Source organism: Marmota flaviventris, chromosome 4 (assembly GCF_047511675.1).
Source record: "Marmota flaviventris isolate mMarFla1 chromosome 4, mMarFla1.hap1, whole genome shotgun sequence".
NCBI classification, from domain to species: Eukaryota; Metazoa; Chordata; class Mammalia; order Rodentia; family Sciuridae; genus Marmota; species Marmota flaviventris.
Genome location: NC_092501.1, coordinates 28,065,928 through 28,354,285, shown reverse-complemented (window position 1 = coordinate 28,354,285; position 288,358 = coordinate 28,065,928). Strand labels below are relative to the sequence as shown.

At 40.3% G+C, this 288,358-nt stretch overlaps 6 protein-coding genes, 2 non-coding genes and 1 pseudogene across 18 annotated transcripts; 6 read left to right on the top strand and 3 right to left on the bottom strand.

Moving 5' to 3' along the window:
- Positions 1-36,378: 36,378 nt before the first annotated feature.
- Nkx2-3 (NK2 homeobox 3) lies at positions 36,379-38,947 on the top strand. The gene is made up of 2 exons (XM_027930422.2): positions 36,379-36,724; positions 38,211-38,947. Exons 1-2 carry the CDS (start codon positions 36,379-36,381, stop codon positions 38,945-38,947), a joined length of 1,083 nt encoding a protein of 360 aa, XP_027786223.1.
- Positions 38,948-95,173: 56,226 nt separating this feature from the next.
- Slc25a28 (solute carrier family 25 member 28) lies at positions 95,174-114,553 on the bottom strand. Of its 6 annotated transcripts, none has more exons than XM_027930003.2 (5): positions 105,419-105,487; positions 102,299-102,405; positions 98,331-98,559; positions 97,164-97,220; positions 95,174-96,010 (listed from the first exon to the last, which is right to left on the bottom strand). In XM_027930003.2, exons 3-5 carry the CDS (start codon positions 98,551-98,553, stop codon positions 95,493-95,495), a joined length of 798 nt encoding a protein of 265 aa, XP_027785804.2. In that variant the 5' UTR covers positions 98,554-98,559; positions 102,299-102,405; positions 105,419-105,487; the 3' UTR covers positions 95,174-95,492. The 6 variants fall into 6 exon arrangements, with proteins under 6 accessions (XP_027785804.2, XP_071467110.1, XP_027785802.2 ...); XM_071611009.1 differs by lacking the exon at positions 105,419-105,487 and adding an exon at positions 105,106-105,293; XM_027930001.3 differs by lacking the exons at positions 102,299-102,405; positions 105,419-105,487 and adding an exon at positions 114,346-114,553.
- Positions 114,554-118,444: 3,891 nt separating this feature from the next.
- Entpd7 (ectonucleoside triphosphate diphosphohydrolase 7) lies at positions 118,445-160,687 on the top strand. The gene is made up of 13 exons (XM_027930381.2): positions 118,445-118,533; positions 118,817-118,911; positions 120,038-120,220; positions 133,875-134,080; positions 134,345-134,495; positions 139,151-139,254; positions 141,398-141,454; positions 144,166-144,299; positions 147,476-147,642; positions 149,751-150,075; positions 153,169-153,254; positions 154,318-154,479; positions 155,639-160,687. Exons 2-13 carry the CDS (start codon positions 118,904-118,906, stop codon positions 155,868-155,870), a joined length of 1,815 nt encoding a protein of 604 aa, XP_027786182.1. The 5' UTR covers positions 118,445-118,533; positions 118,817-118,903; the 3' UTR covers positions 155,871-160,687.
- A 1,639-nt stretch (positions 160,688-162,326) lies between these two features.
- Cox15 (cytochrome c oxidase assembly homolog COX15) lies at positions 162,327-178,519 on the bottom strand. 3 transcript variants are annotated; one of them, XM_027930132.2, is made up of 9 exons: positions 178,351-178,519; positions 177,053-177,243; positions 175,396-175,518; positions 174,735-174,921; positions 172,550-172,717; positions 169,135-169,216; positions 167,104-167,258; positions 165,508-165,621; positions 162,327-164,186 (listed from the first exon to the last, which is right to left on the bottom strand). In XM_027930132.2, the coding sequence occupies exons 1-9, from the start codon at positions 178,438-178,440 to the stop codon at positions 164,055-164,057; spliced, it is 1,242 nt and encodes a 413-aa protein (XP_027785933.2). In that variant the 5' UTR covers positions 178,441-178,519; the 3' UTR covers positions 162,327-164,054. The 3 variants fall into 3 exon arrangements, with proteins under 3 accessions (XP_027785933.2, XP_071467109.1, XP_071467108.1); XM_071611008.1 differs by lacking the exon at positions 178,351-178,519 and adding an exon at positions 176,880-176,940 and having other exon boundaries at positions 177,053-177,138; XM_071611007.1 differs by having other exon boundaries at positions 164,077-164,186; positions 165,508-165,571.
- An 87-nt stretch (positions 178,520-178,606) lies between these two features.
- Positions 178,607-201,641, top strand: Cutc (cutC copper transporter). Of its 2 annotated transcripts, none has more exons than XM_027930116.3 (9): positions 178,607-178,787; positions 181,574-181,645; positions 183,731-183,790; positions 187,210-187,419; positions 190,156-190,191; positions 192,573-192,706; positions 196,884-196,911; positions 200,395-200,494; positions 201,141-201,641. In XM_027930116.3, the coding sequence occupies exons 1-9, from the start codon at positions 178,727-178,729 to the stop codon at positions 201,253-201,255; spliced, it is 816 nt and encodes a 271-aa protein (XP_027785917.1). In that variant the 5' UTR covers positions 178,607-178,726; the 3' UTR covers positions 201,256-201,641. The 2 variants fall into 2 exon arrangements, with proteins under 2 accessions (XP_027785917.1, XP_027785916.1); XM_027930115.3 differs by having other exon boundaries at positions 200,395-200,500.
- Positions 199,305-199,377, bottom strand: Trnal-caa (transfer RNA leucine (anticodon CAA)). The gene has a single exon. It is a non-coding gene; the product is annotated as a tRNA-Leu (tRNA).
- A 616-nt stretch (positions 201,642-202,257) lies between the features above and the next one.
- Positions 202,258-273,458, top strand: Abcc2 (ATP binding cassette subfamily C member 2). Of its 3 annotated transcripts, none has more exons than XM_071611003.1 (33): positions 202,258-202,560; positions 222,994-223,288; positions 224,927-225,100; positions 231,150-231,275; positions 232,636-232,770; positions 232,982-233,089; positions 233,654-233,709; positions 235,236-235,470; positions 236,681-236,844; positions 237,845-238,022; positions 239,452-239,706; positions 240,770-240,835; positions 242,647-242,784; positions 243,319-243,465; positions 244,991-245,075; positions 245,723-245,789; positions 247,723-247,849; positions 249,890-250,066; positions 250,992-251,159; positions 253,742-253,922; positions 256,475-256,601; positions 256,865-257,000; positions 257,602-257,821; positions 257,923-258,077; positions 260,647-260,802; positions 262,294-262,493; positions 264,208-264,334; positions 265,890-265,991; positions 266,626-266,769; positions 267,624-267,782; positions 269,233-269,399; positions 271,796-271,990; positions 272,878-273,458. In XM_071611003.1, exons 2-33 carry the CDS (start codon positions 223,256-223,258, stop codon positions 273,005-273,007), a joined length of 4,638 nt encoding a protein of 1,545 aa, XP_071467104.1. In that variant the 5' UTR covers positions 202,258-202,560; positions 222,994-223,255; the 3' UTR covers positions 273,008-273,458. The 3 variants fall into 3 exon arrangements, with proteins under 3 accessions (XP_071467104.1, XP_071467105.1, XP_071467106.1); XM_071611004.1 differs by lacking the exon at positions 202,258-202,560 and having other exon boundaries at positions 222,224-223,288; positions 237,845-237,860; positions 237,951-238,022; XM_071611005.1 differs by lacking the exons at positions 202,258-202,560; positions 222,994-223,288; positions 224,927-225,100; ... (1 more) ...; positions 232,636-232,770; positions 233,654-233,709 and having other exon boundaries at positions 232,990-233,089.
- Positions 206,328-207,797, top strand: LOC114088353 (etoposide-induced protein 2.4 homolog; annotated as a pseudogene).
- A 7,101-nt stretch (positions 273,459-280,559) lies between the features above and the next one.
- Positions 280,560-280,633, top strand: Trnar-ucu (transfer RNA arginine (anticodon UCU)). Its single transcript has one exon. It is a non-coding gene; the product is annotated as a tRNA-Arg (tRNA).
- Positions 280,634-288,358: the final 7,725 nt, after the last annotated feature.

Genomic DNA, 288,358 nt, shown 5'->3' with positions numbered 1-288,358 from the left:
TAAAGGATATGTTCCAACTTCTTATCTGCTCATTATCACAGAATATATCCAATACCTTCATTCTTTGAAAATATTAATCACTGTGGTCTATATGCTGTAAGACCACCATAGTGAACAATGTGGAACAATGGAAATTACAATAACAATAATATCATCAGTTATATTGGTAGATTCAATATGTAGGCAGGGACACTTTGAGATTTAGTCTTTATGCTCTCAGAAACAAAACAATGTTTATTCTGTTGGATATTTTCTAAAAGATGCAACAAAGCATTTTCCTAATTAGAAGACTCTAGGAAAGAAAGCCTCTCTTCTTTCACACACTGATCTACCCTGGTTCTAAATCAGTACACTGAAAGGAAAGGGCAGCACGCATCTCTACACAGTCCTTTAACAAGATTCACTCTGGCCGGAGCCCCACAACTTTTCTCCTACCATGGGCACCTTGCAACTGTCTACCTTGGTATTCCAAGGTAGGAAATCAGTCTCTCTATAGGATAAAGACCATGAATCCTGAAAGGTTCTCCTTTTTTCTTTTTTTCTTTCTTCCTATGTAGTTGTTCCTAATCTTTCTTTGGCAACTTACTCTTTTAAGGGGCTACTTTTTTTAAACTAATCTTCCTGTTCATGAAAAAGAAGTAGGGGAATCTAATTGAATGCTAGAGAAATGCAAAGCATACCAAATATAGGAGAAAATTAAGCCATATCACGATTAAAGGACCATTTGAAAAGAATCATATAAGACTTCAAAAGTTGCTGTTCTCAGGTTGGGAATATAGCTCAGTTGGTAGAGTGCTTGCCTCGTATGCACAAGACCCTGGATTCAATCCCCAGCACCAAAAAACAACCAACCAACCAACAAACAAACATCAATCCCCAGCACCAAAAAACAACCAACCAACCAACAAACAAACAAACAAAAAACCTACCAGTTCTTGCAAGAAGAATCCAACAATTTTTCACAGAATTATGGCTATTCTTTCAAGTCAAATTACTACTTATAAAACCAAAATAAATAAATTCACTTAAAATGGAAAAAGTTTTGTCAATGCCTCTAGACTTAAGTCTGAAATCGAGTCTTGTTCTTTTTGTATTTCTGTAATGTAGCATAGTAAATGTTTGTTAAGTAAATGCATTGAGTGAAATCTAATGAAAATAGTACATAATATATTGTGAAAATAAGAAAAGATAATAAACTTCTGGATCCAATACAAAAAGCAAATTAATATGGTCATAAAGAAATCCTGTGTATCCAATGTGAGTTTAATCATGTCATTATCAGGAACAAACATAGATTAACCTTTCACAATGCAAAAATAACTATGATAGCTTCTTAGCTAGATAATAAAGTATAACCAAAATTCCTATACTGAGGGAGCCTAAAAATTAATGAAGAAAACAACACACATGTTTATTCAACAAAAATGTTTTAAAACAATTATATACAGACTGGCCTGAGAAAGATGGTGTGTCAGAACAGCGTTATCATTTTGGAGAATAGGTGGGGTTATGCAGGAAACATAAAATTTCTTATTGTCCAATGCTATTTATTGAGACTGATTCTATCTGATCATGTAGATAAAATGAAGACTATGAGCGAGGTTGAGATTGAGGACAAAGTTGAAGATGAGGTAAACATGAAGATATAGAATGATGGTAGAGGGCTGGGGATGTGGCTCAAGCGGTAGCGCGCTCGCCTGGCATGCGTGCGGCCCAGGTTCGGTCCTCAGCACCACATACAAACAAAGATGTTGTGTCCGCTGATAACTAAAAAATAAATATTAAAAAAAAATTCTCTGTCTCTCTCTTTAAAAGAAAATAGAATGATGGTAGAGGCTAAGTAGAAGGAAGTAGAGGCTGAAGCTATGCTTAAGGAATGACTAGGACTTGGTTATCTGTGCATTTGGAGGATATTTTTATTAAAGGGATGATGATCAACATAGTGAAGATACACCAACAGAATTTGAGAAAATATTTGCAAATTATAAATCTGATGAAGGATTAGTACCCCAAAGACATAAAGAACCTAAGCAACTCAATAGCAAGGAAACAAAACCCAATTTTAAAATGGGCAAAGGATATACATAGACATTTCTCAAAAGAAGGCATTTGAAAAAATGTTCAACATTATTAATCATTGGGGAAATGCAAATAAAAGCCACAATGAGAAATCACTTCACACCTGTTAGTATGATTATTATTAAAAAGACAAAAAAAATAAGTATTGGAGAAATGTAGGAAAAAAAGGAAACCCTTGTCCATAGTTGGTGGAAATATAATTAGTACAACCATTATGGAAAAACAGTAGGGCCATTCCTCAAAAACAAACAAAACACTTGAAAATTAAAATACCATATGATCCAGCAATCCCACCGCTGGGTATATATCCAAAAGAAGTCAACTCAGTGTGTAAAGAGATGTTTGCATTTCCTCATTGCAATAGTCAAGATACGGAATCCTAAGTGTTCATCAACAGATAAATGGATATAGTATATGTACACAATAGAGTACTATTCAGTCTTTAAGAAGAAGGAAATCCTATCATTTGTGACAACATGGATGAACCTGGAGGTCATTATGCTAAGTGAAACAATCCAGGCACAGAAAGACATATACCATTTATATGTGTCATCTAAAAAGTCTTACCAGAAGCAGAGAATGGAATGATGGTATAACCAGGGGCTGGAGTGAAGAGGGGCAGATGTCAGTCAAAGGATACAAAATTTCAGTTAGATAGGAGGGACAAAGATCTATTGTACAACATGGTGACTACAGTTAACAACACATTGTATACTTGAAGACTGCTTATAGATTTTTAAGTGATCTCCCCACCAAAAAACAAGCATCTGAGTAAATGAATATGTTAATTAGATTAATTTAGTCATTCCACAATGTGCATATGCATGTATGTGTATATATGTATGTATGTATGTGTATATATATATATGTATGTCATGTTGTACACCATAAATATACACAAATATAAGATAATTTTTAATTGTCAAATAAATAAAAAATAAAAGGAAAAGCAGAGTGAATGGATTTCCTACTAGTACCTTAAACAAGTTACTCATCCTTTGGGACCCTTAATTTCCTCTCCTGCAAAATGGAATAATAAAAATTCATTTTACCTATATAACCACAACCCCACCTACTCTCTATGATCATAAATATGATAACATTGATAAAGCACCTCTTATAATGCTGGGCCCAGAGTAGGTACTGGGCTTCCCTGCTTATGTGTTTGTCTGCTTAATCCTTATAAGATAATTATAAAGGTTTTCTATTCCATCCTTGTCTAGTTAATCATCCATGGCTCCTGGTCCTTGTTCCAATTCTGCTGCTGACTCACTATATGACCTTGGGCAAATCTCAAGTATTCTCTGAGTCTGGGTTTTTCATCAATGAAATGGGGATAAAAATCTGTCCAATATACTTCCCAGACTGGTTATGAGGATAATGCATGTGAAAGTACCATGAAATGCATAAAGTGCCCAGCAAATCTAGGGTATTATTAGGATTAAGTCCTGTATGAATCATTCCCCAAAATGCAATGTCCATCATCCTGAGACTAGGGTGAGGCTGGAGAAAAACTGGGTGACTTCAGTGAACTAGTTATTGTTTGGACCCCCTGTCAAGAGTTCACCAGCTCTGTGGTGCTTCCACGGGGGCACACCAAGGGTATTTAACTGAGCCCCTTAAACATAAAATTTCAATTATAATTTGAGGTTGGAAAAGGAAATAAGATTTATCAGGTAACCACAGAAGCCATGGTACATACTTATATTATTGTAAAAATGAATGTAATGTCTCATTTCCAGGAGTTTGAAGATGCTTCTTAGTTGACAGAAGAGATAAGGAGACTGCCAACTTCAGGCACACATGCACACAGATGTCCATATTCAGAGATGTGGAAAGCGCCAAACTTATTTGCAGGTTGATAAACTGAGTCAGGACCCCAGAAAAATATCTTAACAAATGCCCCAGAAGGAAATTAGACTGTGGTGGATCTAAAATTCCATTTCTGTCTTTTAGACCCCAATCATGCTGCAAATAGTGGAGTTGATTTTCATTTGGGATCATTAAGTTTTAAGTCAGCTCAGATTGTGAAAATCATGTTTAGTTAAAGCTATGCTTGAAAAGTCTTTAAATCAGCTATAAAATAGAATGGATGTGCTTGTATTTACATGCCTCTCTGATGCCACCTCCATAAGTCATGCTAGCTAGTTTTTCCTCCAGTTCAAGAACAGTGCTTAGTTTGTAAAGTAACAGTGCTTAGTTTATAGAGTAATAGAATATTGGGCTTTAATATTAAAGACTATGTTGTTTCCTGTCCCCCTCTTTCTCCTCCTTCCAGAAAATACACAAAAATAAAACAAATATTTAAACACTAGAATCATAACAGACACATAGCAGTTGAGACCATCTTCCTTTGCAATTCTCACTGGCTGTCTGCATAAAATCACGCATTAAGTCTTTGCATTTTAAGCCCTGACTCTGTGCTGTTTAGATCCTATCTGCCTCTTTGCAGAGACAATTTTATTTCAAAAGATACCTTTTCAAAAAATTACTTTATTGATGTGTAACCCACAATTAGACACACTTTTTTTTTTGAGATGGGTTTTCACTATGTTGCCCAGACTGCCCTTGAACTAAAGACTCTTCTGCCTCAGCCTCTCAGGTAGCAGAGATTACAGGTACTCACCACACCCATTTTAAGTGTACAGGTTGACAAGTTTGACAAATTTATATGCCTATTTAATCTCCACATTCAAGAGATGGAATATTTCCATCACCTATGGATTTAATCCATTAGTATAGAAAGCACCGAAGATGAAGACTTTGAATGTAACGTAAATAGAGGAAGGAGTAGAAATGAGGGAGAGAAGTTGCTCTACAAATACTGGATAAATTGTTCATCCTTGAAAATAGGAGAAACAATAGATCATCTAGGCCAAGGAACCACAATAAGATCAACTTCAGTAGGATGGATGGATCATCGTGGAAGATGAAAACATATTTAAAATCACTCAGGAGGATGTGAGGCAAGAAGTATGTTCAGGTCCTGGTTTTATCATTTACAAGTTCTGTGTGCTCAATATGGTCCTAGTTTCCTTGTCTGTGTAATAAATGCCTTGAACTACATACTCGATTTCTGAGTAGCTGCTTTGTTAGATCTTTCATAAAGGCAGAGACTGTCTTTTACTGCTGTGACACAAGAACTCACCAAAATATTAGCATTCAATAAATATTTGTTGAATTAGTAAATGAGCTTAAGCTCTTTCCTATGTCTGTTATCTGTCACTTGAGGTAGAATCATCTACAGGGACAGTTTTTTGGTTTTGTTTTGGCTTTTTTTGTTTGTTTGTTTGCTTGTTTGTTTACCCTGATGTTGGGGATTGAACCCAAGGTCTCAAGTATCAAGTGCTAGGCAAGGGCTACTTCCCCAGGATGGGGAAGAATCATCTGATTTAATATTAGTTCCTCAGCCCCAGCCAGGACCCAGTGAGTCTTGACCTAAACCACCCTCTCTGCCATACAACCTACATCCATGTGGAGGCAAAAAGATTAGTCTTGCATACCCGTTAAAACCAGTGAGACATACACTTCCCATTTACTCAAAATAAGAAAAGCCTCAAGGCTCCCAGGAGAGCCAGGGGTATAGGGCAAAATGGGAAGGATCTGACCCTATAATTTGTGGTAGTAAAATTCATGACACACAGGTACACTTAGTGGGCAAATGAGGCTAAAAGGTCGGGCATGTGACCTTCTAGAGTTACTAAGATGGTTGTAAGTATGGTTTTCCTTGGCTTAACAGCTTTCATTTTGAAAGTTTGGCAGCCTCCACTCCAGGGCAAAAGACCTTACCTCCAATTTTGCAAACATTTTTTTATTCAGGAGTTGGATAAGCAATGAATGAATTGGATTGGGAATATGTCAATATAGAATGTGAGAAGTGTGGTGAACTGGAAAGTACATGCTTAAACAAACATAAATATTCTAGATCAAGTTTTTAAATGTTTTGCTGGCAAAATTATTACTTCCAGAATTAGTCCCTTGGGTTGCCAATTTGGGACCCAGGCATCATGTCTGATTGTACTCCTTATGGTCAGTGTCTCTCCGGCAGTGGCTCTTAGAAAAGTTCTGAGCATACAGTAATTCAATGGCTACTTCCTAAATTAATGGATTATGGTAAAGGACTGGTGTTTTATTGAGCTCAAAAATCAGTGGAGTGAGTCCCTTTCATCATCTTATTTCCCCACCTTGCATCCCAATAAGTGCCCCCTCCAATGCCTGGCTGTTCATTCATTCCCACACTTCCAGCTTGGTTACTTCAAAGTAAACTTCAGTGGGCTTGAAACCCTCAGTTCTCACTTTTCAAACCTGCCCCACTATCTCTCTCTCTCTCTCTCTCTCTCTCTCTCCTCCCACTTCTCCCTCTCTCTCTCTCCTTCCCTTTCTATTTCTCCTCCCCTATCCCACCCTTGTTTGCACCATGACCTCTTCTTCCCAGAGCTGAACCTGAGTGTTTAATTCCCCAACCTTCTACCCGCTTCACGATTTTTGACCCTGACATCTCAGCTTTCTCTTTCTTAACTCTCCAATTTCATGCTTCTCTTTCTATTACAAAAAACTACTTAGTAAACTTATTCACACAATGGTGTCAGCAACAGCACATTATGCCTCCAAGATTGTTCAGTTTCAAAGAGTAATACTGAGCACAAAAGAAGACACCTAGACAATGAAAAAACAACAACAACTAATATTTGGCCAACAGACTTTCTAGATGACCCTTAGTTCACAGTATCACTTTCACCTTATCAATGAGACAAGGACAATCACAAGCCACATAAACCTTCTACTGCTAGGATGTAGGAAGAACAGAGACGAAACTGGCAGAAAGTTCCATAGCTATGTGTTTGGGTTCACATTCCAGTTTTGCTTCTTGCTAGAAATCTTGAGCAAGTTACTTAACCTGTTTATGCTTCTATTTCTCCAGCTCTAAGATGGGGTTAATAATGGTACCTACCTTGTAGGTTGCTGTAAAAGTTAAGAGTTAAGGCATCTAAGGTCCAAGATGAGAAGACAGCACAAATCAAGAATGAAATGAACATTATTTGTTATTGTCTGAAAATGAGAAGTACCTGCTTCTCTCTCTCTCTCTCTCTCTCTACACACACACACACACACACACACACACACACACACGGAGATACATTACAGGAATTTGTTCATTCAACTATACAACTGGTTCCATAACTCGCCATCTGCAAGCTGGAGACCTAGGAAAGCCAGTGGCATGAAATCAGTCCAAGAATGAAGGTCTGTGAATCAAAGGTCACTGGTATAAGTACTGATCTGAGTCCTAAAGCCTGAGAACCAGGAGTGCTGATGTCCAATGTTCAAGGACAGGAGATGAGTGTCTCAGCTCAAGCAGAAAGACCAAATTCCCCCTCCCTCCACATTTTTGTCCTATTCAGCCACCCAACAGATTGAATGATGCTGCCCCCACCATGGGTGAGGGTAGATCTTCTTGATTCAGTCTACTGAATCAAGAAACATCTGCACAGACATATCCAAGAAATAATATTTTACCAGTTATCTGGTCATACCTAAGTGCAGTCAAGTTGACACATATAATTAAACAACACAGCCCTCAAAGATATCCATGTTCTAGCCCTGGAACGTGTGGATGTTACCTTATATGGCAAAAGGGACTTTGCAGCACCAGGAGATGGGGAGAATAGTCTGGATTATCCAGGTGGCCCTAAATTAGCCACAGTGTCCTATAAGAGGGAAGCAGAAGGAAATTGGACTATAAAAAAGAAGACCACATGACAGAAGCAGGGAGATGCACATTTAGAGATAGAGGACACTATTAATGGCTTTGAAAAAGAAGGTAGGGTCTGCAAGCCAAGAAATGCCAGCAGCCACCAGAAGCCAGAAGAGTCAAGGAGCAGACTAAAGCCTTTGGAAGGAACTAGCCCAACTAGCACCTTGACTTCAACCTCATAAAACTCAGCTTAGACTTCTCATTTCCAGAACGGTAAGAAGATTTCTGGTGTGAAGAGCCACTAAGCTTGTGGTCTTTTATTACTATAGCCATGTGAAGCTAATACTGAGTGCTCATTTTATCCTGGGTCACCTTCATAGCATAGCAGGACCTTCAAGAAGTCAGAGGAAAAAGAATCCTTAGGGATAAATAGTTATGGATATATAAATATAGATTTTTGAGAGGTACTAAGGATTGCATCCACTGAGCTATATTCCCAGCCCTTTTTATTTTATTTTTTGATATGGTGCCTCAATAAGTTGCTGGGAGTCTTAACAAGTTGCTGAGGCTGGCCTCAAACTTAAGAGTCCCCTGCCTCAACCTCCAAGTTGATGGGATAACTGGCAAGTACCACCAAGCTGGGCTTTAAGCGGATCTATTAATACTCTGGAGAAAACACATTTTGGTGCCTCTCTTGACCACTGGGAAAATCCAGTTAAACTGTTTTCCCCCTGAGTCCAGAGGGAAATGAAGAAGCTGATGGTCTCCATCTATTTGCATCAATTCAAGAGCCAACAGCCAAAATTGTCGTTTTTGCAGTTTTTTTTAAACAATAGAGTTTCTTTCTTTTCTGAATGTTTCAGCAGGACCAGTGGAGAAGACCTGGAAAGCAACAGCTAAGATTAGCTTCCCAGCTCCCCACTGAGACCTTGAGTGGCTGTCAGCTGGGCAGGGAACAGCAGCAAACCCTCACGCAAATGGCCTATAAAAAAAGGCCTTGTCGGAGGCACCTTGACCCGCCAGGGCTGCTGGGGTACTCGGATTCCCAGTGGCCCTCCCAGGGTTGTGCTCCCTTGCATGATGTATTTCCCCTGCCTTTTTTAGAGCTGCATTATGCTTGCTCCAGGAAACAGCCTCTTCCTTCTCATAAACACAGCCTTGGGTTCCTGACCAAGCACCGTGCCACTCCGTGGCTCCTTATCCATCCATCACACCTTGCTGTCACTCCGGGCTGTGATTATGGAGAACTGGTCCAACTCCTGAGGCAAACTCAGGGTGGGAGAAGGAAGGCGCAAACCCTGGGAGCAGCTGAGGGTCACACACACACCTCAGCTTCAGCTCACTGATGAATTTCTTGGGAACTGGCTGACATGTACACTACGCAAGGGTTTCCGATGACCCAGCCAGTGTGGTGGAAAAGTCTCGATAAAATCACCACCAGAGCTAGGCGTGGCCTTTCTACTCCCTCAGCTGTGTGTGCAGGGACTAGAGATGGGACAGAACAGAGATAATGTGGAGGGACTGAATTCTGAAAGGAGTATATATATGTAAGAAAAGGGGAGATGTAATGGGAAGCCCTGGTTATTTGGAAGCAAGATGGATAGAGCTGAGGATGGGATGTAAAGGGTTAACATGATTCATCCCAAAATATGCTCCATTGGCTCTGGTAATGCAACTGGGATTCTCACTAATTGCTTTACAAGATCTGACATTTATCGAGTGCTTATTATTTGCCAGGCACTATTCTCAGTGCCTCATTTAATCTTCACCATCCTGTAAAGCAAGTACCTTTATTGCTCCAATTTGCAGATGAGGAAATGGGGGTAGAGAAATGTAAAGTAAACCACAGAAAGTCACAGAGCCAGGAAATGAGAACAGATATTCAAATTCAGGTAATGACCCAGTGTCCACAGTGTACCATCATACTACCCTGCACCTTAGGAGCAACCAAAACATTGAATTCAGGACTATCAATTCAGAAAGGTAAATGTATATTTAAAAAATCATTCCCTCCACTATTCCAAAGGATTTCCCTTTTCCCTTTCCCACCATGAGCTCTTTCTGGACTTCAACCTGTTTTCTATAGTCACAGCCAGAGTCACTGAGGGAGTTTTTTAGAATGCTGGAAATATTCTGCATCAGGGCAGGATAGTGATTACACACCATATGTTGTGTAAAACTCCATCATTCTGTACACTTAAGATATGGACACCTTCCTGTACCTTATATTAATATATATCTCTCTCTCACGCCTGCCCCCACCATTATTATCAGGACCCTAAATATGAATGTTTTTCATCACAGCTAAGTAAGGTACAGGGGAATGGAGGGCAAAGAACCTTGTATTATAACCTCCTGTCAGTTTTATTTTTCTCTTTTGGTGCTGGGGATCAAACTCAGGGTCTTGCACATGCTCAGCATGCACTCTACTACCGGACCATACCCCCAGCCCACTTGACAGTATTTAGGAAGAATATGGTTTAAATGAGCAACAGTAGATTTGATGTAATGTGTACTCGTGAGAGAATGGAAGCTGGGACTTGGAGCAGCACGGAAAGAGGAGAATGTGCCTCATTGTTTTTACCTTTTCACCCGATTCACATTCCTTCAACCTGATTTTTTCCCACCTTCTCAATTCAGAACATGCTCTAAGTTTTCATCACATCCAATAGTCTTTTCTCAATGATCATCCTTCTTGACATCCTGCAACCTCTTATCTGTGGAGCAACCTTGCCTCCTTTGAAGGGGTTCTTCATTAGTCTTTGGTATGACATTATCTTCCTCTAATATTCATCTCTCTCTCTCTCTCTCTCTCTCTCTCTCTCTCTCTCTCTCTTTCCCCCCCTCCCTTTCCCTCTCTCTCTCCCTCTCCCTTTCTCTCTCCCTCTCCCTCTCCCTCTCTCCTCTTTTCTTTTTCCTTTATTTATGTCATTTCCTTCTCCTGGTGGCCTTGAATAGAAGTAATTTCAAGAACTCATCTCTGGGGCTGGGGATGTGGCTCAAGCGGTAGCGCGCTCGCCTGGCATGCGTGCGGCCTGGGTTCAATCCTCAGCACCACATACAAACAAAGATGTTGTGTCCGCTGAAAACTAAAAAATAAATAAATAAATAAAAAAGAACTCATCTCTGGCCCTGGCCCTCTTCACAACCAACTCTCCATTCTCTGTCTCCATTTCCTGACCATAGTCTTTACCCAACATCACTTCTTCCTCAATGATTCCTTACTCTACAGCCTTACAAATTCCTTTTCTAAACTATGATCCTGAATCTCCAAATAACCACTTAAGATCTTTACCTAGAAGTTTTCCAAAGGCTATATGTTAAATTGGATGGATCTTGTCATCCTTTCCCAATAATCAACTCCAAGCTCGAACATTGGTATCTTCCCTGCTGTCTCTTCCTCTTTTCCACACCCATAAATCCCTAAGTCTCATTATATCTTCCTTTGCAAAATCTCCCCCACTCAATCCTTCTCCAAGGCAGACTCTCATCAGCTCATCTGAGACTTCCAGTAGAGCAGGGAAGGAGACCAGAATCTATGGAAAGGTAGTTCACTGAATGTCTTCCTTCAAAGCCCCAATACTACACCACCAATTCATCACTTCATGTAAAGCATCACTATCTCCTGCAATCCTTTTTTAAGATGCAAAACTCCTGGGAGGAAGAATACTTAGTTTTAAAGTAAGAAGACAAGTTTGAATCTCAAGTCTATTCATTAGTGTATAACCTATAGCAAGTCTCTAATTTGGTTTTCTAGTCTTTGAAACAAAGATATTCAACTCTCCCCTAGCTAGCTTTAAAGGGAAATTTATAAACTTATGTGCTCTTCAGTAAGTATTGCTTTATATTCTCAGCAACTTCATGTGAATTCCCTTTTTAGGTTTCTTAAGAGAAAAGGCAAGGGTACCGATACTGTAGGACATGAATGGATATCTACCTGCTCCCACCATGTTGCCTCAGGACAAATGTATCAAATAAGCATTTATATAATTCTATCATATAAATGCTTATTTGATACAAACACACACACACACACACACACACGATCACCATATGTACCAGAAGAGGAGATAATTGAGGAAGACTGGTTCTACTACAATCTAGAAAAATATATTTAGAGTAAAAGGTCATGATAGCCCCCAAAATATGTTAAAATATTTAGTTAAGAAAAATAAATAGATGAAGTGAGATGTGGAAAATGTTAATGACTTTTAAACCTAGGCAGTTTGTATATGGATGTTCATTATGAAATTCTACCTACTTTTACATATGTTTCAACATTTTTATAAGAAGAATTGAAATATATTAAATAAACAGTGACTAATATATAAAATGTGCATCATGTTATTAACTTCAAAAGTGAGAAAAATGAGTTATGAAATAATACATATGGGATGTTACTATATTTGTACTCCCCAAAAAGGGAAGAAAATGAATATAAACTTTGGCATTGACAGTAAATATGCCCAAAATTGTAAAATTGGTTATTGCTGGGTATGCTTATGATTATTTTTAAAATCGTGTTACTTTGGGCTGGGGACATAGCTCAGTTGGTAGAGTGCTTGTCTTGCATGCACAAGGCTATGGGTCCAATCCCTAGCACCACCAAAAAAAAAAAAAAAAATCATGTTATTTTGTTTTTCTGTATTTTGTAAATTTTACCAAATGCCAATGATTTTACCAAGGAAAATTACTTATCTTTTGTGTAATCAGACTGTGGAAAATGCTACTTAAATATATAAGCCTGTGAATTGTGTAAGGGTTTAGCTCAGTGGTGGAACACTTGTTTAGCATTCAAGAGTCCCTGGGTTCAATCCCTACACCAATAAATTTTTAAAATACTTATTAGAAGGATGAATATTTCAGAGGTGAGAATAATATATATTAGTAAAGTTACCCCCAAACAAACACTATTACACCTATTTAAGTCTGTAAAAGTCTTTTACTCTAAATTTGGCAATATCTATTAAAATTCTAAATGTTTATGTCCCATTTTTTTTAGGATTAAAAAAAAGAGTGGAGAAAGAATACTAGGAAATAAAACCATCCAAAAAAGGAGGGAGTGTGAAATGACCCAAGGGTTCAGGACAGTGAATTGTTTAAATTCATGGCTCATCCATACAGGCTCTGCAGCAGTGTGCTCAACATCAACAAGTGCTATCCTGTGATAGGTGCAGAAACCTAGCATAGAATGCTACCATCTGCCCCAAAAGAAAAAATATGTACTTATTTATTTGCATGTGCATAAAATGTTTCTGAAAGTTACATTTTAAAACTTACAACATTGGTTACCTCTGAAAGAAAGATAAGGGCTGCACACCTGGGAGGAGAATATTTACACCCTTTGAAATTTGAAAAACGTGAATGTAACAACTATTCAAGCAAATAAATGGAATCACAGTTGGAAATTGCAAAAGAAAGAACAACCAGAATAACATCTAAGAACACCTTAAACCCCACTGGTTCTTGATTTTTACTACAATTCTGCCAACTGAGGCTGCGAAGAACAAAGCTTTTTATTGACTTGCCCCATGACAAGGGTTTAAACAATGGGACTTGGAAATTTGGGTTCTAGTCCTGCATTGCCCCTTGTAGGATGAGAGGTGAAGTGTTCCTTCATCATTCTTCATCATTCTTTGACTCTCTCCTCCAAGACCATGCTTTTTCCAGGTGTTCAGAGCTTTGTCAAAGGTGGCAAAACCCAAGGAGGCACCTCTTATACAATTTGCTTTGGTGTATCTTTGAATATATAATTTGCTGGGAATATTGCCTTTACAAGTTTCCTTTCCCTCCAGAGCCAGACTTCGAGCTCTCTCCCCTCCCTGGGTGAATGGGATGTATTCTTAGGGATCTGGAATGATCTGTGTATTAGGATAGCAAACCCAGATCACAGAGAAGGCCTTCTGGAAAAGATACAGGACAAAGGCTTGAGGGCTCTCTGCATGTGTGTCAGGCTTGAATTAGGTTTAATGTGCCTTTCAATTCCTACATTCTGATATTCTTGGAATCAGATTCCTTCCATTACCCAAGGGATTACAGAGTTAGCTGAAAATCTACGATACGCACAATTGACTTGGTTTTTGGATTCTCTTATCTAGGTCTGACTCCTTTCTGAAATAAAAGTTTGACATTAGGATCCTGAATTTAACCTTGCACAGTAGCCCTACCTTTAAACAAAGGTTTACTCGTTTGTTTGTTGTTTAGTTCACTTCCAAGCTATAGGATAGGGAGTGGTAGCAGAATGAAGAAAGCTGAATCATTAGCTAGTAAAAGGGAAAGCTAAGAACCACTCAGATTTATACCACGGACTCCTAAAGCTCAGAAGGGGCAGCACCTAGAAGATTCTTCCCTGAGAATTTTACTGGCATAAGCAGAAATACCTAAAGGTTCTGACATCAAAGATTCTGAAACCGATAGTTCACTCAAATCATAATGCAGTGAAGCTCAGAGTCAAAAGCATCACTCCTGCTCTCAGATCACTCCTGAGCTCAGCATTTATTTAGATCTGATCTTAAACTATCATCGGACATCTGAGGAAAACCATCATCACAAAATACAATTATTAAAAAGAGAAAGAGGGGCTGGAATGTAGCTCAATGATAGAAAGTATGCTTAACATGCATCAAGCCCTGTGTTCAGTCCCCACACTCACACTCACACACACACGTACACTGAGAGAATTAAACTTGAGGGTCTGAGGGAGTAGCTCAGTAGTAGAATGTTTGCCTAGTATGTGCTAGGCCCTGAAAGAAAAAAAAAAAAAACTTAGAAGATAGGGCAAATAAGCCAGGCATGTTGGTGCTAGCCTGTAATCTCAGCAGGAGGCAGGAGAATCATGAGTTCAAGACCAGCCTGGGCTACTGAGCAAAACCCCATCTCAAAATGAAAAAACAAAATGGGTTGGGGATGTAGCTCAGTGGAAGAGCACTCCTGGGTTCAGTCGCCTGTGTGGCAAAAAAAAAAAAAAATTATAATAAAAATAATACAACAAGTTTACAGATAGAACAAAACAAAATTACCAATATTACGTTCAGAGAAGTAACAGAAGATATTACAATCATGAAATGAACAGAATGCTGCATTTCAACAAAGTAACGCTCAGAGAACAAAATAAAAAGGAGCTTATGAAAACGATAATTTAAAAATTCAGCTTTTGATTAAGTGGTTATTGTTCAGGAAATCTCCCAGAAAGTTGAGCAAAAAGTCAGAGGGAGCTGGGCATGGTGGGCACATGTCTATAATCCCAGCTGTTTGGGAGGCTGAAGAAGGAGGATCACAAGTTTAAGCCAGGCTCAGCAATTTAGCAAATCCCTAATCTAATCATCTTAGTGAGACCCTGTCTCAAAATAAAAAATAAAAAACCCTGGGGATGTGGCTCAATGGTTAAGCATCCTAGGTTCAATCCCTGGTACGAAAGAAAGGAAGGAAGGAAGGAAGGAAGGAAGGAAGGAAGGAAGGAAGGAAGGAAGGAAGGAAGGAAAAAGAAGGAAAGAAAGGAAGAAAGGAAGGAAGGAAGAAAGAAGGAAAGAAAGAAAGAAGAAAAAGAAAAGGTCACAGGTAAAAGAGTAATAAAAAGATTAGAAAAATAATAGTCCAAAAGATCCCCCAATATTTAATATCAGAAGAAAGAAGAAACTAGAGGGAAAAATCAATGAAATAATCCAAGAAAATTACAAAACTAAAGGACATAAATTGAGAGACCAAAAGTGTCCACCAAATGTTTAGCACATATGAATGAAAACAGACCCACAATAAAGCATATTATTGTGGAAATTCACACCATTGGAGGGGAGGGCAGAGGGGTAAGGGGTTGTTCTATAAGATTCCTGAGAAAACACATGTGATTTAGAGATTATTAAGATTGCTTGAAACTAACATGGAAAACTAAAAGGAAATGGAGCAATGTTTCCTAAATTCTGAAGGAAAATTATTTTCCAAGCAAGAATTCTAGATCCAGACAAAGAAGTCAACAAAATTTTCAGATACTCAAGGTCTCAAATTGTTCCCATATACCTTCTTTTTTCAAAAACTTAGAAGTTGTATTCCTACAAAATAAGTCAGTAACCATGATAGGGCATGGGATACCGGAAACTAGCATCCCAACTCAGGGGTGAAGGCAATCCCTGTGACAGTGATAGAGATCCCCAGAGAACAGTTTGCCCCCATTGAAGAGGACATTCAGTAGACATTGAGGCAGTAGGACTCAAGGACTAGTTGTTCTGAAGACTGTTGTCACCAGAATTTCCTCTGTTCTTGCACCATCTTTTAACCTGAGGACAGAACACAGGTGAGCCTAGCTCAGATCTTGTCTATTCTTATTTTGCCCTGATAATGTAGGGACCGGATTCTAGCCATTCCATTCCATGCCAGTTAACAGGGCCAGTTAGAGACATTCATTTCACCCTACAGAATTCCTTTGATTTTCTTTGGGGATTAGAGGGAATCTGTGGATGCCCAGAAAAAAAAAGCCATGCAAAGCAGTCACTCTCTATGCCTAAAAATCTACTGAACATACAAATCTTATCCCAATCTACAGAAACACTAGATCGCCTGGTTCTAATACCCTCAGCTTCGACTCAGCTATGAGCTTGCCCACTGACATCTCCAAAATAGTTCAGGTAAAATCTGCAGTTAAACTATGATCCAGATCCTAGCTGGTCACCTTACCTCTTCCTGGGAGACTTTATCTTTTTTCTTTTTGTACTGGGGAACACAGGGGTGCTTTACCACTGAGTTACATTTCCAGTCCTTTAAAATTTTTTTTTTTTTTTTTTTTTATCTTGAGACAGAGTCTCCCGAAGTTGCTTAGGGCCTTGCTAAGTTACTGAGACCGGCCTTGAACTTGCAATCCTCCTGTCTCGGCCTCCTGAGTCGCTGGGAAATATTGTCCTTTATTTCCACAGCTAGTTTTGTTTTCCTACTTAAGTTTTCCCATGAAACTAAGCTACAGGGTGTTTAGGGAGGCATACATAGGTTGTGCCTAAGGGGAAAAAAAATAAGGAAATAGTTGACACAATAATATCTAGGGAAAAGTGAAAGGAAGACATAACAATGGGGGAAGGAGACTGCTACCTCCCAACAATGTTTTATTTCTTTGCTTCGGTGGTAAGTTCATAAATTTTTATGTTTGTTGTTGTCATCATTGTTAAAACTGAACATATGTTTTATACACTCCTTTCTGAGTATTTACTTCACATACACACAGCAACTATACAGAAGGAAAAGTCTGTAATTCTACACCTAGTAACAATGAATGTTAACATTTCCTTTCATCTTTTTTCTGTGCAGTTTATAGAACTGAGATCAAACTGTGCATTCATTTTTGATATACTTATTTTTTGAGAGACTGTTTAACATAAGTATCTTTTATTGAATTCTTCACATATTTATCATTTAGCAATCCTGTAAGATTGCATTGATCTTTTTTTCCTTCTTTCTCTTTATTTTTATTTATTTATTTTTATTTTATTTTTTTTTTTTTTTGAGACAGGGTCTTGCTACATTGCCCTGGCTGATTTCAAACTTAGGGGTTCAAGTGATCCTCCTGCCTCAGCATACTGAATAGTTGGGACTGCAGCACATGCCATCACATCTAGCTGATTGCATTGAAATTTTCCTTGTTCCAAAGGGCATAACTCTTGAGAATAGCATGGACTGAATCTTTGTGCTGATAGAAGCTTTTATCTGAAGATGCTTGTGAAATAATTCAGAATGTCCTCAAACCACCCATCATCTGTCCAAACCCCACCTTCCTTCAAGGTCCACTCAAACCCCATCTCCTATAAGACCACCTTCCCTGGCCACCTTCAGAAAAAACTCCTTCAGCAGGTCAGCAGGGGCAGTAAAATTATGGCATTTGCAGGTAAATGGATGGAGTTAGAGAATATCATGATAAGTGAAGTAAGCCAATCCCCAAACCAAAGGCCAAATGTTCTTTCTGATAAGTGGATGCTGTTCCATAACGGAAGAAGTGAGGGGACTTTGATTGAGCAAAGGGGAGGGAGAGCTGGGGAGGGAGCATAGGGGCAGGAAAGATGGTGGAATGAGATGAACATCATTACCCTAGGTACATGTATAACTGCACATGTGGTGCCATGCTATATTGTGTACAACCAGAGAAATGAAAAGTTGTGCTGAAATTATGTACAATGAATCAAAATTAATTAATAAAAAACTTTTTCAGGCTTACAGAGCACGTGCTCTCTCTATTTTACATTTATTTAGTTAGTTAGTTGGTTAGTTAGTTAGTTATTACCAGAGACTGAACCCAGGAACACTTAACCACTGAACCACATCTCCAGCCCAATATTTCTTTCTTTCTTTCTTTTCTTTCTTTATTTTTTTCTTTCTTTCTTTTTCTTTTTCTTTTTTTTTTTTTTTTTTTTTGAGATGAGGTCTTGCTAAGTTGCTGAGAGCCTCACTAAGTTGCTGAAGCTGGCTTTGAACTTGCAATCCTCTTGCCTCAGCCTCCTGAAAGACTGGGATTATAGATGTGTACCACTTTGTCTAGCTTATTATGCCTCTGTTTAGAGCTATGTGTGTTCATTTCTTTCCTATGCTAAAGTTCTTAGGGAAAGAGATTTGTCTCTAAAGAACCTAAAAAATTCCAAGTTCTCTATAAGTAATAGGTAAATAAATTTGAAAGACTACTTTTTAACTCTTTGCTTTAATATTCTTCATTACAAATAGTTTGTCTGTATGACTAAGTCACATCAGGCTTTTATCCAAATTGAAGTTTCTCAAATAAAACCACCCAATTTGTGCATAATTGACACATTCAGAAATTGAAAACCTGACCACCCTGCTATTCCTGAGAATAGATTTGACATCATTTTAATGGATGGTCTTAGGAATGTTCGAGCTATAAAAATAATGTGTATTGAGGGCCTACAGTCTGCCAAGAAGTTCACATGCATCTCTACTTTAATTCTCACAATAACACTATGAATTAAAAATCATTTAACTTCCTCACTTCACAGCTAAGGAAAACTAAGTCACTTGCCCAGAGACAATCAGGTTGCATATGGAATTAGAATTCCAACCCAGATGTGCCTGATTCTTATATTCTTCACTTTTTTTGAGCGAGCTTATATCCTCAGAAACAAAAGTAAAAAACCTAAGTGTTGACCTCCAACTCTCAGCAAAACTAATTTTTCATCAAATAGCTAACACTTGTGAGTATACATATTTATTGATGCATACCAAAGAACATTAATTAATATTTGAAGAGAAATAGTAAAGAAATCCATAATTATTCCACCTAACAAATATTGTCATTTTAGAGTACTCTCCTCCAGTCTTTCTCTATATGTAACTTTAAAGAGAAAAAAAGAATATTTGTGCATATGTGTAAGGTGTAAGTAGAAGAGTCTGCTCAGTGGTAAGGTAAAGACATATGTAGCACCAAAGACAAACTTCAGCTATTCCACAGCTTGGCCTGGGGCTCATCTTGCATCATTTGGAAACCTGAAAATATAACAAAGATTAAAGTGCCGTTAACAAGGAGCTGATTTCCTGTACACTCAAAAATAACTTGCCTGTAGCAGGAGACTCCTGGATGAGAAGAGAGGGCAGAAGTTAATAGCATCGGCTTATGCCCCGAGTGTCTTATGTTATGTCTACAACTGCTGAGTGTGTAGCAAAGAGTAAAATGTAATTTACTAGGAAATGTCAACCTTTAGCTGTGTTCAAATGTCAACCTTTAAGTCTTAAACGTGCAGTTATTGGAAGTCTATTTTTCTGGGAAAGACACCTGGCAAACATTTCTCCTTTCTCCCTTCTCCGCTTTCTTTCTCTCCTTCTTCTTCTCCTACTCTCTCCCCTTCTCTCCTTTTCTGCATGTGTATGTGAATTCTGTCCTTACTGACTAATGTATGTGACTACTGTATGTTTGACACTCCAGCTGTTTATACATCCTTGAATTTCTCAAACAGAGGCCATCTCAGTGACTGCAGCAAATTCCCTACGATTCACCCTTCAGATCTTCAAATCCACTCATCTCCAAAACAAACAGAAATTTTTAGAGTCATTCTTTGTACTGGCTAAAGGAACCGGTGACAGAAATCTTCTCTATCTTGATGAATAGTGCCTCCTACATGCAATTGTAGCTCAATGAACATTTGTTGATTGACTGCTTGATTGATGAATGGTACTTTAGAACTTGTATCTTTTTCTCAAAGCCATATGCTAGAGTTCTTTCCTACTATAGACACTGAGTCTCATCATGCCCCCATCTTCCTCCAAGGAGATGGATGCATGCAGTAGGCCCACCAGGAAGTGGAGGTTGAAATAAACCTGAGAGTAGCTCTTCTTGGCCAAGGAGGACTTTATGTAAGCATAACTTATGCTGTGCATGAGGATACATATCCAAACTTCCTTAGCCATTCACTCACCAAAATTGAGAACCTACTGTGGACAGCAGTCTCTGACATGTTCTAAGAACACAACAATAAACTGGACAAGGGCGTTGCCACCCCAACCTTGATAGCCTAGGAATGGCTGTTGATGCCTTACAATGTGATGGATATTTTTATACACAGTAATCTCATTTAAATATTAGAACAATGATCCAGAGAAATGGGTCCCATTTTATGAATGATAAAACTAAAGCAGATAAAATTAAATGATTTAAACAAAAGGCAAGTAAGTTGTTCTTGGTAGACATAGAGTCTAGGGTCTGTCTGGCTCCAAAAGCATGTAATAACTATGCACATTATATAGCAATATAGTTTACAAAGTACTTTTATCATATATTACTTTACTCCAGCTATAAGTTTGTGAAATAGGCATTACTATACTAGTTGTACTGAAAACCAAACTCAAACAACACACCTGCTCAAAGTCACAAAGTTCTTCAGTGACAGAAACAGAATTGAAACCCAGATATGACTCTAAGCCCTACTCCCTTTCTACTCTTCACTCTACATTTTCACTAAACTCTGAATTCCACACACAGACCCACCTGCTTTGTATGAGTGTGATCTAAGTCCCCATGAAGACACCTGGGAGGCAAGGCAAACAGTGATGCTAGAGTTAGAGGCTCATGCCAGGTGAAAATTTATTAGAGCCGTGTTTACTCTGCACTGTCAATTATAATCACTTGCTTAATCTAGGACTAGCAAATTCATGTTGGGTGTGTCTTGCACATTTCTTAACATTTGGCACAAGCCCTATTTTGCTTAGCACCTTAACATTGTAATGATACTTATCAAAGTGTCTAACTAGTTACCTTTTACACTAGAAAAGACAGGTCCCCAATTAATATTCTAAACACTCTTCCTCCCTTCCAATAAGATGCCTGTGCCTTTTGGTAAAGGCACAAACATCAAATCAGAACTTTGTCAAGGAAAGTTTGGTGGATATCAGGATTACTTAAAAATGGTAGAGATGAGAAAAGACATTGGTGAAAATTCTTAAGGGTAGTGATCACTTTATTCATTTCTTTTTTCTTTCTTTTTTGGTACTAGGAAATGAATCCAAGGTTGCTTAACCACTGAGTCCCACCCCCAGCCCTTTTTTATCTTTTATTTTGAGACAGAGTCTCTCTAAATCTTTAAGGCCTCTAAGTTGCTGAGGTTGGCTTCAAATTTGCAATCCTCATGCCTCAACCTCCTGAATTGCTAGAATTAGAGGCATGTGCCATTATGCCCAGTTTATTCATTTTTTTATCCTTCATAATATTAAGGGACAAGCTGGGTCAATTATAAGCAGTTACTCACTGAGTGAATGAATGAATAAAATCCCCAAATGTGCCAACTCAGAAAGACCTTAGAACCCAGAAGCACCTGAGAGTGAAAAGGAAAAAAAAGCACTTAGAGTATAGAAATTACATATATGGCTTGCCACTGACCACATGGTTATGTCCCAAACTCACCGTCAGCAAGTGAGGATTAAACTTGACATTTCAGTAAAGTGGACTACCTCTGCCACTAACAATGTGGTAGTCAACAAGTTTCCCTTCTTATGTACAAATATAGATGAGGATAGGGGGACCAGTTAATTTCTGAAGCTTCTTGCAGTACCATAGAACACTTCACCACGATGCCCTATTCCAGCTTTCTTTACTGGTATTCTTTCATGCTCCACCCTGCTGCACCCACCAAGTTCATATATACCACTTCCAAGCAGTCTCAGCAGAAGAGCTTCTGTCCAGAATCCCTGCTTCCCCACTCCACTGCCCAGCTCTTAAGGGGGTCTTCTTTCTTTCATCATCCAAGCAGCCCATTCAAATGCAGATGCTAATTTGTGAAGTCCAGATGCAGTAATTCTCATATTTTGAGTGAATTTATAATTTTGAATGCCTTCTGAATGTAAGCAACTAGCCCAGGACTATTAATAGTATTTGTGCCTTTATTACCAATAAAAACCAAACTCAAACAACACACCTGCTCAAGTCACAAAGTTCTTCAGCTATAGAAACAGAATTGAAACCCAGATATGACTCTAAGCCCTACTCCCTTTCTACTCTTCACTCTACATTTTCACTAAACTCTGAATTCCACACACAGACCCACCTGCTTTGTGTGAGTGTGATTATTGCTGCTACGGATACCTCAAAATTCCATTTACACTCCCCATATTTTGAAATTATGGTTGTTAGATCTACCATCAGATCTTGCTTCTATCCTGAAAGGGGAGCCTATAGCCCTCACCAAACTGCCAAAGGGGTCCTTGGTGAGTGTGTACATACATGTGTGAGCATGCATGCACAGTTTAAAAGCCACTGTTCCCGACAAAATGAGTATGCCAAAGAATTAAGGAAAAAAAAAAAAACAATTTCCAGCACCCTTCTGCTCCCTGTTTTCTCTTTCTTGTCCCATTCCAAAAGCGCCCTTTCTGCCTGTTGGTGATTCACCCCTTCCCCAAGAATTGCTGAATTTTCAGGGCTAAAGACTGAGTTATCTCCTTAGTAAACTGTGTCCTGAAAGTAACCATGGCAAGGGTTAGGAGAATCTGGGTTCTCCTGCTTTACTTGACCTGGAGAACTTGTGCCTTTATTTTACCAGTCAAACTGAGTCACCCTTCAAAATCCACTTTTTGATATAAACACTGATTTGAGGGGTTAAGAAAACCACACTCCAGATGACCAGAAACTTCCTGGAATAGGTCGCTCAATATTCATCAGAAATAGAAACTGAGAGAGGTGAACTAGAACTGCCCACTCTGTTGAGAGCCAACACCATCATCCTTACTTGATTTCATATTTAATAGAGCGGCCTGAGAGCAAATAGGTTGGGCATATCCTTTCGGAAAGAGAAGCAAAAGAAGCAAGGGCATGCAAGCTGGCCAAATGCCTGCCCTAGGTCACAGGGTACTTGGGCGGTGCTCATAATTACAAGCTCTTGCGCTTTAAAGATGCCTAAGCTGCTGCCGAAAGCACTATCCAATTTACAAATGAGGAAGGAGCCTGGAACACAGGCATCCTGGCCCCAGCGCAGGGGCAGGGGGAGGGTGTGGGCACCATCTACACTGCCTGCTCCCTGCTAAGAGTTTATCTAGGCATCCACAGCCGGAAAGGAATCAGCATTCCTGGGTTTGTGACTTAAAGAAAATTAATGACTAGGTCAGACGCGACCTGAGGACTCCCCACCCTTGCAGTACTGACAGGGGGCAAGATTTCTAGGCTAGGGCGAATGCCCCACCTCTGGCTTTGGCTAAGACTGGGATTTCTTAGAAGGTTGGGGGGCCAATCAGCGGCCATAAATCTTAGAGAACCTTCACCGATTTACAAGGAGTTCGCTGCTCTTGTCCCTTTCGCGGTCTATTTACAACACCAAAATCTCCGTGTTAATGGACCTGGGATAATGGTGTTTACTTGACCGCGATAAAGCGCTCAGCTTCCTGGGGGAGCGCCTGTAAAATGTTCTGGGGTTAGAAGTGGAAGGGGGCGCCGTGAAAGCGGGCGTTGGATGGGCGGAGGTACCAGGTTCTCTTCCAGGAGGTCCCAGCCCTCCACCCGCTAGGCATGGTTCAGCAGCCCAGGCCTCACGGGCCAGCAAGGTTCCCACATAAATCACCAGCGCCAGAGTCTCGGGAAAAGAGGCATTTTTCATTGCTGGCTGCAGGGCAACTCCAGACAGCCAACGAGAAACAGAAGTTGTCTTTAGATAAACGGTTTACCGGAGCGTGCGTCCTGGCAGTGGGGTCCTCAGAGCACAGGGCAACCCAGGCCTGGCGCTGTGCTCCTGCCAACAAATCACCTTCAAACTCTCCCCTCCCCCAAGAAACCTCCAGATCCTCAGAAGGATTGGTCCCTCTCCTCCCGCAAGAGGGGTGAGATGGAGCCAAGGGGGAGGAAAAGGAGAATTCAGGATCTGGGACCCTGGAGAAATGGTAGTCAGGAAACTGGAGTCCAAAGCCCACTTCCACTTTTCCCAACTGTGTGATCTCCAGCAAGTGACTTTACCTCCCTGAGCTTCAAGAATCCATAGTTTAAAACGATGTAAAAATACCACTTTTCTACTCTGTGTTTAAAATTAACGTTAAATCAAATGCCACTTATATAGCCTGCAAATCCAAACTTATTAACCAGAGGTCTGTGGATAGGTCTAGGGAGTTCCAAGAAGCCATAGGATGCATGTTCCTGTGTTCATTCTTTGGAGGAGAGGGTTCAGAGTTTATTGCCAAGATCCCAAACCAGTACTCCAAATCCAAGACGTGGAGCACTATCCATGAGTTCTTAGTGCATGGTTAGAGTTCTTGCTCTGCCACTGACTAACTGTGAGATGTTCAAGTTTCTGATGTCCTGTTTCCGCTTCTGTAAAAGGAGAGAATAACAGTTCCTAGGATCTTTGAGGAAAGTACACTCACATACAGTACTAGGTGTATGACACATAATAAATGCTAATTAAATGTTAGTTATTTTTCCCCATCAGCCCCTAGCCCTGTAAGCAAAGATGCTTGCCTCCAAAAACAGAAAAAAAAAAAAAAAAAAAAAATCAGGCCTAGTCTTTTTCTGCTGCAAGCTGCCAAGATCCGGCAACCTTCCCTCCATTGGCCTTGGGCACCAATGGGCCACCTGCTCTGGCAGCCCTTCCATTGTCTAATCGGTTGCACTAGCCAGATTTTACTCCTGCGTGTGCAAGGGTGTGCAGGTGCGCACCTAGGGCCAGGCGCTACAGGACCTGCCCAATTTCGGGAGCTGCAAACTCGCTGCGCAGCCTCCCTTTGAAGGTGGCTCTAACCCAGCCGGCCTCCAGGCGCCTGGGGCACGGCCATAATCCGGATTTGGAGGCCGAAGCACTAAGCCGGCCGCCACCTACAAGGGGGAATCAAAGCGCCCGCCAACGTTGTAGCTCCGGGTCTTGTTTGTTTACCTATTGACCTGTGTGCACCCACACTGGACAGCCTAGAGTTTGGTGCAGGCCTTTTGAGAAGAGGGGTAGGGGCCCCGGGGAGCAGCCATCTCCAGCCTCCACCACCCCCCACCCCCGCTTCCTATCGCGAACAGACACGTTTCCTTCCCTTCTAAGGTCAGAGGTCGAGCCCGGGAGCGGTCTGCTCCCCCTTCCCAGGCCCACACCGCGCGGAGTCCAGGAGCCCCGGTTTGCAGCCGCACCTCTTTCTCCCCTCCCAGCTCGCCATCCATTAGTGTAATCCCCTGTCCAAACACTGCGGCCCGGACAGCCAGACGTTGGTGTAAACAGACCCAGAGGGACAATTCTAACGATATAAATAAAATAACCATTAATAGCGCAAATTGTTCGATGAGCCGGAGACTGAGCACCCGGTACTCCAGCCTCGCTCGGGTTTGTGTACACAGCGTGGACACCACGCATCCGTCAGGTGAACCAGAAATTCTTGTCGCGGCGGAAATCTAAATCCAACGCAGGTGAGGACCCCGCAAGCGCGTCAGCGTTGCCCCTGCTCCTGACACGCGCAGGCAGCGACACGCACGCAGCTTAGGACAGACGCACACACCGAGGTCGCCACGCGGCCGCAACTCAACTTAATGGAACTGCTTGAGCCTGCCCAAAACACAGCCCAACCCGGGTTAACCCCACTCTTCAAAAACCTCCTCCCAAGGGCGCCACCTGGTCCCATCCGCAGCTTCAGCGCGCACAGGGATCCAGAGCTCACGCCCAGAAACGGAAAGTCAGTCTCCACTTGTCCCGGAGTTAATAACAATAAACTAATATTTATTGAGCGTTTATTGTGGCAACCATTGCCTTAAATGCTTCACAGAGGTAATCTCCTTTAAGCCTCAGGCAACCTATGAGGTAGGTTCTTTTAGTATTCCCAGTTCTACAAATTAGAAAAACGGGGCTCAGAGAGTTTAAGGAATTGTCCGGAAAGCGAGTGGAGACAGGACTTGAACTCATAACTCTGCTCCAAGGAGCGAGTGGTGCATACCTGAGATATAGGCACTGGCTGAGGTTCCGACATGCCGGGTTCCCAAGCTTTGATTGCCGATGGAATGTCCCCACTTCTCTCCAGGGCATGGGCAGAGTGGTGTGAAAGGTAGAGGTAAAGGCAGGAGGGGAGCAGCCTCAAAAAGCCCCGTGACCTATTCCCAGAGAGTCCGCTGTGCGTGTCGCTGTGCTTGCAGACAATTCTCTGGGCCAAGCCATATCGTGGGAGCTGCAGATGTCCACACACTGGGAAAGGTCTCCCTGGGAACTGCTGACAGTGGACGCCTGGTTTCTGGAATCTGGATGGGGCAAGATGCTCTCTTCAACCACCCGGGTGTGGAGCGGCTGCTCTGGCCTGCAAGTCTTTCACCAACCCGTTTGCTTCCTGATCTTAGACAATAATTTCACTTCTGAAGGCCTAAATTTCCATGGCTCTAAACTACTGGGGGGCAACGATATTTGTCTTATAGGGATGTTGTTGTAACAATCAGAAAAGATGCACATTTGAAATGCTTGGCTAGTGGGAAATGTATTGTTATGATTAATATTAACTTGACGGTAGACTCCTCAGACAGCAAGAATCAGACTGAAGACAGTGAAGGAGAAGAACCAGGTGGGGAGGAAGGAAGCAGCTGGGGGAAGGCAAAGACCTGGAGGGGTCTTCAGGAGGCTTCACCCACCCTGCGCAGTGTTTATTTTCAAGGCAGACTCCAGTCAATCCTGTCCCTAGAGCACATTCTTCTTGGGTGCTGTGAACCCCTGTCTGGTCCTGGCAGGATGATTTGAGGGAGTGGAGGGCTTCCAGTACAGAGCAGGAATCACAGAAGCAGAGAAAACAGGAGCCTTGGAAGGCAGTCCCAGAGTGGGGCACAGCCTGGTTCCTGGGGAGCTGCTGAGGGGAGGGAGGGGAGGGCAGAGAGGAAGCTGGGTGTGCAAAGCAAGGAATTTTAACAACCTTTGCCTCTCCAATCCTGTTTCCTCCTCGGTGACATGGTTATATTAATAGGGCCAAAGACAAGAGCGGCTGCAAGAAGCAGAAACACTAACAATGGTGGACACTTAGCAGGAGTTTACAGCAGCCTGGTGGTATTCTAGGAGCTTCATACCCATGAGTCAGTTCATTCTCCTAGCTCTGTGGAGGCAGCAAGCCCAGTTTATCTGGGAGATGGGGGAAGGGGAGGCTCTTAACCACTGAGCCATATGGCGCTTGTAGGAAGGCCATGAACAGTAGCTAGTATTATCCATATGGTCACTGGTGGTGGGAGGGATTATTATTGTTCTTGTTGTCAGCTGTATCATTTCTATTACTCTATGATTTCTACCAATCCTAAGAGATAGTCATCATTAAGTCCCTTGTGGAAAAGGAAACAGGCTCAGAGAAGGGAAGAGACAGCCTAAAGTCACAGTCAGTCTGAGGCATAGTGGAGAAATTGCAAACAGAATGTATCCAAAACCAGACATTTTTGTCCAAAACCAGAGTTAAAAGGAGAAAAGAAGCAACAGAATGCTTTATGAGACCGGGAGGCTGGAGACCTGGTGGGAGAGAGATGCCCACCTCTGGGGTAGGTCCAGGACAGCTGATTTATTTGCATTCCAGCAAAAACACTAATTGGTCAGATTTTTATCTAAACACGATAACAATGACATGAGACTCTAGGGATGTGTTTACAGCAGCTGAAGATGATGCATTTGTGGGAGCTGGAAACTCAGTCGGAGTTCAGGATTTGTTTGCTGGGGCTTTGGAAGGTGGGGGTGACAGGAATAGGGAGAGAAGAGACTAAAGGAGGCTGCTGGTATCTCAGCAAGTAAAAAATAATAATAATAAAAGCACACAATGTGATTGATAAATAATGCTTTTTTATGGTGGGGAGGGAAATGGAGAGCCTGGGAATCCTACTTTCTGCTCTCTGCCCTACCAAGGACTGATTCATTGCTTCCCTGACTGTGTCTAACAACCACCCCTCATGTTCACCGTAGCCATCACCACAAGAGCATCTCCATTTCCTAGTGTTTTTTCTGTAAAGCATTCTGTAAGTGCCTTTCTACCATCATTTCTTTAATCTTACTGCAGGCTTGTAAAATCCACACCATTATTATCTTTTTTTTTTTTAATAGATGAGAAAACTGCTGCTTGGTAAGGTTGGGGAACTGGATCAAGGTCACAAGACTATAAAACTGGCTGCATTCCATTTAAAACCTAAATTTAGTGGACTCCAGAGCTAGTGCTCTGTCCCAATACAGAGCCATGGGCTCTGATTATGGTTTGGAGAATGTCAAGTCTCCCCATCCCACACTTAGTCTCCTCACTCTGGGATCCACATGTAGGGGAGAGTATCTCAGGGCTCAGCCTTTACACATGCATGCTCCTAAGGTCTTTGTGCATCCATCCACAAACATGTTTACTAGCTCATGAATTGAAAGAGGTGTAAAATATTCATACATGTCCAGGTACATATTCATTCAGTTAGGGGCACTAAATATAAATGCATAGATAAAACACAGGCCACCCTCTCTACTATACTAATGCTGGGTCATGCCACATGGAATAGAATATTTCAATGTGATTTTATTACTTTTAAGAACACCCACAGTCATTACAACTCTGGCAATAAAACCTATTCCTTTTTCTCTAACTACAGCTTAGGCAGGTCCTTATGGGATTACTTTGTTCGAGATTAATTGTAAGGATCCCATCAATAGCCTATATGGAAATGGTGCATCTGATAGCCATGAAAGCCAGATCATGTAAACATTTCCCTCCAAATCTCATGTCGCTACCAGTAATTCACATTACTGTGGGGGAATAAAAAGGAGGAAGGGGGGCTGAAAATGAGTGTTGGCTCAGCCTTCCTATAATGACCATGCCCTCTGAAAGAACAAGGCACCAGAGTACAGTCTACTTTATGAATTCTAAATATATGCTTCCCCACACATATCCACATGTGCACACACTATGTTCACACAGGAAAGGATCTTTCTTTTTATTCTAGGAGAGAGAGTCAAGTCTGTAGAAACAGGTATGTCAGGTTTGTATGCATCTATTGGAAACCCATATTTCTCAGAGTGATGCAACTGCCATCAACCTCAGGAACATTGTTGCAGATGCAAGTTAAAAGGGTGGAGTAGTGGGTGACCAGTGGTCTAGCATGCAATTGGGGAGCCCCACTCAGTGAAGAAAGGGCGGCCCGAAGCCAATCTCTGTGGAGGCCAGTGACACAGTGGCCACATCCCTGGCATCTATGAGAAATAGGAGCTTGTGGCTGGGCCTGGAACAGCTACAGAATGCTTAACTCCTACTCCCCATGACTGAAGTAAGAAGCTGAGGACTGCACTCTCCTCTCCCTGATTTAGCCCATGCATTTCAAGGAGTCACCTCCTAGCAGGAGTAATCTCAAGGCTAAACAACACTCAGTCTAAAATAAGACTGGCAGGAAAGAAAGGAAGGTCAATCTGCTCTCACTGTGTGTGGTGGGGGAGGAGGGTGGTCACTGGTATTGGAGCCCCCATTTGCTCTCAAGGGATGCCTGGGGCCAAGGCCTCCTGCTCACCTCCAGCTCTGCTCTGGTCTACTCTAAACTGCCACAATAGAAGGAAACAGGGCTCCTGAGGATCTGCCTGAAGTGGGGATTTCCATGAGGAGGGTGGTCCAACCTGCCACCTGGAGCCCCACAGACCAGCTAGGGCCCCTTACTGAGGGCCAGGGGACTGGGAGGTAGGGAATGTTTAAGGAGCTGAAGCAGTGCAGAGAATAACATTCCTTTCACATATCCAAGGATGCATTGGCGTGGTCATGAGCAGCCTCAAGGGCACAGGGAGGATGGTAGAAAGGAATGATGGGCTCAGGAGTGGGACCTTGCTCAACTAGTGTGACCCATGCAGCCCTACTTTGCAACCCCAGATTCTTTTTATTCAACACCTGTGGGGACCAGGATCAAAAAACCTGATAGCATCAGAGTACAGGAGGTTAAGAAGTGAGGGAATGAACTAAAGATGGGGTGGGGGTGAGAAAAGGAAGAAGCAACAGGTAGGGAGGAGACCAAGTGAAAATGGAAGCCTGAGAGTTGGGAGAGGAGGTGAGAGAGAAAGGAAGTGGGGGTAGGGCAGTGAGGAAAAGGGGGAGTGAGGAAGGGAAGGGGTGGCGAGAAAGAGATGGACTCAGTGAAAGAGGAGGGGGCTGAAAGGGTTGAGATTGACCCTGAGCAGGAGGAGGAGGTCTGTGAGGAGGAAAGCCACTGGAGTGCTGAGGTACCTGCTCAGATGCCGTGCCAGGTCTCTGGATGCAGCTAGCCTCAGAGAGGTAAGATCCTTCCCACGGGATGGCACGGGCGCAGGAAGGTCGGGAGAAGGGCAGTTCGGGAATCTAGAGGAATGTTCAAGGAAGGACAAAGACGCTGCCCGCGCGGGCTAGCCAGATCTCCCCGCCCTGTTAGCTAGAGTCCGGGACCTGGGCGGATAGTGGAGAGAGACCTGCCCGGTAGGAAGTCCGGCACTCGCAATCCCAGTCGGCGTGGATAAAGTCACCGGCTTAGTGAGCGGCTCCAGGGAGAAAGGCCTTCAGTTCCCGAAGCCTGTACTCCGCAAACCCCTGTCCTTGGACTTGACATACCGAAATCTCTGTAGGACGCGGATGGCCCCCGAGTTGTAGGTCTGGACCTGGTTCTTGGACCGCTTTGCCCCTCTTTTAACCCCTGGGAGCGTGCCCTTGGCTGCGCTGCGCCGTGCGCAACTGGGGACTCGGTCCTCTGTTTGTCGGATCCCCAGCCAATTCCTAGCGAAGCCCATAGCTCACCGCTCCACTCCACCCCACACACCCGCGCCCTCTCGGGCGAGCTAGGGCTGCCTCAGAACAATAGTAAGTGTTGTGTGCCCCTAGAACTTCAGGAGCCGAGCGCCCGTGGGTGGCTATGCCCTCCCTGTTGTCCATTGTCTACTGACAGCAAAAGTATTGCCTAACCTTGGCAATTTCTCTCCCGGGGCGGACCAAAGTCCCGGACCTCCAGCCTGAACACAGAGAGGGCCAGATAAAATATTATTTAGACCACAGAACTCTGGCAAACGTTTATTTCCAAGTAAGAAAGTTCTTTTTCGTTCTCAAATAGTTTGAAGATATTCGTTCCAAAGTAAACCCCAGAGAAACTTAGGAAAAGATTTTTACATTCCGGGAGTCCGAGGTTCCTCAGAGCTGGCTTGCGGTTGAGTAGACAACACTGAGAAGATAGCGATAGGAAGAGATACGAAGAATCTCTGCTTCTTGGAACACGATACACACATTTCTCTTTCCCCTCTTCTGCTCAGCCACCCGCACAGAGCAGGCAGGCGCTCTGGTTTCAGTGAATTAATTCTGCAGAAGACTGTAACAGTTCTTCTGAAGTTAATTAAGATTATACTTTAAAAGGTCTACAGACGTTGAAATTCTCTACAGGAAGTTAAACTGGCGCTTATTCTTTAAAAAGTTAGGAATGTGTTCAGAATTCCAATTTAATCCCCTAGTTAAAACTTCTCTCTGCATTCCCAAGTAGCACACACATCAGTACAAATACATGCCTGTATAATACAAGCATTCTTTATTTAGGCATTTATGTTTGGAAAAAAATATTGAATTGATGTTCATTCAACAAACATACAGTTAGTCTTTCTGGGTTAAGTGCTTTATTGGCAACAGAATTGGTTTGGTGAGACATTTTAAATTTATATTTTTATCTTTAAAATCGTTGGAAGGGACCAGACATGCGTAGGTAGACGTGAAAAGTCCTCTCGCTGAGAAATCGAAACTTGCTTTCTTAGGAAGGGCCTGTAATTTACTCTGAACTATGAAATTCGCTGAATTTGGATTGATTTTTCTTCCAGAAAAATGAAGCGGTGGGTCATTTAGCAGAATCAACTCCAAACAAAAATCTAGAAAAATCTGGCAAGTATGCAAACATATGCAAAACAAGCTACGAGCTCCCGGCGGCATTTAAGAATCCCTCAGAGGAAATTACTTCAACAAAGAAAAAATACTTCCAAGAAATTAGATAAGTTTAATGCTTTCTAGAACTGACCAACCCAGTTGACATGTCTTTAAAAGTAGGAAGTGTATTCAGCCTTCTTACAATTAAAATGCTATTGCCTCAGATTGTCCAGAACTTCTGGATAGTTTTCTGACATCCATCAATTAAGAACAAAATCCACAAATACACACTCTACCGTTAACAAAAACCTATTTAGTGCTGTTGCTAACAAGGATATTTTTCTCTCTTTCTTTTTTCTTTTTCTTTTTTGGTTAGATACAATGAAAATTAAATTTCTGGGACAGCTTTAAGAAACTGTGAAAAATTCACCTGAAATGTGATATAATTTTGGATAGTTGAGTTCATCACAGGATGATTTTTTCCTGCTTTAATAGAAAATCACTTCTGACTGTGGTGCTATATTTAAATTAGGAAGTCAGGATAACTTTCAACTTCTTTGTGGCCTTGGTTACATAATTAAATGACTACTTATGCAACAAGATAAACAGTGGCATACAGAACTAAAACTATTAACTGCCTATATTTAAAAAACGTTAATTAAGCAATGTGTAAAGAATAACATAGGACCACGTTACAGTTTTTGAATAATTATTACATTTTCACTTGATAATGTATTTATTGTATTGGTGAGCACACGGATTTTCTTAAAGGTATAATTTTATTTATTGTTTATGCACCTATATAGCTCTTTCCCCTCCTGGAATTTGCCACCATTTAACTATGATCCTTAATCAAATACCTGATAGGGTGTTTGTATAAAATGTATAATGTGAGGAAAGCTACCAGTGCAGATACACCCGATTAAAATAAAAGGAAACGCTTCTGTGGATGCAGCCATATTTACTTTACCTGACGGCAATTAGCTAAACTGTCTGGAAGGAAGACCTATTATTAGTTGAGTACAGCTCCGGGGTTTCAAAGATTCCCTTTTCAGACAAGAGAATGTAAATGCCCCAGAACGGTAGTAACTGGATATGCGTTCGAACCAGATTCCACACGCTGATAAGCTACTCCTGCGAAGCGACCACCGCTGTAGAACTATCCATCGCACTTGAGTTTTTCTCCCCGACAGCGGCTCACTGGCCCACCTTCGTCAGGGGACAAGCTACCTGAGCGGGAAAGGGAAGCCACCTAGATGGGATTGGCCTGGCTGGGATCCATGCTTGGGAAGCCCCGCTACGGGCAGACTAAAGGGAGCCTGGACAATCCGGAAAGGTAGCTGGAGATGACTGGAATCCCTGCTCTGGCCATAAAACAAAGATCAACCCTAAGGACTGGATCGAGAGTCCAAACCTCCAACGGTTGGATCAGCCCTGCTCAGGTCTGAAGATGGAGAAAGAAAACCGGATAGTCACAGAAGCATCAGGCTAGGCCCCTAGGTTGTGGCTCTCCACAGGGAGCCTCTCAGGCCTCTAACTCACTCGGCCTAACCAGTAATTGAATAACAAGGGGTGTGACTGCGTCCCGCAGCGGTCTGCCTAGAAGACACTTGTTTAGGATCCACGAGAGAGAACCGAGGCCTGATAGGAGGTTGTCAGGCGCGGCAGTGGAGACCAGCCCGCGTGGGAGGGGAGGAGACTGTCTTCTGCACGTGCAGAGAGAGGACGATCTGGTGGGCTCGGGAGACAGCAGCGGGTGTGTGGGCGTGTCACCGTACTCAGGGCGCTGGAGTTGCGCTTTGTCCAGATCACGGTTCTAAGACACGGGTTCTTGGGACCAAGTTTGGGTAAAGCCTAGGAGGGAAGCGCGCTGAGAAGCAAGGAATGTAGCAAAAAAAACTCGCAGATTTCTGTGGGAAACGGATGAAAGAAAAATTATTTCGGTAGGTTTTGTTTTTTTCTTTTGTCTAAATTTTGAAACCACCTAAGAAGCTAAGAAAAGTGGGTACAGAGGGACCAGAAACATTTCCCCTCAATGGTTTTGCCTTGGGGAGTGGGAGTAGAGGGCTTAGACTGGAACGCAGCTTCCTTCTTTCTACTAGCCTGCCGCGGTGACGCACATACACCAAGGTCCCCCACCCTGCAGTGCCGCGCACTCACCCCCACCTCTCTCGGTATCTTTGAGCCCAAGAGCTCGGGATCCGCTGCAAAACCGGGCGCCTTCTTCCCTCTGTAGATTCACGGCCGGTTTAGGAGACATCAGCCTCCGCCTGAGGCTTCAACAGTTTCAGGATTTAAGCAAAAGTTAACCGGCTGTCCTGCGGCTGAGGGATGGCCTTCGGGGAGGAGAGCCCTGCCCACAGATGGTCTCTCCCCACCGATCTGGTCCTAAGGGTACTCCCCGGAGCTGTGGCCCAGGCGGCAGCTCAACTCCCCAGGCGCCCCCAGGGGCTGCCTCCCCTCAACATTTCCGCTCTCTCCTGAACAGCCCCGCCTCTCTCCCCTCCCAACAGGCTGTACTTTCATTCCCCCGCCAAGGGCACCGACTCCTCTGCATTACCGGTTCCCGGCAAGGCAACTTTCAATCCTCATTCCTCCCACTCGAACACAGTGCCTGCCCCTTCCCGGGAACGTTGTCCACAGCCCCCACACCTTCCACCTGTTCCTTCTAGCTGAGGCCAACTTTTCCCAACTTAGCTATTCAGGTCCAAAAAGGAAAAAAAAAAAAAGTTTGGGGCCACCAGATGAAGGATGCCCGGTTCCAATTTTTTCAAGGCCAGCGTTGCCCACGCGTGCTTCTGTGGGCTCATAGCAGCATCCGGGCCTACTCACTGGACTATGCTGGCAATGGGTGAAAGCCTATGGGGGGGGGGTTCCCACCGAGTGGAACAATCCAAAATCTCTAGGGAGTCTACAGATTTACCCAGAAAACAACAGAATCTCAGGAGGGCGCCAGAAGCTCCGTGGATAGAGAATAGAAACAAGTGTCCAAGATTCAAGGCCTAGATTCAGACTCCCGATTTCAAAACGGCAGCCACGGCAGGGTAACCTCCCTTTTGAGGACAGATCCTGCTCTCAAAACCATGTGAAGCCACCCAGTGTGTGCAGCACTCCAGCCACTTTACCACTAATACAGTCAACAAACACTGCGCTGACCTCGGATGCAGAATAGCGGTAGTTGACATATACTGAGAAATTAACATTGGGAAACTGCACTAAGCTCCTGGAATGTTTTACCTTACTTAATCAGAACAATAACCCAAAACGAGTATTACTGTCTCCTTTTAAAGATGATGAAACAAATATCCAAGACCACAGACTGACGGAGGCCAGATTCAAAGCAAGAGCACTCGGACACCAAAATGTAGTCAAGAACTCCATCATCCTATCTTTCACATACCTGCTCTGTGCAGCAACTAAGGGCTACAAGGGCAAAGGCAACCCTGGACCCTGGGCAAGTGCAACCCGGACCCGGCCCTCAGGAGGCGCACAGTCTAAGGCAACCAGACACATAAAGCTATAAACTAAATGGGAAATGATAAGTGACACGAATGTCCTTTGCTAACAGGAGCTGCAAGTTCAGAGGCGGGAAAGAGGACTTCCGGCCCGGCGAACAGGGACTGCTTCCTTGGAGGAGGTAGTATTTGAGTAGAGCCTTGAAGAAAAGCTTTCCACTCTTGGAGACAAGGGCGGGAAAGACGTTCCATGTGGAAGAATCTCTTGAGCAAAGACAAGAAGTAGGAAATTGACACGTCGCTCAGAGATAGATGAAACATTGGTCGTTGATGCAGCGCCGGGTATTTACCAGCCAGGAAGTCTTCCTGTCCTCGCAGCACCTGAAAAAACCGCACTGTTGTGGCATCCTTCCCGTGGACAGCGGACCTTCCAGAACTGGCCCAGGTCGGGAAGGTGCAGTCGGGCGGAGTGAGAATCGGTGGTTCGGACACTCGAGTCGGTGGTGCAACCTCTCCTGCAGCCACTTGGACTTAAGGCCCTATACTAGTCCTTGTCTATTTCTGGTTAGCGCTGCCAGAATCCACTTGGTGAATGCGGGGGCGTGGCCCGAGTGAGCCACAGCCAATGAGGAGGGAGGCCGGAGTGCCGGCCCCGCCTCCGACGTGACGCAAGGCCCTCGGACAGAGGCTTCTCAGCCCCGGCCCCAGTCCCTGCAGTGGCTGTAACAAAACCCAGACCCCCAGATCCCGGCCAATGGAGGCGATTTAGACTGGAGCCGGACCGCGTCTGTCAAAAACCCGACTGGGCAGCAACCGCAGAGTCCAGAAGGAGAGCTGGAGTCGCCGCGCTGCCTCCCCGCCCCCGCCGGGATTTATTGAGTATTTGGACTGGACAATTAAGTGGCCCTGATGATGTTACCAAGCCCGGTCACCTCCACCCCTTTCTCAGTCAAAGACATTTTGAATCTGGAGCAGCAGCACTTACACGGGGCGCACTTGCAGACAGACTTGGAGCACCACTTCCACTCCGTGCCCTGTATGCTGGCCGCAGCTGAGGGAACGCAATTTTCTGACGGAGGGGAGGAGGACGAGGAAGAAGAAAGGGAGAAACTGTCTTATTTGAACTCACTAGCCACAGCCGACGGCCAGGGGGATTCGGGTCTCTGTCACCAGGGCTATGTCCACTCGGTCCTTCGAGACTCGTGCAGCGGGCCCAAGGAACATGAAGAGGAGGTCGTGAGAGATCGGAACCAAAGTGAGTAGAGGGGGAAAAGAAACGCACCGGCACACCTGAAGCAATGGCACAGCGCCCACAATCAGCCCACAAACCTTACCAGGCAGGTTACGCGCCCCTTTAACCTTTGGCTGGGGTCACGCCTGGGTCCTGGTTAACAGCAGCTCAATAAAGCGCAGATACCAGAGAGAGAGAGAGAGAGAGAGAGAGAGAGAGAGAGAGAGAGGAAGAAGGACTTGGTGGCCCTGACAATTACTCCCCCAGATGGGGGCAGAAATGATGCAGCCCCTAGGGAAGGGAAAGTGGTTATTGCTGCCCTGATGTTGATAAGCAACACAGGCTTAACTGTTGAGTCCCTACATCTAGAAATATTTTTTTCTCTCCTCCCACCCCTGACCCCCATCCCAAAGGCTCTTCTCAAAAAAAAAAAAAAAAAAAAAAATGGAGCCTGACCTAGTTTTTCACTTTCCCTCCAACATGAATTCTCTGAGGCCAGGTGTCCACCCTTCTCCAAAAAGACAGAACAAGCAGGTTGTGTCTCAAGTGTCCTAAGGGTGCAGGAACTTTGGTAGAGACCACCTAGGTGGTTTTCTGACTTCTCTGCTTGAAGATCAACGTTCTCACGGCTGCAGAGAGGAGGGGATAGTCCTAGAGTTCAAGGGAATACAGTTCATTCCGTGTGATCTGTAGCACTCACACCCCTGGGGCCCCGGCGAACGTTTGCTTTGTGTCTCAGACTGTAGGCCCAATAGAGAACACACCGAACTTAGTGCCAGATCTAGCCATTCATATCTAACCAGAAGAGAATTAGGAGGGGTGATCAGATAACTGAACAAGGCTCCCAAAGAATTGTTTCCGAGGGGACAGAGTTAAAGAATCTCTTTCTCCAAGAGGAAGTTTGATGTGGCTGAGGCCATGGCCTGTGCTCTGACAGCTCACCCTAGCCTAAAATAGACATGAAACTGTCTAAAATCAGTTAATCAAACTTCTTTTTCTCTCTAAGGTAACACACAACACACATTTGCATGTAGTCTTTTATAAGCAAAGAACTGTCCCTGAGCAATGCATTTCCCAAAAGAAAGATTTTCGTGCAACCCATGCACATGGGTCACCTAATACCAGCATGTCTCACACCTTCAGCTATGCATGGTGTTGTGGAAGGCAAACGAGTTTGCAAATACTGTATTATTTGTAGCTTTCATTCTGAAAATACTCATTAGCATGTTGAGTCGCACACTTAATACAGGGTAATCTCTTCTTTTGCAGATGCTCAAGTTTTAATAAATGCGCACTAACTACTCTATCCCATCAAAAGTGCCTCCGCCCGCTGAGGGTGTTCTTTGGGTACTCGGGTTGTCGCCTCAGTGTATCATGGCACCAGGAACCACAAACTTTCTAAAAAGTCCAGGCATTTACTACCATATGCTCCGAGCTGCCACCAAATAAGGGGAAGCTCGGGAGAGACCAGGAATAGCTAATGGATGCTGTTGTTTTGCTTCTCTCGCAGAAAACTGTCAGCTAAAGAAGCCTCTAGAGACGACCGGAGACTGTAAGGCGGCGGAGGAGAGCGAGAGGCCAAAGCCACGCAGCCGCCGGAAGCCCCGAGTCCTCTTCTCACAAGCCCAAGTCTTTGAGCTAGAACGCAGGTTCAAGCAGCAGAGGTACCTGTCGGCGCCCGAGCGCGAGCACCTCGCCAGCAGCCTGAAGCTTACGTCCACGCAGGTGAAAATCTGGTTCCAGAATCGCAGGTACAAGTGCAAGAGACAGCGGCAGGACAAGTCTCTGGAGCTGGGAGCACATGCACCGCCTCAGCCGCCGCGCCGTGTGGCGGTACCGGTGCTGGTGCGGGATGGCAAACCGTGCGTCACGCCCAGCGCTCCGGCCTACGGTGCACCGTACAGTGTGGGCGCTGGCGCTTACTCGTACAACAGCTTCCCTGCGTACGGCTATGGGAACTCCGCCGCCGCGGCCGCCGCCGCCGCCGCCGCAGCGGCCGCCGCGGCCGCGGCCTACAGCGGTAGCTACGGCTGTGCCTACCCCGCAGGCGGCAGTGGCGGTGGGGGGGCTTCTGCTGCGGCCACCACCATGCAACCCGCCTGTAGCGCGACCGGAGGCGGCCCCTTCATGAACGTGAGCAACCTGGGAGGCTTCGGCGGCGGTGGCGGCTCACAGCCATTGCACCAGGGTGCTACAGCCGGGACAGCGTGTGCACAGGGTACCTTACAGGGCATACGGGCCTGGTAAGGACCAGTCGGATCACGCGGCGGGCGCCTACCGCAGCCTGGAGCCGCGGGAACGAAGCACGAGAAAGGCCAGACCCAAGGGCCAGGTCCCCTCGTTAAAATATATATGTATACATATGTCTCGCTCTCCAGGGCTCAGAATCGCAGCCCACTCGAGGCCTGGGGATGGCGACTCAGGGGCAAGGAGGATGCCCGAGTCCGGTTGCCAAAACCGTTTTTGGCAAAAAACTCCCTGCCTGGGCGCCAGGGAGGACTCTAACCCCTACCCTGGCCCCGAGGGGAATGCAGGAGGCTGGGACTCTGGCTGCCGTTTGTTCTCCCCAAAACAAGAAGGGTTTCTCTCCCTCCATCTTCCTGTGGCCTCCGCAAAGCGTTGGCGGGGAACCCGGACCTAAAAGAAAAAGAAAACAGGCATGAAAGAGAAAAATGGGGATCGTGGCTTGAGAAATATCAGGGCTTTACTGACCCTCTGCCCCCTTTGTGGGGCTCAGAGCTCCACACTACAGTGGATTTTCGTTTTCCAACTGCCTCCCCTCCATAGCGGAGACTTTGGCCCAGATCTCCAGAGATTGTCAGGGGACTCAGGACTCCGCGAAGAAAACCAGCCAAGTGAGATCAAAAGTTGGGGGAGGGGGCGCTGAGCTAATCCAGGACCTGGTGGCCCATTGGAGATGTTACCAGGTTTCCTTTCTGTTTCGTATTCTGTATTCAGCACATATTATTTCTATATATAACTATATCCACACGCCGTGTACACACCCGCTGCCATACACTACAGGAGTCAATAAACAAGGTGCAATACTTACAAACTATTGGCCGGCTACAGACTCTTTAACCAAAAAATGTGGGGAGGGATCTCTTAAACCGGGAGGGAAGGGAAGGAAAAGGTGGTAAAGAAAAGCAGTACCCTGGGCAATGGGAGGCCTGGTCTCTCCCGAGCCAGGCCCCAGGTTGCAAGTTTCTCTTCAGGGCTTTGTTCATTAATTTATCTTTACTGTTGTGGCTAGGACCCGCCACAGACTCAGAGCCTTTTGAGGTCCCTGCTTTGATTTGCCCCCACTTTTACCCACATGCTTGAAATAACTGTCTGGACCTTCCTCTCCTCGGTCAAGGTTTAGACTGCCCCACCTCGAGGGTCGCCAGGAACGAGGAAACCTCGACTCCAGGCCCAGCCGCAGGCGGCGCGAAGGCGGCTCCTTCCTTGGCCGCCGCCAGGGCTTCCAGCGCGCCCGGGGGCGCTGCACTGCGCCCCGCCGAGGCCGATCTCTCCCCCTCGGCCGCCCTCCCTTCTCCCCCGGCGGCCGCGGCTTTATGCGGCTCCTTGTCACTTGCGGAGAATGCCTGTGCGAGGCCTGTGCTGCCACACGGCCGATTGTGAGCGTGCCAAGGCGGGTGAATGGGGAGGCCTCAGAGCGCCGCGCCATTGTGGGGCCGGGCCTCACTGAAAGGCGGCTCCGGGCCGGGAAGGTGCGGAAAGAATGGCTTTTTATTGGCGTCCCGAACAAAAGGTGTGGTAGGAAGGCGAGGTCCCCTGCGCGAACAAAAACCCCAGCGCGTCGGATTGACGTCCCCCCCGAGCTCCCCATTGCTTCTCAGAGCGGGGGCTTTGTGCAGCAGTCTGCTCAACAGAGGGACAGAGAAATGCGTGGGGGTTTTGTTCCCCATTTTTTTGTGCGCTGGGGGAAGGGGCGGCAAGGGGACGGGGGCTGGGCGGGCAGCAGGGAGGGGCGCGCTGATTAGGCTGCGCCGGCCAGGGCGCGGAGACTTTCAGCGGGAGTCGGCGGCTTGAATGCAGGGTCATTATTGCTACAAGTTTAGCAATTTCGCCCTTACAGGAGGGGGTGGGGGCTGCTAGCTGCTTCGGGGCCGCCCGGCTGGGGAGCTGGAGAGACGCGAGGAGCTGGAAGAAAAAGGAGGAGGGGAGGGAGGGAGGCCGGGAGGCAGGCTAGGGAGCCCTGCGAAACCCTCTGACCGCCCATGATGCGACTTGGACAAGTCCAAAAGAGCCTAGCGGGAGACTGCAGAAGCGGTGTTTGGGGGGCGAAGACCCTCCCTTCCCTCTTCTCTCCAGCGGCAGAAAGACCTCGGAGCTGGGCGTGAGTTAGTGCACCAGACTGCCTGTCCCACAGCTCCTTGAGGCCATTTTCCTCCTCCCTCACTCCTCGCTGGAGCTGGGACAGAGCCTCCCACTATCCTACCCCAAGATATCCCAAACCCCCCTCTTCCAAAGCTCCCTCTCCTGGAGTTCGTCTTCCCAAGGGTTGCTTAGTCTAAGCGTTAGGGAGGCTCTTCATTGCCTCTGGCTGCGAAAGTCATTCATCCATCAATTCACTGAATGATATATACTGGGCACATATTTCTTTGTACTGTTCTGGATGCTGGGAATGGTGGAGAGTGGGGAAAATAGTATTTCTAGATTCATGAAGCTTGTTTTCAGGTGTGTGGGGTGGGGTGTGACAAATAAATAAGTGTAAAAATCTATATACACTTTAAAAAGGAAATTGAACCAAATGCTGAGAGCTGAGGACCCTTGAGAGTAGGTAGGTGGTCAGGGAAAGCCTGTTGAAAGGATGACATTTAAGTTTTATCTGAATGACAAAAAGGAAGCCAATCTAAAACAGCTTTCTTTCTGTCTCCATGTCTGTGCACAACTTTCCCGGGTCTGGAATGTCCTCTACCTTCATCTTTCTGATGAACTCCTGCTCCTGCTTCAAAGCCCAGCTTTTTTCCTGAACCACCCAAGCAGAGGAAATTGCTCCTTCATTTGGACCACTGGAGCCTTAGGTATTTTCCAATATCATGACATAATGTAGTACAAAGATTTATTTGTCTCTTTCCCTCCATGTAAAGTCGTGGAGGACCTGACTGGCATCTGTTCCCTCTGGGACAGATATCACAGTAGGAGCTCATGGAGCTAAGCGGGTTGGGGGATTCCTTCCAGGCTTCTTCAATTGTTCCCTTCAGTGGTTTTCCAGAGCCTTTTAGGTGGCCCCAGTGGTGTGGAACTGGGCACCAGCTATGAGGGAAATGCTGAACAGGACTCTTGCCATTCTAATCTCAGAACCAGGTCCCACCTTCTGTATCCACAAGATGAAATAGTTTCTCCTCTCTTCCCACAGATGTTACACTTCACCCTACAGCTCAAAATCTAGGAAAAGAAGCGGAATAAGACCTTGGTTAAGACCTTGATACCAGGACACACAGTTTGGGGTTTGGGGAGGACTTGGAGATAGGGTCTGGGACCCAACTGGACTTCTTCTACATTCACTAGGTGCTGAGAATAGGAGGTCATCAATACCCAGCCATATAACTCCCAAGGCCAAATTTCAGTGCCTTAACTATAGGAGCAGAAGTCTCTGACAACCCTAGGTTTTTGTAAGTAAGCAGCTACTTTTTCCTCCAACCCAGTCCTGTATCCTGCAGGGCCTTGGCCTCTCAGTGCTCCCAGCATCGGACCCTCACCTTCCCTGCCCGGTTTCCTCCTGGCCCACATTAGTTCTTCCTTCACTCTGCATCCTCTCCTGTTCTGGAAGAAGCGTGTGACCCTCATAGAGGAAACACAGCTGGTTCTGTGGACTGGCTTCCTTGTGGTTTGCGTGTCTTAAGATACTTAAAGCCAGCCTGGACCAGCCCCCTCCCTGTTCTCTACCCTGCTCTGGAGCCTGCAGTTTCTGGGTATAAATAGCTCCCATCACTTTGTCCAAGGATTTCCGCACTGGTCAATGCTGGGGTTCCAGGGCCAGGAACATTATAGAGTGGAAACCTTTAACCAGCACAGCTCTATCTTCCCTGAGCTCCCTCCCTAGGCACCCCCTCCCAAGTCCAAACTGCTTTTTCGTGGGATTGTCCTTTGAGCCAGCAAGAATCAAGCAGTCCTTCTAAAATTCCATGAGATTTGGAGCAAGTAAAGTAAGTCACCTTTCTGGGCTCTGTTTTCTGAGCTTTAAGGCAGAGGGGAAGGGTGAAGTCTATAATTTCAGAGGTCACTTCTGGCTCAAGCCCTCCTTCCTTCTCAGATTAAGCTGACTTGTGTCATACCAGCTCAGGAGGTGGGCAGGCTGGACTGGTGGGAGAGATGGAATAGGTTCCAGATGGCAAGAGGTCTTTTTTTTTTTTTTTTTTTTTTTTTTTTTTTTCCTGAAGAGACTGATTTTGAGAGGTTAGGAACTGCCTCCATTCTAATCTCAACACCACCACCGGCTGCAGCAGTATGTGCCTGGAGTAATTTAGGAGCATTCTGAAAATTAGTTTCCTCCTCTATAAAATGGGTATCCTTCTAAGTGCATCTCAGGATTTTTTAAAACCTACAATAAAACGCACAGATATTAAATGTACAATTAATCAAATGTTTAGGTATATAAATACTCATGTGCCAATTACTTTGGCTTTGAAAAAATTAATGAGATGACCCATATACAAGCTTAGGCAGTCTAGTACTCATCAGGCGGGCTGGCGCTGTATGTATGTTGAGAATCAAGTCCGCGTGATGCCGTGGAGCAGTGGGCCAATCCTAAGGATTCAGAACCCCAACACTGCAGAGATGCTCATGACAGAGACCCAACAGTGTCCCACTGGCAGAACTGGGCTAGCGGCATCCAGCGTGATTGCCTGCAGGTCCAGGAACGCTTAGCAGAGGCTTGGACCTTGACTATTCAGGAATTCGACTGAAGGGAAAGGTGAAAGGACTTGCTGGCGGGGCCATGAATCCCCGCTAGCCCATAACTGCAGCGAGCATAGGGTCAGGAGGGAAACCAGACCCAGAAAGGGTTTCTCCAGGACCTGCACCGCGGGTTGATCTGGGGCTGCGCATCACCTCCAGGGTGGGGTCGAGTGGGCGGGGGCTTCCCTGGAGAAATGCGCGTGCGGGAGGCGGGGTGGTTCAAGGTTTCATTCCTCCTCCTCCTCCTGCGCAGTAAAGGGTCAGGGGCCCAGAGGGAATTTTCCGGGCGCCTTCTCCCAACTCCTGGGGCCCAAGCTGTCGGTGAATCGGTGAGTCGACAGAGTTCAGTGACCAGCCACAGCCTGGCTCTGAGAGCAGCAGAAGGACCCTCGCTACCTCCAGGGGCTGCGCAGGTGCCGCCGGACGGCCGGACGCGCGGCTCAGGCGCCAGGCAACGCCTTCCAGGCAGGCCCCAGGCTGCCAAAGCCGGCTGGGCAAGGAGCGCACCAGCTAGCCCCGGGAGAGCCTGACCCTTTGCTGGCGTGAGCGCCCGAACTGGAAGAGCCAGCCGTCCTGGCCATCCCAACCCGGGCGCTGAGCCAGACCCAGCACTGCGCGGAGGTAGGACATCCGGGATGCGGTTTGGTGCCTCCACAGGATCTCTGTAGGAAGTTTGGGGGAGCCAGCACTGATCTCAAAAGCACATTTGGTATGTTGAAATAGCAAATTTCAACTCCTTCTCTCCGTCCCCCAAAACTGAACTGTAGGTTGCAAGAGATTAATAATAGCAATGTTTTCTTAAGGGGCTCCTAAATAATTTTTCTGAAGTATGCAGTACACCTAGAAAAGCGTAACAGTACGGGTCGCTCAGTCTTCACTAACGGAACACTCCCGTGCAACCGACACCCTGGTGGAGAAAACGTTATCAACCCCAGTCCCCGTTTCTTGATTGTCACTGCTACAGCCCCCACCCCCAGTGTAATCACTGCCCTGGCTTCTAAAACCATGGATTAGTTTTACGCGTTTGAGGAACATTCTATAAATGGAATCATATTGCATGTATTCTTACATTCCTGGCTTCTTTCGTTTGTGAGATTCCTGCATATTGCTGTGTGCAGTTAGATGCAGTTCATTTTCAGTATCCATTGTGTAGTGAAGTCACCATGTGGTACTAATGGTGTGAATGTTTGTATGTATAAGCACTCACATACCAATCATTACCTTGGCTTTGAAAAAATGGAATGAGATGTGCTGATCCATCCATTCAGCACTAGGCCACTTTTATTCATTCTTCTCTTGCTAGACATTGGGATAGTTTGGGCTGTGGTTGGAACATTCTCAGAACATTCTAGAACAACGTCTAATAGACTTTTCTGTGATAATGGAGATATTCTGTATTCGTGCCGTTCAATATGTTCTCTAGCCACAATGTGGCTTTTGAGCATTGGAAATGTAACAGAAGATTGAATTTTTAATTTTCTAAAATTATAGTTTAATTCTAATTAAATTTATATTTAAAATAGTCACATGTGGTTAGGGTTTCTGTATTGAACAGCACAGTTCTAGTCCATCTTTTGGTGATTGTAAAACACATCTCTATTCAGAATATACCTGGGAGTGCAACTGCTATGTCACAGAGTGGGAACCTCAGCTTTGGTAGAGTCCACCATTTCTACAGTTGGTTGTATCAATTTGCACTCACACTCCCAGTAGCACAGGTGGTCTTTAATACTTAATATTTTCATTTTCCTTTCTCTTTCATTTTAGTCATTTTGGTGATCGTGGAATTAAAAGAGGCTTTCATTCATTCACTTTTGTGAATGAAGTTGCCATGTAGCTATAGTAAAGATGGTGGTGGTGGTGGTTGGAGGGTTTCTTGGAAGCTGAGAGACCTTCTACACTCCTAAAGTGTACCCTTTCTACCACCACACCCCTGCAGTCAGGCCTTCACCCATCAGCCTTCTCCTCTAGGAAGAGGATCCAGGGCATCATCAGCTTTCCTAGCGTCAGTGCCCCCTCTTCCTTTACTACTACCTATTGGAATATCTCACCAGAGGAGATGGTGAGATTGCCGACAAGCTGCAATTGGGCAGAGAAGCCAGGCTTTGTTCTGGCTGTAGTTTCAGTTTAACAATCCTTGAGTACATTACCTCACTGACATATTGGAAAGCAAAGTAAAACCTGGGGAGGGAACAGAGGGATGCCCCGGCATGTGTCAGGCTGTGTGTGTTGCTTTATAGATGTCCTCTCCTATCAGAATGAACATGTGAGTTAAGAATTTCTTGCTTGCACATGTAGTAACTGAGGCTCCAAGAGGGTAAGTTACACCTCCCAACACCCACATCTAGTAAGTAGTAACAATAACCCAGTAGTACTTCTGATTCAATGCCATTGAGAACATGAGTGACATTTTCTATTTCTCTTCATTTTCTGCCTCAGCCCTACAGGAAGAGAACTTGAAATTCTAGATTAAATCAGATGCTCTCTACTAAGCCTGCCTTTGGATGGACTTAGACTGATCGTTGACTAATTGTGTGTTGACAATTAAGCAGATGAATTTGTTACCAGTGGAATTCACTTTGTACAACACATGAATTCTTGGAAAGTTTTGAGCAAAGAGCTTTTCACTTGGGGATAGAGAGGAAAACTGAGTGTATTTTAAGCTTATTACTGGAATTTGTCACTAAAAGTGTCCCAAAGTGAATTATTTTGTGACGTGAAGGATCCCTTTGAAATATGAATAAGTCAGCATGTGTTTTATAAGTTTAGGGTTCCAAGTCATAAACAACTGAGCAACTCAAAATTTAAAAAAAAAAAATTCATCAACATCTCATACGTGTTTCCTTGTTTGCAGAGAAAGTTTATGAAAACTTCCCCTGGACCATCTGGGGAGTGAGTTCTCAGGGAGGTACTCAGATTAGTTCTCAAACTCCATGATAAGTTAACTAGAAACCCATTGTCCCCAGTGGCTACTAGTGGATTCAGACTTAGATTGGGTGTGCTTAACAGTGATGGAGAGAACCTCAGAGCTGGCCATCTCAGAGAAATGAGAACATAACCACATAGCCCGACTGGTAAAATTTTAGTCATGTGTGTACATTGACCTCTATGCTTATGGAATTTTAGAGTTCTTCAATCACAACTGATAAGATCTGGAGTATCTGGGCATGATGGCACATGCCTGTAATCCCAGTGGCTCAGGAGGCTGAAGCAGGAAGAATGCAAGTTCAAAGCCAGCCTCAGCAAAAGCAAGGCACTAAGCAATTCAGCGAGACCCTGTCTCTAAATAAGATACAAAAATAGGGCTGGGGATATGGCTCAGTGGTTGAGTGCCTCTGAGTTCAATCGCTGGTACAAAAAAAAAAAAAAAAAAAAAAAAAATCTGGAGTACAGTGCCAACTGCCCTGGTTTGACTGTTGGGGGTTTCCTGGGTTGGATTTCCAGTTCCAAAACCTGGATATTCCAAGAAAATTGGGATGACTGGTCATCCTACTTGGGAGACATTCTGCACAAACTTTGTCATTACAACTAAGAAACATGAGGAATCATCTTCCTTATCATTTTTGGTGATGGAGACCATCTCTATTCATGATCTCCACTAATTTTCGGTGTTTCTTCATCTCTGGTCACTTGGCGAGGCTCTCACAGAGGGACCTCAAGAGTCAAATAGATTATCAGATGACATGACCATTATGATTGCTTCCAACTCTGAGATTACTTAAGTTTGTTACATGCCTATAGATTCAGCTATGAAGTTCAGTAAGAAATCACCAAAATCCAACTCTTCTCTGATGCCAGATTATGTCTGCAGCTTTCTAGACAAGAAACTGTCCCACAGTAGTTTCCCTTTCCTAAGCCATATTCCAGTTTTCTGAGAAGGCTGAGGCCAACTGGGAGACTGCCTCAAGGTCCTCATTCTCCTCAACTTATTTTATTTTTGGTGTTTGAGATCAAACCCAGGCCTTTGCACATGCTACGTGAAGGCTCTACCACTGGACTATACCCCAAACTCTCATTTTATGTCCTTGTTCCTTAGACTTCAAAGGAATATTTCCATTCTCTCTCAAAGTTACACCTACCCTTAAAGTCTAGATAGAATTTCTTTTCTACTTCCAGGAATAATGCTTCTAATTTTGAATTTGAGACCCATCCTGTAATTCAGTATTCTCTACCTGTATACTATCACCATTGAACATGTAACAGTATCTCCATTATCTTCTCTTAACATTGATGCTTCTTCCTCATGTATCTTTCCTCCCCTTTTCTGTTGGATTATAGGATTTATATGCTCATTAACTCTCCTCTTTCTCTAAGCCTTACAAGGCTCACCCCCGAAGTGGTGAATATTGATGCCCAGTTGGAAGGTATCTTTATGGTCATGTGATTGAACTCTCTCCCCAGTACCTGGGTGCCCTCTGCAGTATCCCTGGGAAGTTAGTATCCTACCACTCTCTTTAATTGTCTGAGCCTTTGATATCAGCCTTAGTCAAGTTTCCCTTTTTTTTTTTTTTTTTCAGGGGTGGGGTACTAGGGATTGAACTCAGGAGCACTTGACCACTGAGCCACATCCCCAGCCCTATTTTATATTTTATTTAGAGACAGGGTCTCACTGAGTTGCTTAGTGCCTTGCTTTTGCTGAAGCTGGCTTTGAACTTGCAATCCTCCTTCCTCAGCCTCCGGAGCCCCTGGGATCACAGGTGTGTGCAACCATACCTGGCTTCTTCATTACTTCTTTCCAATGTTTGGCATAATGACTTTTTTTTTTCTGGAAAGTTGTATCACTAGTTTGACATCTTGTATTTTCCTGATCGTTTTCTTTCTCAAAGTGTTGTTACTCCTCCTCCTTCAGCCCCTCTAACTAGAACTCTCCAAGTCTTAGCAGATGTTCTGCACCCTCCTTGTCTTAAAGCTTGTCATTGCACAGTGTCAGCTGTCATTTTTACACTAAGAGTCCCTTTATCTACAGCTTTGGCCTTGGTTCCCCTCTGTTGTCCTACTTCTGCATTCCCATGGGATAATCCTACACATACATACTATTGTTATCTTGAGGCCATCACCATCCCCACACCACTCACATCTCAACTTCTGCCAATGGCCTGGCCTTTCCTTGTTCTGTTCCCTTTGTCTGAAGCTAATCAGTCAACAAATATTTTCCTCCAGAGTCTCCCTGCCCCTTGAGCAGAAAGAGTGGGAGAACTAAAGTTGGCAGAGACCCTAATACCTGTCAAGCCCTGGGGCTCTACATAGCCTGATCCATTGCATGCTAGACCCACCTGAAAAGTAAGTGCCATTATTCACATGTTATGGATTAAGAAATCAAAATGTGAGAACATGAACACTTTGTGAATGACACCCCGCCCTGAAATGACAGAATCCAGGGTTCAATTCCAGGTCTCTCTGATTCTGAAGTCTAAGCACTTGTTCCCTTGACTTGGCTATGTCACTCTTAAGCCCCGGCCTCACACAGGCACCAGATTCATTTTCTCCAAATGTAGATATATTTGAATTTGGCACTGGGGTTGAACCCAGAGGCACTGAACCACTGGGCTACATCTCCAGTCCTTTTTATTTTTTTATTTTGAGACAGGGTCTCACTAAATTGCTGAGGCTAGTTTTGAACTTTCAATCCTCCTGCCTCAGACTCTCAAATCACTGGGATTACAGGTGTGTACCACTACACCTGGCCCCAAATGCATCTTACTTAAAGGCATTTATATTTTCTCAGCCGTACTGTGGTCCTCACCCAAGACCAAATATCCATTAAGACCATTAGTGAACCTCTATTTCCTTGCCTCACAATCAAATTTCTCTCTCTCTCTCTCCTTTATTTTTTGATGATTTATATAATCTCTTTAATGTTCCTTTACCTTCACATCTTCACCTGCCATGCTCATTCCTGGAGGAGCCTCTCAGCTCTTTCTAGTCAGATTCCTCCTAACAGCTAAGCATGGTGGCAACTGCCTGTAATACCAGTTACTGGGAGACTGAGGCAGGAGGATTTCAAGTTCGAGGCCAGCCTCAGCAACTTAGTGAGACCCTGTCTTAAAATAAAACAAAAGGGGCTAGGAATGTAGGTGAGTGGTAGAATGCTTGCCTAGCATGTGTGAGGTCCTGGGTTCAATCCCCAGGACCCAAACAACACACCCACCCACCCCTACACACCTCCTCCTGACTTTAAGTCTATTCCTTCCAATTTTGACGTCTTTTCCAGCCACCACAGTCCACAGCAATCCTGTGTTCTCTGAATATAGATGAAATGGACTTAACCTGCAAAATTAATCCAAATAGTTTTGTTTATTATCTTATATTTCTATCCTTAGTTAGGAAATAAACTTCTTGAGGGTTAGGCTCTTGCTTTATGCTTCCTTTGTCATACAGAGATGAATATAAGTGAAATAATTTAGGATTAAAAGCTTTAGAAAAAAAAATCAAGTGCAATGTAAATATCAGTATAATATAATGTTAACAAAGTACATAAATAATAAAGTATGTCAGTCTTAATGCTAATGTGTTAAGCATTGGCAGAACTTTTTGTCTTGGTTGGGGATTAGGTACAGGTTCAGCCAACACAGAAACTGGAGGGACAGGAAAAGAATACAGGCCAGGGTTCCTCCTCCTCCTATTTACTCCTTCTCCGTACCCTCGGCCCCCCTCAGACTGAACATATGAAAGGAGAGGCACCTTAGTACAGGGCCCTGCATCTTCTGGATGTTTGATTTGTGTTGAGGGAAGAATGAGAAGAACTGGAGGTAGGACCTGGAGCAGAGGTTGACCTTGTCCCACGTTTCCAATTCCTTTGGGGTTCTCTTCCTTCTTCCCTTTGGAATGAGAGAGTGTCAGAGATGGAGGAACCAGGCCAACCTTCCTTTAAAGATGAGGAAATGACCTGAGAGAGAAGAACATCTGTCCCTGGGTCACCTGGCCTTAGAGTCCCGTTTCTTCACAAGTTCAATCCAATGTTTCCCCCACTGCATTTCACTACCTTCCCTTTTTTCCCCTCCAAATTTCTGTCCCTGTACCTACCCACAGCCCATCTTCCTCTCTGGAAAGTTCCCTCTCCCACATCCCCTCTCCCAGCTCTGTATTCCACACGCCCCCAGTTTGTGTTTAATGTTGTACACAGTGCTGATGGGAATGTAAGCAAAAAATACCCTTGAGGTTGTGAACATCCACATTTTAATAACATGTGACTATTTTTGGAAGGAACACAACCTCCACCAGGAATTTACCATTCAGGATCTCTTTCAGGGGCTACCTCCAGGACTCAAATACTCTCTCAGAATTTCCCTCTATCTAGAAACAGTGGGGTTCTTATAGTAATAAACGATAGTCCAACTGCTTAAAATGCCAGGAAGTATACGAGGCATCCTAGAAGGCTTACAGTGACTCTACAACAACCCCAAATCATAGTAGTTTCATGTTATAATTGGGAAAACTGAGGATCAGAAAGGTGAAGCAATCTGCTCAGGGTCACCCAGCTAGTATCAGAACAGGAAATTGAACTGATCTATTTGCTTTCTCCACAGAACTCTGTTGGTCACTTCAATGGGATGCCCATTTCCTCCTCAATAGCTGCTCTTGGTGTTGTCTCAGCTAAAAACTGCTCCCATATGTTGGTTCCATCAATAGTCCCCTCTGTTTAGGATCCCAAAGTTCTCAGAGGCAGTGCCTTGCCTGCGCCCTCTGGTGGTCACAAGGGGATGCTCGGCTCTTCGAGGCACTGTCTCTGAGGACCTGTCAGCACCCTCTGGTGTTAGCCAGGGACCTGAGGCCAGTCTCTCCTGGGCCTTTTTGAGGAAGGTCCTAGATTCTCTGGGTTCCCACTTCTGCTAGTCCTTTAAGGAAGACCCACCCATGCCTGACAGTGACCAGAGTCGGATAAGGAAGGAACTTGGCAACAGCCCCAAATTCCCATCTGAGGAGTCAGCAAGGGTATCTGTCTGTGTAGCTGAGGTCTATTCTTAACTCCCAAGTCCTCTGTGGACATGCACTAAGCCTAGCATTGTGATCAGTTCCAGAATTAATTGTCAGACCTTGAATAGTGCCCTCATCTGAAAACAGAATGGAAATCCTGCCTCATCCTGCCTATTGGGGTATGATGAGGATCAAGCTAGAGGGAAAATACGGAGCAGGTGTGAGGGTTAAGGAGGTTCGCCCTCCTCTCCCATTGCTGTCTTGGGGAAAAAGAGCTCATGTGCATATCCAGCCTCCAGAGCTGTCCACAAGATCACAGTCTTCCTTCAGATAAACAAACCAACAGCTCTGATGGGCCCCTGGCTCATATAGGACTCCTGGTACCTTTGGGAAATTAGAAAACAGCATCACTTCCCCCAAATGGACACAGCTTTTGCCAGGTGCTTGGCTTTGTGGGTAGATATGAGTTTCTTTGGGGCAAAGCCTCTTATTCAGTGGACAATGCATATGACTGAACATGGTGGTTTTGGTGTCACATGCATCTATAAATTCCTCTCTCTGCTCCCTAATACAGCCCTAAATGGGTTTGCTGGTTACATTGACATGACACTAAACAAACATTGTTTTAGGAAAAACTGAGCAATAAGTAGGTGGCTTGACTCTCTTTAGGGGGAGGAAAAGTCCAGTCCTCTGACTGGGTTTGCTTGATGTTTTCTCAGTCATGGGGAAAATATTGTTCTTGTCACTGGTCCTGTGGCCTAAAGAAGAGTTTCTCTCTTAACCGACCATAATTCCTAGTCACCGAGATAAGTGACTCATAGATGAAGATGTGGGCTGTGGACGGCGATGGAGCCGAGGCCTGAGGATGAGGGAGAACACCACCACCCAGGAAAGACGGCAGCCCTGGTGAGGGCCAGGGCCTATGGGGCATGTCGGACTCTTTTCTTCTCTCCCCTACTGTCATCTCTCTCTTCTTCCACTTCTCTCTTTCCTCCCCTTTGTGACTGGTCCCCCATCTCTTCTCTCTCTTTCCTCTCTGCCACCTTCTCTAAATATCTACATTCCTCTTAAAGCCTCTTCATGTAGTTAGGCATGATGGCACACACCTGTAATGCCAGTGACTCTGGAGGCTGAGACAGGAGGATCGCAAGTGCAAGGCCAGTCTCAGCAACTTAGCAAGGCCCTATCTCAAAAATAAAAATAAATAAATAAAAAGGACTGGCGATGTAGCCCAGTGGTAAAGCACCCACGGGTTCTCCATTTATCCACTAACTTACTTATCACAGATGGAATTAAAGAATATTCAACAGTTTTGTATAGATTATGTTTTAAAAGTCGGACAACTTGACTAAGTCATAATTCTCTCATAAAATGGCAGGTATGTTAAATACCTTTTATTTATATATAAGTCACAAGCACTTTTTTTCTGAACATCAATGATTTCTTTTTTTTTTTTTTTTTTTTTGTACTGGGGATTAAACCCAGGGGTGCTTAACCACTGAGCCACATCCCTAGCCCTTTTATTTTGTATTTTGACACAGGGTCTTATTAAGTTGCTTAGGGTCTCGGTATGTTGCTGGCTTTGAACTTGTGATCCTCCTGCCTCAGCCTCCCAAGCTGCTTGGATTGTTGGCATGCAACACCACGCCTGGCTAATGATTTTTGGTAGAGAAATGCTCCTCACCACGTTTTGTATGATACTAAGGAAGGCAGGGAAGCTGACAGGGAAGCACTCATCTAATTGGCATCCAGGGGAGATCCCTAGGATGCCAGCAGCAGGACAATTTTAGGGTGATTGTGGGGACATGTACATGGAGTACTGCATACATGGCATACATTAAGGGCATCTGAGTGGCAGGCCACTCCCTTCATGCTAGGCGAGTGAGCAGCAGGCCGCTTACCCCGTAGGCACAGCCCTAGGTGTGAGGCCATGTGTTGCAGTCCCTGAGCTTGCTCCACGGCCCACTCCCTGATTGGTCGCTGGAAGAGCAGTTAGCAGAAATTGCACTGGTGGCTGCCTGTAATCAGCTTAGCTACTGCCTGAGTGTGTGTGTGTGTGTGTGTGTGTGTGTGTGTATACACTAACTGTGCAATAAGATCAGACCTGCTTCCTGCTTGGTCTCCGGAGGTCTTGGTTAGCAACTCCGCAGCCACACTCTCCTCTTACCCTGTTCCGTGGACCTCCTCGCTGGATGAGAGAGAGCCCACGCAGGTGATGCAAGGTTGGAGCTGGGCTCTTCCTCCATCCTACCCTAGACAGAGTGGAAGCCCAGAGGAGTAACCTGATTTCTCCACTCACCCAGCCAAGGCACAGTAAAACCTTCAGAAGAACCTATTGGCTTCATATAACAAAATACACAACATGGGCTATGTTATGCTCTCCTCTGTAGGAGCTAACAGAGCTGGACTCCTCAGTCAGACCCAGTCACCACTTAAGGGCAATTTATGACCTCTGGGGAGAAAGTAGATCATTTAACTCACACTCATTTACCAGGTGGACAAAATCAGATTCAACCCTAAAGTCTATAGATTATATGTCAAATTCACATCCACACACCATCGGTCGCTCTAATGGAGGGTCAGGGATATGCATGTCCATACAGAGGAGGGTCTGCTTTCCTTTCACCTCTCACAGATGCCCAGGGTCTTGCTCACTGAAGTGCCTGACAGCAGCTCTCCACAAGTACATAGTCCCGTTACTGTGTGCCCTCCCATGCCCACGAAGGACCTTCTCCCGCAATAAGCCATGTGATTCCTCTTCCCGGGGAAGGCATAGATCTGTAGTTAGCAGGCAGTCTTCCTCAGTGGCTTTGAGTTTATTTATTGAGTTCCGGATTCCCAAAGCACTTTGGTTGTTCTTGTAGTTGTTCAATGGCACCTGTCCATTTTTGTTCAGTTGCAAAAAAATATTTATGGGGTGTTTATGATAGCCAAGAACTGTGCTGGGCACTGGGGATACCGATGCAGTAAGCCAGGCTCCCTGCACTCCAGGGGATTAGAATGTCACTGGGAATCAAGAAGAGGGGACAGGACAGAGTCACAAAGAATATTTCCTTCCCTCTGCAATGGGAAGAGGTGACCTGTGGGTTGCACAGGGTGCTGTTGGCCCAATAGGATGGGTCAGGACAGACTCCTGGGAGGAGGTAACATTTGAGCCAGATTTTGAGGAATAGGAAGGAGTATGCACAGACTAGTGAAGAGAAGAAAACTAGTTCTGTAAGAGGAAAGGTAGGATGCTGGCAGGAGAGAAAGCAGAGGAGGGAGCTCAGGCAGGTTGTGCTCACTTGCTGGGCCAGTGCTGAGTTTTCCCTGTGGACACCATTTCTGTGTTGAGGAGAAGCAAGTAGAGATGCACAGGTTTTGTGCTTACTCTGGGAACAATTTCCTTTGACTTTAAAACATACATTAAAGAGACATATATATGTGATTTCACTCATATGTGGTCTCTGAAAAAGTCCAGCTCCCAGAGTGGAGAGTGGACTGGTGGTTACTGGAGACCAGGTGAGGGTCATTGGACAGGACAGAGTCACATTGACGTCTGTCGGGTCAAAGGATATAAAATAGCAGACAAGAGGCGTAAGTTCTAGAGAGTGTTATTCCACAGTATAGTTATTAACAATAAACTATGCTCTTGAAAACTGCCAAGAGCTTGGATTTTAAATGTTCTCACCACAAAAAAAAGATATGTGAGGTAATGAATTTGTTAACTGGCGTCATTTAGCTATTCCACAATTTACACATGCATGAAAACATCATGTTGTACACCATAAATAGGTGCAGTTTTATTTGCCAATTAAAACAATAATTTAAAAAGATCCTTTTGTCAGAATAATAGGGGGGCTGCCAGGGAGAGTAGCACAGGAGACCTCTCTATGCTTTCAGCTCGGTTTTCTATCTCTAAAAATTCTAAAAAATAAAATACACTGATTTTAAAGAAAACTTACGTTGGGGTGTTAAGTTATTTATTTATTTTGGGAGAGTAGCCAAAGTTATCTCAGTTGTCCTTGAGAACATGACATCATGCAGGTCAGGATGTGGGACCGCTCTCACTCCCACCTGCATCCTCCTGGTCTTTCCCGTGTCTGTGACGGGCACACCATCCCCTGGTTGCAGATGTCAGACACCTGAGTCATCCTGGATCCCTCTGTCTCCCTCACCCCACATCTCGTCCATCGCCCTGTCCTGTAGCTTGTGCTTTCTGTACCCCTGGACTCCACCTCCTTGCCTCCTTCCAGAACAATGGTCTTCTTCAGCTCAGTTTCTTAGAGTCCTCTTAGCTGGACATGCCACTTGTGTTAGTGTGCTAGGGCTACCACAATGAAGTGCCATGGTGGGGTGGCTTGAACAGCAGAAATTTAAATTTTCACAAATCTGGAGTCTGAAAGTCTGAGATCAAGACGTCCATACCATGTCGGCCTCTTCTGAGGCCTCTTGCTTGGGTTGTAGGTGGCCGTCTTCTTACTGTGTCTTGAACCCAGGGGCACTCTACCACTGAGCTACATCCCTAGTTCCCCCCACACCTTTAAACAAAATTAAAAAAAAAAAATTAAGTCAATTCTTCCTAAGTGGCTGAGGCTGGCTTTAAACTTGTGATCCTCCCGCCTTAGCCTCCAAAGTTACTGGCATTGTAGGTGTGCTGGCTTTTTAAAGACTCTCTTTCTCCAAATACCATCCCATTCTGAGGTCCTAGGCATATGGACTTCAACATATGATTTTTTCAGGGACATGATCTAGGATATAACTTGACTTCTACTCTTGCATCCCTCTGAACCATTCTTCATGCAGCCAAGTGATCTAATAAGTCAGACCATGTTACCTGCTTAGAAGCCTTCAGTGACTTCTGCATGTGCTTAGAAATCCAAACTCTTTCCCAGGGCCTGCAAGGCATGGTCTGACCCTATCTTCCTCCCCAAACCCTCCATACCTCCCCATCCTCACCACTTTTTTTATTTTCTTCAAACTGTATGAAGCTCTGTTATGCTCTTCCCAGTCTTCACCTGGCTACCTCCTCCTCATTTTTAAATTCTCAAAAGATTTCTTCCCTGAATGTCTGGTCTTAGGGAGGTACTCCATTTTTCTCCATCCTAGTCCCCAGAGGCAGCTCTTACCTTAATTTGATATTGTATTATGTTTTCTTGATCAGTTCTGTTTGTCTGCCCCACTACAAACTTCCCAAAGGCAGTGATTATGTGTCTTTTGTTCTGTAGGCTTGCTCTGAGAATAAAGTGCTCATCAAATACTTACTGGAGAGACAGAATGAATGGGGAGCTTGGGCTTTGTTCTGTGGGTGACGGACATGTGCGGGAGGATTTCTAGCATGGTCAAGTATGCATTTTATTTTATTTTGTAATTTTAAAAAATATTTTATTTACATTTTAGTTTTTGGCAGACACAACATCTTTGTTGTATGTGGTGCTGAGGATCGAACCCGGGTTGCACCCATGCCAGGCGAGCTCGCTGCCGCTTGAGCCACATCCCCAGCCCCTCAAGTATACATTTTAGAGAGATTACCTTGGCTGCGATGCAGAGGGATGGCTGGAGGGGCTGATCCTAGATCAGGTATATTGGTGAGGAGGCTATTGCAGGAGTCCAAGTGAGAGATGATTAAGTTGAGCCTGGGTCATAGAAATGGGAAAGGAAAAGAGGTAACCTTTTGCGGGGCTGGGGATATAGCTCAGTTGGTAGAGTGTTGGCCTCACATGTACAAGGCCCTGGGTTCAATCCCCAGCACTGAAAAAAAAAAAAAAGAGGTAACCTTTGTAGAATGTGATAGTTGATCAGAACAGGTGAAGGAAAGGTCACACTCTAGGGTGGTCCCCAGGTTCCTGGACTAGGTGAGAGGGAGAACAAGTGTATCTTTCATGGAGATTAGAAATACATGAAGCCAAGCAGAAGAGGGGAGAAGGGAGGACAGGTTGATCGGGTGTGTTGGAAGTAAACTAGAGGGACACCTAACATCTGCCTACTACCAGGCTCCCTTCAAAGGCAGGAACTGTGTTGAAGTTCACATTTAAACTGCCCAGCACCTAGTAGCCCCGCCCCCATAGTCCCAGTTGGGGACAGTGCACAAGAGCCATTCAGTAATTCACGGCACAATTCACTTGTGGAGACCCTCGCACCTGTCCACAGCCCTGACACCCCGGGAATGCTGGTTCTTTGAATTCCCCATCCTCCAGCCCTGCTCAGCCTGTTCTGGCCCCCGTGGGCCCTCACTCTTTGCTTGTCTTCAGCCCTGGCAGAAACAAACAAGCCTAAAATACACTGGCCAACTGTCAAGCGATGAGTGATTAGCCTCCTGGCTCTAAAAGGCTGGAGTGAGGGGCCTTTCAGTGCTAAGTGCAGTAACCCTAGCCTCGGCTCACTGTAACACTAGATGGAGGTGGTCTGGGGCTGGACGTGGACGGGGCAGCATGCACAGGTCGAGAGGTCCTCAGCCCAATCATGGGAAGAGAGTGCATCTCTCTGTGGTCATTTTAAAGTATGAAATTAATGCTCAAATGGAGATAAATTAGATGTGCTGGGATGATGTGAGAGGATAAGTGACTCTGGTAAGGGAAGGATCTCCACAGGGGATGGGGTCTGGCTTGATGGCCATACTTGGTCTCTTTTTGCTCCTCACCTACAGTGAGACAGTACATTATAGGAGACCTGCATTTCTTTTTCTCTTTACTTTCTTACTGCCAAGTACCCTACAGCTCTGTGGCTCTGAGATGAGTAACAGTTTCTCTGAACCTCAGTTTCCTAGGGGCAAAGTGAGTCATAATCCATACCCCAAAGGCCTGTTGTGAGAACTTAAATGAGCAGAAAGATTTAAGGAGTGACTGGTTCATGGGAGGTTTTCTGTAATGTTAGTGGACTCTGGATTTAGATGTTTGGCTCCTATATATTTTATTTAAGTTTTTATTTGGAGGTACCAGAGCCCTGGAGAAGTGCAGTCAGCTCTTGAATGTCTGTAGTTTATGGTGTGACAGTGAGTTGATGTTCATTTAAACTGTGTGCCAGGGGAGGTCAGTACCTTAATCAAGGATTAATCACTTCACCAATCACAGGGTCACAGGATCCAAATCATTTAGAAGGCCTCGGCTTCTTCCCCCAGCAATTCTTTTTTCTTCTTATCCCTGCCTTGAGGGGCTCAATGATTTCTTCAATCAAAGATGCTACCGATGTAATAGCACTTCAGAGGGCCAGGCCCTGGGAAGTGGTAGCAGACAGGTTTCTGTTGGTATTGATTGTAAATAACCCCTGGTTGAAAAATATTAAATTGTATATTACGGGCGGGAGAGTCCTGTCCTTTAGATGTGGAGAGAGTACACATGGCCTTAGATTTAAAGGTTATACTCAGAGCCCAAAGCAGTGTTGTATCATGGAGAAAGAGGAATGACTGCACAGCTCAGGCAGCCCCTAGACCTCATTGCTGGGCCCTGCAGGGTTGAAGGCCCCAGAGAGAAGTGCCGTAGACACAGAAATGGCAGACAGGGCTGGGCTGTGGTCCATCTTTTGAGCATCTCTGATGTGGCCTCCAGGGACACCTAATGGACAGAGGAGTTATTCTGGGCTACATCAGATTCTAGAGATTAGGCATATGTTGCTTAATTCTTCACAAGGTGGTTACGCTTCTACATAGGACAAAGGGCACAAAGTTATTTTCAAGCATATCTCTGCTTTCCTCTTGTCAGAGAACTCAGGTAAGGAGGTGTGATCTTCCTCCCATAGTCTCACAGTTTCCTCTCCAATATGTTACTATGTGCTTCCATTTGGAGAGGGGCTGTGCAGTTCAAAAGCACAGCCCAGAGCCTTGGAAAAGTCCATTAATCTCTCTGAGCCTCCATATCTTCACCCGTTAAGTGAGAATAGGAATGAAAACAACAGTAATAAAATCCACCCTTGGTGTAGTAATAAAATCCACCCCTTGGTGTGGTGTGGGGGAGCCTGTACAATGTGTGGTGGCATACGCCTGTAATCCCAGCGACTCAGGAGGATTGCAAGTTCAAAGCCAGCCTCAGCAACTTAGTGAGACCCTGTCTCTAAATAAAATATAAAAAGGGCTTTGGATGTTACTCAGTGGCTAAGCACCCCTGGGTTCAATCCCTGGTACAAGAAAGAAAGAAGGTGGGGACAAGCGAGGAGAGAGAGGAAGGAAGGAAGGAAGGAAGGGAGGGAGGGAGGGAGGGAGAGAAGGAGGGAAGGAAGGAAGGAATGCAGCTGATGTCACGCTGCTTGGCAGTACTGCCAGCATCCAAGTTACCACAGGAAACAGGGTTGAGGAGAGTGTTTTCTAAATTCTCCCCATTCCACCAACTGAGATAAATTACCACCAAGCCTGGGACCTTCTCCACAGTCTACTCTTTGCAGGGGTCTGGGAATTTAGAGGTCTTAAATGTTTCAAAGTGCAACCACTAGGGGGCACACTATCATCACTTGAAAGCCTGCCTCTTTATTTTCCAGAGTGTGAATGCAAACCTAAGCATCAGGGAAGCCTCAGGCAGAGGGAATCCCAAGGTCACAAGCTCCTGGTTCCCCATTTATGGGATCTCCTCTTGCCTTCTTTCCTCTTCTTCATCTCAACTGGCATCAGCTCACCTGTTCTGCTCCAGCAGGGCCTCATTATTTATTCAGCCAAACATTTCCTGAAAGAAACTCTTTTTAATTCCTATTATTTCAAAGTATTGGCCAAGACTGCAGTGAGGAACTCTGATATGTAGGACCCTTTTCCTCACCTTTGTCTAACTCTGAGTGGCTACCCAAGATCAGAGACAAAACTCCCTTGTTTCTCTTTCTTAAGCTACCAACTTCTAATTTGGTAGACCTAAGACAATTGGCTTAAACTTCAGACTATTTAAGTTGGTGGTAATAAGATGATTCAAAAAAATCTTTTTTTTTTTTTTTTTTTTGGAGTTGGATGGTGACAATGGTTGATGGCAAAGTGAATGTACTTACCACCACTGAATCAAACACCTGTAGAATTTAAGTGGTAAATTTTCATGTTACCATAATAAAGGAGAGAGAGAAAGAGAGAGAGAGAGAGAGAGAGAGAAAGTCTCAAGTGTGACTTCCTGGGTCCCATACTACTGATTCCATAGGTTTGAGATGTAGACCTATGATTTGCATTTTTAAGCCCCTGGGGTTTGAGGGCAGGTTGTCTTAGAAAAACATCGATCTTCTGTGGTGGGGCTGTTCATGCTTTCCAAAAACCCTGCTACAGGAGGCTCCTTCACTGGCAGGAGCTTTAAGTATAGACTGCCACTCCCAGCGTGCGACAAGCCCCAGGACCCACCTGTGCTTCAGATTCTTCATCTCTGCAATGGGATCGATCATGCTTTCCACCTAATAGGGTCTTCATGAAAATCGAAGAGGCAGTATATTAAAGTGCCTTGTAAAATGTTAAATTCTTATACCAACAGGCGATTCTAGATTATGACTTTCCTGGACGGTTAGGGTTACCCAAGGGTCTGCTCCCCCCAGACTTCATGCCCTAAGTATATTTCCAGTAATCAGTCAAGTGATTATTCTAATGGAAGAGTCTGCTTTTTAAAATAATTACTTGTGAATATTTTCAATGGCAACTAGCTTAGCAAGGCAAGATTAGGGGTTCCGCAGGCATTTCTGCTTCTGCAAAGAGTTCAGCAGTGAGGATCTTGTCCCACGATGGAGCTCTAAAGTTGAGAAGGCTATTGTTGTATGTCTCATAATATTCTCATGGTTTTATTTTAAATTATTCAGTTGCATGTTTTAAAAAGAACCCCCTGGGAAAATTCACACTATGCCAACAGAGGAGTAGGGTTTATGTCAGAAGGTAAAGGGGATTTTCATTTTCCTCTCTATTCACTTCTGGGCTGTTTATTGCATACTCTGAGATCCTGTGTTACTGTTGTAACTTAGAAAAGTATTTTTGTGTGTGTTGTTGTTAATGTAAATATTATATGTGGCTATCTCCTCCCATTCAAAATGGCACCAGCAGTAAAAACTCAGATACTCACCTCAAATAATGTCCTCCTGGAATAATATGGATAATGGTAACTTAGTAACTAGTAATTTGCATAGCATGCTCACATGCATTATCTCATTTAATCCATGGCATGCTTTTGTGAAGCAGGTAGCATCTTATCTACTTTACAGCCCAGAGACTAATGCACAAGAAAGGCACATTAGTGTTGTCTAGACTGCATCTTTTTCATTGCCTTATCCCTTGAGAGTTGTTCTAGTCCTGGAATAAAATATATGTATAATTCATTCATTTGTGGATAAGCATCCTTAGCTGAAACTGCCCAAATTAGAAGTGAGCTTTGAATTTGAGATCAGCACAGTCCTGGCCAACTAAGAGCCAGTGTTGCTCTGTTTGTTTGCCTCCCAAGATTATCAAAACAAAATTCCTAAAAGCAAAATAGTTCATGCAAATATGTTTTAATAGAACCATGCTTTTCTTTAGTCGGCTTGACAGGCAGAAACAATGCAAGATTGTTATCGAGTAGAGCTTCCTTTTACAGAAAACTAAAATGTCAGGTAGTTTTTGAAGAGCTGTGACTAGCTGTTCTAGTTGGGGCAAGTGTACTCCATCATTTGCCAGTAGATGTTCCTGCCAGCAAATGTGTATCTTTCATCCATCAGGTAAATACTGATGACTTTCCTTGTTTGCACTGCAATTGCAAAGATTTATTTGGATATTTATTTTCCAATTATGGTCATTAGTAGCCTCAAGAAAATGAAAATGGGTTTGAATTTTACAAGTATCTCCTTTTGAGTAAGTACTCAGTCTCACACAGCATTTGTGAAGTAGAGATCTCTCCTGGACTGGCTGAGTAACTTATAGGATCCAGTACAAGACAAAAGTGAAGGGACCTTTATTCAAAGGGCTGGAGATGTGGCTCAGTAGTAGAGGGCTTGCCTAGCATGCAGAGGCTCTGGGTCCCATCCCTTGCTTTGAAAAGAAATTTCAATATGACAACATCAGAGCATTTAAAGCAAGGGCAGGACCTTTGCTTTAAACTATGTAGAAAACTACATAGTTTTCATGCTGATAATGGCCCTGGTCTCTCTTATGTTTAAATTTTTCTGCCTATGTATTGGTTGATTGAAATAAGATGCTTACCTCTTACAAAATTGATTGATTGATTGATCGATCTCAACCAGGGATTGAACCCAGGGGCACTTAACCACTGAGTCACTTTCTTAGCCCTTTTTATGTTTTATTTTGAGACTAAGTTGCCTAGGGCCTTGCTAAATTGCTGAGGGTGACTTTGAATTTGCCATCCTCCTGACTCAACCTCCTGAGCCTTTGGGATTATAGGCTTGCACCACCATGCCTGGCCAAAATTTAAAAGGTAGAAAAATAAAAAAAATCTTTAGCTTCCTTTTCTATAGAACCACTGTTACCAGTTTCTTGGGTATCTTTCCAAAGATTTTCATTCAATAATGAACATGCATATATATAATGCATTATCTGCCTTCCTTCAGGAATACACATAACAATAACATACTTTACAAGTTGTTCTACATTATGTTCTTAACAATATGTCCTGGAGATCATTCTTTATCCCAATAGACAGTGTCTCCTTATTCTTTTCCATGGCTACATAGCATGCCACTGTTCAGACATAACACAATTTATTTTGCCAATTCCCTTTGGTGGATATAGATCTTTCTTCCAGTTACCAAATGCTGCAACAAAAATCCTTGTGGGTCATTTTCCTGCTTGTGGGAATATGTCTGTGAAACTGTCAAGTCAAAGGTTACAGTTTGTTTTAAATCATGATAGACATTGCCAAGTGCCCTCTAAGGCAATTACCTTAATTTATATCCCTAGCAATCAGAATTTTACACTTTTTTTTATCTTTGCAATTCTCCCCAATATGTTTTCTCTTTTTAACTTCATTTTCACATATAGAATATTTTTTAATGTAGGTGAATTTATCAATTTTCCTCTTATGGCTTCTGAATTTGGCACTGTACTGAAGAAAGATCTTCATTCCCATGTTTCCTTACAGTATTTCTTTGATTTCATTCTCACACATAAACCTTCGCTCCATTTGGAATTTATTTTAGCATAATGTATGAAATAGGGATTTATTTTTATTTTTTCCCCAAAGTGGCTACCTAATTGTCCCAGAAATATTTAATAAATAATTCACCATTCCTCCACTGATTAGAAGTTACATTTTTATCAGATAGTAAATTCTATTTATTTTTGTGAACATTCTACTTCATGTATGTATTTGTGTTTCTGAACATTCTGTTTCATTTATTAGAATGTTTAAACATGTGTTTCAAAAAAAAAGAAAGAAAAATATTTTTTAAACCTCTTCCCAGTTTGGAAATGGTCATAGATATGACTTGTATAGAGTAACCAATTCAATATAATAGTCCTTGAAATCCTTTTACATATATTTGAGGGGAAAAACTATCATGACAGTTAAGAACATGGATTTGGAATCAGACAGACCTGGGTTTCAGTCTCAAATCCACACTCAGCTGTGGGGCCTTAGGTAGTGAGCTGTCTTACCCAATCTTCCGTTTCTTCATAAAACAGAAATAAATATAGACCCTCTCTCATTGAGTTGATTGAGAAGTAAATGAAAGCAAAGTGCTTATAATGTACCTGATATATGATAAATGACTGCTATTGATTCATTGCTATTATGATTTAATTCCAGTGTAACCAGCTCATCCCTGTTGTCTGGACTTTCCCCATTGTATCACTGAAAGCCCTAAGTCCTGGGAAATTCCTCAGTTCTGAGCAAACCAGGGCATTCCGTCACCCTAAACCTTGGTGCCATGTGCAATGATTAAGAATTTGTGTTTGGGAGCTGGGGTTGTGGCTGAGAGGTAGAGCACTCACCTAGCATGTGTGAGGCCCTGGGTTCAATCCTCAGCACCACATAAAAAATGAATAAATAAATAAAAGTTTGTGTCTAACTACAATTATAAATAAATAAATAATTTTAAAAAGGAAAAGAAAAAAGAATCTGTGTTGTTTTTCCTCTTTCAAATTCATACTACTCAAACACCTCTAATGCCAGAGGCTGGGGCAGAGGATCACAAGTTCAAGGCCAGCCTTAGCAACTTAGAGAGACCCTGTCTCAAATAAAAAATAAGAAGAACTGGAGATGTGGCTCAGTGATAAAATGTCCCTGGGTTCAATTTCCAGGACCAAAGACAAACCAACAAACCACACTACTCAGTTCCTACATTACTTAACTCAACTTTTACAGAAATATCACAAAATACATGTTTTTTCATAAACATAAAATCCATGCTGTTATCTCATTCCAATACAGTGCCCTTCCCCAGGGCTGGGAGACATTCTTTGTCCATCAGAGCCTAATCTAGGATTTCCTCTGGCTTCTACCTGAGCCAGGATCAAAGAGCTCCATCCCCAAGCAGGGGAGGTGTTGGGGGAGGAGGCATAAGGGTGGGGGTCAGAATAGGGCCCCACAAAAACAGAAGGCAGAGTGACTCCAAGACGTTGGAGTCTGGGGTTAGTTGCTTCTAGAACTAAAACAAAACAAAAATCCACAAAGCAATCTCCCCAGGACTTTCTTGCTAGAATGTAAAAGAGCCCTGCCTTCCTCACCCACTAATCCTTCTCACTTTAGACTCTTCAATGACTAGTGAGGATATATGGCTTGGGAGGTAATGCTCAAATCCTGCCACCGAAACTGGGCCTCTTCTGCTGAGGTGTGGAGCAGGCTCCAAATCCACAAGGACAAAAATGCCAGGCCTTTGCCACTTAGAGGGGAGGGGAGAGAAGATTGTGTGGGTTGGAGAAATCAAGCCATGGGCTTACTCAGACTTGATGTAACCATGCAATGGAAAGAGGACTGAATTAAGTCAGAAAACAAAACTCTCATCCCATCCCTTTGTGGATTAAGTCGGTAATCCCAAGCCAGGCACCTCTCCCAGAGCCTCTCATGTGACTCTAAGAGCTGTCATTCAGTGAAGTGCCAACACTTCCCCTTGCAGCTGACAATATTGGGACTGCCACCTCCTCTCAGGCACTCCACCTCTTCCTCTGTAAAATGAAGGACTAAATGTAATGATGTCGTTTACCATTCTTAACATTTCTATGGTGCAATTCTAGTCACTGACCTGGGAGTAGTTAAATAGTTAAGTAGTTGGGAAAACTGCATTCTGATGCTCCGTGCCCCCAGGGGTTTCTTTGATTCCTTCCTTAGAGAGTATAGAGGTTGAGAAATAACAAGATGCAGAAGGAAGTCAGACGACGTGGGGAGCACCCATCGTTTCAACAGGGCCTGCACTCACTCCCCCTTCTTCAGAATTTGGGAGAGTAAATTCTAGATTGGTTAAGAGTCTGGCCAGGTAAGGTGGTCACCCTCGCTGGCCAAAGAGCATGTGAGCAACCCAGGTTCTTTCCTCCTATCACATGCTCTTTGCCTTAAATTTGAATTTTGAGCCAAGTGATATGAAGATGGGAAATAGAGCAGATCCAGGCCAAAGGAAATACCCTAAAACAGGTGTTACAAACTGTGGCTCAGATGGAATCTGGCCCTCTGGCTCTTTTTATAAATAAAGTTTTATGGAAACATAGCCACAATCTTTTGTTTATGTATTGTCTATGGCTGCTCTCATGCTATAATGGCAAAGTTAAGTAGTTATGGAAAGTCTATCTGGGGCTGGGGCTGGGGCTCAAGGGAAGAGCAGTCGCCTAGCATGCATGAGGCACTGGGTTCCATCCTCAGCATCACATAAAAATAAAATAAAGGTATTGCTTCCACCTACAACTAAAAAAAAAAAAAAAAAAAGTTTTTTTTTTTTTTTAAAAAAGTCTATCTGCCCAACCAAACCTAAAATGTTTACTATCTTGGCTTACAGAAAAAGTTTGCTTGTCTTTGCCCTAAAGGGATCACCCATTAAATTAATTCTGCTGCTTTGATCCCAGAAGGCATCTTTTTCCTATTTATTTCAAAGTCATTTTTTCAAGGTTTCCTTGGATTCTCTGAGCCACTCTATACTTTCCTAAGAAATTCTTATTTTTTTTTTTTTAGTTTGTACATAGTTGTACTTAATTTGAAGAAAAAAATCTTGTTATTTAATTATTAATGTATTTAATAGCCAAAGCTCCCTCAGTCTATTGATATAAATTATTAAATTGGAGAAATTCCTTGTTTTGCTTAAGTTAGAGTGAGTTGGCTTTCATTGTTTACAACTAGAGAAGCCTAACTTTTTAGCATTTAAATATATTTTTTTTCATAGAAATTCCATTGTATCTAGGCATGGTGGCACACACCTATAATCTCAGCTATTCAAGAGGCTGAGGTAGGAGAAACTCCAGTTCAAGGACAGCCAGAGCAACACAGCAAGACCCCATCTAAAAAAAGAAAGAAAGAAAAAGAAGAAGAAAAAAAAGAAATTTTATTGAAAATAGTGGTTAGGTCCTCAGGTTATCTCAAAATGAAAGAGTCATTCAATTCATGTTTTTAAAATTAGTTAAAAAGAAATATTCTGATTTTTATGTTTGTGAAGCAGTACAGCTATGGCAGAGAAATCAACCCCTGTTGTGCTGTGTTTGATCTGATATAGAATTTGTCAGAAAAGCAAACTCAAAATTTGATTTCAAGACTCCTTTGAAATTATGATAGATATTAGACCTACCACAAGACTTTGTTACCTAATGCATAAAGAGGTACATATATTATTACTGTATCACACGTTTTAATTTTTTATTTTTTTTAAAGAGAGAGAGAGAATTTTTAATATTTATTTTTTGGTTTTCGGCGGACACAACATCTTTGTTTGTATGTGGTGCTGAGGATCGAACCCGGGCTGCACGCATGCCAGGCTAGCGCGCTACTGCTTGAGCCACACCCCCAGCCCCACGTTTTATTTTTATTTGTTTAATTTTTGCCACACTGGGAATTGAACCAAGGGGCATATTATCATTAAACTACATCCTCAGCTCTTTTTATTAAAAATACCGGGGACTGACATTTTGCCCAGGACTGAGAATTTCCTGAGACTATGAAGTTTATGAAATATAGGATTTTCAGTCTTAAAACTGGAACAGTCCAGGCAAATTGAGATAACTTCACTATTCTGGGATTTTATGATTGAAAGTTAAATTATGTCATTATTAAAAATCAACCAAAGAGTGTTTCTTTCAATTCCCATTGATTTTGATATGGTTCTAGCCACAATATTTTAAGTATTATTATTATTGTTATTATTATTATTTACTGGAAGTCAAACCCAGGGCCTTGGGCATGCTGAGCATAGGCTCTACCCCCAAGCTATGCCCTCAACCAATTTTAAGTTGAGAACATGAGGTTTTCATGTTTAGCTAAAGGGAACACATGTTTCCCTTTCGTGTTTAGCTAAAGGGAACACATGTAGGGAATCCCGTGTTAATAGAAAGAGTAATAATAGAATCATGGTGTATTGGGATATCCACTGGGTTAGGAATCCTGAGCTCTGGGTTCACATCCTGGCTTTGGGATAAGAGTATTTTTACTTCTGAGGAATCTAAGGTGCCATACAAGTGCAATATTCTTATAATTATTTGCAAAAGGAAAAGAGAGCACAATCTCAGATCATTTCTGAAACATTGGCTAAGAACCACAGCCTGGTTGGTGCCAATGATTTCAGAAATGAATCCAGTGCCGATGCTTGTGTGAAGGAAGGAGACTGATCCTCTGGATTTGCAGGGTCCTGGGAAATACCTTTAGTGATGAAAAACATCTATTTGGATTAGGCAGCCTCCAATAAGTAGATGGATTACCCAGCTTCCTTGGTTCGTAACTGGCTGGACTTGTTGGACAACTTCATAACCATCAGGAAGGAAGGAGGTGGCGAGTGCATGTTAGATCTAGTGCAAATGTGAACTGCGTTGGAAGATGGCAAGCCGGGTTTCTTCCTATGTATGTGCAGGGAGTGCAGTGGGTGGGGAGCAGGCAGATGGTGAGAGCTGGGAGAAAGCCCAGAATTAACTCTGAATGATCCATGGTTGTGGGAGCTGTGGAAGAGACTGGTGGTTTGGGTAGAAAGAATGGGGAAAATAATGAAGGGGAAAAGAAAGTTTGGAAATAATTCTCTCCCTTCACCTTAATTTGTGTAGAAATTCTCCATCGCAGGGCTCTGTTGACTTAGAACTCCCTGACTATATTTCTGTGAGGCTAGAATCCAGAAGGTCTATGAACTTGAGTCGGAGTGCATGGGGGGCAATGATATTTCTGCTAACTTTAGATGAAGTGTAGCATTTCCTTTAATTACCAATGAATGCCAGGACCGTAGTTGTATTATTGAACCTGAGACTTGTCACCAGTAGAAATCACACATTTTCAAATCATGTATTGTAGCTATTGTCAGCTTTATGTGACAACTTTGAAATTATGATAGATATTAAACCTATGGCAAGACCTTGTTACTTAATGCATAAAGAAGCACGTATAGTATTACCATATCACATGTTTTATTTTTATATATACATATTTAGTTGTAGATGGACACAATACCTTTATTTATTCGTTTTTATGTGGTGCTGAGGATCGAACCTAGTTCCTCACATGTGCCAGGCAAGTACTCTACCACTGAGCCACAACCCCAGCCCACACGTTTTATTTTTATTTGTTTGGTTTTTGCCACACTGGGGATTGAATGAAGGAGCATCCTACTACTGAACTACACCCCCAGACCTTATTTTTTATTTTGAGTCAGGATCTTGCTAAGTTGTCCAGGCTGCCTTTGAGCTTGCAGGGCTCCTTCTTTAGCCTCTTGACTGGCTGGGATTACAGATATGCACCATGATACCTGGTTAGATATTTTTATTTTGATAATTATATTTCATTGGAATTGTTTTCTTTTCTAATCTTACATGGTCTATTTTATGCAATCAAAGTAGTGAGAAGGGATATATAAAATATGTAGGAAACCCTACATATTTTATTTTACATGTTGACAAGGGTCCAGGGGCACACTTGACTGCTGATGGATCCATCCCTGGAGAGTCCATCACCTTTCCCACCCCTGTGCTCTCTACTACTCCGTACAGGTCATTAAGGAAATTCTATAGAAACATGGACAGACGTTTCAAATGCAGTGTGACAAGAGAGTCTTTCAGCATAGTTAAAGCTAGGTAAAAATTAAAAATAAGGGGCTGGAGATATAGCTCAGTTGGTAGAGTGCTTGCCTCACATGCACAAGGCCCTGGATTCAATCCCCAGCACTGCAGGAAAAAAAAAATTAAGAACAAAAATCTGTTCTAATTTTTATATATGGACAAGAACTGTAAAAAAAATTAACAAAAATGAAACTATTTACTTTTATGGTTTTACCTTTGCAATACTGGTTTCATTTTTAAGAAGCATTTATGATCTCTTTTTAACTTAGGTAATGTATTTTCAGGATTGAAGCATTACAAAACACTGGCAAAATGATATAGAGCTATCTATTATGACATGGAAAGTTTTACATCATTTGTTAAGTGAAAAAAGCAAGAAGAGTACCTAAAATAAGTTTTTTTTTTTTTTTTTTTTTTTTGTACTGGGGATTGAACCCAGTGGAGCTTTACCATTGAACTCTACTCCAGCCCTTTTTATTTTTTATTTTGAGACAGGGTCTCACTAAGTTGCTTAGGGTCTGCTAGAATGCTGAAGCTAACCTGGAACTTGTGATCCACTTGTCTTGGCCTCTGGAGTCACTGGGATTACAAGACTGCACCACCATGCCCAGCTAAGATCCCATTTTTTGTTTTAAAAAAACATGTACAGGCTGGGGCTGTAGCTGAGTGGCAGAGCACTTGTCTAGCACATGTGAAGTACTGAGTTCGATCCTCAGCACTACATAAAATAAACAAATAAAATAAAGGCATGCTGTCCATCTACAACTACAAAATTTAAAAAAAAAAATACATGTACGTATACATATTAAAAGATATAGAAGGCCACACAGTGAACAGACACTGATGTTAATAGTTTGTGATTATCCATAACTATTATTCAGTACCAATTTTGTTAAAGGAAAGAAAATCTGTCAAGGAAAAAGGCAATAATGACATTAGAATTAGCAACATCAAGTGTCCAAGGTAGATCCTGTGGCAATGTATAAAGCAGCTCCCTAAATCCATGGCTGGTACCTGAAGGGGCCAGCTGGGGCACCCCCCGCAGAGCCCACTGGTGTCTGGGCCTCCTCTTTGCAGGCTCGGAAGTGCTGTTTGGTTTCTCTACCCAGAAGAGATTTGTTTCAGAGGAAATGGTTACACTCACAAGGAGCAAATGCATAAACCACAAGTCAGATGTTTTCAATTGGGATGCTAACACTTACCTGCCTTGCAAATGAGAGGATATCCTCTTAGCAAAATGTGTGGCCCGGGAAAGCCCGCAGGGAACAGGAGCCATTGCTACTCTGAGGCTTCTTAAGATATACGGGAGGGGAGACTAAGCTGGTCAGTAATCATGAGTAGCGAGGAGGGTTTCCCAAAAGGTGCTGTCTGCCATGTGCTTTGAGTATATTGTCATTTTATTCTCACCACCCTGCAAGGCAGGTGTTGTTCTCTCCATTTCAGAGAGTGGTGTAGGAAAAGGTTAAGAAACTTAACTGAGACAGAACCAAGATTTGAACTCCAGTTGGCTGATTCTTGACCAGCATTGCCTTTGAGGAAAGCTTGGAAAGTATAAGCTTGAAGAGTGGGTGTTATTTGGATGGTCTTAAAGGCAGTATCTTCTTTTTTTTTTTTCTGGTACTGGGAATGAAACCCAGGGCCTCACGTGTGCTAGGCAAGTGCTATACTGCTACACCCCTATCCCCCTTAATGGCAGTATGTTGCAGACATGAACACCAGGTATCTCCATGTCCACTGTCCAAGTGTGGCTTTGGGCAGGTGACTCAACCTCTATGTGCTTCATTCAGTTTCCCTATAGGTAGAATGAGAATAATATTTGTGCCTACCTGCTGGGGTTGTTGTAAGGATTAAGTGCTTTTAGTTTTGTGGTGCTGGGGGTCAAACCCAGAATCTGAATTTAAGTAAAATTAAACAAAACATATACACTTTTTTCATTAAAGTTTGGGAAGTCCTGCTAAAAAATCTATAGACATTGATTGGTTCAGTCATTCGTTTAGCTATTATTAAACGCCTGGTGTGTGCCAGGTATACCCAGATGATGGAGAGGGGTCAGAGAAAAAAAAATGGCAAGTCTGTCATTCTAGCTAGAGGGAACAGATAGTAACAAGAAACAAACAAACTCATTTCAGAGAGGCAGCAATGAAGCCAGAATTAGACAGTCAGGATAGGAAGGTAAATCAAGTCAGGTCAGATTAAGGAGGGAAGTTGGAGACTGACCCTGAGGGATTGAAATGGCTTCAGAGCCCTTCTTCCACCCTATCAAGATAACCTGTCCCTGCTCCAAACTGTTGCTAAGGTAACTGTCCCAGGAATTGCCTCTCCCTACGGGGAATTGTAAAAGTTGTTAATTAATGTGTCCTGGGCTGCTCCATACGCCCCCCCCACTTCTTCTGTCCATCTGCTTCTCACCTTTCGACCATCCCACAGAGCATCTCCTGGACCTAGTCATGTATGCAAGGAGGAGAAAGGTAAGAGGAAGAGAGCAGGAGAACAGAGGAGGCCTAGGACATATAAAAAGGCAAAACACCCTCTCTTTTGAGGACAACAGGATACTAGCTATGTCCCCCTTTTCCCTCCCAGGAAAAGTCTATGTTACCCCTTTTAAATAAACCCTGCTTTGTATGCTTGCCTCGTCATGCTTCTCTAATATTACACTTCAACAGGTGAGGGAGCAGAACTTGTCACCGATAACTGGCGTATCAGTAATATAGGGAAATGTGCTAGAGAGGAACCATGGGCCAGGACAGCCACTTTACGTTGTTAATTAATGTGTCCTGGGCTGCTCCATACGGCCCTTCTCCTTCCCTTTACTTTGGGAAGGTGGGGGGTGAGTCAGAGTGCCTCTTAAGGGAAGGATGCTTGAGTGGAGTTTGAATGACATGGAACCAGCCAAGAGAAGGTGTGAGGGTATTGGGGACAGAGGTAACAGAAAGTAAAGCCTTAGCAAATACAAATATGGAATGCCCACTTATATTTAAATTTCAGTGAAACCATAGGCATTTTTTAATATAAATATGTCCCAAGTATTGCATAATGTTGTGGTTTAGCTGATATTTGGATTTAATTAGATGTTTTGTTTTTTGTATTTGGATCCTACCTGTAAGAGGATCAAATGGGGGAGCAGAGCTGGAAGGACACAAGAAGGGGCAGTGTGACTAGGGTACCAGGGAGCAGAGTGCCATGAGGAGGCCTAGGGGAGATGGCAGGGCCCAAAGCTTGAGCTACACAAAAACCAGTTTTAGGAAACAGAATGGTCACCAGTGGGTTGTACTGACTGCCTCTGTTTCTTCCCCTCAGTGAAGTCATTGGCTTTACCTTCCTGCAACCCTATGGCTTCTGGGAAGGGCTTCTTGGAAGATGAACAATTGTCTGGGTTGTTATGCTTGGGTGGTGCTTGGGGAGACCTCAGTCCACTGCTTGACCCGCCTGAACATAGCGTGCTGTATATATTGTTTGGTCTGAGCTCTTAAGTGCTCTTTCCCTGTTTGTTTGTTTAATTCCTGTGCTTTTGTATGTGATCCCCTATAAATCTCCCTTTTCTTAAGGACTATGTTTGACAACTTCATTTCCCCCCCAACTGGAAACATTTCCCCTGCTAAGGGTCAAAAAGACTAATTTTCCTAAACGGAGTATTGGAGACACCCTCAGGCTCACACACGACCAAGAAGTGCATGATGGCCATATTAATAGAAAGAATCCAACAGGAGCATATTTGAGCACAGATGTAGTGACGCCCTCACAACCCAACTGTATTCCTGTTGGAAAATGAACTCCTGACCCCTTCAACAATGACTATGTGTGGAACCTCACAATAGACGAGGCCATGAAAGACATTCTGAGCAAACACTTTAAATTTACGCATGAGGAAATGGAGGCCCTGGGAGGATCATAATTTGCCTAAGGATCCCAAATTGATGATGGTACTGGGATCTCCGATCGGAGCACCTAACTCCCTATCTGGTGCTCCTTCCCACCATGGTTGGGTTTGGTGGGGAGGTGGGTGGGGATGGAGGGGACTATTGGGGAGAGAGGTGGGAAGTGTATCAAAAATTCAACTGACTCTCATAAATTGTTTTAACACAAAGCACTTCCCTATACGATCTCATTCAAGGTAGGTGTTATTTCCACTTTGCAAGTGGGGAACATGAAACACAGAGAGGTAAACTGACCTGTCCAAGGTCACACCATTGGTTCATTGGAGGATGAGGGGTCAAACCAAGATCTTCAGGCTCCTTGGTCTAGTGCTGCTTCCTACTGTAACGTGGAAAGGATGGGACAGGAGAGAGCAGCCGGCTGGCACCAATGTAGCAAAAATGAAGAGAAAACAGGCGGTTGGGAAGAGTGGCCTGTGAAATCCCAGACAGGACCACTGGAGCTATGTTGGGTACTTCATCTCCTCCCGTCTTCGCATCAATCTCATGAGCAGAGTCTCAGCACCTCTGGTTAACAGATGATGGACTGAGGCTCAAGGAGGTTAAGTGACCCCCTCTCCCCCACCCCACACAGCTGGACTTGAATCCAGATCTGTCTCACTTGAGCGCCTCAATAGGTCTCCACTGAACTTTTTCAGATTGATGAAAGTTGGAATGAGACTGGGTGTTAGGGAGGCACAGAGGACATCACAGGAAATAGGACCAGGAAGGCTTATGTGCACAATGATTAATCCTGGGGACAGAGCCTCTTTCTGACTCTCCATTGGCTCTGTCCTCTGCTGCATATGCAGACATCATCCCAGAAGCTTTAACCAGATCCCCCCTTCTCTACAGGGTTTATAGATTTGCTTGGGGGCTCTTCCTGTGTCCTGAATGGTTTTCACACTTAGAACTGCAGCCTCTGGCCCCCTGTTTCTCTTGCCACACTTCAGGGCCTCCTTCCCCAGGAGCCCTCCCCACCTCTTCCGAAGACCACCAGCGACAGGCAGGAAGCAGATCTGGATAGTGTTTTTCTCATGCAAGAACTTGTTGTATCTTTTTCCTGCCTTCCTCTCTCTCTCTTTCTCTCTCTCTCCTAATTTCTGTTTCCAAAATACTTGTGAGGTATTTTCCCAGCCCAGGGTCCCTGAAGGACTCGTGGGGGAAATTCCTACCGATGCTCTCTTATCTCTATTCTAGTCAGTCACCTGGTTTTTTCTCTGATGCAGGCAGCACCATTACTATCATTTGCCTCAGTACTTAATCCCGTGCCCAACGCCTAGTAGGTTCACAGAAAGACTTTCTGCTCTGAATTGACAGCACAAGGGAGGAAGAGGCAGAATTATTCGGAGGGACTGTCATGGATGATGTTTCTCTTGCTTAGACATCTTATGAAGTAATGAATCTCTCAAGGCTTGGCGTCTGGGACATTCCTTAGAAGCCTTCCCATGAGGCGAGTCACTGGATGACCCTCCTGTCCTTTAGGGGAATGCTGGGAGTCAGCCCATCTGTTCTAGTAGCTCAGGATTCCCATGTGGAGAGTGGAGCCTGCTGCCCACGAGCCAGCCGCCACGTTGCTTCTTTTCCTTGCCCTTGGCAAGGTCTGTGGTTGTTGAAAAAACAAATGAAAATTTAAATCCAAGGGAATATAAAAACACAGTCAGAAAATGTAATCAATATTTATTCCCAGCAGAAAAATGCCAACATTTGGGGAAAGTAGATGAAGGACATATGGGGATTTGTTCTCCTCTGAAAATTTTCTGTTCATCTGAAAATATCTCAAAATAAAATGTTACATAGACAGATTAAAATATGTTTCACAACCAGGTAACTAAGGACCTGAGGGACAGCATGGAACAGAGGGAAGAGGAGGGAAGAAGAGGAGGGCTGCAGGGTCAGGGAGAGCTGGGTTGTCATCTAGCTTTCCCACTTAGGAGCTCTCACAACTTGGACAGGTTGTTTAGTTTCTTCATCTGAAAAATGGGGAGGATGGATGGGATATCAAATGAGATGAGGTAATCCATGTCTGGCACTTGGGACGATGCCTGGGACATAGTAAAGTCTCCGTAAATGGTAGAAAGAGGACAAAGAGAGACAGAAAAGACAAAAGTCCCCCTCTGTCCAATCCCTGTGACGTCTCAGTCTTTGCCATGGAGGGTCCCTAACCCTGCACTAGAGACTACTCACCACATTGACATAACCAGTCCCTGGCTTGGACCTTCAGTTGTCCTTTTGATGATATAGGCCAGGGCTGTCGCTGTTAGGTGGCTTCCTGACATTCCCAACTGGTTATCTTAAGGGACTGCAGGAGGGTACTTAGGGATATGACTTAGTTTGTAACCTTGAGGCCTCCGTCCTTCTTTTGTTCATTCATCCAACAGCTCTCTTCAGTGGGTGAGGGGAAAGGGAACCGTGGGGCAGGCACTGCACTTGGCGTGTGGAACTTCATGGAACCATGACCTGTCCTGGCCCTCCAGTGCTTACATCCTGGGAATGGGCCTTTCGCTGTGGTTTTCTTCACCTTGCCTCCTGCTCTGTACCCCCAGGCTCACTCATTCCTCCAGATACAAAAACCCCTTTCCTGCAGTATGCAGATAACTCAGGGTCACACAGACACAGACCAGGGCACAAGGACACTCTTGGCAGTTATGATGGCCTGATCATTCTTCTGCTGCAGTCTTTGGGTAAAATTTGGCCTTGGGAGGTTCTAAGGTACTAGTAGTGCCAAGCTGTAGCTGCCTTATCTGCAAACACTTCAGCTCCAGTAGGCCACCCACCTCCCATTCCACACACACTTTTATAACTATTCTCTGCCAAGACAGTTTCGTTCACTGTTTGTAATCTTTATCAGCCATAAATGCCTTTTTCTTTCTTTCTTTTTTAAAGATGTAGATGGACCCCATACCTTTATTCTATTTATTTATTTTTATGTGCTGAGGATGGAACCCAGTGCCTCACACACACAAGGCAAGTGCTCAGCCACTGATCTACAACCACACCTCCTGCTGTGGTTGTCTTTTCTAAACAGTTTTCCTTTCCTACTTGAATATGCCTTTTGTCCCCTCACTCCCACACTTCCCCTTGCTCCCATTCCTCTGCAGTGGGGTCTGAGATACTTGTCCAACCTTCCGAGGTTCCAGATGTCCAGGCAATCACAGAATTAGCATCATCTCACTGCCCAATCTGTATGTGGCAATTTTACCTGGTCATTTGTTTTACAGGAAAACTGGGGTAACAATCTAAACATAAACCAAGGTGTGAAGAACTTCATCTCTCCCAACACCCGTAGTAGCTGGGATCAAACCCAGGGGTGCTCTACCACTGAGCTACATCCCAGCCCTTTTTATTTTTATTATTTTTATTTTGAGACAGGGTCTTGCTAAGTTGCCCAGGTTAGTCTCCAACTTGCGGTCCTCCTGCGTCAGCTTCCTGGGTCACCACGATTACAGGTGTGCACTACCACACCCAGCTAGAGCTTCATCTGTCTTATCCTTGTTCATGTTCATAACTATTTTAGTGAATCTCCCACTTATGAAGACTGTTCTCAAGGAAAATAAGTTATTTTTCTCTTTAGGATATTGTTTTAATATTAATTATTGAGAACTGCTTGTGTCTTACAACTTAGAAAGAAAGATTTTGGGTTTTTTTTTTGTAGTGCTAGGTATCCAAGCCAGGCCTTATGCACGCTGGGCAAGTGCTCTCCACGGAACTACACCTCCAGCTTGAAAAAGTCTGTATATTTCTCACAGATAAGATCCACCATATGCCAAAAATATAATTAAGCACATACTAAAGGAGTGCCCTGAGTGAATTCTGCATAATAAGATATTCAAGCGTAAGACTTAATTTCTGAAAGGTGGATTTATGTGTGTTTCGTCAATGAAAAAAAAAAGATGTTTATCAATTATTCTTGTGTTTCTATATTATGAAAAGTAATTTTCCATGAAGCCTAAAAAGAAAAAGAAAAAGAAAAAAGCCCAGTCTCCAGGTCTTACACTGCCTTCCACTAAGTACTTGGTTATAGAATTGGCATAAAAATTAAAAGATATGATAGATTATAAATCAATTACCAGAGAACCTCAATAAGTGAAAGTAGAGACTGTTAGCTGTATATACTGACATCTATTCCCTTCTTTTTTTCAGTAATATAGTCCAGATTTTTATTTGGACATAGGCACTTCCTTGGAACAAGATGCAGCCTTGTACAAGGGCAATGGGTTTTGAACATGTCGTTGCATGGGATTTCCAAGAAGTCTCCCTAAATTGAGGACATACTCTTTATCATCCTTCTGCCTGTTATTAATTTGGATTCCAGATATGATGGCTTGTGCCCCAGCTGCTATTTTGGAACATGAGGAAGAGGGCCACACCTTAGGGATGGCATTACAAAAAACTAAAGAGCTCAGATTCTTGATAAGCAGGAAGCTGCTATTCCAGCTCTGGACTTCCTGAAGATTTTTTTTCATAAATTGTAAAATAAATTTTTCTTTTATTTAAGCCATTGTTTTTCAGGTCTTAATTTCTCAAAGTGAAGCTAATCATATCTAATATACTATAATTATTATTGTCATCATTATCTTATTAGCCCACAATCCTATTCTCTCCCAGATCCCATCTTTACACCCATTAGAAACAACCTGAATGTCATCAATAGGGCAAAGAGCCTTGCTTTTTTTTGATCTCTGCTGCAAATCCATTCAGGCCTCTAATGTTTGTTTGGTAGGGGGGGTCACCTGTGTCCTCCAGCCCCAGTGACATGCACGGCATCCCCTCTGCTTTCCCTGGCAAGTTTCATCTCTGTCTGCATTCCTGATTTCACACTTTCATCCCTCTCTCTGCAGAGTTCTGACACTGCCTGGGTGGGACTGAACCACCCTGAAAGCAGAGAGTTTGGATTAGGTGGAAAGGAAGGGGAAGCATTCCAGGTGGGTGAAAACATAAGTCAAAGGGGAAGCAGAAGGAACACAATTTGGGGACTAGAGGGGAAGTGGCTCCTGTTGTGGAGGGTCTTCAAGGCCTAGCAGAGGAGCTGGACTTGATCCTGAAGGGAATAGAGAGTAAAGCTTCTGAGTGAGGCAGTGAGAGGAGGCAAGGGATGCTTCCAAAAGAGCTAATGTGGCCCAAATGTGCAAAACAGACTGAAGGCAGGAAGAGCCTGGAGACAGGGAGACCAATATAAATCTTCCACCCAGGAATCAGATGGCCAAATCATCAACAGACTTTGACAGAGGCTCTACGAAAAACCAAAATTAAAGTGTAGGATTCCAGCTAAGCAGCAGAACAATAAGCCCCAAACAAAGCCTTTCCCCAGAACATCTCACAGAGAGTAAGCTGCAAGCTTCCAAATAGTGAAAATTGCTTCAATCATTTTGGAAAACAATTTGGCACTATGGATTGAGATCCTCAAGAATGGTCACGCCCTTTGACCCAGTAATTCCACTTCTGGGAATGCTAGGGAAATCATCCAAACTAGAGAAAGAAAAAAAAAATGCATGGAGATCTTAATCACAACACACTTTATAACAGCAAATATTAGAAACAACCTAAATGGCCAGCAATGGGGGGGGGGGTGACTAAACACACTATGGTTATCAATTAACTGTTACCCAGCCATTAACTCCAAGGACTGAGAAGAGCAGGCAGATGACATGATCAGAGGAAAGTAGTTTTTGGAGGGACTATAGATTTTTCTTCTTTTCCCATTAAAAATTTTTTTCTCCAATATGCTTTTATTATATGATTTTTTTACCCTTTAATTCTGGTGCTGGGAATGGAACCCAGGGCCTTGTACATGTTAGGCACATGCTCTACCACTGAGTCACATTCCTAGCCTCTATGAGTACATTTGTAATTGCAGGGAACGTTAAGGAGAATTCTTACTTTTCATTCTGTTCACTCAGAATCTTTTGGCTTTTCTAAGAATGCACTGATTGTGTATTACTTATATATTTTCTTAAAAAATGTTTTTTCAGGGACTGGGGCTGGGGTTCAGTGGTAGTGCACTTGCCTAGCATGCGGTTGGCACTGGGTTCAATTCTCAGCATCACATACAAATAAATAAAATAAAGGTCCAGCAACAACTAAAAAATATTTTTAACAAAATGGTTTTTTAAAGACAAAATACACCAAATGTGGGAAACCATGAGAAATGCCAAGGTCAACACCATTATAGCCCTTATGTACATCTTCTCTATCATGGAGTTTACTAAAAAAAAAAAAAGGAGAGAGAGATGTGAACTTTGGAGTGGTGGTATTGAGGCTGTGTTTAATGTCACCTTAGCTGGATGATCATGTAAAGTAGGGAATAATACCTCCCTTGCTTAATTTCTGGAGAAGTCAAGTGAGAGCACATGCAGAAATCTCAGCACAGCCCTCTGCCTTTCAGAGATACCCAGTAAATTGAGGTTGTAAATACCTATAGTTATTATTTTCTCCATTCTGTATCATGGGCTTACAGGTGGATAGCTGTGAATTTACGGGTTCACTGTCCAGGAAGAGAGACAGCAATTTCTCAGCTTTTGGCCACCTCATATCCTTAAGATGCAGCCACCATGGCTTTCCTGAACTCTGAACCCACTGGACAATTCCTGCCTTTGAAAATTTGCCTTTGCAATGTCTTCCCTCTGCCCCCACCACATTTTTGTTGTGATATACAAATCAACTGACCGTAGAAGACAAAGTTTATTTTCAAAGGGAAGTTTTATTTTCTCCATAGTCAGTTGGCATATATTGAAGAATTGTTTTATGTTTTAGACACTTAGGTTGGAACATAAAGTGGCCTTTGTTTGCTTAAATCATTCTGGTATAGGTCCCTTGACCTCAGTTTTTACGCAAACCCTGGTTTACAACCCTGCTTCAAGTTGTACAAGTGCTTTGAAGGATGGTATATGATTTTAAAGGGCAATTGAGATTAGGAAAAGAACAGAAGGGAAATAAGATAAGGGAGGCTTGTAGACCACCTATGGCAAAGCCAATTAATGCCAGCAAAGATTTGGGGGGGTGCTAAATGGCACCACCAATTTTCCCCAACGTCCTGCTTAATAAAACATTCACACTCAGCCAGATTCTCCAAGTTTCTCAAGGACTACTTAAGTGGGAACCCATTCAAAACCTCATTAAAATCCAGGGAGATGACGTTTTATGGCTCTGCATGTCCTACTAAGGCTGCCAGGCTGTCAAAGGATACCAGGTGTTGACTCTCTGGTGTTCCCAGCATGCTGGCTGAATGATGCTCTGAGAGGGAAGATGAATCTCCTTCCTTCCCCAGCCTGGATTCTGTTCTTGAACCAAGGATGTGGCCAGTCTGCAAATAGAAACACTCTATGTGACACTTGGCCCACAGATCCTACCCTTCTAAGTCGGATTTACTGTTGCTGAGTTAACAGTAAACCACTTTGGGAGCCACTTTAGCTTCGTTTAGGTGGAATGACTCATTATTAAGTGCTGGATGTAAAGGCATATTAGCATTTTTAGGAACCAGCAGTCTTAGGTTGCCTTAGGTTGTTGGGACTTGTTGAATGGAATTGGGATTAATTCTGGTGTTACATCTCTCTAGTTGTACTTGTGTGCAGATGGGTACAGATAGTACCCATCTGTGGGTGTTTCTTTACTGTTTCTAAGCACTTTCCCAAGCCTGATCTCATCTGACCCTCCAGGCATAGACTATCACCCTCATTTGCAGACGATGAAACTGAGCCACAGAAGTTTCTCATCGAAGCATCTGCTGCTCTTTATTGGCAGATGCAGAAAAAGAGCTCACATCCCCTTTTCCCTGTTGTGCCATGTTGCAGTTAACTATGGATTTATTAAACTCAAGGACTGAGGAATTATTAACAGCAAGTTTCTAGAAATTCATATTTATCTAGAGCAATGAAAAAGTTCTCGTGTAGACTGAGGTTATCATCACTCTAATGAAATTAATGGCAAGATTCTATACTAGGGGTGTGGCTTAGTGGCAGAACACTTGCCTAACATGTGCAATGCCCTGGATTGCATCCCCAGAACTGAAAAAAAAAATCTGAAAATTCCTGGGGTTGGTCTGTATAATCCAGTCTTGTGTAAGTGAGCTGAGCATATGTAATATGTCTTTTTGCACATATGTGCTTTGGATATATGATGGGAGGAGATATACAAAATGGCAACAGTGATTATGAGCATAAATTATTCTATGCTCATAATCATATTTTGTAAAAATTCTACATATTTTTACTCTCTTTAAGCCTTTTATATATTGATTATATTTTCTATAATATATCTTTTTTTAATCAGAAAAGATATGCATGTAACACTTCTCTGTGCTTATAGATACTTTATGACTTCTAAGATATTTTCACATTTTTGTTACTATATTGTATTCTTAAATCATAGAATGTACTCTGACAGGGCATGGTGGCACACACCTGTAATCCCAGCAGCTCAGGAGGCTAAGGAAGGAAGATCATGAGTTCAAAGCCAGCCTCAGCAATTTATGGAGGAATTAAGCAACTCAGGGAGACTCTGTCTCTAAAAAAAAAAGCTGACGATGTAGCTCAGTGGTTAAGTGCACCTGGGTTCAATCCCCAGGACCCCACCCCCCACCCCAAAAAAAAAATCATAGAAAGTACTCTGAGCAGGTGTTACTTTATTATCCCCATTTAACAAAGGAAATCACTTCCCTAACAGTTTATATGAGGTGGGCTTTGACATAAACCCAGGTCTTCTGACTGTTTCTTCCCGCTTTAAGACTTTGCACATGCACATGCGTGCTGGGGAGCATTTGCCAACCCCTCACCTACACATCTGCAGCCTCGCCCTCACTCTCCCTTGCCATTCCCTCTGTGTGGCCTCTCCGTAGCACAGTCCTGGGCACCCACACGCGAAGGAATCCAGGGTCAGTCTTCACGGGTCTAAGACTGCACTGTGTTGGGCCAGTGTGTGCTGCCCACATGGGCCATGTGTATGCATGCGTGTGACATGAGTAGTTTTGCTGTTCTGAGCCTGCTGAGACACAGTACTGGGGCACCCCTCTAGGGCTCTTAGGGAAAGGGGGGGGTGTGAGAAGGCAAGCGTCCCTTACAAAAGGGGTGAGTTGAGCTGCTCTTGCAATCTGGAGGGCTCTCGAGGAATGGCCCACTGCTGGACACCAGGCAGAAACTGGAAGGGCAGTCCTTTAAGAGCTGGTGACACCCTTGCTATGCTGTGTTTCTCAGAGGACACGACCCTGCCCTGCCCAGGGATTATAAATGGCTCTCCCGGGTATTGTTGAGTTTCTTTCCTTTCTACAATGAGCCAACAGTCTCTGGGCCACAGGACTATTGAACGTTTGAGTCAGAGGAGAGGGCGCTGTGCTGGGTGAAGGGGGTGGTGTGGGAAAGAAAGGGGCCCGGGCATGCATGCAGACTGATGTGCACATTTTGTGTGACCTGGACTTGCCAAATGACCCCTCTAAGCCTGTTTCCTTTTCTAAACTGGGGATGAGGCCAATGGTTTAACAATATCTACCTTGAAGGACCATTGTAAAGTTTAAATTAATTTACTTACCCAAAAAATTGCCTATTGAGCATCTGTTGTCTTCCAAGTCCCATTCTGGGTGCTGGGGATAGGGCTGTGACCAAAAGGCATTAAGCTTCATGGAGGGGAGACAGGTGATAAACAATAAATGTATGATAAAACTTTGGACACGGATACAATAGGAGCAATAAAGCCAAGTGAAAGGGATGGAGGGATAGTGAAGGCTATATTAGATAAGGAATTTGGGGAAGACCTCTCTAGGGAGATGAGATCAGAGCCAAGACCTGGAAAAAGTGAGAGAGTAAGCCAGGTGGCCTCTGGGAAGTAGCAAGTGCAGTGAGAGAAGTTTAAGTGAGATAGTTGATATGATAGCCCTGGTCAGTCCTATCTGGACATCATATATGAACAGAAAGACCCTCCCAGATAGCCACCCCTCACTAACTTCTTGATCTTCCGACAGATAGCAAAGTGACCAGCTACAGAAGGATAAGTATGCAGCTGGGCGTGGTGGTGCATGCCTGGAATGCCAGCAATGGGGAGCCTGAGGCTGGAGGGTTACAAGTTCCAGGCCATCCTCAGCTACTTATCCAGACCCTGTATCAAAATCAAAATAAAAAAAGACTGGAAATATAGCTCAATGGTTAAGTGCCCCTGGATTCAATCTTCAGCACCAAAAATAAATAAGTAATTAATTAGAATTTTTTTTTTAAGTGTGATACTTGGTATTTCCAAAGGTCCCCAGATCTCACCTATGAGCACTAGCTGGGAGCAGGCAGAAAGAAAAAGAAAATGACGCTTTCTTCATGCTTCTGTTAGAGCCAGGAGCACCTACAATTTGTGGCCTGTTTGGACAGTCTTTCCCGTGGGTCATGGACTTCTGAAGGCAGGACTGTCTCTCATTCCCCAGGGGCCCTGTGGGGCAGTGATGAGTCACACAGGCTCTGGAATCCTGAATTGGACTTCTGGTTCTGCTGAGTTCTTGCCATGTGAGTTCAGGTACATTCCTTACCTTTAGAGCTTCATTATTTCATCAGTAAAACAGGAGCATTTTCAGAGCTAACTCCTGGGACTGTTGTGAGAAAGAAAGGGCCCAGCACTTAGTAGGATCAAGAGTATGAATTATTCTCACTAGCCACATTCCGGATGCCTGGTGGAGAGTAAGTGCTCAACAAATTTGTGACATATGAAGTCTGGCGTAAGAAAATGCTGGAGTGTTTCATACCTAGAGTTGCTGCTAAGGGGAGAGATGAGCTTACCTGGAGAATGTCCCTGAGAGGGATAGAGCCATCTGTCTTGGAACACCTGTGAGACAAGCTAAATCCCTAATCTAACTCCTTGCTCCCAAGCTGTTTTAATGTCTTGTTCTTAGACAGAAGCCATGTCAGGGCATTCACTTGATATACACAGATACAGTGCCTGATCTTTGCCTGAAGCTAAGAAGCAGTGCACTCTCCAGCCGCCCAGGCTTGGCTGACTTCCAGCTCCTGAGAACAGGGTCTCTCACCAGCCCTCTCTCTCCAGCTGTGTGTGGGCCTTGGACTCCCTTGCCCCCACCTCTGTTGTGTAAAGAACAGGGTGAGCTGGGTAGCAGACAAAGCGGGGATCTCAGAATGTAGCCAGATACAAAATACACCTGAAGTTCATGTGTTCTGAAAGTGAGACCACTGAGAACCTTCTTGGCCATTTAATTGTGTGGGTTAGAAAAGTAGAGACAAGAAGCTCAGAGTCCAGCAAAGGGGGGTGTTAAGGACAAGGGGCGGACACCTCAAAGTTCTTCAAGGGAACTTGGTGCTTGCCTGGCTACAAAATAATTCTGACAGTAGGGTCAGGGACAGAAGCGGATGGGGAGGGGAGGGGAGTGGATTCCATGTGGCTGGCAGGATTGGGAAAGATTGTGATGGACAAGATTGGGAAGGCACCTTCCTGGGGGTCTCCTTGCTTGCTCTGATTCTAAGCAACCACCTGTCAGTATTTTGTTTGCTTTCTTGAAACCCAACCATGGCATGCAGCAATAATGTGACCTTGAGAACTTGTCCTCACTCTGTCTGCCTTTATCTTGTTGCACAACCTGACCCACACAGATCCAACATGTCTTCTGCCTTCTGGCAATCTAGTCCCTAAGTTGGCAGTTGAGGAAAAAGGAAGGGTTCACTTCTGAAAGATGGAGAGGTGACAGGGCTAATCCCCTTGTCCTCACCCTTACTTTCTTTCCTTGCACACTTTGTCCAAGCAGACCAGACTCAGCTCAGTGACCCTGAATGAGCTGAGTAACAAACTTTTGGTATGTCATTGCCAGGAATTCAGAGCATGTAACTGAAGTGGGCAACAGATGTAGGCCAAAGTAGTGCTGTACTAAAACCCAGAGGTCTCTATTAACACTGTGCACAGGAAATCAGAATGAAAGTTGGGTGCAAGGACCCCAGGCTAAAGGTCCAAATTGCTGGCTGACAGTCTATGGCTGTTTGACAGAGGGCAAGAGCCTTAGCTTTCTTAGTATCAGTTTTTTCATCTATAAAATAGGGATAATAATTCCTGCTATACTTTACTCGGGGTTCTCATGAGATCCCCATTTGCTTGAGCAAATTTATAATGTATGATATCAAAACTGATAGTACATGTCTCTCCCTCAGAGATGGCTGCGAGGTTCTCTGAGGAGTTATATACATGATCGACACACAAGAGATGCTCAGTACAGTAATCATAAATAATTATTATTGCTTATAAAACTCTCCATGTACAAATGTGATTTTAAGTTGCAGAGTAATGTAACATGAAAATTCTTAGTTTTGTCTTTTGTTGGCTAGTGCGTAGGGTTTTTTTTTAAATTTTTTAATACTTATTTATTAGTTTTCGGCGGACACAACATCTTTGTTTGTATGTGGTGCTGAGGATCGAACCCAGGCCGCACGCACGCCAGGCGAGCGCGATACGGCTTGAGCCACATCCCAGCCCCTAGTGCGTAGGGTTAACACAGGATCCACTGTCAGCTGTTCCAGCCTGGCAAATTTCTTTCATCCAAGGAACCTCAGTTATCCCCTGCCATCCTCCTTGCTTTCGGCAACCCCCCCCCGCCCCCCCCAGCTCAGCCCTGGACTCAGTCTTCTTCTGTTTTCATCATGACCTTCCTGCAGATCAGGGCTTCTTATGGGCCTGCAACCTCAGCACCCACCACTGGGTCTTTGAAACACGCTTCCTTCTCTGCTCTTGGGGCTAAGCCATCTCCTCTCCACACCTCTGCTTATTTCCGAACCATCACTGGCAGGTGGAACACCCCCTTGTCTCTTTTCTTCTTCCTTCATTCCCGACCCTTCTTCAAAATTCTTATCAGCCTTTCCTTTAAGGAGCTTCTTGATTTACCATGCACCACAGAGGCCTGGGCCAGTATGGGTTCTGTTTGTCCGGTTTCGCTTTGGCACACACCTGATCTGCTAAACATTCTTTAAGCCTGTGGCAGGGATCCAGTCCTCTACTCATTTTGGATTACTCACCTGCACTTAGCAGAATGCACCCCGCAGAGCAGGCACTCAGGGGACAATGTCCTTTGACCTTGAGCCCCTCCCCTCATTTTTCTGCCTTCCCAGGTCTTCCTTCAGCACAGGAGCTCCTGGAGAGCAGTGCTGCCCTTTGATGAAACAGTTTGTTTTAGCTGCCTGGTGGGTCCCTAATTCCGTATGCCTGGGGGAAAGTTTTCTCTGTCGGTGCCTACAGGGGGTAGAGCCTTTTTCTCTTTCAGCTTCCTTCTTACTCAGGCCTGTTCTCCAGTTTGGCTGGGAGGGACCTTGCTGCCTCACAAAACCTATGAGGGGTTAAATCAAGGCCTTGGGTCAGTGTCTCCTGTGCAAACTGGAATTTTTCCTCTAGTTTCAGTGTGTACCTGCAGACAGATGTCCAGCCAGTACTCTGCTCCCACCCCCACTACCTGCTCAGTTTAGTTCTAGGCCTGCCCCAGGGGGCCTGGAATCTAAGATGCCACATTGTCACTGGTGGAGAGATGCTTAAGAAAGCCATCTTGAGTTTGCTTCAGGGTACAGATTTGCTCCCAAGTTTCTCTTCCCTTTATTGGTTTCTTTCCCCTCCATGTTAATACTGTACTCAGCACTGAAAAATATAAGATAAATAAGATTCTGCCTGCTTTGAGAATCTTCCAGTCTGGCAGAACTTCCCATCCCTAGGTCTCTGGAGGGGTCCCTGGATCCTGCTCTTTTCTCTAGTTCTACTAAATGTTTTAGGTTAAAGACCACTTTTTAAAAAAATCTTGTAAAAGTTATGAATTCTCCATAACCACCCCCTTGCAGACATACCTAATATTTGGCATAAACACCAGAGGATTATGGTTATGAATACCATGGAGCCTATCCCTAAACACATAGGCCCCAGTAGAGGAATAGATTTTTTTTTTAAGTCAAAAGGATAGAGGAGTCCTTAAATAGAAACTAATGAATTTAACTCTAGTTCTAATAGGTAGCATTATCACTCATAAACAAACAAAGTGAACATTAAAACAAACAAGTGAACCAAATAAACACTGAATTTTGGTTAGAAGGAGTTTTCCCTGTGGCGATGGGTTAACAAGCTGAAATACTTTTCTATGTGCTATAAAACTGAGCAAATAAGTAAATATGCAAAGAATAATGGGAGCCCAGTTCTTGCTGTTGGAAAACAGGCTTCAGAATATGGAGACAGGGAAGACTAAAATGAATTTCAAGGTGCTAGATTGGAATTGGAGGTATCTATATATCTGTGTGTTTGTGTGTGTGTGTGTGTGTGGTGTGTCTGTGTGTGTGCGTGTATACTAATAAACATAGAAAGAAATAAAGATACAAATATCCATATTCCTTAGTTTTGTTTGCTAAAGGGCTTAGAGGTAGACTTGGCAGGAGCATTAAGCACACCCAGCATCCAGATCTTGTTCATTTGTCCTTCCTTCCTTCCTTCCTTCCTTCCTTCCTTCCTTCCTTTCTTTTTTGGGAGGATGGAACAAATGGAAATGCTGGGGATGGAACCCAAGGAAGGTCTCATGCATGCTAGACAAATGCTCTACCACTGAGTTCTGTTTTTAATTTCAAGAAGAGTCTCACCAAGTTGCCCAGACTGGCCTTGAAGTTGCCATCACCCTGCTTCAGCCTCCTGTGTAGCTGGAATTACAGGCATGTGCCACTGCAGTTTAGCAAGACTCCGTCTCAAAATACAATTTTTTTTTTTTTTTTAAGGTCTAGAGATGTAGCTTAGTGGTAGAGCCCTTGCTCACATGTGTAAGGTCTGGGTTTAATCTCCAGCATGGGGCCCGGGGAGGAAGATACTGACCCCTGTGCCTTCTGCTATGGCAGAAGGACTCTGTAAAGGAATCAATGTCATTCTCATGAACAACTGCATAACAGACCAAACTGAAGGGCACTTGATGTAATAATTGGCCTATCATCTAAAAAAAAAAAATCAAGTTCATGTAAGATAAGAAAAAAAAGGGAAGGCTAGTACTTGATCAAGAGTACAGAAAAATAAACAACAAATATAATGTATAATATTAGACCAGATACTGGGTCAGGAAAAAAAATCTATAAAAGGCATTCTTGGAGCTATTGGTGAGATTCAAATATGGGCTATAGATCAGATAAGAATCTTGTATCAATGTTACATCTCTTGGTTTTGATGAATGTGTTGTGATTATGTAAGAGAAAGTTCTTGTCCTTAGGAAATATGCACTGAAAAAGGATATAGGGGCAGAATTTAGAAAAAGGATGTGTATGTACATGTATGTGTGCATGCATGTGTCCACATGTGAGTGTAGATGGATGGATAGATGGATAAAATGATAGACCAAATGGGGCAGAATGTCAGCAATTAGTGAATTTGAGTAAATAATGTATGGGGATTCTTTATACTGTTTCAGCAACTTTTCTGCAAGTGTGAAATTATATAAAAATTAAAATTTAAAAAGTGACACAAAGGGGCTGGGGCTGTAGCTCGGTGGTAAAGTACATGTGTGAGGCACTGGATTTGATCCTCAGCACTGTATAAAAATAAATAAAGATACTGTGTGTTCATCTACAACTAAAACAATATTAAACAAAAAAAGTGGCACAAAGAATGCTCACTTTAAACTGTAATTACATTACCAGAAGGAGTATAAGCTGATATAACCATATTAGAACTTTGGTAATGTCTACTAAGGCTGAACACATACATCCCTATGACCTAGCAAGTCTACTTTTATATGTGCCCAACAGAAAAGAGTGCTTCTGTTAAAAACTGGCAATAACATAAAACTGGAAGCAACCTGTGAAGGTTAATTTTATGTCAACTTGGTTTTATTGTCAAACTCTAATCTAGATGTTGCTGTGAAGGTAGTTTGTAGAAGTGATTAACATTTAAAATTAGTTAACTTCACATAACAGGGTTATTCATAACGTAGGTGGGTCTCATCCAATCAGCTTAAAACATAAAAAAATAAATAAAATAAAATCGAAGTTCCCCAGAGAAGGAGCCTGCCTTAAGACTAGCACAGAAACCCTGCCTGAGTTTCCAGGCTGCTAGACTACCCTACAGGTTTCGAACTTGCCAGCATCCCCCAATCACATGGGCTAATTCCTTTTTAAGAAGGATCTCTCTCTCCTATCTATATATCTTATTGATAGTGGTTCTGTTTCTCCAGAGAAGCATGACTGATACATAAATACATAACTGATACATAATAACAACCAACTGCTCTATGCTTCAACATGGATCAATCTTACAGGTGTCATGCCGAGACAAAGAGTACATACTCTATTAATACATTTTTATGAAATTCAGAATCAGGCAAGACTAATCTATAATGGCAAAAGTCACACTAGTGGTTACCTTTGCAGGGGTGGTATTAACTATGAGAGGACACAAAGGAGCCTTCTGGAGTTTTGAAAGCATTGTGTATCTGCATAGCAGTTCTGCAGGTACAGATATGTGTAAGATTTCACCTCGGTGTACAGTTATGTATGTTACTTTTTAAAGGGGTTAAAAAAAAGAAAGAGTACTTATTCTAAATGCTAAGCTTTTCCATTCACTGTACAGTTTAGGTTTAACCTCTGCATGGTTGACTCCTACATCCATATTGCAGATCCTGAAAGTCTGTCCCAGCTTCAAACCCAGTTCATAACTATGTTTATTAGTCCCTCCTGGAAAACTTGCTTTCTTTCCTAGAAAATTACAAGAAAAAAAAAACCTACTTCTCTATCACCCTGAATACATCTGACTTTCAAGTTTGGTTGATTCTATCTCCTAAATATCCCTCCACTCTCTCTCTTCCTCCTCTTATCCTCGCTGTCCTTGTTTAGGTGTCCCTCATTTCTGCTTTGGGTTTCATCATCATCAAAGTGACAACGACACCTAGATTGTGTTTGAATAACTGGAGACAAGAGCCTCACAATAGCCTCTCCATGTTAACATATAAAATTGACATAGGCCCAGCATTTACCCCAATGGCCGTCTCTGTTCAATACATGTTTGTGAAGTGATATGGCTCACGCCTAGCTCAGTATCATCATTTTCACAGACAAATCTTGGTGTCTGGCCACAACCAGTCCATGGTGAGAAAGTAGTTATCGGCACCTGTTGTGAGGACTGTGATCATACCAGACTGTGACCATTCCATCTGAAGGTCATACCAGAAAGGCAGGATTCTGGGCCCCAGTCTAACCAAGAAGGCAAAACACAGCCAGATGAGTGCTAGATAACTAACTGGTATCTTCCCACATGAGTGTCTAAATCAGCAAGTGACTTTCATCTTGTAACATTTTTTTCTCAGGTTCATCTTTGTCTTGATGTTGACAATAGCCCCTCAGACGAGTAAATGTCTCCGACTGTCCTGTGTCTGGGCTATAGGTTGAATCATCCTCAGACATTAAGTCTCTCCCTGCTCAGGAACCACGAGAGCTCTCATGAGTTGCCAAGTCAAGTCTAAACTCCTCTGTCTGTGCTCTGTGCTCTGACCCCTCCCTAGGGACATGACAGCCATCTTAATATTTTTGAAGGGCTGTCAGAGAGAAGAAGGATTACTCTGCTTCTGCACTGCCCTGGCAGGCAGAAGGTGCCATCAGAGATGGAAATTACAGACACACTTAAGTGCCTCAATTTATAAAGAAACATTCTCCTTGATTTTAAGTGTGTGAAGTGAAGGTGGGTGGCAGGGGTGGTGATGGTGATGGGGGTGTCAGGTTGTGTTTATGGGGCTCTGACAATGCTTGAAATACTGTACAGCTCCTGTGAGATGTGTTCTCCATGAACAGTCTAAAGTAGCAGGAAATAGCACGATAATGCACGACCAGTCTAAACGTCTTGTGTGAAGTTTCTGACAGTTTAGACAGACCTAGCAAGTCTCCTAAATTAATGAATGAAGATAACAGAAGGAAGGACTTTGATCTTGGAGAAAATAGGTGTTTGTGTTTAATGCCTCACCATTAGGTGGCAGGTTGGGGTTGGAGAGGCTACGGCCTCCTTATATAAAGTCCTTTGGGCCATGATGAAGAATTTGGCTCTTTTCCCCAAGGCAACAGAAGCAGGCTAGTGGCATGATCCCCAAGTAAAGCAGGACTCCATGGACTTTCTAAGAGATGGTAGCAATGATGTGGATGGCCTTACATAACAGTGGGTTCCCAAACGCTGGAGCAGGGGCTGGTGAACCTGTCAGCGTTGCTATAGAATCGAAGCAGGGCTCCAGAAAGCATGGGAAGCCAGATGACATTTAAGGTGTCTCCCAGCCCTGACATTCTCATTGGCCAGGCTCAGCCCCACCAACCTGTTACCTGTATCCTGGTCTCAGGTAAGATCTCTTCAGCCAAATCATCTCCCTACTCTGAACCTTTTGTCTAAATTTAATACTCTTTGATTATTCAGATCCTACCTACCACAGCAATGTTTCTGATAATAAATTATTATAAAGGTGCACCAGGGGACTTGAGAGAATAATGTATCATCGAACATTCATATCATGGGATGTGGTATGGCCATTTACAATTAAAGTGGTTGAAGGAAATTTAGCAATATGGAAAGATGAACACCACAGTTTATTATGTGAAGAAAGCAGGTTACAGTGAGATCTTATTTTTGAAAATTAACAGAAAGTATTTATGCATAAAAATACCAGATGATGTGTACATCAAAAATGTCCTGTCTAGGCTGAGGATATGTCTCAGAGCACTTGTCTAATGTGTACAAGTTCCTGGGTTCAATCTCAAAAAAAAAAAAAAAATCTGCAATCTGCAAAAAAAAAAAAAAGTCATATTCTCTGGGTGATGGGGTTGGAAGTGTTTTCTTTTCATCTATATTTTCTGAAATTTTGTAAAATTAACATGATTCAACTTTACTTTCGCAAAAGTACTTTTTATTCTGCTATTCATCAAAATCACCCTCTTCTCTGTTCATCTGATCTATACTTTTCCTTTTCTGTCTCTAAAATTCATTGTTGTTTCTGTATAATCCAGCGTATAGCCAGATACTGACTTGTGGTGTTATGAGATTGTTTTATTCACTAAAAAGAGCTTTCTCTGGGGAAACTGTAAGTTATTTTCTCTAAATTGGCCCTTTAATGATATCTTGGTACTGGATCCTCAAGGGAACAACAAGCTACCTGGCTTTCTGGAAAGGCTCTGGCTCTAGGAGGCCACCAAACACCCACAGCTCTCCTGGGTATGATGAGCCCCCATAGAGTGACCCAGGTATCTAGTCACTGGCACTCTAGACTGCAGCCCTGTCAAGTATTCTGCATCTATCTCCTCTAATGACTTGGACCAAGAGACCTGCAGAACCTAATGCCTCCTCCTACCTCACCCCCATTCCAAACTAGATGTCCTCTGGTAGCTAGAGCATAATTGGAGGTTGGAAGGTCACTCTGGATTCTCACTAAGTCGCATAGGGCCTTGCTAAATTGTGGGGACTGACCTTGAATTTATAAGATCCTCCTGCCTCAGCTTCCTGAGTTGCTGGGATTACAGGTGTGAACTACTGTGCAGAGCTGGAGGGAGTCTTCAACAGCTACCATTCTTTCAAAAATTACCCCATGCTAGGTATAGTGGCACATGCCTGTAATCACAAAGGCTCGGGAAGCTGAGGCAGGAGGATCTCAAGTTCAAAGCTACCCTTAGCAATGTAGCGAGGCCCTAAGCAACTCAGTGAGACCCTGTCTCTAAATAAAATACAAAAAGGGCTGGGGATGTGGCTTATTGATTCAGTGCCCCTGGGTTTAATCCCTAGTACAAAAAAAAAAAAAATTTCTCCACATCCTCCTCTTGAAAAATGAGCTTTATTGCCATGATGCCTATTTTGTGCTGGATACCATGCCAAACAGTAGTTCTGTGAAGTCAACTGCAAGAACATGGTCTAGAGAATCATCCTTTGTTCTCCTGCCTAGTCCACACCCACCCGGAGGCAGCTTCCCACTTACATTTTTTACTTGCAGACCCTCTGAAATTGCCTCTACAGTGGTATCACACTTTTTTTTCTCCACAGGGACCCAAACTCCAGTATCACCGTTCAACACTATTAACGTCTTTCCTTTCCATCACCAAATCAGATGGGCAGCCTAGCTTACTGGAATAAAGTTGAGAACAGGAGCCTCTGCAGTTTCCTTGACAGTTTTTTTTTTTTTTTCAAGTGCTTTCAGACATGATTCTCCATAGATACTTGAAGGGCTGTCAGATGGAAGGAGGACAAGATTTATTCTGTAACCAAATCCTATTGCTCCTACAACCCTAACATGGTTCCAGTCTTCTTGCCAGTCCTGGCCCAGACCACCATGCAGTTGCCTGGATTAGTGCAGCAGCCTCTTAACCTGCCTGCCCAGTCTTGCTCCTCTAATCCTTTCTCCAGAGAGCCTAAGTGATCTGTTTAAATGGCAAATCTGATCACACCCTGCCTCTGCTTAAACCCCTGTAATGCTTCTGCATCGCTTTCAGGATAAACTCTGAACTCCTTAGCATTGCTTTAAGACCCAGCACCTGCTTAGCTGTCTAGCTGCAAGCCTTACCCACATTGTTTCAGTCCTACTGAACCACTTGCCCACAGGACCGCGAACACTTTACAGTCCCACTTCCAGGTCGTTTACTAGAATATCTCTCCTCCCCTCTTCATCCCATTGGATGTGACCAGAGATGTCACCTCTTCCAAAAGCTGTCACCCAAGGCTGGGTTGGTATCCCCCTCTAAGTGTATCCTAGGTCTATCCCATCATTTGTCTCATAGTTTGATCTTACAACTGCCTGTTTACATGTATCTTTCTCTCCAGACAATAAGCTCCCTGAGGGCCAGGATTGCTTTATTTATCATTGTATCCCCAACTCTAGTACCTGACCCAGAGACCCTCAGTAGTTACTGAATGAGTGAGCAGATGACATAACAAGGAGGATAGGTGGGAATTTCAGGGGCTAGATGCCTGTTCTGTGTCCTGAAGAACTTGCTAGTAACTAGAAAAGGGACAGCCTGACCCACATAACTGTGAAAGCCCCACCTCTGAAGGTCTCCAGGAAAAGCCCTGGTGGACATCAACAAAAAACTTCCTTCAGTAACCTGCATGTTGGGGGATCACACCTCAGCTCACTTCCTGTCTTCCACAGTTGGGTTCAATTCTGGGGCAAAAAAAAAAAAAAAAATGGGCTGGGGCCTCTATTCTACACTTACTGTGAGGTCTCAGGGAAGTCACAGCTTTTCTGCGCTTCCATCCCATAATGCAGACATGACAATTGCACCACCTGCTTCACTAATTCGTGAGAACCAGATATGATCACATGTGTTCAAGTACTTGGTAAAAACCTTAAAGTCAAACAAAATGTGTTATTGCTCACACAATCTTCAGGACTTGCAGTTTCACTGAATAATTTTAATTTCAAAACTACATCAGAAAACAAAGGGCTGAGTGCAAAGTTCCACTGCTCAGGCAGAGCTCAGAATTGGAGCAGAAAAATCGACTCTGCTGTGCCCACTGCTGCCCAAGGGAAGAGGCACTGGTGGGAACACGAGGCAACTCATGCCGAGTTAGGGTCTGTCAAAGGCCCAGTGTTCAAGGTGATGGGGAGACTGAAACCATCATGAACGTCAGCAGAAACAAAAACTTACAGCCATCTTCAGTAAACCTTTTGGGTTCCCTGATTTATGCTTCAAGCCAAGTAAAGAACAGCTGACAGCATTTCACTTCCCCTTTGACAAGACAAACCCAACAAAACCATTTCATTTAAGGGCTTTTTATTAGGAACCAGGGGAATGTGCTGCTTAGTCCTCTATAACAGTCTAGAGCGGGTCACCAGGCCCATGACGGAGGTTGACAGAAGTGCTGAGGGGTGCTCTGCTGCACCCCTCGCCCAAGGCCTGGGAGGAGAGGTGGTGAGGCAACAAGGCTGGCGGGAACTGGTGTTAGCCACAACACTGAGAGCCCTCTCCCTTCCTCCCAACTCCACTCAAGGCTGGAGTGTGCCAGGAGGCAGAACACGGCTGGAGGGGGCAGGCCTCAGCAGTGCTGTCTACCCCTGGCTGCACACAGTGCTCCTTCACTTGCTGGCTCTCCACTCTTCTTGCCGTTTAGTGATCAGGTATTTGAAGAACTCATACACAGACCATGCGATGGCCGTGGAGGGGATCTGGTAAATTACTCGTGCCTGCACCCCTCGGAAGTATGCGGTCACCCCGCCTACTTGATATACCGTCCTGAAGGCACTAGCCATGCCTGTGATATGTCCTGTAATGTTTGAGTTCAAAGCCAGGGATTCCTGGGTGTTGAGCAGTGTTTTGCAAACGTCCAGTGGGGTTGTGGCAGCGGCAGCTACAGCTCCTGCACAGGCTCCGGAAAGGACATGGGAGCTGGGGTTGTACCGTCTCTGGGGGTTAAAGTGCTCCTGCAGGAATTCATAGGTCATGAAGTGGATGGCTTGGAAGGGAACGTTCATGGCTAGCTGGGTGGTGTAGCTGCGGTAAAAGGCTCCAGCCCCTTCATTTTGCCACACTGCCCGTACACAGTCTGTCACCCGGTGGTATGGTGAGTTGTACATCTGCATCCTCTGCTTGACCACTGGGAGTGCCATCAACAAGGAGTAAAATGGAGACAGCAAACAGCCGGTGACCGAGAGTATCCAGATTCAGGGTTCCAAATCAGCAGATCAGCCAATGGAATGGAGAGAGAAGACAGTATAAATGAACTAACTACCAGTTAACAGGATAAGTTCATGTTTCCCTCTTGAGGCCAGGAGGTAGGCAAAGCGTCAAAAAATAATGGGCCCACTTCCAGCAGGATTTCTTTAAAACCAGCCAGTTAGAACACAGGATATATCTATGGCTTAATACCTCTAGAGGGTCTCCTTGGAATGGGTATGTATCTATCAGAATCTTGACCTTTCACAAGTCTAGCAAGGAACGACTCAGTGGCAGTGATGTAATGATGAACACAGAACACCAACAATCCTAATCCTCAGGTATGAGGAGCATCTTACTCTTTAAACATGAAGATGGTTACTCTCCCTGAGGGGAGGAAGGAAAAGTACTACCAAAAAGAAAACAAGATTCTTAGCCAAAAAGAGTCAGGATTTAGTTTCCAGACATCTTCCACTTCCTCAAGTGGACAACATGGTATGAGTTCTGTCAGTCTCCAGCTTAGGTTTGGCCCTTACCCACGCATGGCCTTGTCCAGACAAAGAACTGGAACTATGCTATCCTCTCTTATTTGTCTAATTATCTCTTGCTCTCAGTGCACAGTTTTTGGAGAATTTCCCTCAAACTGAGAAGCCAAGAGCCAGGTAGAAATGCAGAGACTGAGCTCTACAATTTAATCTTTCATTCCTATCTCAACTATGTTCTTCCTTCCAAGAAGAAAGGTAAGAATTTTAAATGTCAGAATCCATCTTCACCTCTTTGAAGAAAAATTAAATAATCTGCTAAACTTTCAGAAGAGATCAAATTTACTACAAAAGGGACTTCCAGAAAAGCCCAGGGATAAGCATATAGAGAGGTATCTCTTCTGCAGGGAAGCCCCAAAGATGGATTAAATCTCAATGAATGTTTCCTAAAAATATGGAGTTAGCGCCCTCTGGTGGTAAAATAAAGTAACATGGGAGGATTTCCCACCAAAACTGAAATGCTCTCTTGCTTTTTTTCTGCAAACAGAAATAAAGGAAAAACCCAGACAGGCAGCTGCAGCTACCCAGAGAGATAGGTTGAAGAATCATTACCTTCCACCGGATTCATGGCTGCATCATGAAGTAATGTTGCCACACACCCGGCTGCACCTGCAAATTAGAGAACAACTGCCACATTTAAGGCCAGGAGAGGCTGACCAATTCACTGAGGCCCAAGTGAAGGCGAGTGGCTGTGCTAAAGCAGTGAGGAAAGGGAATGTTAGGAGCCAGTCCAAAAGGGCACCCGCTGCTCCTAAACTTCAGCTTCAACAAAGAAAGATATTTGTTCCCACGAACTTAGGAAAGGTCATCAATGTACATTCCACATCTATCTCAGAAGAGGCAAAAACAGCCCAGTTTTTATCAATACAGATGGTCCTAAGAAAAACCTCAGCTTATGCCCCAGTTAGGAAGCAAACCCTCTGCTGCCAAGGGATGCCAGCATATTGACTGCCACCAGTGCAGGGAGAATGTGGTGCCAGGTGGTCAGATCTTCACCACAGAACCCTGCCTTCCATCCTGCTGCCCCTGTGCTGCTCGCCCATCTCCAGATCCCAATATTTGTCCATCCAGACCTTTCTTTCATTCCTGAACTACTATATCCCCCACCCTCTCCACACTCAACTTGGTTTTCAGACAATCTTGAAAACCTGGGCTATTATCTCTTCCTTTAATTCCACCCAACCTCCAACCTTCTGGATTCTCCACAGACCCTTGGCCCTTCTCCCCTTCACTTGTCAAGGCTGTGTCGTGTCCTCAATGACACAAACTGCCTGTTGTCAACTGGGATCCTGAAAAGGTGAGGCGAAGAGCTGGGACTCCGTTAGTGTCTTCCTTGGGTAGCTGGGTCACCTCCACCTCCAATCCCGTCCTGAGGAGCAATACACCACCCAACTATCAAGAAGTATACAGTAGGGGTAGTTCAGTGTGTGTCTCCATACCAGGCATTAGAAGTTGATGCCAGGGAGAAGATGAGAGGAAAAAGTCAAGCTGGTAGGTAAGGGAGGATGCTGTAACCCTTTGTTGAGGTGCCCCAGAGGAGGGGTGGGGTTGCAGCAGCCCGTTGTCTGAGAACATCAGGTTTAGAAGTCCCTCCCCTATAATCTGGCCTACCCCAGCCCAAAGCTGCAGCTCCAAACCAAGCTGATTCTGGAAAGCACTGAAGCGGCAAAGTGCAAAGAGTTGGGAAAATGGGGGAACCGGCACATGAAGGCTCAATACCATTGGCAATATGGCTATTGCCCCCTGGATGGATTATATCACTCAATGTCTTTTTCAACTTTTCGTAGCAGGCAAAATAGAGGGCGTGAGCAGGGCCTGCGCCTGTTGCTGTGACGTTCAGCCCCCGCATGGGCCTCCAGAGGCCCTCCGTTCTTATAATCCTCCTGAGGGCCTCCAACACATTGCGATAACGGGCAGCTGGGTCAGGCTGTAGACTCTGCATCCGGGTCTGAAATTACAGCAAGGAGAAGTGCAATGTCAGCGAGGCCAACATCCTGCCCCACATCAACACCCACGCTTTGGGCACTGAGCTGGTCTTCTACAGGCAACCATGCCAATCTGTGGAGGCAATACATAGCTCCCTGCTTTACTTCTTTCCAAATCTGTGTCCCATCTCTCCAAATCTTGAACCTTTCCTCTTCTAGTAATTGATGACCCCAAGAGTGGAACATCATGGCTTTCCCCAAGGACATGGGCACTTGGTAATTTCCCAGAACTCCAAGGTGATTCATTGCCCCAGCAATAAATATCAAGCCTCTGATTCAGCAGTTGTTTTTGTGCCTTAATAAATTCAGGCTAACAGTTTTACAAATGAATTCTAAATTCAAGTATTTACTGCATTTATTTCTAAAGACCTATCCTGGCGCTGCTTATTGACCCCAACACACTGATTAATGAGATGGGTGCTCATCTTTTGATACCTTTTCAGACTATTTGGCATGGGCAACTGGGTATACAAGTTAGTCTTGGCAGAATGAGCATTCCTAACAGAGGCTGCTGCAACTCCCTGGGCTTTTATCTCTTCCTTTAATTCCACCCAACCTCCAACCTTCTGGATTCTGCCCTGAAACTATGAAAGTGGGGAGAGTCTAGCTGAACGCCAACCTAGTCTCTAAAACTCAAGAGTCTTTCAGATTTCTGATCTAAATTGACTGAATCCCCAAATCGGCATCAGCAAATACAAATCAGTTTCTGTGACACAATCATTGGAATTTCTAAAAAGATTCAATGATTGGAATGAAAAGTGTATTATAAACACTTGCATAATGTTCTTGGACAGTTTTATTGAAATTTGGGCAATTAATCTCATCTGAAACACTCCCTCAAATCAGACCTTCTCTGAATTGTGTGCCTTCCCACAAAAATCTCTTTTGTCTATGAACCATTTCAGGTTAAAGTAGCACGGAGACTAACAGTTTAAAATCAGTCTAGCTGGGTATGGTGGCACGTGTATGTAACTCAGGAGGCTGAGGCAGGAGGATCCAAGTTCAATGTTAGCCTGGGCAACTTAGTGAGATCCTGTCTGAAAATTAAAAAAGAAAAAAAATTAAAAAGGTTAAGACTATAACTGAGTGGTTGGTAGTATACCTCTGGGTTCAATTCCCAGTACCTCAAAATAAGTTAATAAAATTAATGTCTAGTGCCTGACATACAGAATGCACTTAAGATTTGCTGAATGAATGAATCTTTTTGTCACATAGCCATGTCTGCACCAGGTCAGAAAGTAATGAGTATAGCCACTGGTGAACCAACAAGGGGTAACTGATGTCCAAGTACAATTTAAAATCTTGCTTCATTCCAATCACTAGATTCAGTCTGGATTTAAAAGCTTGAAGTTTCCTGTTGGTCATCTGGAATCCAAGAGTAATGCCTTTTCTCAAGAGCATGGGAAAAAGAAATTAACCAGATTAACAGGTCCTGGTTAGCCACAAGTAAACCACATTCCTGGAGTTATTTTTTCCTGCCTCCTATTGTCATCACCACCACCAACAAAACAGACAACAACAAAAAAAACTTCACACTTCAAAGGTTAGGGCTGGGGTTGTGGCTCAGTGGTAGAGCGCTTGCCTAGCATGTGTGTGGCACTGGGTTCAATTCTCAGCACCACATATAAAGTAATAAATAAAGATCTATCAACAACTAAAAATATTTTTTTAAAAAAAGGCTAATTACTGGTGTTCAATCAGAAATACAGATATCACAAAGGACACATTCTTTCCCACTTCCCCAAAAGACCCCATGAATCTCCAATAAAGGGTGTGCTTTATTCAAAGGTGTATTTTAAAATTGGCCTGGCAGCTTAACAATTATGTGTTTCCAAAAATTTGTGTAAAACTGACCTTGTACAGGAGGGACATTTAGAAATCACATTGCTCTGCTTCAGTCATTGGCTTATTTGGCAGCCAGTCCTGAAAGGTCTGATCTCAGAAACCTGGAACTCTTTACCCCCCCCCCCCCCAAAAAAAAAAAAAAAAAAACCTGGGCCAGGCCAGGAGGTGAATGCCTGCAAATGCAGCAACTTGGGAGACTGAGGCAGGAGGATCACAAGTTCAAGGCCAGTCTGGGCAATTTAGATTCTGTCTCAAAACAAAATGCTGGGGCTGGGATTGTAGCTCAATGGTAGAGCGCTTATCTTGCACGTGTGAGGCCCTGGGTTTGATCCTGAGCACCACATAAGAATAAATAAGTAAAAATAAAGATTAAAAAAAAAAAAAAACCTAAAAGACAGGGAGTGTAGCTCAGTGGTAGACTTCTTACCAAGCACATGCTAGGCCCTGGGTTCAATCCCCAGTGAGAGACAGAGGAAAACTAGACTGTGGGCAAGTTACACTGAACATTTTACATACTCATCTAGATCTAACACAGTGGTTCTACTCAATGCTTCTCCCTTAAGGAGAGGACCTGGGTATAAGCTATGCTAAATATAAAAATGAATATGGATGCCCAAATTTGGGGGCCAGTAAATCTACTTTTCTTAGAAAGATTAAAATCTCTTAAGAATTTTTGAATGCTTTGCTTTGAAGAAAAACAAACTAGTAGGGAGCTAAGTGGTTTGGTAAAAGACAAGAAATGATTTGAGTCCAAAAGCTTGAGTTTGGCAGGGTGTGGTGGTACACATCTGGAATCCCAGCAGCTTGGGAGGCTGAGGCTGGAGAATAATGAATTCAAAGCCAGCCTCAGCAACTTACTGAGGATCTAGGCAACTTAGTGAGACCCTGTTCTCAAACAAAAAAGGGCTGGGGATGTGGCTCAGTGGTTAAGCACCCTTGAGTTCAATCCCTAGTACAAAAAAAAAAAAAAAAAAGCAAGCCTGAGTTTGAGTCCCAGTTTGCCAGATGTGTTGTCCCAAGTATTAACCTTTTTTTCTGAGCTTCAAAACTGTCATTTGTAACATAAGGCCAAGAATGGCTGGCTCTTGGGACTGCTGGAGGAATTTAAAAAAATAAGACATGTAAACCACTGGTAATTTTCACAATGTGTGTGTAAAGGCTTTTTATTATTTTAAAGTAATATGCTAAGGTATATTTACTTATATCCAAGAATTTACAGATTATGGCAGCATTGTTTCTTGTATAAAGCTTTCAGAAATAGGCATTGACAATTGGTCCTAAACCTAATAAGTCTGGTTTAATTCTGCATTTTTAAAAGTTTATTTTAAAGTTTCTATGTGGCTATAATGACTAACGTGTTCAGCTGCTAATCTGAAGGTCACATATTCAGAGATGAGCTCTATTGTGAGATTGTTTGCTTTGCTTGGGTCTTTAAATCTGCTTTTGAGAGGCTATAAGGGAGGTTTGTGAGTCACACAGACTGGCTTCAAATGATGTCCCTGACTCTTACATTCTACCATGTTGGACAAGTTACTTAACTGCCCTCTAAGCCTCCTTTCTTCATCTATAAAATAATGAAAATGGTGTCTACTTCATGAAGTTGTTTCAAAGATTAAATGTATGTGGGACACAAGAGATAGTATTTGGCACACAAGCAATTTGCATTTATTGAACGCTTAACTAATCAGTATTAGACGCAAGAAAATCAAATGTCATTGTTTCTATTTCTTAACCTTTCACTGGTGTATAGATATCAATTTACATCTAGAATGGAAAAGATTTCTCTCCCTCTGCTCTTTCCCTCTTTGTTATGTAAGTTGATAACTTGTTTCACCACTGCAGAACCAAAAACAGTACCTTGGAAGCAGGTGGGGACTTAGCCAGATGGTTCTGAGAAGGGTTCTCACTGCTTTGGGTTGCAGAGCCTATCCCTATAGATAAAGTCTGATGCTTGCTTCTGAGGCCTAGAAAAGGAAACTTGGATTTATCTGGGTTCCAAAACCTCCCTATTATGACCACAGAAATAGATGAGTGGATAGCTATGGTCTAGCAAGGCTGTGTTGACTTCCCATAGTCCCTCCCAAGGATATTTTAAGTCAACTTGACCCTGATAAGTGAGTGGGGATACACAGGTTTGCATGCCAAGAAGCAACACTAGCTTTCATTTGCAAACACTGTGGTTGCCCTCCTGACTGCAACATGGATACCTGCCTCCAGTCTTGTGGTAAAATTGACCTGCTTTTCCTCTCCACCATGCATTATGAATGGGGCAGGCCGGGATTTGAATTTTACTTTCATGCAAGCACAACAGCATTTGACATATGGACACTAACTCATATTGGTCTCCCCTGTAATCATTTAAATCCCAGTATTAATGGCAAATGAAAATTATTCTTCTAAGACAAGACTTGGTATTTTTGAAGACTCCTGAATATTTTTCATTCAGATCAAATTATTACTTCCTTGATGTACGGTTTTGAGGCGTGACTATAATGTTGCATGACTAATTTTTTCTTTTTTGCGTTGTTGGGGATTGAACCCTGGGCCTTGTGCAAATTAGGGAAGGGTTCTTCCACTGAGCTACATCCCCATCCCTGCATGACTAATTTTTCAAAAACAAAAATTCCAAAGTTCATCTAAATGAATAAGAACTATTCTTCCAAGTAGCTGCCATGGAAGGCTAGAAATGACTTATTCCAGTATTGCTGTGGTTATGCAAAGCGTTTCTCGAACTCCTCTTTCACAACTATTCCTTCAGTGGGTACACAAGTCTCAAGGAGTAAATCAATCTCCTGGCTTTCCAGCTCCACCTAATCTTTAAGTACCCCAAGAGGTACTTCCCATTGTGAGTTCTCACCTATTCATAGTATATGATTTTGAGTGGTCTCTGTTTCTACTAAATCAATTATTTTAAAAAACTGTAGTTGTGTATGGACAGAATGCCTTTATTTATTTTCATGTGGTGCTAAGGATCAAACTCAGTGCCTCACACACACTAGGCAAGTGCTCTGCCACTGAGCTACAGCCCCAGCCCCTAAATCAGTCTTTTGAGATGTGTATGTGTGTGTGTGTGTGTGTGTATAGAAAAAAGATTTTCCATCTTTAAGGATATGCATACAAAGATTCTGGAGGCATTTCTAACAGGGGAATTTATAAAATGTTCAAAGCAACAACAGCATTATGAAAATATACAGTGTAAGGAGACAGTCTCCCATTATGTTGTAATGGCATAACAATGAAAGCTGTAGTAATATTTTTGTCACATTATTACACTGTATTTTTCAAGCCATTAAATAATTTTCATTGCTTTCACTTATCTGTTTCCCATTTGATACTCATCCTGAAATAGCACCATAAATCCTGCACTCTACTCATGATTGAGTAGAATGAGGTTACTCTACAGCCAGATCATATTAACTTTTGGATATGTAGCATATCCAACTTTCCCCTTTTTGTCAACTCCCATTCAACCTAGAGTCCACTACATAAATGTTGGATCTTTTTTATTAGTATTTATTCATTTTACATTTCAATGGTTATATTTCTTTCTCATGGAATTTACTGGTTTATTTCTCTCAATCCACAAGGGCATTTAAAATTCTAATCATGTTAAGTGCATTTAACCACATTTTCAGTGGCTATGGTCCTTGTTAGGAGTTAACCCTGCAATGCACTAGAACCAACTCAGTGTCATTCACAAAGCTTCATGAGCTCTTTCCCTATTTCTTCATCCATATTACCATGAAAACATGAAATGGTAACTGGAATCAGCAGCAAGCAGAAAAGGGTTGCTTTGCATTGCCCAAATTGACACTCTCCTCCTTTTGAATACACAACATTTTCCTAATTTGAGGAGAAAACATACAAAGAACTGCCAGGATATTGTTGACTATTATCCTTAACATGTAAAGGAAGCACAAGGCTCGATCATATTTTTTTCAACAGTCTCCTCGGATTTACTTCCCCCTCAATTTAGACCTCAAGTTTAGTGGTTGGCATCTTTACTAAGGGTGGAGAATAAAAACTGTAAAAACAATCTTTCCCATCTTCAGAAGGGAGACTCAGCTTTCATCAGAAGGACCTCACTTCTGGATCCATTAATCGTCCTGCTTGGTTGTGGATGTAATTAGTTTTACTTTCACACTAATTGTGTCGATCTTGTTCCATGTTCTTCACACTTACATCTACTTTCTAATACCGTCACACTTCCCTTCTAGGCAACTTTCCCCTTTTTGTCAACTTCAGGCGCCCAAAGAAATACACTAAGTTTCCTCTCTTGTGTGGGGGCTGATGTGCTCCCTGCACATACACAATCTTAATCCCAGTTCAATTTTCATGTTCAGGAAATGGGTGGGATATCATGCTTGCTTCATAGAGAAATCGAAACCTTTTCCTGAACACGATCTTTCCCATATTACTTTCAGTCTGAAACTCTGCCTTCTGACTGCACAACGACTTCCAATCACTCACGGGATAAGATTTAATACGTCCTTTATCTAACTGAGAGATCCCAGATTCCGGTTCCTGCCTAGTCACTTCTAAGGAAAGACACAGCACGAAGCTGGTAAAAGCACCTACCCGAAGAACATCTCAAGCCATCAGATCCAGTTAACCATCTGATTCACGCCAGTTGGCTTCACCTTAATCGAGTTAGTAGCACTTACCTGTGCTTCGGGATCCCCAATCCCACCCTATTCCTGTTTAGTCCCAGGTGGAATCTCCGACTTTGGCTGACAGATTTTTGATCATGAGTCCCGATTCAGATCTCACTGACGGCTAGAAATAAGTCCTGGCTCCTGAGTGGGCTCAACTCCCAGCCCGGACCTTGCTTGCACGGAGTACCGGTTGGAATCGTGTGAAGTGCCTGGAGCCAAGAAGGAACCCCGTCGACTCCAGCTCTCAGCTAGGATCCTGGCTCTAGACGGAACTAAGGTGGGTCAGCCCCAGGTCGGGTTCCGAGCCCGGTCCAGGTCTCACCTTGACGCAGTCGATGGGGTACATCACGCAATGCTCCAGGATCCCTGCCACGGCGCCCGCCACCATGTGCGTGGTGACAGTGGCTCCAGCCGGCAGCGCCTCGTAGTCCGGGCCGGAGTCCGGATCCTGCCGTACTGGGGGCCTGCAGGCCCCGGCCTCCCCACCGCCGGCCCCCCGTCCCACGCCCCGCTGCAGCCACCCGTCCAGCAGTGCAGACTCCCCGGGGCTCCGCCCGGGCCCAGCCGCCGGCCCCCCCGCCACACCGCCTGCACTCCGCCCCTCCAACTCCATCCACCCGGGCCAGCCGCGGCGCACACCGGCGCCGCTGCCGCCACTACTGCCGCCGCCCACCGGCCCCGTTGCCTCCGCCTCAGGCGCGGCCCAGAGAGCCCCGGGCCTCCGGCTCCCGCTTGGCCCGCGGATACGCCCCCCAACCAACCATTGGTGAAGGCGCCACCCTAGCCCCACCCCTTTCCCACGTAGGGAAAATATGTCTGCGGTATTCGCGAAGTTGCCTGTCATTCCTCTTCCCCGAGGCGTTGCTGCCGCCTAGATCCCACCCCTTCCCCTTTGATCTTGGAAGCTTCTTGTTTATTGGTCACTGATTGGCCGACATGTAAGATCAGCCCGCCTCTGGCTTTTCAGGGGCGGGAGAAACTTAAGGTAGAACTTTGATAGGCTCCACCACTCTAGATACTTTGGCTGTGGCCATTGGCTCGCACCACTTCTGTCTCCGATTGGCTAAAGAAAGAGAGCGAAGCGCTGGGAGAGGATAGGGACCGACTTTGGGGCCCAGACTGGCACCTAAGGGGCTGCAAGCACTGCGGGCGGGAACGTAGGGTGGGGGCGGTGCCAGGCCTTCAAGGTCCAACCGCTGACGGGTGCCGTTAGGGTAGGCGCTCGAGCGCGCGACCCGAGTGCCCAGACGCGCAGCTCCTAGACGTGCATTCCCGGCACCGAGAGCTCTGTTCCCGCGGGATCTTGTGGAGGGCGGGAGGCGGAGCCAGCCTGTACCCTGCATCACCCTGGCAGTGCCGGCATGCTCGTCTGGGAAGTTATTGCGACATGTGGGCAGGGGCCCTCCCCACTTGCCAGGGAAGACCGCGGCGGCCCGTTAGGCCTGGGTCGATCCTGGACTGTCCGGCCGCGGGGGTGAAGGGTCTGGATAACCCGTTGGGTCCGAGACCCCAATCTCTAGCACTGAGCCTTACACACAGAGTCTTAGTAAACCCTGCAGTGGTTGAATGAATGAATTCTCCAGGGCCTCGGCAGTGGCTGGGCTCTGCGCCAGGCCGAGAGCCGAAGGCTGGGGAAGGAGATGTCGAAATAGGGCGGGATGATTCAGAGATGATGACAGGTGGAGAGGTCGACTGGAGGCAGCGTTTAAAGCAAAGAAAGTATGGCAATTATGGGGAAGTTCGGACATACAGCTTGTACCGAGTCTGAAACATCAGCTTCTTGCCCTCGAGCTGACTCACTGACAAACCTCAGGGACCGTGTTGATTGCCTTTTGTGATAAGACTGCTCTGGCTCCCAGTCGGGGTCGGCTAGTCTTGAGAGTGGCGTGTACTGGTTGTAGAACGAAGTTAGTGATGCCCAGCCCTCAGGACTACTCCAGCGCCAAGAAGTTGCACAGAGGCTTGTGCTGCACTAAGGCGCAAGGAAACAACTCTAGACTTCAGCAGGCCCCGTTTTCACTCCGTCTGCCCGGCTTCCTCAGTATTCCTTTGCTGGAGCGTGTTTGCACAAGTTTCCCCAGTTTCCAGCTCAGTCTTTACTACCTATTTTAATGAGATGATGAAGTAATTATGAACTAACCTTCCATCTGTTTATAGCATTTCCTTAGATCAGGAAGAGGTTTTCCATTTTCTCTTAAAGCTTAGGTTTCTCTGGGCGCCCCCCTCGCCCCCGCAACTCGCCTGTTCTCTTCCTGTACAGTAGTGGTTAGTAACCTTTGGGTCACCACCTTTTGGAAAATGGTAACGCTACAAATCTATAACCCCTGATGCGTGCACAAAATTTTGCATATAACTTCTGAGTTTCAAAGTCCCAGAAGGTGACTCTTGCACTCCCTAGAGGTCCATTAATTTCGAGCTACAGCACGGTTCAGTCTTCTCTGTTCTATAGCTCATTTCCCTTAAGACATGAATAGATCTCACAAAAAGAAACCCATTCAATCCCACTAGAGTATTTACAAATTCCCTTTACTGCCAAATTCCTCCAGCAATGACCTATACACACTGTGTCCTTTCCTTAAGCTTTACATTTTCACTCCTTTATTCAGTGGTCACAAATAATCTTTCTAGATTCAATTGCCTTTTTCTTATTCCCATTTTTCCTGAGAGAGAACACTTGCTCCCCGTTGACCCATCCTTCACTGAAACTTTTTCCTATCCTCAGGAACCACTCTATTCAACCTTTTAGATTCCTTATAAGGTCTTTTACACTTCTCTAACCACTTAGGTGGGACATTCATAAAGATTTGATGCTTCTTATCTGTCTCTACCCCCCACCTTGAGGAACTTTGCCATGTCAAACCTGGTTTCCTCATTGGCACCCCATTCCTTTCTGCATACTTTTTTGTTGTTGTTGTTGGCTGTGCTGGGAATGGGACTTAGGGCTTCATGCAGGCTAAGACAAGCACTATTATGTGGTAAAATATGACTGGGTGGCTACTTTTGCATGGTCAAAGAAAGCCTTCCTGAGGAGATGACCTGGTGAGTTCTGAATGACAAGCAGGAGCCAGTCAGGAAAGACCTGGTGAAAAGCATTCCAGCAGAAGAACAGGTACAACAACCCTCAGGTGAGAACAAGGTAAGCATGTTAAGGAAGGGAAAGAAGGCCAAAGGGGCTTGTTTAAACAATTTTGGTTACAACAGCTGAACTTATAGCCTAATAAACATATGCTCTTCCCTAAAATGTATTCCTCCTTTTTTAAAAAATCAAAATTCTTATTCTTAATGGTTTAAAACTTTCATTACCCTCTTTTCCTGAAATGCTATTGTACCTGGCATGAAGTATGAGTGCAGTAGTATAAAATGAGATAAATTCCAGCAGCCACACATGAAAATAAAGCTGATTGCTTTGTAGTCACTTAAGGAGAAACTGATTCCTAAATGAAGAACAGACCATGAGAGTTGTAGGGATTTATAGGCCATCAGTGATGGGCAATCACTGAGGATTAAAGGGATGAAGAGCTAGCATTACATATTTCAGCAGTTTTCAAATTGGAGAATGAACACAGGAAGATTTTCCAGGGAATATGTGGAAAATGAAATTTCAAAAGGAATCAATTATCATTTCTCATCTACATGTATTCTTTCTTAAAACTTACCTTCCTGAAAAGGCAGTTGAGGCAGTTTTCTTCCCCTCCTTTCTCAATCTATACTCCTGACCTCACCCACCCTTCATCTTGCTATGATTCATTCCCCAGGTGCATAAAACCAGGTTGTCAAACAATCCTAGTATTGATTGGCAAGGCCTCTTTTAATCAAGATACACTTGTAGATTGTCTTTCCTAGTTTACATATATTTCTGTTAAAGGCAAGCCATGCCTTTAAGAGTAGCTATTTTGGCCCTTGTGGGATATTCTGTATACTTATATATTGTACAGCAGAGCCATGGGTTTTTAATTTAACTATGTCACCTATTCCAATCTCTGTTTATTGTCAAAGAATCCATTGCTGTAATCCCTGAAATCAAAGAGTGTAATGTGAAATATTAAAGGTGGTAGTACCTTATTTCATTATTTCTGTGCTTACCTTATTTTGGGCTAGGATATTAAATATTTATCATTTTTATATTTGAGTTAGGAAATAATAATGGGCAAGAAGTCAGTGCTCTTCTTTGGTCAGAAAGAGTTCTGTAGCACTCTTCATCTACTCAAACTTCACCTTAGGTCTCAATTTTATATTTTGTATTATTGCTAGGGAAAGCACATGTTTATATATTTTCAGAGATTAACACACCTTCAAGAAAATATGTCAAAAGAAAATTTGCATTTTACATTTTCTTGAATATTTATTTTGTATTTGTGTACTGGGGATTTAACCCAGGAGCACTCTATCTCTAGATATCCCTGGCCCTTTTCATTTTTCATTTTGAGACGGTCTCACTAAGTTGCTGAGCTGGCCTCAAACTTCAGATTTTGCTACCTCAGCCCACCAAGTTACTGGGATTATAGGTGTGTACTGCTGTGCCTAGCTTTAATGAAGGTTTATTCAGGCTTGTAAAAATTTTCATTTTTCCTTTGTCAAAAGATTATTGACTATACCATTTCATACCTACTTGGATGGCTATAATGAAAAACACAATCATAGTTGAAAATAACAACCATTGGTGAGGATGTAGAGAAATTGGAACTCTCATACATTGCTGATGATTGCCACTATAGAAAACAGTTTGGTGCATCCTCAAAAAGTTAAACATAAGGGGCTGGGATTGTAGTTCAGTGATAGAGCACTTGCCTTACATGTGAGGCACTGGGTTTAATCCTGAGCACCACATTAAAATAAATAAATAAATAAAATAAAGGTATTGTGTCCATCTATATTTTTAAAAAATTAATGAAAAAGTTATAAGCCAGGTGCTATGGCACAGGCCTGTAGTCCAGCAACTCTAAGCATCAAGATCATAAGTTCAAGGCCAGCCTCAGCAATTTAGCAAGACTTGTCTCAGAATAAAAAGAGCTGAGGATGTAGCTCAGTGGTAGATTGCCATGGGTTCAATCATCAGTAAAAAAGGAAAAAAAGTTTCCTGACTGGCTTCTCAATTTTTTTTCCTTCACTCTATTTCCTTCACTCTATAGATCATGAAACTGTCTTAGCAAAAGAAACAATCAGTGAGGTGAATGGAGAGCCTACAGCTTGGGAGCAAATTTTTACTACTTGTATATCAGATAGAGCACTAGTCTTTAGGGTATATAAAGAACTCAAAAAGCTAAACACCAAAAACAAACAAAAAAATAATAACCCAATCAACAAATGGGCCAAGGGACTGAACAGTTACTTCTCAGAAGGTGATATACAATCAATCAACAAATATATGAAAAAATGTTCAACATCTCTAGCAATTAGAGAAATGCAGATCAAAACTACTCTTTTTCATCTCACTCTAATCAGAATGGCAGCTATTAAGAATACAAACAAGAATAAATGTTGGTGAGGATGTTGGGGAAAAGGCACACTCGTACGTTGCTGGTGGACTGCAAAATGGTGCAGCCAGTATGGAAAGCAGTATGGAGATTCCTTGGAAAACTGGGAATGGAACCACCATTTGACCCAGCTATCCCAGTCCTCGGTCTATACCCAAAAGACTTAAAAACAGCATACTAGAGGGCACAGCACATCAATGTTTATTGCAGCACAATTCACAATAGCTAAGCTGTGGAAGCAACCTAGATGCCCTTCAGTAGATGAATTAATAAATAATATGTGGTATATATACACAATGGAATATTATTCAGCAATAAAAGAGAATAAAATCATGGCATTTGCAGGTAAATGGATGGAGCTGGAGAATATAATGCTAAGTAAAGTTAGCCAATCCCAAAAAACAAATGCTGAGTGTTTTCTCTGATATAAGGAGGCTGATTCATAGTGAGTTTGGGAGGGGAGCATGGGAAGATTAGACAAATTCTAGATAGGGCAAAGGGAAGGAAAGGGAAGGGAGGGGCAAGGGGGTAAAAAAGATGATAGAATGAGATGGACATCATTACCCTAAGTACCTGTATGAGGACTTGAATGGTATGACTCTATTTTGTGTACAACCAGAGAGGTGAAAAAATGTGCTCTATATGTGTAATATGAATTGTAATGCATTCTGCTGTCATATATAACAAATTAAAATAAAAAATTTTAAAAAATAGGTCATGAAGCTGTGCTAGGCTCTCAGTGCTGAGTGTGTGTAAGGAAAAGGAGGGAGAGAATGGAAATAGTACATCAACAGAAAAATGTTGATAGTACTATTTAAAATAAACAAGTTGAATATATATGAAATAATTTAGTTATAAAAAGAACAAAGTAGATACTGATATATACTATAATGTGAATGAACCTGAAAAATCTTATGTTAGGTAAAGCAAGCCAGATACAAAAAGTTACGTATAATTCCACTTATATGAAATATCCAGAAATATACAGAATAGGTAGCTCTATAAAATTGCAGATTGGTGATCCAAGGGCATCAAGGGAATAACTGTTGAATGGGTAAAAGGTTTCCTGTTGGGGTGATGAAATATATTGAAACTAGGTAGCAATAGTAGTTGCACATTGTAGATGTACTAAATGCCACTGAATTATCAACTTTAGAATGGCTAATTTTATGCTATGTGAATTGTACCTCTATTTAAAAACAGAAAAGATTGGCTAGCACTAAACAGATAAGCTGAATAGGCTAGAATCTCATTATCCTCTCAAGCATTGATGGCTCTGTAACTCCAAAGAACAGCTCTAACCAGTCATTATATAGCTCAGGGTTGCCTCACATAGACTCCAAGGAAATCTACCCTGGACAAAAGTGAAAGACTGGGAAAAATTTGCTAATTTTTTTTTGTGGGTGAAAAGGTTTTAAAGTTATATTGTAGTGTACAAGCCTGTGAACATACTAAAGAAAACTACTGAATTGGATGAATTTTATGTTATAAGAATTAAAATTAAATAAAGCTGTTTTTTTTAAAGCAAAGGTCTATTTGGGATATGTTGAAAGTATCTCTCTTGAAACATTAGTTTCATTATTTTTTAAGCAACAAACTGTTTCCTTTTGCACATCTTTTTTTTTTTTTTTTTTTTTTTGGCTGAGGAGAGGGTTACTGCAATCATACCACCACCACCTTCTTAAAAGTTTTCTCCTAGAAGATCTTATTTCAAAAAAGAAAATGTCACAAGAAAAATTATCAGTTTTGGTCTGAGAAACAAATCTGATGTTATCTTGTGCTCACAGAATAAAAAATCCAGGAAAATTAGTTTCGCTGGTTGTTGTTCAGTAGGAAGTTTCAGTTCACTTCATAACCACACTCAAGTTAAGCTGAAACAGATATAGTTAGGAGTAATAATGCTATAGGAAATCCATGTTCATTCTTTAGGCATGAATCTCACTGACACTCATTTTGTTCATTTTTCATTTCTATCATATCCTTGTTGCCTTGATAGAACTATATCATGAATTCTATAAATAATGCCCCCAGTTATTTTTATACCTTTGTAAGTCCTACAACTATTAATCATATAACACATTATCTTCTTTTTGCTGTTTGCTTTATAAAGAAGATAAATTTGCTGTCTTAAAAGCATTAATTTTTGTACCTGGGTAGCTGAGATTCCCTAGCTTGACCTAAGTTTCAGCTTCCGCAACTGTAAAATGGTGTTTATAATAATAACAGCAGGTACCTAATTGGATTGTTTGAGGATTAATTAGGAAAAGAATGTTAAGTGCTTAGTACATTCCAGCATATAGTTAGAACTCAACTAATGTTGATTATTATTTGTAGTTATTTTCCGTTTTGAATGTCCATCTGCCATCACAGAAATCAATGGTGTCAGCATATTTTATTCCCAAGCAAGAAACCAAAATGACCATGACTGGTTACTGTCCTCTGCTTGTTTACACAATTATCTTGTTGCTGAACTTCAAATTTTCAATATCTCACAAATAAGTGGACTTTTCTCCTATCAATAACATCCTTGAACTCCAGGCCCATGTTGTGTGGGGCCTTCATGATTCTATGAAATTTGTATCATAAAGAACAGAATAAATGCTTAAATAAAAAGGCTAGAATTACAAATCTTTCCTAGAGTGTTATCAAAGAATGTAATGGTCTGTTGTCCTTGACATACAAAGAAGATAAGCTATCATCAGGGGATGATGTTTGGTTTGGTTATGCTTTTAATACTTTGTGGTATTAAATCCTTTATAAACATGGGACATGTTTATAATCAAAGCAACTAGCCAGGGTCATGGACATCAACAATCACAACACCACCATCTGAACAAAAAACTATGTCAGCACATATGGGTCTCAAACCCATGAGTCTTGAATCCCCGTGTTATCTCTGTGATTTTTCTGGCTATTCTCCAGGTCACAGTCCTTCCCCCACCCCCTCACCCCTCTATGGTGGTCAGGGCCACATGCATGCTAGGCAAGAGTTCTACCAATGAGCTACACTCCCAACCCCCATTCCTATTTTTTTACTACGTTTTTGTTACAGACACATCCCTACCCCTCTTGCTTGGTCTTCTGTCCTGTCCAATGTTCACTTCTTCATTGCCTTCTCTTAGCCAGTCAGTTCTTTCCTATTCACCACTTCATCTTCCTTGCCTTTACAGCTTCCTCATTACAAACTAGCACATAAAAGCCCAGAAACACATCAATCACACCAAAAGAGATCATCAAATATTTTAGGAAGTGGGAAGTTATACTCACAGTGACAAGACAAAAAAAAATCACCTTTAGATTTAATTCAGCCAATTTAAGAATTACCGATAGAGGCTTCAGTTATATGTGTGCCCAGCACTGTGCCTACTTAGCACTGTCTCCTACTTAGAGAGAGGGATGAGAAGAGGCCGAGAGTACAACAAAAGGAAGGAGTGGGTTGCAGTCCTCCTTTTCAAGAGACTTGCAATCTTTGGTAAAAAAAGACATGCATGCATTATGCAACAACCGTAACTAACAGCTAATTATCTTGAAGGGCTTTCTATTGCCAGCCAAATTTACACATTATTCTGTTTAATCCTGCATGGTTGCACATTAGTTATCTATTGTTCCATAACAAATTACCATAAAACATGATGACTTAAAAATAGATATTAATATTTATTATCATGAACACTACCCCCACCAACAAACATTTTTTATCCTTTCTGTGGGTGAAAAATTTGATACAGTTGATTGGGGTTACAGACACCTGAAGGCTCAACTGGGGCTGACTCACATGACTGGTGGTTGATGCTGGTTATTGGCAGGAAGTCTCTGTTCCTCTCCATGTTGATCTCTCCAGGGAGCTGCCTAAGTATCTTCATGATGTGGTAGCACATAGTACCACATTCTTGTCAAGGAACCTGGAATCGGGTAGGGAGAACAGACACATAGAGTCTCTGGGGAAGGAAAGAAAAGCACAAAAGACTTCAGGCAAGAAGTTCTGCCATGTTCTGGAAGTAAGTGAGGAAGGAAGGCTGTGTGACTGGAGTAAATTGAGAGAAGGAAATAACAGTAGGAAATAAGGTCAGAGAGGTAAGAGTTCATGTGGTCAGCAGATGACATAGCACCTTGCTGGTTGTAGATCATGAGGACTTTTACTTTGAGTGAGATGAGAAACTCCTGGAGGGTTTGGAAGAACAACATGATCTGGCTTGGACTTGAAAGATTCATATTGATCACAAAATTCTTAACAGACTGCAGAGGGGACAAGATCAGTTCAGAGGCTACTGCAATAATCCAGGGAAGAAATGGTAGCAGTTTGGACCAGGATGGTAGCAATGAGGTTAGTGAGAAATAGCTGGATTCTGGATACATTTTAATGCCAATAGGCTTTGTTGATGGACTGAATGTGGGTGTGAGAGGAAGTGAGGAGGGCCTGAGGGGAAGAGAGGATGAATCCAAGATTCTGGGCCTCAGCATCTGAAAGAATGAAGTGCTTTTTACCTTTTAGCAGTGTGTGCTGTACTATTAAACACTTTAGCTTTTGCTAACTTTAATCCATGATGTAATCAAGGACCTAAATTTTCAGTCTGTACAGTGTTTGTGTTCTGTTATTCCCGGGCTTGTCTTCCCAGGATTGTAAGATGGTTATAGCAGCTTTAGGCCCAATATCCTTAAGATTATACCAGGAAGAAAGAAAAGAAGCCTTCTCTTATTTCTCTCTCATTTTGTAGAAATTGTATTGACTTGTATCTCTTTTTAAGATAGAAAAAAACTTTCCTATAAAGTTTCCTTCCCCTCCATCATTCCCTGCAAAAGATGACTTCCATTCAGTATCAATAGCTAAAATTCCACCATATGCTCATGTTTAAACTAATATTTGATTAGGGTATGGGCCCACCATGATTAACTTATATCCATCATAGCTTACTCCCTGGGTCTGGAATTGAGTCTCAGCATTCTTCAAACACACAGCCATGCATAAGAAAGTGGTTATTTGATAAATCAACAGGGTAGAAGGAGAGTACTGGTTTTGGGGGCAGGCAGTCAGCAAAATCTATTACACCATTCTAAGGAATTTGGACTATATCATGTTAGAATAAGGAACCACTGAAGGATTTTAAGTCAAGAAACAGCATGAATGGATTTCCATGAATGGAGGGGCACTTAGGGGGACATGGGTTGGAAGACTTCATCAGAAGACATTAAAAAAGATTTCTGGCACTTGATTAAGAACACTTAGTGACCAACTGGATGGAAATGGGGAAAGAAAGTAGAAGGAAGGGATTCCAGAATAACTCTCACACAGGTTTCTGCTTGGGTGAATCACAAGATATTTTGTCAAAGATGGAAATATGGATGGAGGGGGTTTGGATGGATGTGGTGGGAATGGAGAGAGAATAAGTTTAGTTTTGAATAATGAGGTGTCTTAAAAACACATGAAGAGAGACAAGTAAGCGTGAAAGAGTGAAGATCATCTTACTTGAAGTGCAGGAGGAAGGAGCATTGATAAGGGGAAATGAAGTAATGCATGTTACTGAAACCTAGTATGAACAGGTTTGGCTGATTTTGCTCAGAGTTGTGCATCAAGTGCATCTGGAGAAAAATTTGAATGTAATTATAGACAAGCATTTAAAGAGCAGTTAAAACGTTTTTTGGAATATGGACTTCTATATTTGTTTCAACATGAAATTGAGATATAGCAAATAAAAAGAGAGAAATGGTCTCAATTTGACCGGCTGACTGGAAACCTCAGAACTTAGCCCTGTGAGCTATTAATCAGATAAGCATTGCAAGTTTTTGTAAAGCATCCTGCTTAACAAATGCCTGAGGGCATATGGGTTTATTAAAGGAAGCATTGTCCAAATGAAACTGTCAAAGAAAGTTTTACAAGAAAAGACCAATGAGAAAGTTTGGGGGTTAAAATGTAGGTTTCTTTTCTGTTTTACGACAGTAGTTATTTACATCCTCTAATTTTAGAGATGGTTTCAATGAATCTTTGAGTTTTAAGTTATAATTATAAGTTGTAATATAGTTAATAAACTATTAGTTCATGAAATAGTGATAGTAGTAATTCTATTTCTGCTCAAAAGCACACATTTTTGGAGAACATCAAAGTTTGAAATATACATAGATTTAGAACTCTCAGAAGACAACTTCAAGAAGTTTTAAAAAAAATTCCAAAATATTTGTTCAGTTCTTTCCATTTCTACCTTATTTTAATCATTGAGCAGGGCTCTCAAATAATAAAAATATCTGATATTTGTATAATTTTGTGATCAATCCCAACTTGAAGTAGTGTGAGGATTTAGAAACACAGAAAAAACAGAAATGAGAATAGAAGAAGTGACAAGTTAGCAAACCACTTATATTAAGACAGTAGTGGAGGGAAAAAGCAATAGTCATGAGAGACTGAATCTACAAATTAGAAAACTGGCAGATTATAAATAGCAACTAGAACCTGCCCCACACACTTGGCAGCAGAACCTGATCAATGACTGTCAGCTTCTCTATTTTTTTTGCCATTCTCACCTCTAACTTAGGTCCAACTAGAGATAGCCAAATATGCTCCCCCAAACCAATCACAAAGATGCCTGCTCCTAGTTAGCTTTCAGCTTCCCCATACTAATGCTCCCAAGTCAGGTTATACATGAACACCTCCCTCCACCTGTCCTTCTCTATTAAGCTCCCTCACTTCCCTGATAGCCTTTGAGTCTCTGCCAAATGCAAGTGACAGTGACAGACTCCTGATTATGGCCAATTTTGAGTAAAATACCCTTTGTTCTCATTTGAGTGCTCTTCACCCCTCAAAACATTCATTTCTTCATTTATTATACATTAGTCCTGTTGTATATGCCAGACAGTGGCCAGCTTTGGGAATATGGAGAGGCAGACAGTCCTGCCCCTAAGGATATTCTGGCTAGCGGGACAAACAGACACATAGATATAATTGTAATTCAAAGTGGTAAGGGGAACCATAGGTATGTATAAAAGAAGTGTAGGTCAGGTAAGTCTTTTACAAGATGACCCTTAAGACAAATGACAAGGGATAAACTGAGTTGGTCTGGCTAACAGGCAGAGAAGGGGTGCGTGGAGAGAGTTATTGAAGGTAGGCGACGGGTTGCAGAAGACGCGATAGGGGCGGGTCATGGAACGATGATAAACGTGACAGGTTGCGAAAATCTTAAGCCTTTATGTTGTCCAACCGACTCCCTCGGGGAAATAAGAGAGGACTGGGGAAAGCAAAGAAGACTAAAAACATTTAGATTCTTAAGCTCCAGAAGGGCAGAGACCCAAAAGCTCGTAATGGGTGGCACACGTATTCAAAGCATTTTGAATGGATGACCATAAGTACTTTAATGAAGACATCGTCTAGGATTTATGTTTTTCTCATGGGACAGGACATCACTTTTGGTGGGCTATAGGGAAGGTTTGGGAGAACTGCCATTCTGTCAGGGAAGGATGGTGGGCACGAAACCTCCAATGGTGGGCATGGGATGCACTTCTGTCGCGAACACCCTGAGACCCACCAACCCGAGCACTAGGTCCTAGGAACAGCTGCGGAGAGTGACCCGTAGTGAACTCGCGCCACCGTGAGGGCAGCCCACACAGCGTCTCCGGGCATCTTTCACCTGTGCGCCCATCGCCCGCCCTTCCAGGCGGAGACTCGACACGACGCCTTTCCGATTGGACGTGGCTGGAAATCCCGGGGCGGGCATTAGATGCTGTGCGCTCTTGGGGATTGGCCATTCTGGCGGAGGACGTGCTGCCGGCGCAGCGGGTTCGCCCTTCGCTCTGGCTGCGTAGGGGGCGGGCCCGTCTCCCGGGTCCCATGTCACTCATTGGCTCCGTGCGGTTTCCTTGGGGACGTGGCGCCGCCGCCGGCACGGGCCCTCCTTCCGGCTGGGCTGGAGGCTGTAGGAGCAGCTGTGGACACGGCGGATCCGAGCGGTGCAGAGGGACCGGCAGGCCGCTCGATCCCGTGAGTGGGAAGGCGGGAGAGCTGCGGGACCGGGGGAGACGGGGAGAGGAAATGGGGACCCTCTCTACCTGGAGATTGCAGATTCCTCGAAGACGGAGCTGGCCCATGGGAACGCTCCACTTCCAGATCTACCCGGATAGGGGGTCCTCTGGGCCTGAGGAATGAGAGAGGACAGACACGGAGTGGGAGCCGGGGAATGGGTGGGAGATGTGGAATTCTCGTGGAGGTCTAGTCTCGTGGGCACTGCTGGAGGTAAGCCTGAAACCCAGCCAACTCTTTCCAGGCTGCAGACTTAGGAGATGCCTGGGACAAGGAATCCACCTTCTCAGGTCAAAAGAAAAAGGAGGTGACAGACCACTGAAGGGAACCCATGGCTAGGTAAGGCTGCACACTTTCTCCCTGATTGGGGACTTCAATGGAGGATGGCAGGAGGACCGTGGGGAGGGGATCCTGAGATTATTATCTATGAGGTCTGCCCTGAGGCTGCACCTGGACTTTGCTTCCTGTCCAGGAGTATGCAAAGATGGTCAAAGCTGTGTTTTTTTGAAGGCAGATGCAATAAAGAATTTTCATCCAGTGACCCTAGGATTGTAGAGGGAGTTTGTTCACTCAGCTCTGAAAAGTGCTAGATTGTAATATTCTTTCAGATTTCCATCTGAGTGAAGCTAAATGTCCCTTGAGGAAGTTAAACTGGCATTATTTTTTGAATCACTATAGAAAGTGAACTTCACAATTGAATACAGTTATCCATATATTATAATTCTCTGAAACTTTTTTTTTAAAAAGATAAATGTAGATCTACATAACCCAATATGGGATGGTTGCAAAAGAGAGTGAAGGAAAGAAGCAGAACCATTTTTTGTGCTACCTTTTTTGTAAGACCAAGGGAATGGGCACACACACACACACACACACACAGATATTACCACATGTATTGCTATGTATTTATACCTGTGTAGCCATAGACTATTCCTGGAAAGATACATTGAAAGTCGGTAGCAGTGGTTACCTCTTAGGGAGAGAGGTGGTGGGGTCAGATCAAAAGATTCACTTTTTACTAAATTTTGAACTGTTTTATTTATTTATTTACCACATGAATATATAACTTATTAAAACATTTAAAAAGTAAGTTGAGTAATTTTTCTGACTATCCAGTTTCTTGTCAGCGTTCCTGGTGGTAATGTTGTAGTTGGTCTGATTCTCCAGTGTTATAAGTTCCTACAGGAGCTTGGTGATCTTTTCATTAATATGAGATTAATTCTTTGAATTGCACACAAAAGTACAGAGTTTGGAAAGAGAAGATAAGACTTTTATGATTTACATAGAAGCACCATGAACAGTATAGGTGCTTTTTTAAAATTTGAGATTAAAACAATAGACTTTTTCTTGGCATTTTTTTTTTTTTTTTGTCTTTATTAGGAGGGCTTTTATCCAATTTAAAACCTACTTTAAGCACTCAATCTTGGAGACTTTTCAGGCTTAATTTATGTTTGTCTCATTTCAGGATCAGTTTTTCCTACCTCTGCCCAGCTTCCTGGTACTTCACTGTGCCCACAGTGAGCCCATTTCTCCGTCAGCGGGTAGCATTCCTGGGGCTCTTCTTCATATCCTGTCTCCTTTTACTTATGTTAATCATGGACTTTCGACATTGGGGTGCATCATTACCAAGAGATAGGCAGTATGAAAGGTGAGTCAGCTTTAGATCACTGAGCTGCTTTGGCACCGAAGTCATTGACATTTTGATAAGCTGTTTAACATACTACTACCTTTGGCCCTTTGGGGGGATATTGTACTTTTAATAGTAAAGATTGCATGTTATTTATTACTTAAGAAAAATCTTAAGCTCCATTTTGTCTGTGTTCAGTTTTGATTCAGAAATGCTGATACTGCCTTTTAATCATGAAAGGCATCTTTCTATTTTCTTGTTTTGGTGGGCTGACTTACTGGGTGCATAAATGTTTAGGATTTTTGTGCATCCTTGATGAATTGATCCCTGTACTGTTAAATGATTCTCTTTGTCCTTGATTATATTGTTTGCTCTGAAAGCTACTAATCTGGTATTATTACAACTGCTTCAGCTTTCTTTTGATTAATGTTAGCATGATTGATCTTTAGTTTGTGCTCTTAGTTTTAGCCTATTTTTGTCTTAGTATTTAAAGTGGGCTGCTCCTAGTTACTGTTTAGTTCAGCCTCACTTTTTATCCAGTCTGACAATCTCTGCTTTTTAAAAAAATATTTATTTTTTAGTTGTAGTTGGACATAGTACCTTTATTTTATTTATTTATTTTTATGTGATGCTGAGGATCGAACCCAGGGCCTCACATGTGCTAGGCAAGCACTGTACCATTGAGCCACAACCCCAGCCCCAATCTGTGCTTTTTAATTGGGGTGTTTAGGCCACTTAATTATTAATTGAGTTTAATCTATATTGCTGTTTGTTTTCTATTTGTCACATTTTGTTCATGTTTCCTCTTTTTTTTTTTCAATTTTTTTTTTAGTTGTTGATAGACCTTTATTTTATTTATTTATATGTGGTGCTGAGAACCGAACCCAGGGCCTCACACATGCCAGGCAAATGCTCTACCACTGAGCCCCAGCCCCAGCCCTTTCCTCTTTGCTTTTTTTTAAATTGAGTGTATATATTTTTTTCTGATTACATTTTATCTCTTTTGTTTGCTTAAAAGATATAACTCTTTTTTAAAGTGATTGCTTTAGGTTTTATAGTATACATCTTGAACTTACCAGAGTCTATTAAAGTAATATCACACCTCTTCACAAATATTATAACAACCTAACAGTAGTATACTTTCATTCCTCCATTCCCCTGGGTCTCTGTGCTATAGTTGTTGTACATTGTATTTCTTACATATAACTTCCACATATGTTGTTATTATCTTTGCTTTAAACAGTCAATTATCTTTTAAAGAGATTTTTAAAAATAAGAAAAAAAAGACTTGTATATTTACCCATGTATTTACTCTATCTGGGTTCTTCATTTTTTTTGTACAGATCTTTATTTCCATCTGGTGTCATTTCCCTTTTTTTTCTAAAGAATTTTCTTTCAATTTCTAGCAGAGCAAGTCTGCAGGTGATGAATTTCTTCAATTTTTGTATGACAGAAGAAATCCTTATTTTGTTTTCCTTTTAAAAGAAATATTCATTGGTTGTAGAACTCTAGGTCAATTGGTTTTCTTCTTTGATTATTTTAAAGATGATGCTCTCTTGACTTTTGGCTGGCATTCTTCTTGTGGAGAAGTCTGCTGTCATTTTTATCTTTCATCTTTCTGTATATAATGTGTTTTTTTCCTCTGACAGCATTTAAGATTTTCTTTCTTTTCCTTCCCTTTATTTCTTCCTTCTTTTCCATCTTTCTTTTGACTGGGGATTGAACCCAGGGGTGCTTTACCACTGAGCTACATTCCCAGTCCTTTTAATTTTGTTTATATTGAGACACTAAGTTGCTGAGACTGGCCTTGAGCTTGCTATCCTCCTGCTCCAGCCTCCTAAGTCACTGGGATACATGTGTACACCACTGTGCCCAGCCTTTTAAGATTTTCTTTTCTTTCTATAGGCACCAGAGATTAAACTCAAGGCACTTAACCACTGAGCCATATCCCCATCCCTTTTTTATTTTGAGACAGGATCTTGCTACATTGCTTAGTGCCCCACTAAGTTGCCGAGGCTTACCTAGAACTTGTGATCCTCTTGTCTCAGTTTCCCAAGCTGCTGGGATTATAGGTATGCACCACTGTGACCGGCTAAGATTATCTTTTTATCACTGGTTTTAAGCAATTTGATCATGATGTGCTTTGTTATAGTTTCCTAAATAATTTGTGATTCTTATTTGGGAGAAACATTGGCTGAGAACTTGCTGTGTGCGTGACATTGTGATAAGTATGGTGATACAAAGATAAAGTGTGGTCCTTGGATTTTTGGATCTACGGATTTGTAGTTTTTAATCAAATTTGGAAAAAGTTTGCCAGTTATTTCTAAATATATTTTTCTGTCCTCCCCAGTTCTCCTTTGGGGACTCCAGTTGCATATATATGGAGCCATGTAATATTTTCCACAGCTCACTGATTATCTTGTTTTCCCCCCAGTAGGTTTTTTTTTTCCCCTGTGTTTGATTTGGATATTTTATTGCTGTGTTTTCAAGTTCATTAGCACTTTCTTCTGTATTATCTCATCTACTGTTAATTCCACTTGGTGAAAACTGAATACCTTTTTTCATGGAAAACTCATCTGAGTTACTTGACATTCTTTCAGTGCCATACCAATTGCACAGAAGATCTGCATTCTTTTATAGCAGTGATTCATTTGATTATTTTTCTTTTTTTTTTGTGGTTAGTTTCTGCAGAAGCTACAAAATTAAATGATGGCATGTTGTGTTCATCATCTTCAAAATGATTTTCTAATTTATTTTAGAATTTTCATTTCCTTATTGCTCCTCAGATATGTATCAGGAGACTTCAGGCAGCAAGTAACAGCCAAAACTGACTTAAATAATAAAAAATTTTATTGGCTTACAAAACCAGAAGTCCAGGGATAGAGGGACCACAAGTTCAACATTGGCTAGCAGGATGGGAATCTCTGTCTCCTCTCCATTTTCCACAATGTCAGCTAGTTTAATGGTTGCAAAATAGCAGTCAGTAGCAAGCAAAGCAACATGCATCCTCACTCATGTCCTGTGGGAGAGAGGAACAGGTGCTCCATGGCCCTCTTCTGAGAATGAACTACCTTCCCATAAACCTCGAGCAACCCTTTCCTTGAATCTCTTTTGGTCAGAATTGAGACACATGCCTACTCTTCTTTTTGTTTTGGGGTGAATCTGTCCCCAGTATGTGTTTTCTATTAATTCTTATCATTAATTCATTAAATAAAACTTTATTGAGCAGCCACTGTGTGGAGGTGATAATAGACATGAGGACAGGGAGACTTTGGTACCTTTCCTCAAGAAGCTCATGTTTCCCACCTTTCCTTCTGTAGCAGCTCTATTCATTTGTATTGTCTGAATCTTCCTTTCCTGAAGAGGAAGCACTGTTTGGGTGACTATAGTACTCAACAGTTGGCTTTAAGAAACCTGTTAACATTGGAGACCTAAACCATAAGTTTAGTTTCTTTAATGCTTATTGGGATTTTCTTGACAAACCTAAGTACATTTTCTCACAGGAAAACAACATGGTCTAATTATGGAATTCCATATAGATTAGTTTATATGGCCAGAGAGACAATTAGGGAGTGAGTAGTGAGCTGTATAAATGGAGATGTAGATCAGGCTGGGAGTCTCCTAAGCCATTTTAGGGGGTTAGATATCATCCTAAGGGTAGAGGGGAGGCTCTAAAAGATTTTTGAGAGTATTGTGATCTGACTTGCTTTTTGAAGAAAGCTCACTTTGGTGGCATTGTGAAGAATGAATTAGGGGCTGGGGATGTGGCTCAAGCGGTAGCGCGCTCACCTGGCATGCATGCGGCCCGGGTTCCATCCTCAGCACCACATACAAACAAAGATGTTGTGTCCGCCAAGAAACTAAAAAAAATAAATAATAAATAAATATTAAAAAAATCTCTCTCTCTTTTTTAAATATTTATTTATTTTTTAGTTGTACACAATACATTTATTTTGTTTATTTATTTTTATGTGGTGTTGAGGATCGAACCCAGGGCCTCGCGCATGCCAGGCGAGCTCTCTACCGCTGAGCCACAACCCCAGCCCTCTCTCTCTCTCTTAAAAAAAAAAAAAAAAAATGAATTGGAGGGGAATAAAAAGAAAGCAGAGAGACTAATTGGAATACTTCAATAGAGATGATGGTGGCCAGAACTTGGGTGGCAGAAACATGGATTGAGAAAAGTAAAAGCATTTGAATCACAAGTGGGAGGAGGAGTGATTCAGTAGTTTTTTTGTTTGTTTTGTTTTGTTTTTTGTGTGTGGTACTGGTGACCAAACCCAGGGCCTTGTGCATTCTAGGCTGACACTACACTGCTGAGCCATGCCACTGGACCCTGATCCAATAGTTCTTATTTTCCACAGTATGCCAAGTGACCAGATTCAATAAATACTTATTAGGTTGAATTAACTGAAACAGCTGCAGAGCTGAGGAACACACAGACTGCACATTGTAATGACATTATCCAAGTGTTAATATCCTGTAAGGCTCTTGCACAGCAGCCAGCGGCCAGCAGCCACGTAGCCTAGGACTCGTTGTTATTAATGAAAGGTTATGTACATATTGTCACAGATTACCATATCTCATTAAACTTCACTCATGAATCATGTAGGAGGTAAACATTTGCTGACAGCTTGACATGCATGAAATTGTTAGGCACTAGGGTACAAAGATGAATAAAACGTGGCTTCTGAACTCATAGTTCATGATCTAATTACAGAGACAGACTTGAAGGAATAATTATTTCCCAGTGAGATAATAGTTTATATGCAGCTGTGTAGAATCAGGAGCAAAGAATTAGAAACTGTACACAGGTAGGATTCGGGAACAAAGTTAAGAATCAGAAATTTGTCAGAAGAGGCCCATGAGGAACCAAACTTGATATCACTAAGCTCATGTCCTAAAAGTGCATGTACTTTACTGATAAGATAGACTATATTACATAAAACCTGCTTGCTTTTCTTGTACACACAGTTTTATTCATATGGTTCTCTCTTAATGTAACAGAATAATATCACATTGGAATATGCAGGTGAGGTGAGGTGTGTCAATAGCTGTAGGCACACTGATGGTAACAATTAGTAATATCTGATATCCTGAGGGTGAGGAAACCCAATTTCTACAGACAATTTCTATAGTGGTAAGTAGTTCTATGTATTCAGTTAAACATAGTCTAATAATTTATGTTAATATTGAGATTAAATAATTGATTTTTAATCTTTGCATATCTAAATCATTTGGGGACCATTACCAAATGAAAATAGTAGGGCATTTTGTTGAGGGAATTCTAATATGCAGCCTAGGTTGAGAACCATTTTGCTGTAAGGAGGAGGTATTGTGGTGTAGGGGAGAGAAGACTGGTTTAGAGCTAATTAGCCCTAATCATTTGCTAGTCTGGTGACAGGGGCAGGCTCTTTACAAGTTCTGGAATCTCATTTTCTTTATGTATGAAGTTGGAGTAAAAATAGCTGCTTCGTACTCCTGTCATTTGTACTTTTAAAAGAGGATAACATCTAGGACTGTCTAGTGCATTGATTGACTAATTTATTTTTTGTGGCGTCTGCTACTGCTTAAGCACTGGGAATACTAGCTTATGATCAAATGATCAAGCAGGTAACTAGGAATTAATGGAAATACCTATCACCTTAGTTCAACAGCTTAAAATATTTTTAAGGCAGGTGCTTGTAGTTTTGATTTTTGTATTACTACAAATATAACCATATTTTTTTTCCTACTTAAACTGTTCTGAATTAACATGATTAAATTTTTATCAGTATTTTGTGGTGATGCACGGAGTGTGCTATGCTTCCAGGAACACGCTTACAAATATCTTCACAGATGCAAGTTTGAAAACCTTAGATCATGAAAATGTGCCCAGAGGAATTTTGCATTCATTCTTCTGTGGTTTCGATAAATAAGGCATTTATTTAGTTAGATGTGATAGTTTCTCTTGCACATTGCATTTTTGTGTTTTAATATGTGTGAAAGAAGTTAATGTTTTAAAAATATTTTAATTTAATTATTTTTGTATTAAAAACATTTTTATTTGAATTCTTTTCAGATATTGGTGAAATTTAGCAAATCTCTTCTCAGGTAATATGACTCATGACTTTAGAAGCCTGTGTGTTTTTTCCTTTAGTAGTTTCAAAATCAGATTTTTTTTTTTTTTTAATTGTGAACGCAAGCCACATTGCTTCTGAAGAAGAAAGCAAGAGATTTGCATCAGAATTGCAATTTGGAAAAGGTAAACTTAGAGAGTGTGGGGCATCAGTAAGCCTAGAAATCTAAAGCTGTTTTTTGTTTTGTATTTTTAATAGATTTTACTTTTTAGAACAGTTTTAGTTTTACAGCTTCTTGAAGCTGAAAGTACAAAGATTTCTCATACATGCCCTGTCCCCCATATAAGTAGGAGTGTTATGTTTTTAAGATTTTTTTTGTGTGTGTCGGGCTGGGGTTGTGGATCAGTGGTAGAGTGCTTGCCTAGCATGTGTGAGGCCCTGGGTTCGATTCTCAACACTGCATATAAATAAATAAAATAAAGGTCCATTGACACTTAAAAAATATTAAAAGAAAAAAATTTAAAAAAAAAGATTTTTTTGTGTTAATGTGTATTTAAATCAATTATTTATTTAGCATGTGTCATAGATTATCAGACATGATCCAATGATGCATTCAGACTTAATATGTATTTAACATTTGTATATTCATTCATTTATTCACTTAATCAACAGATATTATTGAACAGCTATGTTGTGGTTATCTAATAAGTAGTCATTACCTACAAGTGATTATTGAATTTGAAATACACAAAAAATTCAGTTTACTTGCATTAAACACATTTCAAGCGCTCAGTGACTACATGTAGTTAGTGGCTATCCTATTGGACAGTGTAAATAGAGAATATTCCTATCATATCAGGAAGTTCTGTTGAACAGTGCTAGGTCTACCATATTTAAGGCACTGCCCTAGGTGCTGGGTTAATTGTTAAAATTTATTTTTAGTGTAAGGGGCACTTTTAGTGTGTGTATAAATATATATTACATACATATATAGTGATATTATATACAACACACATGTAATATATATTAAATAAACAGTAAATTATTCTTACCGAATATTCTGTATATTTAGCACATTTTTTAAGCCTTAATGTTTAATAGTGTTTACTTTTCAGTAGCCTCACTACTGTCTTCATTAGAGAGTAAAATTTTGTCTGACTGAACTATTGGTCTGAAGACTTTCTTTTGTAGCTGTGGAAAAATTGTACCTTCATCTTCCTTTGCTATCTATCTGAGAATAACTGAGTGAGAGGTTCTATGTCTGTGATTGGCTCAGTACCAGCCTTCTTTAATTTTGTTTAAAAAAAGTCAGAAAGGGGCATTACGTTTGGTTAGGATAAAAATGATAAGCTTAGGATACGCAGATAAAATTAAGATTTTTTTGGTGTGTGTGTGTGTGTGTGTGTGTGTACTGGAGATTAAACCCAGGGGTTCTCTAACACCCAAGCTACATCCCCATCCCCAGCCCTTTTTATTTTTCTATTTAGAGACAGGGTCTCACTAAGTTGCTGAGGCTGGCGTTGGATAATCCTGCCTTGGCCTCCTGAGTTGCTGAGATTCCAGGCATGCACCACTGCACCTGGAAGTGTTCTTATGTAGAGCAATTTAGAGATTTTTGCTGGCATGACTGAAAGCATCTGTTCACATTCATTCATTTACTTGATCTTAATGGTGTTTTTAGAGTTTATAAGCAGGGCTTTAAATTATAAATGTTCCTGTCTGCTCTGATTAATCTTGTTAGGAGGTAAGCAGTAACCTTACAAGATGTTTTTCTGGATGTGTATTACTGTCATCATTCATGTGCAGTTACTTTAGTAATAATGTCATTATATTTGGTTCTAAGTCCTGAATAGTGGTTGAAAAGTATAACATTTAACAAAGAGCTGGTAGACCCACACTGATGTACTGAGTACCCATTTATTGACTTTTGGTACATCACTGAGTTCTATTGGAACGCTGAAAGTGATATAATTAATGTTGATTTTGTAAGCTAGGTAATGGTTTGGTCAGTTACAACACTAATGCTGTTAATGTTTTTAGGATAATGGCAGTGAAAAGCTTTTGTTTTCCAGTTCTACTTGGGGTGATTATTTGTGGATAGATAACTTTCTTTCAATTTACTCAGCAGTGACTAATGGAAAATTGTGTTTCTCAAAGGGAAAGAGTGCATGTGTGTATATGTACATGACATGGGGGAGGGTGAGTGTATGATGGAGAATCAGACCTCTCTTTGGAAGGTGGATGTGAGGAATTGCAAAGCTTTTGGAACTTTTTTCCTGGGCTATAAGTCTTCTTTATAGATTGGTTTAGTGCAGCATTAGGAAAGCAAGAGGGTCCAGCAGTTCAAATAATTGACTATAATGGCCAAGTTGTGGGCTGCAAATCATAAATAGAAAAATCCAGGAAAGGACAAGTGATCCATACAGAGATGAAGACTGTTGGGTGGTTGAAAAGTATAAGAAGACTGATGAGGGTCTAAAGAGGGGCAGAGTTCCAGAAAGAGATAATTCTGTTAACTCCCAAAGGGGAAAATAGTTCTTCAGTTATTCATTTGTATACAAAACAAGAAAAATGGAGACTTTCTGCTTCCTGCAGTGACTTATCAAAAGAATCATCTGGGACACAGCAGAAATGCCATCTGGTCCTTTCTATCTGCCTTGTGATCTAATGTCAGCTGATTTTTTTTTTTTTTTTTTTTTTTTTGCCATTATACATGAAGACTTCTAAGGGAAGAGAAAGCAAAGTTAAGTTGCACCAAAATTAGAGGTATAAAGTTGCTTATTTTGGCAGAAATCAGAAAGTGTAACAGGATACTTTGGAAAGTCACTGAAATGTTCTAAAAGACCAATCGATTTTGAATATACCAGCTGTACAAAGACAGGGAGGAGTTACCAAGAAACCAACAGCATCATGTTGTGAGCTCTAGGACACAATGAGTATTGATTGATAAGTCTTAGGCAGAGAAATGTGAGGAGCACTGTGGCAAATATCAAGATTCTGCAGATAAGGTACTTGCTCTTGAGAAACCTCTAGGAGAGGGTCTAACAAATGTGAAAGAAATCTTCGGGGCTCATACTGCAATATAAACTGACTACTAAAAGGGAATAATGACATGCTACCATTTTGAACAGAAGAAACAGGTCTTTTCAAATTGTTGTGGATATTAAAAGAGTCAGCATTGTTAAACAGAAGTGCCTTAGGACTGGGAAAAGGGGAAGGAATAGGTAGAAAAGCTGATGGATGTTAAGGAGAAAAATAAAATTGCCAAGTGTTTATCGACCCCTGGGGGTACTTGAGACCCTTTCAAGGAGCTTGTGAGGCCAAAACTATTTCCATAATAATATTAAGATCTTATTTACTTTTTTATTGTGGTAAAAAAAAACATACAATTTATCATCTTAACCTTTTTTTTTTTTTGTATTGAGGATTGAACGCAGTGGCACTTTACCCCTGCACCACATCCTCAGCCTCTTAATCACCACCATGCCCTGCTCATCTTAACCATTTGTAAGTGTGCAGTTCAGCAGAGTTAAGTATGTTTACATTGTGGTGAAACAGTTCCCAGAACTTTTTCATCTTGCAAATCTGGAACTTTACACTATCAAACAACTTCCCTTTTCTCCTTCCTGCCAGCCACTTGTCTCTACCATTTTACTTTCTGTTTCTATTAATTGTACTACTTTAGATACATCATGTAAGTGGAATCGTACAGTATTTATCTTTTCATGACTAGCATATTTCCCTTGGCATAATGTCCTAAAGCTTCATCCGTTGGTGTATGAAAGGATTTCCTTCCTTTTTAAAGATGAATAACATTCCTTTGTATGTTCATACCACATTTTATTTATCTGTTCATCTTTTGCTGGACACTTGGGTTGCTTCCACCCCTTGACCATTGCCATTGTATTTGCCTTTTTCAACTGGCATCTGTTCTGAGGATATAAAAGCAATGGTGAGTAAAATCAAGGTAGAGGCACCAAATCATACTAGTAGTTATTGTATTCTTCATTGTCATACAATAATAATGGGAAAAATCCAGTTCCATGTAGTATATTTTGGGATGAGATGAGAGTAGGTATTAAGCAGTTTTGCATACAATAGTTGTCTTGATGAAAATCACTTATGCAATTGGTTATGAGCTAAGCCTAGTTGCTTTTATTATGGAACACAATTTATACTTGAAAGAAGGAATGTCAGAAAAATTAAAGTTCTCAGACTTGGAGGTTTCCTAGACATTTTCTTGAAAATGAAGTAATTGGGCATGGGTGCATGCATGCCTGTAATCCTAGTGACTCAGGGGCTGGAGCAGGAAGATTGCAAGTTTGAGGCCAACCTCAGCAACTTAGTGAAACCCTGTCTCAATATAAAAAATAGAAAGGACTGGGGATATAGCTCAGTGGTAAATTGCCCCTGAATTAAAACCCTAGTACCAAAGAGAGAGGTGGGGAGGGGGAGGGGGGAAGGGGAGGGAAAGAACATATATGAAGTAAATCTTTTATCGAAATGAAAACAACTGTCAGAATTTATTGCCAATGATAAAATTTGAACTTCCAAGGAAAAATTAGAATTTTGGAAAACTTATGGCTGCAGTTTTGAATTTGGTAACTTTCCAATAGTTAAAAAAAATGTTTGAGCAAGATTGGTGCTTATATTAATGAATGTAGTTTATGATACTACAGAATGCTATGTGTCAACATTAGGAAGATTTGCATAATTTGATGAACTAATGTTTTTCAGTATATGATGTTACAAATCATGCTTGGGGAAAAGCCACGCAAAGTGCAAGTTAAGGGACTGGGTTTGTGGCTCAGTGGTAGAGCATTTGCCTAGCATGTGTGAGGCAATGGGTTCAATCCTCAGTACCACATAAATAAGTAAATAAAGGTATTATGTCCATTGGCAACTAAATAAATATTTAAAACAAAAACAAAGTGCAAAATAAAACAGTAGATTTTTTTCCCCCCTGGTACTGAGGATTGAACTTAGAGGCACTTTGCCACTGGGATCCATCTCCAGTTCTTTTTATTTTAATTTTTTTTTTTTATTTTGAGACAGAATTTCATTGAGTTGCTGAGGCTGGCTTTGAACTTGCAATCTTGAGACACTGTGCCCCAATAAACCAAGAGATTGAAAACCAAATGAAAAGTTCTTGAATAGGGTTTTAGATTCCCACTGCAACTAAGAAACTCTACCTGTTTTGAGTTATAGGATAGTAACAAAAGAATATCCCCAGTGATCTCAAAAGTGCTATTAAAATACTCCTCCTTGGTCTGGGGTGTAGCTTAATGGTAGAGTACTTGCCTAAAGGCCCCAGCATTAAATTTTTTTTTTTTTTTTTAAGTACTCCTCTCTTTTCCAACAACATATGGGAGGCTGGATTTTCTCTCAAATACTTAACCAAAACAATATATTTTAGCAGATTGAATACAGAAGCAAATATGAGAATCTAGCTATTATCTCTTAATCTAGGCTTTGTAATACATTTGTAAAACTGTGAAATAATACCACTCTTCTAATCTTGCAAATACTTTTTTAGAAAATGTAGCCTATTTACATAGAAGTGTTAATATGTAGAAGTTTTTGTTTTATCTAAATGAACAAATGTTTTTAAAAAATTATGTTTTATTTTATAATATATCAAATCCAGATAGATGTACACAAAAGCTCTTGGGTGTCCAATGATTTTTAAGAATATAAAGGAGTCCTGATACTCTAAAGTTTGAGAACCAATGTTCTACAGAAAAGTAATTCAATAACAGGAAGAGGTAGGATCTAGAATCTTGGCAAAGGGAGACAGAGAGGGTGGTTTTCATAGGAGGAAAGCAAAGACCTGTGAAACATGTGAAGTAAAAAGACCACTGTGATGGGAAATAAGAAGCCACTTTGGGATGGAGGTGCATTATCTTTCCTGTTTTTATTTCAATCTAAAATAATCCTGTGGTCAGCACTTGCAGGAGTTCTGTAACTTGAGTCTAGACTTCGACCAGCTTTCATGTGACAGGAGTGAGTTGTGAAATGATCATTGGATTCTGAACCCAGGACAAGCCCAGTAATTTGATTAGTTTGGGTAGGTTCTTGGTGAAATGGGAACTTGAGGATTGTAAACTTTCTTATGTGTAACAGATTTGTACCACCTGCTTTATTTCCAGAAACTCCTATTTTAGATCCAGATAAAACTTCTACCTTACCTTGCCTTATGCAGTAATTTATGGCATTATATTAAAGCACAAATGTACATTCTCATTTTTAAAATATGTATTTTGCATTATAGGATAGAATAGGTGCTCAGTATCTATTTTTGATTATAGAACTATCTCTAGATGCTCTTTTTTCCCCCTTAAGTTTGCTTTATTTTAACAGCAAGGAATCTATATGGTCTGAAAAGCAATGTGGACTCACCAATAAACACAGGCTAGATTGATCTGAGGGATGTGATATGTTCTGATTAGGAGTGGATTTACAATGAAGCTAATAATGATACCTACACTTCAAGCCAGTCACTTGCATGGACCCCTTTTGTGTTTATAATTTTGAATCTTTTTTTTTTGCCCTTAAAGCTTTGCAAAATATATTTGTTAGGGATCTATATAAGGCTCTTGGGGCATTAGGAGTTAACTCCAAAGACAATGTTAGATGAGCAAGGCATAGATAAGGAAGAGAGTTTAGGTATAATACTTGGAAAAATATTCAGCCTAACACTCAGGGGATGTATTCAGACAATTATTAGCTCAATGCATAGTAATACTTATTCAAAATTATAATCTGTGTACCCACACAGTATGCCATCTTTGTCATTTGAAGCCTTTGAACGAGAGTTAGCTATACTTATACTTTTCAGGCATTCAGGTTCTGAGGGAATTTTAGTATTAATCAAAGCCTCAGTGCTCAGAAGCATTTTATCAATTCTTCTTTTCTTTCTGGACTTTTCAGCCCTTTTCTCCAGGGAGTCTTCTGCTGTTTGCTCTCCTAATATTTATCCAGTCAGTCACGATAGCAGCAGCTGTGCAGCAAACCACTGCCTAGTTGCTTGGTATGTGTTCTGAAGATAGATACTATTTTTTTTTTTTCTTCTTTTGCAGTGCTGGGGATCAAACACGGTCTCACACTTGCTAAGCATACACTGTACCACTGAGCTACACTCCCAGCCCCTGATAGATCCTTTTAATTCTCCTTATTTTATAGATGGTTATATATTCAAAAGATAAATAGTGGTTGTATATTCAAAAGATAAATAGAAAAGAAATGATTAACATAGTTATCTAAAGTGTACAACAAATCACCTCCAAATTTAGTGGCTTTTAACAACAAAACTCAATAGTTTATTCTGACCTACAAATTCTTTAGTGCTTGGTAAAAGATTTGTTATCCCAGCCAATTGTAGAACTGCCCTAAACATGTGGGGTGGGAAGTAGCATTAGTTATCTAATTTTATTGGCCTCTAGGCAAGTCAACCAGCTGTCGCCCAATATGCAATAGTAAATATGGCCAGTATTGTTTCATTGTTTCATTAGGACTTACAGTCCTGTGTACTTAGCTCATTTAGGCAATTAATGAAGACTCTTGAACAGATGGTGATGCTTCTCATGGACCTGGCTACTCTCTCTTTTTGCCTGGTTTAGGTATTTGGCTCGGGTAGGGGAACTTGAAGCTACAGATACTGAAGATCCAAATCTGAATTATGGACTTGTGGTGGACTGTGGTAGCAGTGGCTCCCGGATTTTTGTTTATTTCTGGCCAAGACATAATGGGAACCCCCATGACTTGCTGGATATCAAACAGATGAGAGACCGCAATAGCCAACCTGTGGTTAAAAAAATCAAGCCAGGTACTAATCAGAATATCTTTTGTTGATCTCTTTTATCTATTGTAGGCATGAAAGAGAAGAGAAGGGGGGCGGAGAAAATCTCCCCCTTTTATTGTGGGAGTCTGGGTAGTAAGAGAAATATTTTATTCATCGTTGCCCTCCTTTCAAATAAATAAAAACATGGGGCCTTAAGCAGAACCTTATGGGGTATCAGTTTTCTGAAGCTAATGTGATCTGCTTTTTAAAGAAAGTGTTTTTTGTTTGTTTGTTTGTTTTTTACTTAAGGAATCTCTGCAATGGCAGACACTCCAGAACATGCCAGTGACTACCTTCGTCCTCTGCTGAGCTTTGCTGCTGCTCATGTGCCTGTGACGAAGCACAAGGAGACCCCCCTTTACATCCTCTGCACAGCAGGCATGAGGCTTCTCCCTGAGAGGTGCGATGCTGGGTCTGGAGAGACACAGAAAAATGGGTGATGAAAGGGATGAAAGGCCAGTTCCACTCACTGCCCTTTGGTTTCCGGTCTGGAGATGGATGTGGATACAACACGCAGAATTGACAGGTGGCACGAGAAGATTCATTGCTCAGAAATAGAGCACAACCACCCTATACTCAGTTTTGATGAAAGGCTGGTTGTTGATGATCAGCTGTTCACATCTTCATGTCATTTGCTTATTTGGGATCAGTATCTGAGAGGGTCATAGTGATTCTTAATTTGGATTGAGAGTTGGGCGTGGTGGTGACGGTGATAAATTGGAATCATGAAGCACCCCCACTTCTTACATCTTTGGAGGAACCTCATGTTGTTTCCCATGACTGTTGCACCACTTTGCATTCCCACTAACAGTATACGAGGGTTCCAGTCTCTCTATGTCCTCACCAACACTTGTTGTCTTGTTTTTTGATAATAGCCATCCTGACAGGTGTGAAGTGATTGTCATATTGTGGTATTAATTGTGTTTCCCTGCTGAGTAGTGACTTGGAACATTTTTTCTTATGCCAGTTATTCATTCATTTGTCTTTGTGGAAATGTCTGATAAGGCCCTTAGCTCATTTTAAAATCAGGTTATTAGTTGGTTTTGTTTTGTTTGCTATTGAGTTTTAAGAGCACTTTAATAAAGATTAACCCCTTACCAGATATGTAGTTTGCAAGTATTTTTCCATTCTGTTTATTGTTTACTTTGTTGTGCAAAAGCTTTTTAATTTGACATAGTCTTGCTTATTTATTTTGGCTTTGTTGCCTGTGCTTTTGGTGTCATACTAATGCCATCATTGCCAGCTTTAACTTTAGGACCCAGGCTCCAGGAATATTTGTAGTCTCATGGACCGCAGGCTTTTATCATTAGCTTAAATATTTTCGGTTTGTAAATAGCGATTCCCTTTTCCACAAATTTCAATTTTATACTTGGCCTTTCTTTTCTAAAAACAACAACAACAAAACCTCAGCATACATGTAAGGCTCATGCTGCTTATGTTGGACCTGCCAGGTTACATAACGTGTCAACACTCCTTTGGGTGGACTTATTTCCTTTTGTTTAGACTCATAATAAGAGGTTTGCTGTCTGATTTACTGTTGAGAAGCAGATTATTTATATAACTGTTTGTCAACATGAGAGGTTTCTGGCTCCTTGTAGATTTCACCATATATCTTGGTCTTTTAAAAGATTCATCTTATTTTATTTAATTTTAAATAAAAATAAACTTTAAATATTGTAGCTACAACCTTACATCACTAAAGGAAATCTTTAAAGTAAACCAAACCAAACAAAAACTTTACAATCCTACTGTCAAAACTATTTTATTTTGTCCCAATTTCTTTGTACATCTATATGTAATTCCTGTGAAGCTGTAATTATCCTGTGCATGCAATTTAGAATGTTTGTTTTTGACACAGGTAATATTAAAATTGTTTAAAAATTTAGAAACTGTGAAAAGAGTCTAGATGACACAAAATGGTAATGCCACATCACAGAATCTGAGAATGACCAGAGGTCTCACAACCAAAGAAGTAGGAGGAAGGCCAGAGAAAAGGCTGACTCAGAGATCAAAAAGGCAGAGCCAGCAGGGCTAGGTAGCAGAAAGTAGTGGGTGGTTTGGCCACCTTTTGTAAGTCTGGAGCAAAGGAGACAATTGCCTCTTCTCCTGGCACCAGCATTGCCTTGGTCAAAGAAGTTTCCATTGAGACAAAACCCACAGTGTAGCTTAACTTTACTGTCTGTCTGTGATGTTAGCTATCAGTGTGAAAATTCTGAATTTTAATATTTATTTTCTTTTAAGAACTTTTAAAAAATTGTCTTTTTGTTTGTTTGTTGTTGTTTTCTGATCACTTCTCTCAATAATGCATACATCTGTCTTGGGATTAATGAGATCATTGCTGCCTGTAAGGTCAAGCTAGTTGTTGACACAAGTATGGATATCACTGCAAGAACCTGTTTTGTATGATTAATGTTTTGCTATTTTATTAGCATTTGTGGGTAATATTCAATGTGGAGTTGAATAACGAGGACTATTTTAAATTTATTAGCACTTGGTTTTATTTCTTTGCTAAGAACCTAATAGAATTTTTTCTACTTCCCTTTTATTTTCTAGTAGAAATACCCATAATAAAATTACAAAGGTAATACAGGGTTTAATAAAAACATTATAGGAAATTTCAAATGCATATAAGAGTAGAGAGAACAGTACAATAAGTCCATTTTACCTACCACCCAACTTCAACAGTTACCAACATTTTGCTATTAAGTTTTTTAAATAGCAAAAACAATATTGAATTTTAGAAAATGAGAGTTCCATTTCTATACAATATAGGAAGAGTGTTTTTTGCTTTTAACATAAATGGGATCACATAATATGTACTATTTTGTACCCTAGTAGAATTCAACAAAATATATTGAACTTCCTTTCATGTGAATATGTATAGATATATATTGATCTCATTTCTTCTAACATTTGTATAGTATTACATTGTAAGGATGTGCCATAAGTTATTTAACCAATACCTATGTTATTATGCTATTTCTAGTTAGTCATTGCTACAAACAAATAATGCTGTTATATTCTTATCTTTATTTCTTGGGATGAATTTCTAAAAGTATAACAGCTGGATCAAAGGTTAAGCACATGTAAAATTTTGGAATAGTCTTAGGTTGCTCTTTAGAAAGGTGGTGTTGGTAATTTACATTCCAAACAGCAGTGAGGGTTGGTGCCCATTCTTCATATCAGTACCAAACCCAGCAAGTCCTCCCTTTTGGTTAGTTTAGAAGCATATTTAGTAGGGAGGGACAAATAATTCCTCTTGTTTCCCATGTGAATTTCTTATAAGAATTTAACATATTTTGGGTAATAATGAGTGTAATGCAGTCCATTATTGTCATGTATGTAAAAAATTAATTAATTAATTAAAAAAAAGAATTTAACATATTTTAACAGTGAACTTTTTAAAGAAATTATAAATGAATTATATTAGATGATTATTAACTCAAGTATAATTCTGCACACTTCAGTGCTCACAGCATCCTTCACGATCTAGAATATTTTTGTAATGAATAATTTTGAAAACCCAAGATATTGGTCTCATTTTTTTCACTGGCAGTTTCCCTATATTCACATTATTATTATCTGCTTTGTTTCTTTGCTTTTCTTTGCCTTATAATAATGATAACATTTTTAAGAGAGGAAAAACAACCTTATAGATACTGTTTCAAATGTCATCCTCCAATTGGAAATGTTATGAACTTTGTATTTTGAACCTGATCTATGTTTTCCAGTGATAAGATTTTTATAAAGAAAAAAATCAATGAAATATGGAAAAGGAGATTAAAAAGTTAATATATTAAGGATTATATAAAAACCTATGGAACTAACAGTACTTCTTAGGTGGTAGTGTGAGCCTTATTTCTGTATTGTGTCAGATCTGAGGCTGGTCCTTAATATATTTCATAATAGTTAGGAATAATGTAATTACATCTATTTTTTAAAATTTTATTTTTTATTCTAATTTGTTATATATGACAGCAGAATGCATTAAAATTCATATTACATATATAGAGCACACTTTTTTTGTATTTCTGGTTGTACACAAAGTATATTCATACTATTCGTGTCTTCATACAGATACTTAGGGAAATAATGTCCATCTCATTTCACCATCTTTTTTACAACACTTGCTCCATCTCTTCCCCTTCCCTCCCCTTTGCCCTATTTAGAGTTTGTCTAATCTTCACATGCTCCCCCTTCCAACCTCACTATGAATCAGCCTCCTTATATCAGACAAAACATTCAGCATTTAGTTTTTTGGGATTGGCTAACTTCAGTTAGCATTATATTCCTCCAACTCCATCCATTTACCTGCAAATGTCAGGATTTTATTCTCTTTTATTGCTGAGTAATATTCCATTGTGTATAAATACCACATTTTCTTTCTTCATGCATCTACTGGCAGGCATCTAAATTGGTTCCACATGAAACTGCCACCGTTTCCTATAGCTTATTCATACTCACCCTCTCCAGGGCAGAGATCCATAGTCTCATCTTTTAGCACCATTTAATGTTATATGTAATGTTAAATAAGGAGAAGGTATTACTATTTCTATATTGCCTTTATTGTGAGGGCTAACTTAGGATGCAGTTTAAACTTTTGAAATCAAGGAGGTACCAAAAAGAAGCAGGGCTATGGATGAGATGGGTGAACAGCGACATCATACAAGACTAAGTAGAAGGACAAGTTGAGGCAATGTGTGAGAAGAGAGATTTTATTGTTTTGTTTTTTTCTTTAAGAGATGAAATCTTGGGCTGGGGATGTGGCTCAAGTGGTAGCGCGCTCTCCTGGCGTGCGTGCGGCCCGGGTTCGATCCTCAGCACCACATACAAACAAAGATGTTGTGTCCGCCTAAAACTAAAATAAATAAATAAATAAATATTAAAAAAAGAAGTTTGATATCCATAAAAAAAAAAAAAGAGATGAAATCTTCTCATGTTGCCCAGGCTTGACCCCAAACTCCTGGGCTCAGAAATCTTAAAGTGATCCTCCTACCTCAGCCTCATGAGAAGAGAATTAATGATTAACTTTTGGATTTTTGTTCTTTTTTGCAGGAAGCAGTTGGCTATCTTGGCTGACCTAGTGAAAGATTTACCACTGGAGTTTGACTTCCTCTTTTCGCAGTCTCAGGCGGAAGTGATCTCTGGGAAACAGGAAGGTACGGTCCTGAAGGAGTACAGCTGCATCACTTCTCAGCCACTCATAGCCGAGGCTCTCCTGATGGTGTTTAAGACTGCTTTATATATCTGATTTCTATCTTCCTGTCAAGAATTTTCTTATTGTGCTATACAGTTTATTTTATATTCTGCATCAGTATCTGTTTTAGACCACTGTTTCTCAAAATCATAGCTTTATATCTGGTTTTAATTTAGTACTAAGCACTGTGTTTAGACTTTATTAGTATTTAATGATAATTCCAAATGAATCTTTGGTTAACTAACTGTACTTGTGAAAACATATATAGTTTTGGAAGTTGTATTGAGTTTTCCAAATTCAGATGGAAAGCAAATTGTTAGACTAAAGTAAAGGAGGATTTTAATTTCAGAGAAAGATCAGGATGAGTTACTTTTGTTTTGTTATAGACTTTCCCTTATTTGAAGTTACTGTGCAATTTTTATACTACCCTATATACTTATGTTATTTGGTTTGTACTTTGGGGCAAAATTGTCCAGATATGGGCAGTATGATGAATTGTCTTCATTTCTTAACAAGGAGGAGGGAAAAGATTTTCCTTTTTAAATTTCAGAGTTGGCATTTTACAGTCCTAAAATTTACATTTTCTTCTTAATATTCTATTATTTTCTGAGACATTCTGTCTTTCTCTTCATTGTAAGACTACTCATATTTCTTGTTTATCTAGCTGCCTTAATGCTTTTGGCTGATAATTCCAGTGCACATGTCATGTCAGGGTTGGCATCTTTGAACTTTTCTTTCCCTTATGAGTTGAGACTTTCTTGGATTTAAAAAAAAAAAAAAATTTTTTTTGTTGTAGATGGACACAATATCTTTATTTTATTTACTTATTTGTATGTGGTACTTAGGATCGAACCCAGCGCCTCATGCATGTGAGGAAAGCGCTTGACCACGGAACTACAACCCCAGCCCTCTGGGTCTTTTTATGCCAACTTATTTTTTATTGTATTTTGGGCATTTTGAATATTATGAGACTCTGAGTCCTGTTTAAATCCTAATGAAAACATTTTTTTTTTTAAATTTTAGTAGGCAGTCAACTTGGTAAGTTCAAGCTCAAATTCTTTTTTACCTTCTATGGGCTGTGACCCAATTAGTTCAATATTCAGAGCTTTGACACTGCTATTTGGATTTGTCCCATGTGTGTCAGCCAGCAGCAGTCTAGCGCAGTGGCCTATCCTGTGGTTCAGTTCTGAAAGCCTTTGGTGTATTGTTTAGCCTCAGATTCATGCACATGTACCTTGTAGGGGAGCCCAGGATTTCATACACAACTTTCCTTGCTAGTCTCACGATGTCCCTGACACTTTATGCTTCCTTGGAGCTCATTTTCATGGTCCTCTGTCAAAAAATCAGGCTTTTAATTTGTCCACTCTGTGAAGCACTTCCTGTGATTGCATGTGCTTCCAGGGCAAAGTGATGGGAGGACACAGAGAGAAAAATAAGCAATATGAATTTGTTTCATATGTGTGCACCTCTATTGTTGCAGGATTGCCTGAGTTAGGAGGAAACACAGTAAAAGAAAAAAAAAAAAAAAAACGAAACAGATTTTCCCTACTCTCTCTGAACCTATGGAATCCCCTTTTCTGCTTTTTAAAGTTCTTTCTGTCCACACCTGGTACATACTTTCATGTTTCAAGCTGCTTTTGAGTCCAGGTCAAGCAATATCTAAGGAGAAAAAAAATGGGAGACCCACTACTGGTTTGGGGTACTTTAAATTCTGGTCTCTTTCTCATTGTACCCACTATGTTTTACCTTCAGAGTTCTCAAAAAGCTGCTCCATCGACTCCATCCAGAGTGTATATTTGCATCCAGTGGAGAGATAGGATGAAGTGTGCTTACTCCATCTTGCCCAGATTCAGAACTCCAGGATTTATATTTTCAACACTTATTTTTATAGTTAATTCTTATTAATTATAGGAATTTGGAAGATACAGATACTTTAAAAAGGGGGGAAATCACAAAGCAAAAGGTTTAAGATTCATGCACTGAGAATATGGAATAAAATACTGTGATTACTTTTTTTCCTAAGAAAATGGGGAAAGAGCTGCCTTAAGGAGAGGTGTATACATGATGTAGCAGTAGAGAATTAAGTTTTTGTATTTTTTACTTAGGGGTTTATGCATGGATTGGAATCAACTTTGTTTTGGGAAGATTTGACCATGAGGATGGTGAGTAAAATTCTCTTCTTAGCATAATTCATTAAGGGCTGAAGGTTTTAAGTCATAATCTGTCAGTTGTTTGTAAGTACTAATTTTCAGTTGTGTTTCTTTTTTAAAACTTAAGGTGCTTTATTTTCCAGTCCTAATTTTCCTTCTTTTATTTCTTTTTAATGTAAAATGTTTAAAAAAATTTTTTAGTTGTAGATGGATACAATACCTTTATTTTATTTGTTTATTTTTATGTGATGCTGAGGATCAAACCCAGTGCTTCATACATTCGAAGCAAGTACTCTACCACTGAACCACAACCACAGCCCCTGTAAAATGTTTTTAATATAAAAAGTTTTAAATATTCATAAAAAGGAGAGTGAATGATAAAATGAACTTCCATGGACCCATTACCTAGACAGTAGTTACTAAAATTTTATTGTTTGTTGTTTCCATTCTTCCTCCACATAACACATTTTCTCCCTCATTTTTTAAAAAATATTTTTCTTGGGCTGGGGATGTGGCTTAAGTGGTAGAGCACTCGCCTGGCATGCGTGCGGCCCGGGTTCGATCCTCAGCACCACATACAAAGATGTTATGTGTGCCGAAAACTAAAAAATAAATATTAAAATTCTCTCTTTCAAAAAAAAAAAAAATCTAAAAAAAAAAGTTTTTTAAAAAAAGAAGGCTTTTCACCATTGTTAAAAAAATATATTTTTTTCTTTAGTTGTAGATGGCTACAATTACTTTATTTTATTTATTTATTTTTATGTGGTGCTGAAGATCGAACCCAGTGCCTCACACATGCTAGGCGAGCGCTCTACCACTGAGATACAACCCCAGCCCCCTCATTGTGTTTTTAAAAAGCAAACCCTAGCCACATTTTGTCTTCACATGTCAGTATGTCTAACAGAAAAAGTTTCAAAACAAAACAAAAACACATATCCACAATGCCATTTTAAAACATAACAGAAGTAACAATTCCTGATAGGGTGCAGTATCCATCTAATACCCAGGTAGATTTTACTGATTTTCTCAAGAATGTTTATTTGTAATTTGACCTCTTAAATCAGAATCCGATCAAGGGTCAGATATTGCATTTGATTAATATGCTTCTGTAGTCTCTTTTAATCTGTAACAATTAACCTTACCATCCACTCTTCCACCTTTTTGCAAACCATTCATTAAAAACAAAACAAAATTGGATCATTTGATGGAATGAATTTCCACGTCTGGATTGGTTAACTGCATCTTTGTGAAATGTTTCTCACCCCTGCCATGTCTATCCTGTCTGTTGGTGGTTAGTTACAGAAGCTTGGTTAGACTAAGAATAAATCAGAGAAAAAAAAAATCAATGATGGTGCTGTGCTTCCTACAACATCACATCAGGAATTTCATCATGTCTGGCTCTTCCACCAGACTGATGAGATTGTCAGCCTGATCTGTTATAGAAATTCCTCGTCTGCCTTTCACCTAATGATTGTTGTAGCCAATTGTATCCATTGCTTATGTATCTGATGCATTAGAGCCCATCACCTCAGATCTGGAAGTGTGGTGGGTCAGTGATGGAAGTCCATGTGAGGCCCTGGGTTCAGTCCCCAGCACCACCAAAATAAATACATGAAGAAAGAGAGCCTGTCATGTCATTGTTCTCTTTAAAAGCATCTTTAGGTTGGCTTCTGTAGGGGGTGTGTGTTGTGTGTGTGTGTGTGTGTGTTAGTTACTAGGGATTAAACCCAGGGTCAATCTACCATGGAGTTCCATCCCCAACCCTTTATAATTTTTTTTTTTTTTAAATTTTGAGAGTCTTGCTAAATTGCCGAGGCTGACCTTGGACTTGTGATCCTCCTGTTTCAACTTCCATTGTCACTGATTACAGTTACAGTTGTGCACTGCTGCACCCAGGTTCCCGTATCTCCTTTTTTTTTTTTTTTTTTTTGGTGTCAGGGATTGAACCTAGGACCTTGCCTATGCCAGCACTTGCCTGTACCCCTGAGCTAGATCCCCAACCTCCTGTATCCTTTTAACATGATCCCAACACTCTAGTATTTCCCTTACTAACAAGCCTTCCATGCTTGTTTTGTATACTTTCTACCCTAGATCTGGCATTGGCAATTTTTTGAGGAAATCTGGTTTCTTTTAGATAGAAAATGATATTTGAAGATTTTGGTTTAGATACCAGAAGTGCTTATTGCTCTTGGTTAATCATTACTTATAAACTTTTCAGTGAATAGAGGTAGGAAATACCTATTTTTTTAAGAAAGAGAAAAATAAATAATGAATTCATAGTGATATTTCCAACCCATATTTAAAATTATAAGGTTATTTCATTTGATTTTATACTTAAAATAAATATTTAATGTATTTAATTTATTTGTATTCTTTTTTCTCATATGCTAAATTTTTGTCCCTGAAGATAGTAACATATTGCTTTATTCTATAATATGGATTTAATAGTTTTCAAATAATAATACCAATAATATTATTATCAGTAGGACTACTAGAATGCAGTTAAAGATGTTTATGTCTTGTTTTTAGGGTATAATCCACTATGTTAAAAATAGTCCAAATATGTTTAAGTCACTTGAAATATCTCTTCTCTTGTAATATGTAGTTGATAGATTAATTTATTTTAGTTTGCTTTAAAATTTTTAAGTGAATGCTATGTTGAGGGGTTCTCTTCCTTTTCAACTTAAGTTTGGATTTTTGTAACTGTTCTCTTATTATTTCAGAATTAGATGCTGATGCTTCCCAGGAATCAGCAGTAGGACGCAGAAGGACTGTAGGGATACTAGATATGGGAGGAGCCTCTCTTCAAATTGCTTATGAAGTTCCTACCTCAACCTCTGTCCTTCCTCCAAAACAGGTATTTTGTATTTAATGGAAATTCAATTAGAAATGCCAATATTTGAAAATGAAGAACACTGTCTTTGGACTTAAGCCAACCTGCCTGGGTCCAAATACTTGTTCAGATACTTGCTAGCTCGGTTATCTTGAGTAAGTTACCTCCCTGAGCCTCAGTGTCCTCATGTATAAGAAGGCGTGAAAATAGTATCTCCCTCATAAAGTTGTAAGAATGTGTGAAGCACTTAGCAAACTGCCCAGCTTATGATAAGTGTTTGATACATTTTAGCAGTTACCATTAAGCATCTTCCAAGGCTGCCTGAGGAGTAAATACAATGCATGTAAATCCTAGAGACAATATTTGATACAAGTCTGTTGTTCAGTAAATGCTGTCTCCTTTCTTCTTACTAATGATTCTATTCCTTTCCTTTTTTATTCCTTACCCAATTTAGAATGCAGAGAATGTATTTTGGGGAGATGTTTCATCATAGAAAAGAGAACACAGTTTCTCTTTTTGAGCATCTATTATGTGTAAGAAATAGGATATCTTTGTTATACTTCCCTCTACAACCTTGAATTTGTCATTGGAGACAACCAATGATCTCAGCCAAACCAGGACTTCTCATCCATGACACTATTAACATTTAGGGCTGATAATTCTTTGTTGTGGGTGGCTGTGTATCCTAGAATGTTTAGCAGCATTTATGGCCTCTACCAAATGCCAGTAACAACCCTTGCTCCTTCAGTGTGACAGTCAGAAGTGTCTCCTAACATTGCCACATGTCTACTTGAGAGGGTGAAGTGGAAATTACCCCTGGTTGAGACCCGCTGGTTTAAACAGAGCTGTGGCCATATGGGGACTGGCAGGGTCAGCCCCATTTTCAAGGCTTGAATGGAGCCATGTTGGCCATATGAAAGGTGAGGGATGGGTATAGCATGATAGTAGGCTTTTGCATAATGGAGGTTGAGGGAAGGCCATCTGCATGGATAGAACAGTATGTACAAAGGCAGACAAGGCAGCAAAGAACCAGAATGTCCAGGGATTGGTGACTAGCCTGCTGCAGCATGGGATTTCAGGTGTGATAATGGGAAGATAAGATGGATTATACCATGAGGAGTCTTGGGTGTCATCCTAGGGACTTGGTTTTTATTTCTGTAGATAGTGGGGAACTAGCAAAACTTTTGAATAGAGCAGTCATATAGGCCTGTTTCATCATGAAACAAATTCTGGGGGTTCATTTGAGCTCTGAGTTTTGCAACCATGTTGACTGATCTGATCTGATTTTTAGGAAAATAATTTTGGTGTGAGTAGGAGAAAGAAATGTAGGTCAGGGACCCTTAAGTGCGAAGTGGTAAGTGGTTGAACTAAGCAGTATAAGTAGAAATGGAAGGGAGGAGATGGATTTCAAGGAGTGAAAAACTAGTGTAATTGGGTGACGGGTTGTGGTGGTGTGTGACTAAAGGAGGCCAGCGATGCTGAGAGTCCTAGATAAATAACTATAAGGCTGAGGAACTCCACTACTGAGAGAAGGCACATGTGGAAAGGGCAGGGTCGATGCTGAACCAACAGTAAAGTCAGGAGAGGTGTGGGTGAGAGCATCTGTCTGGTCTTCTAGCTATTTGGTACTAAGACCAATGAGTTTATTTCTGGGTGTGTTGAGTGTGAGATATACAAGAAACATGCATGTCAGAATTTCCATAGGACTGTTGGAAATGTGAGTCCACAGAGATATTCTTTGCTAGGGTTGGAGATTGGGGAACTAACTTGATTAAGAAACTGTTTAGTCTGTATTTGTTAGTATGTATTCTATAGGTAAAATGAATACATTGTTCTGATTTAAGGAATAGGTAACAAGTGGCACTGAAACAAAGTCTTAAACAAATGGCTTTTCTTGTGCATGTTTAGAAAGTAATACTAGTACATAAAGTATAGCAAGCAATGAATTAGATGTATGCATAGAAATATAATGGCTCTTAAAGATGGATCGTAGTGCTTAAAAAGGAAGGAAAAAGCACAAGAGATTTTGGGGGGACATTTCAGATCCAAACTATAACAGTTCAATTCACAAAGTTATTCACATTCACAAAGTTGTTCAATCATCATTTTGGATTCCACAAAGAAACCCCATATTCCTTAGCACTCATTTTCCATCCTCCCTATTCCCTATCTCCAACAACCACTAGTCTACTTCCTGTGTCCTGTGGATCTGCCTATTCTGGGTCTTTCATATAAATAATATCACACACTATGGCTATTTGGGTCTGCTTCTTACTTAGCAGAATGTTTCCAAGGTTCATCTATGTTGTGCATGTGTCAGTGCTTCATTGCTTTATGTGGCTGAATAACATTCTGTTGTACACCCATGCCGTGGTTTGTTTATCCATTCATCAGCTGGTGGACATTGAGTTGCTTCCACTTTTGGGTTATTATCAGTAATACTGCTGTGAACATTTATGTACACATTTTTATGTAGACATACTTTTCAGATCACTTCAGTATATATTTAGGAGCAGAATTGCTGGGTGTAGTAGCATTTTCACAATAAAATACAATCAGAATCAGTAATCTCCATTTTTCAATAATACACAAACAAAAATTACACATTAAGCACATTAGAATGGTTGCCTATTACAGGGAGTAGGAATAGGAATGGATATGAGCATAAATGGGACCAAATAAAGCAGAAGAGAGGCTTTGCCATGATAATGTGCCATCTGCTGAGGTATGTGATTAAGTTAACCTCTGCACTTGAGGTTGAGAGGTGGGAGTGGAGAGGGAGAGGAAGAAGAGTACTCTTTTTCTTTGGAGGTAAAATAAGATTGAAATTTTCCAGTGCCCAAACTTGTCACAAAGAATACTAGGTCTTCTTGAATAGTTTAGAAAAGACCATAGAATAAATCTCATGATGATTCTCTAAATTCCTTTTTTATTAAAGGATTTTTTCTTATTATGAAAATAGCCCGTTGCCATTGTGGAGAATTAGAAAATACAAAGTACATATCAGAAAATGACATCCACTGTAATAATTCTACCTCCTATACTGCAGATAGTGTTTTAATCTCTAAATTTGGTGTTTAGTCTCCAACTTGGCCTCTAATTTGTACTTTTTGGTGCAGTCTTATCATTTTATGTCTTTGTCTAAATTAGAAAGCAATGAAAACTAAAATTCCCTTTTTTCTTTGAACATTGTATTATAGGAAGAAGCTGCCAAGATTCTGCTGGCTGAGTTTAACCTGGGCTGTGATGTGCAACACACCGAACATGTGTATAGGGTTTATGTCACAACCTTTCTGGGTTTTGGAGGCAACTTTGCCCGGCAGCGCTATGAAGACCTTGTGCTGAATGAAACTCTTAGCAAAAACAGGTACACTGGACATGAGATCCAAGTTTCTAAAACAATGTCATCAGGCCAAAAATATCAGGAAGAATATTCACATCCTTTCTTTTTTCTCCTTTCCAATCATACCTGCCAGTGAGCTAGATCTCTCACTAAGACACCTTTTATCAGCAGCCCCACCTGGCCTGTTCCAGGGTGCACTGTGTTCTTTGTTATTAGAACTCATAAAAAGGTACAATAGCTTGTTATGGTTTCTTGCTGTGTTCTACATCCAGACATGGTATCATGGGATAAGTGAGGCTAATAAAGGTCTAATTTAAGATGTGTAGTATAATGTACCTCCCAGCAGTTCCTTTTACATGCTGGTGCTCAAAACATGATTGTTGACTTACAGTGGAGTAAGTCATCTCATATGAGAGTCAGGTTTGTAGTGTGCACAAAATGTAAAAAGCATATATAATTACAGTTAACTTTTAAAATGATTTCTTGGTAAGTCCCCAAATAGCCAGTTTTTCTTCCAGCATTGGACAGATCACCAGTTCTTACTTTTGAGTACCAGATGAACCAATTAGACCATAATAAACAATTATGAAGTGATTGTTTGGAGTATTTAAAAATTATTTATTATTATGCATATTGAAGGAAAGCATACAGCAGAGTTCTTTTCCACCATAAAATTATTTACACTCATTTATGTAGCTTGAAAAACTACTGTAGTATCCCATTTGTAATAATTTATCCATAACAACTAATTATCTTATATTTAGAGCATGTTGAAGAAAATATTGTCTCCTAAGTCTTTCTAAATTTTCTACGTTTCAGTTAGCAAGAGTTTGGGGTGCCCAGGATGACTGATGACTGCAGTCACATCAGGCAGTGTGTTTTGTTCTGAATGTGCTCTTAGGTCCACACAGGTGTTGCTTAGGTTATGGTGCTGATTGCTCCTCTGGGCACTATCACATTTCAAGAATATTTGTTATGAAGGTTTCATACCCATTTTGATTTGTTCCTACTTCAGTAGCCACTGTGCCCCCATCCCCCGCTTTGTTGTTCTTTTTTCCTGTTTGCTGTTCTCTGCTGCCTCAGAACTTCTTGCCAGCCTGCCTCTTCTTCTCATGCATTGTTATTTTCTGGTCAAGTGTCTTAAGTCATGTGAGATTGAGGAGTAAAAGGTATATATTGTTGTGGCTGCCAATCTACTAGAGAAACCTATGCCTCCTGGGATGGTGAAACTTAATGGTTCTGTCTTCTGAATAAAAATTTTCTGAGTTTTACTTCAGTTGGTGACATGTCTTAAAATAAATTCCATATGTTCCTAAATATTCTGTTATGTTGCCGCCTTCCCAGTCTCTCCTTCAATCTTTATACTTGTGGGTGCATCTTCATTCCAGGAAACTCATTCTTTCACATCTGCCTGTTTAGGAACTAATGAAAAATTAACTACACTGGGAAAATTTATTTGGTCTCCAAGAAATTTCTATCCTTGGACTGCTCTGCCTGTTAATCTCTATAGTAATTGATAATACAGTTACTAGATAAGCATAGACCAAAGAACTAGAACCATGTGATGGTTATGGAGGGAATCAAATCCTGTCCCTCCACTGTTCACACAGAGGCTCCCAGACCTGCAGGTTGCTCTCCGGAGCTGGTGTTCTGTCTGTTCTGTTCCAGCACTGCTCATTCCAAGCCAGGCATTGTCATGATCCCACTGCTGTGGTCCTCTCCTCAGAAACCCTCCCTGAGCCCTTCCCACTTTGCCCCCTTGCAGTTGTATTTTTAAACATGAGAACCACACTCAGCATGGAAAGATCTTGTATTTTGGGGAGGCATGTGGAAATGAAGTCCAGATGGAGGACAGCAGATTCCTATCTCCAGTTTTTCTGTACACTGGGAATGAGACATGCTGATGACAGGCTTGACTAAAATTGATCACTGGCATATTTTTCCTCCTTCTTTTTCTGAATTTAATTTGTTTATATTAAATTTACATATGATGTTCCTGCATGGTAATAGTCCACTGCATCCTTATTTCTAGGGATGGCATGAAAAACAGTCCTGAGATGTACGTGATGAGTGTTGTTTCTTAGAGTGTTTGAGCTCAGCAGTCTCATGCTTTGTTTTTGTCATGTGGACAGGCTGCTCGGCCAGAAGACAGGCCTAAGTCCTGACAATCCATTTCTGGATCCCTGCCTGCCTGTGGGACTCACTGACGTGGTGGAAAGAAATAACCAGGTCCTACACATCCGAGGAAAAGGGGACTGGGCCACTTGTGGGGCCATGCTGAGCCCGCTGCTGGCTCGCTCCAACACCAGCAAAGCCTCCCTGAATGGCATTTACCAGTCACCAATTGATTTCAACAACAGCGAGTTCTACGGCTTCTCCGAATTTTTTTACTGTACAGAGGATGTGTTGCGCATTGGTGGCCGCTACCATGGGCCAACATTTGCCAAGGCTGCTCAGGTAGATCATTAATGATAAAATGACTCATGTTGGCAGCAGCCATGCATTGGGCGTCTAACTTTGTGCCAAGCACTGTGCAAAGGGCTTTGTATGCGAAAACTTATTTGATTCTTAGGTGGGGCCCCATGAGCCCTTGTTTTAGAGGAAAAGATAGACTCAGAGAAGTTAAGGACCTGCTATGCTAAATAGCCTTCTAATACTTGTCTAGCATACAGAAGGCCTTGCATTCAGTCTGCAACACTGCAAAATTAATTAATTAATTAGTTGAGTTTAAGTTTCCATGGACATTTTATCAGCCAGATATAAAATTGTTGTGATTGCTAATGATTTTTCTTCCAACTTTCTAATGGTCTTGTTAATGCCTGTGACCAGAAAGTGTCATTGTATTTATTTTTCCCTTTGCTGAGTGTCTCAGATATAATGTGCTTTCGGAGATGACATCATACTGGATCCAGGGCAGGTCCATTTTCTTTTTCTTGGTTGGAATTATTAAGAGGACAGATTGGTATGGGGTCACTTAGAGACTATTAGAAAGATGTGAAAAGCAATGATGATAGAAGTATTATTCAGATTTTAAATGCACATATATAGGATTTAAGCATCTTATAGGCTTAAATCATTAGATACGTGGGTAGGTAAAAGTTTAGCCAACTTTCTGTAGGTCGCTGCCTTAGTTTAGAGTCTTTGTTAGTGAACTTCACTATAACTAACTACCTGAGATAATTTATAAAGAGAACAGGTTTGTTTTGGCTCAGTTTTCTAAGTTCCAGACCAAGATCAACTGGCCACTTTGCTTTGAGCCTGGGGTGAGATCACACATCATGGAAGGAACATGTGAAGGAGTAGAACTGTTTGCATCATGAGCCAGGGTGCAGAGAGAGCAAGAAGGGAGCCAGGGTCCCACAGTCTCCTTTAAGGACATTCCTCCAGTGATCTAAAGACCTCCACTCGGCCACACCTCTTAAAGATTCCAACACCTCCCAAAAGTGCCACCCTGAGGGCCAAGCCTTTAACATACAGACCTTTGGGAGACATTCTACATCCAAACTAGTAGAATCCTATCTTTGATTTTTGTACAACTCTGCTTTATCTCTGTTGTCAGAAAAATATATGAGAAGAATCCGTCTTGTACATTGTATTCTTTCTGCTTTCTTAAAATTCTCAAGGATTGTCTTGGTAAAAGACTTCCAAAATAATAATATCTGCAGTATCTGTGCTATTATATCCCAAAAGATAGTTCCCAAGGAATATTGTGGAACACTTGGTTTGTATTTCTGTTTCCTTTCTAGACCCTGGGACCACACTCTTTTACCTTCCCTTTCCAGAGCTAAAGAGTCCCGGATTGTCCATGACCTAAGTCTTTCTCTTATCTCAAAACTTCTTCAAATCCTATTCTCTTGAACACCATAGGGCTCAAGTCATTGCTTACCCAAGTTGCTAATGTCAATAAGTTACCTTCCCAAGGTAAAAGGGAAGATTTTGCTTCCTTGACATTTAAAAAATTTATTTATTCTAATTTGTTATATATGACAGCAGAATGCATTACAATTCATATTACACATATAGAGCACAATTTTTCATATCTCAGGTTGTACACAAAGTAGAGTCACACCATTCGTTTCTTCATACATGTATTTAGGGTAATAATGTCCATCTTATTCCTTTATCTTTCCTACTCCCATTCCCCTTCCCTTCCCCTCCCACCCCTTTGCCCTATCTACTGTTTGTCTAATCCTTCAGTGCTCCCCACAATCCCAACATGAATCAACAACCTTATATCAGAGAAAACATTCAGCATTTGTTTTTTGGGGATTGGCTTACTTCACTTAGCATTATATTCTCCAGCTCCATCCATTTACCTGTAAATGCCATGATTTTATTCTCTTTTAATGCTGAATAATATTCCATTGTGTATATATACCACATATTTATCCATTCATCTACTGAAGGGCATTTAGGTTGCTTTCACAATTTAGCTATTGTGAATTGTGCTACTATAAACATTGATGTGGCTGTGTCCCTGTAGTATGCTGTTTTTAAGTTCTTTGGGTATAGACCGAATGGTGGTTCCATTCCCAGTTTTCCAAGGAATCTCATACTGCTTTCCATATTGGCTGCACCAATTTACAGTCCCACCAGCAATGCATGAGTGTGCCTTTTCCCCCACATCCTCGCCAACACTTATGCTTGTTTGTATTCTTAATAGCTGCCATTCTGACTGGAGTGAGATGAAATCTTAGAGTAACTCTGTATTTATTTGCATTTCTCTAATTGCTAAAGATGCTGAACATTTTTTCATATATTTATTGATTGATTATGTATCATCTTCTGAGAAATGTCTGTTAGTTCCTTGGCCCATTTATTGATTGGGTTATTTGTTTTTTTCCTTGACATTTTTTACTCTGACTTAGATGTTATAGTCCCAAATTTCCTGGCCACCCTTTCCAAAATTACAACTCTTCCCATATGACTCTCTGCCCTTTCCCGCTTTGTTTGTCCCCTGAGCATTTATGTCATCTTACATACTGTATGTATGCATGCATGTATATATTTATGTTTGTTTTTTTTTTCTCTTACTATTAAAAGGTAAGCTTCATGAGGACAGGAATTCTTTTTTTTCACTGCTCAATCCCTTGGCACCTAGGATAGCACATAACACAGAGTAGACATTCAGCAAATGTTTGTTCCCTGAACAAACCAAAAGAAATAATTCTTTTGGTGAGAATCACAACGTGGAGGCAGGCCAGTGATAAGTTTCTGACCATTCTGCTCCAGCTGTCTTCCTTCCTCATGTCAACTCTGCAGAGTTAGAGTGAAGCTCCCTTTGGCTTTTGATGTTGCTCTTCCTTCTCCTAACCTTAACTCTCTATGAAGCCTAAGAGACTCAGGATCCAGCTCAAACTGTTTTTATACTAGACTTGGAGGCAATGGGAATAAAGAGAGGTTTGGCACAGTGTTCAGTGAATGAATATGCCATTTCTTGGGTCAGCTAGTAGCTCACAGGTAACTCCAGGAGTAGAGCAATGGTGCCTGGGGACATTAGGGAGTCTGCCTCCTATTTCATGCTGTACTGTTTCTCTGTGGTTGTTCCAGGATTACTGTGGCATGGCTTGGTCAGTACTAACTCAGAGGTTCAAGAATGGCCTCTTTTCTTCACATGCAGACGAGCATCGACTCAAGTAAGTAATTTTTTATTTCATCTTAGATATGGCCTTAGAATATGAATGGCAGATTATAATGGAGAGCCATCAAACAATAGTATAGATTGGATTTTATGTTGAAGGAGAATTTGATTATTTCAGATTTTGATTTTCTGAGGTTTTAGGGCAAAGCCAAAGGCAACCAGGGGTTACTAAATAGAGTTCTGTCAGTGTGTAGTGGTGCATGTCTATAATCCCAGCAACTTGGGAGATGAAAGCAGGAGAATTTTAAGTTCAAGGCCAGCCTCAGCAAATTAGTGAGCCCCTCAACATAAAAAAGAAAAAGGGATGGAGAAGTAGCTCAGTGGTAGAGAACCCCTCAGTTTAATGCACAGTTCTGCTAAATAAATTAATTGATAGCTAAGTTAGTAAAAGTAAAAAATAAAGAGAGTTTTCTCCAAGTGATTTGATATCAAAAGGGTAGTTCTTTTTATTCTAAACATTTTATCATAGAAACTATCAAACATGCAGAAAATTAGAATAGTAACATGTAACTTTCACCCAGCTTTAATAACTCTTGGCATTGTGCCAATTTGACTCATTGGTATTCCCATTTTATAAATGTTCAAAACTTTTAAATGCAAACAAAAATAGAATAGTATAATGAATTCCCATCACCTATCATCCCACTTCTTTACTAACAGTTATTAACTCCTGGCCAATGTTGTCTTCCTTCCTCTACCTGCTTCTTACAACTGAATTATCTTGAAGCAAATCTTAGAGAGCATACAGTTACATTTGTAGATATTTCAACATCTTCTCTGAAGATGGGAATGGAAGGAAAGAAAAAATGAAGTTGGGAAGGAAGGGAGGAAGGAAAGAAGGTAGAAAGGAAGGAGGAAAGGTAGGAAGACAAAGAGAAACCCAGCCACAGCATCATTTGTAGTAAGATAAATTAGAATTTGGATTCACCTAGAGGTGAGGAAGGTGAATCTGGGAGAGGTAGATCTGTTGACATCCAGTGGGCATACATGGCTTATCGTAAAGGAAAGCGTTAGAATTCTTTTTATTTATTTATTTAATGTTTTTTATCACAACTCAGATATCAGTGTTTTAAGTCAGCTTGGATGTACCAAGTCCTGCATGAAGGATTCCACTTTCCCTATGACTACTCAAATCTGCGGACAGCCCAGCTGGTGTATGACCGAGAGGTTCAGTGGACGCTGGGAGCCATTCTGTATAAAACTCGATTCTTACCACTCAGGTAAAGAGACCAACCAAGCTGGTACCTTGAGCTTAGAGACAATGTTTGTTGTTGGCTTAGGATAAAAAATTTCTTCAGTGACCCTCCCCCCAACTTTCACATCCCCAAAACTATACCACCCCCCCCCCACTTCCTTATTCTAATCAGGCATTTGAAACAGAAAGAAGATTGGAAATTATTGGGCTAGAGTCCGTTCCTATCTTTGCCATTTCAGAAAGTCACCTTTATTAGTTCACCAACAACAAATCAGTCTTTAGGATTGAGCTCTTACTAACCATTTCTAAGATGCTCACTGATGAACCAGAATGTTACTCGAGTTACTTTGAAAAACATGTGACTAGAGAAGGTGGGGAGGCTGTCTGGCCAGAGCAAGCTTCCATAATGAGTAAGAATCACTCCAGAGAGTGTGTTTTTGGATATTTTGTGGTTCAGAATTAGAACAAAGGACATGCTATGTCTTTAAGAGGTATATTTTCTTCAAGCTGTGGCAGGCATCTCAGTGCCTTGCCTTTATGTCGGACAATTTTTAGGTACTCTTTCCCTTGGACTATTTCAGATAAATTCTTAATCTTTGGTACTTGTTCCTCTAAATTCAATGCCATGAAGAACCAGACAGTTAATAGAATTGAAGGAAGAGGGTTGCATGGGGGTTGTGGGAACCAGATGTTGTGCTCCAACTAAAGTGCTGGTGACTGTCATGCAGAATTGCTACCTGAGCATTTGCCTGGTCTCATTTGTCCATAAAAGGCAGATATCCATATTGTATATGAAGTCTTTCAGTTTGGAGATTCACATTAAAAGACAAAACAAAACAAAATAAACAGAAGAACACTACAGGGTAAACAAAACAAAAAGTGGATCTAGTATCTGAATGACCAAAGAGTGGCTTCTATTCTGGCCAGGCCACTAGACTACTGTACTTTGGTTTACGTATCTCTTTTTTCCCACAGGTTATAATATAATGGTCAGGAAACAGCTTTCTTTAGGTACGCTAGCTCCTAAGGAAATGTAGCAACTTTTTAAAAAAAGATCTAGACACTCTGGTTCCTTGGTTGGATTGTCTTAGAATGTTTCTGTGGATTGAATAAATGGGGTAACACCTTCAGATCAGAACAAACATTTTTCTTTGAAACTAACAGTTTTTTCCACCTTTCCTTAGGGATCTTCGGCAGGAAGGTGTCCGACAAACCCATGGTAGCTGGTTCCGTCTCTCCTTTGTGTATAATCACTATCTCTTCTTTGCCTGTATCTTGGTGGTGCTACTGGCCATCATCCTGTACCTTCTACGACTCCGCCGAATTCACCACCGACAAACTCGAGCCTCAGCTCCATTGGACTTGCTGTGGATTGAAGAGGTGGTGCCGATGATTGGGGTACAGGTGGGGCCATGAGGATGGACCAGGACTGGAGAAACTTGAGTACCCCAGAGTTGCTGCTCATTGAATTTCTTCACTTTTTTTGTACTGGTCTCAGATGCTGCTTTGACCTTGGAATTTTTACTTTAATTTCCACTTTAATTCCTTCTTAGTACCCAGGTCCTCTTCTCAGAGAGAAGTTGTTATTTAGTATGTGAGGAACTAAGTGACAAGACATTGGTGCTAACAAGGGGACCAAGCATGCTCTCAGAGGTCTGGTGTGTTCCTGGATCTAGCCATTTTTCCCCTTGCTAAAGCATGAAGTTTGGCATTGGGCACACTGGAAGCCTGGTTGAAACCAAACTTGGAGCATCTGATACAAAGCTGGGGACATTCTAGCAAGTGCAGCAGCCCCTTCTTTCTCTGTAACAGAGATATTGTTTATGTGGAGATCCACAACCTTTAATATGGATCCAAGATCTTTGCAATTTAATGGACCAGATATGAATTTCCAGGCAACCAAAATGATACAACTTCCTTGCTTACTTGACAAAGAAGCCATTGTGGATATGATCCAAGATTCCTGACAATGTTGCTGATGTTAGAATATGACTTTAAAGGGTTGGAACCTCTTCTAAATGGATGGCCCATTGAAGATTTTATAATATTTTATCTGATGGCTGGTCTGACCAGGATAGAAATTTTTTTTTTTTCTCGTGTCTATGTGCCTCACAGGCTGTTTGGGCATTAATTTTATTTTTTGAGTCTTAAGTGTGTTTCTAAGATGGAGAAACTAGTGGGGTATGAGGACCTGAATTTGATTGGTTTCATGAGTCATTGTCCCCTAGGTATATTTTTATGAATAGGGAGAATTCAAGAGTTCCTTCATTTTATTACTCAGATCAATATCTAATTTGGGAAGGAATGTATTGAGGTTGTCATCATGTGAGTGGGCAAAGGCAATAAACTCAAAGCTCTTACTGTTTTTTTTTAAATAGAAATTTTCCCAATTCCTGACTCAGAATATCTGAAAGAAAGCAAATTCTACACTTTGGGAAAAATAGATTAATCTGCTCAGAAGCCACATGGCAGCTTCCAGAACCTCTGTTAAGAGTAGCTCAGTCACAAATAGAATTTCCATTAGTGAGAGGGAAAGCCATACAATTCCATTTCCATCCACTATCCTTCAGGAGTTTTGCTTCTCCTCCATGTTTAGCCTTTCAGTTGCAGGAACATTTCTTTTTCATCACCTCCTGCCTTTCCCCACTGAGTCTTCTTTATGCTTTACCTTCTATATTTAGCTGTTAAGTGTCTTGTCCACAAATATGCTCCTGGGGTTAAAGAAACTTTCTTTTCATTGCCTTTGATTTCTAGAATTAAATGAAGAGAAAAAAAAAATGGTCTCTGACTTTAAAGAATGGAAATGGATCTCTTAAACTAAATTCCCTACTAGGAGTAGTAAGGAATTAGGTGCTTCACAGAACAGAGAAGATGAAATTAAGATTCTCCTACAAATAAGTATACTATGATTGATTGGTAGGTGAAAGGGTGGTAAGTCTTGAATTGTTTTCTAATTAGATAAACATGAATCTAGCAAAGACCATTTCCTTTGAAAATATCTTTTTCCTTTCATTTGGGCTTATGTCACAGCAATTTCCTTTAATTTTTAAGAATTCTTAATTGCCTTGATTTTCTTTATTTCTTATTTTTATGCCCTGTGAATGAGCCCTTGCCTTACGAATGCTCCTTAAAAATCATGTCAAAATGTTTTTGCTAGCCAGTGCCTATTTAGGTTAACTGTAACTCCACCTTGATTCCAAATACTACTTTTGGTTTTCTTGGGAGATCTAGTCAATGATATATTTAAAATCTATGTGATTGAACAGTAATCATATTTGTGTGCTCAAACTGAAGTTGAAGCAGGAACATAGTGACTAGTCCAATTTTAAAGCTCTTTTTTTTTTAATATTTATTTTTTAGTTATCAGCGGATACAACATCTTTGTTTGTATGTGGTGCTAAGGATCAAACCCGGGCAGCACACATGCCAGGCGAGCGCACTACCGCTTGAGCCACCTCCCAAGCCCTTAAAGCTCTTAATAGTGAGATTATTCTTCATCCTGGTTGTAAAAATAAGCAGCTGTCGTTTATTAAGCATATGTATGTTTTTTAATCATTACCATAACCTTACAGATTGATATTACTATATTCTTTTTATAGTTGAGAATCTCAGGATACCTACATTTATCTTTTTTTGAATATAAAAATATTTCTTATTCTTAATTTATTTCTATTAGTTTTTGTTCAGTGCGTTATAGCCTGTTTATTATTTTAAAATTATGAGATCTAGGCTTATCCTTATTACCATGAGTAAGACTTCCTGAAATTCCATAGTACAAAAATAAGAAGGAAAAATTATTATACTATACTTCAGAAGAACTGAGTATTTGCTTTTGGTATTGGTTCCTATTCTTCTTCCATTGCTCCCAATTAGTAGATTTTAAATGAAATCCATTAGCTAGAAACAGAAGCCATTTATTCTTTGCTGAAGGCCAATTACTTATATACTGCTTCTTCACAGTGAAATATTCTTGCTTATAGGAGCAGAAGTCGATCTTGCCATACATACCCTTTATCTTCTTTTAACCTGCACTCTTTCAGGATTCTTATTTGTACTTCTGCATGTTTGAGTGGTTTCCTTGTGAAGATAATTAAGGTGTCATAAACTTCATATTCCAGTGGTTCCTTTGAATCTTACAGTTGCTCTTTGTAATAGCAACAATGAACTTGAGCTGTTTTAGAACTTTTGTTATTACTGAGACAAGTCACAGATGTCAACTTTGGAGTCAGTGGCTTATCATATTGATGTTTTATTCATCTTATGATGGAATAACCCATCACTTTTCCATGAATTGTCATTAGAACATATTGAAAATGTGTTTAATACCCACTTCTGTGGCATTACATTTAGTCGCAGTTAATTAAGGCAAATTATACCCTCTCTCTGTACTTCATCTCCTTGAATTGCATTTCCTTGGCCTAGAAAATCTTATTCACTTTCTACTAACATATTTATTTTCTCCAAATGTCATCTGAAGTATTCTACCCCTCCCTGTTCTCTGCCTAAGAGATTCCTTTAATGTTTAAGTCTTAGGTAGTAATTATTGAAATGATTGACCTACGACATTAACATTTGCTGTCACATCCATATTTGCTTCTTACTGGTATTACCTGAACAGATGCCTCCCGTTAACCCACAGTCTCCTAGTTTTGTGTTTTGTTTTCTGTTGGGTGAGAGACAAATGGACAGCGTGATTTAAGGGAAGGAACATTGTATTTAATGAATAGCCAGTTTGGATGCTACTCCTATCTTTAGTTTACTTTCACAGATTACTCCAGGCAATTTCACTTGCTTTCTCTGGTTCAGTTTTCATTCATAAAACAAAGTGACAAGATAAAGAACTAGTCAGGAGACAAGGTTTAAAAAAAGTCATATGACTTCAGGAAGAGGATTTTGGCCTTTGGTTTAGAGGACCAGGCTGTTCTAAAGAGCATCCCATTTTACCCATAGCCCTGACATTAAGGTTGATGGGAATGGGACTTCCAGTAGCAATCATTATAAATAAATTACAGATGAAAGGCTTTTTGTTTTTGTTTTTTAATTTACAAAGAATAGAGATTTACTTAGCTCACAGTTCTGGAAGCTGGGCAGTACAAGAGCATGGTACCAACATCTGCTGTTTTTTTGTTGCATCGTAACATGGCAGAGGCATCAGATGATGAGAACGATGAGAGCTGGGATTTCAGAGGCAACCCCCCTTGATTTTTTGATGATTAAATTGAGGCCCACAACAGTCATGGGTAAAGTCACAGTGTGTAGCCTCTTAGATACCAAGTTTCTCCATTCTTTCCCTGCCAATCATTTTGACAGGTACAAAAGAATGCTCACTGATGGAATCTTTCTGCAGTCGGTCTCATTGCTGCCCCGGTTCTGGGCACCTTGCATGTGTTAGGCAAGTGCTCTACTACTGAGCTGCATCCCCAGCCCTCTGCAAATGTATTTTAATAGAACCTATTTTAGTACAGCTGGCTGCAACTAACTGTGCCAGATCTTTATAAAGGCTTCTGATACTCATTTTTTACTTCTTTGCTCACTCAGAAATATACTTTCAAAGAAATAGTGCCAAGTTTCCACTGCATATATTTTTAGTTTTCTTTAAATATTTTAAAATTTAGATGTTTCTTTTAAACAATTTGATTACTTTGCACAATTTTGTTAACCACAGCATCCAAGCAATTAATATGATGATTACAATCCAAATGAAGATATAAATGCCTACCAAATCTACCTCATTAAGAACTTGGTTGTAATTCTTGGGCAGTTTCCAGACTTCCTTATGGAACAAAGAACATAGTGCTGGGTGGTTTTTATTTTATTATTTTTCTTGGTTGGTAAACTTCTTTTCGAACTAGTTCAGAACTAGTGTCTAAACTTTCCTTTTTGCTCTGGTATGTGATACTCCTTCATTTCAGCTGGAATTAAGAATTAGGATAGGAAGTAGCAATGGATATTTCAGGGCTGGGGCTATAGCCCACTGGCAGAGCGCTTGCCTAGCATGTGTGAGACACTGAGTTTGATTCTTAGCACCACATATAAATGAACAAATAAAATAATGGTATTCTGTCCATCTACAACTGCAACAAAGTTTTTTAAAAACTTCTCCAAAATTAGGCTTTTACATTAAATGCTAGCTTCAGAGTCTTGCCATTGGGGTAATATGCTTCTGTCAAACTTGTGAGGATTATGTAGGGTGTTATAAAAAAATGTCACCATTAAAAAAAATGAAAACTCAAGACCAAGTTTTGATACTTCTGATTAATGTAGAATAGCAGCATTTTTGCTGAAATATATACTTTTTTTTAGGTGATATTCTCCTTGGTTGTCTCGCTTAACTTGGATCTGATCTAAATTGAAAAGTTGTAGTACCTTATATCCCATTAATCTTCTGGTTCCTTATTTTGCAGGTGTCTTGTTAAAGTTTTATCTTAAGCCTGCTTTGTCTACTTCTCCTCTTCTAATATCTTAACAGACTGTCCTTGCATTTTTACACATTCCCTTTTGCCCTAATATTTCATTATTTCCTAGTTTGTTGAAACTGTTGTTATTAAAGGGACAAAGAAGGCATAATATACCAGCTGACCATTTTGCTTCTTAGAAATCTGAGCAATAAGAGGGTCCTTTTATCTGTAAAACTGAATTATTGCTCATACTATAAGGGCTTTCATTTAAAAAATATAATCAATCATTGCTTCCCATTTTCATAAATACCAAAGCTAAAAAATGTTCTCAATCACAGGATGTTTATAGCCATGCACATGTGACCTCAGGCAACCTGAAGACATGTCTGCTCCTGAGCCTGTCCTTTGTAAGTAGGGCAGCCACTACTAGTCCCTCCAGTGGCTCACCATTCTTCCCCCACCACTTGTGTTAATCAGCTTTGTTACTATAAGTAAATACCTGAGGTAGCTAGCTTATAAAGGGGTTGTTTTGGATCACAGTTTCAGATATTCCAGTCCACGTTGGAGTAGCCCCTTTTGCTTTGAGCACATCATGGCAAGAGTATATGGTAGAACAGAACTGTTGACCTCATTGCCAGCAAGCAGTTAAGGGAGCTCAAGTCCCATGGTTCCTTTCATGGGCACACCCACAAAGACATAAGGACCTTGAATGAGGCCCCACTTCTCCAAGAGCCTACCACTTGCCAGGAGTGCCACCATAGGGACCAAGCCTTTAATCATGGGCTGTGAGGGACATTCCAGATTCAAATCTAGTAACTCTCTCAGGTAGTCATGGTACTTTCCTAAGCAGCCCTGCCTATGAACTCTGCCCCTCATTAGTTTCATAAGCCTTTCTCTGTCAGCAGGGACCCCAAATACTTAGATTTCTGTTGTTTCATTGTATTTAAAATTCTCATTGCACAATTCCTGTTTAGTTGAAGCTCTGAGGTAAATACTATATTACCTCCATTAATTACCTGGAGGAATGGCCTCTGTAGAGTGTGCCCCAAAGCATCTTTTTATTATGATCCACAATTAGACATTCCACATGAATAAAACAAAGGCTGCTTATATTGCATTGATTTGGGGGGATGTGAAAACTGTGTTTTTCTAATGCTTCACATTAACTAAGAAAGTTTTGCTGAATAATTCTTAAATTTCTCATTAAGTCAGTCAGTGTTGAGGAAAATGTACAATGTGTGTTAGAGAGGTGATGCAGTCACCCCATGCAGGGACACAGGCATATGTGTTATATATGCCCAAATGATTCATCATTTGTCCCAGGTCCACAGGATAGCTGCAGGCAAACTGGTTATCCTAAAACCATGATCATCAGCATTGTTCTTTGCAACCAACATCACTTTAGGCAGCTGCTAATCATCCCTACCACAAAGGACAGCATATATCAATATGGGTTAAAGACACAATACTCTGGTTGACTGATGAACATATGTCCTTTAATTTTCTTCAGGTTTAAAAACAATTATTGGGACCTTTAAAATATTTAGGGAAACTCATTTAATCCTATACATATATGTTGACTATTTCCAAAGACGCATTTGGGACATCAATCAGTAATCATTTGTTTCCCATTAATTCATGCATTCATTCATTCAATATTTGGTTCATTGTCTGATGGCGCTGAGAATCACAAATACAAAAAACAAGGTAATCTCTGTTTATAAATAGTACAATGCAGTTATATAGCTAAATATCAGATACGTTTTTCCAAATTTACTCATCATCTGTAATAAAAGAAACATGAAGTAAAACATCTGAGATTTGAACTACTCCTGGGTTGTCACTTTCTTGTAGTAAACTGTAAAAGATTAGCATATAGTTCTTTGAGTTGGATCATTCTGTCTTCTGGTGTCTCAGTTATTAACTAAGGACAAGCTGGGTTTGCCGACAAGGAGATAATTGTATGGGAACCTGGGCCAGTGACCGCAGTTCCCATTAAAGAATTCTATCTAGAAGGATCAGGAGGCTAAGGCAGGAGGATCTCAAGTTCAAGGCCAGCCTCAACAAAAGTGAGGCTCTAAGCAACTCAGTGAGACCCAAAACAGAGCTGGGGATGTGGCTCAGTGGCTAAGTGCCCCTGAATTCAATCCCCGGTAGCCAAAAAAGACACACCCACACACTAATAGGATCAACACAGCAGATTAAATGAGATGGGGGCAGGATGGAACTTCAGAAGGAATGGGAATAAGCTAGTCAGAACTTCCTAAGGTAACTAGGCTATGAGGACTTAAGTCAGTGGTTCCCAAGCTTATATGCACATTGGAATCACCTGAGGAAGTTAAAAACTCTCAGAAGATGTGATTTAATTGGTCTTAGATTAGTCTTGGGCTTTGAGGTTTTTAAAAGATTTTAATGCAAGAGAAGTTCAGAACCAAGTCTAAGCAATAGCTTAAGCCCATAAGGGTCCAGGAGTTTTGCAAAGTCTGCCTACCTTTGTTCTGCTAAGAACGTTTGAAAATGGTACAATACAGGTCACATTGAAATTCATAGAATATTTGAGTTGAAAGGGAACTGAGATCATCTAGTTCAGAAACTGCAAATGGCAATCTCAGGTCATGGATGGATCCCAAACTTATTAAGCCTGCAAAACATTTTTGAAAACGTAAAATGACTTTTCAACACTTAACTAAAAAGTTTCACATAAAAATCCAGGTATGTGGCTTCTTTTAAAAACACATCTGACAATACTGGGCCTTAGCAATAGGCAGCATTCAGTAGCAGTTTAACCCCTTAGCTGGAGTCTAGAGTCTATGACTATCATCTCCACCAGCCTGACCTCTACCAGAGGGCAGGACATAGGAACACAAGGACACAGAAATCATGCACCTATAACCAGAAGATTACCAAAACCAAGAAAAATTGAAACATAGTCTGTTAAGAAGCCACAAATGGCAAGACATTTCTCTCTACACGATTATCCTACTTTTCAATATGAAAAGTAAGATTTAAAAAGGAATATTTGGTGCAATCATACTTAACGACATTCTTGATCCAGTGACTGTCTCAAAGCAGGCAGAGTTTTAAATGACCAATTTGGAAACCAGTTGGCATCGAAAGTCATCCTTGCAGAAAAACCAAGTTCTGTGCTCTCTGATGATCTCTCACAAGTAGTTTCAAGCCTAGGAAGTTGATCTTCTGAGAATTATTTTGGGACTCTTCGGAGTTCATTCATGAGCCAAAGAGCACCACTGAGCAGAGCCAAGGAGCCTGACTGGTGAGTGGCAGCCAAAGGAGTTGGAACGTACATCAGCAGAGTGCTAATGCCCAAGCCTGCCTGTTATAAAAATATAGGAAAAGTAGTAACTACAAAGACTGAAAATGACTGGGCTTGGATAACCAGATACATGAACCTCCACATTCTCCCATCACAACATTAAAAAATATACATATTTTTAAATTTCACAAGCAAGCATACTTAAAAATGAAAGAAATTCAAAGAGAATAAACCTAGAATTTCCCTTAGTTATTCCTCTACTCCTTCGTAGTTCCTAAAAAGTAGTTACCAGTTTCTACACAGTTGTATTTTCTTTTATACCTTTATAGAGATACAGTTTTGTGCTGTTAATATGTTTTTCTGTCACTTTTTTCCCACTTAACAATCTGTCTCGAGATATTTTAAACTGCTGTACAGTATTCCATGGTACAGAGGTACCATGGTTTTCCAGGTTGTTTCCATTTTTTCCATCATTACAATTCTATAAGGAATTTCCTTCCTTATACAAAGATGCTTGTGCAATGGGGTTTTTCTATGGCAGACACAAAGAAGTCAGTTTTCTGGTCCAAAGGATTATATGCCTAACATTTTAAATGATATTGCCAAGAAGCCTCTGGAAAAAACTGTACAAGCTGGATGCAGTGGTGCACACCTGTAATCCCAGTGGACTGGAAGGCTGAGGCATGAGGCAGGAGGATCACGAGTTCAAAGCCAGCCTTAGCAATTTAGGGAGGCCCTAAGCAACTCAGTGAGACCGTGTCTCTTAATAAAAATACAAAAGAGGGCTGAGGTTATGGATCAGTGGTTAAGTGCCCCTGTGTTCAATCTGTACCAAAACCAAAAAAACTACAAATTCAGGTGCTCACTAAGAATATTTGAAGGTATCTATTTTCCTACACCCATGCCAAAAACCGATAATCTTCCCTTTTAAAAAAACAACAACAAGGGCTGGGGATGTGGCTCAAGGGTAGCGCGCTTGCCTGGCATGCGTGCGGCCCGGGTTCGATCCTGAGCACCACATACAAACAAAGATGTTGTGTCCGCCGAAAACTAAAAAAATAAATAAATATTAAAATTATTTAAAAAAAAAAAAAAAAACAACAACAACAAAAAACTTCATTTCTTTCTAAATTGACAGGCACAAAATAGTACTCATTGTTTTAATTTGCTCCTCTCCAGTCATTGAGTTAGGCTAAAAAGCTTTTCATGTTTATTAGCTATTCATCATTCCTCTTGTGGGAACAGGGTATAGATATCCTTTACTTATTTTCTTATCATTAATCTTTTTAAATCTGCTAGAAATATTAAAATATTTTCTTCTAGTCTATCACCTTCCTTTATAACTGTTTTGAGGATACCCAGACCAAAAAGTAGTTTATACCTGCATATATGCCAAAGCCAGCAGAGTCACTGCTGCCATCTTGGTCCTCTGAGGAAGGGGGATCCTTCGGGAGAAGAAGTAGAGTGCTGTAATGGCAGTGACTGAAGTGATTCCCTGTGGGGACGAAAGACTCTTATCACTTAATGTGAGTGCTAGAGTCTCACTCACATTATGTGTCTCTCCTCAACCACTAAGCAACCATGAAATACTTCCTGTGTGAGTCACAGAGAACCACACTCTACTTCCACCCCCATCATTCCTCCTCAGGTTTCCTCCATGGTCCTCTTCTGCTTACAACTTAAATGTCAGTGTTACCTAGGATTACACCCAAGTTTCTGGGTGTATTTCATACACACACTCTCAGCGATCTTATGCACTTTCCCATGTGGCTGTCCCCCAGGTGTGGCCCTCACTTTTTAAATAATCTTTGCAACCTATTCCTAATCTTATCACTAATCCTATATATTTGTTTAAAGTAGGCTGACCCCAACACATGAGAGTTATTGTTTTCCAGGGCCGTGAGTAGAAGAGGTGGTAGTATTGCCAGCTGGCACTAAACAAGATCAAAAGTCTCATTTTCATTCCTACCCTTCAGAATAAAGGTCCAACACTGAATAAGATCGTCCTCCTACATCCAAGATGTTTCTATTTCTATATCTATTTTCCTTTTCCTTTTCCGAGCTGTCCACAATGATAATTACAACCAGATTTTTACTTATGCCAAAATATTGTGTGGAGGTGGGGACTGAACCCACACGAGGTACCATGCTCTAGCCCCAGAGTTCTTGGATATCTGAGTCCTCTAGACCTCTTTCTGGATGTACTACCATCACCTCACAATCAACATGGCTCTATCTAATGATATCTCCTATCTCTAGCTCCATGCTCATTCCAATGGTTCCATTTCTGTGGGTCCTGTTTTAAGCATGCTGTAGAAGAAACTTTGGAATTGCCTTTGATCTTTCTTCACCTTTATCCCTAAAAGCCAATCTTAACTCTGTTCCTTTAAAACCTCCCTCAGATCAGATTCACTATTCTTTTTAAATCCATCTCCCACCATACAGCTTTGTTCCCTAGCACTCAGGCCTGCATCAATGCCACAGTAACTCCTTCTCAGGTCTCCTTAATGCATTGAGTCATCATGCCCAGGCTGCCAAGCCAATCTTAATTTGGTCCATGGCAGGCCTTCAATATCTATCATAACTTAAGCCAAAAAGTGCTGATGAAGCTTATGCTCTTTGGGGCTCTTTGACAGCTATGCACTCAGCAATCACAGTCTCTGCCCTCTCTACTCAATCTCATGACTGCTGAAACGTCTGTAGGTATATTCAGGGTTGAGGGAGGTTATCATTTTCCAGGTGGTAAAAAACATATTTGAACTTTAAGAAGCTTGCAATATCTGGAAAGCTAGAATTTACCTGGAAGGAGTGTGAGTAATTACGATAAAAAATCAGAAAACTGGTTCCAGAATTTCTTCCAAAAAGAATAGGAAATACAGTTTCCGCCCTGTCTTCTGACTGTTGCCGTCACTGCTTCACAGACATTCCAAAGCCTTCCCAAGGCTCCCTGTGCTCTGTAGCCCATCTCTACACTTACCAGAACCCGGTGATCAAACTGCACCATGGTAGGATTCTCGAAAACATTCCTCAGGATGGGGGAAAAGGTAAAGAGATCCTGCGGGATCCAGGACTCTCCCATTTTGGGGAAGGAGTTATAAACAAGTCCAGCATCTAGTCCTGCCACGAAAGCCCCTGTGTTCCAAGGTAAATGAGATTTATTAAAATGAGAGGAAGAAGAAACCAAACATTAATTCTGATACAGAAAAAAGCCTATTATCCCAGAGTCAGATAAAGGGTCAAGTCATAGAACAACAGAAAGACCTATAATAGGGGCTCAAACAGGGAATATATTATAATCACCACAGGAACTGAACAGCAGCTCTGTACCCTTTGCCTGCTTCTGCCCCAAGATTCTTGCATGTCTCCCCTACAGAAATGAACTACAAGTTCTGGCTGGAGAGGCATATCAACTTGGAAGGATTCCTTTAGTGATTCTGATACCTTCCCTGTCCCCACCTGAGTATGCTGATCTTTTTGGAGATGCTCTTCCCAATAATCTCCCTAACTTCCTCAGGTCTCTGCTCAAATGTCACCTTACCAAAGAGATCTCCTCTGATGATCCTATACAAAATTGTGCTTTCCTACCTCACCTATCTCCTCATTCTGCCTTTTTTTTTTTTTTTCTTATTCACAGCATTGAAGACTATCTGACACATGGTTTTTATTCTGCATTATCTGTCTTCCCCAAGTGCTTGATAAATGTTTGTTGGATAAACATAGAGATCAGAAAACCCCCAAAACTTATAAACTAAATCTTGGATAAACACATAAAGAGGGCATCTGAATTAGTGGATGACTGATCCATTATTCATGATCAAAAGATGATTTAGGGAAATATGGATCACAGTCCTCATTTTTGTGAATACGATTTCATAAAGTTAAAATTTATTCTCTCATGTTGGAAAAAAATATTCAATCAATATTATTTTCATTTTAGAGCAGGGCTTTCCAATAGAACTTTCTGTGATAAGGGAAAGTATCCTATATCTACAATATCCAATGCAATTGATGTGAGCCACATGTCTATTGAGTACTCAAAGAATGGCCAGTGAATGGCTAGGTATGGTAGCATACAACTATACTTCCAGCTATTGGGAGGCTGAAGCAGGAGGATCTGAAGTTCAAGGCCAGTATGGCAACATACCAAAACCCCATCTCTAAAATAAACCAACCAACAAAATGTGGCTAGTGTGACTATAGAATTAAATTCTGGGGCTGGAGCTGGGGCTCAGCAGTAGCACATTTGCCTGGCATGTGAGAGGCACTGGGTTTGAATCACACATAAATAAATAAATAAATAAATGGTCTATCAACAACTAAGAAAATATTTTTTTAAAAAAGAATTAAATTCTAAAATTTATCTAATATTAATTAATTTAAGTTTTCATAACCATAGACGGCTACTGATTCCTCTGTTAAAATAGTACAGTTCTACAGTGAGAGAGGTAAAGGTGGAGGTGTGATTTAAAGAATTAAAAACTGTATTGGTCTCTCTGCCCCAGAGCACTCTCCATCTTTGACTGTCTTGGAGGGCAGGCCTTTTGTCTGAGCCATCTTGGTGTACTGTAACAATAACAATGATGTTTCCATAATATTAACAGCTAACACTTCTGTAGACTTTGCTATTTGCCAGGTTCTATTGTATGTACTTCAAATATATTGTTCATATTAGAGCTATCATCTCCATTTTATAGATGAGGTCACTGAAGACCAGAGAGGTTCCACAGCTTGCCAAGTTTAGGAAGGTCATAGATGGTAAAGCCAGAATTTGAACCTGGGAAGTCTGGATCTAGGCAGATAAACAATATTTTTATTTAACTGACTGGATAGCAGGATTTTTGAAAAGGAGGAAGGAAGGAACAGAAAATAGAGGATAAAGATGGTGGGTATGATAGATAGGTGTGAAAATTAAGTAAGATGATGCAGGAAGAAGGGGCAAAGCATCAGGCAAGAGATTCTACTTGAAAGTGTAATGAAAACAGGCCATCTCTGATGAGAAGAATCCTACCTGAGAGAGCTGTAAGGAACACGAGACCTGCTGTTCCATGAGCAAAACGTCTCAACCACAGGAGCTGGTGGGTTTCAGGCAACTAAAGAAAGAAAATCATTCAGATAAACTGTACTGCAGGAACTATGAAAGACAGCAAAGCTTTCCAAGGTCAAACCCAAGTGACAATTTAAGGTCAGATTTTTTTCTGACCCTCTACTAGGCTAAATACTCGAAGCAGATTCTGACAAGCATCATATTTAATTTTAATTATGTATTTGCCATGTGTCTTCCCTGCTATCCTGAAAGTTTTGTGAGAGCAGGAACTGCTGTCTGTCTGAGTAGAGTAACCCTAGTCTAGTGCTTGGCATGAAGGTACTCAACTACATATCTGTTGAGAACTGAATGACTTACATTCATCAGGGGAAAATGCTTTACCATGGTTCAAATGACATGGCTTTTCATGTTTTGTGTGATACTTAGTATTTTACAAATAAGGTCAGGATCAAAATTATATAAAATGCCTAGAGTGGAAGTTCTCACATTCAGTGTTTATAGTAAAGTCAAAATTTGTTTTTTAGTTTTACTATAGCCAAATCCTGATACAAATAAACAAATATTTATTAAGAAATTCATGAGCCAGGCACAGTGGTGCATGCCTGTAATCCCAGTTACGGAGAAGGCTGAGGGAGAAGCATCACAAGTTTGAGACCAGCCTCAACAACTTTTAAGACCTGTCTTAAAACTAAAAACAAAAGGGCTGGGGATGTAGCTCAGGAGTACAAACCTGTAGGTTAAATCCCCAGTACCAAAAAATCAAAAAGAAAACAACAACAACAACAACAAAAAGAAAAACAGGAGGAAAAAAAGAACTTTATGAATGGGTAACTATAAAGATACAAAAAAGAAGTCAGAGTGCTGCCCTCAACTGCTTTACAATGTAAAATATAAAAAATTATATGTTAGTGGTAAGGTATGGTAGGACAGTATATCAACACTGTCCAGTAGAACTTTATATGATGATGGCTATGACTTATCATCTGTGACTAATGAAGACTTGAAACATGACTAGTATTAAATAAAGTTAATTTTATTTAACTATAAAGTTTAAGTGAAAAGTTTACTTAAATAATGTTAATTTTAATTAAATTAGTTAACTAAAAATTGAAATAGCCCCATAGAGCTCTCCAGCATAGCACTATAAAATTAACTGACCACCATCTCAAATCATTTCTATAATTAGGGGAATACAAAGAAATAAAAAGGGAAAAATACTTGATAGTTAGAAAATCATGTAACCTGTAAGAGTTCAATTTCAGTAGATGGTGTGTGGGTATATGTCTAAGTGGGCGTATGTGTAATGGTGAGTGTGGAAGCCAGATTATAGGGACTGAAAAGAAAAAAATGGGTTATCAGGAAATAAGAGTTATAGATGTAGGCAATTTGTTTTAGAAGTCTGACTTTCTAAGTCAGGAATTATTCAGATATGGAATGCGTACTATGACAGTGTTTCAACCATCTAACTCCCCTGTGGGGGGATAACTGCCAAGTTAACATCTCCAGTCCTTAACTTCGATCCAGGTCACTAGTTTCAAATACCTACTGGATGATTCTACTTTAGAATCCTATGTTACCTCAAACTTCTCTTCATGAACAATTTATCCAGGTGAATCTGGGATTTCAAAACCTAATATAATAGTCACTGTTTTTAAATACTAGAAAAAAAAATATCCTCTAGGAATGTGCTATCTGAAGACCTCTATCATAAATGAGGGTCTCCCAAAGAGTCCTACCTTGTTTTAAAATCAAAGCATAAAGCGTAAAAACTTGTATTTCTGTAGCGAGCCAGCCATGGGCTGTTTGTGTGTGAACTATGAGTATGAGTACATGAGTGGACTGGACTGATGATGCCTCTCTGGGCTTGCTCTGCCTATGATCCCCAAAAAGCACATGAGATAGGTGTGGCCTTCCATGATGTCAGTCAATCTGCTGACCATAAGACATCACCAAGCTAGACTCAACCTCCTGAAACCTGACCTCCTTACTGGGGTGGAACTTTCTCGGAGTGTCTTCCCTTCAATAAAAAGGGGCTTCAGAATGTCCTTCTCTTTTTTTGTCTGCCTCCCTTGTGGGAGCTGGAGGAGAGGGGACGTTGCTGAAGAATCTCAAGGAAAAGGTATTTTCTCTGTCTTGGTGTGATTATTTCGTGCCAGCCCAGTTCATCTGGAGTGACCCTGAATGACTTAGTCATGTGTCGCAACATATTTCCCTAAAGAAAATCAGTAAAAAGAAAAACCCTTTTAGCCAAAATCACTAAGGTTTAATATAGTGTTAGACTTGAATAATAGGTCCCCATTTAACACGCAAAATATGGCTCTTGTATACCACCAAAGTTCTGATGTAGTTCTCATTCTGGTCTCCCTTGCTTTTCCACGCTCTATCCCTTCTGGAGTCAAGTTTGAGGTGACATAAGATTCTTACGTAGAATCATCCAATGGGTATTTGAAACTAGTGACCTGGATCCCAGGTAAGGACTGGAGATGTTAACTTGGCAGTTATCCCCACAGGGGAGTCAGATGGTTGAAACACTGTCATAGTGGGCATTCCACATCTGAATAATTCCTGACTTTGAAAGTCAGACTTCTAAAATAAATTGCCTACATCTATAGCTCTTACAGTCAAAGTGGCTGGGATATATCTTAATGTTGGTACTCATTTTCTTCCCCCAAATTCATTCTTTTATCTTTCCAACAGATAGTGTTGAAACACTACTCAGCTCCTATATGATCTAGCAATTCCATTTCTGGATATACATCCTAAAGAACTGACAGGATCTCAAAGAGATGTTTGCATACCCACATTCAAAGTGGCATTATTTACAATAGTTAAAAAGTGGAATCAACTCAAGTGTCTTTTGACAGATAAACAAAATGCACTGTATATATATAATGGAATATGACTAGGTCTTAAAAAGGAAATATTTTACACATGTTATATCATGGAGGACAGTCATACATGAAATAAGCCATTCACAAAAGACATGTATTATTCCACTTATATAAGGTATACATAACAGTCAAATTAATAGCAATAGAAAATAGTTGTCAGGAACTAGAAGGAGGTAAAAGAGGGGAGTTGTTATTTAAGGGGTATAAAAAAGTTCTGGAGACTAGTAGCACAATACTATAAATATATTTAACATTACTGGATTGTACATTTAAAAATGGATAAATTTTTATCATAGCTCAATGGTATCTGACCCCTGGCATCACAAAACAAACAAACAAACAAACAAAAATCTAGTTTTTGGTAAATTGATGGATGTCATTTTAAGGGAATCCAAATTTTGATTTACAATTTCCTATTAGAACCAAAATTTCCATTTTCCTGACCCTGTCAGCATCCACGCAGATGTGGTAATAATCCATATACTGACCTTGTGCTGAGGGAGCAGCAGTGAGAGTGAGGTCCACAGACTGGCACAATAAAGAACAAGGGCTGAGCCTAGGTGGGCGGCAAGGCGGTACTGACTGACCCGAGGGATATCATGAGAATCCGGTTTTTCTTCTAATCCACTTTTCACCATGTACCATCCCAACAGACCCTAGAACCCCCAAAACAAGAGGCAAATCTAAGAAGGTTGAAACTGTGCAGTTTTACTAAGTGCAGCATCAGAAGTACTCCCTACCTGACCCTTCCTTTCCATACCTTGCTACATACCCAGCATCCCAAGACCACAAATACCACCATTAGTGCTTAACCATCATTTAACGTTTTAATGAAATATCGTCCAAATCTAGCAAAGTACACAAAAGTTTATCTGTATGAAAAACCTTACAAATACTTGATAGAGTTTAACATTATATAAATCAGTGAAACAGAACAAAAAGGATTCATAAAAACCAGATTACATTCCTTGGAAGAACTTTATAAAGGCAACAGGTAGCCAGGCGCGGTGGCATATGCCTATAATCCCAGCGAGTTGGGAGGCTGAGGCAAGCAGACTGCAAGTTCAAAGCCAGCCTCAGCAAAAGTGAGGCACTAAGTAACTCAATGAGATCCTTTCTCTAAATAAAATACAAAATAGAGCTGTGGCTTCAGTGGTCAAGTGCCCCTGAGTTCAATCCCTGGTACCCCCTCACCAAAAAAAAAAAAAAAAAAAAAAAGGCAACAGCCAAAAACAATTACTGTTAAGTGATAATAAGACAATTATAAAAGTTTTGGAGTAAATCATACAAATCTAACTGCTTTGTAAATATGTAAGTTCCCACTCTAAGTAAAATGAAACGGAAGATCCCAGTATATGAGCTCTGAAATTGAATTCCAGTCAAAAGGCATTGGCCCTTGATTAAAAAAAAAAAAAAGTTGGTAATGAAAGTACATGTTTAAATCTACAGTATACATCATATTTTATAACTTTCTAATCTAATTGGTTTTTTCAATTAACCAAACAACTGTCAGTTTCAGTCATATCTGGTAAAACACAGCCCTTTCAGCCCCACACTCTCAAGCCAGTAGAATCCACATCAAAGAAGGGGGATTCTACTACTCCTTTTAAATAAATACTCTTCAGGAAATGTTTTTGGCATTTCTTTCCCCTTTCAAGGCTACCTGGCTATTCTAATTACCTTGATTTCATCTGTGTGACATTTAGAAGATGAAGGTACATACACTGTGATTCACCAGCCTCCACTTTCTTCTTCCCATAACCCTACCTAACATTTTAAATTTCTCCCTCCCTGGGAGTCTGTTTTTAGTGTCTATTTAATTCTAAAATACTTACTTTCATTTTGTTCCACTTGACTTTAAGAGTTAACTAGTAAACTTTTATAAGTGTCTACCTCTGTTTCTATTACCTCCTTAATCCCTTGTAATTGGATTGTATTTTTACCACTTCTGAGTTAAATTAACCAATAGCTTTCTCCTGAACAAATTTTGATGATGTTTCTTTGATTCTCTCATACCATCCCTTAGGACCTCTGTACTTCTACCCAAATACTTCTAAGTGTCTTCTCTCATGATTCATTTTCTTGGCTCTCAGCTTTACCTAACCTCTTAATTGTGGGGGTCTTTCAACACTCTCTTCCTTAGGAGGAGTTCCACTTACATGATTTTAAACACCATTTATACTTAAATATCTCTCAGCTACATCTGTATTCTAAGATCCTTCATCCCATAAAATGTTTTCCTATTTGCTTCTATAGCAATTCTAACATGGGGATCCCACTTTCCAATACAGCAAGCAAGCAAGACAAAGGGAAGAGAAGAGAACTCAGTAGGAGAACCACAATGGGAAATAAACTCTACTTTTTTTGGCACATGAAAAGGTATTTACTGAGCCAATTCTAGATACTCAACTAAGTGTTTTATGTACACCATCCATGCAAACCTAAATGACAGGCCTCATTATTATCCCCATTTACATATAAGGAAATCATAGCTTACAAAGGTCAGACAATGTGCCCTACTATGTAGCAGGGCCAGGGTTTAATGCCTGTGATACAAAATGCATACTCTTAACCATACTGTTGCGGTGTTTCAAGGATTACGTCTTTAAAAATAATACCATCTAGGAAGGTCCTTGGAGCCTCTCTGATGTCCCAATCTTAAATTCATCTTACCTGAAAGCATACTAAGGCACAGAGAGCAAGAACACGTCCTTTCATGCCACGGTTAAGCCAGCCCTTTCTCCAAAAGTAAGCAGCAGGTAAGATGTATGCAAGGCCTACAATGCGACCCCACATCCGGTGTGAGTATTCCATGTACCAGATGAACTTGAATTCTGCCAGCGTCATGTTGTGATTCAAGCTGAGTGAAATGGGAAGCCAAAAATGAAGAAAGAGGAAACATCCCTCTGATTTTATTTACCTATGGAATGCAGAAAGATTCTCAAACTTGAGCCTGCTTCCTCATCAGCAACCTCAGGATAAGTTTGGACTTAAAAGTTTAGATTAGGTAACTCACTAAATGTAACTGAACCAAAGATCAAGGAATCTACTGAATTAAAGTCAGCAAAAAATCGAATGGCTGCCAGGCATGGTGGCACATGTCTGTAATCCCAGTGACTTGGGAGGCTGAGGCAGGAGAATCCTAAGTTCAAAGCTAGACTCAGCAATTTAGCAAGGCTCTAAGAAATTTGGCAAGACCTATCTCTAAATAAAATATAAAAAGGACTAAGGATATGGCTCAGTGGTTAAGTGACCCTGGGTTCAAACCTCAGTACCGGGGGGAAAAAAAAAAAGAATGGGGTTAGTGGGATGTTTACCTGATTCTAATACTTACATTTTAAATTCTGGAAATTGCTGGTATTTTTGGAATTCAGTTTCCCATTCCTCTTGGCTTGTAGGTGGCTTCATCTCCTTTATTAAATGCCAGTCTACCATTGAGAGGCCAGACTCTGTCAGCCTTAGGATAGGAAATAAAATTTTGAGTGTGGGTATGATGCTAGATTATTCATAAAGAGTTTATAGCAATAAGCAGATCTAACATTAACCCCACTAAAAGTAAACCCATAGTTTCATTGTTTCCTCTTTTGACACCTTTCTCTTCTACTGCTTAGAATTTGTAAGAAACAGCTCCCATCAGGTATCCATTTCTTTACCTTCTTATTCTCTCAATCTTTTCATTGAACTTTCCGCCCTTAATTCTTTCACTAGCCTTCCTTGACAGCCCAAATCAACCTTTAGACCAAAGAAATACATCTTAAATGCATAACCAACACACTTTTTTTCTTTTTCTTTTAGTGCCAGAGATTGAACCGAGGGTCTCGCACATGCTAAGCACACACTCTACCACTGAGCTACATCCTCAGTCATAACGAACATTATTTACACAGGAAAAAGAAATTTGTTATAGGCATACAGGTCTAGGTTCTTCTGTGAATTTAAAGACAATAATATTCAAATTTGTTGTAGTTTCCCATAATAGCTTATTAACATATCAGGCATTGTGAAATAAGGGCACTGGGAATATGGACAGAATTTGAGGAATACACATTTTATTAAAACCAGAAAATATTTTTACCAAAAGGAGTCAGGCAGGGTGGGTTCTTCGATGTCTGATTTTAGACCAGGAGCAAGAACTATACAAAATGGGCCTGGAATATTTTCTCTTATCAGAAAGCAAGGAGTCTATCAAAGGTAACTAAGACTATCAAAAAGACACTTTTAAGAGAGTCCCACCTGCTATCATTATAGGACAGTTTAAGCAAATCATCAACACCATCATCACAGGGGACTAAAACATATCAAATGCGTCTAACTCTATAAGCAAATTATTATACTTATTATATACTTACACAAACGCTTTATTATTCATGAATGTTCTAATCGCCTATAAAGTATTTTGGTATTTTGCCCCTTCATCCTCAATCTGAATCTGATCAAGCAACTAGTCATTCACAGGACACATAGGGAATGAAGGGACATGTTAAACATCACCACAAACAGTCAGCAAAATCCAGACTATAGATAACCATAGGACAAATGATGTGGGCTTCTTTGAGAACAAAAAAACCCTGCAAATCAGGAACAGAAAGTCTAAATCTACAATGTTTGTTCATAGATTTAAAGAGAACCTACTAAGGCATATGAACCAATTGTGATGTATGGAACTCCTAAGGGTTTAATTCACACAAGCAAACAGTGAAAAGTTTTGAGATAAATTTGAATGTGGACGAGAGAAGAAAATATATACAAACAATGCACACCTACCAGTTAAGACCTAAATTAGTCTTGGTGATAGGCTCCTGCGAATAAAACACTGACCTGTTTTATGGCAGGGAAAACCATCAGACATGTTCCTTCTTTAAGACCTCAGTTTCTGCATCTGTAAAATTAGAGAGCTAGACTATATGATCCCTAAGGTCCCTTTCCCCTCAGTCATCCTGTGTGTCTACTAAAAACCCAAATACCTGACTCACTATGAGCAAACTACTCACCTAGTTACTCCACCAAGAATAACTGCTCCAGCCACCGTTCCACTGCAGACCAGGAGCCATCGGCCCACCACCCGATCAGCAGCCTTTGAGGGAAGGGACGCTGTTTCCCTTCCAGATTGCAAAGCCACTTCAGAGACGGTGCTGTACTGCCCTGACCTCAGAGGGCGTCTGATGCCACAGCTGCAACCACACTAAGGACCAAGATAGATAGATTATAACTAAAGAAATGAGGAACAGCTGCTAGCCACACTCAACCCCAATTTGACTGGGCCAAAGTAAGCTGTAAGACCACATACATCTCCATAGCTACAGCCCTGGTAAATCATCATCTCTTAAGTGGAACACTGGTTTTTCTGCCTCATTCTAATAGTTCTCTGCATATGCCCCTGCCTCTGACTTCACTCTACACCTAGATAAGGATTATTTTCTTTCTCCTCTGCAACACACCCTGTCCTCTGACTGCTTAACTACTGCAGATCTCAGCTTATATGTCATTTCCTCTGGGAAGCGCTCCCAGACTTTCTACAATGGGTCACTCCCATAGCATACTGTACCTCTCCTATCACAGCCCTTAAAACATCTTAATATATCTTCATTACAATGAGCTCTGGAAGGCAGAATCTGGTCAGGCTTGCTCTTTCCCTCCTGCTACCTTTATATCTTAACACCGTTTCCTTACATAACAAGGCCTTACTAAAGATTTAACAAACGAATTAACGAATGAACTGTGACTTCCTCCAGGGCAGGAATCTTGCAGTATTTATCTTTCTCTCCCCCGTTCCTAACACAAAATAATTACCCCACGATGATCAGTTAAGAGAATTCATGCCCTCTTCTGGCTGTATCCCTATGAGTAAAAAGATCCATGTTCAGTTTCCTACTTCTAATTAAACAACGTTAGACGAGTAATTTGAATTAAGCCTCAATTTCCCTCTGTGTAGATTGGAGTTATGATTACTGTTTTGGGTTTTTTTGGCAAAAATTAAGCGTGCATGTAAAAACTGTTGCGTTGTTACCATGTGCTAAATGTTTGATGTGTAATTAAACCATTTAATCCTCACAACAAGCTTAAGATGTAGGTACTGTTTACAAAGACATCGTGGTACAGAAAAGTTGAGTAACTTGGCCGATAACGCTCAGCAGCAAGCTGCATGTCCGGATCCGAACTCGGGTGCTCTGAATACATAAAATGCCAGAGTGAATTGGAAGGAGCTAAAGTAACATGACTTGGGGCTCTATTATCTTTATTCTGGCCTTTTCACCCCATCCCCGCTTCCGGAGTCGAGGAGGTGAGGTACCTGTGTTCTAGGCGCCGCCCTAGGAACCAAAAGCCGGACACTTTGGCTCCCCAGCAAGGTTTTCAAGGGCGGAAAGAGCAACCGCTGCATAGTTACACCACCGCACAACAGCCAGCAGCACAAGCCAGCACTCCACGGTCTCCTTTCTCCACCACAGAAAGCAGAAACACTTCCGGGGCAGGCAGCGCGAGCTCCTCATTCGCGCGAGACTGGCACGTGTGCTGGCGATTCTGCTTCCGTAGAGGCTGCTGGGGCTCGGGGCTCGGGGACGCGCACGGCGCGCGCCGCCGTGGAGGACGCGCTTATCCGGTCGCGCGCGCGGCAACCCCGGCTCGGAGTGGAAGCCGAAGGCACCCGGGGGAGAAACGTGTAGAACATGAAGAGGCAGGGGGCGTCCTCCGAGCGGAAACCAGCGTGGATAGCGTCGGGGAAGGCGGGTGCGGAAGGTGGCGGGGCCGGGGGCGGTCGGCCGGTTGGGGGCCTGGCCTGTCACGATTTCTCCCGGAGGCGTTTCCCCAGTCCCTGGCGCGGCGTGTCCTAGCCTTACGGCTTTAAGGGTGTGGAAACGTGAGCTGGTGCTGGAGCCGCCCCTGTGGGTTCGAATCCCGGCGCCACCACGCTCCGTCGTGCGACAGTAATGCGAGTTGGTTAGCTCGTCCCAGCCGTTCGTCACCCAGTTCCCCCTCATCATCGCCGTGAGAGCCCATGGAGAGCGGACCAGGCCTCATCTGTGGTGGCCGCTCAGCAGCTTGTAGCTGCCACAGCGGCCGTGCCGTTTGTTCCCAGAGTCACTGCTGCCAGGTGGCAGTGGCCCCAAGTCCCTAGTTCTCCCTCCGCGCCAGGGCTGGCTAACCGAGCGGGCTCTGCAGGATTTTCCAGGTGCCTTCTCCTACTCCGTGAATTCTTGGTTCTATCTCCTTTTTTTTTTTTTTTTTTTGTCGTCTCAGGATTCCCTTATCCTAAAAATTATTAGAAACCTCCAAGGAGCTCTATATGGGTTATAGCTGTCGATTTCGATCATACTGGAAATTAAAACATTTTAAAAACGACAGACTAATTAGAAAATAACTATAATAAACCCGTTACATGGAAACGTAACTTTTATGAAAAATAAATATTCTTAAAGTATAGAAAGTGACTATGTTACAGATTTTTCAAAACTCTTTTATAAATATTAACTCGACTTCCTGGAAGACAATTTGATTCTCATACCTATTTTTGCATTCAATCTGATGTGTCAAGTATCCCCCTGAAAACTTCACTTGTAAGAGTGAGTGAAAAAGGCAACTAAAGTCTTAATATTATAAAAAATGATTTTAATTCCACAAATCAAAAGAATTTCAGAGGTCCTGAACTACCTCATTTTGAGCACTACTGCTTCAAACAAGTATCTTTTCCTTTGATCTGTACAAATAACTGTTGCTTAGTACACCTCCCTTACTCTACCTGTTGTCATAGCCTTTTGTGTGCATCTCCACCCTCCCTGGCAGGGTCATTTCTAGTGTGAGGCTAATGGTAATACTGCAGCATTGTCCAGTTCCATCTGTGTGACAATAATGTGGTAGCCATTAGGAGACTTAGGGAGTTGAAGCAATGTTGTTGATTAAGAGAATAGATCAACACTTAACTCTTTCACAGTTAGGGACTCATAGTCTTTTAAATAAATGATACAGTTGAAATGTGATGTTAGCTGATGATAGATTTTTGTTTTGTTTGCTTTTCAAAGTAAAATTGTTTTATTTTTTATTATAAAAACATTGGGTAGAAAAATGTAAGCATCATAGAAAAGTAAAAAGAATTTCAAATCTTACCACCCAGTGGTAACCATTACCAGTATGTAGTGAACATTATTCCAGACGTCTTTGTATGAAGTATGCATTCAATATTTTAATTTAAAAATAAATTATATGCTTAACCTACAGGAAAAACTCAAAACTCTGTTTGTATCATATTTTTAGTATCAATATATGACTTTCTATGAATGTGTTAGTTATTTTAATAAATATTTGAGGGATTGTTGTGTAGCATATATTTGTTGTCAGTGATGATAAAGATTTCTTACATAAAAATCTTAGGAACTTTAGGTCAACTAAGAGTGATCAGATACTTACCTGCATAAAGAAGAGGTAAAATATAATTGTAATTAGTCTTTTAAAGAGGAATGTAGGTATATGCCTGTAATCCTAGCAACTCTAGAGTCTGAGGCAGGAGGAACCCAAGTTCAAGGCTAGCCTCAGCACCTCAGCAAGACTGTCTCAAAAAAAAAGGACTAGGGATGTAGCTCAGTGGTAAAGCACCCCTGGGTTTAAACCCTAGTACCAAAAATAGATAAATAAGAGGAATGTGTAACACACAAAGTTATGTGAGTTAAAAGATGTATTTCCTTACTTTGGGAGAGAGAAAAAAGTCATGGAAATGTGACAAATATGATAAATGCCTTGGAAACTTGTGTCATTTAAAGATGAAGCTAAAAGGATTTTGTGGGCTAAAGAGATGGCATAAGCAGTACCAAGGGTGGAGATTGGAGGGGACTGCAGGCATAAAGAGGAAATAATGTGTAGTTTATTTGTGGTGGTGAATATTTTTTGAATGCCCTTTTATGTAAATTGTTTCCCGATATTCACTACTGTAAGGTAGGTACTAAAGCCTACCCTGTTTTATGGGAAACTTGGTTAACTTGTCAGGGATAACACAATAAATAGATGGTGGGATCAGGATTTGAAGTCCATTCCCACTTTTAAACATATTTTCCTTATAAAGATGTTTAAACATTTTATAGACATTGAGAGCATTATAAGAATCTGAGCTGGGGTATAATGATGAAATCTGTCTTAGGAAGTTAATTTAGATTCAGCATATGTTTTCCTTAGTATGATTTCTTATGCAGATGACTCTGAATGTATTTCACAGTCTAGAGATATCAATTTAATAATAAACATGGAATTTTACTGTATTCATAGGCCCTAGTGTACTTATCTATTTCCCTACCATTGTCAGAAAAATAAAATACTTTTAAAAATATTTAAAGTTTTGGGCTGGGGTTGTGGCTCATTGGTAGAACACTGACTGGCCTTGCATGTGTGAGGGACTGGATTTGCTGCTCCTCGGCACCACATAAAATAAATAAAATCAAGGAAAGTTTTAAAAAATAAATAAAATCTTTGTGGGGGATTGGTCCACATGGACAGTATCCTCATGAATTTCTGTTCTCCATGAATTTTAGGAGCAACAAATGGATTTCTCATGGAAGTGTGTGTTGATTCAGTAGAGTCAGCTGTGAATGCAGAAAGAGGAGGTAAGAAAAATTAGAGTATGAATAACAGTTGGCAACCCTTTTAAGAGTCTGAAAATAAATCCTGTAAACTGATCTCAGAAGCCCTTGTGATCTCCAAGGGCTGATAATCCTCTTGAAAACAACAAACTAGAAAACCTACTGGAAAATTATAATCTAGTTTCGCTCCTTTTCAAGCAGGTCACATTTTGAGACAGATGTCCACAGTAATGTTTATTCATTGACATTTTATTGAACTTATCTAAAACTTCAAACTTTTGGTTTAAAGATGCTTTCACAAGGGTCTGGGGAGTAGCTCAATGGTAGATCATTTGCTTAGCATATATGAGGCCCTGGGTTCAAACCTAACACTGGGGGAAAAAAATTAAGATGGTTTGAGAAACATTATTTATTTTTATCCAAGGTTTCTTTTGTACTCTGAACTTGTTTAAATAGGAAGCACAGACATTTCCATTATCTCAGAATCAGAACAATTTTTAAATTTTTTATTATGGAAAAATTTCAAACATATATTACAAGAGTAGAGTAGAATAATGAATCCTGTGTATCCATTACTTCAATCATTTTTAACACATGGCCACTCTTCTTTCAATATATCGGGGATCAGCAAACTTTTTTGTTAAAGAGCCACATAGTACATATTTTCAGCTTTGCTGGCCACATTTGGTCTTTATAACTTACTCTTTAAAAAAAAATAAATCCTTTGCCGGGGGTGGGGGGTTGTGGCTTAGTGATAGAGTGCTTGCCTAGCACTAGTGAGGCCCTGAGTTTGATCCTCAGCACCACATAAAAACAAATAAAGGTTAAATTCTAAAAAATAATGATAATTCTTTGAAAATGTAAAAACTTCTTGGCTTGGCAATAAAAAGCAATAAAGTACTGATATATGCAATAACAGATGAATCTTGAAACATTTTGAGTGAAAGAAACCAATCACAAAATACCACATTGTACAATTTCCAATCATAAGAAATGTCCAGAATAGGCAATTTATGGATACAGATAATAGATGAATGATTGCCTAGTGCTGAAAGGCTTGGGGAGAAGGTGAGATGACTGTTAAAGGGTGGGGGTTATTTAGGAGGATGTTGAAAGTGTCTTAAAATTCATTGTGATGGTTGCAAAACTCTGAATTGTATACCCCTTAGGTGTGTTGATTATATGGCATGTAGATTACATGTTAATAAAGGTATTATTTTTTAAAACCCATAAAACATTCTTTGCTCTTCAGGCTAAGAATAACAAAAATAAACTATTGGCCTTTGGCCTGCAAGTCATGGTTTGTTGACCCTTGATCTGTATACCTGCTGAACTTCTCCCAACCGCAGATTATTTTGAAGAAAACCCTATATATCATGTAATTTCATCCTTGAATATTTAAGAATATATCTCTAGAAGATAAGGACTCTTTGGGGGGGGGGGAGATGGAGACTGGTGATAAACCCAGGAAGTCTCTACTACTGAACAACATCCCCTTCTAACTTTTTTTTTTTTTTTTTGAGACAGGGTCTTGCTAAGTTGCTGAAGGTCTCACAGAGTTGCTGAGGCTGACTTCAAACTTGCTATCCTCCTGCCTTAGCCTCCTGAGAAGGACTCTTTTTGGTTTTTTTTTTCAGTTCTTTATTATAGTTTTCACTATACCCAGCATAACTTTTTTTTTTAATTATCTACACATGACATTACAATGATCTTGGCAATTCATACATTTGAATCATTGGGTTAGCATAACTGTTTTTTAAAGCTTAAAATAATAGATTGTTTTGGAAAAGATTATGGTATTATCAACAAAGAGCCAACATTTTACTATGGTCTGGTAATATCTTTATTCTAAGTCATTTCCCTGGGCATGGCAACCCTAAAATTTAAAATTTTAAGAGAACTAGCTTGAATAACTCTTAAATTTTACCATCATAACACAGCTGGGTTGCACAATACAGTTGAGATTAAAAATAGAGTTTTAGTCTATAATTTGATTCCTCATAGACAGTTTCTAAGACTCTTCTATATTTGGGAATAAATGTTGTAAACAGTTTGCTATTTAATAAGAGCTTTAAGAAAACTTTGTTGAGCAATGCTTTTTTATCACAGGTGCTGGTCGGATTGAATTATGTTCTGGTTTATTGGAGGGCGGAACCACACCCAGCATGGGTAAGTGTCTTGTTTTTCACCAAACTTCTTGTAGGAAGCTTTTTTTAAAAAAATGTTTTTATTAGTGCATTATAGTTATGCATAATAGTGGAGTTCATTTTGACATTCATAAGCACATATGCATAGTTTGCTCCATTTCAGTGTCCAGGACTTCCACCTTCCCTCTCCTCCTCCCTCCTTCTGATTCCCTTCCTCTACTTTCTTGGTCTTCCTTCCTTTTTTTGGTACTGGGGATTGAACTCAGGGTCAGTTAACCACTGCCACATTTCCAGCTCTTTTTAATTTTTTATTTTGAGACAGGGTCTTGCTAAGTTCCTTAGGGTCTTACTAAGTTGTAGAGGCTGGCCTCAAACTTGCAATACTCCTGCCTCAGCCTCCCAAATCATTGGAATTACAGGCATGCACCATCACACCTGGCTGTTAGTTTTCCTTCTATTCATTTATTTTTAATTGGTAAATTATAGTTATGAATGAAATTGGAATGCATTGTGATATACTCATTTGTGCATATAGAGTACTTCATAACCCAATTCTTTCACACAGGAATTTATAAAGCCTAGAGGCAACTATTTATCAGTTTCACTGGGGTCTTTTACTAATGTCATGTTAACTATGTTGTGAATATTGTACTAGTTAGAAATGTTTATGATTGTAAATAACACTATCAAAGATTTGATCAGGGGCTGGAGTTGGAGCTCAGTGGTAGAGCACTTGCTTAGCACATGTGAGGCACTGAGTTCAATCCTCAGCATCACATGAAAATAAATAAAGATATTGTGTCCATCTACAACTAAAACAAACAAAAAAAGATTTGATTAAAAAATTTTTTCTCAAACATCAGAAAGTTGGAAGGTTGGTAGTTGCTGTTAATACCAATTCAGCTATTCTGCAGTAGCATCAAAGATCAGACTTTTTGGGGCTGGGGATGTGGCTCAAGCGGTAGCGCACTCGCCTGGCATGCTTGCGGCCCGGGTTCGATTCTCAGCACCACATACAAACAAAGATATTGTGTCTGCCAAAAACTGAAAAAAAAAAAAAAAAAATTCTCTCTCTCAAAAAAAAAAAAAAAAATCAGATTTTTAAAAAAATCTTTCTATATTGGCACCCTGAATATATTGACTTTTGTCTTTGTTTCTTCCTTCCTGTCTTTTGTCCTGTTGTTTTCAGACATTTTACTTATGTTTATCAAAAACCTCATGCTGTATTTTTTTGTTTGAAAAAATTATCTTTTAAAGATATAAAAGTAATAAAGCAATCCTCCTGCATCTGACTCCTGAGTTGTTGGGATTACAAAGAATTCTTTCTCGTTTGTTTATTTATTCTTTGTACTAGTGATTGAAGCCAGGGACACTTTATTTCTGAGCTACATCCATAGCCCTTTTTATTTTTCATTTTGAGACAGGGTCTCAGTGCAGAGGCTGCCTTGAACTTAAGATCCTCCTGCCTTAGACTCTTAAATCACTGAGATTATAGGCAAGTGCCACTGTACACAGCTTTACTTTATTTTTGAAAAATATTTTTTTTTTTTAAAGAGAGGGGGGGGGGGAGAGAGAGAGAGAGAGAATTTATTTATGTATTTTTAGTTTTTCAGCGGACACAACATCTTTGTTTGTACGTGGTGCTGAGGATCGAACCCGGGCCGCATGCATGCCAGATGAGCGCGCTACCACTTGAGCCACATCCCCAGCCCTTGAAAAATATTTTTGCTGGGTGTAGAATTCTAGGTTGACAGGGTCTTTATTTCTTTCTGTTCTTTGAAGATTTTTTTTTCTTTGTCTTCTTGCTTGTGTTATTTCTTTTCTTTTCTTTTGGTACTGGAGATAGAACTCAGGGGCACTTAACCACTGATCCACATTCCCAGCCCCATTTTTGTATTTTTTATTTAGAGATAAGGTCTCACTGAGTTGTTAAGTGCCTTTGCTGAAGCTGGCTTTGAACTCGAAATCCTCCTGTCTCAGCCTCCCATGCCACTGGGATTATAGGAGTGCACCACCAGGCCTGGCTGCTTGTGTTGTTTCTGATAAGAAATCTATATCCATATCTTCATTTTTCTTTATATAATGTATCTCTTAAATTGCTTTTAAAATGTTTTCTTTATTCCTAATTTTGAACAGTTTGATTATGATGTACTAGATTGTATTTTTTTCATGTTTCTTGGACCTATACATTTGTACTTTTAATCCTCCACTCCCTCCTTCATAGACTTCAGTTATACTTATGTAAGTATGTACTTTGAAGTTGTCCCATAACTCTCTGATGAGCTATCCTTTTTATATATATATATATATATATATATATATATATATATATATATATATATATATAAAAATAATATCTCCTTTCTGTATTTCATTTTACACAGTTCCTATAGTTTTGTTTTTGAATTTACTTATCTTTTGCAATATTTAATCTGCTGTTAATCTTGCCTAGTATATTGTTCATCTCATGCACTGTAGTTTTTTCATCTCTAGAAATTTAATATTCTAGGCTCCACCTAGGCTCCTCCTCCATGAGCTGAGGCCTTGAAACTGAGGCATTAAATTGGGTCAATCATAGAGCTCACCTCACTTGTTTTCTTTCAGAGATCATCATCTTTTGTTGTTTGATGTCTAGTGTCTTACAAACTGTTGTTTTAAATATTTTGTCTGTTTTTTATTATTAAAGGAAGGAGAATAAATCTAGTCTGTTTTTGTATCTCCCATGTCTCCTCTTAACTTTTTTGAACATATGGAATAGAGTTATAAGACCTGTAATAAGGCTGCAAACTTTAACATCTATATCAGATTGGTTTCATTTGATTAATTTATCATTTAGTGATCTGACTTATTTTCTTGCCTGGTCATTTTTTATTGAATGAAATACATTATGAATTTTACTTTGTTTGTTATTGGGAATTTGAATGTTCCTATAAATATTTTTGAACAGATAGTTTATTTGGAAACAGTTTGGAACTTCTAGGTCTTGTTAAGGTCTGTTAGGCAATTCTAGAGCAGTGATCACTCTAGAGTTTATTATGGCCCACTGTACTATTGAGGGCAAGACCTTTCTATATACTCAGTCAATTCTTCCTTTTCTTTCAGAAATAATACACAAGAACAGATGTATTTGACCAATACTATTTTATTGACTACCTAGAGCTTTTTTTCTTCTCTGTCTCTGTCTCTCTGTACAGGGAGTTGAACCCAGAGGCGCTTTACCACTGAGCTATATTCCCAGTCCTTTTAACTTTTTATTTTAAGACCGAATCTCACCAAGTGGCTTAGGACCTCACTAAATTGATGAGGCTGACCTCAGACATGGAATCTTTCTGCCTCAGCCTTCTGAGTTGCTAGGATTAACAAGCATGCACTACAGTGCCTGGCTCTACCTAGAGCTTTTAAGCTCATGTTTGAATTTTAGTCTGCTTTCTGTTTTTATAGGTGTCCTTCAAGTAGTGAAACAGAGTGTCCAGATCCCAGTTTTTGTGATGATTCGGCCACGAGGAGGTGATTTTTTATATTCAGATCGTGAGATTGAGGTGATGAAGGCTGACATTCGACTTGCCAAGCTTTATGGTGCTGATGGTTTGGTATTTGGGGCATTGACTGAAGATGGACACGTTGACAAAGAGTTGTGCATGTCCCTTGTGGGTAAGAATTTGTATAATGAGAGGAATAAATCTCTACTGATGGTTGTATTTATGTTCCTGATGCAGAAAAATATCACAAAACTGACTTTTCAGTCATACTTGCAGGCACTTATACTAACCCACCTAATTTAACAGTACTTATTTAGATGTTTATGGTGGAGATAGTGAAGAGTATCTGTGACAAAACCCAGCTAATTTTCCTCAGTTGCTGTAGGTCTGGTTCTGGTCTTGTTCTCATAAGGTTTAAGTGATATTCACTGTTAGTTTCTTAACCACCGCAACAAAACCTTCAGAAGTTATTGCATTCAATGAGGATAGAGAAAGTTGGAGAGAATAGAAGCAAACTACTGCTGCAGTCCGGCTGCAGCAAAATAACGGGGGGGTGACGAACAACTTGTGTACGTTGATACAGCAGGAGTAGGAGCCGTTTATTGCAGGACAGGAGCGGTATTTATACATTCCACACAGCTTATCTTAATTAGCATAAACTAGATACATCAGTCAACCAATAAGGAATCTCCACACTTAATGGCTTGTTTTTGTTACTTCTCAAACCACTCCCTCTGGCATTTTGCCAGGCACCATCCAGACTTGTTTACGAACTCTAACATTCCCCTGCAAAATGCCAGGTGTTATTTTTGACTTGTTTACAGACTCTAACATTTCCCCCTTTTGTTTAATTTAAATAACGACCATAGTGGTTTTTACAGAAACACCATAAATAACCTGCTACAAACAGAAAGGGAGGATACAAAATGCCACAATACCAAGCCAATTGATGGCTCCATGCAAGAAGCCCTTGGAAAAATTATACCAGCAATGACACCGTTAGCAAAGATACCGAGTTACAATTTGTTATAGATTACAGTTTGTTGTCTCAGTCCAGGTAAAGCAGTGTCTCAATAGATTAACTCACAGTCCAGGTAAATCACAGTCCAGGTAAGTTCTGCAGGCAGCTAGCTTAAATCACAGTCCAGGTAAGTCCTGCAGGCAGCTAGCTTAAATCATAGTCCAGGTAAGTTCTACAGACAGCTAGCTTAAATCACAGTTCAGGTAAGTTCTGCAGGCAGCTAGCCTAAGCTGTAGTAGCAGAAACAGCAACAGCTCCGAAGTCTCGTCCATTTCTCAGCCGAAGTTTCGTCCGGTTTTCAGCAACACTGGAAATTCTTCCACCCCTGTTTTCACCGGCACTGGGACGAAGGCAGGAACTCCGGATGGCTAAAGAAAATCCTGTAGCATTCTACTAAGAAAACAACCTTCTGAACAATTTAGTACATTATCTCAAGGTTTTTTTGCATTTGAAATAAGCATTAATAGTGCTCATTGCTCATCAGCTTCCAGGTGTGGGAGAATCATTGTAGTTTAGTTATTGGCATTGAAAATGACCAAACATCAGGGACACCAGTAGCTTCTTCTGCTGGCTGTAGCGCCTGGGCAGCCCCAGATGGCCCTGGGGAGTGTCCCGGACTCAAACTGCTTCCAGGCACAGGGAGCAAGAGCCTGCGAGACTGTGCCTCCAGGTCAGGTCTAGATTTGGGCTCGCGGCAGTGGAAGAGCCAGCTCCCCGGCCAGGAGGCGGGGAAGGGCCAGTCGCCACCGCCTCTTGGAAAATCCTTGCTGCGCTATGACCGGCTTGCACACTCGGCAGCCGCTTCTCCGCTTCACGCACCCTCCAGTAACGAAAAGTATTCAGTAATAGCCTTTTGCTGCAACTTTTTTCCTGATAATCCTTCCTCCTCTGATAATCTTTCTTCTTCTGAACTTTCTGTTTCTTTCTGACTAGAGTTCCTGGGCTTCTATCAACACACGCCCTAACTATTCTTGGTTCCACTGGGGTGCCTTCTTCCCTTAGTAATTTACTTCTCACCCCTTCCATATTTTCATCATAAAGACAATACAATACACTGAGACAAAACAAGACACAAACATACTGTATCAATCTTCTCCATTTTCTTGAAATGACCATTTTTCCTCTCGCCCTATCTGCCTAGGGACGAGCAGATTTGCTCCCGTCCTATCTATGGACGGGCAGCTTTTTTCGTCACTTACCCCCGAGTGTCCCGGGGCTCCCCGTAACAGGCCACCATCTGCTGCAGTCCGGCTGCAGCAAAATAACGGGGGGGTGACGAACAACTTGTGTACGTTGATACAGCAGGAGTAGGAGCCGTTTATTGCAGGACAGGAGCGGTATTTATACATTCCACACAGCTTATCTTAATTAGCATAAACTAGATACATCAGTCAACCAATAAGGAATCTCCACACTTAATGGCTTGTTTTTGTTACTTCTCAAACCACTCCCTCTGGCATTTTGCCAGGCACCATCCAGACTTGTTTACGAACTCTAACATTCCCCTGCAAAATGCCAGGTGTTATTTTTGACTTGTTTACAGACTCTAACAAACTACTATGCTGCTTGGCCAACATTATTTCTTGAAGAATCTTTAGAGGGGCAAATAATAGATATAATGCTATTCTTATAGTTGCCAAATCATGTAGTTTTATTTGGTGCCTTTGAGTTGTAGATGATTATATTTTATATAAAACAAGAATTTATTAGAAAATTAGGATTTTTAATTTGAAGGCTACCATCTTATTATCATTGAGTTCACTATCTCTTACTTCTTAGGAGAAGAAAGTACAAAAAATTTTCACCTTACAACCTTACATGGAGAATCCTATAGTAATCAGTGATGACCTTTTCTATTCATCTTGTTATGTGACTTTCTTTTTATAGCTATTTGCCGTCCTCTGCCAGTTACTTTCCACCGAGGTGAGTAGTTTCCATTTTATAAGCTCTGTTGAATAGTGTCAGTTTTCTAACTTCACCAGAAGCTACAACCTTTTTATGGATCACAGTTCTACAGTGTTACTCAGATCTTAGAATGAAAAGTTGTAAATTTATAGATATACAATGTCTACATAATTTCAAGGCCCAATTATAAAAATTGTTAAAAGTAGGTATGTAGCTCAGTGGTAGAGCACTTACCTAGCATTTGTGAGGCACTGGGTTCGATTCTCAGCACCACATATAAATACATAAAATAAAGGTCTATTGACAACTAAAAAAACAAAGAAGGTAGTTGTAGAATATAATAGAGAAGAGGGAGATAGTAATTATTACCTACAAGGGCATGTATTCATCTGGGTAACAATTCTGAGATTCATTTTAATTAGATTATCTTAGGTTATGTGCAGTCCTAAAAAGAATAAATCACTGTTAGCCAGTGAAATAAAATGTACCATCTGGCTTAAACCAGAAAAAATGAAGCTATGGGTGAGGTCAACTTTCTAGAGAATTCATGTGGGGAAAGAGGGTGAATATATGAAGAAGAATTAGATATTTTTTGGAAAGAGGAAAGAAGAAATAGGTGCTAAATGGTCAACAAACAGATGTCCAGTAAGATATATGAAATTACTTTTCATGTTAAATATCTTGTCTGCATCATTTAAAAAAATGCTTTCTATTTAAAATTCAGGTGATTATAATTCCAGTGTACTTTGGCTAAATGTTGGTGAAATGGAAATATAAGGGTCACTTTTGCCTTAGAGGGCACTGCCCTTGCACATGGAAAAAAAAGCCTTTAATCAAAGAAAAAAAAACTAAATTTATATTTTTACCTGATATATTTGAGAAGTTTTTCAGTGCTTTTTTTCCTTTTAAGTAAACGTTCAGAGATTAGGCTTAAAGTGAATATCAGGATCTGTATCCATTTATAGAAATTAAGTATAAAGTGTATTTGTTATTCTTGTTTCTTTTTGAAATGTATAACACTGTGAGAAAACTGTTTTCTTTGACTTGATGTTATAGCAATTCTTCTTCTAAACTAGCAATAACTTAAAGATGTTAGGGTGTTTAAAAATCTTCACCTTGAGGCTAACACACATAATAAAAAGTTATTAATACATGAAAAGCATTTTAAATTAGTGGACATTCATCTGAAAAAATATATATTTAAAATTTTGACGTGCCAAATAATTTAGAAAGTAAACTAGTCACATATATTTTTCTGCTCTTAAACTAAGACAGTGACTTTTTCTTTTATCCAGTAATATTTTCAAAGATTTATGTAAATTTTACATTTTCCTCTATTCCGCATTCTTTCCCACTCATTCTACATTTTTTCATTCATTTATTTAATAAGACTATGAGAGTATAATCATAGGTGAGAAAGTGCTGCCACCAAAAGAAGAAAATCTTTCTAGTTAGATTTTGCTGAAGTAGCTTTTCTGTTTTGAGGTTTCTAGGTCATTTTCCTCTCAGAGGGTTCTGAGGAGAGAGGTTTCTTAGAAAGCAGAATGGTATTGGGCAGGCAAGATGACACAAACTTATAATTCCAGCAAGTGGGGAAGCTGAGGCAGGAGGATCACAAGTTCGAGGCCAGCCTCAGCAATTTAGTGAGGCCCTAAGCAACTTAGCTAGACCCGGTTTCAAAATAAAACATAAAAATGGCTGGGGATATGACTTAGTAGTTAAGTGCCTCTAGATTCAGTGCCTCTAGATTCAATCTCTAGTACTTAAAAACAGAGAGAAAGAGAGAGAGACAGAGGGAGAGAGAGAGAAAGAGGAGAAGGAAGGAAGGAGGGAGGGAGGGAGGAAGGAAGGAAGGAAGGAAGGAAGGAAGGAAGGAAGGAAGGAAGGAAGGACTTGAAACTTCATATAATCTGTTGAAAGCAACTGTCCTTATTTGGTCACTTATCTATTGCACTTAACAATTTTACCATATCTGAATGCTTACCTGTGCAAATTCATTTAATAACTTTCTTAAATAAAATCTTAAATAAATTTGTTAAGAAAAAAGTTTGTAATTATTGAAAATTGAAACTTTTCACTTCTGCATTTAAGTAAATATACCTATTAAAATGTATCCTAGTAAAATGGTCATGCATATTGCCTGTATGTTGGTAAATTGGCTCTTTGGGAAAAAAAGCTCTAATTTGTATTTTCTGATTTCTGTGGTTTGAGTACTTGGGTAATTTCAAGATGCCAGTGGACTAACGATCTGATATGCAAAATTCCTGAATATTTGATAGTTGGCTTTTGAAAGCCTGAATTAGTTAGATCCAGCATACCACCATATGTGTACCGTGTTTTAAATAACACCTTATTTGAAAATACGTGTTTAAAATTCAAATTAATTTTATTTCTTTCAGCTTTTGACATGGTTCATGATCCAATGGCAGCTCTAGAGACTCTCTTATCCTTGGGATTTGAACGAGTACTGACCAGTGGATGTGACAGTTCAGCATTAGAAGGGTTACCTCTAATAAAGCGACTCATAGATCAGGTACAGACAATTTCTTTTCTTTCTTCCTAAGACCATTGTGGTTACTTCTAACATTTTGTCAGGATGTGAAATTAAATATTACCGACCTTATGATTACTGTATAGGAAAAAGCAAACAGACAGTGATATATTTATGTAATTCGTATTTCTTTCACAAGTGGACTTAATAACCAAATTTCTTCAGATCAAATTGTAGACAGTGTCTATAGATCTGATTTAACTTGGATAACCGTAGCAAAGTTTATCTTTTCTGTACCATAAGCATTGTCTAGTTTTAAGCCACATCTTTTCATTGCCAGCCCATGTATACCAGAGGATCCCATAAATTTATGAAATAATTATTATCTGTAGTAAATTCTAAAACTAAAATTATGTTCTTCTTTCACTTTTCTCCATCTATCAATATAGGAAGAAATATATTTTTCTCTTGTCCCAGTTTTCCTGATGAACTGTCATCATTTTTAGAGTAGTCAGATATGCCTTTGTAATTGAAGTATGTCTCTGTTTTTCTGACACCATTCCAGAGGCATTCTAAGTTAATGAGTGTAGACTTTGAGATGAGAGAATTCTATATTTGAGACTCAGGTTTGACGCTTGTTTGCTGCATGACGTTGAATAGATTACTAGCCTAAAATTCTCATTTCTTTATGTGTGAAATTGAAAAAAATTAATTTTTTTGTACCAGGGGTTGAACCCAGGGGTGCTTAACCGCTGAACAACATGCCCAGCCCTTTTTATTTTTATTTTGAAATAAGGTCTTGCTAGTTGCTTAGGGCCTCACTAAGTTGCTGAGGCTGGCTTTGAACTCATAATTCTCCTGCCTCAGCCTCCCAAGCCACTGGGATTACAGGCATGCACCACCATGCATGGTTAATTCTTTCTTTATAGGGTAACTGTTATGATAGAAAGATATATGTAATATCCTTAGCACAGTAAAGCATATAGTAAGTAATTCTTAGTACATGTTAGTTTCCATTATTATTACTAGTTTTATTAATAATATTATTTAGCATTTCTGTGTAGACATCTGATTATTTTTACTTATCTATAGCCATAAAAATAACTTTAAGAAATTTCATCTATGGATTTGGTGTGGTTCTGCTACTCTGGAACATACTGATTTTACAGATATTTATTAAGTATATATTAGATGCAGGTTATTTGTACTGTGGTGGTGACCACGAAGTGTGTGTGTGTGTGTGTGTGTGTGTGTGTGTGTGTGTGAGAGAGTGTGTGTGTGTGTTATAGTCACTGCTCTTACAATCTAGTGATCACAGATACTTTTTAATAGAGACCTATAACAAAAGGTGTTATGTGAGCACATTGGAGAAAATAAATTAACTCCAGATTTTTTGCAGCAGGGAGGTTGGCAGTGATTAGGGGAAACTTCCCAGAAGAAAAGGTATCCAAACTGCAATGTCTTACTCATTTTAAAGTAGGACATTTTAAAGTAGGTGGAGTGGAGGAATTGTTGCATGCAGGAAAAATTATATATGCAAAGTCCTGGAAACAAAAGCAAGCATAACTCAAGATGCTGAAGAGTGACCGAATCGTTGAAGATGAAGAGAAAAATGATATCCAGAGTTCTGAAAACCTTATTAAATTGTGTTTATATTTAATCCTTGGTGCATTGGGGAAGGGTGAAGCATTTTAAAATAGTTTTAAAAGGTTACTCACTAAGAATAGATAATAATATATAATTGTCATGATCCTATATTACATTTCAAAGTGTGTGTGTGTGTGTGTGTGTGTGTGTGTGTGTGTGTGTGATGTTAATCATTGGTTGGTAGGGAGCTGGGTTAGATATTTCATATTACTAACTTTCCTTCTTGAAGTTACTACCTAGCAGTATAATATACTGGTTAAGCCATAGGATTTAAGATTACAATCCTGGTTTACAGGTTTACATCCTGGTTTTGTCATTTATTAACAATGATATGAGTCAAATTAACTAACCATACTAAACATTTGTTTCCTCATCTGCAAAATTAGGATGTATTATAATAGCACCCATCTCCCAGAATAGTTATGAGGGATTGCTTCAGATAATAACATAATGTCTGACCCTTAGTAAGTATGTTACATTGTTAAATCATAGTGATAGCCTTAGGCATATAATCTTTTATGGAAGACAAAAAAAAGTGAGAGAATTTATGTCTTTAAAATATCATTTGTCATTATTTTGGAAAGTCTTCATTTGGAAAAACAGGTAAATGTGACTTTTTCCCTCTTCAAATTATTTTTGCTTTATAAAGAGTAAATGTTTTATGAATGATTTGCTTTTAGCACATTTGAGAGTATGAAACATCTTTTTTCCACTTGATTTTTTCTAACAGTTATTAAATTCTGTGTAATAGCCCCTTCTGTTTACTCTCTATTTTATTAGTTTGCTTTATTTTTCCCTTATTGTACTTACTGCTACCTGAAACTTTAGTACATAAATGTATTTATCTGTTTTTCGTCTTCCTTAAATGTGCAAGAGGAAAGTAGGAACTTTATTCCATGTCAGGAAGGCAAAAATTCTTGTACTCTTTTGTGTTTAGTTCCCAGGGGCTTGCAAATTAAACTGATTAAATACAGATTAGCAGGAGAAATAATGAATCTGGATTGCATACCTAAGTGTATATATTCTTATGTGTATGTGGAAGTTAACAAAGAAATATAACTCAAAGTGATGGTTAGAATTTGGAGGTTATATTATAAGCCATCTTAATAGGTGAAAAAGGAGGAAGAGAATGTTCTTATGGTGGAAAAAGTGACTATATGGCAGGATAAATAGGCCCTTAGGAGAAAAGATGGGAGATATGATTGTTTTATAATAATTTTGGTCCTATTTTCCAGAATGATCAGCAATTAAATTAATTCCTATAGTCTCAGTTAAATGGACCTAGAGAATTTAGTTGATACAGGATTTAAGTGGATTTTCCCCCAGTAACTTAAAATTATGTTATGTTTACTTTTCTAATAAAATCTTGTTTAAATTCAACTACTTTCATCCCATTGCATAAGGTATTTTTTTTTTTTTTCAGTAAGGCTTTTCTTCAGGTGGTGTATTTTTCAGTATTTGTTTTGGAACCTCTTATTCTTTGTGTTCATAATAGTATGAGTTTATAAAGTAATACAATAAAATAATCTTTCTTGATAGAACTTATTATGCTGGACATCTTACTTTTCCAAGATTCTTCCCCCAAGAGAAGATCTTTTGACAATTAAACATTAATAGTTATTTTTAAAAATAATATACTTGACAGCTTAAACCCAAAGGACTTAAAATCAGCATACAGCAGTGATGCTGCCACATCAATGTTTATAGCAACTCAGTTCACAATAACAAAGTATGGCACCAACCTGGGTGCCCTTCAACAGATGAATGGATAGAAAAAAAAAAGTGGTATATATACACAATGAAATATTACTCAGACATGAAGAAGAATAAAATTATGGCATTTGCCTGTAAATGGATGGAACTAGAAAATATGCTAGGTGAAATAAGCCAGTCCCCAAAAAACCAAAGATTGAATATTCTCTCTGATATGTGAATGCTAACCCATAACAAGGGAGGGTTGGGAGGGAAGTATAGAAGTTCATTGGATTAGACAAAGGGGAATGAAGGGAAGGGAGGGGGGATGGGAATAGGAAAGATAGTAGAATGAGTTGGACATAACTTTCCTATGCTCATATATGAATATACTACCAGTATGAATATACTTCATACCATGTTCAACCACAAGAATGGGATCAAATTGTAATGGGTTGTATCTCATGTATGTATAGTATGTCAAAGTACACTCAACTGTCATGTATATCTAAAAACAACAAATAAAAAATAAAAATAAATAAAATTCCCCCCCCAAAAAAATAATATACTTGACTCATCTTTCTCTTCTTACTGCCTTATTATCACAATTAAGAAAAAGATATAGCTGGGCATGGTGGCACACAACTGTGATCCCAGTGGCTCGAGAGGCTGAGGCAGGAGGATCACGAATTCAAAGCCAGCTTCAGAAACAGGGAGGCACAAAGCAACTGAGAGTGAGACCCTGTCTCTAAATAAAATACAAAATAGGGCTGGGAATGTGGCGTAGTGGTTGAGTGCCCCTGAGTTCAATTCCCAGTACCCCCTCCAAAAAAAGAGAAAGATATTACAATTTACTTATCTATTTTTTTCTTTTTTTCAGGCAAAAGGCAGGATTGTGGTAATGCCAGGTATTTATTTATCTCTTTGTCTACTAGCCTAACACCAAACTATAGTGGAGGAAGAGCAAAAAGGGCACGAAAATCTGAAAGTATGTTCAGAGAGAAGAATAAATAGTTTGATTAAAATGTTCAAGATTAGGAGATATGTGCTGGAATAAAACTTTAGGAGAAGGAGAACATTCTAATAGGGATGACCTCATTGAGGAGCAAATAAGGAAATAGATTAGGACTGGTTTCTCCCATGTTTGCTTCTCTATAGTATATAGAATTTTATGAATGTGTATGTTCGTCCCTGGTGAGGTATACCAAGTTGGACTAATACTACTTCCTCAATTCCTGAAAAGTCTCTGATCATCAAAATATTTTGTTTTAAACAAAGTAATTGGAGCATCTGCTCCTGATGATAACCATAAAATCAATTAAGTGCATAATGACTCATTAGAAATGAACAGATGAGGCAGTTTTGAAAGAATTAGAATAAGCAACCCAAAATCAGCATGAAACAAATATAAAGGCTCTTTAATTTTTTCTTTTATTATTTTCTCAAAATAAAAACAACAGAAAATAACATAATAAATAGTCACAGTCATTTCCTAGATTTTACTATTCTGCCACATTTGTCTCATCTTTTTTTTTTAATCCTGAACTAATCCCAACACCACCACCACTACCCTTAGTGCAGGAGCTCAAACCCAGGGCCTGCCTTATTCTGGGCAAGAGTGCTACCACTGAACCATACCTCCTGTCCGCTGAGATATTTTAAAGACATCATGACATTTTTTTATTTATGCGTCTCTATAAAAGACCCATTTACTATAACCACAATTTCATTATTACATAATACATCTATGAAAATGAACACTAATTCTTTAACAACATTTAATACCCAGTCCATACTTGCCTTTCTCCAGTTTTCCCCAAAATGGTTTTTATAACTGATATGTGCAACCCGGATCTGGTCAAGGAACAAGCATTACATTTGGTTGTTTTCTATAGTATCTTTTAATATAGAAGTTTTTCCTTTTCTTCTTATTTAAAAATATGACTTTGTTGGGGGCAGGATACTGGAATTGAACTCAGGGGGACTCAACCACTGAGCCACATCCCCAGCCCTATTTTTTTGTATTTTATTTAGAGACAGGGTCTCACAGAGTTGCTTAGTATCTTGTCATTGCTGAGGCTAGCTTTAAACTCCTAATCATCCTGTCTCAGTGTTCCAAGCCACTGGGATTACAGGCATGCACTTCCAGGCCCAGCTTAAAAAAATGACTTTTAAAAAGTGGATACTTACCCTGTAGAGTGTTCTACTTCTGTATTTATTGAATTGTTTATTTTTGATACTGTAAACAATATCAAAGCTAAAGCTTGCTCTTGTAGCTTCTAAATTCCCTATAAACTGGTAGTTAAATCATAAGACTTGATTAGATTCTGGTTAAATATTTGGGTAAGAATAATGGGTGATTCAGTGTATTTCACAGTTGATCACATCAGAAAGCATTCAGTCTCTAGACTCTCACTAGCAGTAATGCCAAGACTAACCAGGGTTATCACCATAACCAGATAAAGGGCAAGTTTTAAAATAGGCCAGATAAAGACATTAACAGTTAGTAGGAAGTTTTTCACTTGCAGTAAGTCCCTGAAACAAGCAGATAGAAAGCATACATGATCTGTCAGATTGAGACCCTTTATAGACTAATCAGGGAATGTTAAAGAAACTTACTGAGTCTGTCTGATGCTTTTCTGTTTAAGGCTAAATGTATTTAGCCTTGACAACTAATAACCAGATTTAGACAATTCTTTACACAAGTGCTTGATGAATATGTAATTATTAAGTTATCTGCTTTGTGCAAGGAATTATGTGGGATATAGAGTTAAATGAGCAACTATTTATTCTAGAAATTGATAGTCTTAGGTACAGAAATATTTGTGATTAGATTAACAAACCTTACTAAGGAAGTATTAATTATGTCAGTTATAATTATACATGTATTATTAGATGTGAAAATAGAATGAATATGAAGTAATCCTTCTATTTGGGGAGCCCACAGAATTTCATGTAAATAAGTACCAGCATGTAAAAAATTCTTAGATAAATCAATCCGAAAGCCTAATGAGTTTTCATCCTTGGGAAATATAAAGATAAGTAAGACATATATAATGAAACTTACAACATATTTAGGGTCTGGTTTTCTCATTTATAAGGAAGAGAATATTGAACTAATTATTCTTTGAGGTCTCTTTTAACTGTAAAGCTCTGTTAGCCTATGTGTTGGAGAATGTATTGAGGGTTGTGTTTCAGTTTTATTTGTTAGAGGGAAATAATTTGTCTTTTAATCCTTACAAGCACATGAGGTAGGCAGTATTATCCTTCCTTGTGATTTTTTTTTTTTTTTTTTTTTTTTTGGTGGTACTGGGGATCGAACCCAGGGCCTTGTGCTTTTGAGGCAAGCACTTTACCAACTGAGCTATATTCCCAGCCCTGTATTATCCTTTTTTGTTGGTGAAAAAGTTGAGGCTAAGTGGATTTAAATAATTTATTTAAGGTCACCCAACTCCAAATAGCTACAGAAGTGAAGCCAGTATTCCTTTACAACTGACTTCTTAGTCTGTGTTCTTGCTAATTCCTAGGGTTCAGCAATATGAATAGACCACTAACCAAAAACAAACAAAAAACAAAAAAGCCGAGTTAACAAGTTTGAAAGAGTATATAAATATAAAAACAGATTATTTCAGCAACTTGAATAGCTTGAGGTACAAAGTACAAGTTTTAATGTCATTTTGAAATGTTTATTGAATACATTCGCTATATCAGAAGACATGAATATAAAGATGAATAAGCTAACTTCATATTTGCAATTATTGGTACCAATTCAGAATATGACTTTTATAAATAAATATTTTAAAGATTGTTTATCAAAACATGTAATCATAATAAAATGGAGTCAGATTCTTCTGTGAAATGAAACAGAAAGTTAATATTGTGATGAATAAACTGTGTAAAACTTTGCCTTATTGACATTTCCCATGAAGTCACAGTATACGCTTTCAGTCTTGGCCAGAGAGAAAATCTTATGGGTTCTCTCTTTAGACGCATCTCTCCGGTTGTGCTTTTGTATCTTTTTTCTCAAAGCTATCCTTACCTTTCATTTTAATTTGATTTTGTTTGAGGGAAGAGCAGGGCTGGAATGAATTATTTTTTCCTTGACCCAGAGTAGTCTTTTTAAACTTAATATCAATAATGTCTAGCTTTTTCATATAAACCAACCGATATATGTAATTTCATCACATAGGCTCTAACCCTAACAATTCTCCAGAGTCTAGTATACATCTTTCATTACTTTTTAATTTCATTCTAGCTTAGGGAGAGAGTAATTCTTGAATCAATGAGAAATTTCAGAATGGGATTTTCAAATAGAATAAGCAGTCATTGTTATTCTTTAAATTTTATGCAAGATTCTGTTCTCTTAATCTATTACTTGTTCTTTTCAATAGGTGGTGGAATAACAGACAGAAATCTACAAAGGATCCTTGAGGGTTCTGGTGCTACAGAATTCCACTGTTCTGCTCGGACTTCCAGAGACTCAGGAATGAGGTTTCGGTAAAAATGTTCTTGGACTCATACAAGAAGGGATGAGATTAATCTTTACTTCCCAAATAGAAAAACGTTTGTTGATGCCATGATCAATGAATGAATGTTATGTTGTGATTAATACATAAGTACTGTCATCATTTTTCAGTTTAAAAAATTTATAAAATGGTTCTTGTTCTGTCTTAAATGAGCAGGATCTTTTGAACATATTAAACCTTTTTATAGTCTTTGGTAGTCTTGCCAGCCATTGCCATTTAGTCATTCTTCCCTCACCTTTGCTCTCTCCTTTCATTTATTTTGAAATTATATTACCATTAAGAAATTGAAGCTATTATGTGATTTTTTTAAATATATAGGATTCCTATAACTTACTAGGGGAATCTTTCTATTTATAATTTGGGAAAATGCATGTAAAAGAAGGAAGAAGCTTAAAACTTACATTTCCAGATATAAAATCAAGTATACTGTTTTTTAGATTCAGCTACTAGGTGTTTCAAGTAATTAATTAATGAAAATTATTATTATGGAATATGGTAGTTCAGAGTCCTTACCTTCCCCTGTTTCTGAATCATGAAATAACCAAAAAGTGAAGTGCCAGTTGGAGTACTGACTGAACAACTTATCTGTTCCATTATTATTTATATTGCAGAAATTCCTCTGTTGCCATGGGAGCCTCACTTTCTAATTCAGAATATTCTCTAAAGGTAACAGATGTGACCAAAGTAAGGACTTTGAATGCTATTGCAAAGAATATCCTAGTTTAGCCAGACCTCTCCATGAGACATGGATATTGCAGTATGAAGAAAGAAGAATAATCTACGATTCTCTGAGACAAAGTTTTAACCTTCTTTGGCTAGGACAGTTAGTCAAGTTTCACATGGCCATGAAGTATGTTTCCAAGAAGAAAAAGAAATTGAAACAGATACAGTCACTTCCTTTGCTTAGTCTTTCCAGCCTTTTCCATCATTATGATTAAATCTGTTCTGTACTACATTTACAGAGAGGCTTAGTCTATCCTCAATGGAACTAGTTGATGAACTGAGAAAATTCATCTGCAAGATATGAATTCAGCGTGGCTTCAGGGTTAATTCGATAGTTGTAGTATTTTGCCTTTTCATTTATAAAATTAAAAAATTTCTTTCTATTATGATATCAGTCTCTTATTCTTAAATTGAATACAATCTGTACCAAATGTGAAAGGGAAGATAGTGTTTCATTTTACTTTTTCTGTCATTCTCTCTTTTTATTTTGTGCTCACTGGAGATGTTGCCTTGGAGCAAGAAGATAAGGGTGCAAAGTGAAATGGACAGTATAAAAATTCCAAACTTGGGAAATAGGTATAAAAGATACTGGGCTCAGTATTATATATACATACAAATATATAGTTGGACTTCATTGTGTGATTCCCCAGAGACAAAAGCAGGCCTTGTCATCTTTATTTTATTTATACAAATTAGTGAAGGTGATGTGAGTTGCTCAAGTTTAACAATTAATTAATGTTCCTTGTGAGGCATGAACATTAGGCTCCTAACTTTCCAAGATTTCAGCTTTAAGCTGCTTCTGGTATGTGAATATGGTACAAAGAGCAATACTTCTAGGCAATATTCCTGGGATCGTATCCTAGCTCCTAGTTTAACAATGAGAAAGTTACTTAATTTTTTAACTTTGCCTCACTTTAAAATTTAGGATTAATAATTAAAACATGTTTTCTCATTAAATGACATGCTAAAGTTTGAGGCACATAGAAAGTACTTGTTAAATATTATTTTTCTCCTAAAGTAGCTTTCTAGGAATAGACTTTGAGAGCTTAAAACCAGTTACCCAGTATTGAAACCAGCACTAACTTTGTGCCCTTAACTATGAATATAAAACAAGAAGCAGAATAAGGTAATCTCTATCTATATTTTTCATTTCTTTCTTTTTTTTCCCCCAATACTGGGGAATAAGCCAAGGGATGCTTTACCACCCCAGTCCTTTTTATTTTTTATTTAGGGTCTCACTAAGTTGCTGAAGTTGGCCTTAAATTCGAGATCCTCCTACTTCAACCTCTGAAGTTGCTAGAATTACAGGTATGCGCTATCACGCATGATTTTTCTATAATTTATTTGTGTTTTAAAATATTTACTGGTGATTTCATATGTGTAAGTTTCTTCTCAACAATATTATTACTCTTTTGAAGATAGAGGCCAAAATACCAAAAGTCTTCTTACTTTTTTGTATCCCCTATCACGCCTACCACATTGTGTATTCATAGTGACATTTACTTTGCCTAGCGGAAAAAGTACTGAATTGGAACTCAAGATCTAGGTTTTAGTCCTGACTTTATCATTGACTTTAGTAACTGCTAGATTTCTTCTCTTTTCCCCTCTAAATCCATCTCTACCTTTGTCTGTTCTGTATCCTAGAACAGATCATACCCATATGATCAGCATCCATGGCTCCTTTGACCTTCATATTTTTGTGGGGCTTGGTCAATAGAAAGTATCAGCAGGAGATGGGAAGGTGTTTCTCTGCCATATTGTTGTGAATTGGCTGCATCCCTTTTAAGGTCATAGATCCTATCAGTTGTTCCTCTTTAAACCCTTTCTGGGTTCTAATAACTAGACCCTCTCCCTGACCTCTTTGGGTTTATGGTTAGGAATAGCTCCAGGCTAGGCTAGGTGGCATACTACACTATTTATTCCTTGTTGGTTTTCTTAAACCATGCTCATTCCTTTGTATATAGTTCTTTATTAAAAGTCTTTTGAGATTTCCCTGTCAGGATCCTGACTAATTCAGTTTCTGCATTTGTAAATTCCTTTCAGCTTTAACACCATGTGTTTTAACCATTATACATTTTTAAAATAGAGACAAATTAGTAATAACAGTCACGTTTCATTTTTAACTTTTCTATATCCTTTATGCAATACCTCAAGAAAAGGCAGACAGTCCACTGTTGCTTTTCAATTTTTTATCTTCTCCATGAATGCAATACGCTATACATTCTAACAACAAAAAAATTCTATTAAATAATAGCTTAAGCTGGGCATGGTGGTACACTCTCAGCAGGTCTGGAGGCTGAGGCAGGAGGATTGCAAGATCAAATTCAGGTTTAGCAATTTAGTGAGGGGCTAAGCAACTCAGCAAGACCACATTTCTAAATAAAATACAAAAAAGGGTTGGGGTATGGCTCAATGCCTCTGGGTTCAATCTCCAGTACCAAAAAGAAAAAAAAAAAGTAATATCTTAAAATAGCTGTATCTTTGGGACATTTTTATCATTTCTGTAATTCTGTAGGTTATCTTAAATTCTATCCCCAAAGTAATAACATGATATCACTTTCTGGTGTGAATTCATTTTTCCCATCCCTTACACACTAGTATATCAAGTACTTTTTTTTGGTCACTATGCCAGTTCTTCCAACTTAGACATCTCAGACTCATGCCTCAACTAACCCCAACAGTTACTTCTTTCTGATATTGAGTCAGTCCAGCATTTTGTGTGTGTGTGTGGGTGGGTGGGGGTGAGTAGTGGGGATTAAACCCAGAAGTACTTGAAAAACTCTTAAGTTGCTAAGGCTGGTCTCAAACTTGCAGTTCTCCTGCCTTAGCCTCCTAAGTCACTGGGATTACAGGTATGTGCCACTGCACCTGGCTGGTCCAGAATTTTTGACAAGTTTAGACAAAGAAGTTTTCATGTAGGATTTTATTGCCTGGTTGGAGCAAATATCAGATTTAATGATGAAATAGTAAACAGTTTTCTCCATAGACTAAAATTGAGACAAGGATGCCCAGTATCACCATTCTGTTCATTTTACTGGCAGTCTTAGCAAGTACAGTAAGGCAGAATGAAAAATTTAAGGATTGGAAAAGGAAGATAGACATCATGATTATATGAAGAAAATCTAAAAACTCTTTTAGAATTAATAAGTGACCAACAAGGTTGCTGGATACAAAGTCATTGTACAAAAATTGGGTTACATTATCTAGCAAAAAGTTAGAAAATGAAAATTTTATAATGATCTGTACAAATTAAAAACAAATTATACATTTTAAACATTCAGTTTATTGTATATTAACGATAACTCAATAAAGCTGTTTTTTTAAAAGCAAACCATGTATAACCACGTATATTGGCATCATTGTTCTATCAGATGCCTAGGAATAAAATGTAAGAGAAAGTTTAAAAATTTCTTTTTTTTCATTTTTTGTTATGAAGATTTTAATACATATCTAGATCCCACAGCTGTTAATTTGCCATATGTGCTTTCTCTCTCCACCTCCCCTGCCCCTGCATAATAAACTCAGCTTCTGCAGAACACAGTACTTTTTATCAGCATTAACATTTCAGAATAGTTAAACTGTAACACTATGGAACAATTAAATCCCTGAGTTGCATTTCATTCACTGTATTATATTTTAATCTAGGGTAGTATGTTTCCATGAGAACAGGGACCTAATATTTGTATCTTTCTAATAGTATTTCATACTAGTAAGTGCTTAAAATCTGTTAATGGTTTATTCGATAACAATACAATTTCTGATTTGATTCTCTTGGTGCCTGAGATTCCTCAATCCAGTCATCCCTCACTCAATCCATTGAATGCTGATTAAAGTATGCTGCATACTATTTTTCTCTACCATAGGAAAATTTATCAGAAAGAGACCTTGCTTTCCTCTTATATTCCTGAACTCCAGTTTTGGTGAGATATTAGATTTACTGGGGGACAGTTATTATTTTTTAGAAATTTTAAAATTTGGGGGGACTTTTGGGAAACATTAGGTGTTATGATAACTCAGAGAATGTAAAGATATTTGAAGCAAGATTTGTGCTTGCTTTAGGTATTAAGTGGCAGATGTTATAATTGCTTATTTGCAATCTGGAATACAAGGCTGGTTTAACATCCCCAAATCAAGCAATGTAATAAGTCATAGTAACAGACTAAAGGACAAAAACTGCATGGCTATCTTGATCACAGAAAAAGCATTTGATAAAATTCTTTTCATGGTAAAAATGCTCAAAAAATTTGGAAAAGGAAACTTCTTCAACCTGATGAAGGGCATCTACAAAAAACAACAAATTCTCCACCTATCATACTTAATATTCTCTCCCCCTAAATACTTTATCAAGAACAAAACAAGATGTCTGTTCTCATCACTTCTAGTTGACATTGTTCACTCAGGACAGTTAGGCAAGGGAAAGAAAAAGCATCCAGATTGGAAAGGAAAAAGTAAATGCTATTTGCAAATGACATGATTTTGTATACATAAAATTCTAAGGAATACACACATCATACACACTAAAACTAATATATCAACAAGTTTGCAGGATATAAGAACAATATACAAAAGCAGTTGTATTGCTGTACACTAGCAATGAACAATCCTAAAAGGCAATAATAAAAGAATTCAATTTATACAGCAAACAAAAATGATTTTTTAAAAATAAATGGAGGAGTTTTTCTGCTATCCAGACCCCTCCCACATGGTGGGAGTTCTATCTCTTCTCACTTAAATAAATCCTCCTCAGTTTGCTCTTCCTTTCTGATTATCTGTGAATTTTTTAAAAAATAATTTTTAGTTGTTAATAGACTTTTATTAGTTGTTAATAGACCTAATAAACCCAGTGTCTCACACATATCAGGCAAGGGCTCTACTACAATCCTACTACAATCCTAGCCCTTGTCCATGGATTTTATTCATAAAATTTGCAAGACAAGAACCAAGAAAGAAATTGGCAAAGTGGGTAATCTAGTCTTATCTCAAAACTCTGGTTTCATCTTGTTGGCCCATATGGGGATTGTTGGAAAGATCCTTCACGATGAGAGATTTTGGGATGCTTCTTGCTCTTCTGTGTAGTTGACAGTATGAATGGAAATGGATGACAGTGTCAAAATGTTTCTCCAGGATCTTGGCAGGGGGATCAAAGACTCCAAGTTGGGTATTTGTGCCGCAGTCTGGCTGGGCACACAATCAGGAGCCACCACACAGCTTGTAGATTCAAACAGCAACTCTTTATTCCCGAACTCACACCAGCCGTCTACAATCACGTTCTGGGGAAATCCAAGTTCTCTGCCCAAATCCACGTTCTCTGCCCAAATCCACCTCCACTGGGCTTCTATCTCCCCAAAATATACTGTCTGAATCCCGTGAGAACTCAAGGGGAACTCAGGCAGCAGGATACGCCGTATTCCCAGCAGGAATAATCTTAAACCTTAAACCTGGAACCTAAACCAGGAACGCCCTAAACCCGATTATCTTAAACCGGGAACACCCTAATCCGCCTTGGTCCTTGAGCAAGGTCACCTACATTCAATGTCACTGCAACATGGGGTACGCTGGCAAGGAAATTGTCATACCTACTTGGCTAATGGCTCCCAGCATATTTGTATCATCTCAAAAGTTAGATGCTCTAATCCAACAAAAGAGAAAGGAGCAAACTTCAAGAAGGCAAATAGTGTCTTGGTACAGAGGAGAGTTCAGAGTATAGAGCAGAAGCAAGAGAGTGAGCCACATATTTTTAGTAGAATTTTCCAATGCTGTGCTTGAAATACTGGAGTATTCTGGTTCAGTCTCCACTTGTTTTTATCATGTGTTTATTCTTGTGCTTCAGTCAGTAACAGCCTGAATTATTGATGATCCTGAACTACATGAAAATGTTTGGTCATAGCTGGACTTCTTCATCGCATCAATTTTCAGTGCTCTTTGGGTGCTTTCCCTGTTTGTGCTTAGCAAAGTTGTGAAATGTCATTTGGTTTCAAGATATTGCTGACCTAGCATTTGAGGTATCAGGGAGGAAGCCTCATCCTTTCCCTAGTGTCAGCAAGATAATGCTCTTCAACCTTTTGCTGCAGACACTTTTCCTTATCCAGGGGACTTTTGTGAGTCTCTTTCCCATCCATCTTGTTGGTCAGCTGGTCAGTTTGTTGCATATGTCCCTCTCACCATACTGCTTTGAATATTGTTGGTTCAATAAAGGAATTGAAATGCACCAGCTATTGTCAAACATAGAAAGCAATTGGCCTTACTACTTTAAATGTGGTATGCCCTTGGCTTTCCTCACAGCAATGCAGTCCTCATATATTTTCAGAGGCTGCCTCTTCTCTATCCTCTTTTCTTTATTCATCATCAGCACCAATGAAGCAAAGACCCCTGGGAAATCATACCTTTTCCAGTTGCACGTATTCTTCTTGGTGGTCTTCTTAAGCACCAGACCCTTCCACAAGACAGTCTACCTGCAGTCTGCCTTGAGCAACTTATCCTCTGCAAACAAGTTCTCTTCACCACATTCATTTCCTGCCAAAAGGAAGGCTAGTGAAGGCCACTGAGTTGCCTGCCATCCCAAGGGGATGAGTGGGTTGGAAGGAGGCTGTGGCAGCTCTTTTTCTATGTCCTCTGCCAAGGGTTCCCTGCATATGCCCTTCTATTTGAGAAATTAGAATTTTTGTCTCTGGTGCACGCAAAGCAGAATCTTCCTGGCACCAGTATGTGGATTTTTAATATACCCTGAGTCTTGAAAGGACAACAGTTTTTTCTGCGGGTACTTTCTAGCATTTGCCAGCCTGGACTGATTTGTATACTTTGGGGGTTTTTTATTGATTTTTAAAAAATAAATGGCAGTGGAATGCATTACAATTCATATTACACACATAGAACACAATTTTCCGTATATCTGGTTGTATATAAAGTATATTTACACCAATTCCTGTCTTCATGATTGCCTCGCATGCACAAGGCCCTGGGTTCAATCCCCAGCATCCCTCCCCCACAAAAAAAGAATACTTTATTTTTCTCCCTGTCCCATTTATCCTCCCACCTCTCCTTCTTGCCTTCCAGCACTCTTAGATGAATGGATTTTGTAATTATAGCTGTTGTATTTTGTGGATTTGTTATTTTTGTTGTTTTTCTGTGAAGCTCATAAATTGGATGTGGGAGGTGAAGGAGTATCTCAGCTGTTCCTTCTTTACTCCCTTTACAGCCATCACTATCTTCTTTCATACAACCCTCAGGTTAGGTTTGGGTCTCTCTTGTTCTGCTGCAAAAAAAAAAAGTAAAAGAAAAATAAGAAAAAGGAAAAAAAGTTCCTGAAGAGGTGGGACAGAATGAAAGACCTCATAGCCAATCTGGGTTTTGAGGAGTAATTTTCTTCCCCTTGGCCTTTACTTGAGGGTACTGAGGATTGAACCCAGGCCTTGAGCATACTAGGCAAATGCTCTTCCACTGAGCTTTTCCCCTTGAAGGGGAAAAAGTTTTTTTCACTGGTACATTTAAACTCCCCACCTATGTGGAGGTGCCAGTTCTGGACAAGTGCCACTGTAACACAGAATGTTCAGAGAACCTGAACTTTTCAAATCCGGAGGGTGAAAATTTATTGTTGGTCACTGACAGAGAGGTCTGGTTGGTATTTCAAAGGAATATTAGGTGCTGCAAATAGGAACTAAAGGCGTAAACTTATTAAACCTGTTATTGGTGATGTTTACCTGTCATTTTAAGAGACTAAATATGGGCTAGGAGGGTAGACATCAAAATACTTGTACAATTTTAAAATGTCACAATTAAATGTGAGCTGGTCACCCCCACACACACACACACACACAAAGTCAGGAATAAATTTAATCACCCATGTGTAAGACTGTATATGGAGAATGCAAAGCATTGTCGAAAAATCTTGAAAGGCCCTAACAACAAATAAATAAATAGACATCGCATATTCATAGGTTAGAAAATATTTTCAAGATTACAACACTCTCCAGCTGACCTACAGGTTTAATGTAATCCTATAGTAACCCCAGCTGCCTTTTTTTTTCTTTTTACACAAATTGACAAGTCTCATCTGGAAATACAAAGAACTTGGGATAGTCAAAACAATCTTGAACAAAAGAACAAAATTAGAACCACACTTCCTGATTTCAAAACTTACTATAAAGCCATTATAATTAAGAGGATGTGGTACTGGTAAAAGGTATAAAAATATTGGCATACAGTTGAATAAAACTGAGAGTCTGGAAATAAAATGTTATAGTCAATTGATTTTTGATAAGTGTTCTATTTCACTAGAAAGAATTTACTAGTTTTTAAAGCCTTTTTAAACAAATGGTGCTGGAACAAGTGGCTATCTACATGCAAAAAGATTGAAGATGGACCCTTATATCACATACAAAAAAGGAATCAAAAGTCAGCACCTACTTTTCTCTGGGAGAAGTTTGGCAAAAAAAAGTTCTTTGTCAGTACTTCTTTCTTTTAAAGTATCACATCATGATTTATAATACGATTGTGCGTATTGCTGTCATTTATACTGTAGTCATAATTGTCTTTTGTTATTTTATTTGCCATGTACTTTATATTCAAAACTTCTAATAAGTGGTGCTCAATTAATATTTTCAAAACAGAAATAAATTAAGAAGAAAAAATGTCAAAAAAATAAAGCTAAATATAAGAATTTTAACAAATATTTTAGAAGAAAATAGGAATAAATCTTTGTGACCCCGGGTTAAGCAAAGCCTTCTTAGATATAACACAAAAAGAAAAAAATGGATAAATTGAACTTTATCAAAATTAAAAAACTTATGCTTCAGAGGATAACAATAAAATGAAAGGACATCCTGAAAAATGGTAGAAAATCTTTCAATCATATATCTGATGGGGTTCTTGTATCTAGAATTTCGAAGAACACTTACATAGGCTGAGGATATAGCTCAGTGGAAGAGCATTTGCCTAGCATGCTCAAGGCCTGGATTCAATCCTCAGTCCCCCCAAGTAAACAAATGCTTAAAACTCAACCATAAGGGGGAAAAAAAATTTAAAAATGGGCAAGGACTTGAATGGACATTTCTCCAAAGATATAAATGGCCAAGAAACTCATGAAATGATATTCAATATCACTAATCATTAGGGAAATACGAATCAAAACAAGATACCACTTTCTACCCACTAGGGTGATATAATCTAAAAACTGTGTTGCAAAAGATATGGTGCAACTAAAATCTTCATATACTGGGAATTTAAATGGTGAAACCTGAGAATTCCTCAAAATGTAAAACATAGAGTTGTTGTATCAACTCATCCCACTCTTAAGTATATACCCCTATTATGTCCACACAAAAACTGGGTACCTAAATGTCCACAGCATTATCTTTTAGAGAATAATCATTTTACAACACCTAATCAAATCAGTTAAAGATCATCAATGCTAAAACTCTTAGATAAAAGGTTGATTGGGAGTTAAACAGCCACATGGTACAAAAATATCACCCTATAAATTATTTACTAATAAAAAAAGTAGAAACTTGGCATTATATTTGAATATCTGCTTGTTGCCACCTTACCCAATAATCAAACTTAACACTACTACCAGTGGAAGAGCTTATCCTCCAATCCTCTCCTTCAATCTTGTCCTTCAGGATTGACACCTGGAAAGTGGTTGAAAACCTGGAAAGCAGCTTAACAAAGCATTTGGTGGTTTGCCCTTGATCAAGCAGGAAGGAGTAGATTACAGGACCAGCCCATAGAATGGCCACCCTTGCCAGGTTGCTTAGAACTTTTCCAAATTTAGCATTGAAATTCCTATATCCCTGGAGGCTTGGGAGGTTGAGGCAGGATGATCACAAGTTCAAAGCCAGTCTCAGCAACTTAGTGAGACCCTGTCCCAAAATAAAAAATTAAAAAAAAAAAAAAAAAGAAAAAAGAAAGGGCTGGGGATGTGGCTCAGTGATTAAGTGCTCCTGGGTTTAATCCATGGTTTAAAAAAGGAGGAGGGGGAGGGGAGGGGGAGGGGAGAGGGGGAGGGGGAGGGGAGAGGGGGAGGGGAGGGAGGAGGGGAGAGGGAGGGGAAGGGGGGAGGGAGGGGGAGGGGAAGGGGGAGGGAGGGGGAGGGGAAGGGGGAGGGGAGGGGAAGGGGGGAGGGGGAGGAAAAATTCCTAATACAAAGCTGGAAGGTTGGTCACTCTGTCAACTCAGTAAAACTACCTCTATATTTTTTCCCCTGGTCCTCACCTCCTTGCCCCAATCCTAGAGTTATGGGAGGAGGAATTGAATAATAATGAAAAATGATAAAAGGTATGGCACTTTGTTCCCCATTAGTAGTTGGTTTCTGAATCAAGGGGAGATTTAAATTGGATGTGAGATTTTTTTGGTGGATGATAAAAATATTTCCAAATTGATGGTGGTGATGTTTGTGCAATTCTGTGACTATGCTAAAAACCATTGAATTGTATAGTATAAGTGATTGAATTGTTTATAATTTATATCTTAAGCTGTTTTGAAAGTGTGAGAAAGAAGTTTTTATTAGATTGGTCTGGAACTTTTTATACCTGAAAGAGACTAAAAAACTATACAATTTCCCTGAGATGTGATCAACATAACAAAAGAAAAGGGTTGACACCAGTGGAGACATAATAAATTTTAAAATTTATTCTGTCAATAAACTGGCTACACTCATTTGAATGGATTTTTGTTCCCTGTAACCAAGAGGTTTTGGGGGGTTTTTGTTTGTTTTTTTGGAGGAGTATAGGGGATTGAACCCAGGGGCACTTTATCACGAGCCATATCCCCAATCCTTTTTATTTTTTGAGATAGAGTCTTGCTAAATTATGGAGGCTGGCCTTGAATTTTTGATCCTCCTGCCTCAGCCTCTCAAATTGCTAGAATTTGAGGTGTGTAACAACATGCCTGGCTGAGAGAGTTTTGACTAAAAACATCCAAAGAATATTCAATCCATTCATTCTGAAGATGCTAAATCTTAACCATGGATAAAATCATGACTAGTTGTCTATATGCTCTGTATATTTATATCACTGCTCTGGTCCTTCACAGACTTTTTTTTTTTTTTTTTAAAACAAGCCACATTGGCATTATGCCACTAGTATATATTGGAAATGTATTAGAAAACAGCCATATGTATGTGTTATTGAGGTCCTGAGGAGACATTTGTTTTTCCCTTGGGTATTAGTCTGAGGAGTAGCTGGGCTTCTAAACATTTGGTTTATTTATAATTTATGTATATGGAATTGTGTCATAAAAAGAATTTTTTATTTTCTTTTGCCTTCCTAATTCTTTCCGAAGCTGTTCCTGTATAATGGTGCTTTCCTGGATGTATCATCAATCATATACTTTTATTTCCCTTGCCCACAGAGAGGGCCCATGACTAAGCTCTCCAGACAGGATGTCTCATTCCTTTGTCCACGCTTGTTGGTCTGGAGGAGGAAACACAACACAAACAAAGTCATTCAGAATCCTACCAAAGATTTTTTCTGGAGCTGTCAGCTATCCCCAAGTCCCCATGTCCATAGGATTATGGGCCATAGGACTATGTAAGATTAGAGCTTTTGTTGCCATCTTTACTATCAAGAGGGAAGAGCCTATTTGAGAATGAAACCAACAGAGGCAAATGTCCTGAGGACTTTGAGTCTCTGGACCCATCTGTTCCTCAAACTAGGACTATTCATATACTTTTCTGTAAATAAACCAATATACTTCCTTTTTGGATTTTTAAAAAGTTATGCCAGTTTAATTTGAATCTCTGTCACTGGCAAAAAAAAAAGAAGCCTGAGTGATATAGTTACTTATTAAGTTTTCCTCTTTTTTTTTTTTAATATTTACTTTTTAGTTGTAGTTGGACACATACCTTTATTTTACTTATTTATTTTTATGTGGTGCTGAGGGTCGAACCCAGGTCCTCACACATGCTAGGCAAGGACTCTACCGCTGAGCCACAACCCCGGCCCCAAGTTTTCTTCTTTTCATTGACAGAAAGTCAGAGTCAAATTTGTATCCACATGTGGACAGGATCAAGTTGAATGAATTGTGTATTTACATTTTTACTTGCTTCATCTTTTTTCTTCACTCATATTTTATCTTGTTATGTACTTTTGTAAGCCTCTTCAAATCCCTTTATAACATGATAGTAGATAGTAGTGATTATTTCCTATATTACCCTGAGTCTGGACTAGAACAGAATTAAGGGTTTATTCCTAAAGGACATATAGTTGATTTCTTACTCAAACTTCACTCTCCCTTCTTCTTTTCCCAATCCTGATTTTTTTTTTTTTTTTTTTTTTTTTGTAGAAATCATTCTTCTTCTATATAGCTTACGTGCTTTAGTCTGTCCTCAGTGACAGCTTCAGGGATGGACCTAATTAAGGGTAACTTCCTCCTCCTGAGGAGGAATTGACTCAGTGACTTGTGCCGTTGAGATGTCAAGACAGGTTTGCTGATGGCTTTTACTTCTGGAAAACCTTCTGAAAATGATGCTTCCCCTCTTTTACTGTATTTATAGTGTAGATATGGTTTTGAAACTATTTTAGCCATCTCGCCCACCCAAATTCAAAAGAATCAGGAAAGTGGAGCAGAGCTACTGGAATAAATTAGTTCTGAGAATTGCTCTATCTCTGAGTTTCAGTTATATAAATCAACAAATATTTTCATTCAAGCCACTTTGATTTGGGTATACCCTCTACTGGGATCCTGGTATACCTGGAGGATGAGTCAGTGTCTGTTCTAGCAGTTGCTATAACAACCTACCTTATTAGTTTTAAGAAATTCCAAAGCTCTGTATAGTATGACAGTCCACTGATAACATAGATATCTAATGTTTAGGAAAACAATCTTAACTAGTAAGTCTGTTGGTTTGACTGAGTTCAAAGGCCTCTAAATCTCCTGCTTGACACACAGAGTGCAGTCAGCTTTCTAGAGAATGTACTTTATACCCTGAGATCATTCAGAAGTCAATTATTGTTTCTGTGAAGATAGGGCATGTATAAATAAGTCATCCTGCTTGACTATCTTTCAAGTCGTTCTGGAGGGTCCACTCACAAGAAACTGAAGTGAGGGCCCTTCCCTTCTTTTGTAGGCCAAGGGGGAATAATGATAAATGATACAATCATTTGTATCATTTAAATAAATGACACAATTATCTCTGAAGACAAAAGTCATGATTATGAAAATAGCACATTTTACTTATCTAGCCCAAATTCATATGATGGCCTTTGGACACAACCTCCATAGTAAAAAAAAAAAAAAAAGTTTGAAATTAAAGATTTTTTTTTGTATCATCGATTGAACCCAGAGGCACTGTGCTAACCACATCCCCAGCCCTTTTTATTTTTTATTTTGAGACAGGGTTTCACTAAGTTACCTTGAGGCTCGCTGAATTGCTGAGGTTGGCTTTGAATTCGCGATCCTCCTGCCTTCGCCTTGCTTTTTCATACCACAAGGTAAATAGACTGTCATAGCAACAAACTGTTTTGACCAACAGGTTATTTTTGTGATGCTTTTGGGGGACTAATATTCTACACTATTTGATTCTTATATGAAAGCTTATTTTCTTTAGTTCTCTAGTTCTCCTGAAAGCAATCATTATAAATAATTTCTTGCTGGGCATAATGGCACATGTCTGTAGTCCCAACAACTCACAAGGAAGGAGAATTTCTTGAGCCCTGGGAGTTCCAGGGCACCTGGGCCAGATCACATCTAAAAAAAAAAAAAAATTGTTTTTTCTTGTAGAATTTTTAAATAATATAGAATATATTCTATATTAATATTTACATTATATTTTTATAATATAATATATAATATTTATATTATATTAATATTTATATTATATTCTATATTAATATAAATAATATAAGAATATATTTTATGGGATGATGCAAAATAAAGAAATAAATTATTATTTTCTATGTTGATATTCTGCTGTTCAAAAAAACCAAAATGAATAGTATGTCACTAGTTTGTCAAAAGTTAAAGGCTTTGAATATATTAGGAATATTATTCTGTACCATTAATAATTTTCATTATTTACTTCTGGAATATTGGGAATTGAACCCAGGGCCTCAGGCATGCTAGGCAAGTATGCTCTACCACTGAACTACATCCCCAGCACTTATGTTATTTTTTAAAGTATGTGCTCTTTTTTAAAAAAAGACATAAACTTGCAGTAATTAACTTTTGGGGGCAGGCTTTATGTCTAATTCAATGAGTTCATTCATTACTCATATATGTTCTTTGCAATTTATTTCTTCAGAAGAATTCAAGTTTTAACATTGAAAGGGAATAGTTTTGTGATAAGAGAAAATATGAAAATAGTGTTAATTTAATTATTTACACATCCTTTTTGGTCTCTGGATATTCTAAAAAGATTTTTTTGTTTTGTTTCAGAAGTTCAAAAATGCTTAGAGTATCTTTGATGGAGGATTTTGGGAGTAATTATTTTATTATTTCATAGTTACCATTTTACATTTTTCTATAAGATGAAATTTCAGTCCTAACTTAAAAATGTGAAGAAAGAAACAATCTTTTTATTGTTACCACATAAATCTGGGAATCTTAAGATATTGCTCAAGAAAGAAAACCTTTCGTAAATCTCTCTCTAATCATTAACCAGAAGTATATAACCCTTTGGTTATCTCTCTTAAATGTAAAATTCTGTAACATTTTAAAAGTGATTTAATTAATAACTTATTAATCAAAATTGGCTTACTAAGTAGAGATGATGCAGCATATTTTTCTCTGGAGTCATTCTAATTAAGCATTTTCTTCTGTTGAATTCTCTCTGTGTAATCAATTACAGTCGTTAATTGTACCACTTAACAAACAGGGATGTGTCTGAGAAATAAGTCTCTAGTAAATGTTATTATGCAAACATCACAGGGTATACTTACATAAACCAAGACAGCTATGTCAGTAGACATAAGAATCTTAGGGGACCACCATCATTTTGAATACCATCCTTGACTGAAGCATCCTTATGTGGTGTATTTACAGTATACACATATTGAATCATTAGGAATAGTTTAGACTTTAGGAGATATGAGAAATCATTTTACGTAAGACCAGTTTCCTGACTCTTTTTTTGTATGTCTCACAGTCTTTCATAGTAAAGCCTTTAAATAGGGATGGTAACTGGGCATAGCAGCATACGTCTGTAATCCTAGTGACTCAGGAGGCTGAGGAAGGAAGATTGCAATTTCGAGGCCAGCCTTAGCAATTTAGTGAGGCCCCGAGCAACTTAGTGAGACCTTGTTTTATTTTATTTTATTTTTTTAAAGAGAGAGAGAGAGGATTTTTAATATTTATTTTTTAGTTTTTGGCGGAAACAACATCTTTGTTTGTATATGGTGCTGAGGGTCGAACCTGGGCCGCACGCATGCCAGGCAAGCGCGCTACCGCTTGAGCCACATCCCCAGCCCGAGACCTTGTTTTAAAATAAAAATAAATAAATAAATAAAAAGGCTGAGGATGTAGGTCAGTGCTAAAGCACTCCTGGGTTCAATCCCCAGTACTATATATATATATATGAATGGCAACACTTAAAAGGGGAGAATTCACAGAAAAACTTATCTGATAGAATAGGAGTGTTCCTAAAAAATTGTGTTTTAAATATTGCATTAAGATCAGAACTTCATGGTACTAGGAGAGCTTGCGAATTAAAGAAATCCTATGGCGTGTCCTTAGGTAAAAGGAATTGCCACACTATTTTACTATTTTTGTATATTTTGTTTTTATTAGATCATAAAATCTTACATATCTTCTGGTTGAATCTTCTCCCCAGATGATCTATGTCTTCTACCTCACCAATGAGCAGGAGGGTATCTGTTGGTGTTTCTGCCATATGGATATAGGCCATTATTCTTTGTAAATTATGGGATGTAGGACTATTTTCCTTACTTTTCTGAACCTCAGTTGCTCAACTGGTAAACCAGAATAAAAATACCTACCACATAAAATTGTTGGAAGAATTAAATTAGATAGAAATCTTTTGAGTGCAATGTATTTGTTACTTAATAAACCTATAAAGATGTTCACATATAATAGACATCCATCAAATACAAATTCTCTTAGTGCCTCTAAGTCATTGATCAAAATGTTGCAGGTAATGGAGCTACTTCAGACTCTCTAAGAATGCCAGTAGACATCCCTCAGGAAATGTTATTCTGTTAATTTCTTTGAATGTATAGTTGTTAGACCAGCTAAAGATCCTTGTAAATATGCTCTCATCCAGTTCAAGTTTTTTGAACTGTGTAGGAATAATGATTTATCTTGTCAGATGAACTCAAGATACATGATGCCAACTGCCAATTTAATGATCATATAAGGAAAGGAAATTTAATTTGATTCTGTGCTTTGTTCTTAAGGTATTCATTCTGGTTCTTAGTGATTATCTTTTTTTTTTTTTTTTAATAAGAGAATAAGGTTTATTTGATATGCATATGGAGTCCTCATAGAAGTGAAAGGAAAACCCCAATGAGCCAGTTAGACCCAGAGGCTTATTTACCATTTTAACAAAGGGTGATACATTTGTGCAAAAGTGACAAGACAAAGGAAAAGCACTTTTAGCTTCTAAGTACAGTAAATTGTAGGAGGGTAAATATGTGTGTGTGTGTGGGGGGGGGAACTAATAGAAGAGCAAGTTTACTTTAAAATAAGCTTTGTTATGCAAATTCCTCTTAGTGCTAGTTCTGGGCTGAATCTGGAGCCCTCTCTCATTCTGCCTTTTCTGGTAGTGGTGGTGGGGAGCAACTTCACAAAGGGTAATCTGTGCCTGGCTTTTAGGCAAATAGGAGGAGGGTAGAGTGCTTGTTTCTGTTCTGTTGATTCTTAGTTGCCTTTAGATCAAAATTCTCCTTATGCCAAAGTAGCATCTTTTGGGGTGGCATATTCCGAGCCCTTTGGTCCATAAACAAAAATCTGCCTGTGTGCACAGCTCAGTGAAGATGGTGGTGGGTAAACTAGATGCCGCTGCTGCTGCTCCTGTACTCATCTTAGTGATCATCTTTTAAAAATCAAAAACCATTTTGTATCAATAAATCTTTCCAGATCTTTCTAGTAGGTAATCTTTCTTATCTGTGATTTTTCAGCATCTTCCTATCCTATTACAAATATTAAAAATATTTTAAAAATTTATGATTCAAATATTAAGGCATTTGCCCAATTAAAGTCTTTCAATACTTCTACTATTCTCAGTAATTCAAAAGGACTGCAGATAAAGGTTCTGCAGCAACTTTTGTAAGTTCTTTTAGAACCTATTTTTGGCCTTAGGAGTTTGATTGATATTCATTCCTTGCTTTCCAGTACATAATGTATAAATTGAAAGTGTCTTGCACCCCAAAGATAACCACTATTATCAGTTCATTTGTATAAACATTTATAGTTTTTAATCTATAAATGTAAATAAATAAATTTTTTATCAAGAAGGAGCCACACATCCTGTTCTGCCACTGGATTTTTTTTTTTTAAGATTTCCATTATTTATTTATTTGTTTATTTATTTATTTTTTAAAAACAAATTTTAACTCTTAGAGCAACTTGCATTCTCAGCAAAATTGAGCTGAAGGTACAGGAATTTCCAGTAAACCCCCTGCCCCAACACATGCACAGCCTGCCCTTTATCAGTTTCAACATCCCTCACCAAGGTGCTCCACTTGTTTCAATTGACATTGACATAATATTGTCACCTAAAGCATAGTTTACATTTAAGTTCATTCTTGGTTTATTATAATCCGTGGGTTTGGACAAATTTATTATGAGATGTATCCACCATAATAGTATCAGAAAACATAATTTTACTTCCCTAAAAATTCTATAGAAGGTAGTCTTTTCAGATTGACTTGTTTAATTTAGCAATATACATATAAGTTTCCTACATATTTTTTCATGGTTTGATAGCTCATTTCTTTTTAGAGCTGAGTAGTATTCCTCTGTCAACTGTGTTTAGACTATTGATTTTGTGTGTGTGTGTGTGTGTGTGTGTGTGTGTGTGTGTGTGTGGTGCTGGAGATTGAGCCCAGGGCCTCCTGCATGCTTCCACAAGCTCTACCACCGAGCTACATCCTCAATACTATCTTTTGCATTTTTAATAGTAACAATCCTAATAGGTGATATTTCGTTGTGATTTTGATTTGCATTTTCTTAATAACTTGTGACTTTGAGCATTCTTTTGTATACCTATTGGCCATATTTATGTGTTTTTTTGGAGAAGTGTCTCTCAAGTCCTTTGTACATTTGTAATTGGATTGTTTTTTGCTGTTGAAATTCCTGTATAAATTTTAAGCTGTATAAGATGTATAAATTCCTTATATATTTTAGACATTAACCCCTTATCTGATATATAGTTTACAAATATTTTCTCCCATTTTGTAGGTTGTCCTCAATTTTATTAGTTTCCTTTGCTTTAGATAGTTGGTAAAATCAGTTCCGGGGTCCATACAGTTCACATATTGCTTATAAGTCCCTTGATCCTCTTTTAACCTATTTGTTCCATTCATTTTCTTTTCTTTTTAAAAATTTTTTTTAGTTGTAGATGGACATGATACATTTATTATGTTTATTTTTATGTGGTGCCGCGGATTGAACCCAGTGCCTCATGTATGCTAGGCAAATGCTCTATCACTGAGCCACAACCCCGGCCCCTGTTCCATTCGTTTTCTTCCTTTAGTTGATTTATTAAGAAATGGGGGGGGGGGTCTGGGGATGTAGCTCAGTTGTAGAATGTTTGCTTAGTGTGCACAAGGCCCTTGGTATAATTTCTAGCACCACAAAAAAATAGAAAGTGGGGGGGAAAGTGGAATCATTTACATCATAGAATCCCATGGGGTCATTTAGGACATTCCTGTGGGAGTTAGATCTAGAGTTTGACCAGATTTAGTTTCTGTCTTTTAACTAGGATACTTCATTGGTGGTAGTATGTACTCCTTTTTCATTATATCACTTGGCTCATAATGTTTGGTTCTTACAGCAATATAAGTGACAGTATACATGATTAGGCCAAAGACAGTTTGCAGTGACTCATGCCACACTGTATACTTAAGAGTCACTCTTCTCCTTGATCCTTGATATTTTGTTATCACATCATATTTACAATGTCTGGTAATGACTTCCTTTCTATTTGGAACTATATAGATGTCATGACTACATCTGACCCCCTATAGTCATATATATGGCTATATTTGACCACTACCTCATCCTAAGGCCTAAATCACTTAAACACTTTTACAGGCATAGAAAAATGTGAAGGTCGAGCTTAAGATTATCTCCTTAGAAGAACTATGCCATAGGATTATATATGCTCATTGAAGAAAGTTTAAAACTGAAAATTATCTTATGGAATGTATCATCAGATATCTCACAAGAAAATGGTCTCATATGAAAATAACAATGAAAGTTCCAATAAATTGTCACTATTCAGTTGACTGTGGTGGCACATGCTGTAATTCCAGCAATTTGGGAGGGTGAGGCAGGAGGATTAAAAGTTCAAGACTAGCTTTAGCAATTTATCCAGGCCCGAGGCAACTCAGTGAGACCCTATCTCAAAATAAAAGATAAAAGGGGCTGGGAATGTGGCTCAGCATTAAGAACCCCTAGATTCAACCTTGGTACTCCCCCCCCAAAAAAAAAAAACTTCAAAATGTCACCATTCAGATGTTAATAATTCAGAAAATATACACTGGTACTAGTGGCAAAAATTTTTATCATTGATGAATTTAAGGTGATCAAAACAGGTGCTGGTTAACCTTAGACGTGGCAGTAAAGCATACATTAAAACATGAATGTACACATTAAAGTCTACATTACTCCCTTGCTGATTAATCTGTGTAGATGCAATCTATAGCAGTCCACAGAACAAAGTAATGAATTTACAGACATATTCACTCAACAGGAACCCAAAGTTGGATTTCCTATATTGGGTTTGGTATTATTCTCATCTCAACATGAGATAAAACACCGAGAATTAATAAGTCTTGCCTCTAGATGTTCCCATTCCATTCTTCTAACATGGTTTTGAATATGAGCACCACACATTAAGGTAATCTTTTTTGTAATCGAGGTTTGTTGGGGTTGGCAAATCATTATTCCTCTATTTCCTAGTATTCTTAAAAATGATTTGAAGTCTGTCCTTCTAGACCACTTCTTAATAATTAGTCACACTTTGCCTATCTAGACTCTAGTATTTTCCAAACAGAAGTTATTGTATTTAATGTTTATTTTTCCATGCTAGGGGTGGAATCCAGGGCTTCACATGTACCAAGCAAGTATCCTACCATTGAGCCACACCCCCAGCCTGTGTTTAATATAGAAGAACCATGAAAAAAAGCACTGTGCTTGAATAAGTTCTTGAGTTAAAGGTTTCTTCCTGTTCTCTAATACCCTTGAGTTCTTTATAGGATTTCGGGGGTTGGGAAAGAGGGTTGTTCTGATGATAATATTACCAAAACTAGCATATTTTTGATAATTTAAATGAGACCTTATAGTAGATTGTCTTACATCAGGACAGCATAAATTGCTCTATATTTTTTCTTTTTTTTTAAATTTGTTTTAATTAGTTACACATGACAGTACAATGATATTGACATATCATACATTTGAATCAGATGGGATATAATTTCTCATTTTTCTGAGTGTACAGGTTGCAGAATTACATTGGTCATGCAGTCACGTATATACCCAAAGCATCAAATTCTCTATATTACAGTGTTTCTAATTCATCTATGTTCTAGAAAAAGGAAAAAAAATGAATTTACTGCTGCAGGTTTTTCTCTCCATGTGTCACTAAGTGCCTTGTACTTGTATAGCAAAGAGAATATTTTTTACATCCTACTAACAGTAGATTTTTTTGTAGTGAACATTTTTTTGTATTTTTATTTATGCCTCATAAAAATATAACAATGCTCAGTTGTATACCTTGAATCTTCAGTTAGAAGAGAATAATAAAGTTAATTCAGTGGCAAGATAAATAAATAAGACCTTATAAATAAATTCTACTACACAGATTCAGGACTATGTTTGCATTTGTGTTTATAACCAAAATGGTTTTGCATGATCCTCCAAATTATGGTATTGATACTTTGATATGTTGGTAGGCATGTCTGGCTGCTGTTAATTTACAATGCCCTGTATTAGAATAACATGTGTTTTACTGGAGAGAAGAAAGGAAAGGGAGTTGTTTAATGGGCAGGGAGTTTCAGTTTTGCATCGTGAAAACTTTTGGGGATTGGATAAATTACAGTATAATACATTTAACACTGCTGAACTATATACTTAGAAATGGTTAATATTTTATGTTATATATTTTTTACCACAAAATTGCCTAAATATTACTACACAAATAATATCCGGTAATTATGAAAAATAAAACCCAGAAAACACAGACAAGTAAAACAGAAAATAAAAAATCACCTGCAATCCAACCAGTGAAGGTGAAATTTTTGTTGCATAAACACATGATTACATATTTTTTCACACTGGGTGTGCTATTTTATAAACCGATTTAAAAAATAGTTTATTCTATTTTTAATCATGTTTTAGGTTCTGTGTTCTTCATAAAAAATACAGAGGAGTACATATTTCACATGTCTATAAACTCTGAAAACTTCAAACAGAAGTAAAGCTGCACTTTTAGGGATGTATGTCCCTCTATTGATGCTGCCCCTTGTAGGCCATGTGTGTCCTCAGGAGAATGAAAATATATTGTACTCTTGATGTGCTGGCTGGCTCTGCTGGAATATTTCCATGGTTTCTTTTGTATATGGCCAGGATACAGAGGCTCTGGCAACTTTGAGAACTGGTGAGTCTATCTGTCACATGTCTATCTACTGGAATGAGGTAAGCATGCATCCAGGCAGGGTTAACTATTAAGTTGTTGGGATGAAAGGTCAGGATACCTGCCTTTATTTGGAAGATCGGGACATCAGAATGGGAAATAACACATTGCCGCTTCTCATCTGCCTTCTCTGAGGAAAACAAGAAACAAGAGTAGTCAGTGAGAAGTTTTCACTCCAGAAGTACTCCAGGGATCATGGTGGAAAACTTCTGCAACTCTACTTTTTGGGTGAGAAATCACATTTATCCTGTTTACTTTCTTAAACTTAGAACAAGTGATACATTATGTGAGAGTGGCCACCAAAAAGAACCAGAAAAGTCATAAGTGCAGTTGATCTAAAACTCAGATTTTTTAAAAGCCTGATATTCATAATATCTCTAGAAGATATATCATTTAGGAAAGGTAATATGATTTATTCTTTTTAACAAATGCTTATTGTGTCCCAGACTCGTTTTTTGTTTTTTGGACAAGTTAACTGCGGAGAAATAGAGAAAAAAATTCCAATTTCTTCAGCATTAGGAATGGGAATTGTTGTTTACTTTGTGGGGTAGAGGGTCCTCAATTGAGTCTTGTTGAGATATGTTAGTGATGAAATGATAATATGTTCTAGATGAAATGGCAACTAGTAGTATGGACTAGAAACTGAGACCAGGGATGCAAATTTGGGCAATATGAGAACTGTGATAACTTATGAACCATTAGAATTGGACAATCTTGTTTTTAGAGATGGGAAGAAAGAAACAGCACTGATGGAGAGGTCAGGTATTTAGAGAATGAACAAGCATAGTTTCCATCATGGAACCACAGAAAGCAGAGAGTTTCCAAACAGAGAATAATCAACAGTACCAAATGGCTTAGTATAACAGAAAATGAGAAAGGACCTTGGACCTAGTGATTTTGTCATCTGAAAATCCTGGAGTCAATTAGGGTGATTGACATAGTTTAAATATCTTAGAGGAATCTTCAGAATTCTGAAGGTGGATGACAACATTGCATAGAGATCATAGGAGCAGGAATGAGATAGTAAAGCACATGAGCAGCTCTTCATATGGTAGGAATAAGCTGGGCCCCAAAGCCCTCAAGGCCAGGACAGGATACCATTGGAAGGTGGGGCTTAATAGGCCCCACTATCTTGACAGGCCATCTCTTGAAAATTCTAAGAATAAGAATTATCTGCCAAATCATCTTATCAAGGCACTACCAATAGTCATACGAAAAAAATTTAAAAAAATATTTACAGGAAGAGACTCAGATATAAGACCTGATGTTGTACCTCCACAAGACACTTTATTACAGAATGCAGAGACTAGTACAAAAGTTGCTGGCAAAGTGAGTTTCTGTCCAATAGTGCCATTGTCCTTCCTGTGCTGAAATTGGCCAGGAATGCTTGGTTTTGATATAAGCCTTCTGAGCTATTGTAAATCAAATGTCAGTATGACTAAGCATTCTGCCTATCTGATGTCTGCATGTTTGACCATTTGTCAGTGAGTTCAACTAGGGCTAGAAACTAAATAAGAAAACACTTTTATACCCAGGGATCTATTCTCCCCTTTGGATTAAGGAATAGTCCCTCTTCTTCCTATAATTTGTCAAATGTTGTGTTGAGTTTTACTCAGAATAGCTATTATAGAAATTCAAAAGAAAATAGGTTTTTAGAGTTTGGGTTGACTAGAAAACTCAGTAAATGTCATTAAATGGTGAATTTGTATCAATCGGGATAAACAGGAAAATACAAGATAGTTAAAGGGTAAAGCTGAATATGAATATGGGGTTGAAATAAAATTGTTTGGAAGCAAGTGTTTGCGGGGAAGGGCTTGTCTTCAAAAGTGCATGTATCCAATAACCTTCCCTTTTGGTCCTCCCCAGAATTCCTCATTCCTGGAAAGTCCGGAGGCAGACCTGCCGCTATGTTTTGAACAAACTGTTCTGGTGTGGATTCCTTTGGGTTTCCTTTGGCTCCTGGCCCCATGGCAACTTCTCCATGTATATAAATCTAGGACCAAGAGATCTCCTATAACCAAATTCTACCTTGCTAAGCAGGTACAGTAACCCACTATTTTCAACTCTAAAAACAGAATAGAGACATCTTCTAAGGGTCCTCTTCCCTGGCATGCGTGCGGCTCAGGTTCGATCCTCAGCACCACATACAAAAACAACAACAACAACAAAAAAAAAAACAAAGATGTTGTGTCCGCCGAAATCTAAAAAAATAATAATAATAATAATTCTCTCTCCCCGCCCCCACCTCTTTAAAAAAAAAAAAAGATTTTCCAGGTGCTTCTGTCTCAGGTACAGTCATCCTCTGGGTGTAACCTATGTCTCACTGGCCTCTTGTCATATTTCTTAGTCAAAGTAGCTTTGATTTTTGCATAAAATTAGTGATTCTTCATTCTTGTGGGTATTAGGCTCCCTAAAAACAAATGACAAGTAGTGGGACAGTCAAATTGTTATTCTCCTTTTGGTACTTGAGAAGTGAACACTAGATCATCTGTCTTTAAGCTGTTCTAATAAATCAGGAGACTATAATTCAGTTTCACCTACCATGAGGTGAGAATGAACCACCGGCTATGACTTCTGTACCATACAGGCAATCCAACCATCACTCATTCACAAAACTTGGATTTGAAATAGATTTTCCATTTTCCCAGAGTATTCCATGAATCAGGATGATCATTCACAGTGGAAAGAGGAAGGCTTAGTGTGCCTGGTAACAAGCCTGAGTAGGGAAATAATGCAAAGGACAGGAGCTATGCTAGAGAGTCCAGGACTAAGTCAGGAAGGGATCTTACAGAGCTAAGGCCTTCAACTAAAGTTGTGAAGTTACTTCATAAAATCTACCATCTGCTTCCTTTTGTTAGTTTTTTTTTCTACCTGTATTAATCTTTAAACAGTTTTTTAGACAGGGCAAATTTGATTCTGTTGTTCTATGAACATACGTAGACCTTCAGTAACCAGAAACTTGAAAGGAAGGTAGGATTCACATTAAAACCAGGGTGGGCTGGTAGTGGGTTTTGTCAGTCTCTGTCTATGAGAGCTTGGTGTAGCATCACTGTCTCCTTGTTGGCCCAAGTACAGAACCCAGAATATATTGAACATTCAGGTTGAATTCAAAACTTGTTGAAAGTTGATATTAAATGCACCTGGGAGCAGGAGCTGAGTCAGGACTGTGTTAAACTTTAGAGTTTAACATTCTGAACATTGAAAAACATGCCTCAGCACCCTTGGAAATAGAACTTGCGATTACAGTCAATCAATTGAGTGGTTTTCTATCATTTTTCTGGAGCTTTCAAGAAGAGGCTGGGTAATGAGCAAACCAGTACCTCACCTTAATAAAATTTATTAGTTCATTTTTAAAGAATACATACCATACAATTCTCACATTTAAATAATTCAATTTTTTAAGTATGGTCACAGATATACACAAGTATCACCACAGTCAATTTTAGAACATTTTTAGTCCTTCAAAAAGAAATCCATTAGCCCTTATCTCCTCCTCCCACTTAGCCTTAAACAACCACTAATCTACTTTGTATCTCTAAAGATTTCCTCATTCTACATATTTCATATGAATGGTCTATTATAATTGACTTCTTTCACTCAACAGATGTCATCAAAGTTCACCCTTTTTACTGTAGCATGTATCAATACTTTATTTCTTTTATGGCTGAAAATTATTCCATTTTATATACCCCATTGTTTAAGCACAATTTCTACAGAGAAAATAAAAAGCAATGTCTTAACCTTTTTTTTTCTAGTTATAATAACCCACCCTAACTCACAGTCTCAGGAAATCCATTTATAATTAATGTTTTAATTTTCATCCTCTACTCTGAGTGTGACAAGCATACATTAGTTTATTCTTAAAATGTTCAAATGATTGATTTTGCCTCTGAAATAATTTGAAGTGTAGTTCCTCATAAAGTAAATTCTTCTATGAGAACTTTCTCCTAGGCTCAGTCTTCAACTTGGGTTCCCCCCACCTTTTTTTTTGTTCTTCTCAGCTTCCTCTCCTACCTGCCTTTTTTTTTTTTTTTCTCTCTGACTCTCCTGAATTGATATTGCAGTTGTTTGGTCATTAGTGTGTTGTTTATCTCAACTAGAATTAGTCATCTTGCTTGACCTACCTGTAAGTGACTCTCCCAGTTGGTTTGCTTAAAGGTACATCCTAAGTATGGGACCCAGAACACAATAGGTAATTGAATGTAAAAATGAATAATGGCAGCTGTGGAAGTTCTGAGGTCAAGAGCAAGATGTGCAGCAAAAAATGGACTTGATGTTGAGCCAGTGAGATCTGAGAATCATCTTCAAGTATTTGCAGAAGCATTACATAGAAGATTGTCTAACTTGTTCTGAAAAGTTTCAGAAAGCAGGACCAAGATAAATGAGAGGGGTTTGTTCTAGGGAAGTAGATTTTGACTAAATATCCTAAAGCTTTTCCTTGTCTTTTCTTTTTTGGTACTAGGGATTGAACCCAGAGATGCTTAACCACATTCCCAGCTCTTTTTTGGGAGGTGGGGAGAATACTGAGGATTGAATTCAGGGGCACTTACCACTGAGCCACATTCTCAGCCCTATTTTGTATTTTATTTAGAGACAGGGTCTCACTGAGTTGCTTAGTGCCTTTGCTTTTGCAGAGGCTGATTTTGAACTTTCCATCCTCCTGCCTCAGCTTCCCAAACTGCTGGGATTATAAGCATGTAACACTGCGCCCGGCTCCCAAAACTTTTTCTAATAAAAATAATTGATAATAGAATGGGCAGCTGAGGGATATAGTCCCTGAAAATATTGAAGCTGAAGTTACACATTGTCTGCTAGGGAAGTGGTGAAAGTAGATACTCTCTGTAATGAGTAGAAGATTCAACCAGAGTGATTTTTCATTCATAAAACACTGGGAGAAGGACTACCTTGCAGAGATGGAGAGATATCAAATATGGTAAACAATACTCCCTTCTTTTTAGATACCAATAGAATTGTATCTCCTTAGAAAATTGAGTTTAGATATCATGCATGGTAGCACACACCTGTAATCCCATGTACTTGGGAGCCTGAGTCAGGAGGATCAAAATTTTGAGGCTAGCATGGGCAACTTAGTTTGTCCCTGTCTCAAAAATAAAAAGGGTTGGGCATGTAGCTCAGTGGTAGAGCACTTGCCTAGTGTGGGTGAGGCCTTGGGTTCAGTCCACAGTGCTGAAAGGAAAAAAACAAAAAGTTGAGTTTAGTAAACTCTTTAGTTGAAGCTCCTCTAATAAATCAAAGATCAAGGGCAAAGAGTAGAAAGAACTTGGTAAATCATTAAACAACCATAATATTTCTTGTTCCTAATCAATACAATTGTGCATATGTTTCTGATAATGAAAATAATGGGTGGTTGTTATAGAAAATTTGGAAATAGGAAGAAAATTAAATCCATTGATAATTGTATCACTCTGCTATACTCCTACTAAGGTGTGAAGGTATGTTTCCTTTCATTCTCTTTAACAAACAAACAAAACAACACTAGCAAAAGTCTCTTCCTTACCCCCATCCCTGACTTCCCAGTCTCATTCTCTAGAGGCCATTTTAGTTATTTTTAGTGATTACCTCTATATCTGCAAATTATGTGTTTATTCCTATATTTTTGATCTCCCAAGTTAAAAAAAAAAAAAAAAGATCTATTTCTGCCGTCTCTGAAAGGTAAGGACGAGAAATTTGGCTTCCCTTTCCTCTTTTTTTTTTTCTTTTCAACCTTTTTATTTTGATTTTTTTTCAGTTCTTCTGTTTGTTATCTTTATACATAAAAATACTGTTATTAGTTTTAAATTCTACATCTCAGTGCCTCTTTGTCTAACATAAGAGAATTAGTGTCCTCAAATTTCTTGGATCCCAGGCTGGGATCATGGCTCAGTGGTAGAGTGTTCGCCTAGCATGCACGAGGCACTGGGTTCGATCCTCAGCACCACATAAATGTAAAATGATGATATTGTGTCCACCTAAAACTAAAAAATACATATTTTTTTAAAAAAAAATTTCTTGGATCCCTTTTATAGAATATTTTCAAATAAAATTTTCAGAAAGAGTGACAGTAAATTAAGTCGCTAAGTCCTTACTTTCTAGGTGCTAGTATTATTTTTTTTTGTTTTCACTAAGAGCATATTGCTACAATGTTCCCCAACATCCTCTGTTACTGAGTTAGAATTCTCATTCCTGTTATCCTTGCTAGAAGCTTTTATGCACTTTATTCTTCATGTCTTAAAATTTCATGAGCATCTGTCTTCATGTATGTTTGTTTGTTTGTTTGTTTTTTCCATTCAGTAAACCTGAAACCTGAAGACCTGTCTTTTCTTTCCCTTCTTTTCTTTTTCTTTTTTCCTGGGGGATATTGCCCAGTCTGGTCTTGAATCACAATACTCCTGTCATAGCCTCCTGAATTATGGGGGAAATGAGGGCAGAGCCACCTTGCCTGGCTCATGTCTTATCTCTGAGAAATGTTCATATTTTACTCCTTTCATTTCTTCTCCTTTTGAAATTCTGTTTCTCTAGAACTTCTTTTAGCTAGATGTTGAGTTCTCTGAATTGATCTTCCTTCTCAATTGTACCCCCCAACTATTTTTCCTTTTCCCCTTCAGATTTCCTCAATATTTTCTTCCAGTTATCCTAAAGAACATTTTTTATAGCAATTATGAATAAACAAGAATTGTTAACTACACTGGTGCAGTGGCACATGCCTGTAATCCTAGAGACTTGAGAGGCTGACATGGGATCACAAGTTCAAGGTCAGCCTCAGCAATTTAGGGAGACCCTAAACAATTTACCAAGATCCTATCACAAAATTAAAAATAAAAAGGGCGGGCAATGTAGCTCAGTGGCAAAGCACCCTTTGATTTAATCCCCAGTGCCAAAAAATATTAACTTCTGAATATACCTTTAAAAAAAAAGACACCTCTTTCTGGATGCAGTGTCTTCTCAAATTGTAGGAGGAAAAAAAATAAAATCTCTCTTAGAATATTAATTTAAAATATATTAAATTCTCTTCTGTTCACTTATCATGTTTGTTTTATCCCAGAATTGATTGTTCTATTTAATCATTTTGGCTGTCTTTGCTAGTACTGGATTTTTCTAAACTTCCTAGGAATTTAGTTCTGTATGTGTTTTAACAAAAAAGGCCAAGTTATTTAACACAGATGTTCAGAGTGAGTCCCTCTGTCATTATCCAAGTTGGGGGTACCCTGCTTACCCTTCTCCATTTATATTCTCGTTACTATTATGAATTTATTTCCTGGGTACTATTTCACTATCATTTTAATTAGATGAGAAGGGTTGAGAGATAAATAAATGTACTAAATGAGTCATTTTGAGCTGGTAGCTTTCCCCAAATTAGTGATCTGAGAGAGAACAAGGAGGAAGAAGCCCACTGCTTTTTATGGTCTGAGTCTTAAAAGTCATACTTCCACCATTTGCTATCATTAGAAATAGTCACTGAGTCCAGCCCACTCTAAAGGGAAGGGGAACTGAGCTCTACATTGTGAAGGGAGGAGTATGAAAAATTTGTGGACATATTTTAAAGTCATCACCCTCAGAATTACTCAGAAACGTTCATCATGGCAAGCTTTGAACTTTATTTCATTACTTAAACTATATGAATTCATTCACTTCAGAAATATATATTGTGTTATCTATACCACTATAAATATGTACCACTACATACCATTTTTTTTTCTCTATCCATTACTAGAAATCCTTCGGTATTAAGAGTCTTACAAAGAATGACATGCTCTTATGTTAAGCAAAATAAGCCAGACTCAGAAAATTAAGGTTCTTATGTTTTCTCTCATATGTGGAAGTTAGAGAGAAAAATTGGGGGAAAGGCAGGGGGGATGTCTCATAAAAAATAGAAGGGAAACCAGTAGAATAGAGGAAGGGGTTGGTGAAGGGAGGAGGAGTGTGAAAGAAGAGGCACTGAGGAATGAAATCTGCAGAATTATGTAATATACATGTATGAATATGTAAGAGTGAATCCTGTTATTAGGTATTGCACCAATAAAAAAAAGAAGAAGAAATCTAAAAAGAAGAAGAATAACTTGCTCCTAACAATGATTTTTTCCCTTCTCAGGTGCTTGTTGGGTTTCTTTTTATTTTAGCAGCCATAGAGTTGGCCCTTGTACTCACAGAAGACTCTGGAGAAGCTACAATCCCTCCTGTTAGATATACCAATCCAATCCTCTACCTGTGCACATGGGTAAGACCCATCGCCACTTCCACCCTGTTTAATCTTCTCTCTACCCATAAACATCTAGCTGAAGTATATTCTTTGGGGATGAAATTAAGACCAATTTTATCTATCTTTTTCAAGGCTCTATAGTGAAGCTCAGATTCGTTGTAATAGGGTAAAACAAACTTTAACTTTTCCTCTTCTTTTGTACACTAATTTATAGAGCTTTCTTCAACCTTATGCCTTCTTGCTATCTAAGTGTCACAGATGATGTCTAAGTTTCTTGATGTGAAAGAATTTTTAAATGTTGTAAATGTTATTTTAAATTGATTGGTGACTAATCACTAAGTCTAGAGCTATTGTGTAAATTTGATATCAGAAACATATCTGTCCTGCAGGTAAGTCTTTAGGGGGTCTGTACACTGTTTAAAAATAATTGAATTAGTTGCTTTCATTTTAAAAGAGGAGGATGACACATCATTATTTGTATTTGCAAGCTTTCTTGAAAAATCAAAATGTCTGATTAACCATGGACCTGCATTCCCACAGAGCAGCAGTCCGCTGAGACTGAGAAGCATTTGCCTCCTTTAGACTGTGCTTGGCACAGCTTCCTGCTTCTCTTGCCTGGCCTTTACTCAGAAATATGATCTTCCAGGCCTCTCCAAGCATTTTTATTGGCTATCACTGTTACAGAACAAGCAAAGAAGGGTCTAGACACTAGTGTACTGAAGCTCACACAAACTGAGCTGATTGTGTGTATCTCTTTTTAAACCTGCATTTAGTGATATTATGTTGGAATTTGGAATCTACCATAGTGAGAGTATTTACACCATGAAAATTGGCAAATACTACAAATCCTGGCACTTTTTTCCTCAAAAATTCTGATTTACTAACAAATAGCACCAGGTCTATGGTACCAATATATCTAAGTCAAATGATGATACAAGGCAAGGATTTAGGTTTTAAAAAATGTCAAGATCATTGTATTGTCATGAGCAACTAATAAAAAAAACTACTTGTTCAATCCAATATCAGAAAATCAAGACACAGACAACTTGTACCTATTTATCAGAATTTGCCTGCTTGACTTGACTGCTACCTGATATTCATTTTTTTTTTCTCTTTAAAAGGTTACTAAACCTCCACTAAAATGCAGATAGTGACCTTCTGCTTTTCTGGCTTACTTCCCACCCAAGTGTGGTGAATAGAGATTAGGCTCTAGAAAGGAATTGGTATTAGGGAGGAAACAATTTGGCATTTGTGTGCTGTCTGCCTGGCCAGACTAGGTTCACCAATCCCCCTTTTCCCCATGTTTTCTGACATCCTTCTCCCTTCCTGCCCTTGGTTAATGACATTATTCTTCACAACGTTATGTGAATCTCTCTAGCTCCTGGTTTTGCTGATCCAAGACAGCAGGCAATGGTGTATACAGAAGAACTCTTGGTTCCTGTCCCTATTCTGGATTCTCTCAATACTCTGTGGCACTTTCCAATTTCAGACTCTGATTCGGGCACTCTTGCAGGTAAGGGGAAAAGAGAGGGTGACATGAAGAGGTACTGCTGGGTGACTTCTAAGTCAGAGTAAGTGACATCAAGAAGTTTGACTCCAAGACAGAATTGTATTATGGAGATATGATAATAGGCTTTAACTATAGCTTTGATATTTTATGGGCTAGTCTTAATGTGTAAAAAAGGCTCATTTTCTTTTCTTTTTTTTTCTTTTTAACCCCACAGGACAGCAATTCCAATCTGGCCTATTCCTGCCTGTTCTTCATCTCATATGGATTCCAGATCTTGATCCTGATCCTTTATGCATTTTCAGAAAAAAGTGACTCATCAAATGTGAGACTCTAAATATTCCCATTTCATATATTCTTTAATTGGAGGATATCTTAACAAATAACACTTTAAGATACCTAGGTATCATAGAGATTCCATGAGCCCAGAATAAGATACTGGTTGAGCATCCCTAGTCTGAAAATCTGAAATCAATAAATGTTCCCAATCTGAAAAATTCAGAAAGTCTGTGCATTATTGTACAACCTGAAAATCTTCAAAATCAGAAATATTCCTGATCCCAAGCATTTTGGATAAGGGATGCTCAACTTATAATATAGAATATTTTATACCTAAGGAAATAGGGATGAACATATTGAAATACTGACTTTTATATTCACCCATCAATCTTTAACATAGGCAATTAATTTATACATCTATGACAGAAAATCTGATTACCATTCCATTAGTAGTTATCTTAGGATCTCCAAATTAGCATATTGACCAACTGACTTTAGCATTATATCTAGTTTCTCGCATATCATACCTAGAAAAATCAACTTCTGATTATGGAGTCCCATAAGTTCCTTTTTCCAATTGATTTACTTTTAAATTTTTTGTATTTTTCAGAATCCATCATCCACGGCTTCATTTCTGAGTAGCATTACCTTTAGTTGGTATGACAGGTAGGAAATGCCTGGAGTATGGGTTTTCTATGTTTCTACCCCTTCACTTTTCTGAAAGTGAAGGAAAGCTTAATTTAGAAAATCAAAAACGAAACAAAACATAACAAAAAAAAAATAAACAAAAACTCCTCCTGTGGCCTCCATTTATTTTCTACTTAGAGTCATAGGGTGTTAAAATTTATAAGTCATATGGCTGGGGATGTAGCTCAGTGTTAGAGCACTTGCCTGGCCTGCATGAGGCCCTAGGTTCCATCCCCAGCAACAACAATAACAAAAAAAAAGTAAGATTTACAGGTCAGTTTGATTCAGCCCCATTTATTAGGCAGATTAGCATGCTGAAGAGAGAGTGGGAGGGAATGCTCTTGGTAGCCTGGGAGTTCCACAGGAAAAGAGAAAAAAGCAGGTCAGGAAAGGGGAAATTTGGAGGCAAGCAGCATGGCCCAGGTTTGGAGGGTAAGGGATGAAATAGCTGGCCTGGCTGTCAGAGGATCTGGAACAAGTATCCCTGGCCTTTGTGGTTCCATGGACCCTTTTGGCAGACTGGTGGAGCCCATGAATCCCTTCTCAGATAATGTTTTAAATGCATAAGGTAAAAGACACAGGAATACAAAAGAAATAAACTACATCGAAGTATAGTTATCAAAATATTTTAAAAGCAAATTTGTGACATTTTAATACATGTGCTTTTATTTTTTTTTATTTATTTTTTTTTAAAGATAACATGGATTTATTTGTACATTTGATAATATTTATTTTTTAGCATTTGGCAGACACAACATCTTTGTTTGTATGTGGTGCTGAGGATCGAACCCGGGCCGCACGCATGCCAGGCGAGCGCGCTACCGCTTGAGCCACATCCCCAGCCCCTACATGTGCTTTTAAATCAATACATTAAATAACAAGATCTAGTGGTGGGTCTAATAATGACCTTAATGTTAAAGTAGTGATGAATATAAATTAGTCATGAAAACATTTTTGATGTCTCCTAGTGACAAAGCACCATGTTATACTCTTATTAGAAGGAAAAGCTGGATTTCAGTTAGAAGCTATTACAAAGAAAGATGTAATTTATTTTCTACCATGTTCTCAAAACCCAGTTTGGGGAGCCCTGAGCTAGAGAGATAGTATAGAGGCAGCCATGAGGCCCACTCTACTTTCTAAGGGCATTATGGAATCCCCTGAAGGAGATGCCAGAGTGCAGAGACACAGCCAGTATTAGAGGAGGAAGGGGTCAGAAGCAGAGGAAGGTGATGGATTTGGGATCTTAACAAAGTAGGGCCAATTCTTTTTCTCTTGTCTTGCTGTCTTTGAACACATTCTATTATCCCTGCACATTCTCTTTTCTGTTCTCCCTACTCCTGTGTCAACTTCAAATATCCAAGAGATGGGGATAGTGGAGCAGTGGAGAAGTCCCATTCTTTACCCCTATATCCCAGATCTGGCAAGCAGGTTTCAATAGAAGCAGCAGAGAGGGCACCTGTGATGCAGCCTATGGGGTCTCAGCCTTTGGGTCACTCTTGTTCCAGCATAGTTCTGAAAGGTTACAAGCAACCTTTGACACTTGAAGATGTCTGGGATATTGATGAAGGACTTAAAGTCAAGACAATAGTGAGCAGATTTGAAATATTCATGGCAAAAGAGCTGCAGAAAGCCAGGCGGGCCTTCCAGAAACGACAGCAGAAGAAATCCCAGCGGAACTCTGGAGCCACATTGCATGACTTGAACAAGAACCAGAGTCAAAGCCAAGATGTCCTTGTCCTGGTAACTTTCCCAAAAGTGTCTGAGTGAGTGTACTGTATGTTTCAGGCAAGAAGCGGTGTCATGGTGGTTATTGTCCTATGTTTTTCAGTACTTTGTACTTTTAAGTGTATTTTATATTATTGGTAGTATTCACAATACCAGTAACGATAGATACATGGAGGTATAATGTACTATTCTCTCTCCTTTTGAGTATGTGTAAAAAGGTCCACTAATTTTTTCCCCTAAATAATATCTTAGCCTTACAATATTTGTATCTTGATAGGAGTTATCATTAGCAGCTAATAAGAAGCCAGAATTGGGGACATGAGACCAAAGCACTGGAAAAAGAGGGTGTTAAATGAGTCATTATTGCCCCGGGTATTAGTTTTGTTGGGCTGCCATAACAAAGTACCCCAAAGTGAAGGCATTAAACAGTATAGGTTGATGGTGTAGCTCAGGGGTAGAGCACCTGCTTAGCATGCTGGATGCCCTGCACACAGAGAGACAAGTTTATTATCTCACAGATTAGGAGGCCAAAAGTGTGACATCAAGATATCAGCAGAATCATTCTCCCTCTGAAAACAGAGAGCCCTTCTTGCCTCTCCCTTCTTCTGGTTTTTGCCAGAAATCCTGGGCATTCCATGGCCTGTAGATGCATCATTCTATTCCCCACCTCTGGTATCACATGGCCACATTCTCCCTGTGTCTGTCTCTTCTCTTCTTATGAGGACACCAGTCATATTGGATTACAGCTCACCCTAATGACCTCATGTTAACTTGATTACACCAGCAAAGATCCCATTTCCAAATAAGAGCACGTTCTAAGTTGCTAAAGGTTAGGATTTCAACATATCTTTTGTTGGGGTGAGGGGGATACAATTCAATCCATAACATCTTCCAAAAACCATAAGCAAGGGAAAAAAAAACACCTAAGAATTCGAAAATGATATTATCATATCCATGTCCTTCCCTCGCAGGATTGCCCCTTAGGCCCTCTGTTTTTTGTTTTACAGTTGCCTGCTTTCCTAAACCAAAATAGATTACAATATCAATTAGAAATGGGAGAGAGGAACAGGAGGGGGCCAGCTGGGTGATGAAGAGTAAGTTAAGAGCTATACAAAGAAGGGAACAGGGCTCACAGGCACTGCTAGAAATCTGGAGCTGTTCAGGGCAGGAACAAGATCTTGTACTGCACAACTCTGTGGACTCTGATATTTGGTTCTGTATCCAGGAAGAAACTAAAAAGAAAAAAAAGAAGTCTGGGCCCACAGAAGACTTTCCCAAGTCCTGGCTAATTATAACTCTCTTCAAGACTTTCTGGATCATGCTCCTGAAATCATTCTTCCTGAAGCTAATACATGATATCTTCATATTTCTAAATCCTCAGCTGCTGAAGTGAGTCCCCAGGCCTTGGGTTATACTTTCAGGGTTACCTCTGCCACCCTCCCTTTTGCCTTTTGTGTAGGCAGGCAAGAGCTTTAATAATACTCTTTATTTATTTATTTATTTATGGCAGAATTGGGAGTGGACCCAGGGGCACTTTACTCCTGAGCTTTTTATTTTTTATTTTGAGGCAGGATCTTGCTAGTTGCCCAGGGTGGTCTGGAACTTGTGATCTTCCTGCCTCAGCTTCCTGTGTCACTAGGATAACAGGCCTGTATTGCTATGCCTGGTTAAATTCTCATTTTAAAAAATGCTCATAATTTTTTTCTCCTAACAGCTTTGAGTTCTTGTAGAGCACAAAGAATTTTTCAAGATTTAAGCTGATATATACATGTGTCTCTCTTTCTCATATACTCCACTACCACTTCATAGGAGGTCAGACACAGGTTAGGCCTCTTTGTTGTTCAACGGAACTGCTATGATCTGAGCCATGCCCAAAGGTGGACAGCACACCCAGGGGAGCAACTAACTTCATTTCTGCCCACAGCCACAGCCTTTCCTAAGAGTTTCAGACTAATAAGATAAACTTTGCTGTCTGGCATGATCTGGAATGGACCACCATAAGGGAAGCCCTTTTAACTCATTCTGGATATTGTCCTAATTTTTATGGTTTCATTGTCTAGAAATGATTAACTTGTCCCACAAGCTAACTTTTACCCAGGAGTGGGATAAGACAGGGCCAAAGCACTGGAGTGTCATTTACCTGGAGCATTTCAATAATTATCCATTCTCACAGCCATAGGTTATCAATCTTAAGCTCTTGCTAGCCATCTCCAGATAAAAGCAAGAACATTGGCAAGACTGTTCTTGGGTCTTCCAAAGGCATTGGATGATTCTGATCATTTTTGTTACCCAGGATATAAGAGTAGGGCAATTGGCTGTACATGAGGAGAGCGAGGAGCCTTTGGAGACCTAACTAATGGGCATAATTTCCTTGGTTTTGCTCTGGCAGATTGCTGATTTCCTTTGTAAGTGACCATAACATGTATGCATGGACCGGATATGTCTATGCCATCCTCTTGTTTGCTGTGACTCTCATCCAGTCTCTCTGCCTTCAGTCTTATTTTCAATTGTGCTTCATAATGGGGATGAGTGTACGGACAACAGTCATAGCTTCTGTGTATAAGAAGGTAAGCAGACTATGTCATGTATCATAAAAGACAATTCCCTTAGCCAACATGAGCATTTATTCCAAGATTAAGGAAACTTGATGGAGATGATAACTAATATCAATACTTGATTTTGATTAGCCATACAGACTCCTTTAAATGTTTCTTTGGAAATTGAATATGAAAAGTGTTTCTAGACATAGGGAGGTCAGCTTAGGAAGCTAGCAAGCTGCCTAGGATCTGCCTTTCAGCCTACAGGACTTAGATACTTGTGCCTCTCTTTCTGCATCTCTCTTGACAATGCTAAAATGCCTTGACAGAAAATGTAAAGGTGGGAAAGAAGCTGGTCATGATTCCTCTTGAACCTTGGTAGCCTAATATTTTAGAAATCTCTCTCTCTTTTTACTATACAATCAAGAATTCCAGCATGTTTGAAAGAATGTATTGTTGGATTAAGATGGCAGTAGAATTTTCTAGGAGTAGGATGGAGGTGGGCATCTAGGATCAGTCACAGCCCATATGCTGTTTCTGTGAGAATTAGAAGCTGGTTAATTCTCATGAGAAGATGCAGGCCACACCAGATGGTGCCTTTGTGAACATAGTATAAGCTAGTTTCAGTGCTCTGGTGTATTTGTGTAAAGCATCGTTGAGACAGACCTGTGGGTATTAGCCTTCTGAATTCTCTAACATGAGAGCAGGAAGCCCACATTATAAGATTCAGGCCTCTGAGTATTACCTATAAATTCCTAACAATTGTCAAGTCATTTTACTTCAGATATGTAAACTCTGCAGCTTTCCTCTCCATTCTAAAATCTCTGTCCTTCTTGGGAATGCTTGCAAACCTCAATATGAGAGTATAGCTGCAAATAACTTTGCTACTTCAAAAGTCTCCAAGGCTAGAATCAACACATGCTGATTTCCTCCCTCCATCCCATCCTTTCTTTCCTCCCTTTCTTTAGTATTTGATTCCCTACCGAGTGCACATAATATAGTATTGAAATGGACAGATGTAGTCCTTGTCCTCACAGGGTTTACCTCTAGTACAGAAATAGAAAAACAAATTGATTATAGTTCATTGTAATGAAGGTAATGAAAAAGGTAAGCACAGAATTTTTAGGAGTACACAGAAGAGGTATCTATCCTAAATTTTGGAGTCAGGGTAGTCTTCTCAGAAGTTGTATCTAAATTGACACCAAAGGATTAATAGGAGTGTTCTGGTCTAAGAAGTGTGTGAATAAGTGGGGTTGGGGAAAGGTGGAAATAAGAGGCAAGCATAGTCAAGAATGAGAGAATAGCATGTGTAAGATTTGGAGGCAAGGAGTCACTGTCCCTTGAAGAAGTTGTGTCCACATCCTTCCATTGTATTCTCATTTCCTGTGTTTCTACTTCTCCTCCCCAATATTCTGGGCCTTGCTCATGAATCCCAATTTTGATCTAAATTTATCTTTAGGCACTGACCTTATCCAACTTGGCCAGAAAGAAGTACCCCATTGGTGAAACAGTGAACCTGATGTCTGTGGATGCCCAGAAGCTCATGGATGTGTTCAACTACCTGCACTTGCTGTGGTCAACTGTTCTACAGATTGTCTTATCCATCTTCTTCTTATGGAGTGAATTGGGACCCTCAGTCTTAGCAGGTGTTGGGGTGATGGTTCTCCTCATCCCACTTAATGGATTTTTGGCCACCAAGAATAGGAGTATTCAGGTGAATAAACAGTCATCCCGGTGATGCTTTCTTTAAGTGTAAACATTTTTAGTTGCTCTAATTCTTTAAGGAGTTAGGACAAAGCAAAGCTAGTTCAAGACTTTCCATCATCCCGAATATACTTGGCTTTCTCTGTTTTCTCTTTTCATCTTCTGACCACTCTTAGGGTTTATATGGTTTTCGTTCATATTAGAGGGAAGAGCTTGACTCAAGAGGGAAAGGTGCCCTGGAGAACTGGCACATAACTCTTTTACCCTGCTCTGCTGGGCTATCCTCAGAACAGGGATTTCTGACTCTGTTTATCTATCATAGTGATAAAACCAACCACTTAGAGTAGTCACATGAGTGATCCCAACTCTTAAGTCCTGGCAATGACCCTGCTTCAACCAGGCAGGTGGGAGGGCTCCACATGGACAGTCCTTAGTTCTTCCAGGAATCACAGGCTTGGTGGGTTGACTTGATGGTGTTCATGACTTATTCCTTCATATGTTTTGCATTTATTTCATTACAAATAATAGTTTTAAAAATATTTGTTGCACATCTTCTTTTCTGAGAACACAGCAGCAAATAAGACAAGGTTCCTGCTCTTTTGAATCTTACATTCTGCTTGGGGGTGGGGAGACAGGCAGTACAAGAAGAAGAAAAATATCAGATCATGATAAGTACTATACAGAGAACTAAGAGTGAAATATAGGGAGTGAGCAGATAATTGTTTTCAATTAGGAGGTCAAGAGAGCTGGTCCTCTGTGAGAAGGGGACGTTTAAACCAGTCACAAGTCTGACCATGAAAGGCAAGCCTTGGTTAGGGGAAGGGAGGAATGACCTAATAAGACACTAGTCAAATGGAGATGGTGAGGCAGAAACAAGATGGGCCTGTTTCAGGATCAGAAGGAAAGTAGGGACAGATGGACTAGAGTGGGCAGAGGGGAGAGTGGAGAGAGATGAATGCCATCACCTCAAGCTCCAAATGACAGTCTTGAGTATCACGAGGACTAGTGCCTGCTGCAAACCTGGGCCCTTTCTCATGGAAGCATATTTTGTTTATTTTGCCTTTTCCTGGCAGTTCCAAAATATGAAAAATAAAGACAGACGTTTGAAAATCATGAATGAGATTCTCAGCGGAATCAAGGTAAGAAGCCTGATGTTGGTAGCCCTCTGGTTGCAATGGCAGAAGCAGTGAATTTCTTGGCCCTTAATAAATTCTAGTAGGGATTGTGGGTTCCTGCTCCGTGGCCTTTACTGTATGTCTCATGATTCCTGATTTGTCTACCCCTAAGTGTTCTGTTTCATCTCCTATCATCCCTTCCAGGCCCTCTTTTAAACCTTGATATATTTTTTATTTACATTTATTTTGGTTTGTTTTTACATTTTACTGCAAAAAAATTTTAAACATACACAAAAATAGAATGATATAATGAAGCTGAATGGACCTAGCCCCAGCCATGGTCAGCCTGATCTAACTAGTTTCATCTGTATGCCCACGCCCCGCCTGTCACACCTGAGAGATTTTTTTAAAGCAAACCTCAGATGTCTTGTCATTTCATTAGTAAGTACTTTTTGTGTGTTACTAAAGGACGTCCTTATTGTTTTTTTAACAGAACCATAATACCATATTACACCTAAAAAATAAAAATAGCAATCATTCTTCTATACCATTTTCCCAATTGCCTCATACTCATCTTCTTTTTTAACTGTTTGTTAATTTGAATAAAGATCTAAAAAATGTCTACATATGGCATTTTGTTGATAGTGACCTTAATTTGCAACACTCCTCTGTCATCTTGAAGGAACCAAGTTGCCTTGTTTCCTGTATTTCTTATAAATTGGTAGTAGATTTACTTAGATTTGGATTTGATTTTCTTTGGGTGAAAGGTTACTTTCAAGTGGTTCTGTGTGCTTCACAATAGCAGCAAGGGTGGCCACTCATCGAGCTCAGGCATTATCAGCATGGTTTATTCTTTCACCTGGGATAGCACTTTGAGACTCTGGTAGCACATTAGCATCACCTGTGAAGTTTGAGACTCACTTCAGTTCACTTAAATTGAACTCTCTGGGGTCGAGGCCTAAGCACCTACGTTTTTGAAAAGCTTCCTGGAGCATTCTAATATGCAACCAGGTGAAAAACAAATATGGTTGTACAAATTTTATGATGGTTTCTTAGACCTATTTTTTCATTAGGAGTTGCAAAATAGTGAAAATTTTGTGAGTGATATTTTAATTTTGTTTTTCCTTTGTGAATTGATTACTTGAATTTCTATAAAGAATTGTCTTTTATCAACTAGCTGGTTCCTTAAAATAAAGTTTGTACAGGATAGACAAGATAAATTCTTGTTTCCCAGATTTCAAAATAATGCATTTTGTTCTTTAAAGGTGGCCAGTAAGTTTTTTTTTTTTAAGTGTTTTGAATTCATGGATTTTAATATTACCCCAAATTTTAAAAAAATGAAAAAGAGGCTTTTTTTTCCAAACTCCCTGATATTTTTCCATTCAGAGCTCTGATCTGTCTCTCTACTAATGGAACAAAATTAAAAGACTTGGTTTTGAATCTCAGCTCCACTACTAGCTTGGTGACCTTGGGCAAGTTGCTTCACTTCTTTCAGTCTTTTTCCTTGTATTTTCTACAAAAGCAGACTGACTGATTCACCATGTTTTTTCCAAAACTTTCTAGGTTCTAGCACAAATGGACCCAAGTCTTGGCAACTCCTTAGTCCCTGACAAACTGGGACAGGTTGCAATAAAGACTCAATGAGATAATACATGCAAAATTCTTTGTAGGTAGCAAGTTGTCAACAAATACAAGCTATCTCTCTGTAATCATTCTTTATAATCTGGATTTCCAAATTCCAAATAAGGGAGCATATCCTTAAATGTGGTAGATCAGACACACCTGCTGCCCTTTCAGGACAACAGTGTGGAATGTGCTTTTTTCTAACCTATTAGATCCTGAAATATTTTGCCTGGGAACCTTCATTCAAAGACCAAGTCCACAACCTTCGGAAGAAAGAGCTCAAGAACCTGCTGTTCTTTGGTCAGCTGCAGTCTCTGATGATACTTATCTTACAAGTAACACCTGTCCTGGTGAGTATCAGAGGAGTCAGTGGACTGGGTAGGTTTTGGATTTGGATCAGCTTCCTGAAGTGGAATGTCTATTCTTGAGAGATTCCCAGTGTCTGTAGGCCTAATCCAGAAATCCAGGGAATTTATTCCCACTCATCAAACCTCCATATCATCATCCCTACATTATGTCCCAATTCTAGTTCTACCCTTGTGTGCTGTTTGCTGTTTTGGTAACCAAGAGAAAGCTTTCAGGATGTTTAGCATGACTGGATGTGTATAGGATGGTTCCTTGTCTTCTTGGGAGAGGTCATATGAGTTTATGGTGAGAGGAATATTGACATAAGACCCAAACTGTGGTCCTAGCAATCTATTAATTGGCTTTGTAAACTTGGGCAAGATATATCTTCCTCTCTTTGTCTGTTTTCTCATCAGTAACAGGAAGCTGAGATAATCCTTAAGGTTCTCCCAATGCTTATATACTATGTTTCTGAAGTTTAGCCCAGAGCTGGTTGGATCCTTTTCGGAACAGATCGTTTATGACCTTGCTCTTCCCAGGTGTCTGTGATCACGTTTGCTGTTTATGTTCTGGTGGATAGCAACAATATTTTGGATGCAGAAAAGGCCTTCACCTCCATCACCCTCTTCAATATACTGCGCTTTCCCCTGGGCATGCTTCCCATGGTGATCTCCTCTGTGCTCCAGGTACATAGGAACTCCACTGCTAACTGCTTATCTCTGGGTAAAAACCCAAGAGGCCAGAATAACTGACCTATTATGTCCCATTTCTAGCTTCTGCTGGTGAACTTTCAGTTAGATCTGTTTGATCTCTGGAGGCCAATGGTTTGATCTTACTTAAATCACAAATTCTCTTGAGCCTCAATATATCTCACTCTAAAATTAGGATTATCATACCAGTATTATCTACCTCACAGGGAATCTTGTGAATTTTATGAAGTCTATTATGATGAGCCCTATTGTTGGGAATATTTCAAAGCCCTTTTCCCAGCCTATTTTCTATGGATTTTTCTAAGATTTTTGAGGTGTTGATACATTAGACAAATATGGCACAAAGGGAGAGAAAGACCCTTTCTTTGCATGAACCCATATAGTGGTAAATTTGGAGCCTTCTGCTGTCAGAAGATGAGTTTTAAGTTTAGGAGGCCTTGGATGGGCCAGAGGACGTATCTGCATTCTGAAAACTGAGCTCTGAGATGGGCCAAGGATCTGACCTTAGGGTTAGTTCACAAGGCAGGTGGCAGACTGATAATGGGGCCAGAATGATGGGGAACAGGAGAAGTGTGGTGACCTGCTTCAGACAGCTCTGGCCATCAGAAGGACTGGGGTTTAGGAGAAGGCCTCCTTGTCCTGAAGAGAATGAAGAAAGGCTGACCAATTTGGCCAATAAAGAAACAATATGCTCTTTTCAGATATAGTTTATTCCATAGATAGCAAAAGCAAGATCAGCAAAGGTGTCAGCTCCCTGCATTCCTTGTCCCACAGTATAACACTGAAGCAAAAGGGTTTGAATGATAATACAGCATGGACTGTGGGACACTCTTGTTTCTGAGGAGCTGAAACAAGCACTTTTTATAGCCTACAGTTGGTCCCTAAGGAAGGTACAGGCAGAAAGCCTAATAATACTTCAACAAGTCAGGTGGTCGTGAGGACCATCTTATGACAACCTCATTAGAAGATAGGAAGGATGATGAAAAACATCCTTGTAGAAAATTCTTTAAAACCTCCTCAGCTTTCACATTCCAGGTACCACTGGGTATTCTGCCAACACTTAAGTCAACTTCAATTTCAGCTTTGGTCAATTCCTTTATAGAGGATCCCAGTGGTAGCTCAGTTAAGATGCTGGAGGTATCATCAAAGAATAGACTCAATTAAGTAAGGGCAAGACAGGGACCCAGTTACCAGAAGTAGGTAGAAATTAGGGCTTTGTCTTAGAAGAAGGCATGGGACAGTTTCTGGAAACAGGGCCAGAGTTTGGACAGAGATAGCAGTAGAGCTGAACTCCTTGTGTTTCCTGAAGGGCTGAAATGCTGTCTTAATTTGATTCTATCTGGGGATGGCTTCCAGGGATGAAGTGTGGCTAAGTCTGTGGTGAAGGTCAGGAGGCTCTAGATGTGGAAAATGGCAAATCCGGGGGTAATGACAAGTTCCTTTCCCTGTTTGTTAGTTATTGAAATATTTTTATTTTTGAGATCCTTTGTGTCCTTTCCAGGCTACCGTTTCTGTAAGGCGGCTAGAGAAGTACTTGGGAGGGGATGACTTGGACACATCTGCCATTCGACATGTCCGCAATTTTGGTAAACAATTTGGAAGTTGTTTCCCCAAATTATTTGTAGTGCTGGTGCCAGAATTTTGACATTCGGGGCTTGGGAGGGGATGGCAACAAACTAATTAAAGGAGGGTTAGTCTTGATCTTATGCTTGTATAATAAGCATGTGTTAGCTTAAATTATGTTTTCACTCAGAATGGATTGCCTAGCTATATTGCTAAGCAAAGCTGGGCCAGGCTGTTCTGAGAAAAAACAGAGAATCCTGCAAAGGATCCAGGAAGCAGAGGTCAGGATGGAGCCACATGTGTGGGGCTGGGAAGGTAGCCTGGAGTGAAGGAAGACAGTTATCCATGAACATAATGAGCAGTGGGTCTGGAATCCAGGGTGGGGATTCATGTATAAGGAGGTGAACTCATACAAGGGGACTGGGCAACAGAGAGCCTAGAGATGTCCTCAGGGCATCTACAGGTCAGGAATCTGGGCTACCAAGTTGAGGACTTCTAAATAAAAAAGGACTTCAAATATGCAGGCCCCTTCTATTCTCATCCTAGGAGCCTTCTAACAGAGGTGACCTTAGGAATTAATAGAGGAAGGAGAGTCACGAGGGCTGGGGAAGGGAAGGCAGATATATGGGGGCTTACAGGTAACCAAAAGAGGGGGCCTTTTCTTCAACAGACAAAGCTGTGCAATTTTCGGAGGCCTCCTTTACATGGGATCGGGATGCAGAAACCACAATCCAAGAGTGAGTTGCCTCCTTATTATCATGTTATTCCTTAATATTCTTCTTGACTGTTCTGCTTTCTGAAAATTCCCTGTAATAGAATACAAGGGGAAACAAACTATGTGTATGTGTTCAGTTAGATACTAGTGCAGACTAAGCCTCTGAGGGATAAGCTGAGAGCAAAGATCCTGAACCTTTGCCATCCAGCTTTCCTACTGTAGGATGGTCTGACTGTCCAGCTGAAAACCCATGACAATGTTTGTTTCCCAGATAACAGATGGAGACAGCAGGGTTGGCAAGTGGCCTAGGTCTCTGGGTATGGTAGAGGCACACCAAGAACCTGAAAGTTAAGTTTATTCATTCATTTAAGAATAATAATCTGGGGGCTTCTAGTGATTGCAGCTCAGTGGTTGAGCACTTGCCTAGCAGGTATGAGGTACTGGGTTCAATCCTCAGCACCACATAAAAATAAATAAAATAAAGGTATAAAAATACAATAATATTATTTAAATTTTTTTTAAAAAGAATAATAGTCAGGAACATTAGTATCTGACTTTTCCCCACGGACCACACAATGGGAGCTACCTCTATAAAATTCTTTGTCTAGAATTTCACATCAAAATAACCCATTCCTACACTGCACCCCATAGAAGCCACCTCTTCTGTCATGTAGGTGGGCTTACCCCAAGCCTCTTGCCACACTGCTACACAAAGAGTATCTCTTAGGCACACCAACTAGTCCAATGAGCACATTGCCAACAGAGCAGGCCCTGTCTTTCTCCACAGCTAAGCATGCTGTATCATCTCTCTTCTTATGACTTCCTGCCCTTCTCTCCTATCCCTATAGTCCTGAACATGGACTCATGAGCTAGCCACAGGATGAGTCAGGGAAGGAGCCCCTGCTCTGAACCCTCCCAACCTAAAAACTTCCCTTTGTAGAGGGGAAAGTAGGCACAGTTCCCACTTAACTGCTATAAGTCTGAAAAAGTTCAACTCAATGGGCAGGTTCAGAAAGACTATGAGCAAGATTTCAATGTTCCAAATGTTCTAGGGACTCAAATCATAAGGCTGGCAAACCAGGTTTTTAGGATTATAGCCCAGTGAAGGCTCCATCTCAGCCAGAGAAGTCATTCTTCCCAGAGGGACCAAGGAATCTGCTTTCAGCTAGTGCTATTCATTGAATACATGAAAGATTGCGTAAAAATAAGTAACATTTAGTTTGTCATTGAATAACCTAATTTGGAAAACATTGATTTAGTCTAACTCTGTTAGCTTAGAAACCCAGCAGTGGCAGAATTAGGACCTGAACCAGGCCAGGTCTCTAGACTCCCATCAGGATCTTATTCAATGGTACCATGTTGGTCCTAGGAGGATTTTTCCATTGGAAACACACATTTAGCACAGTTTATAAAGGAGTTGGATAAATTAGAGCTCATTCTTTAGCCTTTTAGAGCTTTAAAAAATTTTCATTATGGGCTGGGCTTGTGGCTCAGTGGTACACCGCTTGCCTAGCATGTGTGAGGCACTGGGTTCGATTCTTAGCACCACATACAAATAAATGAATAAGAAAAAGGTTCATCAACATCTAAAAAATATATATTAAAATTTTTTTTTCATTAAAAGCCAGGTACAGTGGCTCACGTCTGTAATACCAGCAGCTTGGGAGGTTGAGACAGGAGAATAGCGAGTTCAAAGCCATCCTCACCAACTCTAAATAAAATACAAAATAGGGCTGGGGATATGGCTCAGTGGTCGAGTACTCCTGAGTTCAATTCCTAGTACCAAAAAAAAAATTTTTTTTTTCATTAAAGAACTGAGGTCTTATTTGTCCAAGGTTAATTTTCCAATCTTGAGAGGGAAATCTCATAATACCAGACTTCATGGAGAGTCAAGGCTTGAACTACTCTTGATTACGAAGCCCTCATTGTCTTCAAAATAATTTTGCTTCTTTCAGTGTGAACCTGGACATTATGGAAGGCCAGTTGGTGGCTGTGGTGGGCACTGTAGGCTCTGGGAAATCTTCCTTGATGTCAGCCATGCTGGGAGAAATGGAGAATGTCCATGGGCACATCACCATCAAGGTGAGAGGGAATGCCAACGGAGAAGACATCTGACCTTCAAATATGGGCCATTTAGGGCTGTTTCCTCACTGGGGAGAATATACTAGTAGTTGAGGCCTTGGAGACATCTGGTAGATTTGTGAACAATAGACTCTCTGCCCTATTCCAAACTTATATAATCAGATTCTGGGAATAGGTTCTAAGAATCTGCATTTTTAATGAGCTTCCCATGTGATTCTCATATGTATAGTAAAGTGTGAAAACTATTCATTAGAGACGTCTTTCTTCAGAGAGTGGGGATTTCTACTACAGTACCAACAGAAGCAGTAGCAAGAACAAAAAAACAGTGGTCTGTAAAATCAGTACTGGCATGGCACTCAACATCAACCCAAAGTCACAATTAATCTTGGACATTTCACCTCCTTCTTTGAGAACTAGATTTCTGAGTACACTTGCTCCTAATTCACAAACCTGTCACAGGGTGTTGACTCCTTCATACTCATGACTTTTTTAACACAAGAAAATGTTTTCATGGCATTTCCATTGGTACTCTGAACTTCCTCAGAGAGCTAAATTTGGAAGAAATTAGAGGTATTTTTGAATTATTAAACCAGTCAATACTTGCACCAAAGAGTCAAGTCTACAGATTTTCAGGAGTTTTCCCTTTAAGATTTTTGTATATTGCCAAATCTTAATGTTTTTTTTTTTTTTTGGGGGGGGGGGCGGTTACCGGGGATTAAATTCAGGGGCACTTGACCATTGAGCCACAACCCCAGCCCTATTTTGTATTTTATTTAGAGACAGGGTTTCACTGAGTTGCTTAGCACCTTGTTTTTGCTGAGGTTGCTTTGAACTCATGATCCTCCTGCCTCAACTTCCCGAGCTTCTGGGATTATGGGCATGAACCACTGTGCCCAGCCTAAATCTTTCTTTTTTAATTAATTAATTAATTTTTGTATGATGCTGGGGATGGAACCCCAGGGCTTTGTGTGTGCTAGGCAAGCACTCAACCACTGAGCTACATCCCCAGACATAAAGCTTTCTTTTCACTTATGAGAAAGCTTGTCCTGGGTTGCTTTATGTTGATCCACTTGGAAGTTTTTAAGAAATATCTCTTCTTCCACAGTATACTGATGTGCTTTCCTGATTTACCAAGCTCTAATGAGCTGAGTTGCATTAAAAATAATGCACTACAACAGAGATGACTGTATAGATTTAACTTTGTTTCCCAATTCCTTTTGGAAACTTTTTATTGCTAACTCATAATTGAGTGTTTTAAAAACTTATTTGTTCTTTTTAAATACACATGACAGTAGAGTGTATTTTGGCATATGGTACATACATGGAGTATAACTTATTCTAATTAGGATCCCATTCTTGTGGTTGTACATGATGTGGAGTTATTCTGGTTGGTTTTCATATACAAGTATAGGAAAGTTATGTCTGATTAATTCTACTGTTTTTCCTATTCTCCTCCCCGCCCTCCCTTCCCTTCATTCCCCTTTGTCTAATCCAATGGACTTCTATTCTTCCTTTGTTGTAGGTTAGCATCCGCATATCAGAGAGAACATATGGCCTTTGGTTTTGGGGGACTGAGTTGTTTTTGTTGTTGTTGTTTTTTAACACAGGCATCTGTTGGTCTTTATCTCTCTTCAGATTATATCTGCTCTGTGTACCCCCTGGTGTCTTAATTCTAACCTCTTAGTTTTTACTTCCTAAGATGTCATCTATGGCAATCCCTGAAAGTAGGTCCAGTATACTCATTGAGTTGAACTAAAACACTATTCTAGAAGCAGCATGTGCATTCATCTTCTGATTTTCAGGTTTGTGACAAGAAAAATGATAGTCTAAAAAGAGGAGGCTTAATGATGAATTGAATCTTTCTCCCTGGTCGGTTCAATAAATATAAGCACATTCATAAATATCAGATGCTCAAGCAGCCTGACACATAGTTCTTCAAGTCTAACTTCTATTTGTTCCTCCCACTTCTGCCCATCTCATCCTTCAACCCTGCATTTCTGGAGGTACAACTTTCACATGGTCTGATCCTTTCCTGTCTAGGGCACCACAGCCTATGTCCCTCAGCAGTCCTGGATTCAGAATGGCACCATAAAGGACAACATCCTTTTTGGGTCAGAGTTCAATGAAAAGAGGTATAAGCAAGTTCTGGAAGCCTGTGCTCTCCTCCCAGACTTGGAAATATTGCCTGGAGGAGACCTAGCTGAGATCGGAGAGAAGGTACTTGGGACAACAAGATATTAAAGAAAAAAAAATGAGGATGATGGCAAAGTACATAGAGTAACATAGTTGATCAATATTGCTAGTCGTGTTTGGAACAAACACCAGAAAATGTGTTTGTATTATCTGGCCACAAAATTTTGTGTAATAAGTCAGAATTTTTAAACTTTTTACTTAGAAGCAAATATTGGAATTACATAACCTAAATAAAAGGTGATGAATCAAAGGACTGAGAGGCTAAGTTAACAATGACTGGCCCTAGATTTACCTGTATTATTAAATGCCTCATGCTATTAAATATCTTTTTATAAAAATAGATTTTAAATAAAAAATTATATTTTTAAGTAACTATACAAGCATAGCATTAATTTATTTATAAATTTTTTATTCTATATATTTAAAATGTTTTCATCCATTCTTTTATTACTGAAAATGAATCTTTGGTGGGGTGGGGTGGATTGGGAGGGCAAGGATCTTGAGGTGCTAGAAGACTAGTAACAGCTCTTGAGTGATTTTGCTTATTAATTCAGCATACATTTATTAAGCAACTATGTGAAAGGCACTATTTTAAGTGCTGGGATTATATCCAGGAACAAAATAGAGAAAACATCTGCCCTGGTGTAGCTCTAGATTCTCATGGGGTTGGGAAAGCAACAAAATATTAAATAAGTAAATTATCTGATAGAAAATGTAAATTGTGCATGCCTTTAACTATTGGACTGAAAGTTATTTGCATCCAAGTTATTTATTTGTATAAAGAAGCATAAGATTTTTATGCTCGTAATATTTTCTTGAGGCAAATTTCTTCCTTTTACCCCTCCTTATTAGACTCTGTGAAGTTGGGACTGGGAATAATACTTAATAGAAATTGTTTTCTTCTTCAGAAATTATTATTTTAAAACTTTCTTCTTTTTCTTTTCTTCAGGGTATAAATCTCAGTGGCGGTCAGAAGCAGAGAGTTAGCCTGGCCAGAGCTACTTACCAAAATGCAGACATCTATATTCTAGATGACCCCCTGTCAGCTGTGGATGCGCATGTGGGAAATCACATTTTCGAAAAGGTCTTGGGCCCCAATGGTCTGTTGAATGGCAAGGTGAGAGATTATTCAAAGTGATGAAGATCTAAGGGCAAGGGGATGGGAATCACACACATCTCCCTGGACAGTTATTGTTCAGAAGCAGATTTTCTTATTCACTTGCTCCCTGGGTTCCTGAGGAAAGAGCGAAAGACTGGTCTCCTTATAGACTACCTCAGGAAGGCTTCCATGGTGAGGTATGGCTTATGCTGGAACTGGCTAATTTAAAACTTATTTTGTGGCTCTGTCACTGAGCATCTTAGGATGATTGGCTATAATAAAAAGTACTATGAACCTGTGGTTATAATAGGAAATATATTTGGTCTTTGTTTCTAGTTTCTAACACAGAGCTCCTAAAACCCTTGGAATTTTAAGAGTGCTAGGAGGGTCTTTTGTTATTCATAATGAGCCCCTTTGATCACACCTGAGTTTATACTCATGAGATAACTTAGGGTAGAGCCCCTCCAAAGCCTCAAGTTTGGTTACCAGCATGAACAAGTGATTAGGTTGGAACTTTCAGCTCTACCCACTGCCCTCCAGGTGGGGTGGGGGTGGAACATGGAGATTGGGTAATAACAATCCATGAACAATGAGATTGGAATAACTTCCAAATTGGTGACCATATCAAGGTATTGGAGGGTGGTGTGGATAGAGAGGTCCTGAAAAGTTCCACATCCCTCCTCCATAGCTTTCCCTGTGTAACTTGTTAGAGTCTGTAAATAAGTCAAAATAACACCTGGCATTTTGCCAGGGGAATGTTAGAGTTCGTAAACAAGTCTGGATGGTGCCTGGCAAAATGCCAGAAGGAGTGGTTTGAGAAGTAACAAAAGCGAGCCATTAAGTGTGGAGATTCCTTATTGGTTGACTGATGTATCTAGTTTATGCTAATTAGATAAGCTATGTGGAATGTATAAATACTGCTCCTGTCCTGCAATAAACGGCTCCTACTCCTGCTGTATCAACGTACACAAGTTGTTCGTCACCCCCCGGTTATTTTGCTGCAGCCGGACTGCAGCAGTAACTTTTGTTTTTTTAGTTGTAGATGGACACAATATCTTTATTTATTTATTTTTATGTGGTGCTGAGGATGGAACCCAGTGCCTCACACATGTGAGGCAGGCGCTCTACCCCTGAGCTACAGCCCCAGCACCCACCTACACCTCCTTTTTTTTTTTAACCTGTGTATCTTTTCCATTGACTGTTCCTGAGTTGTATCCTTTACAAGCTGACAAGTGTTTAGGTAGTTTTTTCCTGAGATCTGTGAGCCTTTCTAGAAAATTATGGAATGACAAAAGGGAGTTGTGGGAACTTCCAACTCATAGGCATTTGGTCAGAATTATGAGACTTGGTACCAACATCTGAAGGGGGATGCAATTTTGTGGGACTGAACCTTTAAACTGGGGTTCTGTGCAAACTCCAGATAGTTAGTGTCAAAATTTAATTTTGAATTGTTGGACACTCACCTGGTGTCAGAGAACTGGTCAGTGTCAGGAAAAACCCCAGAGGACTCAACAGTTCACTTGCTGGTAGTAGGACACAGGTCATCCTGCAGGAATTAGAGTTATGCTCTAAGAAGGCGTTTTCCCTGGAACTTTTGCAGGATATGAGAAGACTATTCCTGGAAAGGATGGCTAAACCTGAACCCAGAAATAAGACCTAATGCTTATTGAGTATTCCCTATGTCCCTGGCCTGTGCTGAGCCTTTTAACTGCATGGCCTCATTTGATTCTTGCAATGTCCTTGTCATATAATACAGATGAAGTGGCTGGTGAAAGCCAGTAGAACTGGTTGTGGGAGGAGACCAGACATTCCTTACTATGGGAAAATTGGCATGTGTATCCTAACACAGTGGGCTGAATTGGGGGAGAGCTGACGCAGCCCGTCTGCTGATGAGAGCTTTTCCACTGGTTGGGCAAGGAGATTCTAACTCTATTTGGCCTGTTCCCTACAAGATTTCTTGAATGCTACTAGTCACAGGACAGCAGAGTTGATGAGACCTGGGCTGCTATTCCACTGAGGCCCTTCACCTCTCTGTTGGATCTGTGGATCAGCAGGAACTCTCTGTCTCTCCTATTCCTGGACCTGGCTTGTGTCCTTACAGATTTCTTGGTTTCATTCACTCATGAACTGAATGCCCACCTCAGGCCAGATTTGGGACATGTCTAGATGGAAATATCTGGTCATTGCTCTCATGTAACTTACAATCCAAGGGGAAGACATTAAAAAAAAAAAAAAGCCATAATGTTACAAAACAAGAATTGTTTTAATGGTAGCCTGTACAGACTAAAGTGGGAACATTGGAGAATACCCAAATCTTGTCAGAGGAATTAGAAAAGAGGAGAATGTGTAGGGAAAACCTCATTGTCACTACAGGAAAATATCTCTGAGTACATCCACAATGATAGGAGTCTCATTTCACATATAGGTTCAGGTTTTAAGATGAGATGCTGGGAATGAAAGAAGCAAAATAAGCCAAGTGGTCAGGGCCACATTTTGAAGCAAAGCCCCAGTGTGAATTGACATGTTTTTTCCCTTTTAGAGTAATCCAGGAAGATGATGGACATAGGGTAATCAGCACAACTTAATGTTATTTTTTACAGACTCGACTCTTAGTTACACATAGCATTCACTTTCTTCCCCAAGTGGATCAGATTGTGGTTGTGGGAAATGGCACCATCTTGGAGAAAGGAACCTATAGTGACCTGCTGGCCAAGAAAGGAGTGTTTGCTAAGAATCTGAAGACTTTTGTAAAATATTCGGGTCCTGAAGGGGAGGTCACAGGTATGCAAGGAGGATTGGAACAGGATGGAACTTGGGGCCGGGGTGGAAATGGTAAAACAATATCTACTTCACAAATTGTTTAGTATACAATGAACTGCACTTGGAATTGAATTACTCAGAGATTCAGACTCTGTTCTTCAGTGTTCTGGGTAAAGAAACATAGACATTGAAATTCTGTGCCTAGGCCAAATGGGCAGCTCATCTTGCTCATCTCTCTCTGACACACAATCAAAGGACACTCTTTAAAGGGTACAACTGAAGGTTTGGGTAAGTAACCCTTGTGAAAAGAATACCAGTGGCACAAGGAACTCACTCTCTTTTAGGGATGCTATGCTTCTGTTGATTCAAGTGACACATACCATTCCAACTACCCCCAAATTCAATTAAAATCGGTTCCTGGACAACCTCATAAGCTGGTGCTAATAGTGTGATATCAAACTCTTGGTAAGCTTTAACAAAGGAACCTTGATTAATATACCAAAAACACTGGGTTTTGAATCATAAAAAATAGTGTCAGTTATATAGAGTCACAGCATTCCATGGGAACAGCCCCTGATATCACTACCATTTGGTTTATTGTTTAGCTCCCATCAACAGTGGAGCCCTCTTTACTAGCATGTTATTGTTTTCGTTTTGAGACTTGGGACTTAGTGGCATGAAGGGAGGGTAAGTTGAGCTATATTAATATTTGTTCTGTGACTTAGCTTCCCAGTTAACCACTGTAACAAAATACCACAAGTCTGGATGACTTAAACGAAATAGATGATTGCTATGAGGATGAGCTCAGTAGTTAAGTGGCCCTGGATTCAATCCTCAGGAGAGAGAGAGAGAGAGAGAGAGAGAGAGAGAGAGAGAGAGAGAGATTGACTGTTGCTCACACTTCTAAAGGTAGAAGGGCATGATCAAGGTGTTGGCAGGATTTGTTTTTTCTTAATGTGCTAGGGGAAGACCCATTTGAGGCCTCTCCTCTAGTTTCTGGTAGTTGACTGGCAATCATTGTAGTGCTATTTGCTGTTGTTTCTTCTATTTATTTGTTTAGTTTTCTGAGCTAATTTAATTAAGTTTGTGCCATTTGTCATATGTGGCCACTGAAATCTCTGCTTGGTTGGCATAGTGGTCACCTATTGGTTATACAGATTTCCTTGGATGCCTGGCACCAGTAAGTCTCATAGCCGTTGCTGAGAGGCTATGTATGTTGGTGCATAGCTTCAGCACTGTGACAGTTTACATCAGTGCCTTAGCCTTTACTTCCTCAGTGAAATGAAGGTCATCTAACAGTTAATGGGACTGATAATTTCATTATTATTTTTTGTGGTACTAGGGATTGAACGCAGTGGTTCAATCTACCACTGAGATAGGGCCTTGTTAAGTTGCTAAGGCTGGCCTCAAACTTACAATCCTCCTGTATCTGCCTCCTGACTTACTGGGATTACAGACATTGCCACCATATCCGGTTAGCCTCTGCTTCCTGCTTGCACAAAGTAACAAGATCAATCTGAAGTGAGACACTAGGACCTTCTGCAATCTTACCTGGGCATATTCATAGCCCTACATATGTGTGTGGCATCCTAGATTGCCAGGAATATATCAGAGGTATCAAAGTCCTCTGTGGAGGACATCTCATTCCCCAAATTTTCCATTTAATTTTTTGATCAGTTTCTTATTTGCCTCAACTGTTACCATCCCCTCAGGCATGTGTGATGTTAAACAGTTGCTGCTGATTGTTTGAACTAGCTCTGAGGTCAAATAAAGACAAGTCTTGTGAATGGAGGTTTTCAGGGAGTTCTAGACAGGTGAGATAATGGCAATTCACCGCCAGTGTTTTTTTTGGGTTTTGTTTTGTTTTGTTTTTTTTAAGGGGAGGAGGCATTCTAAACTTACTCTGTTTCCTTAAGTGGCTGCTGGGCTGCTAGGTTTTATGGCCACCATAATTTTATGGCTGTTGGCTTTCTAGGATACAGCAACTGGAGAGAAAGAAATGGAAATAGGGCAACTTAAACCACTATAAGGTGGACTGTTTTTGCCAAGACCCAGTCATTTAAAAAAATAATTGATCTTTTATTGTTGCAACTCTTTGGTTAATTTCAGAGTTCTGAAACAGTTTATTCTGACAATGTTTTTTAACAGTATTCTCATTGCTTTTTTGGAGGAACAGATTTCCGGAGATCCTTATTCTACTATTTCCACTAATTTCCATATTATATTTTACATTTTATTTTACTTTCAGGGTATGCTTTTTAAAATGTTTTCAATAAATAAGAGCTTCTTATATTCTTTGAACTTCGAGATTAGCATTTCCAATTTATAATCATCTCTTTAGGCAATTCTGGGAATGGTGACTCTTCTGTTTATCTACAATAATTCTTAAAAGTTCTTTCCTGCTCCAAAGGAATTTTTGTCTCTGGGCTTTTCTTCTCCTATTGTAGCCTTGTATATCTGGGATCCCTGTGTTGAATCCAACAAGATCAGAGAAGGCTTCTCTGTCCTTATTCTGTCTGTTTCTTCTCTGTGAACACTGTGCCGTTTCCCTAACCTCTAACGTGTCTCTCTAGTCAATGATGATAGTGAAGAAGAAAATGACGACAGTGGGCTGATAGCTGGTGTGGAGGAACTCCCTGAGGAAGCCGCCTCCTTGACCATGAAAAGAGAGAATAGCCTCCGTCGAACCCTGAGCCGCAGGTACACCACTGATCCAGCTGGCAGCCTTTATCACTTCCTATTTCTGCTTGATCTCTTTTTCTCTGTGGGCTTTTACTGAGAAGAGGGATGCCATGGGCCCTCCTAGCTCTTCCTTCGTTTCCTTATATGAAGGGCTAGGCTTGTGTCCATTTCCCACAGCCATCTGCTTCCATGCCAGCACAGTGACTGTGACCTCAGTTTGCAAGAAGACTCGGAGGAAGCATCTACATGCTCAGGGGAGTCTCCCTCTCTCTGTCTCTCAGCTCCAGGTCCAGTGTCCGGAACCCAAAAACCCTGAAAAACTCCTTGAAAAGTCGGAATGGGAATGCCCTGAAGGGGAAGGAAGGAGTAGTACAAGGGCAAAAGCTAATTAAGAAGGAATTCATGGAAACTGGAAAGGTGAACACCACACCAATAAAAGCACCATGGGAGGGGATATAGGGTTTAGAATCTGAACATTTTAAAAATCAGTTTAAACTCGATTACTTATCTTCGGGAAAATATGTTCAATTCTTTTGTAATTCTTCAGATTCATTATTAAAACAACACAGGCTGTAGGCCTTCTATGAAAATGACATGTTCCCGTAAATATCCTCACTCCATCCTTCATGAGTGCTAGATTCCCATTCTGATATGTAGAGAACAACAAAAAACTGTTTTGAGATGTTGTTCTAGAAGCCCGGAAACTAATGTAGCAGACCCAGAGCACACAATTCAAAATCAATGAGACTTAAAACAAATTCCAAATTATACTTGCTACTCTTAATTCCCTCTAGATGTTCATTAATAATCAGATGGCTGTTTACCCTGCATTGCAATTCAACATGGATCTCTTATCCTGGCCCAGTGCAGGGATGATGACCACAGATTACCAAATTTGGCTACTTGCAAAATTTTCCCAAGAGCATCCACTCCTCCTTGTGATTGTTTTTTTAGATAATTCCAACAACAACAAAAAACCACATTAGGGCATCTACTAACATTGGTGGGGGCTTTGCAGGTGAAGTTCTCCATCTACCTGAAGTACTTACAAGCAGTAGGATGGTGTTCAATATTCTGCATCATCTTTGCCTTCGTATTGAATTCTGTGGCTTTTATTGGATCCAATCTCTGGCTCAGTTCTTGGACTGGTGACTCTCAAGCCTTCAATGGCACTAACTATCCAGCCTCTCAGAGGGAAATGAGAATTGGGGTCTATGCAGCTCTGGGAATAGCACAAGGTACGTCTGACAGCTACAACAGCCTGTACTTTGCTTGTCCTGGGCATAAATCTTTAGGGATTTCCATGTATGGTGCTAACAAAATTTGGTTCCATTCCTAGGTATATCTGTATTTATAGGAACTTTCTTGAGTGTGTATGGTTGCAACCATGCATCAAAAATCTTGCACGAACAACTGTTGAACAATATCCTTCGAGCACCCATGAGTTTTTTTGACACAACACCTACAGGCCGGATTGTGAACAGGTTTACTGGTGTAAGTATCTCAAGGGCTATACAGTGATGTGTTTATATACTGAGGATCTTTCTATTTCTGATAAGAAGGAATTCTTGTGTACCCCCTAGACTGTTCTTTTGCCCTCTCAGCATGCAAATATTTCTTAAGCACCTCCTATGAAGTCCTAAAGATCCTAGGGATACAGGGATAGAGCTCTGGCCCTTCTGTCACTCACATCTAATGAGGAGACAGCCCAAAACATAAAGGATTATGATAGAATATGGTGAAACCAGTAACCACAGTGTGTACAGGTGTTCTGGGAGTACAAAGGAATGATGGAGAAATGAGATAGTAGCTCAACCTGGATGACTGAAATGGAAAATGTCAGAAAAGGTGAGACTTGAGTTCAATCATAGAAGTAAACCAGAGAGCTGATGGGGGTTGTTGAGGGGAGTAGAACCAGGGTAAGAAGGATTATTGTGCTGAGTGAAAAGCATAATTAACAGCACTGTCACTGCTTGTGACAGTGAATAAAAGTGATAGGCGGATCATCTTTTGCTTCATATCTGCTGTCATTCCTGAAGCTTCCATCTTTGATGATTTAAGAACCAGGGAGTGAGGTCTGAATGTGGATTAGAGCTATCTATGTTTTTTTTTTTTTAAGAGAGAGAGAGAGAGAGAGAGAGAGAATTTTTTAAATATTTATTTATTTGTTTTAGTTTTTGGTGGACACAACATCTTTGTTTGTATGTGGTGCTGAGAATCGAACCCGGGCCCGCACGCATGCCAGGCGAGCACGCTACCACTTGAGCCACATCCCCAGCCCCAAGCTATCTATGTTTTAAGGAGGTTCTCAAACTTTGTTTCCATCTACCACAGATGCTGGAACCATTGGCATGCGTTCATTCATCCAACATTTACTGAGTGCCTTTTTATGGAGCCAAGTACTGCACTAGGCACTCAATAAATGTTAAGATCATAGATGACTATGAACCATGAACCAGACCTAATTCACTGAATTTTTTAATGCATGTGAGTGCAAGTTTCAGGAATAGCGGCAGAGACCAGGCAATTCTGAAGGATATTCAAGCATCAGCACAATTTTTTATTTCTTTACTTGAAAATTCATTTTATAAAATGTCTGAGAAGCTCTGAACCATTTTTTGTTTGGCCTTGGAACAGACACAGGAAGGGTAGCTCATACCGTAGACCAGGTTCTAGAGATAACAGCAACCACTTCAAAAGTGGGCAGGTAACTGGTTCCCATTTGTCACCTTCCTGTGGGGTAGAAATGAGGAGCACACTGTCATTGGAGACCACTTCCATGGACTCTTTTCTCTAAATGGAACCTAAGCAAGCAAAAACTTTTGGATGGGGATTTTGCAAAGATTGCATAGTCTTCCCCATGTCAAGGTATCTAATTAATCTTCTGGAAAAGAGAACGTGTGAGTTAGTTAAACTATAGTCATATTTTGCTGACTGCTTTTCATGAAAAAAAAACTATCATTAATCATATAGTAAGTTTTGCAGGGGAGGTGGCTCAAGCTTATAAAGGGGGATTTTGATCTAGGGTTTTCTAGAATCAGTGGCTGAGTCCTTAAGAGGAGAAAGAGTGGAGGAAAGGAAGATGGGGAATCTGTGCTAGGTAAGGATCAAAAGTGATCTGCATAGAACTGATAGCTGGTGAAGATTTCTTGTTTTTTGCCAACTCTTGACATAGTTACATATTTGCATTCTGATATAACTTTGGGAAAGGTAGATTAGACTCAGGAGTCATCCCCAATTCAGAGTTATCCTGGAAGAATATTATCCCTGACCCAATCTGGGGAAACTCCAGAGATAATTTAGACTCACCTTAGCACTCACAGATAGAATCAATATAATCCTCTAAGAAAGCTAGGCAAGGGCAACCTAATATATAAGCCAGGCTTCCTGAGTATGCTCCAAACCATCCTTCCATCCATTAATCTTATCATTTTAAATTTTATTTTGCATGAGAACAATATGGCAGTAAGACCCCTCTATCACCTCTAGGTTCCTTAGCTGGAACTCTGGCCAGTCAGGAATCATGTTCAATCCCTTTCCCCTGAGGTTCTATGCTTGGCAGAGGAAACAACTTTCCAGGAGAGGATGGTACTTCAGTCAAGGGTGGGTGACAGGGTTTGTTAACTGGAGTTTCCCAACAAATGTGTATTGAATCCCAGTCTCTGTTCTAGGTACTCCATAGAATTAGGAACTTTATAAGGTTAGAATAGCTCAATTGATTAGTTATTAGAGAATGATTATAAGCCTCTATTGGTTTATAATAATTATGAATTGTTTAATAAATTTGATGGATGATGAGTGAAAACTTTTATCAACTGTACTGGAAAAGGTGAGGAATGACTGCTGGGTCTGTCTGGAGGTACTTTAAAAACTGAGGAAGCTATAGAAATGAGATTTCTTATTAGGATGAGTAGTATAATCGATTGCAAATGAATATCTTAACAAGATTAAATGAAGGAGTGTCAAGAAACCCAGAATTGAACAGATGCCTCTCTGGAACCAGGAAGATATACAGTGTCTAAAAAATTCATTGGTTCATCGTCTGTCCTAACTGTATTGTTAGGATATTTCCACGGTGGATGACACTCTCCCTCAGTCCTTGCGCAGCTGGATTGTGTGCTTCCTGTCGATAATCAGCATCATCGTCATGATCTGCATGGCCACCCCTATCTTTGTCGTCATCGTCATTCCTCTTGGCATTATTTATGTGTCTATTCAGGTACATTTGGAAATGGGTAGGTCTGCCTTTCTCTCTGCTCATTAAAGCCAGGATCCTTTCTGAGACTCCTCTCTTTTGTTTGTGGCTAGTCACTTCTCTCCAGCATCTTTGCCATTTCATCATATATCTTGATACCCAGGAGCCCACAGGCCACTGTCTGAAGCTCAATTGTCAGCATCAACTGGTACATTATGGTTCACAGCATTTCACAGCCTGACTACCTACCCCCCAGAACCTTAAGTGGAATGGATTTATGTTTAGATTCAAGACCACTCTGAGATTAGCTCTGGACAACTTCTTGCAGCTCCATAAGAACTCCATGATGTTAGGACATTTCTAGAAGAACTTGTCATGGCTGCTTCCTCTTTTGATTTTGGGTAGGCAGCTTTACTTAGAGATGTCTGTTAGCAGGAGCTAGATCTCTTCATTTCAGGGCACTTCTAGTTTCACTGGGGTATCTCTGGATGGTTTAGGCTCAGTTTCAACATATTTTTTAAGGGAACAGATAGCTTGGGAGCCAAGCTTCACAAAAAAACTAGAAGGGATTTTAAAATGGCCATAATAAAAACTGATGAGGAGAGGGAAGCTGTGAGAAGAGCTTTTGTCCCACTAGCTGCCTTTGTGATGAATTCTTAACCTAGGTCAAACAATTTTGAAGACTCTACAGTCTGGGGGGCTTATGACCTTGTGATCTGTAGTAAGATGGCACCCGTTTGGGTCTATGGAATTCCACAGGTGCATCAGCGTCTTCATAATAGCCTTCTGACAGCCCATTACAATTCAGCAAATAAGAGGCAGGGTTATTTGAGGAAACTTCCAGATATAACATTTTGCATTCTATCAAATAACTCTCAAATGCCCAGTTATTCTTAGGTTTCAACAAATCCTCACAGAATCCAATAGCACTAAGATTCTATTCCATCATTCCTTGCCCTTTAAGCCATGGAGATTCTTTCTGCATTCTATTATATCCAGCTCATTCTGACACCCTCAACATTCTGCACATTTCCAAAACTATTTTACCTTCACACACTATTGAGGCATGATTTTGGTTACTCAACTGATTCTGTTCTTCAGTTTTGCTCATACCTTGTATGCCTTTCTCTGGCCATTTCTTGCCCATCCCCACTTTAAATTCCTTAGGTCCAGATATCCTTTACAAAATCCTTTTGTAGACCATTTATGTAACCAGCATAGAAACTTTCATTTGGATAACATATGCAGATGTCAGGGGGAGAATATGGATAAACCCCCTGAGACTAACGTGTGGTCTCCTCACTTTTATCTTCCTCTATTCCCCACCAACTGCAGTCTTTCTATTGCCCTCTTCTTTGGGCCTCTTTCCTCCTTCTTCTAGCCAAAGATTCAGGTTTCCTTCATGTTCAGATGTGGGCTGGGTCCCCAGTGAGGAATGTTGGGTCATGTCCAGAGGGAAGATGTACAGGATATGCAACAGGATTATGTGGTTGATTCTTCACTTTTTGTGTTCAGGTATTTTATGTGGCTACCTCCCGCCAGCTGAGACGTCTGGACTCTGTCACCAGATCCCCCATCTATTCTCATTTCAGTGAAACCGTATTAGGTTTGCCTGTTATCCGTGCATTTGAGCACCAGAAGCGATTTAAAAAACAAAATGAGGTGGGGATCGACACCAATCAAAAATGTGTCTTTTCCTGGATTATATCCAACAGGTGAGGTTTTCCCAGGTATGATTCCAAATGTGTACTTCCGGGCTCTGCATGTTTGTCATTAGCCATGCAAGGGAGGACAGGCATGACCAGGGTGTAAAGCTCATTTTGGCCACACACACCTGTCATGCTATGTAGTAGAAAAAATCATGAGCTTTAGCACCAGAGACTGGGTCCCTAGGCCAGCTCTGCCATTTACCATGCTAAGTAAATTGCTTGACCTTGCTAAGGAAAATTTAAGTCCCTTTGCTTTCACAATGGCTAGGACACAACTTGACTGATAGGGTTGTGGTGGAAGTCAAACGCCATTTCTGAGCATTTGGTAGCCCATCTATAAGCCCTGGATAAACTGAACATTCTCCACTTGCTTCCTTGAGAATGTATAAGAGATTCTCCATAGACATGATATTTTTTTTTACGGTGGTGAAAACAGTAGAGGTTGGAGAGAGGAGAGTTGAGAATTTTTAGGTAAATCTATTGATGGCAGAAATGGAAAGCTCACATCCTGTGAGGCAAATCCCTGAGCACTGTGAGCATCATCAGACCCTGGGAAGCAATGTGCTTGAAGGAGAACAGTCTTGTCAGGAAGGGACAATTCTTGAGTAGCTTCCAAAGTATCTTGGTATTGAGGGTAGGTAAATGATGGTCAGTGTTATTTGAAACATTGGGAGGTCAGAGATTTGATCATAAAGATATTTGATTTCTTACAGGCTTTCTAAAAAGGAAAAGGAATATAAGTAAATCTTATTGGACCCCCATGATGAAATATGTACCATATTTATTTGTACACATGCTAGAATCATTTGTGCAAACTTCCATTTTATTTGAGAAAGTCAACTTTCATAAGCCATGTCTATATTACATGTATTCTGTAGTTCTCTACAAAATCCCCCTATATCTCCCTGTGATGGAATTCACACTTAACTTCCCTCCACTCCTAGCTTCTCTGCCTCGTAAAAATACTCAAGTCAGATCGGGTACACTGAACCTTCGTGTGGTGCTTGTTTTTAACCATACATCTGGATTCACTATGGCATTGCTTTCTTGGCTTGATCAAAAGAAATCACTTATAGCATTCGCTTAAAATGCACACTCTTAAACTATATCCTAGGCTCCTGAACCAAAATCTCCTAGGGAAGGGTCCAGGAATTTTTCACATGAATCTATAATGTAATGTTTTTAACAATTGCTTTTCTTTTTTTTTTTAATTTTTTATTGTTGGTTGTTCAAAACATTACATAGTTCTTGATATATCATATTTCACACTTTGATTCAAGTGGGTTATGAACTCCCATTTTTACCCCGTATACAGATTGCAGAATCACATCAGTTACACATCCATTGATTTACATATTGCCATACTAGTGTCTGTTGTATTCTGCTGCCTTTCCTATCCTCTACTATCCCCCCTCCCTTCCCCAACAATTGCTTTTCTTATAATTTGGTGACTTTGGGAAAAATTGTACTATAGGATCCCTTAGTTAGTAAACTCTTCTCAGACCTTTAACATGCCATTTATTATCTTAAAAAAAAAAAACAATTTAAAGGACTTTTAGGAATATATTCAGATATTCCTAGATCAAATTGTGGCACCTTCTCAGAGCACAGCCCTACCAAATCACACCCTCTGAGAATGTTATGTGAGCCCCAGGGTACTGGTCAAGGTAAGGAAGTAGAGATCGGTGACACCTCTCTCTCTGGTTCTGTTGCCCTGCAGGTGGCTTGCAATTCGCCTGGAGCTGACTGGGAACTTGATTATCTTCTTTTCTGCCTTGCTGCTGGTTATTTATAAAGACACCCTGAATGGGGACACTGTGGGCTTAGTTCTGTCCAATGCCCTCAATGTGAGTTTGAAGACTGGGTGTTTGAGTAAATTCATACACTTATTCTTAAACTGAATCTGGAGTATATTGTACAGTTGAAACTAGGAGAAACTGAGATTTGAGCCCTGGCTCCATCTCTTTCTTACCCCTACCCTACTCAAGAAGGCACTATATCACTTAGGAAAAGGTCAAAAATAAGCTGGTTGTGGTGTCACACACCTGTAACCCCAGTTACTTGGAAGGCTGAAGCAGGAGGATCACAAGGTCAAGGCTAACCTCAGCAACTTGGTGAGACCATGTCTCAAAATATGGGACTATGGTTTAGTGGTAAAGAGTTCCTGGGTTCAAACTCCAGTACTGCAAGAAAAGAAAAAAAAAAAAGACATAAATGTTGTTGTCCTTAGGGCTTAAGAAGGCAACTTATGTTTCAATTTAATATTCTCCTGTGTTTTTGCTTTTGGTTGGTTCTGTTAAAAAGAGATAATTAAATTTCTCCTCTAGAATATAGCAGTAATCAGAAAGTCCTTTGGACAAATAATTCTGTGATGTAAGTTTGTGCTTACATCACAGAACAACTGGAGCTAACAGTAATAGTCTGAAAAACCATATAATGTATCTCACAGCACCACCCCCAGCATGACTGGGGATAAATGCCAGACATTATCGTTTCCTAGCATCTAAGACAGTAGTTGGCCCTTCAGTAACTTTTCAATAAATATTTGTTCAATAAGTAAATCATTTGACCATCTTTCATGGTATCTCTTTGAACTAACATTTAGAGGCTTGCATAGCCCCAAGGGTGTTTTAAACAGCGCTGTCTTCATTAGAAGTTAATAAGACCCACAGTGATCCTGCCAGAGCATCCAAAAGTACTCTGTTATCCACCTGAGTCACTTGGTTGCTTGTGACTTTGCCCCTTTATCCCCCAAGACAAATAAGACAAAGAATCAGGAAACCATTAAATTGAGCCGCCCCCCACAAAAAAATCAGGAATGGTTCAACCTACACAAAGTTGTCACTCTTAGTCTTCATGCTCCTCCCCTCTGTACTCTGTGGCTCCCTTTCTCTAACCATCATTCACTCCACAAAAATCCCCTGTGCATATGTGCAAACTCCCATTTTTTTTTCTCTGAAAGAAGCTCACAGCTGAGTAACCCCTGGCCTCTAGAGGATCCACATGGATGTCCCACCTTTGAGGTCAAGGTTGAACAAGAACAGAGAGAGCAGCCAGCTTTTCTCATGTTCTCCGTTTGTAGAATTCCATCTGCAACCCCTTCTACAAAAAGCAGGAAGCTGACAGGCAGAAGGCCTAAGTTCTGATTCCACTTCAATCCCCGTGTTAGCCCCCAACCATTCAAAGCTCACACTGCCCCTCATGGGAGGCCACAGTGGAGCACTTAATTGTTCTCCAGCCATTCAGCCTACTGGTCTTACCCAACCCTCAAGACACCAGGACTGACTTCCTCGCTCTCTCACGGAGCCCACCACAGTGCTGAGCACAAAGTGAGCCCTGGATTAACTGATTGAGCTGATATCTGAGCCAGGATGATTTTTTAGTCTTCTGGTTTTTCTGTAGATCACACAAACCCTGAACTGGCTAGTGAGGATGACATCGGAAACAGAGACCAACATTGTGGCTGTAGAGCGAATAAATGAGTACATCAATGTGGAAAACGAGGTAAGGAGGAATTTGAGAAACCCAGAGACCAGGCCCATGCAGCTCCTTTGAAAGTGCATCTCCTTGGACTGGCATTGTGGCTCAGCAGTAGAGCGCTCTCTTAGCACTGGCGGGACCCGGGTTCAATTCTCAGCACCACATAAAAATAAATAAGTAAATAAAGGCATTGTGTTGTGTCCATCTACAAAAAAAAAAAAAAAAAAAAAAAAAAGATATATTCTCTCTCTCTTAAAAAAAGGAGACACCTATTCAAAAGATAATATTCTAAAATATAAAAATATTTTAAAAAAAGAAAGTGCATCTCCATTCACATGGGTTCATAATGTTTTAAAAAAAATGTTTCCTTTGCTCCCACTTGACCTAATTACTTCAAACTTACAATACGAAGTGGTTTGGGGGAAGTCAGGTCTTGTAAGGCACCAAGTTAAATGGTGGCTTCTTTCTGGAGATCCATAGAGCAACCTTCTGGGACAGGATTTCTTTAATTGAACACGGTAGAAACCTTCTGGGAGACCAAGTCTGGTTCAGTCAGGTGGCTGGGACATTGCTACCTATTTTGTGACTTGAGTCCCATGAGGACTGTTCAGCTGCACTACCACTGTGTAAAGCACTTCTCATCCTGTCCCCTTGCCAGGCACCCTGGGTGACTGATAAGAGGCCTCCAGCAGATTGGCCCAACAAAGGGGAGATCCGGTTTAGCAACTACCAAGTACGGTACCGGCCGGAGCTGAATCTGGTACTGAAAGGGATCACTTGTGACATCAAGAGCACCGAGAAGGTAAGTGGCACAAGGGAAGGCTGGATGTGAGGCCTTGTGATACAGGACAGTAGGACACAGAATGGAGAGCAGCTAGACTCCAGCCCTTCCTCATTTGGGTGGAGGGAGAGGTTCCTGGCCCTGGAGACACGTGGGGATACAGCACCACCACCACCAGAGGGCGTGATACCAGCCAGAGATTTTCTGCATCCCTCCAGCTGACCAGGACTCAGTTCCTGGAAATTCACAGCTGGTAGCAAGGATGTCAGGGAGGACACAAGGGAGTATCAGGCCTAGGGAAAGAATTGTTAGGAACATTAGCATTGAGAGTTGTCTCTAGAGAATGGCCTACTTCTTCTGCTGGTCTTCAAAGTTGGGCATCCTCCTCTGGTGCTCTTGTTCTCCAAGGATTTGGGGTCTAAAGTAGAAACAACAACAACAAAAAAAACCTGGGTAAGAATGCAGAGTTCCAAATCAGGGTCTGGCTCTCAGCTGGTTGGCAGGACCATCCTTCCCTTCTCCCCACTTCCAAGTAAAGCTTTTTTTTTAAGAAGTTCTTAATTTCCAATAATAATTATAACATCAACAGCTGCTGAGTGTGTCCATTTCTACTCGTCATTGTAGTTTTCAGCAAGCAATAACCTATGATGTAGGATGGGAGAGCTGTTTTTTTTTTTTTTTTTTTTCCTGACATCTGGGCACATTTTTCTCCCAACAAAACAAAACAAAAAAAAATAATTTAATATCTCAGAGATGAAGTAGCCAATCACTGCCACTTAACACCTGTGATTGAAGCTAAATAATTTTTTAGTCCAAGCTAAATAATCTTTTCTCCATGAATTGTATGTTAAACTAACATGCAACTATTTTCACAGGTTGGTGTGGTGGGCAGGACAGGAGCTGGGAAGTCATCCCTCACAAACTGCCTCTTTAGAATCTTAGAGTCTGCAGGTGGCCAGATAACCATTGACGGAATAGATATTGCTTCCATTGGGCTCCATGACCTTAGAGGAAAACTGACCATCATCCCACAGGTGAGCTCTAGAACTTACTTGGGCACACACAGTGAGGCATCTTGTTCTCAGGAAGCATGTTGATACCTGTTCAATTAGCAGTATCATTCCTGCACTCTACTCAGAATACCCAAGCTAAAGTCTTCAATTTTTGTGTAATATGCATTTGTGACTGCTGGTATCTGACCAGTAGGTGGCAGCAACACAACAGAAGTCAAATAGAGCAGATGATTATTTAGCATTTCTATAGCCCATCAAGGTTTGCAAGACCTTGGCAATCAGCATTAGCAGTTTTGCCACTGAAGCTTGACGCTATTAAGCTTTATACTCCCCATTTGATATGGTTAAAGGACAGCGGAGGGAATTTGCTGCAGATTTTTGCCAGCAAGCAAAACACTTAGTGTGTCAGCAAGAAAGACCCATTGGCTTGTTCTATGGACCCTACACATAAGTGTCTCCATGGAGGCCTCTCCTCTCCAGTGGTATGTGGCTCCTCCTTAGAACCTTCCCTCTGCTCACTCTAGCCACATTTCTCGGGAGGTAAATTTGATTTGTCTGGGGTTTGCTTAGTTTGATTCACTCTTTTCTCTGGCGCCCTCAAAGCATAATAAATGCTATGCAGGGGTTTTTACTATCTATTTCTGTACCGTTCCCTGATCCCTCTACCTCTAAATCACAAGTTTTCATTTGGGAGAGGGATATTCCTCTCATTGTAAATAGTGCTATAGTAAGTTTGGAAATTCATAACTGAATCTCAGAAAGAAACAAAATAGCAACAAACCAAGCATCTTTCTTCATCCTATGCTTAGCTGCCTGGTTAGCACCTGTTCCAGGCTTTCAAAGGACTTGCAGAAGCTTGAACATGCTGGGTGTGGTGGCATACTGTTGTAACCCCAGCTATTCAGGAGCCGGAGTCAGGAGTATTCCATGTTCAATGCCAGCCAGGGCAATTTAGTGAAACTCTGTCTGGAAAACAAAAATATTTAAAAAGATGGACTTGGGTTGTAGATCAAGTGGAAGAGCGCTTGCCTAGTACATGTACTCATGTACATGCACTAGTACATGAGTTCAACCCATTGTACTGAAACAAAGCTCAACCATGCCGGGTGCAGTGGCACACGCCTGTAATCCCAGCAGCTTGAGAGGCTAAGGCAGGAGGATTGCAAGTTCAAAGTCAGCCTCAGCAATTTAGCAAACAATTCAGGGAGACCCTGTCTCTTGGAAAAAAAAAGGTGGGGGTGCTAGGGATGTGGCTTCATGGTTAAATGCCTCTGAGTTCAATTCCCTGTACAAAAAAAAAAAAAAAAAATAGTTAAAGAAATAAAGAGAAAAACTCAACCATGAACCAGTTTCCTGACTAAGGTAGGTGTCCATCTCAGGTCAGATGGACATGCTTTCTCCCTGTCACAAAGAACAACTGGGTCCTTTGCTGATATTAACCGTAACTGCTCCCTCACCCCTTAACTTGCAGGATCCCATCTTGTTCTCTGGAAGTCTGAGGATGAATCTGGACCCTTTCAACAAATACTCAGATGAGGAGATTTGGAAGGCCCTGGAGTTGGCTCACCTCAAACCCTTTGTGGTTGGCCTGCCACTTGGGTTGTCCCATGAAGTGACAGAGGCTGGTGACAACCTGAGGTAATGTCTCATAACCTACCTCTCACACAGACAGTGAGAGGAGAGGGGACCCTCCTCTTGTTCCCTGTGTTAGGTGATATCGGATGTTGTGGAGTTTTCACTGTATGGGTCTAATTTCTAACACATAAAATGAACCTGTTCTGAAGATCACATGATAACATAGATGTGAAAGTGCTTTAAACTTGTGAAAACCTGGGTTTTTAAATGTGCCTTCATGTGACAGTACACAGTGTGAGCTTACAGGTGCCACTATTGTGGAGAATCACAGAAAGCAGAGATTTTCAACTTAGCTGTATACAGCAAGCAGGATTAAAATGGTCCTAATACCTAGTCCCACCCTGGAGTCTGGTTTAATTAGTGTGAGGTGCAGATTGGATATAGGGAGACTTAAAGTGTCCTCACAGTCTGCTAAGGGCATCCCAGTTTGAGAACTGCTGATCTAAAGGGCACATGGATGATAGGGATGTAGTGTTTACAAAGTCCTAATGCAATATTAAAATACTTTCAATCCACACAAAACTCTGTGCTGTCCCAGTTCTTTTTCCTGTTTCCAAGTATTTTTGTATATGCTGCAATTTTACTTCTAGCCATCACTATATAGTCATCTGTCCATTAATATGTGAACCTGGTCTTTTCTCTGTAACAATCTGGTTTTTCCCTTTGCACACAGAATTCCAGCCTGATGCTACTGGACAGTTCTTGCCCCAGGTGCCTTGATAGTGGGAGGCAGGGGATGGGTCATTATTGGTTGAAGCTCAGGGAGGAAGGAAGAGCTCTGGATTCACCTGAGAGCTTGTTTTAAGTGTAAAATCTCAAACCCTGGACCTACTAATCCAAATCTGTACTTTAACAAGATTGCCAAGTGTTTTGTGTGCATGTTGCAGCTTATGAAGCAATTCCTAGAGCATTGCCTCTCAACTGAGCTGCAAGAATCACCCAGGGAACTTAACAAATCCAATGCCCCAGCTGATTTTACCCAGGGGACACTTGCAAGGCTTGGTAGTAAGCACCATTAATGTTGTTTTCCTTCAGGACTAGCAGGACTTCATCAGGTCTTTAGGTTGATGTAAGACTATTCAAACATCCAGTCAACAAATAGGCTATAAGCACCTACTATGTGCCAGGCACTAGAGATACAGAGGCAAGTGACGCACACATAATTCCTGACTTCCTAGCATGTACAGTAAAATGGAGGAGACAGACCTGTGGGAATAAATGCCACTGCTAACAATATTGCAGAGGAGACATGCAGGACACTAATGTGAAAGCAACACTTCTGTTTTATAAGAATAAAAATCACACCACACTTTTCTTGTTCATGCTAGGAGATAATCAAGTGGTATTGCTAATACCTTGATTTCAGTCCTGGTTTGGGGAATTAAAACAAATATCTGTGGTGAATGCTGGATATATCAGTGTGGAGAGAGCTGCTGAAAGCCAAAGTGATACCTCGACACAGTCCAATTGACTCAGGCTGGAGTTTGGTACAAACTCAGTAGCCAGTTTTGCAGTGTCTCTGATCTTACATTACAGACAAATACTGGAAGTTCATCTTGGGTGACTTCTCATCTCCTGCAGAAATTTTCTTACAGAAAATTACAGAACTTTAGTCTAGCCACCCTCTGTTTAATATGTTCCCTAATGGCCACAGCAGGAAAGAACAATTAGCAAATTCCTGAATATTTCCTTCACATCATTTCCCAAAGCTTCTTTATATAAGTAAGAGGTCCAGCCTTCATTACAGACTTTTAGCAAATTACAGTTATTTGCATTTTACAAGCATGTTCGAATTCCACATACATTGCACCTCACCCCAAGACATTGTGTTCATTAGACTGCTTTGTTTCTAATCAAGGCAGAAGGCCTTGAACAAATAATTAGCCTTGAGACTAGAATTACACATTAAAATAATGAATGGATTTGCTAAGGCCGCAAAGAAATGCCACTGGGGCATTCTAGTGCAGGACCACCCTATATTAATGGTGTCAGATCAAATACTGCTGAAATAAACTTGGTAGCATTCCTGTTGTTTTGCAATGGTCATTGCTATCACTGTAGCCAAATGCAAAGCACTGTTTTGGGGCCAGTGTTTTCCAAACTTGTATAACATGAAAATTGCCTGGGGTACTTATTAAACTCATATGTACCTAGGCCTCTCCCCCATTCTGACTGGGTGGAGTGAAGGCCAAAAGCACGATTTTTTTTTTTTTTCTTAATTAAGTTCCTGTGGTACTTCTAATTGGGAAAATTTGAAAATTGTTGCTCACAACTATAATGGATGGGGAAATTTGGAATGGGAGTTTTGAAAAGTCTAATCTGGAACATGAAACTGTCCCTGTCTCAGGATTTTCCTTGGTGCTCAGGGGATAATTCATGGTTTCTTCTGTTGGTGACAGTGTGGGTCAGAGGCAGCTAGTGTGCCTGGGCAGGGCTCTGCTTCAGAAATCCAAGATTCTGATCCTGGATGAGGCTACAGCTGCGGTGGATCTAGAGACAGATCAGCTCATTCAGACAACCATCCGAAATGAGTTCTCCCAATGCACGGTCATCACTATTGCCCACCGGCTGCATACCATCATGGACAGTAACAAGTGAGTGAGGGGTAACCCTTGGTCAGTGGTGACCACGTCAGCCACGGAATACCTTAGAATAGAAGGGATGACCACCATCATTTTACTGATGAAACTGAGGCCTAGAGATTTCAAGAAATTTTGGCCAGAATTACACATCAAATTATGAAAGCTAACTGGGTCATGGGGACCATCTTGAAAGTAAAATAGGAAATTATAATTATTAACTGAATATGAGGAGGTGGCAGCCCAACCTATGAGTGGCACATGTTGACCATAGACCTTCCCTATCCTGGGCCTCAGCTGCTGCCCTGTAAAATGACTGGAAGTGTCTGTTTCTTCCTGCTCTGGCATCTTACCCTCGCTGGTCAATAGTCTTAGAAGCTAGAGAGGAAAGGCTTCCTTTTCTGACCCAGGGGAAGACTCTCTTTTAAAATCAGTCATCCTCAAACAATGTGTACTTTGGGAAAAAAAGAAAGACCTGATATAAAGGGACTCATGTGCACATATGCTTCTATGACTCAGTATTACATGTAGATGTTGATGCCATAGCTGTGGTTCATTCATTTCCACTGCTTTGGGGAGCCTCGTCAGGCTATACTACAACCTAGTCCTGGTTATTCTTATTAATGCCAAGATTTGAGATGCTACTTTCTTTTTCTTTTTTGGTACAGGGGATTGAACCCAGAGGTGCTCAACCACTGAGCCACATCCCCAGCCCTATTTTGTATTTTATTTAGAGACAGGGTCTCACTGAGTTGCTTAGCACCTCATTTTTGCTGAGGCTGGCTTTGAACTCACAATCCTCCTGCCTCAATCTCCCGAGCTGCTGGGATTACAGGTGTGTGCCACCATTCATCTTGAGATGGTACTTTCTAAGGCTTTTATTTCTTTCCTCTTTGTTTCAGGATAATGGTCCTAGATGATGGGAAGATTGTGGAGTATGGCAGTCCAGAAGAACTGCTGGAAAACTACGGCCCCTTTTATTCTATGGCTAAAGAAGCTGGCATTGAGAATGTGAACAGCACAGCATTTTAGCAGCACGTTCCATGGTTAAAGAAGGACTGTAAAGAGAATTCCTTATTTACTTTTTTTGTGTGTGTGTGAAATATGTCATATGCAAAACTGTGTATAAAATATATTTTTTGTTGTCGTTATTGGGTCTCATTATGTTGCCCAGGTTGGCATGAACTCTTAGACTCAAGCAATCCCCCTGTCTCAGACTCCTGAGTAAAAATGTATATTTTAAAGAAGAATGATAAGTGAACACCTTTGTAACCACTACCCAGATTAAGAAAATGAATTACCAGGTACTTTAGAGACCCCTCAGTTGCCCTGCCTTCGTTATAAGTCCTTGCTCCCATCCCACCCAGTCAACCACTGGCCTGAACTTCATGATAATTATTCCTTGCCTTTCATTTTATCAAGATTGTATGTATCTTTAAACAATGTTTACCTTTTTATCTTATATAAATGGACTCATATTTCATGTATTCTCATATGACTTCTTTTTTTTTCAATAATATATTTGCAGTTTTTTCATGTTGATGCCAACAGGTTCATTCATTTGCACTGCTCTTTTGTAGCACAGCATTGTGTGAACACACCACATTTATTCATTTTAATATGAGTAAGCATTAGAGTTATTTCCAGTTTATTTTCTTTCTCTTACGAATAACACTGCTATGAACATTCTGGTCCACATCTGGATTACACGCATCAGAATTTCTCTAGGGTAAAATCTAGAAATGGAAGCTATGCACGTTTCCATGCACATATGAGGTATTGCCAAACTGGGAATGTCAATCTAAAACTTTTTTTGTCAATCTGACAAGTATGAATTGGTATTTCATCAAGGATTTAATTTGCATTTCCTTTGTTACTCTTGAGGTTGGATATCTTTTCACTTGTTTCTGGGGCATTGAATTTCTTCCTATATAGTTTTTTAAAATGCTGTGCCATGGGGCTGGGGTTGTGGCTCAGTGTTAGAGCGCTTGCCTCATGTGTGAGGCACTGGGTTTGATCCTCAGCTCCATATAAAAATAAATAGATAAAATAAATATTTAAAAAATACTTTTTAAATGCTGTGCCTGATAATTCCAATATCTGGATGATTTGCCATCTCTTGATTCTGTTAATGTTTTTTTTTTTTAACCAGAAATTGAACCCAGGGGTCCTTTACCACTGAGCCACATCCCCAGCTCTTTTTATTTTTTATTTTGGGACAGGGTCTCACTAAGTTACTGAAGCTGACTTTGAACTTGCCATCTTCCTTCCTCAGCTTCCCGAGCTGCTGGGATTATAGGCATGCAGCACTGCGCCCAGCTTTAATTTTTAACTATAGTGTTTTATTCCCTTGTATGTCTTTTGAATTTTTACTGTAAGCTTCTCACTCCATTTAGAACTTGATATGGGGACAGTCTCTGAGGCCTGAATTGAAACTGAGTTCTTCCTAAGAGGTTTTATAAAAACCTTCTGCCAGCCACCTAGAACATCACTCAAAACCTCTTTGGACTACATTCTCACTTAAGAGGCTTGATGCTGTGCAGTTAGTGCAACTTCAAAGCACAATCCTGTATAAAAGCCAGCTTGTGATTTGCAAATCTCAAGTGAGGGGCACAGTGACACTTTGCAGATAGGTGTGGGTGGTTGTGGACTCCTCCGTGTTTTGTGTGGTGGGAATTGTCCCTTATTTACTTGTATGTTGCAGGCATAGTCCTTTCAAGACTCGAGTTTATCAGAGGGGACCCTGTTCTGGTCTCCTTCTTGGCAGACATTGGCTTTTTCTCTTACTTTGGCATTCTGTGCTACTAGCAAATTAAGAGTTCGATATCTCCAGGTTTGGAAAGACAGCTAGGCTTCACCCATCCTTTCCTTCCAGGGTGTTTTGTGTCATATTTTTTTTTTTAGGTTCATTTTATTCCTTACTTCCATTGCAGTGACGTAGTTACAAAGATTTTGATTTATCTAACATTTCCCTGTTCCTTGGTGAGGTACTCAGAGTATTAAACTTCCTAAAGGAAGGGTACATAGCTAGAGTAACCACAGATGGTTATGGAATGCATCTGTTGTCCCCAATATATATATAAGAGTAGCAGCTGTCCTTTCCCCCTCTAAAGGGATGATAAGTTTGTATTATCCTCCTACACATAGCCACGTGAATTAGATTTTGAATCAGCACAGATGGTGATCAACATGAAAATACTGAAATGTTCACTGAGGAGATTATTCAAGGATAATCCCTTCTCTAATTCTGCAAAGTAGATTTGGTATATTATAAATATTCCACAATTGTTACCTATTTTTCAAAGGCACCAATAAAATATGAAAAAAGGTAGCATTTTAAATACCTGCTTACTTACATGAACAGTAGCTCTTCAGATGAGTATATTTTAATCTCAATTCCATCAATTGTAAAATACCCATTCTTCTATGAACCACTAAGAAAGAATACTGCCAGTTAAGCTCAGGTTTTCCTTGTTTATAAGATGCATCCTATTTGTGGGAGGGAAAAGGCATTTTAACATTAATACAATACACTACCTCTAAAACTGTCAGAGCTGGGTTGTGTCCTTTATCCCAGTTAGAGATCTTGGTTCCTTTGTTTCCTATTTTTTTTTCAGTCTGTTGCTCTTTTAATCCAACAATATCATCATCATCATCTCCCTTATCTTTCTTTCTCAACTCTTCTTTCCTTTTCACTGCCAGGTAACTAACCATTGTTTCTGCCATCTATTCTCTCTGCTCATTAGATTTTCAACAAATAAGTTTCTTTGATTTCCTCCAAGACTTTATTCTTCCAGACACATTTCCAATTTTAAAAAATGTTTCTAGATATAGAACAATTGGAGTGAAACAAGAGGACGGTTGAAAAACAGAAGAACAGTTCACACCTGCTGAGAGCTAACCACCAAAGAAACTGAGAAATGCAACAGTGGTAAAGTACCAGGATGAAAGCAGAGCTTAGAGGAGCCCTGATACCTTCTCAGTTATTGCCTAACAAAATGGCCCGGGCTGATCTTTGTATCCTGATCACCAGAGAACTTCAAAGATGAACAATTATCACTATTCAGCATTTACTAAATTTCTGGCATTGCCCAAAACTTTTTATAAAGAGCAATTTAATACAAATAAAATATATTTTTATTTAAATAAACATCCCATTACATTGTGGTCTAAGTTAATACTTCTCACAAGTTTTGTTTCAGCTCATCAGTTTCAGGGACAACTTTAGATAACCACCTAGAACCATACCTCCCTCCAAAATGCTACCATATCTTCACTGATTTTTTTGGTCTCTTTCTGCGATCTTCCAGATTCATCTGGGTACTGGGAATTCTAGTGTTTTAGGCCTCTGTTTCTTATTAAATTATTGCCTCTCACTTTCAAACCTAACCTTCCAGGCTCTGCCTTGTGATGCTGGGGCTGAGACTTGCAAATCCCATTTCTGCTTTGTCACCTTTCCTATTAGGTTCCAAAGACAGGAGGTGCTGCCGAGAGGCTGGATGCAACGTTGCCTGAGGCAGGGGCTTGTTTCTTCCTTGCTTGTTCTGTTTCCATCAGCATCCTTCCAGCAATGTTTCAGTCACAGCAGCTCATCCAAGCAACAACACTGATTTTAGTTTTCAGTTTTGTTTTGTTTGGTACTGGGGATAGAACCCAGGGGTGCTTAACCACGGAGCCTCATCCCCAGCCCTTTTTTAATATATATATTTTAGAAACAGGGTCTCACTGAGTTACTTAGGGCCTTGCTAAGTTGCTGAGGCTGACTTTTTTTTTTTTTTTTCAGCAGGGGCTACTGGGGATTGAATTCAGGGGAACTCATCCACTGAGCCACATCCCCAGCCCTATTTTGTATTTTATTTAGAGACAGGGTCTCACTGAGTTGCTTAGCACCCTGCCGTTGCTGAGGCTGGATTTGAACTTGTGATCCTCCTGCTTCAGCCTCTGAGAGAGCTGCTGGGATTACAGGTGTGTGCCACCATGCTCAGATTAGTTTTCAGTGTTTCCAACATTCACAGAACCCATATCATTGTGTCCCTCAGAGACACCCATACCAGCTGAGCAGCACCCACCTTTTTCAGAAGGAATAGAGTCAAAGACAAATAATTCTACATTGAGAAATTGACACAAACAGGAAAGAATGTTCCAAAGATACCTATATTTTTTGTAGACTAATTTTGAAACATCATTTGAAGAAATTTATTCCATTTAGCAATAGGATGAGAATACATTTAATTACACATATGTACTGATCAGAAATTTATTTGAAAATTAACAAATATTATTCTATAAACATTTATATTTAAATCTCTAAGCTATTGCAGTTTGGATTTAGCTAGAAAAATCTATATTCTACTAGAAGCAGGATCTTAGTCTTCTATATAGATGAGACACTAAGCTGGTTTTTGAAAGGTTTCACATTGTTGGAAAATACCAGGAAAAGTTGGGGCCTGGTTCCCCAAATACCTGCCTAGTTGCCTAATTAAAATTTATTAATTCCAAATCTGCAAACCAAGTTCATTTTGGCTAATTTTTCATTTTCGTTCATCAAAATATCTAAATGTCCTGCATACTTGACTTCAACATTAACGGTAAACAGAACTCTTTTGTTTTAGCTGGGTCTAAGATAGGGGTATAGCTCAAGGGTCAAATTTGGCCTGCCACCTGTTCTTGCGAATAAATTTTTATTGGAAACAGCCATGCTCCTTGTGTCTCCATTACCTATGCCCTCTTCACGTTACAATGCAGAGTTGAATCACAACAGATGTGTACTATCTGTCCTTTATGGGAAAAGTTTGCTGACCCTTCTCTAAAGTCACCAGTGTAGTCTGGAATGGGACATATTTCAATTCTCAAACAGATTATTTGCCTCAAAAAACATTATGTGGCTCCATACCTATGATGGAATAATGGTCCTCAAGGATGCCCAGAACCTGTGAATATGTTACCTCTAATCCTCAGAACCTGTGGATATGTTACCTCTAATTACAAAAAGGATTTTGCTAATGTGTTTAGGTTAAGGATCTGGAGGTGAGTGAGTATTCTGGGTTATCCAGGCAGGTCCAATATAATCACCAGGTCTTTATAAAAAGAGGACCAGTAGCGCAGCAGTAGGGTACTTGCCTACCAGGACCCTGAGTTAGAGAGACGTTTGAAGATGGAGCCTACAAGCCATGAAACTCAAACAGCCTCTAGAAGTCAGAGAAGGTAAAGAAACAGATTCCCCATGGAATCTCTACAAAGAATTACCTTGATGTTAGCCCATTGAGGTTGATTTTTGTTTTGGTGGCGGGCTGGGGTGAGGGGGCGTGGTGGGCAGTTACCAGGGATTGAACTCAGGGGCTCAACTACTGAGCCACATCCAGAGCCCTATTTGTATTTTATTTAGAGACAGGGTCTCACTGAGTTGCTTAATGCCTCACTTTTGCTGAGGCTGGCTTTTTGAACTCACGATCATCCTGTCTCAGCCTCCCGAGTCACTGGGATTACAGGCATGCATCACTGTGCTGGCCTTGAGATTGAGTTTGAACTTCTGATCTCCAGAAGCATAAGATAATACATTTGTGTTTTAAGCCACTGAATTTGTGGCAATTTATAATAGGAACAAGAGGAAACTAATAATGGTAAACCCAAGTATCTCTGACAAAATTGCCAATGTTCCTCAACTGAAGTGAGTTTAATGACAATTCATTAATCTTCAATGAATTTTACTGTAGTTGAAATTTGAAGAGGGTCATTCTGCCTTTTAATCCCAGCTAAAAGTTGGTTTTTCTGGGTGTGGTAGTGCATGCCTGTAATCAGTTACTCGAGATGTTGAAGCAGAAAAATTGCAACTTCCAGGCCAGCCTGGGCAAATTAAGACTCTGTTTCAAAATTAAAAAGGAGCTAGGGATGTAGTTCAGGGATGGAGCACTTGGCTAGCATGTGCCATGTCTGGGTTCAATTCCCAGTACTGCCAAAAAAAAAAAAAATAGTTCAATGCTCATGCCTGACATCCTGCTCCAGAACATCTGGTCCCAGCATATGAGAACCACCCCAAGATGCTCTGAGACAATAGACAAGAGGAAAACAGTCTGCAATCTTGAGTCTATCAGGGGACTTAAGAAACACCATCCTGGGTAGCAGCAAGACCGAGTGGATTCCCGAAATTTGGATCAAAAGTAGGGTCATATAGATATATCTCTATATACCTAAAAATATATCTCAGGACAAAAGTGACTTCAAGGGCTGGGTGGAGCTCAGTGGTAGAGTGCCTGCCTAGGATATGTGAGGCCTTGGGTTTGATCCTCAGCCCCGCATTTTGGGGAGGAAAAAAAGTGCCTTCATCCAAAATGGTTACACCTGTTTTATCTCAAGCTAGTATGGAAGAGTTTGGTACATTCCTGGTGCCAGGGTTCAGTCTGACATCTCCATATACTGCTATAGTGGTTTTGTTTATTTATAGCGTGTTGAGAAACTGTGCAGGGAAAGCCAATCAGGGTTACTTGTCGGCCATCATAGTGGTGATGTCTCGAGATGGCTGCCATCACGTCAAGCTAACCCCCCAACACACACATGCTTCTATCAAATTGTAAAGATCTTATTCAGTTTGATCATATTTGGAGGAAGCCTCTTCTGGTTCTTAGCTAAAACACTGTAGTGAAAACTCTTCTCAAAGTGAGTCATTGATTTCAACAATGGCTGATTAAGAGCCTCTCACTAGCAGCCTCTCTGATCCTGAGTGGGGACTGCTGTGAGAAATTCTTGGTCTGACTCCTCATGGATGTCCTAGAATGACCTAAGCATGGCAGTGCACAGTCATTGTTTTGTGACATGGTCCTGCTAAGTCTGCAGACCTCCTCTCTGCTCCCCCGCCACCCTCTCCCTCCAGTTGTGTTGCAGGGTCCCCTAAGCCTGCCTGCTCCCATTTCTTAAATGAACCCATTGCTGCTACTCTAACCAGAGTGTTTACTCCCTCCCACCACCACGCCAAAGTTACCTCTGGGAAAACACTCCATCTGCTTCTCTCCTTGAGAACCATACCTTAGATGGGATTAATGCATGGATACCCTAAGTAGTTTGCAAAAGCTTTAGTTTGTTTTGGGGAAACTCCCCCCCCCCTTTTTTAATTGTAGATGGACACAATATCTTTATTTTTATGTGGTGCTGAGGATTGAACCTAGTGCCTCACACATTCGAGGAAGGAAAAGCCCCCTCTTGATAAATGCAAAACACTAATAGTGATCTTTACTAACAATTGCAGAAAACATCCAGAGGGCAGGGTGAAATGCAGACGGATTGCAGATCCCTTCTCTCTGGCACTGAGCGTCTGGCCACACCCTGTAAACAAAAAACAGTAAGCACTTCAACATGTTGTGCTAATATGTGGGAGAGCTTAAAGTCCTGTAAAAGAGTCATGTAGCGACTAGAGAGAGGGTTTTGAATGAAGTTTTTAAATCTTGAGGTTTCTTGGTCCTCAGACATGAGGCTCTGCAAGGGAAATAGCTCAGAAGACAACTGTGTTCCTCTAAGGTCTGTTTGTATTCCTGGCTCTGAAGTAGAACCTATGTAAACAGAATCCAAGCTTCACAATCAATAAAAACAGAGCTGGGGATGTAGCTCAGTTGGTAGAGTGCTTGCCTTCTGTGCACAAGGCCCTGGGTTCAACCCCCAGCACCACAAAAACAAAACAAAAAACCATGACACAATATGCAACCCTTATGGAAACCAGGTACCTCTAGAGCTCACATTTTCCACAAATTTGCAGACATCATCTCATTTGATTATCACAATAATCCTGAGAGAAAGGGAGGCAAAAAATCTACATCTTATGGATAGAGTCCCACCACCAATTCCTGTTGTAGGACTCATGGATGGAAGTTTACCTGAAGAACTGTTTCCATCGAAATTGAAGACACTCCTGGGAGGAAGTAAGCTAGCAAACTGGATGTGGAGGCTGTTAGGGTCTGGATATGCAGTGCCCCCGCCCCCCACAAAGCTCTTAGTACAGAAATAGAGGTGAAATGATTAGATGATGAGAGTTGGAACCTGAGCAGCCCCTTCTGGTTTGAGTGGACTAACTTGTGTAACTTAGGCAGGTGGGGTGTGGCTGAAGGAGGTGGGTCACTGATGTACCCTGGAAGGTTCCTTCTCCCTGCAGCCCCTGTCTCTCCACTTCCTGATTTCTGGCCACCATGAGGTTAGAGCCCTCCCGCTCCATGCCCTCCCACAATGATTTCTGCCTCAGCTGGCCATGGACTGACCCTCTGAAACTCTGAGCTCAAATATACTTTTCCTCCTGTAAGTTGTTCTGGTAGGTACTTTGGTAACAGTGAGGAAAGCTGACTAACAGCAGAGGTGTTCGTTCTCCAATGGCATTTCCTTCGATTGTGTCTGAAACATCTGATGCCCTGTCCTCCTTTGGTTTTTGTAACTCCCACTTCTCCAACACTATAAATTTCCATTTTAAAAACTGCCTACACATGGCTGGGGATATAGCTCAGTTGGTAGAGTGCTTGCCTCACATGTATAAGGCCCTGGGTTCAATCCCCAGCGCCACAGGAAAAGAAAAAACAAAACCGCCTAGACAGTTGCTTCTCAGACTTCCACACCAATCAGTTGGGACTCTTGTTAAGCTAGATTTTTGATTTAGCAGGTAGGTCTGGGGCCTGCCTTTCCCACAAGGTCTCGGGTGATGGCAATGGCAATGCTGGTCTGGGGACTACATCTTGAGGAGCAAGGGCCCAGAAGACATCTAACTTGAAACACAACTCATCTTCTTTTTATAAACTTGCTCCCATCCCAATTACCACCTTTTTGCCAATGATTTCATTACTTTTTCAATTTCATATTCTTTATAGGGTGTTGCTTTTTTCCATTCTCAATCAGTTAAGAAAAATTTTTTTTCCCTGCCTTTGGGCTTTTCTCCCTTGGAATTCTATTATTACCATTTAGCTCTTTTCTTATGCAGGCACTTTCTTTAAAAGAACTCACAGGAATTTGACCAGATTCATCAAGTCTATATTAGATTTGAACCTCGAATCTCTCCAGTTTACCATGTGTCAGGCAATGTTCTAGCACTTTTTTTAATGGACAAAACAAATGTATAGGTGTCCATCTACACCTAAAAATAATAAACATTTAAAAATTTTTCTACATGTTGATGAAAAGAATGTGCATTCTGTAGCTGTTGGGTGGAATAGCTGTACATGTCAGTTAAGTCCATTTGATCTTTACAATTATTTAACTCTGTTTCTTGACTTTTTTTTGTCTGAATGATCTGTCCATTGATGAAAGGAGAATGTTGAAATCCCCCTCTATTGTACTGAAGCCTCTCTTTCCCGTTAGGTCTAATAGTTTGGTTTTATAAAATTGGTTATTCCAATATTAGGTTCATATAGATTTATAGTCATATCTTCTTGCTGAATCAATTCCTATATCATTTTAAAAAATATTTTTTAGTTGTAGTTGGACATGATATCTTTATTTATTATTTATGTGGTCTAAGGATTGAACCCGGTGCCTCACACATGCAAGGCAGGTGCTATACCACTGAGCTACAGTCCCAGCCCTCCTACATCATTATATAGCGATTTATATAGTGATTTTCTTTGTCTCTTCTTACAGTTTTTGTCTTGATGGATACTCCTACTAGCTTTTAAGTTCCATTTGCTTGGAGTGTATTTTTATCATTTCACTTTCAGATTGTGCATCTTTTCTTTTGAGGTGAGTTTCTTATAGGCAATGTGTTGTTTGGTTTCTTTTTTTTTTTTAAATTCATTCAGTCAGTATATATCTTTTTTTTTTAATTTTTTATTGTTGGTTGTTCAAAACATTACAAATTTCTTGACATATCATATTCCACACTTTGATTCAAGTGGGTTATGAACTCCCACCTTCACCCCATACACAGATTGCAGAATCACATCAGTTACACATCCATTGATTTACATATTGCCATACTAGTGTCTGTTGTGCTCCACTGCCTTTCCCATCCTCCACCATCCCCCAGTATATATCTTTTAATTGGAGACTTTGTCTATGTTCAAGGTTGTTATTCATAGGTAAGGACTTCTGCTATTGATTTTTTTTTTCTAGTTGTTTTGAATACTTTGTTGTTCTGCTGTTGTTCATCTTTATAGTTTGATGGTTTATTGTATAGATAATGTTTGATTCTTTTCTATTTCTCTTTTGTGTATCTTCTCTTTAGTGGGACATAGCTTTTCTCATGCTTTCATGGTGGTAATTATCTTTCTCTTCTGGATGTAGGATTCCCTTAAGTATCTTTTGTAAGGCTGGTCTGGTTGTGATAAATACTTTTTTTTTTTTTCTTGGAAGGTCTTTAATTTTTCTTCATTTCTGAACAACCTTGCTGGGCATAGTAATTTTGGTTGGCAGTTATTTCCTTTTAGGACTTGAATACTACATTCTACTTCCTACTGGCCTATAGGGTTCCTGCTGAAAAATCTGCTATTAGTTTATAGGGGACACCCTTAAATGGGACTTGCTGCTTGTCACATGTGGATTTTAGAATTTTTGTCTTTTACTTTTGACAGTTTAACTATAATATACTGTAGTGAAGATCTTTTCTGCCCATCTATTTGGGATCCTATAAGCTTCCTGTACCTGAGTTCCATATTTTCCCCAAGATTAGGGAAATTTTCTATTTCATTGAACTTTTATGCCCTCAACTTTTTTCTCTCTCCTTAAGGTATTCCTTGAATATGAACATTTTTTTAAAGTGGTGTCAAAGATCTTGAATGCTCACTTCATTCTTCATTTCTTTCTTTTTTCTTGTCTCACTGGAATATTTCAAAAGATCTGTCTTCAAGTTCAGATATTTTTACTTCTGCTTGATCTAGTCTGTTGTTAAGGTTTTCAATTATATTTTTATTTAACTTATTGAGGTCTTCCACTTCTAAGATTTCTGTTTGAAACTTTTTCAAACTCTCTCTTCTGAATTTATCATTCATTTCCTACATTGTCTTCATAATTTTATTTAACTGTTTATCTATATTCCTGTGGATGTCATTAAGTTTCTGTATAATCATTCTTTTAAATTCTTTATCAAGCATCTCAGCCATTTCAATTTCTTTGGAATCTGTTGCTTAAAAGTTGTTATTCTCTTTTGGAAGTTTTCACTACCTAATTTTTTTATATTGTGCTTCTATTGAGATTTATGCATCTGGTGGATTAGATATCTCTGCCCCCTTTATGGGGGGGTCTTCTTAGCATGTAACTCTCTTGAATATGTATCATGGGGTATTGATTTCTTATGCAATGTTGACTTTCATTCTAGCTGGTCTCCTTCACAGTCTCCCTGTAGCTTCTTTGGCTGTGATCATTGACTTTTGCACAGTGTATATCATGGCAAATCTGGAGAAACCCACTGTCTCTGTAGGCTGTGCAAAAGTAGGGTCTAGCAGTTCAGGTGGGTGTGGGGTTCTGTGGGCTGCTCCTCCATGGGAGCAGGTCCCTGTGAGTCAAGGTGGTTTCCATAGGCACTACTGATACTAGTTGTGCCACTAGCAAGGTCCTCTGGCACTGGTGGCCCAAATAGTGGTAGGGGGCCTGAAGCACTTGTCCTTTGACCAATCAGTGGTGTGGGCCCAGACTTCACATGGCGGAAGTGGTGGTAGGAATCACAGCACCTGCTCTGTGGTGCTGACACCCAGTTCTGACAGCAGTGCATAGTTAGACGAGGTTTTGGGTGACCATTAGTGGGAATCCAGTAAGTCAGGTGGCAGCAGGAACTGTCCTATTTATCTCTGCCATATCAGTGATAGTGATTGCAGGACCTTGGCCAAAGCCAGGCAAAGTTCCTCTCGGGACCCTCTTTGCTCTGTGTGCCTGGGGATCAGGAAACAGCTAGAGCCATGAAGTTGCTTAAGGCTCCCTCAGCACAATGCTGTGGGCAGGGCAGCAGCAGTGACTGTAGCATTCCCTCCTTGCCCTGTCAGAAGCAAGTCTCTGAGCACCAATGCAAGGGGAAGAAGTGGTGGGAACTGTGTGAGTTTCTGCTTTGGGTCTTGGCCCTGGTATGAGTCCATGTGCTGCTGGCCACACTCCAAGTCTCAGAGGACAAGCTCTCTAATCTTCTGGCTCAAGGGGGGCACCCTCCATGTTCCTCTGTGTTGCAACACCTGTTCCCTACAATGGAGGTCACCCAGTGGACTTAGATGACACTCACTCTGCTGAGCCAAATTGGGCTCATGAGGCAACAACTCTAAAGGCAGTGCAGTGGAATGTCTGTATCCCAGAGACAGGAACGTGAAAGTGTTTCTGACCCCTAGAGTGGCCCAGTACCTCACTTCTTAAGATGATCCTGGCAGCTCACTGGCTGGGAGATGTTGGGAAATTCTTTTTCAAATCAAGGCTACTGTGCAGATTTCAGGTTATTTATCTAAGTGGGCTGCAGGCCGGTGAGGTGAAACTCTAGTAGCTAAGATTGCCAGCATCCACACTGATAAGAGTTTCTCAGATTCTCTTTCACACTTACCCTACAAAGGGGAGACTCCCCTTCCCCAGTTGTGGAGACAAGATGGCAAATAAATACCAAGGTATTTTGCTTCTCTTAGTATGCCATTATCTCAAGCCTCTGAATCTTATAAGGTTCTGGTTTCTTTCTTCCTGATTTTTGGTGTTCTTCCATGGTTACTTACCCTAAAAATGCAGCTATACACCTATTATTTGGGCTCTTCTTTGTGGAGGAGGAAGTGAGTGTTAGAAAGTGTTGGGTGTCTCTGTTTAGCTGTCTTGAATCCCCTCTTTCATTTTTTTAATATTTACATATGTGTATACATTTTCAATCTGTTAAATTAATCATTAGTCATTTTCCTGAAAATTTTTTTTCTGATTTTTCTGAAGTTCACTGAATTATTTTAAAACAATTATTTTGTATTATGTCAGGCTATTCCTGCATGAATCAGCTTGGCAATAGGAAACTAGTAGAGAGGGATTTTGAACTGGAAAAAGGTTTCCTTTGAAAACATGCGTTCCTGATTGTTTTTGATCTTTGTGGCCATGCACTGGTGTCTCACATTTGAAGAAGTAGAAATCTATCCCAGTCTTTGCAGACTGACTTTATTTGGGAAAGCCCTTCACCAGTCAGCCCATCCAGAACTTCTGGGCAGGCCATCTGGTATGGCGAATGAACAAGCTTGCTGCTGGAGTCCTCAGGCAGTCTAGCTTGATCTCTGTCAGCAGTCAGCCTGCCCTAGAACCTGGATCTGTGGGTGGGGCCTGGATCCTGGATCCACTGGGTGGACTTGTTGGTTGTATTCATGTTGGGAGCTTTGGAGCATGGGTCTGCAAGAGGGCCAGAGCCTGTATCCATGGGGGCTGGCCTGAAGCCTGAATCCACAGGGCCTGACCTGGTGCTAGGGTGGGTCTTGAGTCTGTGGGGGCTGTCCAGGTGCTGAGGTGGGTCTGGTACCTAAATCCAAGGGGCTGATGACATATCATGTCTGCAGCCGGGATCTGTGGAGCCATCTTGAGTCCAAAGGGGGCAGACCTGGGCTCCACTGGTTCCATGGGTGCTAGTGCTGTGGTTGGAAGCAAAGTCTTGGTGCTCACTTCCCATTCTTTTCCCCAAGAAGAGGTATCTCCATGCTGTGCTGCTTGGGGCTGGGGAAAGGGGTGACATGGGTAATGTAAACTGACTTTTTATCTTCTTCATTGTGTCTTTTTCTTATTTCTGAGTTATATCCAGGTGCTATAAAATCTCACTTGGTTTCCTCAGTTCTTGTGAAGATATTTTCATGTGTGGAGAGTTATTCAAACTGTTTTTGTAGGGGGGTTAAATTATGTTTTGCGATTTCTATCTGGGTAAATTTGGTCACATTTCTTATCCTTTGAGCATCAATTTTGTCATTTCTACCTATCTTATAGCATTGTTGGGAGGAGTGAAATACAATAATAACAACACACACTTCCTGGCTTACTGAGTGGAAGATGTTTTGACCTCTGAGATCCTGATTGTAGAATATTTTCAGAATCTCTTGAGGATGTGATATTGTGTGCCATGGGATATTCCTTGAGATCAAGGAACACTGGCATCATATAGAATACAAAAATAGCTTTGTAATCACTCCCATCTCATATTTGGAGGGAGTTTGCATAGGTTGAACATTAGGCTTTTGTTTTGTTGCAATGTTATTAGGGATAACTGGGGCAGATGTAGACACAAAAAACTAAACTGAACTAAAAAACAAATGGGAGCAGAGATGGTGGGGGGTGGGGGCGGGGGAGAAACTGAAGAGAATCTGCTTGGTAATAGGGAACTGAGTGGAGAGGGATTTTGAATTGGAAAATGTAAGAGGAAGAGTCAGACTGATGCTGGATGAAGGCGAAGTTTGGGGTCAAGAGATGTTTGAAGGATTTTTGTTGTTGTTTGAGTGGTACCGGGGGCTGAAGCCAGGGCCTCGCACATGTTTGCCAAGTGCTGTAGCACTGAGCTATGTCCTCAGCCCCTTTTAAAATTTTGTATTTTGAGATAGGGTCTAAGTTGCTTAGGTTGGCCTCAAACTTTCCATCCTCTTGCCTCAGACTCCCAAATAGCTGGGATTACGGTGTGCGCCACCATGCCCAGGACAATAATTTTTATAGGAAGTTTTGCTTTAAGACATGTAGGGTTATCCTCTCCTTCCACATCCCCAAGAAATTTGTAGTAACGGCCTCTACTACTCTTCACTGCCTTGAAGGGAGTTTTGTTTGTTAAGTAAAAGGTTTATTTGTTTTGATGCCCAGAGAGAGACAAAAGTCAAGAATGGTGCTGCTCACGAAGGCCTTGATCTCTTTGGCTTTCCTCCATCTGATCTGATCCTTTCACATTACTAGTCTTCTGGCAGATCAGCAGAGCTGGAGGGCGGTGTGATGGTGAATGCTTTGGGTGGGGAGGATATTGTGGGAGTGACCACCAGCTAGTAATAACCAGCTCCTGGGTAAAACACTCTTCATGCAGGACTGTATTCTGAGTTTCTCTTCCTCAAAGCTTTAATTGAGTATAGAGTATAGGTAGAGGGACAGCCTCATGCTTTGTATGATATGTTCAATTGAGTCAATGTTTAAGTCCTCTGCATAACTGCTTCCCATACTCATTATTTTCCTGCCCTTGTCTACACTTTCCCCAAGCTGGAGATCTGGGAATGGCATATCCCAGAGCTTCCAGCCAACAGGTTCAGAAAAGATACAGAAGCCATTACTATTCCTCTAGCAAAGATGGGCAGGCATGAAGTCTTGAGCAAACATGAGTGTTTGGTGTTTTCCAGATGTTCTCCTATCAATTGTCTATACTGCAAATAGGTATAGAGTATCAACCTGCAGATACCAGCCTGCAGTCTGGGGCTGCTGGGGCTGCCTGGAGTAGAGTTTTACTGGGTTGGAGTCTGAGGCAATGCTGTACTCACT

What these genes read in the sequence shown, in the direction of transcription:
- Nkx2-3 (XM_027930422.2), top strand. Translation starts at nt 36,379, where the DNA reads ATGATGTTACCAAGCCCGGTCACCTCCACCCCTTTCTCAGTCAAAGAC. An exon ending in CGTGAGAGATCGGAACCAAA is followed by an intron (nt 36,725 to 38,210) that starts GTGAGTAGAGGG and finishes CTTCTCTCGCAG; the next exon opens with AAAACTGTCAGCTAAAGAAG.
- Slc25a28 (XM_027930000.2), bottom strand. Translation starts at nt 105,709, where the DNA reads ATGGAGTTGGAGGGGCGGAGTGCAGGCGGTGTGGCGGGGGGGCCGGCG. An exon ending in CAATAGCCATATTGCCAATG is followed by an intron (nt 97,221 to 98,330) that starts GTATTGAGCCTT and finishes TCTAATTTGCAG; the next exon opens with GTGCAGCCGGGTGTGTGGCA. An exon ending in AGCCATGAATCCGGTGGAAG is followed by an intron (nt 96,011 to 97,163) that starts GTAATGATTCTT and finishes TGGCACTCCCAG; the next exon opens with TGGTCAAGCAGAGGATGCAG.
- Entpd7 (XM_027930381.2), top strand. An exon ending in CTGTCCTTCCTCCAAAACAG is followed by an intron (nt 144,300 to 147,475) that starts GTATTTTGTATT and finishes ATTGTATTATAG; the next exon opens with GAAGAAGCTGCCAAGATTCT. An exon ending in CATTTGCCAAGGCTGCTCAG is followed by an intron (nt 150,076 to 153,168) that starts GTAGATCATTAA and finishes TGGTTGTTCCAG; the next exon opens with GATTACTGTGGCATGGCTTG.
- Cox15 (XM_027930132.2), bottom strand. Translation starts at nt 178,440, where the DNA reads ATGCAGCGGTTGCTCTTTCCGCCCTTGAAAACCTTGCTGGGGAGCCAA. An exon ending in GGGCGGCGCCTAGAACACAG is followed by an intron (nt 177,244 to 178,350) that starts GTACCTCACCTC and finishes CTTGGTCCTTAG; the next exon opens with TGTGGTTGCAGCTGTGGCAT. An exon ending in GTGCCTTAGTATGCTTTCAG is followed by an intron (nt 172,718 to 174,734) that starts GTAAGATGAATT and finishes TGGGGGTTCTAG; the next exon opens with GGTCTGTTGGGATGGTACAT.
- Cutc (XM_027930115.3), top strand. Translation starts at nt 178,727, where the DNA reads ATGAAGAGGCAGGGGGCGTCCTCCGAGCGGAAACCAGCGTGGATAGCG. An exon ending in GATAGCGTCGGGGAAGGCGG is followed by an intron (nt 178,788 to 181,573) that starts GTGCGGAAGGTG and finishes CATGAATTTTAG; the next exon opens with GAGCAACAAATGGATTTCTC. An exon ending in CAGGATTGTGGTAATGCCAG is followed by an intron (nt 196,912 to 200,394) that starts GTATTTATTTAT and finishes TCTTTTCAATAG; the next exon opens with GTGGTGGAATAACAGACAGA.
- Abcc2 (XM_071611003.1), top strand. Translation starts at nt 223,256, where the DNA reads ATGGTGGAAAACTTCTGCAACTCTACTTTTTGG. An exon ending in GCAGAAACCACAATCCAAGA is followed by an intron (nt 245,790 to 247,722) that starts GTGAGTTGCCTC and finishes TGCTTCTTTCAG; the next exon opens with TGTGAACCTGGACATTATGG. An exon ending in CGTCGAACCCTGAGCCGCAG is followed by an intron (nt 256,602 to 256,864) that starts GTACACCACTGA and finishes TCTGTCTCTCAG; the next exon opens with CTCCAGGTCCAGTGTCCGGA.